At 37.8% G+C, this 288,358-nt stretch overlaps 3 protein-coding genes, 1 non-coding gene and 2 pseudogenes across 6 annotated transcripts; 4 read left to right on the plus strand and 2 right to left on the minus strand.

The window, feature by feature from the left end:
- The first annotated feature begins 18,552 nt into the window (after nucleotides 1-18,552).
- Trnas-uga (transfer RNA serine (anticodon UGA)) lies at nucleotides 18,553-18,625 on the plus strand. Its single transcript has one exon. It is a non-coding gene; the product is annotated as a tRNA-Ser (tRNA).
- A 26,979-nt stretch (nucleotides 18,626-45,604) lies between these two features.
- LOC124965044 (small nuclear ribonucleoprotein G-like) lies at nucleotides 45,605-45,835 on the plus strand (annotated as a pseudogene).
- Nucleotides 45,836-56,327: 10,492 nt separating this feature from the next.
- Nucleotides 56,328-100,210, minus strand: Abhd17b (abhydrolase domain containing 17B, depalmitoylase). 2 transcript variants are annotated; one of them, XM_047523810.1, is made up of 4 exons: nucleotides 99,608-100,210; nucleotides 64,919-65,388; nucleotides 60,415-60,594; nucleotides 56,328-57,882 (listed from the first exon to the last, which is right to left on the minus strand). In XM_047523810.1, the coding sequence occupies exons 2-4, from the start codon at nucleotides 65,383-65,385 to the stop codon at nucleotides 57,663-57,665; spliced, it is 867 nt and encodes a 288-aa protein (XP_047379766.1). In that variant the 5' UTR covers nucleotides 65,386-65,388; nucleotides 99,608-100,210; the 3' UTR covers nucleotides 56,328-57,662. The 2 variants fall into 2 exon arrangements, with proteins under 2 accessions (XP_047379766.1, XP_047379767.1); XM_047523811.1 differs by lacking the exon at nucleotides 99,608-100,210 and adding an exon at nucleotides 70,778-70,817.
- Nucleotides 99,616-164,876, plus strand: C14H9orf85 (chromosome 14 C9orf85 homolog). Of its 2 annotated transcripts, XM_047523812.1 has the most exons (4): nucleotides 99,623-100,794; nucleotides 135,880-135,986; nucleotides 163,593-163,706; nucleotides 164,169-164,876. In XM_047523812.1, exons 1-4 carry the CDS (start codon nucleotides 100,693-100,695, stop codon nucleotides 164,314-164,316), a joined length of 471 nt encoding a protein of 156 aa, XP_047379768.1. In that variant the 5' UTR covers nucleotides 99,623-100,692; the 3' UTR covers nucleotides 164,317-164,876. The 2 variants fall into 2 exon arrangements, with proteins under 2 accessions (XP_047379769.1, XP_047379768.1); XM_047523813.1 differs by lacking the exons at nucleotides 163,593-163,706; nucleotides 164,169-164,876 and adding an exon at nucleotides 137,579-138,269 and having other exon boundaries at nucleotides 99,616-100,794.
- On the plus strand, nucleotides 144,005-146,451 carry LOC124963985 (40S ribosomal protein S10-like; annotated as a pseudogene).
- Nucleotides 164,877-232,814: 67,938 nt separating the features above from the next.
- Nucleotides 232,815-251,591, minus strand: C14H9orf57 (chromosome 14 C9orf57 homolog). The gene is made up of 3 exons (XM_047524023.1): nucleotides 251,540-251,591; nucleotides 245,024-245,185; nucleotides 232,815-232,939 (listed from the first exon to the last, which is right to left on the minus strand). Exons 1-3 carry the CDS (start codon nucleotides 251,589-251,591, stop codon nucleotides 232,815-232,817), a joined length of 339 nt encoding a protein of 112 aa, XP_047379979.1.
- Between the last annotated feature and the right edge of the window lie 36,767 nt (nucleotides 251,592-288,358).

A 288,358-nucleotide genomic window follows, 5' to 3' on the forward strand; every position in this document is an offset into this window, starting at 1 on the left:
CTAGGAGAAGAGGTGGGTTTGTAGTTCATCCTAGGCTTTTATTCTTTAGCTTTCATAGCCAACTTTCACAGTAACCATAGTTCTTCAGTTATTAACACCCTCTAAGGGTGCCATCCTGAACATTTGACTAGTCAGTAGTAGTCCTGTATCACGAAATGTTCTTAACCATCTTTGAGACTCCAAAGAGTAGACGGAGGCATAAATGGTGGCAAACACAACTATTTAAGTTCTTAGTCTTCCTGGAAGGTGCTGGTTTCCCTTTAAAGTCTGCAGAAAGTTAAGGTTCGTTCTTCCAGGAAAAAAAAAAATGAGCACAATATTCTGGTACAATTTCAGCAGATCATGAGCTTCCATGTGTTGATGTCACTGAGTTTCACCAATTTCATATTAAGAATTCCTAAGTTCACCAGCGTGGTGCACATCTTTAATCCTAGTGACCGGGAAGGCTGATGTAGGAGGATCACAAATTAGCGAGACCTTTGGCAACTTAGCAAGATCCTATCTCAAGATAAAAAGTAAAAAGGGCTGGGGTGTAGCTCAGTGGTACAGCACCTCTGGGTTCAATCCCCAGTACCAAGAAAAGAAAAAGAAAGAAAGAAAAGAAAACTGCTAAGCTGTAGTAAGAAATGACTATATTGGTAAAGACAAGCAGAGGTGGCCACAGAAACTTTGAAGGTCAAGTCCTTGTATTTCTATTCGACATGGAGGATCCTGGCTACATTAAATGTAACTGAAGTAACTGGGCATTTAAAATTATGAAGAACAGGCCAGACACCGTGGTGCATGCCTGTAATCCCAGTGACTCCAGAGGCTGAGAGAGGAGGATCATAAGTTCAAAGCCAGCCTCAGCAACTTAACAAGGCCCTGTCTCAAAAAAAAAAATAAATTAATTAAAAAGTGCTGGGGACGTGGTTCAGTGGTTAAGTGCGCCCAGGTTCAATCCCTGGTACCAAGAAAAACAAAAACAAAAAACAAAAAAAAATTAAGAAGAGACTAGAAGTTAATATAATTAATATATTTTTCTCATTAATACTTTGAATTAAAAGAATGCCTTTTAGAATAAATAATTCACCACAGCTCCAAGTGGTGAATTAAAGACAAGAGTCCATGATTTCTTACAAAAAAAAATAAGAAAACTGAGGAGGTATTCATTTATTCAACAAATCTATATTGAATTCCTACTATATGCCAAGCCTTGTTCCAAGAGCTGGAGACATAACAAAGAACAACACTGACAAAGTGTCTGCCACGTGGAACTTACGTTCTCGTTGAAGCTGGGGAGGGAGACAATAAACAAATAATGATATGATGTAATGTCGCATTGTAATAAGTGCCCCAAAGAAAAATACAACAAAGTAAAGAGAAAGAGGATGGCAGGAGGTTGCGCAACAGGGGACAGTTAGGCAAACTAAACCATAGTAGACACAACTGCTGGCTTTAATAGAGAAGATTAATATGGCCTCAGGAACATAGTATGCAGCCACTGAGTTTCCAAATGTGTTCTTTTCTACCCCAGTCAGGAAAACAGGGCCAGAAACAGTTGGAATTCATATGTATTGTCACCGGACAATAATATACCTTTGTGGTTTTTCCCCAGGGTTATATGAACTCTTATCCCTCTGCCATTATATGGTGCAAAGAGATCTGGACCATCTGGACATCCCACAAAACATCCTATTGTTCCATTACACTGGTGACATTGTGTTGGCTGGACTGGAAAAGCAAGAAATGCCTAGCACATTGGAGGCTTTGGTAAGATGCATGTATTCCAGAGAATGAGAGAAAAACTGAAAATTCATGATTTGTTCACCCATAAAATTTCAAGGGGCAAAGGGGATGCTAAGATATCCTTCCAAAGTAAGAGGTTACTTATTGCATTTGGGGTCTCTCGCAATGAAGAAGGAAGCATAATGCCTGCTGGACCTCTTTAGGTTCTGAAAGCACCAAATTCCACCTCCAAAGGCATGACTTTGGCTCATATATCTGGTGTCATTTAAGATTGCCAGCTTTGAGTGAGGCCCAGAGAAGGAAAGAGCTCTGCATTAAGTCCAATCTGTGGTGGAAGCAGCCCTACCACCATGGGATCTGCAAAATAAGCCCCAATGGAGTGTCCTGTCTTCTTGGGATATTGCCTCCTAGTTGGTCCTTCAGCTTGGCAATCCAGACTGTCCCAACACTCTCTCAAGGCCGCATCTTCTGGGTGACCCAAGATACAATAGGATCTTGGTCATGAAACTGCTCCAACATTTCCTTTGCTATAGAGTCCCTTGTCTGATACAAAGTTACATGGGATCCCCAGGCCTTGAATTAAACCTTTGTAAGTTTCAGAGAGTGGTTCTTCTTGGAGCCCAGAATTGAAGAAAAGGTAAACCCACACCCAGACTATGTGTCTATCCCTAAGAATGAACTGCTGCCCCTTCAAGGATAAAAGGGTCCCAATGTAGTCAGCCTTTCCCCTGGTCTCCCTTGCTGGCAGTTGGACATTTGACAGTGGTAGTCTTAGTAGGTGGGAGTCCCCAGTGCTTGTTCCCTGCATGAGTTCCATCCTTGCTTCCTTGCTACCATGTATCCTTCATGCCAGCGCCGAAGTGGCCAATTACAGGGGTTGGCTGTCAGTCAATTGGCCAAGTCACTCTGTCCACTCAACTTTCTGTGCCTCCCCTGTGGGTGTTCTCTGGTAGATGTTAACATTCCTGTATGTAGGGCTACATTCTCTGCCTAGACCTCTGATCTGTTTTCCTTCCAGGCCCCTGGCCAACTCACCAGGCCATTTGCCCCTGCCCATAAGTATATTGTAAACTCTGGCTCCCTCTCTTTCCCATACAGTGAATAATCAAGTGTACTACTCAAAACTCTACCCATTGGGAGAATTTTCCTCTTCCCCTGACTCCAAGACTACCTCTGACTGCACTAGAGAGAAGTACCATCCATTTTCAGCTTGCACTCACATACAGGGTAGATCCATCCACAACACAAAGCTCAGACAGTTTCCTCTTGCTTTGGCCGGTCATGCAGACTCCCCCATCAGCCAGAGTGTACATTGGAGGAAGAGTGCAGGGCGACAGTGGCAGGTACCTTGGGGGTCTGGGCTACTTCTCAAGAATCTTACTTGTCCCCTCTGATCTTACTTATGCTCAATTCTGGATGTAACTTCTTCATGTTAGGAGAGATCACTGCTGGGTCCCCCTTAACTTATGATTTAGTTGATCATGTTGAGAAGTTCTATTGCATGGTCATTTGGTGACCACTGACAGAATTTCTGACTTTACCAGAGCCCTGTAGCATGGTAGGAGTCATTTTCCAAAAGCCTATGATTTTCCACTGGAGACAGCATATTGTTACTCCCAATTTCCAAAGATTCTCCCCGTGTGGGCCTGCACACTGCATCTTTTCTCACCACCGATACTTCCAACTCCAGTGGGTCTGCAGAATCACATGGCCCAAGTGACAGGACCTGGCCCTGCTGGAGAGCCCTTCCCTACACTAGAACCCATGCAAACCTTGTCGTCTTTCATGTCACCAAGTATATGAGCTGGAGTAGTAACCAAAATATATCATATGCCTCTAAATGTTCATCTATTGTTTTGGTACACATAATGAAAGTGCTTGAAAGTTGGATGACCCAACTTCAATTTCAAGTACTTCAATCTATCAATTTATGTGTAAGGTCTCAGCCCAAGTATATAAAAATAAGAGAACAAATCCTTCAAAACAACTTAGAGCAATTTTGTTTTGTTTTGCTTTCTTTCTTTCTTTCTTTCTTTCTTTCTTTCTTTTTTTTTTTTTTTTTTTTTTTGAGTCATGCAAAAACCAAACTTTCTAGTTGGTTAGCCAGGTATGAGGGATCTACCATGGCAAGAAGGAAGGACATTCTGTATTCCTCATGCCTTGATCTCAAATGGGCTCTTATCAGATATTAATATGTTGCATTTTCTTAAACACGGGAAGTGGCTAGGATCAATTTTCTCAAAGGTTCAGAATGGCACAATGCTCTTCCCTGCTCCCCCGGCCCACAGAAGCTGTTTGAGAATACTCTAACTAACACGCATAAAGTTTTCATTGACTCAAGCCCAGCAGAAGGTCCAAGAAGTAATATAGTATCCTAATTGTTCTAGTGTCAATAAAAGCTCTATACTTGTTTGTGGTTATTTTAAGGGAATTGACTTTGGAAAATGTTCAGAAAAGTTCAGGCATGGTTAATGCTATTCTTCTGTCTTGTATTTTTTAGCTGATGACTCATATTTATCAAGTTTTCATAAGCTAGATAATAGTGCTACCTATCATTTGGTACGCTATTTCTCTGTCCCATTTCTTTTAACAGATGACTCAAATTAATCATGTTATCTCAATATAAATAACATTGCTACCTATCATTTACTGGTGTTTTTTTACAATTATAAGATAATGCTAAGTATAATCACATTTAATGCTTAGATAAATCTAACAAAGGGGACTGTGTCAAGGCCGTTCCCAGGTTGCTGCGAGGATTCCCAGGACTCAGGATGTAGTACTACTCGTGACTGTAATTAGTCCAGTAAATAGATACAAAGCAAATTCAACAGAGCTGGGACTGGTGAGGCACTCCTGAAACTTGAGAGGCTGAGGCAAAAGGATCACAAGTTCAAGGCCAGCCTCGGTAACTTAGCAAGACCTCGTCTCAAATTAAAAAATAAAGAGGACCAGGGGTGTAGCTTAGTGCCTTTGGGTTCAATCCCCAGTACTGGGGGAAAAAAAATCAGCAAAAGGAAAAGGTATGTGGTTAAAATCCAGAAGCAACCAGGCACTAGCTTCCAGGAATCTCCTCCCAGTGGAGTCCCACAGGATGTGCTTAATTTCTCCAGCAATGAGTCACAACATTAGTGTGTAGTGCTGTCTACAGGGAGGCCCACAGAACACTCAGTGCCTGGGATTTTACTGGTCATTGATCACATAGGCACTCTACCTGGTACCTCCTTAAATTCCTAACTTTTAGAAGAAAAGCAGGTGTTTGGCATAAACCATGTTGTTTGCACAAAAAAATTAGGTGCAGTGAGATACTTTTACCCAAGAATGGTAGGAACCTTCCTAAAATTCAGGTTCCCAGGTGCCAGTAAAAGGCCAACCTTGCCAGTGGGCCTTCAAAAAGATGATGATCACAGGAGAACAAGGACTTCTAATCTATGTCTTTAAACATTTTTCTTCACATAGGGAGTACTACTATTTAAAAAAAAAAAAGTATGTTTCTATTTTGTATTTTTCATATTCTATTATATTTTCATTTTATACAAATCTTTTTAAAATATTTACTTTTTTTTTTTCTTTTTGGCTTTACTGGGGATTGAACCCAGAGGCACTCCACAATTGAGCTACAGCTCAGCCCTTTTTATTTTTTATTTTGAGACACGGTCTTGCTAAGTTGCCCAGGCTGACCTTGAACTTGTGATCCTCCTGCCTTGGTCTCTCAGGTGCTTCCAAAGGCCATATGGTTCATCAGTATGTTGTAATGTTTCAAATCCTAGCATCTAATGTATACATAATAGACTTCTTTTTGAATGAAGATTAAATTATATACGTTCAGATTTTTCTATAAATAAATTTGTTCACTATGCGGCAGCTATGGATCTAGAGATAGAAAGAAGAAAAGGAGCAGGGGTTTCGGTGAATGGAGGTACTGGGGATTGAACCCAGGGCCTTGCACATGCTAAGCACATGTTCCACCACTGAGTCATAACCTCAGTCCCAAGGAATGGGTTTAACATCAGTATTTCTCATTTCTTAAAAGATTTATGTGGGATGGGGCTGTGGCTCAGTGGTAGAGCGCCTGCCTAGGTTGTCCTGGATTCGATCCTCAACACCACAAAAAAATAAAATAAAATAAAGGTATTGTGTCCACCTACAACTAAAAAATATAATAAATAAATAAATAAAAGACTTATGAAGGAAAGGTAAGAAATTTCAGTTACATAGTTTGTTTCTTTGCCTGATCATTTGTTTGTACTCTGATCTACCATATGAAATAAAGTCCCTAGTCCACACACCCACAAGAAAGCTCCCAGGTTGGGTCTTCTTTGATACTGTTCAAAAGGAAAATAGGAAAGGGTGACTGGTAAGTGTCCGTGTGTGAGCTGCAAGCGTTCCTCTTTCAGTGTCTTCCTGGGAGGAAACGGGAAGAGGCTTCCCCTGTATCAGAGCCTTCTGGGTGTCCACAGGACACACGTTATTTCCACTTCAGTAACTTCCCCTGGGGAAGATCTTTGACGTAGATATCAATTTGAAACAAATGAAGAAAGAGCATGTGTATTCACAAGCCTCTTAGATACAAAAGCAAGGCCACCCATGAAAGCTCCTTATTGACCCTCTTCACTAAAGCACAGACACAGACAGATAAACATGTTGTCTCTACGTAAATAAATAAATAAATAAATAAATCTGCCCACTCTATCTGTGGTGCCAAGTTATTACAGTCTCACCCAGCCTGAACTGTGCCATTTGTTCTGACATGGTTTCTCTTTCTCCTTCTCCTCTTCCTCCTCCTCCTTCTCCTTCTTTTTTCACCACTGAGATACATCTCCAGTCCCCCCCCCCCCTTTTTTTTAAGGCAGTGTCTCATTGAGTTAGTTAGGGCCTCAGTAAATTTCTGAGGCTGGCCTCGAATTTGAGATCCTCCTGCCTCAGCCTCCTGAGCTGCTGGGATTACAGGTGTGCACCACATTGCCTGGAACAGTTTCTTAAATTCGATTTGCACAGCAGCAGCAGCAAAGGAACCTCTCACAGGGCATTATTTACATATCAGAACGACATTTACTTAGATCAACTACCCAATGCTAAAAATATCAGGGCCTGTTTATGATTCATCTGACTCTCACTTGTTTTCTTCAAGCCTAGAAGCTTAACATAGATTAAATCAGGTTTATGGTTAAGGGATAAAGTCAGTGGTTATTTCAATCAACCCCTGACCCATATGCCTTTCATCTCCCCACCTACTGCTTTTCTGTCCACATGCCTCTCTGAGTTTGGGTGAAAATGTTAGCCCTATAACTTACAAGTAAAGTGAGCTTTGGGCAAGCTACTTAAACTTTCGGGGGTCTCAGTTTTCTTATCTATAAAATTGGGATGATAGAATACCTGGCTCATAAAGTGACTATAAGGATAAAATCATAAAATGCATGTATTATTCTAAGCATACTCTGGCATATAGTAAATGCTTAATAAACTTGTTTTTCATTATCATAATAAGGACTATTCAGTGATAATTTGCAATCCATTTTGAAAACTCTATACAATCTATTTAGAACAGAAATCCTTTCTTGTTCTCTTTTCTGAGGAAAAGCATTAGTATATCATTGGCATTATTCTTATCTCTGGGGACTGGGTAATGGGAAAGTCATGCAAAAATTCAGACAAGAACTTTGTGCCAAATGTTGGTAGTATTGGGGTCCATCTGGGATTGAACAAGAGCTGAATGTCACCAGATGCCAGGAAGCAGGAACACTGAGCACCAGCTGAGACCCTGGAGGTAACTTTGGAACTAGGAATGGAAGCTGAATTTGCTGGCATTTTCTTGTAAACTTTCCCGATAAAAATTTTGCCTATTTAGCATGTGGGTTGCTATGGTAATGGGATGATGACAAGGAATTGTGCAACAGATGGTCCTAATCTACTTAAACTTTATTAAAGTTTATTGTTTCGAGGGAAAACTGTGACCCAGCTCCCAAGAAGCCAGTGGGTATCCTAAGTTTAGCCTGGCCTCTGTCTTCCCACTATTTCCTTATGACCCAGGAAAGCCACCATATGGGCTGAGGAGTAGGGTTTGGTGAGGGCTGGGGACTACCGGTAGCAGTAAGAGTTTGCTTAAAGAGTTGAGACTCCTTATTCTAAGGTTGTAAAAAGAGCTTGAGATTGGAAGTAATAAGAATTTGAGGTCCAAAGCTTGCCTCCACCAGTTAATAGCTCTGTGTTCTCTGATATGTTAATTGACTCCTAAAATCTTATGAAACAGAACAACAGTGTTCGCTTTCACTACGTTAGGGTTGTAATGAGAATCAAATGAATTACCAACATGGAAATGTTTTATGAACTGTTAAACGTTATAAAGGTATTTCCACACTACCAAAATGACTTCCATGGAGTGAGGGCTCATACCTGTTCAAAGAAGCTGCTTCCTGTCTCTCAGAATGAGTTTAAGGAACTGAATTAGAAAGGGACACTCCCCAACAATTCACCAGCTTAGTGAGTGCCCCAAGTAAAAACTTTGGAAAAGTACTACATTCAACATAATTTCTTTTAAACCTATTTTCCTTCCCTTAAATTTCGCAACAGGAAAAACTGCTTAAAACAAAATTACAATTACAGAATTAAAAGTTCACCTCGTGCTTAAAATACCTCATAGTCTGGTCACTTTTTGTCTATTTGTTTTTAATAAAATAGAGATTGAAATTAGCACAGGCCCCTTCAAATCCTACCTAAGTAGAAAGAACTATGCTATAACTTTGATGAGAGTTCAACAATATGATTTAGAAGAATAATGCTTTGATATGCAGGATACTGAGGTTTATCTCTATGGAAGATGTCACTGCTAAATATTTTGGGATTTTTTTTGTTTGTTTGTTTGACCTAGGAATTGAACTCAGGGATGCTCTTCCACTGAGCTACACCCTTAGTTCATTTTATTTTCATTTATTTTGAAACAGGGTCTTGCTAAATTTCTTAGGGCCTTACCAAGTAGCCGAGACTGGCCTTGAACTTTCAATCCTCCTGCCTCAGGCTTCTGTGCCTTACGGGCATGCGCCACTGCATCTGGCTTTGCTAAATACTTTTGAAGCTGATTTGTGTGTGTGTGTGTGTGGCGTGCACACAATACTGAGATCTAAATCCAGGTCCTCACACATGCTAGGCAAGTATTCTACCACTAAGCTAAAAAAAAAAAAAAAAAAAAGAATTTGAGACGGTATCACTAAATTGTCAAGACCAATCTCTAATTTGTAATCCTCCTGACTCAACCTCCAGAGTAGCTGAGATTGCAAACATGTAGTACTGCTTCCAACTTCCAACTGATTTTTTAACTTTTGAATGTTTCAATAGGCTAGGCCTCAGTTTACTTAAAATTGGTATTCTGAGTTGTTACAGACCAAGTCTCAATACTTCTGCACTTGGGATTATAATTTTTAGTTTTGTGCATATTTCATATTGTCAATTTTATAAATTGACATTGGCATTGTCAATTTTATAAATTGACATTGGCATTGTCAATTTTATAAATGAAATATTTTCCCATTCTCCATCTTTGACAAGATTTTTTAAATGAGGAACTCAAAGGCAAAAAGGCCTCTTGTTTTTATTAATATTTTATCTTTGAATACTTATTCTAACATGTGGGGTACATAATTTGTGTAAGCCCTTTACCATAGCACAGCAAGTCAATTTTTGGTAATCATAATTATATAAGATCACCTTTTTAAGCATATGCTTCCATTTTTCATCTGTTCTTCTTCAACATGTCATATTCCTTTGTAAAGAGCATAAATAAAATATCAAGTGTGATATAGTTCCATCTCTGTAGAATATTTTTTACTTCATTGAAACCCAATACACTGATTTCCATGTGGAATATTAGTTTATATTAAACTGTAATCATTTTTGAGATTGTTTCTTTCCTTTGGAAAAGAAAACTAAATTTTTTTAATATTGTGCAATATTACAAAGTTTGCAACATTTTGAAAAGAATTTTCCTCTCCCCACGAATAGTCTTTTTTTTTCTTAATTATACAATAAATAGAACCATACAGAAGAAGCTATTGGTTTAAAAATACATAGGAATATAAAAGACTTTTGTTTTCCCTTCCTTTGAGGAAATTCAATATAGTGTTTTAGAAAGGTTGGCAGGGGTACCAATGGTGAGAAAAGAAGGGCCCGGTGCCCCAGTTTCAAGTGTTTGAAACTGAACTTGAATTCTAGGCCATCTACTATGTGTGGTAGTTAGGCTTTGGCTTAGAATATTTTACATAGATAAAGAGAGCACACCAAAAAAAAAAAAAAAAAAAAAAAAGAAAAGAAAAAGAAATGTTTCATAATATGTATTAGAAATGAAAATAAGTACCCGGAGGTGTAACTCTTAACTTAATGGTAAAGTGCTTGCCTGGCATATGTGAGGCCCTGGGTTCAATCTCCATTATCAAAAAATAAAAAGAAGAAGAAAAAGAAGGAGGGGGAGGAGCAGGAGGAGGAGGAGCAGATGGGCACCCCAGAGAAGATGAGCAGCAACTCATACCACACTGGGACATCAGACTGTTTGTGTCAAAATCTTCATTTCCCAAAACAGGGTAGTCCTCAACCATCGGCTGCAGGATAATTTCAGGCTTTTACTGGCAGTGACACTATGAGAGGAAAATACAAAGCCAACGCTGTTATTTTGCTACATTCTCTATTCATAAATGACACTCAGCTCGCCTCTCCAAAGTTGGTTCATTGTCAAACAGCTCATCAATTTTAGCAATTACACCAGAACATGTTCATACCAGCACAAAAGAACTAGGAAATTCTAATGACTAAGAGGAATAGAATAGTTGAAATTTTTAAAATAGAAAGCAGTATTTACATCTTTTTGTAGAATACAGTTTGGGTCGCTGAATCTAAAATTATGGTATCATGACTGGAGGTGATGACACAGGTCTATAATCCCAGCAACTGGGGAGGCTGAGGTAAGAGGATCCCAAGTTCAAGGCCAGCCTGGGCAACATAGTGAGACATTCAGCAACGTAGCAAGACCCTGTCTCAAAATTTTAAAAAACAAAATAAAAAGAACTTGGGGTGTAGCTCAGTGATAAAGCATCCCTGGGTTCAATCCTCAGTACCAAAAATAAATAAATAAATATAAATAAATAAATAACCTAAAATCGTGGCATCACCCAAAGTTACTCTGTAAATAACTGCAAGTTCAGAAGTTAGTGCGGTATAAGTGGGCAGTCACAGTTCTTTCTCAGGGAGAAGAATGGAGACATGAAAGTTAAGTATTTAATAATGTAGCATATGCCAATCAACTTTTCCTTCTAAAAAAGCTACTAGGAGTTCCTGCTGTCTTACCATCAGCTAGACCACCTGGAATATACCTGTATCGTTACTAAAAACTAAAAGACTCTCACAAGAATCAAGGTATTTCTTTTAAATATGAGAAAACATTTTTTAAAAAACTATATATATGTATGTATTTATATAAAAAATATATATATGTATATATATATATATATAAAATATATATATATACATACATATATATATATATGTATATGGGGAGGACTGGATCTTGAACCCAGGGGGGCTCTGCCAACGTGTCCAGGCATGTGCCGCCACTCCCAGCATGTGAAGACATTTAACATGGATGAAAATATAGGGCTTCCCAAAACACATCTAATCCTAAAAGCTGTCATTCCTATAAGTGGAATATTTCTTTTATTATTATTATTTTTGCAGCATTGGGTTTGGAACTCAGGGAATCACTTTTTTAATTGATATAGACCCTAATTGTGCTTATATTTTTTATGAGAATGCTGCAACTTTATAAGAAGTTTATAAGCAGAATGCGATGAATTTGAAAAGAACATAAAAGACCTGGAAGAATGAGTCTTTGGTTGGAAGTAAGGCAAACACAAGACATTTGCCCTGCACAAAAGCAATTGAAGAAGGAAGCAATGTTATGCAGACCATTTTAATCTCCCAGCAGCATTTGTATGTGATGAAGATGCTACTTTTGAACTAAGAGTCAGCATTGTGAAATACTTTAAAGGTCTAATGCACATGCGCAATAAACTTGTGGGTCCACTCCACAGTATGGTAATATGGTAGAAGGATATTGAACACTGGAATAAACTTTGCTTGAAGGAACAGAACACTTTTTTTTTTCATACAAAGCATTGAACCCAGGATGCTTTACCACTGAACTACATTCTGACTCTTTTTGAGGCAAGGTCGGACTAAGTTGCTGAAGGTCTTGCTAAATTGCTAACTCTGACTTCAAAATTGCAATCTTCTTGCCTCAGGCTCCTGAGTCACTGGGATCACAGGTGAGCACCACCCAGGTTAGCAAGAACACTTTTATAAGCAGTAGATGAATTTGCAGTTATGCGATATGAAAAAAACATGGGGAACTTCAGAGACTGCATTTCTTTTAAAAAATCCAATGACTACATGCTAAGCATTCCATATTTAGAACGTGTCTATTTTGTACTGAGGCTTAGGAGAAGTAGTTGGTTCTCAAAATTGATCAGTGATTGATTATAAGTAAGCATCTATTTACAAATAAACTTCTTATACATAGCCAGCCTCCAAAATAGCACAGAAATGAGATGACTGCCTGCTTAAAAAAATCGGAAAAGCCATTTTAAAGATGATGGTGCTACACATTAGCTGACTGTGGTGCCACACACCTGTAATCCTAATGACTCAGGAGGCTGTGGCAGGAGGATCACAAGTTCCAGACCAGCAAGCCTGCTTAATTTAGAGAGACACTGTCTCAAAATAAAACAAAAAGGGCCCAAGATGTAGCTCAGTGGCAAAGCAAAAACCATTCATGATTTTTACTCCATAAGAAGTTTTAATTATCTAAAGAGATCCCAAGACTTCCAAGTATCAAAGAACTATTTTTGTCATGTGCACAAACTTGTAATCCCAGCAACTTGAGAGGCTGAGGCAGGAGGACGGAAAGTTCAAGGCCAGCCTTGGAAACTTAGTGAGACTCTCAGCAACTTAGGGAGACACTGTCTCAAATTTTTTTAAAAATAAAAAGGACTGAGGATGTAGATCAGTGGTAAAGCACCTCTGGGTTCAATCTCCAGCACCCACTCCTCCAAAAAAAGCTATTTTGTAAATCTTTATATTTGAAATTCTATCTTTTTTTCTTTTTTCTGTGTATCACAGACAAGTGTTTCTGCATGCAGTTTCATTAATCATCTTCCTGCATTAGCACTTGGACATCCAAAGTTTTGCTGCATATTGTTTGTAAGGGAAATTTGAAGGGAAATAGTGCAGTTTTTGTACTTTCAAAAAATATGCATAAGAGCATGTCCTTGGGCACTTTCTTCTTTCTATGACACTTTTTTTCCTACAAATATGCTTATATTTTTATTTAAAGACTTGAGTTCATTCCAAATAAGTATCTTGACAATTATGAGGTTTGTATCAACAACATATTAAAGAATTCTTTGAAGAAAATGTTCTGATTATTGTCTAAAAGGATAATACGATGAAGTGCATAGAAAAGGAATCACTGTAAATAATATTACATTGCCATGGCAACTTGCATCATTAAATTGAAAATAAAAATATATTGTTATATTGTTTTTCATTTTTAATTCAAATAAAGCTTATAATAATCAACCAAAAAGCTATCAGGAAGATCTATGCTTGTACTATGATCTGACCTAGTTGAACACTGAAAGCCATCAGCAATCCAACGCTCCATCCCTTTTCTGGTAATGGCTCCATTCTGCCAGTGGAGGGCACCATCTGCGCACTGGGCAGAGGATATCTGCCTTGGTTTCATTCTCTTTGAAGGAATATCCCAGCCAGTGTAGATGTGGGTGGAAGTCAGAGCTGAGCTGTAGATTGCCACAGAAATTCTGTGGAACTTCAAGCTCTTTTTTTTACCATTCCTTTCAGCAGATAAGCCCCAAGAGTCTGTTCTTCTTTGGCCCAAATGGGAACACAGTGTAATTAAAATCAAATGGATATTTATGGTGGTTACTGTCAAAATGAACAAAGAGTAAGAGTTGAAAAGGGGTTTTTGGTGTGTGATTCAGTCCACATAACAAACAGCAGACCAAGCTAGTTGTCAGGGGACCTGTCTCTATTCTGCTGTACCCATATTTGAGTCACTTTTTACAAACTAAGAGTGGAAACTAAGTTCCACATACATCTAGAAGTTTTGCTTTGGCTTTTATTACACCTGCCCAATTTAAGAATTACTCACATTTTATTTACTTTGCTCTTACAGTTGTGGGAATTTTCATTTCTGCTCATTTAAATATTCATTAAATATTTGGCTTGGGAAGAATACATTCAAGTTTTTGTGCACATATATTTAAAGATTTAACTCCAGCAAATTTTTATTGTAACTATGCAATGTTAACATAACTCAGGTTAGTCCAACTAATTTTCAAACTAGCAAAGAACAAATAGCATTGAATGAGATTAATGTAGAAATTTCTAAAGTGAACATGTTCCTTTTTTTAAAGATTTCATTAAGATTGTCTAAAGAGCATGCAAAATGCCCAGGTTTCCAGAGGTAGAATTTTATATAGAAAAAAAGATCTACCCTGTAGAATTTTCAGAATATTAGAGACAATATTTGGGAAGTGACTGTCATGTACTCAATACATGAACTTATTTTCCGTTCCATCCACCACCCAACCACTCACCTCCCCCACCCCCTTTTTTTTTTTTTTTTTTTTTGGTACCTGGGAAGCTTTACCACTGAGCTACATTCCCAGCCCTTTTTGTTTTTAAAGTCCAAACAGTTTCACTAGGTTGCCCAGGTTGGACTCAAATTTGTAATCCTCCTGCCTCAGCCTCCCGAGTTCCTGGGATTACAGGCAAGAGCCACCACACCAGGCCCAACCTTCCTTTTCAGTTCTCTTGCTCCTCATTCTTTTCTTCCCTTGGATAGTTTCTTGCCCTTGCCTCTGTGGAATAGTAATTCAACTTTCTTTCTTCCATATTGTGTATTTTCCACTTCCTCTCTCAACAAAAGATATTCCTTGGAAAATGACGGAGGAAGAAAGACTCTTCTATGGACCCCACATATGAAATGACATGACAATCATCAAATGACTGCCAAAAAGAGAAAGGAAAGAAACTACTTCTGTAAAGAGTTCAATCCCCAGGTTCAGTTCCCGGCAGCAACAACAACAAGAAGTCATCTCTCTTGGGACTGTCTTTTCCTGTTGCAATTACAGAAAAACTTTTCTACCTATACAGATAATAAAGTAAATATTAAATCAAGTATTTATTACTTGCAAACATTTTCCTGGGGGCTGGGGAGATAGCTCAGTCGGTAGAGTGCTTGCTTTGTAAGCACAAGGCCCTGGGTTCGATCCCCAGCACCAAAAAAAAAAAAAAAAAAAAAACACTATAAAAGTCAGGATGACCACTTTTCTCTTCTTTGCCCAAAACAAACAACAGTATATATAAATATATATATATGGGGCTGTCAGCTCCAGGATAAATATTATCATCTGCAAAATGAGTCCAGAATGATATCATAGGTTTCAGTGTGGTTAACGAGGAAAAGATTATAATTTGCAAAATAGCCCAGGTTGTCTTTATCTGGGAATAAATGCAATTGTCCATGAAACTTGGCAAGCTAAGCCTCGTTTCTGTGAAGGAAATGTGTGGTGGTTAGCCATCTACATTTAAGTCTAATGGTCAAACGCTATCATTTTTCACTTTTCACATTGACAATGATTTTAAAAGTTAACTCCCCATGTTGATGAAGATGCTGGGACGTTTATCCTCTGATACATTATGGGTGGGATTTAAATTGGCATAACCTTGCTGGAAGACAACTTGGTAGTGAATAACGGAAATTTTAAACCTAGGGACTGGGGCTGTGGTTCAGTGGTAGAGCACTTACTTGCCTAGCACGTGTGAGGCACTGGGTTTGAGTCTCAGCACCACATATAAATAAATGAATAAAACAAAGGTCTATCAACATCTAAAATAATTTTTTTTAAATTTTTTTAAATTTAAAAATCAGTCATTACTATTGACTCAATAATTTTTAAATTTTGCCTAAGAAAACAATCAGAGTTAGGGGAAAAGGAAGTTATTGCTATGCTACTTAAAAGATAAAAAAAACCTGAAGAATGCATAAATATTCAACAATGGGAGATTAGTTAGCTATAATGTAGTGTGAGCATAGGATGGAATACTATACCGTCACTGAAAATATTGTTAGATAAGATTTAGTGGTATAAAACAATATTTTTAAATAACAATGTAGATTTTTAAAAGAACCAAATAGAATTTGCAGAAATATATATTTATATATAATTAAATATAGTAAATATATATATAATTAAAAGGTCAACAAATTGGTTTAATACGTATTGACAAACCTAAAGATTCTCCATGAGATGGAAATTGAGAACAGATGTTTAGAATTTTGATGAGCAGCCAGGTGTGGTGGCACATGCCTATAATCCTAGTTCCTCAGGAAGCTGAGGCAAGAGGATCACAAGTTCGAGGTCAGCCTGGGTAGCATAGCAAGAGCCAGCCTCAAAAACCAAAGAGTGACAATAACAAAAAGCACACATACAGAATCACGTGTGTGTATATGTGTATATATATATATATATGTATATATGTATGTGTATATATACATATACACACACGTGTAAATATGCATATATGTGTATGTGTATATACATATGCGTGTGTTTACATGTAGTACTGATTCTGGGTTTCTTAGTTGACTGCCGAATTGTGATGAGGATATGTGTTTAGCAGAAGTGTGCAACAGTGCCGCAACGTGTTCAGATCCCACTTACTGTTGCAGTTGTGTGCAAACCATTTGTCAGGCCTCAAGTACACCCTTGGCTCTGGAGCTCAGCACAGCCTCTTTTCCTTTAGCAGCATGTGCTCCAAGAAGGAGCACCTCAGTGGGCTGGCCCAGAGCCACGAAGCCTTCCAAAATCCCGTTAGAGTAGCAGAAAGGCCAATTCCCCACTGAACAGGCAGATGGCGAAACATCCTCTTGGCTCTTGTACATGCAGCCATATTGGTGCAGTCACAGCAGAAAAAGGCAAGCAAGTTCTCCAAGGCCAGGCAAAATTAGTCCTCTCTCAAGGGAGTGCTATGTCATGCCAGCTGGCATTTCCAGCAATTGCCCCCAGTCTGTTTCAAGGGTAGATAATCGGTAAAAAACAGAGAGGGCTTAAACAGAAACCTGTGTATCTAAATGAGTGAGGAGCTGGGTTTTGAGAACTGTGAGGAAGTGACAGTCTTTGAGGAAGCCACGACTTCCATATGACAGCAAAGTGGAAGGAGGCCTGGACTCTGAATCAGGAGCCCTTGTGCTGGTGACTTCTCCCTTCTCCCACCCCTCTGAATTTCAGTTCCTTCTTATATAAAACACTGGACTGCAGGTGGAAGTAGACAAATGAACTGTAGAGTTGCTTCAAGTTTTCCAAACTTTTTAGAGTGATTTGTAATGAAATTATACCATATACATTTCTGTCAATTAAAATATACTTAATGCCTACTATGTGATAAGGGGGTGCCAAGTAAATAAATCACTGTGCCCATCCACACGGCACAGCACTGAAATACTTCCCAATTCCAAAAATGTGTGTTTATCTACTTGTTTTGGTTTGAATCTGAAACGTCCCCCAAGGGTCATGTGCTAAAGTTTGGTCACTAGCCTGCAGTCCTACTAGGAGGTTTTGCAACCTTTAGGAGATGAGGTCTAGTAGAAGGAGGTGAAGTCACTGAGGGTAGGTCCTTGAAGGAGATATTGAGACCCTGATCCCTCTTCTCTTTTTTGTTCCCTTCCATGATGTTCTGCCTCACCATAGGCCCAAAGCTATGAAACCATGCAACATGAAATGGAAACTCTGAAACCATGAGCTGATATGAAATCTTTCCTCCTTTTAAATTGTTTTCTCTCAGGTATTTTGTCACAGCAATGGAAAGCTAACATACCATGATACCATTTATTTATTTGAGATAATATTTTACACAAAGATACTATTTTCTCTGCTGCCAATAAAGCCTCTTATACTGTTTTGCAGTGCTGGGGATCCAACCCAAGGTCTTGCTTGCTTGCTAAGCAAGTACTCTACCACTGATCTACACAGCCAGTCCACCAATAGAGGTTCAATGAGTAATGTGTATCCTACAGACTGGATGACAATATTGAAAGCATAAATCTAGAATCAAAGAGTTCCAGTTAAATCTTGAGCTCTACTATTTCCTAACAGGTTGACCTTTGGAAAAAAAATTACTTAAATCCTCTTGACTTTGGCTTCCTCATCTTTAAAATGGGAATAATAATAATGCCTACCTCCTAGGTACTACTGTAGGAAGTATATTACCTGAACCATGTCAAGTAAGTTCTCAGTAAATTACTGTTACTGTTGTTAACATCATAGCATAAAAAATAATTTTAATATCAGTTTAAACAAAACACAAAATTGTGAAATGTTAGATTTAAAATGGACCTAAGAAATAATTTCATTTTAATCATGTAATTATCCATAAGGAAATCATAATTTAGAAAGATTGAGTGGGACCCAGAGATGCCTTAGAACTGTTTTGGTCTTTTTAAGCAAAATTCTGTTAGTTAAGAAATATGGGGAAGGAAGGACTGTATAGAGGGAAAAGAGGGGTGGGAGGGGTGGGGGGAAAGGGAAAAAATAACAGAATGAATCAAACAACATTACCCTATGTAAATTTATGATTACACAAATGGTATGCCTTTACGCCATGTACAAACAGAGAAACAACATGTATCCCATTTGTTTACAATAAAAAAAAAAAAATGAAACTTGGAAAAAAAAAAAAAAAAGAAAGAAATATGGGGCTGGGGAGATAGCTCAGTTGGTAGAGTGCTTGCCTTGAAAGCATGAGGCCCTGGGTTCGATCCCCAGTATTGCTAAAAAAAAAAAAAAAAAAAAAAAAATGTTTAAAGAAATTTTTTTTGCAAACCATTCAAAATTATTTCTACCATTTTTATTATTTCAAACCATTTATTTGCTACTTATTGAAATTTAACTGCCATTTTACAAATTCTTTCCGAGAAGAATTTGCCATTTTGGCTAAATAACTCGGTTGACCTTTGTCTCAGCTTCACAAAATTCCCTGTGATAGATCCAAAGAGACTTAGAATTTCCTCTCTGTGCATATATGCCACTCAGCCTGTATTATTTTTCCCTTTTGGTTTTCCTACTCACTTTTGGCTAGTCCAAAAAGTAATTTCAAGTTTAGACAAGGCAAGTTTTGTATCGTTGGATCCAATTAGACAGAAAAACCTATTTCTAGGTATAAAAAAACTGTATATATAACAGTGTCAGAAGGGCAACAAGAAAATAGAAAGATACATACTGCATGATCTCACTCATGTGAAATCTAAGAAAGCTGATCTCAAAGAAGTTGAGATCAGAGTGATGGACACCAGAGGCCTAGGGGGGGAGGGGGGGTAGGGAGTAGATTAAGTTAGTCAATGGTACAATGTCCCAGAGAAATTCTGGTGTTCTATTACTACAGTTAACAATAGTGTATTGTACATTTCAAAATAGCTTGAAGAGAGGATTTTTAATGTTCTCACCAAAAAGAAATGATAAATGTGATCAATATGCTAATTTCTCTGATTTGATCATTTATTATGGATACACGTGTCAAAACATCATAGTATACCCCATCAATATGAACAATTATCATGTCAGTCCAAAATAAAATAAAACTTTAAAAAAAAAAAAAAAACCACATGATATAAAAAAAATGGAACTAAGGGGAGATTGGACAGAAAAGGAGTTAGTATTTTTCCTGTGCTTTCTACATACCCAGGGACTCATTCAATCCACAACTCAGGGAATTATACATTGCAATCCCACTTACAGATGAAAAAGCAAAGGGTCAGAGGGCAACTAGCCTGAAGTCACACAGCCTCAGGAAAGGATGGGGTTGGAATCTGAACCCAAGCCAGTCTGTTTCCGAACTCTTTCAAGTAAGTCAATAACTTTTGCTCCAACCCATGCTATTAATGAGAGTCAATTGATAAAGAATATCTTGATGCAAAAGATGTTTTAAAAATTAAGTTAAATGGTTTCTACAAGGTGTTGCAGAGTCACATATCTGGAGAAAAGAGGCCCACTTTGCAATTCACTAAAATGTGTTGAATGTTTCCTGTTACCAAAGCACCAAATTTCAATCCTTAAGACACATCCCAAGTATTATAAGTAATGCTTTGGTCTTTCCAAATATGGTTTTGTTGTATTATGAATTGCAATTCTTGTATTATTAAAAAAGAGAAAGAAACTTAGATGAAAATGAAGAAAGAAATAGATACATTTTATTTATAGAAACACTTTCCTCTAATTCCAATCTCCTTGTAATCATTCAATTCATTTCTTATGGCCTTCTTTGAGAATAAAGGTTTCGTGTTCTCCTTCACGTCCCATCCCGGGCTTTTTTTCCAAGTGTTTTTCCAGTCCACTTACAGTTCAGAACAGATGTAGATGCTGGCCTGCTCCCAGAATCTTGCTGCTAAATCATGACTCCACCATTCCCCATAGACTGAGTAGAGCCGAAGTAGAAAATGACTTCAGCCCACAGCCGAATCTGTTTCACTGCCAATCCAACCTAAGCCCAAAGGAGTCAATCCTATTTGCAGCACTCCTTTTTTTTTCATTTCCAGTTCATGCTGAGCATGTATAGGACCTCACATTTTGATGATGTATAGGGTATATCTTATAGCCTCCCCTCACCAACATTGCCATTTGTCAATTCCCCAGATTTGAAGAGTAGAAAAAGGAACAAATTCTTCAGAAAGCCTGAGAGACAATAGATCAAAAATATCTAAATCCCAGCTATTTGGCAGGCCACAGAAGGAGTTCAAGGCCAACCTGAGCAACTTAGCATAGACTCTGTCTCAAGATAAAAATTATAAAAAGGGCTGGGGTTGTATCTTAGTGGTAGATCACTTGCCTAGCATGCACAAGATCTTTTGTGGAAATTCCCATTCTGAGAGAGAGAAAGAGTATCTAGGATTTTTGCCCTGCAAATGAACATGATCTCAAACAGAAAATAAAATGGTCTTTAAGAAAATAATTGACAATGATTTAAAAATGCAAATAAAGTTACAGTATATGGCCCAGAAGATTAATAAGATTAATACGGAATAACTAATTTTGGATTACTCATGTGTACCGACATCAGCTGTATCATTTCCCTATCATGACGAGTACAGGAAATGTGTTGATAAAGAGCAGATGAGCAAGCGGACAGCTGTCGGTAATTCAGCTCTTCACTACAGTAAAACTATTTCAGGAAAAAAAAAAAAAAAACCCAGACTGAAAATATTGTAATATGCAAAAGCAGGAACACAAAGGAATTTGCTATCGTTTGGATCTGGAATATTCCTCAAAGGCTCCTGTGTTGAATGCTTGGTCTCCAATGCAGCCATGTTCAGAGGTGAGGATTCAGGGAGGTGATTGAATCATGGTCTCTAAAATCCATTGAGGGGTTTATAGATGAATGAACTACCAGGAGGCAGTGGAAATTGTAGAAGGTGGATGTCTAGTTGGAGGAAGTTGGTCCTTGGGGGCATGTCCATGGGACAATTCTTGTCCCTAGTCCCTTCTTCTTCTCTTTGCTTCTGGAGGACCATGAGTTGGGCAGCTTCTGTTCCACCACACTTTCTCCACTATGATGCTCAGCCTCATTGAGGGCCCATAGCAATGGCAATGGAACCAGATGACCATGGACTGAAACCTCTGAACCCATGAGCCAAAATAAGCACTTCTTTTTTCAAGTTGTTTTTCTCAGGTATTTGTCACAGCGACACAAAACTGACTAACCCATGACTGAAAGACATCTTTAAAACCTTCAATTGCACTGGGCATGGTGGTGCACGCCTATAATTCCAGAGACTTATGAGGTTGAGGCAGGAGGATCTCAAGTTCAAGTTCAAGGTCAACCTCAGCAACTTAGTAAGCTGGAAGCAATTTAGCAAGACCTTGTCAAAAAAAAAAAAAAAGAAAGAAGAAAAAAGAAAGAGCAGAGGATTGGGAAAGTACCTCAGCAGTAGGGTGTCCCTGGGTTGAATGCCCAGCTCAAAAATAAACAAACAAATAAACAAACCTTCAGTTGCAGAAACATTTAGAGAATCTCCCACAGAAAGACCTTGATTAGTTAGGTGCAGCTGCGTATCTTCATCACATATAAAACAGAAGCACAATGTGGGATCTTTATGGCAAATCTGGGAGCTCAAGAACCTACCTGTTTAGGGTTCTCTTTTACACTGACTTCATTGTATTTAGGTTCTTGGAGCTAGGACATTCCCCAAAACAAGGTGCATTGAGGTCATTCACCAGATATTTGTTGAGCTCCTACTATCGTTAAGCACAGTCTGAGACACAGGATATAGCACCTTGAGCAATAAGAACAGGGTCTACCTGTCATGAAGCTCGCACTCCAGAGTCAGACTCCTTATGCTCCCAAAGAGCACATTACAAGCATGTGCTGCACTTCATCATGTAGAAAATACTCAATACTCACAGGTGACATTTCAGAGTGAATGTGTTTTAATACCAATACTAAGATTTTCCTTGTGCAAGGGATTCCTTCATTTGTTTAGTTACAAAATGTAAAGTGGTTGTGTGTGTGTGTGTGTGTGTGTGTGTGTGTGTGTGTGTATGTGTGGTGCAGAGGATTAAAACCAGGACCTAGCTCATATGATAGCAAGCACTCTACCATGGAGCCATGGAGCTACACCTCCAGCACATTTTATTTTATTTTTATTTTTTTGTGGTACTGGAGATTGAAAGCAGGTGCTCTATCATTGAGCCCCATCACCAGCTCTTTATTTTATTTATTTATTTTTTTTCTGAGACAGAGCCTCACTATGTTTCCGAGGCTGACCTCAAACTTGCCATCCTCCTACCTCAGCCTCTTGGGTTGCTGGGATTTCCAGAAGTATGCCACCTTGCCCAGCCTACACAATGCATAGCTGAATAATAGTAAAAAAAAACAGTCAATGAAAACAGAACTTTGCTATGAGTCACATATTGCTACACACCCTAAAGTCTCTGCAGAGCGAAGACATAAGACTCCCTGGGACACTGTCACCTATAGTATGTCACACTGGTCTTTGAAGTACATGATGCTGAAAAACAGTTTCTACTAATATTTGATGAACTTTGACAAATTAGTACAAAGGATTAGGCCATGTGAACTGTCTCAACAGGAGTTCTAAAAAAATTAAACAGAAAATAATTCTTCTGCAAGGGATGTTGGACTAAAGTATACTCTTTTTTGAAATGAGTAAACGGGGGCTGCCAAGAGGTAAAGTAACCGGCTCTTAAACACAGAATTTGGGTAGAGGGAAGATTTGGGCTGAGGACGTGCGAATGGGGGTGAGCTCCACAAGTAACAATGACAACCGGTCACTAGATTTCACTTCCGCCACATGGAGAAAAAGTCAGGAAAAAAAAAATAGGTAGAGTAGCTAGGAGTCATGCCTCAGCTGTGAACAACAGGAAGCAGCAGAAAATGAGTGTCATTGTAGCCACCTCAAAGGGCAGAAAGGAAGGAACCAGCACAACCAACAAATAAAAATGGATCTATCAACGCAAGAGGACAGAAATCAGGATTTCAGGATTTCAGACTCTGGGGATAAAACAATGAGTAAGTCTGTGTCCTAAAGAACTCTTGAGTTTAGAAGAGGAAATAGACTCTGAACGCCGTGGTGCACACCTGCAATCCCAGGGACCTGGGAGACTAAGTCAGGAGGATCAAAAGTTCAAGGCCAACCTCAGCAATTGAGTGCGATCCTGTCTCAAAATTTAAATAAAACAAAATAAAATAAAAAGGGCTGGGTATGTAGCTCAGTGGTAGAGCATCCCTGGGTTCAATCCCCAGTAGCAAAAAAATAAAATAAAATAAATAAATAAATAAATTAATTAAAAAAAGAGGAAACAGACCAATTACTCTGAGTAAGAAAAGGGAACAAGAATCAAACTGAGGAACACAGTGAGCCGTAGGGGAGGTAGGCGAGTAATTCAGTCAATTTACAAAGGCATCTTACTGAAAGATTATACTGCAGGTACTGAGGTATAAATAGGAGGTAGGGAAGACCATAGCATTCCAACATGGGGAACAGCATGGGCAAAGGTAATAAACTGAAATTATGTATTATGACTGAAGTTTAAACATCAAGAGGCGGGTGGCAGTAGGATCTTAGTCCTGGGTACAGACTACAGAGGGAGACTGTGAGGAAAGCCAGGAAAGCATTTTGTTTTGTTTAACTTCATTTGGAAAATGCTTTTAAGTTTACCAAAAAGTTGTAACAATAAAAACAAACAAACAAACAAACAAACAAACATAGAACACATGAACACACGCTTGCCTTCACTTATGGTTAACATTTTCTCCTATTTGATTTATCATTTTCCCTCCCTCAAGAAGGTCACAAATTTAAGGTCAGCCTAGGTAATTTAGTGAAACCCTGTCTCAAAACTTAAAACAATAAAATAAAAAAAGATCAAGGATATAATTTAGTGGTAGAGTGCCCCTGAGTTCAGCCCCCAGTATCAAGAAGAGGGAAAAAAAAAAAAAATACTTTAACTCAATGCAGAAAAACAAACTAAAATACAAGAAAAAGCAAAGGACGTTTTCAATCACAAATTCTTTCAAATGATATAAAACAAAATTATATATGGAAAGGACAAATCAATTTTATTGCTATTTCCATATAATATGGATCTAAATCACTGAAATGAAAAATCAGCATCTCCCAGGCGCCCCCTTGTGGCTTGACTTCATGATTCCCAAATTTTTTGATGGACAGAATTTACCTGGAGAACTTTATGAAAAGTTTCCAAGGCTGCATCTCAAATTATCAGAGTAGGAGAGGGGATATATAGATTTTAAAGCTCTCCAAAGTGGTTTTGATGACCATCCATTGAAAACCTACAGCTTGGGGCTGGGGAGATAGCTTAGTCGGTAGAGTGCTTGCCTTGTAAGCACAAAGCCCTGGGTTTGATCCCCAGCACCCCCCCCCCCCCCCCCAAAAAAAGAAAGAAAACCTACAGCTTAATTTTTTTTCCCCCTGAAACTTCAGAAACAAATTTTTTGGAGCCAGAAGGAAATGTAAGAGAACATTTTGTCCTTCTGTTTCATTTTACTTGTGAAAAAGCTGAAACCAAAAACATGAACTGGCTTGCCCAAGGTCACAGAGAATGCAAATGTCAAAATCAAGAGCAGAGCCCAACGTCTCCTGGCTCTAAATTCAGCATGATTAACTGGAACAATGCTGTCTAATCCGATCCATCTCAACATGTTTATCCCATAACCCACTGAGAGTTCTACAACTTTCCCTACATCCCACAACACCTCTGACTGAAGAGAGCACAGGAAAAGTTTATCTTTGGAGATAAACTCTTTCCTTTTTAATGTTTGGCATACCTTAAAGATTGATTTTAAGGAGGCACAGGGACATAAGCAGGAGAATGTATAGTCTCCCTTATAGGACAAGTCACTTAAGCAAGTTGAGTTTCGTCTCCAGGATTTGAACATAACTGATACCGGGGAGTACACAGCAGGGACCCTTTCCCACAAATATCAAAGCACAGCATGTCATTCCATGTTAAACTTTTGTTCCTTTGGGTCTTGACATTTGAAAGTGCATCAGAAAACACAGCTTTCCTGAGGGAAGATGGGGAAAATGTAACAGAAAAAAACCACCTTCCAATCTGTCTCTGGGGAGAGATTAATTACCAACTGCAGAAGAAGGGAGGAAGCCCTGGGCAAGGTGTTCAGTGAGGAATGGAATTTGTAAAGCAGGGATTGGGTTCTGACAGATTTTGTCTGCCTCATCTGTCCCCACCATAATTACATTTTTCTGAGATTGCTTTGGGTCCTTTGCCTCTGATCTCTCTCCATGTCCATACTTACTTATTCCCATTAACTCAGTGGAAGAGCACTTGCCTAGCATGCAGGAGGCCCTGAGTTTGATCCCTAGGATCACAAAAAGTCAAAATAAAAAAGAAGTTCATCTAAAACCTTGCTTTCTTAAAAGTCAGATCAGTGGCATAGGTGTCTCCTAGGAAGTTGTTAAAAATGCAGAAACTTGGAGCCCCACCCTGGACCTACTGAAGCAGAACTGGCATCTTAACAAGATCCCCAAGTGATTCATATGCACATTAAAGTTTGAGAAAAACTGCTCTAAAAGATAAATTTCAGAATCCTATGACTGGGTGAGAAACTAAAGTTTACCTAGGTCAATTCTGATTTTTCTCAATTGTACTGAAATTTAGGGTATCATGGAACATTTCCGTGATTCCAAGTAGCACAGTTGTTGAATATATAAGCATTTTAAGTCTGAAGATTATAGCAAAGCTATAATCCTGCTTCCAATCACACAATTTCATGTGTGGTACTACATTTGTTTTCAGATGCGATCAAAGAGAACTGTATAGCAAACAGTTCAAGCACTGTCGCTTCAAGTAGAATATTCAAGAAGCCAGCAGCTCTCAGAATGTAATGAGCTATGTGAACTTCAGCAAATTTTTAGGTTTTCTTGACTATTAGTTACTACAGCAAGAAACTAGAGATAATATTCCCAGGCATGGTAGTGCATGCCTGTAGTCCCAGCTCTTCAGGAGGCTGAGGCAGGAAGATGGCAAGTTCAAGGTCAGCCTCAGCAAATTAGAACCTGTCTCAAAATAAAATTGAAAAGCTGGGAGTGCAGTTCATTGCTTGCCTGGCAGGTGCAAGGCCCTGGGTTCAATCCCCGGTACTGGAGGTGGGTGCAAATGGAGGCAATATTGTCTGCCTTGTGTATTTCCCAAGCATGTTAAAGGATCAAAAGAATTCCCAGTGTGTGGAAACAGTGCTGCTCACTACTAAATAATTCAACTCAGAACTGTGATATCAAGAGCATCATTTCTTTTGAAATTATGTATTCTTACTGCCTCAGTTCTGGGCCAACATAATATTTTGGTCCAGACTTCTTTTTGGTGATCCCTGCCTCTACTACCCTTTAAATTGTCATTTAGCCTGAAACTGGAGAGATTTTTATAATACCATTTTGCAGGGGGTGCGGTAGAGAGGGGTACCAGGGATTGAACTCAGGGGCACTCGATCACTGAGCCACATGTCCAGCACTATTTTGTATTTCATTTAGAGACAGTGTTGTTTAGTGCCTCCATTTTGCTGAGGCTGGTTTTGAATTTGAAATTCTTCTGCTTCAGCCTCCGGAGCTGCTGGGATTACAGGCATGCGCCATGGCACCAGACTAAGGATACCATTTTGCTAACAAAATTTGCCTACCTTGAACTGCTTAATGGCTTTCTAAGAAGGGCCCTTAAGGAAAGTCCCACATCCTTCCAATGACTCATTCCGCCCTCAAATGAGGCCACTGCCACTTTCTCTATAGTCTCTTCTCTTGCCACCCTCTAGTTATATCTCTGTTGAAAATTAGGATCCAGACAACTTAATCAGGAAACAGTATCTGTCTCCCACTGTCCCTTCTTGTGACTGTCCCTTCTCTGACACTTGGAAGAAAATGCCAGGAGTTTCAATGACGCCTTGGTTCCTTTTTGGATAATAGAAAATATTATAGTGGGCTGGAGATGAAGCTCAGTGTTAGAGCGCTTGCCTAGCACTTGATTCAATCCTCAGGAGCACACATACACACACAAAGAAGAAGAAAGAAAAAAAAAAAAAAAAAAAAAAGAAGTATTGCAGTCACCTTAAATGGCAAGCACATATTCAGTTCCACATTTTAAAATACCTAGTGTCATATAACTGTCACAGTGCCAAACTTGATTTCAAATTAAATTGTGGCCCTTCCCACACTGGGGCCCAATGCTTGTGGAGGAGAAGGTGGGTCATGGCTCCTTCTTTTCCTCTCAGTCTTGTCCTCCCACCTTCCCCAAACCCCTTCTTCAGGCAAAATCTGGTTTCTGACTCTACCAGGGAGTCATGGGGGAGAAAGAGAGGCAAGATGGTGGGAGATTAAAGTTCTTTCTTGGCCCATATTTAAGATGTCAGAAGCAAAATAGAAAAGTCAAGCTGGCCTCTCCTGACTGCACCTGAAGACATCTCCTGCCATTTTGCCTGTAGACATATTTTTTGGGGGAGAGGGGGTTACCCTCATATTTTTTATTGGTTCATTATAATTATCCATAATGGCAGGATTCATTGGTACATTTTGATACACAGAGGATATAACAATATAATTTGGCCAATATCATTCCCCAGTATGTCCCCTTTCCCTCCCCTGGTTCCTTTAAAGCATGACTTGACATCAGTCCACCATGGTCCATGAACTCCTCAGGATACTTATGAAATTCTGACTCTTTTGCACTGAAGTCCTTCTTTCTTGTCTGGAAGTAAAAGAGTAGTATCCCCTCCCTTGCCTCTTGGGGGGATCAGAGAAAACAGTTCTCCCTCCCAAATATCATCTCCATACATCTTTCCCACATCTCTGTTATCTCGACCTTTTTATATCCTTATGTGGCTGAGGGATTTCAGTCATACATCTAGTTTCTGGATACCTGCTTTGAAAACACCATAGGGTAGTCTGTCTTGGAACTCGCTTTAGTTTCTGATCTCTCTCTTACCTCAAGGTGAAAGCTTGCACTTAGCATTGTGTTGCATAGGATTTCAGTTGGCTTCTCAAACACACCACTTTCTCACTGACTTCTGGGCTTTCAATCATGGAGCTTCCTTTTATTGGAACACCAATCCTGTCCCAGTTCTCTTCATGTGACTTATCGTTACTCCTGCATCTCCAATGTCTCATCCATACTGCAGACAAAAACAAGTGTTGAGAGAGTGAGGATGAAGAGAAAATGTTGTAGGCCAAAGTATAGGAACTGGGGTTTGTTTCATACATGAAAAAATAAGTAAACCCAATACACATATAAAAAATACTCAACCTGATAAATGATGCAGTAATTACAAACTAAAACAAGGCGACACTATTTTTCCCCAACCACATTGGCAAATATAAAAAAGGTGTGACAAAGTCAAATGTAGGGAGAGTAGATAAAGGTTTAACCATGGGTGGTAGCAGGATAAGCTGGTCTAAGCTATTTAGGAGAGAACCTGTCATTACCTTGTTAAGGAAAATATGTGTGTAGCCTATGACTCAGGATTCATTTCTACCATATTTATATACTTGTTTCTACCACATACCTAGAAAAACACACTGGGCATGGTGGCACACACCTGTAATCCAGTGACTCAGAAGACTAAGGCAGCAACTGAGTAAGACCCTGGCTCAAATTAAAAAATAAAAAGGGGCTGGCGAGGGCTGGGGAGATAGCTCAGCTGGTAGAGTGCTTACCTCGCAAGCACAAGGCCCTGAGTTCGATCCCCAGTACCGCCAAAAAAAAAAAAAAAAGGGAGCTGGCGATGGAACTTAGTGATAGAGCAACTCTGGGTTCAATCCCCAGTACAAAAAAAGAAAGAGTGAAGAAATAATACATGTAGCTGAGTTGGGTGATAGACACATGAATGTTTATTATAGCCTTTGTAAATTATATCTTATACATATTTTATATTTACAAATAACATTAATAAATGATTTCATATGTGTAAAACATTTGATAAAACAAAACAGCAGGGGTTTAGTGATTTCCCCCTGTATTGTAAAACTTTCTCTGCCATAAGTAATCATCTCTGTTAGCATAAGGTGCTTGAAAGGGCTTATGATTCTTTGAGTCCCAATTCTGATGAGTCATTTTGCCCATACACTAAATCTGATATTAGACATTTGGAGGAAGTGGAAGATAAGAACTGTTCCAATGCTGGCTCTGCTATTTATCAGCTGTTTGCTCTTAAGTGTTGGCCTGGCTGGGCACAGTGGTACATGCCTGTAATCCCAACTGAGTGAGGCTGAGGCAGGAGAATCACAAGTTCCAGGCTAGCCTGGGTAACTTAGCAAGACCTTGTTTGAAAATAAAAAGTAAGAAGGGCTAGGGATATATCTCAGTGGTAGAGGACCCCATGTTCAATACCCAGTACCTCCCCCCAAAATGTGTTTGCCTCAGTTTTCTTATCTACAAAGTGAGACTAACAACGCCACCTTACAGGGTTGCTATGAGGATTAAATGAGATAAATAAACATGCACCAAGTTCTTGGGACACAATGCTAAGAACACATTAACTTCCTTCCCCATCATGAAAGAAAAAGATAAGAATGAGTATTCAAAAGGGCATACAACTACTGCCATTCCTTAGAAGTTAAATTTAAACCTATGCACAATTTTAGTTTGCTCATTGCTTCACTGAGTGGCTACTATGTACAAGTTATTTTGATAATAGATAAGTAGCTTCAAACTCACAGATGAAAAATGGCATCTCTTCCAACCTCAGGGGGAGACCTCATGGAGAGAAGTCTGACCCAGGCCATGCATTACGTAAGAATGGAGTTGCAGAGACTTAGGCTCTGGGCAAGTAAAATGTTTAATAAGTAAAGACAATGTGACCCTTGGCGCCAGCGTGGTACTTAAGGCCATTCATACTCTCTGTCATCCGCTGAGTCACTGCTAAGCCAGGGAAACACGAGTTCCTGAAGTTACCGGGAGGGTTGGTTATGTCATCTCTTGTTGAAATGGATCCTGAAATATATGTCACCTCCTGGATGGGGAGGGAGAGGTTTTAACTCCTGGGAAGTGAGATAGTACTTTGTTCCACTTTACAAAAAAAAGATCTATTAATCCATCAGACTCCATTTCCAGAATCCATCTCCTGAATGACTCAAGGCAGGGCTAAGGAAACAGATGCATATTTTTAATTGATTTTGTCTTTCTTTGAGCTGAACTCCGAGTTGCCTAATAAATTTTTAAAGTCCCAAAGAGCTAGTTGCATTCAGAGTGACTCCAAAAAAGATGTTCTCATTTGAGATGTCATTGGCATCGCAGCCATAAATCATCACAAAGACAATTGCTGCTTTGACTAATTGTGGGTTCTATGAAAGGATGTCCTTTTGCCCTTCTCATGGCTTTCTCCTTCTTCACTTTATCAGGTATCAGTTCTCAAAATGAGGGCTAGAATCCAATCTATCCTCCTATTAATAATTCAGATGTTAGATCACAGAAGTACCAGAGGGCTTTGGAACTAGTGACTGGAGCTCAAGAGTTACCTTCATTACTCAAGGTCAGACATCTTAGCTCAGGGTTTCTCAAAAAAACAGATCCCTGGGTCCCAACCCTGGAGTTTACAGCTCAGCATATATAGGGTGGGGCCTGAGAATTTGCATTTCTAGCAAGTTTCCAGATATTACTGATGCTTCTGGTGCAGGTTCAAGAATGACACTCGAGAACCAACTGTCTTGGTAGGACAAGGTATAGAGCTCAACTCTCAAGTAGTCCAGGATGTTTTTTCCAATGGGTTTTTCTCTAGGGAAGAGTATTTTGTTGTTTGTTTGATTGTTTGTTTGCAGTGCTATGGATTGAACCCAGGACTTCCTGAATGCTAGGAAAGCGCTCTAATATTGAGCTACATTTCCAACCCCTCAGAACCCAGTCTTTTAAAGCTATTTGAACCCAGGGGTGCTTTACCACTGAGAGACATCCTCAGCCCCTTTAATGCTTTATTTTGAGACAGGGTCTTGCTAAGTTGCTGAGGTTGGCCTGGAATTTGCCATTCCCCCGTCTTAGCCTCTGGAATCACTAGGATTACAGGTATTAATCAACCAACATGAACAGTTTGTTTTGTATTAATCTTTCACATTGGTTGAATATTTCCAAACTAGACACTTCCAAACTAAACATTTTGGTAGTGAAAGTTCATACATGCAGCAAGATAGAATTGCAGCCTTATGACCAGCATTTTAGAGAGACATACTAGCTGAAATCTGTGATTTAATATATTTTTCAAAATACCACACTCCTCATAGAATGTTGGGAACATTATTAATGGTATTAAAGGACCACATTATTACCATTTAGTTTAAAGATCTTAATGGACCTTATTTTCAATTCTGGAATTGGACAGTTCGTTCCATAAAACAGACTGAGTGCTCTTACGGGGCTGAACAGCAGAGGTTGGTTTTATAGATAGGGAAGAGCTGGAAAAAGAAAAAAAAAATCAACAAACAGAAACAAAAGGTGGATTGGTCATTTTGAAGGAAATTTTTTTGTAAGACAGGAACAGGCAGACAGAATAATAGAAAACTAACCAATTAGTTAATATGAGGTTACTTCAGGTTACCTGTTTTGTGTAAGGATAGAAGCAGAGAGAACTTCATTATCATGACAGTTGAAACTGGCCTATTTGGAAAATTTGGCTGTTATCTTGTTGTTATCTCTCATTTCTCCTGGTTTCTTGGATGTTCAGATAACAACTCTGCTTTAGCATGAATTTTGGTATGAGAAATTTCATTTTTATTTTGAGTCTGCTCTATTGGGATTTACCTCAGGAGCTCAGTCCAAATCAAAGGCTTCCTGTAATTTTAAATTTGTATTATTTTTATTTGTTTCCAGATGTTTTTATTTTCCCATATTTTTATCAGTGCATTATAAATTGTACATAATGGTGGGATTTGTTGTTACATATTCATACATGCATAATTTTTATTTAGCAGTAAAAAGATATAAAGAATTTATTCTGCTCACTCCTAACTACTAAATGAAAACTTATAGGATGTCTCCACACTTGATTTTATTTTTCTTTACAGTAGATTGTCAAAAAAAAAAAAGTGGCTATTTTTATTTGCTGCTGCTAGAAATTATTACCTTTGAGAAAGGAGAGGTTAGAGGATGGGAAACCAATTTCCATATGATTAAATATTTTAAATGTAGTAGTAAAATGAAAATAAACATTTGAAAGGGGGTGGGGAAAGCAAGTCAAAGGAGTCCCTCAAGCTGTACTTGGTATACTGTTCAGGGACACAGAAAAATCAGAGTAAGTGGGGCAGCTAAAACTCTTCATGTAGTAGACATGGACCCTGTGACTCAGAGTTGGTCAGAAATCTGCTAAACGGAGCAAATGAGGATGGAGCCGAGGCTCCTCAATCCCCTGTTCAGGGCTTTTGTCATTGTGACCAGTTTGTCATCATCATTTTTTATGTATAGGTTAATATTTTGATGAAGTCAGGAAATAAAGGGCCAGTATTAAGACACAATGGCATGCTTTGATACTCCCTTATTTGTCTTGATATGAACCAACTGTTTTACACCTGTTTAAAACATTTATCCAAATATTTGTTAAAAATGGTAAGGTAGACAATTCAACAGAGTCCCTGGTGCTAGGGATAGGGATACTGAGGCAAGGGTGGGGATTGGACTCAACCCTGACTCCTCCAAGGACAAGTGGGATTTGGAGCAAGGTCGGGGTCAACAGGATGGAAATCACCAAGAGGAGACATCAGAACAAGCATAACCTGACTTGATAGGATTGTTGTTGCAGTCAGGCCAGGACGAAGAACTAGGGAGGGTGATCAGACACCAAGGATTGGGGAATTCTCACTAAGCAGATTTAGCAGAGTGGTTTTCGTTTGTTTGTTTAAGTACTGAGGATTGAACCCAGGGCTTAGCACAAGCTAGACAAAAACTGTATCACTGAGCTACACGTCCAACCCTTTTTTTTTATTTTGAGACAGAGTCTTGCTACGTTGCCCAGGCTGGCCTCAAACTTGTGATCCTCTTGCCTTGGCCTCTCAAGTTGCTAGGATTATCCGTACGTGCCACCAAATCCTGACACAATTTAGCAGTTCTGGCTCATACTGGATTCTACAAGTACAGAATAGGAAGCCCGAGACTGAGCCCAGTCTAGCAGAAAACTCAGGAGTCTGACCGACGTTTTGGTCAAACTTTGTCACACCTAAACCAACACTTAGTTTATGGTAAGACTAGGATCAATAGTGCATTTTATAAAGTTCCTTTGGTTCAAGGAATCTAAGGCTCTCTTTCTGAAAGGAGAGATCCATTAAGCGGCCACTAGCTGGCTAAGTACAGAAGGAAAAGATCTTTTCACAGCTGTTTAGCTACAGTTCAAAGCTTCAATATCCAGACTAATTCAGTGATACAGACATTGCCACATGGCAGGTATGTTCAATTGCCTTGGAAGGACATGCTGATGTGTAACAGATCAGATGTGTTTACAGTCAAGGAGTAGGGAATTGTGCTTATCAGGAAGCCCTGTGTTATTTACTGACCTCTGATAACTAATAATCTTCACTGATGGAAGGTGTTGTCCCAGGAAGAAAATGGAAAATCCCTTTCAAAAGCTACTTTGACCGTGACCAAAATTTGCAATGTGTCCTTCCTCTGATGATTTGGAGCTCACTTTAATAGGCCTGAAAAATCTGAAAATAAATCATTGTGAAGTGATGACATAAATTATGTATGAGTACCAATTGAATATTCAAGTATAATGAGTTTATGGAATACAAGAGAATGTTTCTTTGGAGACACTGCAATACTGCTATTGTTGGGTTTAGGACCCAGCTGATCGCTTATAGGGAGGCTTTGTGTAAACTTGGAAAAGGCACCCCTGGGTGATGCAGCTCCACGGGTACATGATTTGGCAGGCAGAGCATGGGCTGGATCTTAGCTTCCTTTTGTCCCATTGGCTGAGTGCCTTTGTGCAGTGCACAAACTGCACTCCCTTAAGTGGTAGCCTTGGTTCCTATTTGAAGTTTGTACCAGCAGAAAAGATGTCAAGGCTTGAAGCACTTGCACTGGTTGTTAGAGAGTACATCTGAAAAATGTAGAAGTGATCTGCTCCTCCTCTTACCACAACATAGCGTTTGCAAGGTGTAAAGTGTCAATTAAGCTTAAAAGTGCCACAAAAGCAGGCAGAGCCTTCATGATAGGAAAATTGAGCTCCAGCTTTGTTGGCATGATTCTGGAAGAAGCACAGCTGGTGGGGCCACCCTTCCTGAGTCAGATGTAAACAACCCAACACCTGAGAAATGTAGGTTTTCAGCACCAGAATTGACTAATTTTCTCCCTGCTGTACTGAAAGGGGAGAACTGTGTTGTGTTGGGTATAGAGTTAAAGCCCTCTGCAGGACCCACCTAGATGGACCAAAATGTAGCAGTGGTGGGTATTAACAATAAAGATGACATGGGCTTTGCCAGATATAGTGGCACGCATTGTAATCCCAGAGACTCAGAGGCTGAGGCAGGAGCATCCCAAGTTGGAGGCCAGCCTCAGCAACTTAGCCAACACCCTGTCTCAAAATAAAAAATAAAAATGGCTGGAGATGTAGTTCAATGGTGAAGTGCCTCTGGGTTCAATCCCCAGTACCCAAAGAAAAGGAAATGGGTTTTAATGTCCTAAAACTATTTTTAGTAGTTCAGTAGTGCAGTAGGGGTAGAACCACAGGAATCTGACATTGAGTCTCTAGTTTCAGGACAAAACGGATAGATACACATCATCTTATTTCTCCCACTAAGTGCAGTCTCTATATTTTTTATATCATATATAAAACGAAGAGCAAAGATGGGCTTGACTAGGGATCTCAGGGCTGAAGGAATGACATGGCAACATGGATTATGTTCCTGCTTCTCCCAGACTGGCTGTGGAGAAGCAGGCAGTCTGGAAATACTAACAGGAACAGACAAGAAACAACAACAACAAAAACACCCTAAGAAAAGTCTACTCTTCCTAGCTACAGGACAAGGAAAGGGATGGCCTAGCAAAACAGATCATTTTTAGACATAATTGCTCTACTTTACCCAAATACCACAGGAAAAAAAAATGTGACACGCCCACATCACAACAGCCACGGCCAAGTGGGCAGCCCTGGCTTATGCCATGGCCCAGCTGTGTAATACATAGTAATATAATTTATTCAATCAGTGTATCACTGAAGTTGTCTGAGATGAATTTTAAGGAGAAACTTTGGTTTCCATAACTTTTTATGACTTTATGTGTACATGTTTTCTGGTCCCTAAGTAGTTAGGTGGCAAAATTAAGATGTAGGTTTAAAAATAAGTTAAAAGTCCTCCTGCCCCTGCAGTATTGGGAATTGAACCCAGGGACACCCAGTTCTTTTTATTTTTTTGAGACAGGGTCTGGCTGAATTGCTGAGGCTAGCCTCAAACTTGTAATCCTCCTGCTTTGGCCTCCCAAGTAGCTGGGATTATAGACATACACCGCCACACCTGACTAACTTTATTGTTATTTACTCAATGCATATAATATTTAAGGTCGTTTAACATTCTAATGAATATTACATTCAAAATTATTGTTTTCAACTAAATGTAACCACTACAAGTCTCATTAATTCCATTTGGAAATGAGACCAATTTCTTTTCAGTTTCTAGAATCAAATGACCTAAAGGGATGAGAGTTCTCATTGTTTGAACATTTTTCATATATATAGCAAAGAATGTAGCTAATTTTCTAATAAAAATGACACAAAAAGTGCTCTCTTCTTTATAAACATCTTTTTTCATTTTTATTCATTTATTCTTGCAATACTGAGGATCAAACCCAGGCCTTGAGAATACTAGGCAAGAACTCTACCACTGAGTTACAGCCCCAGTCCGTAAGTTTACGCTTATCTTTTTTCCAACATTACCTGCTTAAGTTGCTTTCTCAAAGCAACTCACCAAGAAGACACTGATCTTCTCTTTATTGAGAAGAACTAAGAGATGCAGAAAGACAAAGGTTTGTGTTGGGTTTCTCCCACCTGGGGCAGTGAACAGATGATACCAATCTCATTATCCTCTCAACTTTGATCTCAAAGTGTACAAACTCCATCTCATTTTGAGGTCTTAGCTATTAATTTATGGGGAGAAATATCACCTAATTTATTTATTTATTTTTTTCTGGTACTAGAGCTAGAATCTGGAGGCACTAACACTGAGCTACATCCCTAACCCTTTTTATTTTTTATTTGAGATGGGGGGGTCTCACCAAATTGCCCAGTCTGGCCTCAAATTTGCCATTCTCCAGCCTCATCTCCTGAGTGCTGACTTTATTTTAACCAAACTAAAATCTTTTATTGAATGACAGACTATAAATGAGAATACTGTGTTCCAGAGTAAGCACTCTTTTCCCAAAGCTATGTCTTTTTCAGTGTTTAATAGCTTTAAACATTGTGCTTTGTGATTATATCCTCCTCATTTTAACATTTTGTCTCTACTGTGTGCCAAGTAAAAGAATAGTCCCTGCTTTCAGGGAGACTGAAAATTTGGGAGGAACTTGGACATGCCATTCGTTGTATTTCTATACATACTTAGTGTATTGTCAGTTTTACTCTAATATTGTTAGTAATCAGAGCTTTGGGTATTTGAGCCTTTGGACACTGTTCTTAAATTCTGCCTACCTCTTAAACCACAGAAATCAACTAGTTATTATGTGATCCTCAGTTTAGAGTAGTATCCAGAATACTCCTAAATACTTTCAACCAGAAGCCTGGTGAACTGTTAAAATCTGAGTCCTCTTTGTACATATTGCTGCACAATCTTCTGGGAAGGTATCTCTTTTTTTCCTTATCCCTCCATCTCAGTCAGTCATAAAGCTCAACTAGAAATGGTCTGAACAAGAATATATAATCTGCCAACTTCCTCTCTCCCAAGCAAAATAAACAAATAAAAACATCATCCCATCTACTGATATTTCTTCGTTGTTTTCCCTTCTCCCATCCAAATGGGCTTTGCCATTTAGTATTTCCCTGGTTCCCTCCCCCGCCCCACCCCCACATTCGATGACAGGAATTTGGAGAACAGGCTGTAATCCTCTCCGGTATGTTCAGTCAGTTGTTTTCTCATCTTGTTCACAAGAGACAATCTGGGAGAGCCTTTAGTCCTTTCTAAGACACTCTGACCTGAATCTGATAAGGCTATGGCAAACAGTTCAATTTGAATTGGATTTTATTTTATGGAGTCTTCTTCAGTCCCTTGGTTCTCTAAAGTGGCATTTTAAAATGCTAAGGCTTGGGCATGGCTAATTGTGTTTGAATTTCAAATGATGTAATTAATATTGGACATGATTGTGAGAAGGCACTGTCCTTGCATGCCCCCTTTACTGTACTTGCCAACTGAGTGGAAGTTTGGTAATAGAAGAAATGTATTCTCTTGGCATTGTGGCTGCAACGTGCTTCTTAGAAGATGTTGCGGGGGGGGGGGGGGGACGACAAAATGCAGTCAGTTAATGTAAATAAACAACCTGACTAACCCCATCTCAGCCAACACAGCTGTGTCTGAGCAGATTGGACCCTGTTTAACTTCAGGGTGGACCAACAAATCAGTTACTTCCTAGTACCAGAGATTTCATTTTCACCATGAGATTGCATGTGTTATTTAGTAGTTAGTGTTTATTTTTATTTTCCAAGAAAACGATACAACAGCTTGGTAATATTATCTAATGTTGCCAGAGCACAGAAAATTTTGAATGGAATTCAAAAGAAGGGAGAGAGGAGAGGAGGAAGAAAGGAAAAGATGAAGGGTAAAATCAAAATGCCAAAGATAAAACACATGTTGTTTTTTCATATGTGGGAAGAAAACAGTTACAGAGAATAACAAAGACCCTAAGCCAAAACTTCATGAATACAAATTAAATTTCTTCAGCAGCAAAACTTTTTCCTCTTTAATTTTTATTAAAAAGTACCAATCTTTACAGGAAAAGTAGTTGACTAATCCAAATACAAATCAGTACATTTGCACATAATATGGAAAGTAAACATTTAAGACTATCTGTAGAGGCTGGAGCTGGAGCTCAGTGATAGAGCACTTGCTTAGTAGGTGTGAGGACCCAGCACTGCAAAAAAAAAAAAAAAAAGTTATAAAAAGGTTAATAAAAACCACTGCATTATATTATCATATACCCCATTCCTCCTTAATTCCTCTGTAATTGTGACATGAGGTTCTGCAGCCACCTATCTCTAAAATGGTGTGGATTAGGGCATAAGCTTGTATTTCAGATCTTTATTTTCTGGAATGACTTACACTAAAAATTGACCATTATCTTTCTTTTTTTTGGTGTGGGGGATATACATGCTTAATTTTTTTTTTTTTTTTTTTTTTTTCTTTCCAGACAGGGTTGTTCTAAATTGCTGAGGCTGGCTTGAAATTTGTGATCCTCCTGCCTCAGCCTCCCAAGTCTCTGAGATTACAGATTGGGTACCATCTCACCAGCCTAAAATTTGAGTATTATAGAATGTAAGAATAAACTCTTTAGGAGAAATTCAATCTTCTCTGATTACCCTTACTTTTTCCCTATGTCTTATGGGAAATGATGAGTCAAGACATTTTTTTCTTGCCTTAATGTGCTATTAGACCTGTGTTCACAGTATACAATATTAACCTAAAGTCAAGTAGCATTAGGAAGGCAAATTTGTCCAATTTAATATTTTCAATCTTCCTCCCATTCTGTTTTCCTTTAAATCTTTGAGCATATTTAAAAATAACTGTTCCAGTATCATTAGCTGATTTCTTCATTTCTGTCACATTTAGTACTGTTTCTATGGTTATTCTCCTAGTTAATGGTCAGAATTTGTTACTTTTTCTATGTCCGGTAATTTTTTAAAATTATTGAATGCTGGATATTACAATGTTTCTTTGTGTTGACATTTTGTTGCTCTTTAGGAAAAAAAAAAAGCCAGATGTGGTGGTCCACCAAACACCTTTAAACCCAGTGCTCCAAAGGCTTTGGCAGAATAATTACAAGTTCCATGCCAGCTGGGCAACTTAGCAAGATCTTGTCTCAAAATAAAAAACACAAAAAAAGGGGTGGGGATGTAGTATAGCTTAGTGGTAGAGCACTGCTAGGTTCAATCCTGTTTTTTAAAAAATGTTAACTTCTTTAGGTAGGCAGTTAAGTTACTTACAAAGATTACATTCTTTGGAGGCTTGTTTTAATTTTTCATGGTACTGGGCCTCAAGTCCAGGCCCTCACATGTGAGGCAAGTGCTCCACTCTTGAGCTACACCTAGCCTGAGGCTTGTTTTAAAACTTTGTTACACTGAGTCTAGTGTTACCTTTATTTTAACATCAATACAGTCCTATACTAAGGTATGAACTCTTAGATCTCTTTTGATAGCCCTAAATGTTCAAAGACTACTGTGACCTAGATGGATAGAATTCAATGCCCCTGAGCCTGTGTGAACTCTTTGGCCTTTGTTCTTTGCCTACTGGCCTTGGCCTTGTGGAGTTTCACCCTATATAAACACCTAATAGTATAGTCAAGAAATCAAGAAAGTCCTTTGAAAATTTTTTAGGGCTCCTTCCTATGACATAGCATTATCCCATCCAGTATTTTACCCTACAAACTCCTCATCACTGTAGCCTCACCAAACTAGTATTTGTCTCACCCTACTGAAATTAGTGCTCTCTATTTGGATTTCCTTTCCCTGTGTCAGAGCCTAAAAATTGCCTCTAAGTAGGGTTGCCAGATTTAGAAAATAAAAATAGAAAATTATAAATACTTCTAACTAAAAATTTTTTTGTTGGAATCTAAAATTTCTGAGATTTAAGTAAATACCCTACATTTTATCTAACAACCCTACTTCTAGGAAGAAATTCACCACAATCTTGAGGTTCATTTCAGTTGTTTCTCTTCTGTTGGGATCAAAATCTTGAACACAGTATGATCTGAAAGTTGGAACAGAGTTGTTTCTTACATATTATCCAGTTCTACAGTTGTTTACAAAGGGAGAATAATTCTGTACGTTACTCCTACTTGGTTTGAAATGGAAGTTGATAAGGGCATCTTTAAATTTAATGAAAACAAATAAACAGGACAGCTGACCCTTCTAAAATTGTTCAGAGTAATCATTAAGAGTAAAGAAGCGTGTTACTTCTCCTCGTGCCAGTGTCGTTGTATATAATCAAGCTAAATTATAATCCAGGGCAGATGCCTGCCATTCAGTTTCCTGCTTTATGGTCTCCACAAGTACCTCAGTTTTAGCTACTTTGGGGAATGCCCACCTTTCTGGGAAGCCATAAGGGTCCTACAAAATGAAGTCCTCATACTTTGCCCATCCTGTATTTTTTAGAAAGAGCATCCCAAATATGTCCTCGACAATTGTGAAATGTTATGAAGGCATACCTGAGTTAACTTTATTTACAGATAAATACAATGACATCTCATATCTTGAGGAACTAAAATAGTGTTTATTAAACAATAGTTACGGAGCTTGGTTGAAGGGACTCATGAAGATGAGAAGTCAATATTTACTGAGTACCTGCTGTACACCAAGTGTTACACGTTGAACAGTGTGCTGGAGCTGCCTCAGGTGCCACCCGTGATTATGTGAGAGGTGACTGTCAGGGATTTTGCCATCTAGTTGCTAAACCATCTAGCTTGAAATTGGCTATGGGAGGAATATTTATATAATGGAAATCATCAAATGCTACTTATCAGGGCATCAACTCTAACACCTGATTATTAAATATTTACCTCCACAATCACATTTATCACTATTTCTTCTAAGTAACTCAAAAAGGTGTGTATTAGATTGCAAAGTTTAAAAGACTTATAGATTACATAAGACATGTGTAAGCTTACCCAGAGTGTAAAAGTAACAAGATCAAGTCTATGTGAAATTCCTTGTCTTTTGTACTTACATTCCTGTACCTTTGAGCCAGGAGACTTACTTTTTTGCATTAACATTGACTGCATGATCTTTAATATGGTAGATACCAAGAATAAACTCCCATCAAGTGGCTAGTAAAAAAGGGGTCTGTACTGCCAGGATTTTGCTGGAGCTTAACACTGATACCATCAGATGTTCAACTCTCTACCATCAAGGAGATGCAAAAATGAGAACGTGCACAGTTGGTTGATTTGTTAATTTAACAGCATAGCAACCTACCATAAAATTAGCTGTCTTGTATTTTCAACCTTAGATTTGAGTTACTTATCATAAATGATATTGTCCCTAAGGATAACTACGTACATTTTTTAGTTCGAATGCTTCATTATGAAGAATAGAAGAGGAAGAAAATTAGGAGTACTTTATAAAGGGTAGATTCCATTTTATATGGGATATGTCCCTAAAGACTGGGTGAAGAGTAACGGACAGTAAGTTTGACAAGGTTGAGTTTAATGGTTGTTTATGGGAAGGACTGCAGAGATGTCTTTATGAACCAGGTGCTAAGTGTCTTCTAGTCTCAGCAAAGTTTCTAGAAGCATGACACCAATAGTGTGACTACCTTTATGACCACTGGCCTTTCAATGGACTGAAGTGATTCCTGAGGCAATTCAAGACTGAGGTTCAAGACCCCATCATTTTCTTTAACTTAGGAAAAGATTCTTGTTTGGCTGTTTATTTTACTTTGGTGCTTGGTCCTCAGACCAATTTTAACCAGATTGTTAAGGAGAAATGCATGTTACTTACAAAGATATAATTCACATTTTCTAAATATCATAAGCAAAGATACTATCTGCTTATGCTTTGTGCAATGGGATAGAAAAAAAACTATGCCTTTTTTTTTTTTTTTTTTTTTTTGGTCTGTGTGTGGTGGCAGGTCGGGTCGGGCAGTACTGAGGATTGAACCTAGCAGCATTCTACCACTGAGCTACATCCTAGCCATTTTTTAAAAAATTTGAGACAGGGCCTTGCTAAGTATGCTAATGCTGGTCTCCACTTACAATCCTCCTGCCTCAATTTCACCAGCAGTTGGTGTTACAGGCAAGCATCATCATGCCCATTTAACAATAATGATCTTTAAAACTGGCATTATGATTCTTTTTGGGGAGTGTTTTAGTTCATATCTTCCAAAAAACAGATGGGATTACATATGTAATAGCTTTAGTAGTGGGTGGGAAGATGTGAAAGATAAATGGGAAGTCCAGAGTAGGCAAGGAGAGTCTTCGGATTGTGGTGAGATTCTGATTTCTATGAAAGGAACCAGAAAGCAATAGTCTAGTCTGTTTTGGGGGCTGTGCCATGCTGACGGTGCCAGAATGGTGCCTGATCACATCGGCAGTGAGGTTAATTAACATAAGCGCACTCAGGTGATTTATCACTGGCCATATTCAGTTAAGTTCATGCGCACAATGCGTGCACAGGTGTTCCCAAGCGTGCCTGCTCGGGCCTGCCCGTTTTAACCCTTGCTGTGATAGGGCAGCTGGCTCCTCGCCTGATCGCGAGTGGTGTGGCCCCACCCTCCGCCTCCTGGAGGGAATACAAGTGGGCAGTAGGCGAGGGCGCAAGAGTAAGCAGCAGCAGCTAGCAGCAAGAGGCGGAGAGAAGCCACTAGTAGAAAGGAAGAAGAGGCAGCAGACAGAAGCAGCTAGCAGAGAATTGAGAACACACCTCTAGATCACAGATAGGTAGATCACAGTTCACGGGACCCATCACTAAGAAGCACCTCAGATAGACACACCCTTAGTTCACAGGATGCAGGATGCACCTTTAAGAAGCAGCAACAGAACTAAGATATAGATCTCTGAAAGTGTAGTCTCTCTTAAGCAAAGCCTCTCTCTCCCCTCTCAAACCAAGTAAGCCTCATTTCCTCTATCCTCTATAAACAAGCAAGGAAGGAAGCAGCTCAGAAATAGAAGTAGCTCAGTTTCCAGACCACCACTGATAAATACCGGCGCAATTGATGCCTCGGGTGGTAATAAATATCCGCAGACGGCAACAGTCTGGACCTTGGACCGCCCACAGCACAGTTCTGAGAGTCTAGCCAGGTCAAGGTCAATGGAGCGTACCTAAGTACTCAAGGGGTTTCTGTAGAGAAGTCATGTCAGTCAAGAACGGCTCACTCTAGCAGCCTCACTGTGTGCAGTCACCTGTTGGGAGTAGACTGGGGAACACAGTTTCAGTGTGAATGCCACTGTGGAGGTGACAGCTAACCAGCTGGAGATTGTCAGTAGATTCTGCTCTGGCAACAGCTTCCCTTAAAGAGACAGAGGGCTGTGCCTCCCTCCCTACCATGTTAGAAAATTGTGTTTTCAGAAAAATAACAGGAAGAACTACTTGCGGGTAGAAAGCAAGAACTTGGGATACAAACTCACCAGGGAAAAGGAAGTAAAGAAATGCTAAAATGCTCAACTAGGTAGATAGGATCAGAAATTTGGGAGCATAGTTCAAGAATAAAGAGGCTGAAGAACACGGCAGGAAATGGCTAAGGGACTTTTTACAAACAGGAATCTTTAATATTCAAAGTTAAATTAATAATTTAACCTTATAAATTCTGTTACTCCAAACTTTCAATAAATCTAACATATGTACAAACACGTCATGGGAGTGTGTGTGTGTGTGTGTGTGTGTGTGTGTGTGAGAGAGATCAAAGAGAAAGGCTGTATTCTATCTCTGGTTCAACAAAATACAAAATGAACCATTGTACATGAACAAGAAAGACAATTCAAAACAATTCTGTAGAAACGAGATCAGTTGGGGGTAGTCACTAGAGAGTAGAATTTCTCAGGAATTCATAGAAACCCTGGTGGGAAGGTACTGGATATTTTGGATAATGCAATGAGAGCATTTGACTCATTTTTCTAGTTCTGCTGAGGTCTATGAGTACAACTGAAAAGCCTTCGTGTTTAACCACTACCAACTTACAGAGGTGTATGGTGTATTGATGTAAGCACCATTGTGAAAATGGAAAAGTTAAAATATAAATAAACCTGGTCATTTGTATTGTACACTCTTTAGGACGTATACATTTTATCTCCTTCATGAGGACTTCTCATGAATCAGAGTTCTTTAGTAAAAGTTGATCATTTTAAGTCACAATCATCCTTACTTTGGTAATTTGCGTTATCTTTTTTGGTAGGGCACAGCTGGGAGTAGGACCTCTTTTTCAGAATAACCCAAGATAAATAGTATTTTAGAATTTCATTAAAACAAACAAAATGGGGCTGGAGCTGTAGCTCAGTGGTTGGACACTTGCCTCACATGTGTGAAGCACTAGTTTGATCCTTACCATAAGATAAAAATAAAAAAAGATATTGCGTCCATCTACCATTAAAAAAGTATTAAAAAAAAAAAATATCAGTTGCTAGAACCAGAAAACAAAGCATGTACAGATGAAGTTTAAGTCAAGGAGTATTTTTTCTGAGAAGTAGTTTAAATTGAGGTGCTTCCCACTTCCTCCTTCTCCAAGGCAGGTCTGATAAGACGAGGTTTAATGAAGCCACTTCCGATAAATATTGGGAGAGTTCTGGGACTCAGAAGTAATTTTTGTATTTATTACGTTGTGTTTCAGGGTAGCTAAATGAATGATAACTGTCCAATTGTCTTAAAGAGATAATTCCTTATGGGTTGAATTGCTGTTTTAATAAAGTCTCCTATGAGTCCATTGATTCTTGGTTAATGCGATGTTGCTCCTACCACATTAGAATGAGAAAACAAATGACAAATTAGAAGAACTTGGACAAAATATACCATTTCTTTAAGTCATATTTTTGTCTGTGATGGGTTGACATATTTGATTCCATGGAAATGGTACAGACCAGGCTATATGGGCAATGACTAAACAGACTCCATGTCATGTGGGAACACCCGGCCTCTGTACCCATCAACCGTTGCTTAGCATAGCATGTTTGGCAACACAAAATGGCAATTCTTATATAATGTAAAATTGTTCCTTTTGATTCCTACTTTTCTTAAACAATGTACCATGTCAACAGTGATTGTCTAGATGTTAGTAACCATTCTTTAACTTGTACCCAACTAAGGTCATTTTAACCCACTTCCCATTCTGCTTATGATTTTAGACCTCATGATGTTAGTTTCTAGTTTTGAATCATAGCAACAGACACTTATGATTGATGTATTGACTAAAGGTATAAAAGCCTTTGCAGCCCTGTGCTCAGGGCTGTTCTCCCAATAGTCATTTTTGGGGCATTGTGTGAGATAATCAGCTGGCTGGCTAATAAAGACTCTCAAATTTGGACTTCTCAGTGGTGATCGGTCTGTTCTTAATTTGCACCCCACAATACTGTCATTACAAAGAAAAAGCTCAAAGCATCTCTGAGCCTGCAGAGTAGACAGCATGAGCAAAGCTCACGCTCCCTAGCTGAAAAAAATTTATGGACAAGAAATTATCATGAAATTAAATGGTGGCAGACATGTCCAAGGAAAATTTCGGGGATTTGATCCCTTTATGAATCTTGTGATAGACGAAAGTGTGGAGATGGCAACTAGTGGGCAACAGAACAATATTGGAATGGTGGTAATATGAGGAAATAGTATCATCATGTTAGAAGCCTTGGAACAAGTATAAATAATGGTTAGTCACACAGAAATCCGTGTCCCCTTTCCAGAGGGCCTGTTTAACTATGACATAAAAATCGGGTCGTGTACATTTTCATATTAAACTTTTTGTTAAATAAACTTTTTAATAACAAAAAAAACAAAGAAAAAGCTAATATTTTAGCAAAAACATTGTTAAATCTTCCTTAAAAGAATTTAAATATTATTAATTAGTATGCTAGTAATTTATTAAGTATCAAACCTTTAACAAGATAAATTTCATTAATTATTATGTCAGTAGAGAAGCACTGTGATAGAAAAACACATTCAGATTTTTTTTTCCCCCTTCTGGTATGTGGATTGAACCCAAGGCACTCTAGGACTGAGAGAGGATCTTGTGAAGTTACTGAGGCTGGCCTTGAACTTGTTAGCCTCCTGTCTCGGGCTCCTGAATTGCCAGGATTACTGGAGTATGCCACTGTGCCTGGTCCAGAATTTGAAGGAAAAAAAAAAAAAAAAAGGTGAGCAGTAAGGATTTGCCACTATAGGTTAAATCTTCCAAAACCATGGGGTTTTTTCTTTTGGTTGCTCTAATGTTATTTGTCTTGCCCCCAGTCTTTCTAGTTTAACCCACAAAACCAAGAGCATGTTTGAGGACAAGAGCACACATTTGGAAAAGCATCATGAGAGCAGGAAAGGATTGAACAGAACAAAAGGTACATTTGCTTTCATTTGCTGGAGTCCATCTAGCTGCACTAGTTTCTTGAACCATTTAAAGACACTACAGACCAGATTCTCCAGTGGTTTTTATGATATATATATATCCAAAGTAAGAAATGGGCCAACTTTAATCAGAGTTCCACAGATTCAGTGTACTCTGAACATTCATTGGTAAACTGGCACATTACTAATAAAAATTCCCTAAAAGTTATCTGAAAGTGATTCATGGCCTGATACTCTTCATCGATAGACAACAGATTCATCTATGACATAAACAACCCCTTATTTATTTTTACATTCTTTTAGAACACCGAAAGTATTCCCATTTAGGATTATTATTAATCTTCATAAAAAACCTTCAAGGTCAACAGAAAGGATATTATAATTATTCACCAGTGATGATAAAACTGGTTCATAGGTTAATACCTAAAATTTCAAAACTACCCTCTGTACCCCTGGTACTTTTAATTTTGCGACTTTCTTCTCAAATGGCACAATTTAAAGAAACACAAGGAAAATATAAAGTCACAACTTTTCAATGATGAGGCCATCCTACTGACTTAAAACTTCAAATGAGGAACACAAAGAACACATCTTACCTCTTTGGAACATTTTCTTCCTTTCTAATGAATTCAATTGTTAGGCAGCTTTCAGTTACCAAGGGAGGGGTAAAGAGACTTAAAAAAAAAAAAAAAACAAAAAAAAGAAAAAAGGTCATGTTCTCTACCCTTCCAAATAGCTTCTTAGAGGGAAGATCCATGTGGGAAGGGCCTGAATCTCTGGGGATCTTCTTTCAACACTCTGCAGGGCACTGATTAGAGAACTACCTAGAACTATTAGGCGTAAAAGAGACAGTACAGGGTTGGGGTTGTGGCTCAGTTGCCTAGAATGTGTGAGACTCTGGGTTCTCAGCACCACATGTAAATAAATAAATAAACTAAAGGTCCATCAAAAACTAATTAAAAAAGAAGAGTACACAATACTCTCTCTCCTATCTTATGTCTTCTGAAGTGAGGCTTTGAATACATGATTCCTGGAAAAATTTGTACAGCTACCAATAGGTATTAGGCTTTATTTATTTAGGCAGTACTGGGGATTGAACCCAAGGCACTCTACTGCTGAGTTACTACATCCCCAATCCTTTTTATTACTTTGAGACAGTGTCTCACTAAATTGCTGAGACTGGTCTCAAACTTGCAACCCTCCTGACTCAGACTGTGGAGTAGCTGGGATTACAGGCATGCCATCGTGCATGACATCCCTTATGTTTTTTAGTCATCTTTTTTTTTTTGCAGGCAGACCCTGGCTTCTCCAAACTGTGTGCCTACACACACATACACACACACACACACATCCCAGGAGGATTTAAAAAAACAAACAAACAAACAAAAACCAACAGTTCAAATGTGACCAAAATAAGGGCTTAAACAGTCAAGACAAGAAGATTAACTCCTTATTATATTCCCATCAACACAGCTTGTTTCCAGCATTTCAAAGAGTTCCATACCACTTATTTATATTCAAATTAGCTATTAATGCAATATCTTTTCGTTTTTAAATATTGTGCTCAGAATATCTCGTGAATCGCAAATCATTCCTCATTTGGGTGTTAGGGCTATATTGTGCATCTACTTTGCCTTTCTCATGATTGTATTTGGAAGAATTTATTAGACTTAACACATTACATTGCTTCTTTCTATTCTGCTTCTTTCTGGCACTCATGAACCCAGTTACTTCATATTGTCACTTTAAATTCTCTTCCATGTCCCTCTGTGTTTACAATTGCTCAACTTTTTGTCTTTGATCACAGAGAGAGCACTTTCAAACCCATCTGTCAATGGTGGCAATCAAATTGGGCTAACTGACACATACTACTACTCTGTAAGCTCCATGCTAGTATCTCCGTATGTGATGAGGTGTTTAGAAGCCACTGTTCCAACAACTGGCAAAAATTACAGAGTATGTTGCTGTTTCTTGAAAATTCTTGACTTTGTTTTTTCAAAAAATATGGAAGACAATACCAGTAACATTCACCAGAAAAGCGGATTTATAGAAGCCAACCCTGGGAATCCAGATCTGCTGGACAGAATTAACTGGGTGGACAGTAACCAATTCTTACCTTGGCAGGTGGGGAGTTTTGGTTGAAGCTGTCTGGTTGCAGCTCATAGTATGGCTTTTAGGCTTCAGCAAAGCCATTTTGCTCTTATTTAGGACATAATTTAAGACCAATTATCTGTTTTTCAAGATTGTCTGAATAGAAAAAAGCAAATTCAAGCCAATGAAATTAACTCATAATTGTTAAGTAGTGACAGTTAATAGTGTGAAGACAACAAAGGAAACTCAGAAGCAAATATAAGACCCTAAAAAGCAAAGCAGGCAGGTTCCCATGTACATGAGAGCAGATGTGATCTTGTAATGCTTGAGTTGAGAGTACCAAAGGAGATAGAATATTTGAAGAAATAATGGTAGAAAGCTTTCCAAATTTATTGAGAAACAATAACCAACACATCTGAGAAACTTCAAAGATAAATGCTAAGACATCCACAGACACACATACATATATGCTGAAGTATTAAAAGACAAGGAGAAATCCTGAAATTTGCAAGAGAAAACCAATGCAGTACTTATAAGCGTACCTCAATTAAGATTAATACCTTATTTCTCATCAGAAACAATGGAATCCAGAAAGTAGTGGGAAAACATCCAAAGAGCTAAAAGTGAAAACAACCCTGGCAATAAGGGCAGGGAACATAGCCCAGTGGTAGAGCACTTGCCTAGCATGAGTGAGGCCCTGGGTTTGGATCCCAGTACCACACAAACAAACAAAAACCTGGCAACCAAGAATTCTATACCCAGCAAAGGAATCTTTCTAGAAGGAAGGTGAAATGTTTTCTGAGATAAACAAAAACAGAATTTGTTGCTCAGAAACTATTTTACAAGAAATATTAAAAGAAGTTCTTCAGCCCGAAAACAACTGTACAGTGATACGAATATACAAGAACAAAGAATATCAAGTCAATTATGTAACTTTAAGAACACATTTTTTTCTCCTCTTGATTTAAAAGAAGTTTCAAAAAATAATATGCATGTAATCAATTGTTTTGCCTGTAACATAAAATAATATATATGTAACATATTTGCTAATAATAGCAAAAATAAGGTTAGTACAAAAAAAAAAAAGGCAATAATGGGTTAAGGAAATTACCAGATAGTAAATAATTATAATAATGCATGGTTGTGTTTGTAATATTTAAGATGTAATACATAGGCATTGTCTAGAAAATACTTTAGTTAGACTTGGTACTTATTCTATTTTTAGGTATTGGTGAGGCCAAAGACTCTTCCCACTCTTCTTTGGCAGTACTGGGATTAAATTCAGGAATGCTTTACCACTAAGCTACATCCCTACTCTTTTGTTTTGAGGCAGAGTATCACTTAAGTTACCCAGGCTGACTTTGAACTTGGAAGCCTCCTGCCTAAGCCTAGGATCATGGGCTTGCACCAACACATGTGTGGCTAATTATATTCTTCATAGTATCACAAGTATTCAGGGATATATAGGCTAATCTCCTGGTTCTCTCTTCTTTCCATCCTTTTGTCAAGAGGCAGACATAGAAGGTTTGAAGATAGACATCCAGACTGAAGAGGACTTCAAAAAGCAGCAATATCTCATACTTTGGTGAGGTAAAATTGATGGCCTTTGACTTTCACCAGAGCTATTATGCATTTAAATTATTCACCATACTTCGTAGAAATTTTGGAAATGAATGGTACATAAAAAAATTTTGATTCAGATTCCCCTATAACCACATACCTACCTGCTACTCTCCATTCCTCTATACCATATATTGCTGTAAGCAATTACTTTGAAATATTTTCAATTCTGGATTAAGTAGTAAAATACTCAAAATTTGCATTTTATATGATGATAAAAATGTGACTTATTAAAAACACCATTTCCCTCTATTTTCCCAATATAAGAATCTTATTCTTGAAACACACTAATAAAACTTTTTCTGAGAAGTGTTATAATACATTCAATACATGATCTATAAGAAGAAATAGAGGAAATAAAATAAGCCCATCTCACTTCATATCAAAGAACCACTTTAACAGCTTTCAGCTCAATGACATTTGTAAAGACTCTATTCTTTATTTCCTGTTTCCTTTTCTTTCATTATTTTTAATGCTAATTTCAAGTGGGTCATACGAGCATAAAGGTGTTTGCTTCCTTCAGAGGCAAAATCCATTTAGAAATGGGATAAATATCTTCTTTCTTCCTTCTGCAAATTCTAAGAATTTTTGAGGGTCATATGTATAACTGTCACTTCTTTTGGTTACTGAACACTTGAGGTATACTTTATTAGAATGCAATATGCTACCATGATATTTGAATATACTGCTTAAATCGACATAACAAACCAAGGCAAGAAGTAGTAATAACTACTTCGAGAAATGCTTCAATGTAATTGCTTAAATTTTCAGCATGGTCTCATTTGCAGAAAACAAACAATAAAATAATGCTGAAACAAACACTATTTATTCATGTGACCATGTTTACCATCCTTACTAGATTTTAACACAACTAAATAGCTGTCACTGTACCTAGTAAAAAGAATTACCTTAAATATACAAATTATTAACTTAAGAAATGCAAAAGGCACAACCTACCAATTTACCATAAGATGAAAAAAACAGCCGATAAGGAAGAATCTTGGAGCACTTAAAAAAATAAAATTGAGAGCAAACAAATTTATGCTGTATTATAGTTCAAAAGGATCACTGGTATATTGTTCTAGACCTGATTAGCAACTTAATTCTTCTACATCATACTGTCTTCTAGAAAGCACAGGGTAAATGATCCTCTGAGGAATAAGTAGGGGAAATCTGAATGGAATATAAATATTAAAGGACTTACATGTAGTACATCTAGTTCAATATCCTACTTAAATCTGGAATTTCTTCTGTGGCTTGAATAATGAATGCTATTCAGCTTCAGTTGTACTTCTGGTGGTAAGATACTTGTAAACCCCGAGGAGAATCTTCTCTTTGATGGACAAATAATTGAGAAGTTGTTTTTTTTTTTTTTTCTTTTGGTACTCAGTTTGAACCCTGGGGCACTTCCTCTGAGTTGCTTGGATTACAGGTATATGTGTGCCACCATGCCAGCAAAGTTTTTCTTACATTATACTCTAATCTGCCATTTTGTGACTTTTACATAGTTCCACTCTGAGATCAAAAGAATTAAGTGTAAACTTCTCTCAAATATTTGTAGACAGCTAATTCCTTAGTCACATCCTTCAGTCTTTGGGTTTTTGACTTGGTAAAATATTTCAGGATTTTCTCTAATTTGTGATCATTCTTTCACAGCATCCTAAAATTACATTAACATTGCAATATGGTTTGTCTACCACTGTTCATATTATTTCCTCATAATGCATGTTCAGCACCCTAAGATTAAATCAGTTTCTAAACAAATGGCCTATACATTATTTCTAACGAGCAAAAATTTCTACTTTTTTCTCCCCCTTTTCCTACTTGTACTATATTTTGTGGTGCTAGCAAGCAAACCCAGGGCCTTTGGCATGCCCCTGAGTTTATACACTTCAGCTTCTCAATTCTCTTAACAAATAAAGTTTCATACTTCTGTCAGTGGCTCTTATTTCTAGGATAAAGAGCGAGATTGAGTATGCCATCTATGATTGTGTCCCTAATTGGCATGTAGCAGTCTCATTCCTATACCATCTTTTCCTCTTGCCCTTCAGTTACCCTTATATTTCAAATGTACTCTTTCATTCTTCTAGTTTTTCCTCTCATCCTAGGAATATTTCCCCTGGGTCAACCAGATCTAGCCAATTCTTAGTCAATCTTCTTAAAAAATCTGTTCAGATACCTCTCTTCCTGCGTGTTTTCCTTGTCCTGCCCCCACCCCATGTCCTCTCCTAAGAGTACCTTTTACCTGTTACATTACCCAACAAATCTCCTTCAGCTATTATCAAACTAACAATATGTGCAATGAGGTGTCTAGCTTTCCAGCTACTCTGTTAAGTCTATGATTGATATATATCTTACCCAGTTAGGGTTTTATATAGCTTAGACATTCAATAATTGTTAATGAATGAACAAATACTAAGTAGCATGATCACTACAAAATGTGTAAGAAGGGACAAAGAAGGTCACTTCAAGGGTACAATTCAATAATGGAGATGACTGTAGATCTATATGCTTTAATGTCAGAGCAACCAATTTTATAAAACACTATTACAAACGAGACAAAAAGGAAGAAATGTGTTCCAAATCAATAATAACGAGGGACCTTTAACACACCCCACTTTCATTAATGGCCAAATCATTTAGACCAAAAAAAGGAAAAAGAGCTGGGGATGTGGTAGTGCCCCTGGGTTCAATCTCCAGTTCCAAAATATAAAAAACAAACAAACAAACAAAAACAAGAGATCAAATAAACTTAACATTTACAGCACAGTCCATCTAACCAGTACAAAAAACATTCTTTCCATAAGCGCATGGAACTTTCTCTAGAATAGAAAATATATTAGGACTCAGGTCTTAAAAACAAAAAACTGAAATCATATTCTGCATCATTTCTGATAACAATGGGGTGAAACTAGATAATAATACAATGAAGCCAGACATCAACAAGAAAAAATTTAGAAATCATACAAGTACATGGAGACTGAAGGAGACTGAACAATTCATTTCTGAATAAACTATGGGTCATTGAAAAAAATCAAAAGAGGCAGGCACTGTGGTGTGTGCCTATAATCTGAGCTATCTGGAAGGTTGAGGCAGAAGGATTGCAAGTTCAAGGCCAGTTTTGGCAATTTACCAAGACTGTTTCAAAATAAAATACACAGGGCCAGGGGTGTAGCTCAGTGCTTGGTTAGCATGTCCTAGGTTCAATCTCCGGGAAGGTAGAAAGGAAAGGAGAGAAGGAGGGAGGAAACAAAAGAAAATAGGAATACAACATTCCAAACCTATACAGCACACAGAAAAACCAATATGAAGTTTATAGGAGCAAGTGCCTACGTTTAAAAAAAAAAAAAAAAAAAAAAAATCAGAGCAGAAATAAATCAAATAGTGACAAAAAATACAAAAGATTAATGAAAAGAAGAATTTTTTTTTAGAAGATAAGCAAAATTAATTAAGCTTTAGGTTAGACCAAGGGGGAAGGAAAAAGGGAAGATCTGGAAAAATAAAATCTGAGATGAAAAAAAAGATATCATAAAGAATATAACAGAAATACAAAGGATCATTAAGGACTATTAGGGAAAACTACTTGTGTGCTAAAAAAATAAACTGAACACACCTAGAAGAAATGAACAAATTTTTGGTATACATGCTACTTACCAAAACTGACCCTGAGAATGTAAAAAACCTGAATAGACCAATAAGTAGAGAGACTGAACCAGAAATAGTTTTCCAACAAAGAAAAGCCTAAGATCAGATGGTTTCATTGCTGAATTCTATTGAACTTTTAAAGGGCTAATTCTTCTTGAACTAGTCCAAAAAATTGAAAAAGAACCCTTCCAAACTAATTCTGAAGCCAGCATTACCTTGTTACTAAAACTAGACAAGAATACAACAAGAAAACTATACACCATTAATCCTGATAAATGCAAAAATCCAACACAATAACAAATTCAGTAGCACATTGAAAAAAATCAGTCACCATGATCAAGTTGCTTTCATCCCAAGGATGGTTCAACACATGAAAATCAATATATGTAATCCATCACACCAACAGAATAAAGGATAAAAATCATCTGATCATCTCAATAAATGCAGAATAAGCAATTAATAAAATTCAATACCCCTTCATGGTAAAAGTCCTGAACAAATTAGGTATATCAGGATGGTACCTCAACATAATAAAGGCTACAAATGACAAACCCACAGGCAATATCAGACTGAAGGTGGAAAAGCTGAAAATCTTTCTTCTAAGATCAGGAACAAGACAAAGGGTTGTTTATGCTCACCACTTTTACTTAACACGGTCTAGAGGTTTTAGCCAGGGAAATAAAAAGGCATACAAATGTGAAGGGAGGAACTAAAACTATCCCTGTTTGGAGATGATGATTCTATATGTATAAAAATCTAAAGACTTTACCCAAAAGACTATTAAAACTGAAAACAAATTCAGTAAAGTAGCAGTATACAAAAATCAACACACCATCAGTTATTTTTCTATTCAATAACGAATTTGCTAAGAAAGCAGAAAAGCAATCCCATTTACGATAGCTACCAAAAAGGGGATGGGGGGAAATCCCCTTCAAAAAAAACCTAAGAATAAACTTACTGAGGAAGTAAAAATAAGAATGAAAAATATAGAAAGATCACTGATAAAAGCAAGGACCTCTCATGTTCAAGGACCTGACAGATACTGTTATGATGTCCATACCACCCAAAATGATCTACAGATTTTGTTCAATCCCCATCAAAACATATGACATTCTTCACAGTACTAGAAAAAAAAAATCCTAAAATTTATATGGAAACAAACAACAACAAAAAGGCTTGAAAGAGCCAAAGCAATCTTGAGCAAAAAGAACAAAGTTAATGATACCATAATACCTAATTTCAAGACATAATAACCAAAACAGCATGGTACTAGCATATAAAGACACACTGACCAATAGAACAGAACAGAGATCCTAGAAATAAACTCACAAACAGTCAACTGAGCCTGAACAAATGTGGCAAAAACATACTTTGGAGAAAAGGACAGCCTTTTCAATAAATAGTGCTGGGAAAACTGGATATCCATTCAGAAGACTGAAACTTGAATCCTATCTCTCACTCTGTACAAAAATAAACTCAAGACAGTTCAAAGACCTAAATATAGGACCCTTAAACTACTGGAAGAAGACATAGGGGAAACACTTCAAGACACTGGTATAGGCAATGATTTTCTGGGTAGAACTCTCAAAGCACAGGAAACCAAAGAAAAAACTGACAAAAGGGATTACATCAAACTACAAAGCTTCTGTATAGCAAAGGAAACTTGAGTGAATAAACAAACTAGAGAATGGGAGAAAAATATCTGTCAACTATTCATCTGACACATGGTTAATATCGAAAATATATAAAAAATTCAAAAAGTTGACAAAAACCCCAAGCAATTCAATTAAGAAATGGGCAAATGATCCAAATGGACACTTCTCAACAGAAGAAATATAAACGGACCACAAATAGATGAAAAAATGCTCAATTTCATTAGCCATCAGGGAAATGCAAATGAAAACTAATGATACCATCTCGCCCCAGTTAGAAAGGGTACTATAAAGAACCAAACAACAACAAAAACAAACAAAAAAACCCAACAAAACAAAACAAAAAACCCCAAAATACTAGCGAGAAGGTGTTATTTGGACATAAAGAATGGAATCCTGTGATTTGCAGTAAAATGGACAAAACTGTAAGACATTATGTTACGTGAAATAAGCCAGACACAGAAAGATAAGCACGGCCATAGTCCCTCTCATATGCAGAAGCCAAAAACAAAAACAAAAACAAAAACAAAACAACAATAAAACTGACCTGAAAACACAATAGTGATTATTGGAGACAGGGGAGGGTGTGTAGGAGCAGGAAGGGGTGGAAGAGGTAATTTATCAGTACATGCTACGTACATGTATGGAAATACCACACTGAACCCTATTAATGTTATACATATACCCTATACATGTTAATAAAAAATTTAGGAAATCTCAGAACTAAGTCCTAAAAGGTGAATATCTTTTGTGTTGGAGTGAGGAGGATGGAAGAAGGCAAACAAGCACAGCTGAGTGGTATATTTGTTGTTTTACTGTTAATTTGACACATCTGAACCAAAGCATTCACAATACTTGATACATGTTATAGAGAATCATATACTATAGTCTTAGACATAACCACAGAACAAGCAGAACAATTAAAACTACATAAGGCCTTAAAAGATATCCACAGTGTATATTATTTCAATATTCATTCATTTACAAATTAGACTACATACCGTTAATTTTATTTTTATTTTTCTTCCATTGTTTTATTCAGGCAGGATTCATTCAAGGAAAGGCAACTTAGTTTTTGTGTGTGAGCTTTATTTTTTACTATATTGGTTAATATAAAACTTATGAATTAAATGTTTTCTTACCTCCTACATCCAGGAGCAAATCCATGAAATTCTTAGATAGTAATCCAAATGAATAGGTCCTATTCTTAAAAATAGCCAAAGTGAAAAAGGACCAAATACCCAGTCTGTTTGTGGTGTTGAAGAACAACTAATGGAGTTTCAAGTTTTCATACAATGAAGAGTACTACAATTCTACAAGATTAGTCAAAATTTGAAAACAATATTGCATACAAATCAGCCTTGAAACCCTAAATGCCTTTTAGTTAACTAAATAAAATTTTAAGTAGTTGCCTCACAGTATCAAACTTATAAATCAAAACTAGTTAAAATTCAGTGCCACTATGACTGCATTTACAAGGTAACTAATTGGGAAATTAACGGATGGCATAAAAATTAAGACTTACTTCATTTTTTTAGGATAAATGTATTATAACCAGAGAATACAGAAAATTCAATGTATTTTACAATAAAATAGCCACGTAAGCTTCTATCCCTGTACAACAGGGTTAGATCAACTCTATTTAACTTGCATGTTTAAAAAAAATTTTTTTACAGTTTATTCTATTATGAGTACTTGAATTGCTTTAGATATACAGCTTTTTCAAGAATATTACATCATTTGTATATCAGGATAAGATTTAGTACATTGAGATGTTTTAAAAATATTTATAAATTTGTTTCTGATATGCAAAAGCATTTGGCAATACTTTTACAGCATTTGATTTTATATAACTAATTAAAATTTTATACAGTACTCATCTTGATGTTTAAAAAAAAATTCACAGAAAAAATATAAATTACACAGCCTGACTGCATGATACTGTTATTTCCAGTTTCTAGTTCTGGTAATTAAAACCTTCATTAAGTCTGTTAACAAATCATTACCTGTACATTTTTGAAGGCAACTGACATGATTTGCAAACGAAACCTTCAGGTTTTATACTATTTACCAAAGAGTGCAGTTCAGTAAGAAAAGAAAACTCAGTATGCAAACTTACAGAATATTTTACAAGTTTACCAGTTCCTGTGACACAAACTGTTTCAACCTTTCAAGGTACTGTCCATAAAGTTCCACATCATTATGTCCCGCTCCTTCAACCCATAGAGGCTCCACAGGTCTTTGGCAACGCTCAAACAATGCGAGGCCATGTGAAAAGTCAATAACTTCATCTTCAGTTCCATGAATTATTAATACTGGAGAGGTTATCTTAGAGATTTTGTCAATGCTGTAGGGAAAAGAAAAAGGGGAAAGAAGAATCAATAACTTGACTATGTAAGAAGAAAAAATTTCTTGTGCTAAAACAGAAAATTCAAATATTAGAACTGTACAAATCAGGGGCTGGGGAGATAGCTCAGTTGGTAGAGTGCTTGCCTTGTAAGCACAAGGCCCTGGGTTCGATCCCCAGCATCCCAAAAAAAAAAAAAGAACTGTACAAATCAGCTTAGAAGGGATGGATGCCTCTTCGATTTTAAGATCCAAAAGTTGCCTTTTATATTAAGTCTATCTGAGGAAAGTGACCTTCATGTACTTCTGTTTTGGTGGATTCATTCAATGTTGTCACCCTGCTGCACTGCTGTACAATCCTGTTTTTTTTTTTTTTTAAAGCTCAGGAAAACTTAAGGTTTCAAGAACAGAAAACTAAGGACAATTTTAAGTATGTGCCAATTTTGTCTTCTGCACTCATATTCTCCCTCCTGTTTTCTTACTAAAATTACATTAAAATATTTTGAGTTTTGTTCTTATGAGGATATAAACACAAAAACATAGGAAGAATTTTAATATAACAAAATTTTAAACCTGGAAAGTAAATGAATGTGAGAGGGAACTGATTAAAAAAAATAGAAGAAAGCAAAGACAACTTTAAGCAGATAGACAGTAAAGAGAAGCAGCGACCCAATTTGTAACAAAGAATACCCCCAAAAGGCTAAGGAATTTGCTATGGAGATGAAGATGAGTGATTAGAATATGGAGAATTTGTTCAGTCTGCTAAAACACAGCCCCCTCTTTTATAGGTCCCTTTTATCTCTCAGCTGTAGCTAGGTAACTGCCTTCCCCCAAGAATGAAGGGTCTATGCACTCAGGATTATCAGAGTTTAGGGTAGGGGTCTTAAGAGAGTTTACAGAACACTCATGGCTGTTATTAACCTTACTTGGCTATTATTAACTGGCTGTTATTAACCCTACTTGGTTTCCAAGAATACTGGAAGCTAGGCCTTCGTCGCCCAAGGGGAAGTTTTATTGATTGTATTAGATTAGCTCTTTAGTTCTTCACTCATACATAAGCAGGTAGCCAAGAATTATTAGATATTGGAAGAGAATACCTCAAATATAAGATAGAGATAAAAAAAATAATTAATTAAAAGAGCTGGGGATGTAGGTCAGTGGTAAAGCACCCCTGAGTCCTATCCCCAGTACCAATTAAAAAACGAAACAAGAAAATCTTTCAAAGGAAGACAACCAGTGAAATAATTCAAGGCTGTATTAGCTAAGAAAAATTCTTGTATTACTTGCTATCAGAAAGATGTTTAACTGTAAAGGAATTAAAAGTTTATTTACAACTGGTGCTATTTCTGCTCATATGCTAGATATGAAAGAGGGAGTTAGACAGAAACGTAAGTTGGCAATGGTACAGACTCAATTACTTCCCTATATTCATTACTACCACCATTCAGCTAAACAGAGGTGGTGTAATGAATATACTTATTACCTAAAATAAAACTAAACCCCAAACAATTAAAAGTCCACAGTGGTAGTAGAGTGCTTACTTAAATATTAGAACTGTATAAATCAGCTCAGAAGGGATTGATGCCTCCTAGATCTATCCCTAGTGCATCTAGGAGGTCCTGGGTTCAATTCCAGCATTACAAAAATAAAGCAAAATAAAAAATTAACAAAATAAAATGCCTTTCCCCAACCTCCCACAAACTGCCCAATGATAAGATCACATGCTTCCATAAACTTCCCTACTATAATGATCATTTTCTGGCCAATATAAAAAGATCTGTGCTTTGAAATAACCTTTGCAGTTCGTCTAAAGAACCAAAGGATAACTTGGCTTTTGACATGTCACTCACAAAAAGACCCTTTGTGTTGCTGCCAAACAAAGGAAAGAAGACTGAAATTCGCTAGTTTCCTCCTTTTTTGCCTTTCTCCCTCTGAGTAAAACAGGTCATCGATTTTCCAACTATGAAGAGAAGCAGGAGAGAACTTCCACTTATCTCAAGAAACATGAAGCAGCTGCCTTTCTTTCAATCCATTTAATACTATATGTTTATAGATTTTGTGATGGCAATTCTTATTCTAGTTCATTTAAGACAAAGTTTTTTTTGTAAATTAGGTGTCATTAATTAGAAATTATTCATTCATTTTTCCCTCTACCTATTCTCTAGTTCTATTTATTTCTCTAGTTTTATTTATCATACTCAATGGCATCATCATCTGTTAGCAGCTCAAGGCAGAAACTTGGGAGTCTTACTCAGTTCTGCAAACCTAGTCCCTTGTCTGCAACATTAGTGCCATTACCCAGGGTACGAGGCCCTCAGTGCTTCTCGTATGGATTACTATTGCTCAAACATTTTAGCCTCACTGGTCACATGCCAACACTCTTTTCATATTAGTTTTTCACAACTTCTATGTGATAACATATGTAAAACAGAAGTTCATGGCTGAGTAAAATGTATCATCAATGTATTAAATGTCAGAAAATATTCCTTCAAAAGCTTCTTGAAATTTAACTATTTTGAATATTGCTACTTACTTTGGGAATGCATCAAAACAGTAGGTCTTCTTGGTATCAGGAAAAGCAACTCTCATTCCCGAGGTCAAAGGAGAATGAAGAATAACAGCAGCACTTTCATACCGAGCAGCAAGATCCACAGATGGTACTGTCCCTATACTTTGGCCATATATGATCACATTTTCAGGACGAATGCCATATCTATAAAATTCAGAAGTTAAAAATTGGACTAGAATGTTTCATCATTCCCTAAAGATTTGCTATTAAAGAATGAGACAATATCAAGTTATATTTAAAATTGAACTTTCTTAGTTATCACCATCATGTTGTTGTAGTCTTTTTTTTTTTTTAAGTCCTTCTTTTTCTGTGATGTTGCAGGTTATACCCAGGGCTTCCACATGCCAGCAAGTGCTCTACTACTGAGCTATCACCACCATTTTTAACACTACAGTAAGTTCCATATTCTCAGCTTATTTCATCTGTTTAATTACCCTTGGGCATAATCCCCAGTACCACCTTCAAACACATATATACACACACATGCAATTTATTAAAACACGTATTAAGCTCTACTAATTCAAATATGGCATATTGTTGATTATAGAATATCTTGTTACTAGTACCTTAACTGATATTTATTTTTCATTCAATGTAACAAAAGTTGTATTTCTTCAAACATTGAGAATGGAAATGCTACATACATATAGTTATGGTATGGATTGAGTATAGTTAACAATTTTAGTCAAAATCAAATTACAATTTATCTTAAAATTTGTTTACTTGTAGAAATAGATTAATGATTGAAAAGATCAACAGATAAACTAGAATTCCAAACACCACAGGGTTCGGTTATTTACAAATAGACTTCATTCTTAAAGTCTCAGGAGTAATTTATTCCTTTTAACACTACTACAGATAAAAAAATATGAACTCATTGATTCAATAAATATTTATTGGTTATCTACTATGTTCCAGGAACTGTTACTTGTCCACAGTATAACTGTCCCAACTGTAAACTACTTCAATTGTAGATGAAGTGCTATAGGAGCTAACAAATGTAGGGTGAAGGGTTATAGTAACTTTATGTCTTTCCACCTACAAGGCAGACAGTAGCCACTTCTGGTAGCCAAGAGTCATTTGCACAGCAAACAGCATTTGTCTAGTCTTGGAAAGGTAAGGGAGCTTTCTGAGAATCTGAACATTCAACAGGAAAGAGCAAGGCTAAATGCTCATGTGTTCTCTTCCAGGAGCACAAGACTATTTGAATTATCCAGGTAGGGAAATACCTCCACAGTTTCTTCCACTAACATTTGTGATATGACCTAGAGGTGGGATTTCATCTATACCTAACTGACTCTAAATGCCACTAAACTCAGAAACGCCTTTTTATTTACAATAGACTTATTTCTACATGCTCCATAGAAAAGAAGATATTAGGAGAGTGAAATTGTACAGCCACAACACAACTTCTAACACAGCACTGCTGCAGCACTGTTGGTGGCAATTATAGGTTCTGGGCTCAGGTGAGCAATGGCAAGCCCCTGGAGTAACAGGGGCATTTGCTAATTAAGCATGAACAATTTCAGAATAGTATGAGTTAGAAAGGAGTTTGGAGACCATCTAATCTAGTTGAGTTGCTTAATGAGCAGATGTTCAAAGTTAATGACAGTCCTATAATTATAAACCAGGCAAACTGATTCCCAGTACAGTGCTCTTTCCATGAGAGCACACAGAGCTCAAGAGTTGTGGGAGAAGACTAAATGGTGAATACCAAGCCTTTGTTTTCTGTTGATCCACCACAAGGTCAGAAACTGAGGTTATTTCCCTCTTTCTGGTTACTTACTTAAACCTTAACTTTTTACTTTTAGTAGTTAAAAGAAACACAAGGCATGTATTCTATTTATATACATTTTGTTAGAGGATATATTTTCAGAACTAGAAAGGATCTTGAAGACCCTTTCAGTTAATTTTTTCATTAAAGAAATGAGGAAACAGACTCAGGAGTTAAAATAAATTTCTCAGGACTGTTGGGACTATCAGACACGTTAACTAACTCAGTCTGACTCCTTACTCCCTGGCGGGTGAGCAAGATCAAGGCCCCAAAGGTGGTTTCAAAGGTTAATGACGATAAATCGGACCACCGACCACCGTCAGGGATTGGTGAACAACAGTTCCATGAACGTGATCAGTTTGTGCTTGCCATATAGTCCTATGGGACTCTCACCTGGGTGAACCCCCTGTGCCTTGCTGTCCTTTAAGCTGATTGGTTCCCGCCTATCCCCCACCCTTCATAAAAGGTGTGATTTCCTCAATAAATGAGTTCCTGCTGTGACTGGTCTACCTGACCCGCTCTGATTGTCCTCCGCCTGGAGGGCTGGGAGCGGCGGTCAGTTGGGCCCTACCTATCCCGGTCTGACCTTGTTGGGGAGTGTCCCCTTCCCTTGTCGCTGGTCGAGAAGAGCAAGGGGGCTCTTAAGACCCCGACACAGGACTACTACTAACTCTTTCAACTGTATTATTAGGTTTCAACATGAGAAAACATATAGAAGGGCTTGAACAGTGTGCGAGATTATTTAAGAATTTATTCTGCCCTTATTCCTCAGGAATACTGGTCATTAAATGTGTTAAAATTAATTAAGACAGGCAATTATTTTAGAAAGTTTCCTTCAAACTGATATCTGGCCAGGTGCAGCGGTGCATGCCTGTAGCCCTAGCAACTCAGGAGGCTGAGGCAGAAGGATAACAAGTTGAAGGCCAGCCTCAATAACTTAGCAAGGTTCTGTCTCAAAAATTAAAAGGGCTGAGGTTGTGGCTCAGTGGTAGAATGCCCCTGGGTTCAATCACCAGTACTGGAAAACAAACAAAAAAACTGACAAGATAAGGAAAAAGAAAGCTGACTACTCAAAAGTGGGAATATTTTTCGAAAGAATATACTCATGTTTTGTTTCAATAAAGTTGTCCTTCTGTGTTAAGCACTAATAACAGAGGCTGTCCAGTTTACCTGGCACCTTCAAAATCATATTATTTTTAAAATAAAACTGACCAAATCATGCTATTTATATGTATAAATATGACAAAATGAATCTCACTACGTATAAATATGAAAAAATTAATCCCACTATTATAATGCACTAATAAAAATTAATTTAAAAAGGATTTGAACCACCGTCCAAAAACCACATTATTCAACTGAAGTCATACTTTACAAGTATAATATTTATAGTATACGAATCATATTAATTATTTCAGTATTTAAAAACATTACAATACTTTCTGAAAGTTGTTATATATTCAAATGGCTGACTTTAAAAAGTGGGTACTATTTTTTGTTTATTTAAGGTCTGATGGAACTGGTATCAGTACAGCTGAAAAAGATTTTTATATAATGAAGTTTAAAAATTTACAAATGATAATCTTATCTCTCTGTTAACTCTTTAACTGCTACTCACCACCTATTTTTTTTCTTACTCTTCACATATGTTATTACAGCTTTTTTTGGGGGGGCATGGGGGTACAGGGGATTGAACTCAGGGGCACTTGACCACTGAGTCACATGCCCAGTACTATTTTGTATTTTATTTAGAGACAGGGTCTCACTTTGATGGGTGCCTTGCTGTTGCTGATGCTGGCTTTGAACTCACCATCCTGCCTCAGCCTCCCAAGCCACTGGGATTACAGGCATGCGCCACCATGCCCAGCCTGTATCATTTTAATTGAACATAACTTTAAAAATATTTCTTCTCCAAGAAATATAATAAAGACATTTTCTAAAACTGGTTACACTAAAATATCTATTTTTTTTTTTACACTAACTGCACTGACAATAAAATACACTGACATCTACAAAACTGAGAGATTTTTTTTTTTTCCCAAGACAACTTTGTATCTTGGTGACTTAATGCAATTTCTAGTCTGCAAAAGTGTATTCTTTGTTATAATCAAAGAACAATTGATGGGCTGGGGTTGTAGGTCAGTGGTAGAGCACTTGCCTAGTACATGTAAGGCATGGGGTTCGATCCTCAGCACCACATAAAAATAAATAAGTTAAATAAAGGGGAAAAAATAAACAACAAAGAACATTTTCAAAACAGTACTTTTTCTTTGAAACTTGAGAGTATTTCTCCAAAGTTTCAGAGTCCAGAATGTAAAGTAAAATCTCATTTTCATATAATACTAAATTAGTTCTTTTTCTCATTCCTGTAAAATGCTGTAATTCTGAGTAAATACTTCTATATCACACACCCAAAAATTTTATAGAAACGAATATTCATTGTTGCATTTAAATTTAAAAATCCACACACATATATCCATTAATACATATATGAACTTCAGCTATCTTTGAAAACTTTTTTTGGTTATATAAAATTTAAAACTGCAACCTAAAAGTTGTACTATTAATATTGGTAAATATATAAATAACCTTTATATGGTAGTTGAAGGAATGTGTAGTAAAACCAACTTCATTCTATTATTATATAATTTTAGCTAACTACTGTGTAAACAATAATTCCCAGTCACAATTTACCTTGTCCTAAGACTAAGCCAGGCAGCTTCAATATCTGCATAGAGGTTCTTCTCTGTTGGCTTCCCAGAACTTGCACCATATCCAGAATAATCATATGAGAATATATTACAATTAATCCGTGATCCCAGTCCTATGTAAAAGCTGCTCATCTGCCCAAGATCAACAGCATTTCCATGTGAAAAGAGTAAAGTATATTTGGCATTGGGTGAGCAACGCACAAACATACAGGCAATTCTGTTGCCTTTACTGGTTCCAGTCATGAAACATTCGATAGCATCTTTTTCTCTAGAAGAATACTGCCAGTCTGCTCGTTCTGATAGGTGTAAAGTCCAGCGGCTTCCACTTTCATCACACATCAGTGTGTAAGTTGGATCAGGTGGCAAAAATGCTAGTTTAGAAGCAATTTTCCCTGGGCAAGGAGGACAGCAGAAGAGGCAACACAGCTCACTAAACGAAAGATTATTCATCTTCTGAAAAAGAAAAGGAAATCACACAGGTTTTAATAACTAAATGTGGACTTTGTATTCTCATACAATAGATTAAAACAAATACCTGAGTAAATATTACTGGTGGTCAACATCTACTATAATTTCAAGCATCCTTCTCCCAAAGAGATTTTGGCATCTTTCTAGAAATTCTTTAAATCCTAAAGTGAGGCATATATTCCTGGCCAACAGGCAGACTCAAATATTTTATGTTTCAAATAGTTATGATTATTGTCTCATTTAACAAAAATATGAAAGGTGAAGAGGTATTCATTTACAAATAACAGATGATATAAATAACTTTCAGGTTAGTGTGCCATTTCTGTTTAACTCAATAAAAATTCTCAGAATTCCCTGGATAAGGTAGAGATTTAACATTTTTTTTATTCATATTACTTGTTTAATTCTTAAAATATCTATAAGTTGTAAAATATCTGTATGTTGGTTTGAAAACAGAAACTTGCAGAAAGTGAAGCAGTGGTAGACCCAGGATTTGATATTGGTTACTCCCACTGTCATACAAATGGGACTGGTTTAAGGGCTCAAAACCCTATTTGTATGAGAAGCTTTTCATTTCAGTCACTGTACAGGTGGCTCAAATGACCAATAAAAGATTAAAAATGCATGTATGTATGTTCATAAGGAGGTTCACAATTATTGCCCAAATTAGAAAGGATATAATATTAAGTCAATTATGGGAAAAAAGGTAAAATCTGACGGTAAAATTTCCTAATGTTGGATGAGAAAACAAGGTTTAAAGTCAGATAGCTGAAGGAGAATCCCAACTTACCACTTATTATGTTGTCCCTGGGTAAATTATTTACCTCTTTTATTCTTATTTCCTTCAATACCTACACTGAACAGAGTGGTTGTGAAGATCAAATATGATGCTGCAGTGAAAGCATATAATACAGTGATGGCCATACAGTTATTAGCACACTTAAGAATGATTCACTTTCTCCTGATTTTTTCCATTAATATTTTTAGACTATCCAGCTCATATTAACTTAAAAACAAAAAGAAAAGTAATACTTGTTTGCTCTACCAGCATTGTCCTTTCTCAAACTATCTCTATTTTAGATGTAGACCACTGTTCAGTTAGAAAGAATGCATTCAAAACGTACTTTCCTAAAATTTGATAGTACTTTCTACAAAATATCTAAAAATGAGGTAGGAAAAAATGTACATTATTATACCAAAAACGAGAGGAAATCACTTCAGGGAAGTGACTAAAGAATTGAGAATATAAAGGAGGACAGACTGCCCTTTTCATTCACTACTGAAACAAAATATACTCTATAATAATACAATGTGTTACAATTTCCTAGTGCAAACACATTAAATAGAAAGAAGTAGAAACAGTGCAGGAAGAAAGAGAAACAGGGCTAAATATGACACAAATGGCTTTAAAAGATGAGTAAAGGAAGGGCAGAAAAAGGTACTAGATATTGTAAGCACTTTTTTTTTTTTTTTTTTTTTAACCCGTGGCATTCGTTCTACTACTGAGCTACATCCCCAGCCCTTTTTATTTTAAGACAGGATTTCACTGAGTTCCTGAGGTTGGTCTCAAATGTGTAATCTTCCTGCCTCAGCCTCTGAAGTAGCTGGAATTACAGGAACCTATCACTGCATCTGATTAGGAAACACTTTTACTTACTATTTACCTGAATTCCTTTTCAATCTTCAAAACAAACATAGTGAGTGATAGCCTGGTTGGAACAAGAATTAGAACAGAAATGACAATTATGTATTTTCTATAGTGCTAACTTTAACTACTAGAAGTAATGTGCTGAGAGGATTCTGAGAGCATACACAGAGCTAAGAAGGGCAAAGAATATGTAATGAATGAATGGTGTCTACTGAACAACTTGACTATGAATTTACCGTCCTGCACAGGAGGATAAAGAATCTGGTAGAAGATGGCAAGGAAAGAAGTTCAAAAGGTCTGTTCCAGAGGAGGTGCCCTAGAGAAAAAAGGTGAGGTAGAAGGTACCAAGAAGGTATCAAGGCAATCTGTTTAATAATAAAGTACCTTACCTGAGTGCTGACCCACAACGGTCAATTAAAAGCTCGATTAATAAGTAAACTATATACAGCTAGACTATATTCCTGTGATTTACCTCCCACCTTTTTTTTTTTTTTTTTTTTGTGGTGCTGGGGATTGAACCCAGGCCTTAGGCATGCAAGGCAAACACACTACCGACTGAGCTATATCCTTAGCCCTGTAATTTACCTCTTAACCGTGAAGATTTTTACACATTAAATTAGTTTTAAAATAAACCTGATTGATAGAACATACATAATGCTACAGATGCTTCTGGGGATGAATACCAAAGGAAAGAAGCACAAAAGAGAAAAACTAGTGCCAAGGTCTTGTGTAATGAAAAGACAACCTGGCCTTCTTAAAGGGGGCAGAAGAAATTATTCTCATCACCACCACTCCAAAGCCAGATAACTAGAGCTCATTTAGTGATAACTCACAAACTATCACTTTCCAAATAACAGATCTGAAATAGGGCAGCAATACAGACCTGCTTTTAAGTTATTGTCTCCTCCTCTGTTAAGTTTGAAAAATTTCACAAAAGGTATAAAAGTTGTGACCTGAGTTGAGCAAGCTACTGAGGGAAAACATTTTATTCTTCATTTAAAAATCATGGATATAGCTTGATAAATTTAGATAACTAAGTCCAACTTATAGACCTATCTGAAAGAAAATATTTACTAGTTATCCTTGGCAAAACAACAACAAACAAACAAAAACAAAACATAAAAAACTTGACAAGGCAGTGAATAATTTCTAGAGGAAAATGATGTATTAAGAGACAACAAATTGAATAATTTATAGAAGCAGATTTTCAAACCAAACAAATTAGGGATTTAAATAAGTTATTATAAATCCTTTAAAAAAAGAGGAAAATAAAGATGAAGTAGGAAAAATTGTTATAAAGAAAAACCCAACTGGAAATACCTAGTATAAAAAATTAATATGTGAAATAAAGCAGCTGATTGGTTGGAAAGGAGAATGGGTTTAGCAGTTGAAGAACACATTAGTAAGCTAGAGGATCTGGCTGGAATTTCAGGGGGGTGGTGATAAAAGAAAACAGAAAATAAGATCTAGAAGAAATGCCAATGTTTGCCATAAGTCTCAGGAAAATTTAAAAAACACACAAAACAAAAATAGAAGAGAAAACGACTAATATCTCCTCAGAATTAAAGATAATCAAGACTGAACTAGCTCAAAAAGTGATAAACAGGATATGTAAGACAACTCTCGCAGCTGGACACGCTATATAGTAAAACTGAAAAACAGAAATGAACAAACCCAAAAGGTTTTAAAAAGAATGAACCTCACTTTCAAGCTTATAAGGATCAGATGAACATCTGAAATTTCAACAGCAACACCAGAAACCAAAACACATTGGAAGATAGTTTTAAAGTAAGAAAGAAATTAAACTTTTTTTTTTTTTCCTCATTTGAGCGGCCGGAGATTTGAACCACGGTCCTTGCGCATGCTAGGCGAGCACTCTCCAAAAGGAGCTATTTCTTCAGCTCCGAAATTAAACTCTGAACTTACACTTTTCACATAGACCTAAAATGCCAATTTATTATGAGAATAAAATAAACATAGCTATAGGCATATAAAAATGCACAAGATTTATCAAGCCAAACACCTTCCTTGGAAGACACCAGCAAGGAAGGAAATAAACCCAAGAGAAATTTATATCTGAGATTATGAAACAAAGGAGGATGGCGGGGTAGGGAAACAAAACTAATGGTAGATATCAACAAAATGGTGGCACATGCCTGTAATTCCTGTGTCTCTGGAGGCTATGGAGGAGGATGAGAGTTCAAAGCCAGCCTCAGCAACAAGGAGGCACCAAGCGACTCAGTGAGACCCTGTCTCTAAATAAAATACAAAAGAGGGCTGGGGATATGGCTCAGTGGTCAAGTGCCCCTCAGTTCCATCCCTGGTAACCAAGAGAACAAAAGCAATAAAGAACCAAAACCTGATTGTAGAAAAGGTTTCCATTGTGACTATTAGCAAACAGTATTAATAGAACTTCTACTCAATGCTAGAGACTTTTCTAAATGCTCTTTTATATATTAATCCATTTTATTTTTTTCAACAACACTCTGACATAGGGACTATCTTTTTTCCCCAGAATTTTTATTGGTGCATTGTAGTTGTACATAATGATGGAATTTGTTGTTGTATATGCATACAGTATAACAATATAATTTGGCCAATAACAGTCCCTAGCATTTCCCCACTCCCTCCCTGCTTCCACCCCTGGTCCCTTAGTATACTTCTACCGATCTCCATAGGTACTATATTTACACCTGCTTTGCAACTGAGGAAACAGAAGCACAGAATAGTTATAGAACTTTCTAGTAGTCACATAGCGGGTAAATGCTAGAAGTGATAAGTGGTATGACTCTGGAGCACGAATTTATAATCTCTATAATTTTTGTCGAAAGGGTACTCAGACAACACAGAATAAGGAGATAAATGTTATAAGTTTAGATCTTGGATGTCTCCCAAAGGCCCATGTGTTAACTCTATTGGTATGTGGTGAAATGTTTAGGAGATGGGGCCTAGTGGTGGTTGTCTTTAGGTAACTGGGAGTTTGCCCTTGAAGGGGTCCTTGGAATCTCAATTTCCTTTGCTTCTCTTCTGCTTTCTCATCATGAAGTCAGTAATTAGGCCTTTTCACATTTCTGCCATGATGTGCTTCCTTACCAGAGGCCAAAAGGTAAAAGGTCAACTAATCATGAATAGGAACCTTCAAAAATGTGAGCAGGGCTGGGGATATAGCTCAGTTGGTAGAGTGCTTGCCTTGCAAGCACAAGGTCCTGGGTTCAATCCCCAGCACTGCCAAAAAAAAAAAAGTGAGCAAACATAAAAACTTTCCTAATTTGGTTATCTCAGGCTATATTTATTATAGTGATAGAAAAGTAACTAACAAAATGCTACATGTAAAAGGAGAATGAGCTACAGAAGTAGTTTAAAAAAAAAAAAAAAAAAAAAAGCCCAGAGTGGTGACTAGAGCCTGTAATTCCAGCGATCTGGGAAGTTGAAGCAAGAGGACTGCAGGTTCAAAGTGAGCTGCAGAAACTTAGCAAGGCCTTAAGCAACTCAGTCAGATCCTGTCTTAAAACAAAAAATAAAAGGAGCTGGGAATGTACCTCAGGGGTAAATGTTTCCAAAATCAATCCCCATAACTTGTCAATAAATTAAATAACCTCAAATGCATAATTTCTTGAGTAATGCAAAAGAAGTAAATTGGTACAAGAAACAGGAGGCAAGAATACACAAATAACTGTAAGAATCTGAAAAGAGGCTGGGGTTGTGGCTCAGTGATACAGCACTTGCCTTGCATGTGTGGGGCACTGGGTTTGATCCTTAGCACTGCATAAATAAATAAAATACAGGTATTGTGTCCATCTACAATTAAAAAAAAAAAAAAGAATTTGAAAAGGAAATAAAAAACCACTTTCACCTAAAACACTTTAAGAAAAGTTATTCCAGAAATAATAAAAGCTCAAAACTCACTTCCAGAAGCTATTATGATCTTTATGCCAAAAGTTAAGGACTGCACAAATACAGAACCATTTCACTTTGAACATGCCTGCAAAAACTACATTAAAAAAATCAGAAACAATATGTAAAGTGCACATAAAACATGAAGTGTTACAGTTCAAAGTTAAGAATGAAGACTCTTCCAATATTAAACCAACTAATTTTCCACATTAATGGACTAAGAAAATCTCATTAGATAACACAGAAACAAAAATCATGATTTACAGATGACATGATTATCTAGACACAAAAGCCAAAGAAATCAAACATTAAAACTAAGAAAGAGTTCTCAGCAATTTTGGCAAATACATGCATTTGAGCAAAACACTATTTCCATGTTAGCATTAAACAACTAAAAATACAGTAAGTAAAGTAGCATGTAGAAAATCTTTCTGAAAAAAAGTTTTAAACAAAAACCTAAAAACATGGAATGACTTTATAGTACAAGGAATGTTAACTCTTTCAAAGTAAAATTCAAGATTATTCCAAACAAAATTCCAACTCGATATCGCATGTTAAAGAACAGACTTACACTCCTATTTTATGCAAAAAAAATCAACTCAAAATGGGTCCAACTAAACAGTTCTAAATTATAAAACTCTTCGAAGAAAATAAAAGCATAAATCTTTGGGAACCTGTACTGGGAAATGATTCCTTAGCTATGACATCGAAAGCACAAATAACAAAGACAGTGAAGACAACCTACTGAATGGGAGTAAATACTTGTAAATAATAAATCTGTTGAATGATCTTGTATCTAGAATATAAAAATAATTTCTGTAATTTAACAATAAAAGGATAGCCTATATAAAAACTCAACAAAAATTCTAAATAAACCAATTCAAAAATGGAAAAAGATCTGAACAGACATCTCCTAAGATAGACACATGGCCATTAAGCATGTGAAAAGATATTCAACATCATTAGTCACTAGGGAGATAGAAATCAAAACCACAACGTGATACCACCTCACACCCACTAGCAAGGCTGTAATAAGATGCGTTAATAATAAAGGTTGGCTAAAATGTGGAAAAACTGGAGATTTTCTAGGGAAGTAAAATGACACAAATTTGAAAATTAGTCTGGCAGTCACCATCTCAACTAGTAATTTTGCTTCCAGGTATTCCAAGAGCAATGAAAACCTATGTTTATGCATATGAATGTTCACGGAAGCATTCATTTATAAAGGCAAAAAGTGAAAGCAACACAAATGTTCGATGAATGGGTAAACAAAATGTATATCCACATAATGGAATAAAAAGGAATAAAAAAATTTTAAACTTACATGTTTAGAAAGAATGTACAAAAAATTTGGGGACTATTGCTTATGTTTAATATGTAGGAACAAAACAGAAGCAATTAAATGAAAATCTATAAGTTGTAGAGAGGCAGGTGGGCAGAAAAGCACTGCTAGTTACTAAAATCTTTGCGTACATAATGAAGAAAAGGACAGTGTTGTAGGGAGAAAATTTTATCCCTCTTGAAGTCAATACACACAAATGGCCTATTGTGAAAATTAAGGTTTCCTTTCAACAAAGAATTCTTTTTCTTTCTTTTCTCCTCCCCTACCTTTTAAGGTGTGGTGCAGGAGAACTCACACCCTGCAAACATTCTACCATAATGCTACCCCTCCCCACCCCCAGAGGATTCTAAGCTACTTTGCTTATAGCAGAAGGAATTTCCTAAAATTATATGAAATAACTTAAGAATCTGCTTTTCCTGGTAACTTTTTCCTGCTCCAGGACAAAGGAAAAAGATGAACATCTGAGTTCTTTTACAGCAACACAGGAAGGTTAATGTTAAAAAAACACCCCTAAACAAAATGTCCTACTTTTATACCTCCTTCCACTCTTAACATAAATTACTAACATGATTCATGTCCATTTTGGATGTAATTATTATGATTTACTGAAAAACTTCAAATCCCTGTTATAGTTTCTTGGTAATGCAGATTAACTTGCAAACTCTTGTAAAATAGGGTTAGAGAAAACAGTAAGGAAGTTTATCTTTCCTTCATTTTGTGTGGTATTCTGAAAGCTGTGCTCAAAATAAAATCCATGGGTCCTATTTACAGTGTAGGTAGTATATAATAAATTAAACTTTGCTCTACCACTGAGTTACACTCCCAGTTCCAATGATACTTATTCTGGTTACAAATATTAAAGCCTGATGTTTTTAATGAACAGATGAAGAAAACAGAAAAAAAAAATTTAGACTTAAAGCTTACAAACATCTGAAGTGGACAAACAGGGTAGACGTCCATTAACAAAAAAAGAAAAGATCAAAATAGACTAAAGTGACAGCAAAGGCACTCAACTATGAAAATGCAGAAACAAAATTCAGAATTTAGGTCAGTTCGGTGGAAAGGGGGCCAGGAGTTCAACATGTATTAGTAGAGTGACCGAAGAAAATTTATCACAATACTACTAACAAAGGTGGCCAACTATGTAACAACTTAGTAGTCTAGGTATAAAGATCAAAAGAAAGGGAAATCATGCTCATTTCAGTTATGGTTTAAGGACATCATGTACACCAGGCACTGTTGTCACCCAAATCCAGTATGTAACTGATAATAGCATTCATCAAATTATACACAAAAAGTGTTATGGTCTTTAGAGATGCATATATTTACAGAGTTTATTATATATAGAGAAGCTGAATCTCTTCAGTGAAGTTTGTCAAAGAGCTCCTAGTGAAGCCGGAACATAAAGAATACTTACAACAGTTTATAAGTTTTAAAGGAGGTGCTTAACATGATGTTTTAACACAATTTCTATGAATGCCTTATGGAGAAATATAGCTAGTGAAACTCTTGTCTCTATGAGGTAGGTAGTATTTCTTCTTTTAGACTACAACACGAATCAGCAGCAAAACCACTCAACTGCCTGTGAGATCACAAAATCTGAAATTTTGGTGACTTTGCTAGCAATTTCAACTCTGCTTGAAGAAATACTGCACAGACTTACTATGTGGGAATAGAAACAAATGGAAAATTTTTAAGAAGTATCAGATTTCTTATATTTCAAATTGAAAGGAGAAATTTTAGAACTCCTTTTTTCTTTGAAAAGGAATCACACTTGATATGTTTAAAGTTATAATATAAAATTCTAGGAAGATTCTTTTTATATTAAGAGAGCCAATGAGTTACTTGGGGTGTTTTGTGGATAAACCTGACAAATACCTTGATAATTCTGAGTCCAGTTTGGAGGAGTTTCTCAAATGGGAAAAATGTACTGGGGAATACTAAGATTCCTTTTCCACTGGTGAGAAAAACGAGAGTTAAACAACTGAGAAGATGGCAAGTATCTAACCAACAGACATCAAAATGGTTTAGTCCTTATTTTTAAGTAAAAAGTTAGGTAATAAGACCAGAAATAAGGAAGCTGTATCCATGATATTACAGTAGAAGAAAATAAAGACTGAAAGACTTATATAGTATGCCATGTAAACACATTTTGGATCAGAAGTCCACATAGTTCAAGGCAGATATTTCTATACTTCTATCTTGCCTTAGTTTTTAATATTATTAGAAAGGACCAGGAGTATAGCTCAGTGATAGAGTGCTTACCTAGCATGTGTGAGGCCCTGGGTTCAATCCTCGGCACTGCAACACACACACACACACACACACACACACACACACACACCTCTACCAGACATTGTACTATCTAATATGGAGTTATGAACTATGTGCAGCAATTTAAATCTGTTAAAATTAAATACTCTGTTAATTAGTTCCACTACTCACATGTGACTAGTGGCTACCAAATCATACAGCATATAGTAACAATTCCAAGTCCTATTGGGCAGTGCTGAACTAGAATCTTTTAGAAGCCCAGACAACTCACAAATAGAGCTTAAATGCACCACATTCATACTAACTTCAAAAGCTCATTCTGTGTACATTTTGATAGATTCTCTGATAAAGCCCATGTAACAGAGATTACATACATAATACTGTTTTTAGAAGACCATATCTTGATAAAAAAAAAAATTAAACATACTTATTTCTAACCCAATTCTACTGTAAAAGCCATTTTTATAAAAAATAATGCAAATCAATCAAGATATCTATGTGCTTTAAAGCATGGTTTTGATTTATCAAAAGGATTCATGTACTAGGCAGGAGTTGCAAGCAAACTATAAGACAAACTAAAATATCCTGTGACTCTTAGCTAGTTATTTTCTGAACATAGCCCAAATAGTATTCTAAATACTTTTACAATCTTGATAATCCACTATGGCAATGCTCTAAAACTCTAATCAAGTATTCCTGGTTAAGCGGTAGGACAGGTTATCAATTTTTGCATATGTTAGTACCAGATTCTCAAAAAGCTTTTGGTGACTGGAAAGTACAATTATCTTAGAGATTTTCAAGACACACCTCCACAAGTTGCTGAGCATAAGCTAAAACATGAACAGACACATGTTCCCCAAACTTAATCATCAGTTTTGGCACCTCCACTATAAGAGATGTACATTATGTGTATCTTCAAAGTTAACACAAAAGCTGTCATATTACTTTGGTCTAGAAACATTCTACAAATACACATTATTCCCTCCTTACTCAAAAGAAGTTTCTAGGAAACTTTTCAGGTGAATACCTATTTAACACATTTCACACCACAAGGTATATAATCCATAGCATAATATAATCTGATCAAAGTACTCATGCATTTCAGAAAACTTAAGAATTGACTACTGCCGCTCCTGGAGCTGCTTGTGTGCTTGTTCGGTGCGAACCTGGTACCTCTTTTGCGAAGCAGAGGTTGAAGAGACTCCAGTACTCACCATAGCCGAGGAAAAGCCCAACGAAGGGGTCAAGACTGAGAATAATGATCAAATTAACTTGAAGGTGGCGGGGCAGGATGGTTCTATAGTGCAGTTTAAGATTAAGGGGCATGCACCACTTAGTAAACTAATGAAAGCCTATTGTGAATGATGGGTTTGTAGATGAGGCAGATTAGATTCTGATTTGAGACGCAATTAATGAAGCATACATACCCGCATAGTTGGAAGATACAACTGATGTGTTCCAGCAGCAGACAGGAGATGTCTGCTAAAAAAAGAACCTGCTACTTCACTCCAGAACTCTGTTCTTACAGACCAAGAATACATTGTTAATTAGAAAACTGCAATTTGGTTCCACCACATCCTGACTACTATAGTTTTCTCTATTCTTTAATTTTCCCCTTCCCCGTTCTTTTATTATACATAAAATAACTTGTGTGTGCACAAGCATATTGAATTTTTTAAACTAAACAGCCAATGGTATGTTTTGATTGACATCAAATGGAGATGGAACGGGAAAAACATTGGTTCTGTGAAATTATCCCCCTTCTCCTTCAGTGGCATGCTCTTATCTTTATATTCCAGTAACTTATTTTGCTCTGTTTTAACAAAAAATAAACCTAAACACCATAAAAACCTTGTATACCTTGTTCAATTGGAAAATTTTAATGTTTTTCATTTGTCATTGTAAAACCAAGCACAATTTTATAACTTTTTGTACGAAGCTACTACATGTAATGTAGGGTAATCCGGTTTTTTTTAATTATTTTATTGTAAACAAATGGGATACATGTTGTTTCTCTGTACATGGCGTAAAGGCATACCATTTGTGTAATCATAAATTTACATAGAGTAATACTGTTTGATTCATTTTGTTATTTTTTTCCCTTCCCCCCACCCCTCCCACCCATCTTTTCCCTCTATACAGTCCTTCCTTCCTCCAGGTAATCCGTCTTTAAATAGCGGTAAATTACCCTTAAAAAAGAAGATTCCTAGATAAATTTCCCTTCAAGTGTCTTGTTTAAAAAAATATTGATTATATATGAACACAATCTTTTTTTAAAAAAGGTTCATATTACTGGTACCCCACTTTTGTGTGTGTGTGCTTTATGGATGCAATACCCTCTGAATTTTCTCTTACTTTTTTTTTTTTTTTTTTGGTTATTCTGACCATTTGCTTCAGGTGTTTGTTCCTTGGGCTTTCACTGCTTCTTCACTGATTTTTCTTATTTTATGAGAAAAGAACTAAATTGAGTTTCATTTATATTTGTTGACCAAGAGAACTTACATAGTCTGAATAGGAGGATCAACTGGCTGTAGGCTTGTAATGCCCTTAACTGCCTGAATAAAGATGGATTTCTGGGGATAGGATTAAATTCTTTTCTTTTTCTCTCTCACTCATTCAGACCTGCCTATGGGGCAAAGAAGTGTGTTCTGTTTACACCTTCTATGGGAACAGATGATACTTTTATAAATATTCTAGAACATGATATAGCTTTAATTACTTGGTCCAGTAATATTAGGGATTCTACCCAGTAAATTCTTCTATTGAGAAGGTTTGGATTTGGAATGTCCCCCAAAAGCTCATGTGTTGAAGGCATAGTCCCAAGTGCAGTATTGCTCAGAGGTGGGGATTTAAGGCAATGATTGGATAATCCACTGATAGCTGAATGGATTACAGGGAGGCTGGACCTACTAGGAGGAAGTAGGCACTGGAGGCGAGGTTTGGAAAGGTTTCTCTTCTCTCTCTCCTTTCCGGCTGCCATGAGCTGAGCAACTTTCCCCCACCATGCCCTAATGATGTTCGACCGCACCTCAGGCCCAAAGTACTGAATCCTCTGACACTGTGACCAAAATAAATCTTTCTTCCTCCAAGTTTTTCTTGTCAGGTATTTTGGTCACAATGATAAAAGGCTAATACAGACAGCAAATGAGGTCTTTTGTGCAGCAATGTAGTCAAAAAACCACAAAGAATTAGATTAGGTTTTCAGTTCTAGTTCTATTCCTAACAGCTGGAGACTTTGGGGAAGTCAATTTCTTTACACCTCATTTTATTTTTCTATAAAACGAGTAGTGTGAACCAGATATTAAGGTGTCTTCTAGTTCTATAACAGTGTGACTAAGATTCTTCTCATGAGTTTCAGATTCACCTCATCTTTCACTGAATGTAAAAGAATGAAATATGTATAACTTGTAAATCTTTTAAGATTTTCAAGATTCACACTGCACTACTAAGTAACAAAGGACCTAATTTATAGCACATTAATTTACATTTAACAAGTTATAGTTCATGAGTTGTAATTTTGGGGATAGGGCAAGTGGGAGAGCAGGGAGGTATTCATAATGGGATAAGAGGGGTTCCCATTTCCCAGAACTGTTTTCCAAAATGAGTGTTTTCCATGTCTCCCAGGCATTGTAGGGAAATGTTTTTTCAAACTGAAAAAATATACATACATCAAGATTTTACCATTTTTTTAGGGTACAGTTCTGTGATTTTGTGTGTACCCAACTGTTATGAATGATCACCAACCAGTTATCTCCAGAACTTTTTCATCTTTACCAACAGAAACACTATATCCAATAAATAGTAATTCTGTTTTCTCCTCTGCACAGTCCCTGGTAACAATCATTCTACTCTCTCCAAATATGACTACTCTAGGTACCTGGCATAAATGGAATCATGTATTTGTCCTTTTTTACTTGCTTATTTCCTCTGTCTTCGAGGTTCATACATCTTGTAATGTATGTTAGAATTTTCCTTTAAGTCTGCATAATATTCTATTATATGTATACAGTTGATTTTTGTTTATCTAATCTTCCATTGATGGGCATATTTTTGGCTACTATAAATAATGCTGCTATGAACAGATGAAAAAATATCTAGTCAAATCCCCACTTTTATTTCTTTTAGGGAAGAAACAATGTTTTGAGCAGTATAAAAATATTTTAGTTTTAGTTTTACTTTAATGTAGATTTACTTTTTTGAATTATTTTCCCCTTCCCATTAACTGGAAACAAGATAGATAATGTATCTAGCCAACTTGTATACACACACACACAAGTTATATATATAATTTAGCTTCATTATATATATATATATATATATATTTATATGTATATTTATATGTATATTTATATGTATATTTATATATATTTATATATATAAAATGAAGCTAAATTAGCATTTCAAAGTAAGTTTTAAAATCTGAATTAAATATACTTTAAATTTTAAATATGTTAACATTAAAATTAGGAGCAATGAAGTATTCAAAATATTTGTTTAAAATTCTGAAGTAAAAACTTCAAATATTCCAGCTTTAAAAAAAATCAAGCCAGGGTGTGGATTAGTTGGACAGGACACATTAGCAAGTAGAGATTGAGTCTAATCTCATCCCCAGCAAATTCTCTAATCGTAAAATTTTCAGAAATTTTATGCCTTTAGTGCCCAGTGAATTATCCTTAAAAGACATTGCAGTGTGTACATACATCATTAAAAGTTATCTGCTTAAAGCATCAAATGTATTAATGTCCCAGAAAATCCTGTTTCAAAAGGAGCTAGACTTCTTGGGCTTCAAATTGTTTCCTCTTTACTGTACAATTAGTCATCTGAATCACTTTATGAATCAATCACCAACTATTTTCTATCCATTAAGTTACGTTTGTAGTTGTTTTGAACACTATCACACATTCTCCTTTATTGTACATTTAAATTTAAGTACACCTAACACATGACAATGGCTTCCACACAGACGTCACCCAAAAACTGAAATTTGTGAAACCAAATCAAATAGTATTATCACTGATTTGTGGCACTAAATATTCTAAATTTGTAGATTTAAACTTTTGCTAGGTTATAAAAGCCAGGCTAGTGTTTATTTACCAAAATGCATTTACTAATGTCTTATTCAAGGCACTTTTAGTCCTTATAACAACTTTACAAGATGGATACCATTATACTTCCTGATCCCACTTACAGGTGAGGAAATACAGGCAAAGAAGCTTAACTTCTGTAGAATCACAATCCTAGTAAATGGTGAAGACAGGATTTATATTCAGCAGTTTGAGTACACAGTGCATGCTTCTTGATACTTAGTTATATTTCATGTAGGAATGAAACTTTTTCCTGAGAGATAATTTGAGAACACAAAGACTCCAAAGATTTCAGTTTCTGCTAGATGGAGAAAGGGTCTAGTGGAAAAAGAAAAATAAGGATAAAAGACATTTTCATTTCATATGTAAACTACAACAACAAAATCCTACTATTGGATTTTTTAAAAGATGGGACAGCTGCTCAGAACATGTGAGTGAGAGGATGTATTTGGAGAAAGGAGTGGCCTTGGCAACTACAGGCAAAAAAAAGCAAGCAAAAACTGGACTGTTATCTACATAACCACAGTTTCATTGTTCTGTTCACCAAAAGGTTCTGAATTGATTTTTTTTTTAAAGGAAGAAGTCAATATATTACAGTGATCTTCCAGCGTGTTAGGATTCTTGGAAGTCCTTATATATGTGCCTCAATATTGTTAAATATCTATTTTATAAAATGTACCTGGAAATGAACCACCAAACTACTCTCAAAGGTGTATCAGTTTGCAGTGACATTTATACAACTACTTCATGTATATGTCTCATTTAGATTCACTTTGACACATTATTGAATGTGAGACTGTGGGATGCTGATGAGTGGCACTGAATCACAGAAATTGATGTGGGAAGAATTAAAATTTTTGAAGTCTTTGTATTCTCATATTATGTCTCTATATCTTCTTAAATGCAATACATTATGCTCACTGTACAAGCAACTTTGCATTCTTACAATTCCCACATTTCTATTAACAAAATTCTTATCTGTTCATTACTTGTTCTGTCTTTATCACACCAGCTGGGGTTCTAATACACTGTTCCTGGTCTTAATAGTGAAGGAGGTGACAGTAGTCTTAAGGATAACTTTTACTGTAGAGTTTTATGTGAGCATTTTTTCCCTAGTTTTCAGTTTTAGTGAATAGCATAAAACCAATCTTGCATTACTGGAATAATTCTACTTTGGTGATAATGTATTATTTTTATACATTGATAACTTTACTAATATTTTGCACAGGATTTTCGTACTTATACCATGATTGAGATTGGCCTTTAATTGTCCTCTTTCATACTTCCCATTAGGTTTTTGTATTAAGGTTATATTAACCTCATAAAATGTATTTGAGGAGCATGCTTTCTATGCTAAAGAAAAATCAGTAACATTTTCTCATAGCTAATAATCAGATTTACTCTCATTATTTCCTATAGATTTTCTGTACTTCTTTTCTTGCCATTTCCCCCTCTATTACTCTTTGGAATTTTTCTCTCTATTTTCAGCCTTTAAAATTGCTGTCAGAGCTATAGCAATGAAGACAAAAAAGTAGAGAACTCACAAAAGTTGCCTATTGCACAGAAACTACTAATCAGTTTTAATTGAGCATTGCTTGATATATACTATACTTTTGCAATTTATGGACTTATTCAGTTTCAACTACTGAAGGACAAATGCAGACACATATGCCTGGAATAATGTATATATGGAAATCTATCTATCTTACAGGGTTGCTCTGAGAACTAAGTGAAACATGTTTAATACAGATCTGAAATTCAAACTGAGAGGCTGCGGCAGGAAGAACAACTGAGGCTTTATCTGCTATTAGTAACAGAATTCTACCTCAAAGTAGTGTATCTGGCCTTGAATGATTTGTTTGTAAGAAAGCTAGGCAGGCTCCTCAAGATATGTATTGTCATGGACTTGGGAGTAGGGGAGAAGAAATGTGGGGGAGTGGTATTGATGGCAAGTAGAACTGTCGCGCTCCCTGCCCGCAGAGAGACGAGACGCAAACCTGGTTCTTTTTTATGAGCTCTTTATTTTGCGCGCTTACTTTCTCTTAGTTCTTTCTTTGTTCCCTTCTTTGAGGAACTTACACTCCAATATATACAGTACTTGTAACCAATCAGCATTTTCGCACGAGGGGAGAGCATAACAGATATAGGCAGCAAAGGCAGGCATATAGTGGACCTGTACTGTCCATCAGGGAGCTTAGCCAATCCCTGGAACTTCCTCAAATAATGTCAGTTGTTTGTGCAAAAGTTAACTGCTCTGGCTCACTGCCAGGCGCCATCTTAGCCTTGCCACACCTAGGGCCAGGGGTCCGGCCGAAACCCCGACATAGAACAACTTGGAATCTGAGCTTACTTATTGCCCTTGAATAATAGCTCTCTTCCCCAGCTGGAGAAGACACATGTGGCCATGCTGCCCTAGCTCAGGGAATATTTCAGGGGATTCTACATTTTGCCCTTCTTTTTGCACTCTCTTGCTCTCGTCTATTATTTCTGGTTTCTGTCCCGTTGCTTTCTACCTTCTACCGTCACTTTTGAGGGCTTAATTACATGGTTTACTTGACTCAAAGCACATAAATCATCTATCCCAATCCTACATTAAATCTAGGCTTAGATTTAATAGGAATAGAGAAAGAGAATGATGCACAGATCACTAGACACAATGTCAGGCAAACTGGATATCAGGTGTACCTTGCTTGGAGGAGATGTTAGTCACCAGGCTGAGAATCACTGGCCTTATCAGGGGTCTGCCTTATGTGGTTTTTAACTGCAGAGAATCTAAAGTCATTGCATATGCTTACTGGTAGAAAGCATGATCACAATTCTGCTTGTAACTCAGTGTGACAGGTTATTTAAACAAGCCTATTCCTCCATTCTAACCAGAAAATAACCCAGGGTGGCTGGGTTTTTAGGTTTCATTTTTGACTCATTTCCTTAAAACATTAGAATTCATGGACATGGTAGACTCCTGAGCCCAAGGAAGTCTGTAGAATTTGTGTGAAAGCAAATGGCATAGTGATGAGATTAAAACTCATCACTAACCAACAAGCAAACATTAATGAGCAGTAGTGGGTGGGCATATAAACTTATACATAAGTTACATAAGAAATCTGCCCTAGAGGTCTGGGAGGGGCTTTGAGGAGCAGCATAAATACAAACTATCTGTTAGTGAATGCTGGGGCTGCCTGAATAGACATTATCAATTCCATGATTACATACTGCTTGCAAGTTTTAGCCTTTATATCTCTCTACAATGTCAACAGTATATTTATGGGTTTCGCAGGTTGCCATGAAGTAGGTATTCTTAGATCTGGAAACCAAGTTATAAACCCTTTAACTGAGCAGACCAGTACTTACATGCCTAAGGCCTATATTCTAGCTAAATGAGTAAGGATACTGTATCGTCTCTCAGGGCTGAGTTGTTTTTGCATTTTACTCAAGATTCCTTTGCCATACCTAGTGTGGAGAATCTTAGCTCTCCCGCTCCACCTTGGGGTGGGGCAGGGAGCGGTCTGGGGATTAAACCCAGGGATGTTCCACCACTGAGCTATATCCCTAGCCCTTTTTATTTTTTTGAGAAAGGGTCTTGCTAAATTGCTGAGGCTGGCCTCAAACTTGGAATCCTCCTATCTCAGCCTCCCATGTAGCTGGGATTATAGGCATGTACCACTGTGCCTGGCTCTACTAATCTTAAAAGTGACTATTGTTCTCATTTCTATTCATTCTGCCCTCTTGTATCTGCTTTAGTCTGGGTATTAATGAAATTGAATCTAAGGGTAGATGCAGGGGGCTATAACCCAGTATAGCTATTTGAGGTAGAGAAGTGCTATATATATTTCTTTGTGGAGTCTGGACAATTTGAAGAATGCATCAAGCTCTTCAACCTCTGTAGTCACCTTGTCGACATTCTAATGCTTCATAAACTGTTTCTAATTAATACTCTATACCTGGGCTGGGGTTGTGGCTCAGTGGTAGAGCAATTGCCTAGCACGTATGAGGCCCTGGATTCGATTCTCAGCACCATATTACAAATAAATAAAATAAAGGTCCATTAACAACTAAAAATAAAATTTTAAAAAAACACCCTACACCTGAGAATGATATTAGCATTAATATACTATATATTACTCTCGGATCTGACTTGGGATAAGACCTTATTTGGGTGTTTCTAAGCTCAAAACTATTTAATCAACTTTAAGGCAAATCAGTTAATATGACAATAGCTTTGGGTCAAATCTGAAAATTACCTTAGATACCAACAGTATCATGAAAACTGGAATTTCTTGGACCGAGATATTAATCACTTTTATCTTATGCTTCTCAATACTTACCACTTGCCACTCTATAACAGCTGCAGTATTTCTACAGAGGTTTTTGGAAAGCTAAAAGAATCCATCTCTTTTACTCCCATCTAATCTGTGGTTAAGATGGATATCTCCAGTGTTGCACTGAGGCATTTTTGTTATAAAAAAAAAAAAAATCAAACTGGATCTTAATCTGTTCACATCTTGATTTTGTAAATGCTCATTCTGTCCCAACGTTGCTTCTATATGATTAACATTCTCAACTCTAGATAGGAATTTCTACTTTGTACTCCTAATGTCAATTTCTTTTTCCTTTCAACAACACACATAAACCGGATTGTAATTCTGGTAACCGACTTCTTATTCCTGGCCTGGGGATATGTCTTTACATAGTCATAGAGGTTCAAGAGAAATTGGTCAAGATTTCATACTCCCCCCACAAAATCCCTTCATAATCCTTATCTGAGGTAGACTTAGAAGTACTGGGGAAGGGAGATGGTTAGAATTCCAGTCTATGAATAAAGGAGGTCCCAGACTTGAAATGATGTTGCTGGATTTCCTTGTAGAAGATCTGTTAAAAAGGTAGTTAGGATCATCATTACAATATCAACCAGTGAAACGGGATATACACATTTCTCTTTTCCGAAAACACATACACACAAACCTTCCTCAGGACATAGGACCATCTCTTCCCTTATCTTTCTAAAGGCAATAAAAAGCGGCTGGGGAGATAGCTCAGTTGGTAGAGTGCTTGCCTTGCAAGCACAAGGCCCTGGATTCAATTCCCCAGCACTGCAAACAAACAAACAAACAAACAAAAAACATTGGTACGAACAGGGTCATTTTTTTTCTGAGCTGAAGCAGTTAAATTAAGGAAAAGTCTGTCTCTTCTAGGAAGCCTCGGGGCTGAGTATTTGAGTATATGGAAGACTTCTCAGAATAAGGCTTAAGATGTCCAATTGTAGGTTCCTAGGAGGAAGGAGGGAATAATAAGAAAATTTATATATTGATCTGCTCTCATTTTTAAATATCATATTTCACTGCATAATTGGAAAAAAAAACTGCAACGATTATGCAGTATGGTAAGCATCAAGAAAAACTATAGGTCTTTCCCTCCTTCTAAGTAGCAGCTCCCAAGAATTAGTAATATATTAAGAATAGTTTGCTTAGAAGTTTTCAATCACCTTCGTATAATAATATTTAATGTTATTACATTGGCTATGAAGTCATTCTGTCAAAGTAGAAATTATTTCCTAATAACATTCCTCTTATTTGCCAATCCCTTTTCATACATACAATATCTTTTAGTTACGGATACAGAGATGACAACATTTATGTAGTCTCAATGTAAGTACAAAGATTCTCTAACTTTCTTCACACAGATAGGGTGACATGGCAGTCCTTATTAACATAGACTTTAGTTCGTCTACTCACAGTCTGACCACATACACTGCCATCTCTACCACTTCCGTTTCCTTCGTTTGGCTGCCAGCTGCTTTCCCTTAATCATATGTATCTGTAGTCAAGACTAGAAGAAATAAGGCTGCTTTAGAAGATGTGAAATAAATACTTGTCACTTATGCTCACTATCCTTCTCAGCCCCAGGCAAGCCAACACTTTGCCCTTCAGAAGAACATTTACCTGGGTTCAAAGTGTAGCTCAGCAATAGAGTACTAGTACTAGACCACATTTTAAATAAATTGTTTTCTCCTGGGGCTCTGTCCACAAAAGAGAATAAAACAAAAAAAATCCCTACAAATCTAAATGTTTAAAGAAAATAAGAACAACACATTTAACAGACTGGGAGACAGTTAATTTTTCAAGACCTTGTGAAAACCATTTAACGGCAGAATCTGTTTCCTCATTTGAAAACAAAAGGTAACCTAGCTAATATTCATTCAAATCTCTTAAAATTCTAAGTTCACAAGCTCCTTTGTAAATTGGTAATTAATATTTTAAATATTTTACAACTGCATAATTAATAAACAATATACTATTAACAAATTTACACAGTCTTTTCATCTTACCAAAAAAAAGTGCAAGGTAATGTGGAATAGCTTCAGAAACCAAGCAAGAGAACAGTTCAGCTGTTAGGAAAACTTTGTAATAGAACTTCAGGGTTTTCCAAAAACAGAGGGAAAACCCTTAGGCTAAGAGACCAACACACGTAAAGATGAGAAAGAAGTGGAGCAAAGAATATACACTAAAAGGAAGGGGGGAAAATGGGAAAGAGTGGGATTAAATAAATGAGGAACTTAAAAACAAATCTTTATTCAATAATGTATAGAAAACCACTGTAGTTCCTTGAGCCTAAAACAGTCATTTAGGTCACTGCCATAAGCCTACAGGGACTTCTTTTACATCAGAATTTGATACTACTGATACTTTGTGACTTATGTATTGTTAAATAATTTTATGTATTTAAACTTTAAAATTTCACATCTAAGATTTTGAAAAAGAAATCTCAAATACACTTCAACCTGATTGATACATAGAGGTGTGTTAAATATACATTACTAAGTAGAAAACCAATAAATAGTTATCATTTATATCGCAAAGTGTATAAACCATACCCTTTAGTTAAATATCAATACTTGACCACACTTTAAATAAACTGTTTTCTCCAAATTAGTAACAAATATAAATTTCTACTACACAAAATAAAGACAATCATAATTTGCTGGATATTTCAATGAGTGTGAATTTGTTTTATATTCTCCTTTTAAAGGAGGCAAGTAGCAAGAACCCAGCAAATACAGCGGGTTTTTCTTTTAAAGACAACTTCTTAGGTAGGTCTGAAAAATATTTTAGCCAAAGCTGATAGGACATTTCTGAAGCTGTACGCCAAGTAATGCAACCAGAGAAGGGTGGGATGGGGGAAGAGGAACAGATGTTTGTAAAAATGGTTGGGGTAACTTCTTTGCGATGAATCTGATAGCTTGAGTGTTCTGTATTTGGTAGTCAACATGTCTAGTATAGCTCTGGCATACTTTAGGAAGAAGAAAACAAGTATTTAAGGAAAGTGTTCCATTCATCTTTACAAAGGTCATTCATTTAGATACTAAATGCCACAGACATGCAAAATTATCAAAGAAATATTAAATTCTTCTAATGATTTTTTTCTTTTGCACAAAATATTTGCCTTTGAAGAAGTCTTGTTTCACGTTATACACAGCTCATTTCTATGAAACAAAGAAGAGTAGGAGGAAACTTAGGTTGTAGTTATAATTCCACTTAAATGAGCTCTTAGACCTTTAACTATCTCAATTTTAAGGTAAAAAAAATTGATAAGATAGATACAGAGCTTTTCCAGCAAGAATGTTATACTGAATTCTTCTTATATCTATGGAGTATTGCAAGTTGGACCCAGGAGTGTTTTACTGCTTTATTACTAAGCTATATCCCCAGCCCTTTTTGTTCTTTTATTATGAGACAGGCTAGGCCAGACTGGACAGGAATTTGCAATCCTCCTGCCTCAGCCTCCCCAGTAGCTGGGACTACAGGTGTGCACTACCATGCAGGGCTAACATTATGTAACCAGATATGGTTCTCTTTCTCTCCTTGCCCCCAAAAGGAAAAAGAAATCTGATTCTGTATTCTATTAAAAATACTGAGAATATAAAAAAGCTCTAAATATGATATTTCTAAAGGGGGAAAAAAAGTAAAGTAAATCTTTTGGGAGTATTACTGAAAACAAGCCAAAACACTGTTACAAAGGCAGGAAGTTTTAATTTACCTAAATATTTTAATGTCTAAAACCAAAAAACTCATTGGAAAATCATTCAATTTTTTTCCACCCTTAGTTGGAATGGCCCATACAGTTCTCTGCATTTATTGAGATTACCTTTCCTACCCTTTGAGAAAACAAAGGACTGATCAGGGTTGTATAGAATAAGATTACAGAAGAACAACTCAGTATGTGTTGAGTTGATAAATGAAAAAATACTTGACAGTAAATGTGAATTTCTCCCATTCAAATGTTCTCTAAATCTGCACTTCCTTTTCTATAAAGTTGAAAGGTGATTTTTGCCTTAAGAATTTCTTGCTATGTTCCCTTCAGACTTAAAATAAAATCAAACTTCTCCACAGGTCCTTAAAGACCTTGCATGAACCTGCCTTAGCTTCCCCCTCTGACTTCAATACTCTCTGCATTCACCACTATGGTTGCAGTCTCATCATCTTCCAGTACCTTGAAAGCCTGAAGCCATTACCACATTACAACTTGCACACATGCTTTGCTTACTCTCTATTCCAGTCTCAAATACCACTCTTTCAAAGAGATCTTCTGAAACCCAAATCTAAATTAGGTTATTTTCTCACAGCACCCAGTTCTTTCCAGTCATAGTTAAAAATTGTGATCCCTGCTATGTATTCAACTGTGGGCTCACTTGATTAATGCCTACTGTCTTAACTAAACTTAAAACTCCCTTAGGTCAGAAATAACATTTTCTTCAGCATTTATACAGGAAGCACCTGACCAATATTCTATTAACTACATTAAAGAAAATAAGAACCTGCAGTTATAAACATTCAACAGAATATAAATTGAAATAATACTAAAAATAATCAAAACAGGCTTTATTGCTGTTTGGAATTAGAATTCAAAACAAAGTGTAATTAGTGGTTTGAATCTTTTTGTAAACTGTGGTAATTATCAAATTCTATTTTTCTTTACATTGGACTCTGAATTAGAAAAATGCACCTTCTGATTTCTTAAAATCCATAAGAAAGTCAGTTAAATAAACAGACCATTAAGGTGAGAATAAGAGCTATATGTACAATTTACTAATTTGCTAGAAATACATTTTACTTGATTAATGCCCAATAACTGTAACATATAAAACCAATGCTGATTATAAGGTCTTAACAATATTGTATTTTTTATACATCAAATTATATTATGAACATTCCCTGACAAGGCCAGAAAACCCTTTTCGCTAAAAAGTCAACAGATGATGTGAAGAAAAAAGGTGACATGCTTCCCAACTCACTAATCTGGAAGGATATTTTAGAGGGTTTCGTCCTCCTGTATTATTTTGATGAGATAATTTAAGTTTTGTATTGGCAAGAACTAAACATTCTTATATGTTTGAACATTTCTTTTGAAGTAATGAGCTTCTTGCAATATGTGCTAATAGGAAGGACTTATATTATTGAAGAATTCATTTTTAAAAGATTATGCATTTAAAAATTGAATAATTTGTTCCTGTAGTTTCAGGTACAGTGTATGTCCTTAAGTGACATGATACTTTTAACTGGTGCCCCCAAAACCATAAAAGGAACAATTCTGACTTTAGAAGTGCCTTTCCTTGCCATCTATTAGGGTGGTCAACTGCAACTGCTGAAGACCTCAGGCAATAAAGCATTCCTAGGCTCAAGTCTGGGATACTTGAGATGGCAGAAATCCTAAGTTTTTCCCCTTCTTTTCTACCCTCAGCACAAAACAGGAAATACTAGCCTGTGTTCTGCTATTTCCACTTCTTTAAGACTTAGAGGAAGCAAATGTTGGTATTAATGGTAGCTGTAAGCCCCTGAACATGGATACCCAGTCCCACTGGGGGTTGAATCCAGCGCCTCATGCATGCTAGGCATAGTACTCTACACTGAGCTACACCCCCCAGTCCATTTCCTCTCACTCCTGATTACTTTCCAGTGCCATCTTCACTAGCAGAAGCAGAATTTAAGACTTCAACTTCTCCACAATGGCAAAAACCCTAAAAAATAAAAAATATGAGTTATACAAGTAGACTAAAGATATACTGCTAGAACTGTATTTCTTTGGGAGGCTGAGGGAAGAGTATTGCAAGTTCAAAGCCAGCCTCAGTAACTTTGCAAGACCCCGTCTCAAATTTTTAAAAATTAAAAGGGGTGCGGGGGGGTGCTGGGGATGTAGTTGAATGGTTTGGTGCCCCTGGGTTCAATCCCAGGTGCCAAAAAACAAAACAAAACAAAACAAAAGACACGGAAACGTATTTCTCAGAATTTCTTCAGTTTGTCACTTCATTAGCTTCTCACCAGTTTGACAATGAGTAGAATACTCAAAAATCAATCTGGAACAAAATATGAAAAAAAAATTTACAAAATGAGGTAAATATAATAATGTTTTGAACTCAATAAAATGTTCAGTCATAACTGTATTTTGTTTTTAAAAAGTAATAATATACCATATTTTTGTAGATTAACTTGCCATTTCATGACTATTTCTTGGCAATGGAGGTCCAAGATCTGGTGCTAGTCTAATGTTTTCACTATTCTCTGGCAAAATCAAAACAATAATGGACAAGTTAAATGTATTAAATCAATTTAATACACTTCTACTGAAGGGAATGCCTTTTATTCGGATTATATTCTTCCTACTTTGCTAATGCTAAAATGTATTTTTTGGTGAAAAAATGAAAACTTTGTAAAAAATACAGCAATAGTAATAGATGCCAAGTTTCATTCTTTTTAAGTGATTTTTACTGGACAAAATTATCTCTCACCTTTTTTGAAATTTAACTGGTTTCAAGACATAAGGTTTGGAACTACCTGGATCTGGAGTTAGACGTAAATTCATTCAAATCACAATTTAGTTGTAAGACTTTAGACAAACTCCTTCTCTGAATCTCAATTTTCTCAACTGTATACTTTGCAGAGTAGCTGGGAAGGTTAAATGAGACAACATTTTAAATTCTGCACAGACCAGATGCAGAAAAAGATGTTCTTTTACTTGGCAGATATGTTATTTTATCTTTCTGGGCCCTATAAGTCAATCAAATTCTGATTGTCTTTTCAGTCTTGGGAAAAAGCCTCACATGCTTGAGACTAATCCCTCCACACATATTCCAGAGGGTTCCATACTGCAACATCTTCAGAGACCCCAACTAATCAGTTATTCTATCTACAGGCCTGTTTCTTGTATCTTCAGCCTGTCCTCTAGGTTTATATTGAAGACTTTCCTCTCTTAAAAAGTGTGTGTATAATAAATAGATGTATGCCTGTATATCTATATCTAGAGGTTATCTCCTATACTTGAACAACCTTTAGAATCAAATTGCTTTACCTCTCCATTGTGCAGTTAACTCCATTAGTCTCAAAATGAATTCTGGTCCAGTGTCTATCATTAACTTGTTCATCATTTATAGACTCTGACAACCTCTTATAATATCAAAGTACACTGAGTTCTGTGCAACTTTTACTCTGTGGCATGTAATACCACTTTCCTTCCTTCTTAAAACTAATGTTCAACCTTGGTTTCTCTGGTTAATTCAATCAAGTTTCATTTTAAACAGACTGATATTCTTTTGTCTTTTTATGCCAGTCAAACCCAGAGCTTTAATTACCACTTACACACTACTGACTCCTAAATCTAAAGATTTAAAAAATGTCCCTTCGACTCTAGACAATGGACATCAAGACTGTAACCCACTGCCCTCCCCATCATTAAATCAAGGCCTCTTTTTTTTTTTTTTTTTTTTTTGCAGGGGGTAGGGGACGCGGGGTGTGACTGGGCATTGAACCCATGGGTGCTCAAACACTGAGCCACATCTCCAGCACTTTTTATTTTGAGACAGTCTTACCAAGTTGCTCAGGGCCACGCTAAGTTTCTGAGGTTGCCTTTGAACTAACTTGGATCAACCTGCCTTAGCCTCCCCAGTTGCTGGGATTACAGGCATGTGCCACTATGCTTGGCTCAAGGCTCATTTCCTATGTATTCCTTTCCAATCCTCTCCATTACATTTTCACTCAACCAGTTTGTTTGTTTTTTAAAAACACTCACTCGCTAATATCTACCTCATATTCTTCTAATCCGTACTCCACATTGCTGCCATGTGATGTAACTTTTCTGTTTAAAATCTTTGACATGTCTTACAAGTCCTGTTGAATAAGCATAAATTCTTTAGCATGCCATACATGATTCCCTTCTACCTCCTGCTTCCTGGTTTCTATCTTAGTTTTGAGCACTTCTCCATTTACTCTACTGAACATAGAGACATGGATAAGAGACATGTTCTTTTTTGCTTCTATACCTTTGCGTATACTGTTAATTCACTGTTGGTAAAATCCTCCAACTCACCAATCCCCCTTCCAAAAAAAAAAAAAAAAAAAAAAGTCAAATAACTTTTTATTTTTTTTAAATCTCGGTTGAACTTCTTCCTCTCGGGGAAATAAAAATCTCCCCTGAACTATGCCTATGCTGACTAATTTAGATAATCTCTTCAGAGAAATTTTTGTTTGGGATTGTGTATTTATGTATTAGATTATGAAACAACGTCTTTCTCATGGATTCTAACAGCTAAAAAATTGAAAATCATTGCCCTAGGGATTTATATCAGAATGTCCTTTATTTATAAAAGCCCTCCACACTGTATTCTTTTACTGTCCTAAATCTTTAATTAATAAAAGTAACACTGAGGTCTGTTAAAAAGCTGAGTAAAATGTAAGCTGTGTGTGGTAGCATTCTCCTGTCAATCCAGCTACCTGGAAGCCTGAGGGGAAGAGGACTGCTTGAGCCAGGAATTTAGAGAGAGACTGGGTAACATAGCAAGACCCCATCTCCAAATAAAACCTAAAATGTAACCTGTGGTGTTTCAGATGCTAAAATCTGACAACCCAAGTGACTAAACATTTTTTGTTTGTTTGTTTTTGTTTTTCTGCTAACTGATATGTAGAGAATAATTTTTACTTTTGGAGTTTCAGATGTTAGAGAGTGAAAAATTATCAGCATACTAAGCAGGATACTAATCAAAAACAAAATATCTAGGTCACAATCTGCAGGTGGCATTTTTTTGGAACAGTTTATTACAAGGACTATGTCAACTAATTTTAATTTTCAAAACACAAAGAACAATCTAAACTCAAAAGTCAAACAAGTTTGCTGCAATTGACACTGATAATATCTTCTGTTTTTGTTCCTGGAGGTACTTGCTTCAGGTTTGTTGGAACTGGAGTAGAGACTTGACCATATCAAGTTAATGAGGTTATTTCAACCCCCTTCATCCTGATCTATATTGATGCATATATTGTACATCTTGCATTATAGGGGATAAAACCCAGGGCTTCTTGCATGCTAGGTAAGAGCTCTATCACTGAGCTAGCCCCCAAGCCCTAAATCTATTTTCTTAATCTTCTTATTTCATGTTATAGAATAAATAAATCTTAAATATTCAAAGTCAGTCATAATGAAAAGAATTTCTTTCACTGCATATAGTAATTTAAAGGGTAAAGGCTTGTAACACTACTGACAATTCTAATGCTACCTTCTAAGATGATGGGAAAAGCTTCACGGGGAAAACTGAAAACAAAACCACAACTAGAATATCCGCTGCATGTTTCCTAATGATTTTTCCAAAGGTTATGATCGAACAATATAACATGAGCTGTGCTTTTGTTTTTATAGAGTCGATTTTAGCACTGTTGTAGGGGGGTGGAAAAAAAGGCAACATAGAGGAAATGTAGCCAAATATAATCAGATTCAATCCTAATTTGCTTTGATTTTCAATCACTATGTAATTTAGTAGCTTCAGTTCCTTCCTGTACAAGATGTTATATACCCACTGCCTTCATCACAAAGATGATGTGTAGTTATTAATGTGCTAATATCTAATACAATCTGAAGCTCTGGTGTAAAGACACTATAAACACAAAACACTTGCTTGACAAACCCACACAAGATGATTTTTCTAATGAAAAAGCTTTAAAAATGTTCAAAAAGAAAAAAAATCAATGACTATACACTAATATGATATTACTGCACAGACTTGTTTGTCCCATCAATATTTCAGAATGGGTGAGATAAACTTATCAAATGATGGCACAGACAATTATAAGTTGTAATATATACTACATAAGTACAGAGTGCTATATGAGAACAAAGTAGGGGGTGGGAGGTGGCCCTTTCACCTGCTATCTCTTAATCTTACTAATACTTTTCTCAGGCTATCATCCCTTTGCACTAAGAAAATCAAGACTTTGGGTTGTTAATTTATTAACTTGTCTGAGTTCACACAACTTTTAAGTGGGAGAGTCAGGAACACAGGTTTAACTTAAAGACTATCTTCGGTTCACCGTTCCTGGATTTTGCTAATATCTGCCCAGCTATGATTTCCCTGACTGCCCATCATTGTTTATTTTTCGTTCTCCCCTGTTCAATAATTTCTAATATGATCACCCTATTGAACAGGTCGAACTGCTTCCTTTGATCCCCCTTGCTCTCTTCTACTTAATCAAAAGTAGTTATCACTAAAATATTAGAAATTTTATTTATTGTGCATTTTACTATGGTTCTTTGCTAGGCAGATTTTAGGAAGTTAGGAATCTGCTTGTTTTGCTCATAGATGGACCCCACCACACACAAAGAACAAAAAACAAACAAAAACCTAAAAGTGACCGGTACATACATTGTAGACACTGTCCCATTTTTCCTTTCGCATTTTTCAATGTTAGCTGCAATGCAAGAACTAGTTTAGTCATTTTCACTTTTATTTCCTTAGAAAACAAAATAGGTCCTATATCTGAGTCAGATTTACATATAAAATGTATTCTAAAATTTGATATAGTTGAAAAAAATTAAGTCTGAAATTATGAGTGCAATTTTAAACAAGTGATGAAAAGACAACTAAAACAAACCGCAAAGTGTAGGATGCAGATAATGACCACTGATTAGTATTTAAAAGCACTTGCCAAGTTCCATGCCTCTTTAGAGGCTGAATGTGAGCTACAGACAAAACCTAAGAATCAAGAGTACAGCTTCATTATCCTTGATCTAAAATGTGTGGAATCAGAAGTCATTCCGATTTTGGTATATCTGCATGGCATTATCAATTGAGCATTCTTACTCTGAAAATCAGAAATCCTTAACTGCTCAGATTTTTGGGATAGTGATGGTCAGCCTATACTCTGAAGCAATGGTTTGGGGGTGCGGGGAGGAGAGAGTTGGAATGACTGAGTTGCAAAGTTTTACTTTTACCAAAAAGGGATATTAAGAACTAAATACAATTATTATCATCATAATTTTATCATAGCATATTAACATAAAAAGGACAATTCCAATAAGTTAATTTTATTCAGCAAATTGAATTCACAAGCATGCCAGTATATAAAATAGTTCCATGTAAAATTAAGTTCTAAATGTGAAAAACTAAAACTGCTATGGTTTTACTTAGAAAAAGGACAAGTGAAGGATGAATGTGGCATTAAAAATCTTTTGGTCACTAGAAGATACCATATTTGAAGTAAAAAGGACAAGCACCAAACAGGAAGAAATGATCTTTAAAGCCTGCCAAGTATTGTTACACAGAAAATATAAAAATCATTACAAATTAGTAAGAAAAGGTAACCCTGAGCAGGCCATTCATAAAAAAAGAAAATGAATGGCCAATAAATAAGTGAAAGTCTTATTTAGCAACTACACAAGTTACTGGGTGATGGAAACAAAAACTACAATGATGTGCCATTTCATGTTACTTAGAATGGCAAAAATTAAGTCTGAAGTATTTGTAAGGCAGAGAACACATCCTCTTGTCCACACTTGAAAACTGGCAGTTATCTAAAAAAGTGGAAGAAACTTATACCCTGTGTCTAAGACACTCCTACTGGATTTATATTCCAGGGTGATCTTTCTCAATGACAGTTTTTTGGTTGTTATAATGAATAGGGGTACTACTAAATTAGAAGTCAAAAGAGCCAGGCATTCTTCCTGCATAAAGGTAATGCTGCTCCATGTCCCATGTCTTTTAACTACTCTATAGACTTCCAGAGAGGGGTTCAGGAAGAGGAAAAAGAAGAACCCTAAGGTCAGATATTTCTGAACAAGATTTGCAACCAACATATGTGTATTAGTTTAACACAGATAATGATTTTAAAGAATTCAACTACTGTGTTAAAAAGGAAGATTCACTTTCTTTGATTCAACTTTACTGAAAATAGTTTTAACAAATCATTTTTCACTAACTGCTTTCTTTGGTATGGAAATGCCCAATTCAATGCAACAATTACAATCTGTACTGGTAGAGCTGTTGTACTGACAGTGATGCTATTCATTGATGCAAAGTACCCACAATTTTTTCTAATAGTGCTTCTAATTTCATGTGTACACAAATGACATTGGAATCTTATTAACCTACAGCACCTGAATCAGTGGTAAAGGGTCTGAGATTCTACTTTTCTAACAGGCTGTTAGGTGAATATTATGTTACTGGTCTAGTACCATACAGTCAAGACTTGAGTATAGCTGAACTGAATGAAGCATTTGCACAGTGAAATACATATTAATTTATTGTAACTTACTGTTTATATTTCAGTAAGGGCATTGTTTTTTAAAAATGTGAATATTATTAGGCTTTTCATTTTATGATAGCATACAAGAAATTGTAAAATATTTTCTATAAAAATGGGATGTAGGGTAAATACAAACAGATATTTTGATAAGTATTATTAGGTGATTTCATTGTTGTAGGAATGTCAGCATGTACTTAAACATGGTTAGGCTGTCACTAGGTGACACAATTTTATGAGACCACTATTGTGTTTGCAGTCCATTGTTGACCAAAATATTATGTGGTATATGACTATATACAAGAATATTCCCTCCTTCTTTAATAGCAAACAATTGGGAAGCAACTAAAATGATCAACTACAGAAAGCTGGTACAGTCACATAATGGAGTACACACCGTATTAGCAATAAAAATAAACTAGAACTATCTGAATAAACAGATAAATCTTGGACAAGTTTAGTGACAAAAAAGCAAGCAACATGGGGCTGGGGATATAGCTCAGTTGGTAGAGTGCTTGACTCACAAGCACAAGGCCCTGGGTTCAATTCCTGGCACGAAAAAAAAAAAAAAAAAAAAAGCAAGCAACATAAAGATATAAACATTATATTTAAATACGTTTGTTTTGAAACTAGGTCTATTTTATCCAGGTTGGTTAAAATCCTTAACCGATTTTCCTGCCTCAGCCTCCTGAATGCAGGAACTACAGGCGTACAACACCACACCCAAGCAAAATTGTTTTAAAACAATCAAAACAAAAGCACTGTTCTGGAATATAAAGGTAGATAGTTAAGTATAAACAAGTAGATAGGAAGGATGGATGTCAATTTCAGGTTAGTGGCTGGGGTAAAGAGAATAGAATTTAAGAGGATTTACAAGGTAATTGTCTCATTTTGATTTGTAGCTTTATTTCTTCAGCTGAGTGACAGGTAAATGGAGAATCATTATATTGTGGGTCATCAATACTTACAATGCTACATTATTTTTCTCAGTTTTCCTGGACTGAAACTGTTGGGCATATATGTTTTGGGAAAACACTGCTACAAAGCATAGCATTCAGGACTAGAGGTCAGAAGACACATTCAAGTTTCGGTTCTGCTTCTAATTGATTAGCTTAAGGTAATTCAAGTAATTGATTTCTTTAGGTTTTATTTATTTCATTGCTAAAAAATAAAATTAAAAAAAGTCAAAAACCCACTTTTCCTCTCCACCTTGTAAGGTTGGGTTTGAGAGACAAATAGTGCAATGTATGTGAGGATAGGAAAGGCAGGAGAAATTTTGAGAATTAAAAGAAAAACCTTGATGCCGGGCCCACACCTGTATTCCCAGCAATTAGGAAAGTTGAGGCGGGAGGATCTCAAATTCAAAGCCAGCCTCAGCAACTTAGTGAGGCCCTGTCTCTAAATAAAGAATAAAAAGGGTTGGGGATGTGGTCAAGTGCCCTCTGGGTTCAATCCCTGGTACCAAAAAGAAAAAGAAAAGAAAAACGTTGGTTAGATGAGAAGTAAAATCTACCAGTAAATGAACCAATCAAGTCAATAAACTATTTTCTTGTTATCACTGATTCTAAAGATATGACACCAATACTAACATGGAAGAAAATTTAAGTTTATCAATTAGTACTCTTAAACAAAGTATAATGTTTCATAGCCAGAGAAACTTGCTTACATGGTTCTCAATGCCTTTTCTATTAAGTGAGCAGGTGGCACATTTTATTAGCTCTATATTACAGATGGAGAAACAGACTCGGATGTGAGAAAGCATTGCCTGGATAGCATCAGTAACAGAACTTGGAACAGATACCACTTGCCTAGTTCTACAAAGCTACTAAAAACATTATTTTGTCATGATGCTGTACAGGGACTGTCCCATGAAATAAAAAATTGTCAACTGTCCTTTCATACACATTTCAAAATGGGCAAAGATACTCAAGAAAACAAAACACATATCAACTAGAGGACACTACGGAACAAAATTAAAACCGCCTAACCTGCTGAAAATCTAATCCTAACCTTGCCAATTAACCTTATTAATGCCAGAGTATGAGAAAAGAGAGGTCAAAATGTGGGTGAGGGTGCTATTCATTTTCTCCCGAATCTCAAGATATCAATTAAGACACAACAGAGTTCGCATCTTTTATAAGTTTAATACACTACCCTCATCGCTCTTTAAGAAGGCCACTACCACTTCTTCCAAAATAAATTTTACATACAAGCATGAAATTGGGCAGTCCCAGAGTAGAGTACTAGTAACCCTAGTAATTATCAAAATAATGTCTTGATTACGATTGTTACCTAAGTTCATAAGATAAACAAAAGTCCATTTATTGCAAATCTTTCTGTCAATGTACACATATTAATTTTATTACGTATACTAACTTTCGACTCCAAATCTGGTAGTTTCAAATGCTGACACAAGACATCCAAAATCCTATTTACTGGATACTTTAAAAAGCAAATGAATCATCTTATGAATCAAGCATTATACGTTACAGAAAGTATTAAAGGAATACCTTTCAGAAACTAAACAGCCAAAATTTAAAGGTCACTCTCTCTATTCCGTTATTTACCCTTTGCTTACCAAATCTACCTTACACTGACTTAAAGTATTATGTTCAAAGAATTCTGTTCTGCCACTGGCAGAAATCTCACATTGGATCAACCTTTTTTCTTTTTTTTTTTTTAAGCAAGAAGACGAGGTTAAAGACTATACAAAAGCGTCCTCCACACTATACAATAAGACACAACTTTCTCGTTTCAGGGGTAAAATTAAATTCCAAACCAAAACTCTTATTAATTTTCCAGTTCAAAGCCGATTCCTGATGAGCATACCCGAAAGTTCTTCAGCAGAGCAGATTAAAGTTCAACCATCTAAAGAAGAACCCTGCGACAGCCCGGCCAGAATATACAAATCACCAAGCTCGGCGCAGATTCAATCTTTAAAATCGAGGCTGGCACGGAGGAGGACATCGAGTAGAAAGCTGCTAGGCACCCGCGAATCTGAGAGCCAAGGAGAGGAATGTGAACCCGACCCCATCTTTCAGTCCGCTGGGAGGAAAGCGAAGTGAAAGGAGACCCTTCTCCGCGGGGGAGGACCCGAGACCTTCCCAGGGCGTCCGTCCATCTCTCCCTCGCCCCGAGACTCCAGCAGCTTCGCGGAACGCAAGGACCCTCCCACCGTCTCCCTCCACCGAGACACCAGAGTCCTCTCCAGTATACAGACCCGACCCGGAGCAGCTCCCCGGCCTTTCCCTGCGCGGAGAGGCATCCCGGTCGCCAACAACAAAGACACCTCCCGCTCCCCTCCCCCGCCGGCCCCGGCCCGTCCCTCCCGCGCTGCGGCTCCTGGCCTAGCGCCCCCTCCCCGAGCCCGGCCGCAGCCGCAGCGCGTCCCACCCGCGGCCCCACGCACCTGCACAGGGGCGGCCACGGCCGAGATGCCAAGCAAAGGGGGACGGGAGAGAAGGTCTGCGACGCGTTGTCCTCCACGAGGCGCGACCCGCGTTCCGGCCACCAGACTCTTCTCCGTCCGCGGACGGGCCCGGGCGAGGAGGGGGTAAGAGGGCTGCAGTACCCAGAGCCGGGACGAAGGACCGCGGGGTCTGAGGGAGCCCCGAGTCTCGTCTCGCGCCGGCCCTGCTCCTCCACACGAGCTCGCGTTCTGCTGACTAACGGCCCCGGCTCGAGGAGCTGGAGCGGCGGCCGCCGGTGCCGGCTGCTCTCGGGCCTCACGTCCCGAGCGGCCGTGGTCGCAGACGCTGCCACCGCCTCCTTTTCTGGCACTGCAGACAACACCCAGTCCCAGCCAGGTCTTTCTTCTCTACAATACTCCTTTCTTTGCTCCTCCTCAGCCCGCCAGGCGCGGAGCTCACTCTCGTAGCGGGAGGGACGCTGGATGGGAACGGAGGGGACAAGTCGAGTCCTCTCTACACCAGGAGTTGGTCACTGACTGGAGGAAGGTGCCAAAGCTGACCCGGGCTCCAGCCTGCGAGCGGGCGTGGGGAGGGACGAAGCCCTTCCTCGCCCAACTTGCACCAATCACAAGCCGCTCAGTGGAGTCGGTAGCGCTGCGGACTTCCGGAGAGGCTGAGTGGCCTCGGCAGGAGGCGGGGATTGCGGAAATGAAAAGCCAATAGGAGCAGAGGAAACCCACCCCTCCACCGTGATGGACTGCCGCATTCGGGCCAATGGGAGAATTCTCATTTCGAAGAAAGCGGGACTTGTTCACCCGGTTTGAGGAAAAGGCTTGCGTGGGCGGAGGGGCGGGGGTGCTGGTGGAGGCTGAGCTTCGCGGAGTTTCCTGGACCCAGAGCGGGGAGGGCTAGAGGGTGTCCTTTTACCTCTGCGGGGAGTCACGTGTACCGACTGGGGGCGGAAAGGCTGGATAAGTTCCTTCCGGGTCACTGAGAGAAGCGTCAACACCTGTGGGAAGCCTCTTCGGGTCCTCCGTGCAACTTTTTTAGGTATACCCCACTTGAGGTGGTTGTGGTCTCGGCGATGAGTTCCCAGAAGGGCAACGTGACTCGTTCCAGACCTCAGAAGCACCAGAATACATTTAGCTTCAAAAATGACAAGTTCGATAAGAGTGCTCAGACCAAGGTAGGAACCTGCCTGTTGTGCTAACTCTGACTCCAGGAAGAAATGATTCATTGGAGCGGGAGTGAGGAAATCAGACGAGTTGGCGAGAGCGAGTGTGGACCGCAGCCCAGAGTTAGTCTTGGCGGCAGTGCAACCCTTTCTAAAATGTTATTCCCACGCCCTTTCTTTGACCTGGATATGTTGTCTCCTCGTAAATACATGTCTTGGTCGACACGCTTAGCTAATTGCACGGAGTGGACGGGACCCTCGTTAAACCTAAGGTGCCAATGAGGAAATTGAGTTGTTGAACGCTCCCATCTGGATCCTTTCTTGTTTGCAGTAGGAACACAAGGATTGTGGCACAAGTATCTCTTTCAAAATTTGCACCAAGTTTGTGCAAGTACAACTTCTTGGGAAACTCGAAGTTTATACATTTGTAGGGAATGTGTGAATGACTAAATGATGTTAGCCTCAGTGCCTCACCAACGTAATGGGAATTTCTGTTTTTCCTAAGATTGTTTCGAAGGGCAAATTGTTCGATTTATGTAAAAATGGTAGCTTTGGTCTTTATAAAGTTTTTTACTTAAGCAGGACTTCTGTAAACTGGTAGAAAATTCAGACTGTTTCCCTAGCCCGAGGAATTGGGTTGTATATAACTACTAATTTACTGTGGTTCTCTGTCCCTGCACCTTTAGCCCTATGGAGAGGACATAACTGACGGCTAAAGGGCATATTGGAAGCCAGCATTACATCAGATAAACTTGATACATAAACTGGAGTTCAAATTTATTAGATTTGAGACCTGAGTTATTTCATATTTAATTTCTCTGAGCTTTAATTTTGTTTCAGTGAGAAAACTGAATTATTCGATACTGAACTAAATTATCATAATGGGTGTTCAATAAGTAATTAGTAACTCAGCATTGAGAGAGAAAGGAAAGTCATCTGTTTATTGTAACCTGTGTTCTTATTTTGTTTTGTTTCCTCTTTGTTTCTTCATTCACTGTACAAATATTTAATGAGCATCTTTTATGTGCAAGGCCCTATGCTCATGGGTGTGCAGTGTTTAAAAGTGTTGACTGTCTTTATGGAACTTAGAGTTCTCTGCATAATATGGACAATAATGAAGACGAGATATGTAATTCCAAATTGTGATACATGCTGGTGAAGTGTAAGACAGTTCAATAAGAGGTCCTCCGAGGACCTCTCCTTTCTCCCACTTAAATTGAGCAAATTTTCAGAAACAAAACCATAAGCAATATTTGGAAAGATTTTTCCAAGACACTGCCAATCTTTAATAGGTTACACCAGAATAAAAAACTGCACTATACCAAACAGATATCTACAATCTTGTCATAAAGATTTTGATTTTGATTTTCCTTTCCTCATTACAATTGTGAAGAAGTCTCATTTGTCAGTGGGTTGAACCACCAGACTATGTTATTGGAAGTTCTAACAAAAATAGCAAGAAATATTTTACTAAGAAAGAATTATCTAGTGGAGAAATAATAGGGCTGGGGAGATAGCTCAGTCTGTAGAGTGCTTGCCTTGCATGCAGGAGGCCCTGGGTTCAATCCCCAGCACCGCAAAAAAAAAAAAAAAAAAAAAAAAAAAAGAAGAAGAAATAATAAATAATATACATAGCTAGCTCAAAAATCTGTCTAAAGCTAAGATTTTCTAGAAGCATCTGACTCGTGTCTTAGGATCGGTAACTAATGTGTGATAATTTCCTTTAAAGTGCTGTAGTCAGAACTGACTAGTTGTACCTCAAAATTTGCTAGAGTTTGTGCGTGATAGTTCTTTTTTTTCCCCCTCCTCTGCCAAGTGATTTGTCAGGACTTCGTTGAAATTAGAAGTTGGATAAAAATAGATGTTTTATTGGGAAGTATATCTAGATAAAGCACCAGGGCTGTTGTTGTGGCTCAATAGTAGAGTGCTCACCTAGCATGTGTGAAGAACTGGATTTGATCCTCAGCACCATATAAAAATAAATAAAATAAAATAAATGTGTTCACTGAATATACATATACATATATGTATACACACGTATACATTTAAGTATACTTTTACACGTGTACATTTACATGTATACATTTACATGCATTACATTTACATTATACATTTTCCTGTATACATTTACATGTATACACACATGTATACATTTAACAGTTAAGTGGCATTAGCATTTTGTAACCTCCTATCACTGGAGTGACTTTAAAAAGGCTCTGCCTCTGTGGTAATTGGTCAGCAATGTCCTCAAACCATTTACAGGGATTGGGAGGGGTGAAGATGAAGATATTTTAAAATTTGGTACTGAAATGTCAGTTCAGTAAAGTTAAGCCTTGTTTCCTGTACTGGACAGATAATGATGTATAGTGAATTTCGAACTAAGAGTCACATTTTAGCTCCAGGTCTATGATTTATTTTGTTTTGTTATGTCAGGCAATTTGCCTGTAGCTTTTAATCTAATACTGGGTTAATTCAGTCTCTTGTCTTTCTTTCCTCACTGTGAGGATCATTGCAAAAATTTTTAAGAAATAGGGATATGAATCTGAACTAAGCATATGATAATTAATTTTGATCTGTAGTTGCTCAAATCCTAAAAAAAAATTAATTAGAAAAGAACTTCAGAATTGTTGAAGAATAATGAAACAATAGAAAAGTATATAAAACATGAAAGTGAAAAATTGCTGTTCCCAGCCCTACTTCTGTTGAGGTTTAATCACTGTTAAGTTTGTTGTGTATGTTTCTAGATATCTGTGTACAGATTGTGTGTATATAATAAAATACATTTTCGTTCTCATTTAGTATTAGAACATAGAGATTGTTCCTTGTTTTTAGTGGATGAATAATACTGTGTAGTAAATTACTTAGCTACTTTTCTGTTAATATATATTTGAGTTCAATTTTTCACTGTGCCTTTTAAAAGGCTGCAGTAAAATTTTTGTATTCATGCATTTATCCCACATCTAGTATCTGGTACCAGCCACACTGTACTTGATGCTGAGGGTATAGGGTTACAGTCACTACCTTAATTGAAACCTATAGTTTGGTGGGATGAGTTACAGACATTAATCAAATAATCTTTCAAGTATGCTAATGCCAATAGCAGTATTAATTATGAAAGAAAAGTCTAGGGAGCCTAAGAATATCTGGCAGGATTAAATTTGAAGTGTTAACGATGGTTCTGCTGAGATTGGAAGGATAAATAATATTTAACTGAATGAAATGGAAGAGCATCTATCATCCTCTGGAGACTGCTGATTGTTTTATATGTATAGTTATCATTTTTTTTAACTACTATTTCCCAAAATGTATTTTTTAGAGTCCCATGGACATATGATTTTCGTAATAGGGCAGGAGTAAATATCATGATCAGATTACTTTGGAAATGGTGTATACTAGATTTCATTCTGGGGGCAGGCATAGAGTGTATTGGCATAAAGAACTGAGATGTTATGCAGTTTAAAAAAAAAATTATTAAGCCAAAACTTGCTTGGCTATGAATTCTAGTTTACAGAATTCTCGTTGAATTAACTTATTGTGGAGCACATTCATTTTGGAAACTGATCCTTACCTTGCTATGAAGATAGAAAATGAAAGTCTGACTATACTCTAGCTTTGGAAATATATTAATAATAGCCAATATTTATGTACTTTAGTGTTATGCACTAAGCTAACTTGATACACAAGATCTAATCTTCAAAATAACCCTAAGGTAGATGCAGTAATTATCCCATTTCACATACTGGGAAATTAGCGCTTAGGGGAGTGAATGATACACCCAAAGTTACATAAATAATCATGTAGCTATCCATTGATGAGGTGGAGTCCACGTGAGGATACCTCAAGGGGCAAGGAATTGAAAAGCCCTTATGTATACCTGTCTTTTACTGTACTTTGTTTGCAGTAGAGGCCATGTGACTAGGGTCAGGAAAGAGATGTGTAAGCTTTATTGCTGCTCAGTCTGTTATGGTTTGTTCTCCAGAAATTCATGTGCTGAACACTTGGTCCTCAATATGGTAGTGTTGAGAGGTGGTAGAACTTTTAAGAGATGGTGGAAGGTGATTAGGTCATAAGGGAGGTGTTGATTTCAGAAAGAATTGATGTTGGTTTTGTGGAGGGAGTTTTCATGACAGTAGAGTTGTTTTAAACTAAGGCTACCCTATGTGGTTGGCCTCTTCTGCATGTGGCTGCTTCCCTTTTTGCCCCTCTGTTGTGTTGTAATGCAGCAAAGGGAATCATCATCAGAGGTGGATCAGATGGTGCCACCAGATCTTGTACTTTGAATCTCCAAAACTGTGAGCTAAATAGACCTCTTTTCTTTATAAAGTATCCAGACTGAGGTATTTTGTTATGGAAACAGAAAATGGACCGAACACTGCCTGTTTGAAACCTTCTAGGGAAAGAATCTCCACATCAAATGTGGTCCCTGGAGTGTCATGTCACAGATATGGGCAGGTTGAGGTGAGTCTCACCTAATAAGCCAGGCTTTATAGTTAAGACTCCTGCTCACTTAACATAAAAACAGATGCTAATTCAGTCTAATCCCTCATCTTCTGGTTTGCTTTAGGCAGAAAGCTTTCTTAAGTTTAAGGCAATATGATTACATTTATGCAACTGAACAGGAGTTAGGTTTACAAGTTCCTTTATTTGCAGTAGCCAAAATGGGGGAAACCCCCAAATATTCATTATCAGGAGGTATATAAGCAGGTTATAGTAGATGTGTACCTTGGAAAACTACAGTATATATATATATATATATATATATATATTTTGGAGGGTGGTACTGGGAATTGAACTTGGGGACGCACTACAACTGAGCTACACCCCTAGCCCTTTTTATTTTCTATTTTGAAATAGGCTCTCACTAAATTGCCCATACTGACCTCCTGCCTCAGCCTTCTGTACTCTGCTAATTAAAAAAATGAACTACTGATACATACAAACTAAATGAATATCAAAAACATTTTGTGGAGGGAAAGATACAAAAGAACATTCTGTATGATTCCATGAATGGAAATTGGAACTGTGGTTGCCTTGGGTGTAGGGGGATTGACTAGAAAAGGCACATGGAAACCCTTCCTGGGTAGTGGATGGGTGAAGATCACAAGAGTGAATACTTTTATCACACCTGACTGAATAGTACCTTTCAGGTCCACAAATGCCACCCAAGTAAATTTTACCTCAAAGAAAAATAGGTATTAGTTGGGCATGGTAGTGCATGCCTATAATCCTAGCAATTCAGAAGACTGAAGCAGGAGGATCCCAAGCTGGAGGCCAGCCTCAGAAAGTTAACTCCTTGGGAGCTTAGCAACACCCTGTCTCAAATAAAAATAAATAAATAAATAAATAAATAAATAAATAAATAAATAAATAAATAGAATTGAGGATGTGGCTCAGTGGTAAAGTGTCCCTGGGTTCAATCCTTCATACCCAAAATAGGTTTTTCAGCAAAAGAACTGATTGCCATGCAGATGTAGTGAAGTTCTGTTCTGTTTGATTTTTGTTTCAGGAAATTTGCAGGAACATTACTACCTAAATCAGTCCTTTTGAAAAAGAAAACTTTTATTCTTCAGGAATATAACAAAAACAAGTTAACAGTCTTAACAGGTATTGAATATCTTAGCCAATTACAAGTAACAATAATTCTACTAATTGTCTTTCAGCTTTTCCTATTTATAAACTTTTATTTACAAACTAATCATGATACTTGAGTCTGTCTCTCTGTAAAAATACAGATAATAATTACGGAGTTGATTTTGTGCATTAAGTTACTGAGCTTGGATTCTGATTTTTTTTAGTCTCATTCCAGGAGATAATTTTAATCCTAATTTAGTTGACTATGATACCTGATGGTGTAAAATGAATGAATACATACCTGTAATCACAGCATCTTGGGAGGCTGAACCAGGAGAATCGCAAGTTCAAGGCCAGCCTCAGCAATTCATCCAGGCCCTAAGCAATTTAATGAAACCCTTTCTCAAAATTAACAGGGGGAAGGGAGCTGGGGATATAACAGAGTAGTAAAGCAACCTTGGGTTAAATCTCCAGTACCAATAAATAAATAAATAAAATGAATAAAACTTCGCTGTATTAAAATATCTGTATTATCTACAGTGATGCAGCTACATCAATGTTCATAGCTGCTCAATTCACAATAGCCAAATTGTGGAACCAACCTAGATGCCCCTCAGTTGATGAATGGATAAAGAAACTGTGGTATATATATACAATGGAATATTACTCAGCCATAAAGAATAATAAAATTATGGCATTTGCAGGCAAATGGATGAAATTGGAGAATATCATGCTAAGTGAGATAAGCCAATCTCAAAAAACCAAAGGACAAATGATCTCGCTGATAAGCGGATGATGATACATAAGGGGGGGTGGGAGGAAGGCAAGAATGGAGGAAGGAGGGACTGTATAGAAGGAAAAGAGGGACAGGAGGGATGGGGGGAAAGAAAAAATAACAGAATGAATAACACCATTACCCTATGTAAATGTATGATTACACAAATGGTATGCCTCTACTCATGTACAGAGAAACAAGTTGTACCCCATTTGTTTACAATAAAAAAATAATAAAGTGAAAAAAAAAACAGAAAACAAAAAAACCTTTGTATTATTGGGAAGGTTCTTTTTAATCCAGGTACTTTGGAATTGGATATTAACAGGATCTTTGTCCTATCTCCACCAGCCCAGGAATGTTAAGCTGTAGGGAACTTCCCAGATTGGTTCAAGTAATCCTTGGTGTGAGTAATTTTAGTGTGAGTGATAAAGTTCTAGTCCTGGGAATAAGTGTTACTTCTCAACCAATGGGTGTCAGCAATTAGGGGCTTAAACCAGTGGGTTGCCATTGAGCAAGGCAGTTGAGCAGATGTAGAAACCACATTAGTTTTGAGATGACTATATCAGGTAATCTAAAGATCGATCATTCTAGTGATCTCTAGATCACTAGATATCACTAGATCTTTTGCTATTAGTTGAGATTATGTTATCTCCTGCTTCATTGATTTGTTTGTAGATTCAACATACCTTTTCAACTGACCAAGTGACTTAATTTATGGCATGCAAGACATTGTGATATACAAAATAAATATATACCTAATAAAAGTCACAGTGCTCATAGAACTATTTGCTTTTCCCTTGTAGTCTTTTCATTATTTTAAGTATTGCATTCTATACTATTCTTTACCTTTTATTTTCTTCCCTTTCACACAAAATGATTCCTGGAGATTTCCATATACTTTCATTCCCAACTTGCTTCTGCTTAAAGCCAATAAAACAATTTTGCACGTTTCTTAATGTTGACACCTGCTACAATATGATTGTTTTTCTGCATTAATTAGATATTTTAGACATTTCCTTTTATATATAATCAATGGCAACTGAAATTAATTTGTCTTGACTTGATCTCTTGGGTTAGGTAATGGTACTATGTTCACTATTGAATTATGACATTTTATAATTGTCGTCAACTCTTATTTCTATATAAAGTTAAATACTACATTACTAGAAACAAATAATTCTCAGTATTCTCCATCCAGGCATATTAGTTCACTTAAGAGAGGGGAACTTATAATTTTATATGAATTACCCAAAATGAATCTTTTCCTTTCAGAAAACACTATACAGAGAGTGGTACAATTGAACAAAAACTGGCCTGGGAGTTATTGTGACATTTGTTATTTTAAGCCGTAGGGCTCTTTCCACACCTGCAGAAGTGTTCTTGTGAGGTCACAGGCAGGTGTGCTGAGAATCCTGCTTGTCCTCAGGACATCTCTGCTGCTGGCTTACTTCATCCTCAGTGGTCAACTCTTTTTTTTTTTTTTTTTTTTTTTTTAAACCAATGACTTTTGTGAAATGAAGAAATGAGAAGGGAATAAAGGAATAACTAACATTCTTTTTTTTGGGGGGGTGCTGGGGTTCGAACTCAGGACCTTGTGCTTACAAAGCAAGCACTCTACTGACTGAGCTATCTCCCCAGCCCCAATAACTAACATTCTTAAGATTTCTTTCTCAGCTTTTCATTATCACTCTGGGCCAAATAGCATTTAAATGTATTGAATGATACACATCTGATATGTGAAGGCACTGTACATAAAGGTATTTCTCATGAAGATCCTTTAGCTGCTAACATAAGCAGAAAGGGACTTTGTTGGAAAGATCCTAGACTAGTCTTACGAAGCTTATATAGGGTGTTTATTTCTTTGGCTATTCCTTGAGTTCCTGTACTGGAGATTGGACTCAGGGGCACTTTACCACTGAGCTACACCCCTAGCAATTTTTTTTTGGGGGGGGGTATGGAGGGTAAGACAGTATCCTGCTAAATTGCCCAGGCTGATCCTCCTATCTTAGCTTCCCAAGTCATTGCAGTAAAGATATGCACCACTATGCCTCACGTGGCTGATTTTTTAGTGTCTAATATTTCCTAGTCAGCCATCATTGCTGGGAAATCTTACCTCATTTGGATAGTACATCTCCTAATCTGATGCAATCTTCCAACCTTACAGCACCACCCCCCTTATGCTTCCATTTTGCCTTCATGAATTTATAGTTTATTGTCATTAAATAAAGACATAATACTTAAAATTTGTCACTTGCCATACCTGATTCTTCTGGGAGCACTGTTTCCCTATAGACCTCTTACATGATATTTTTTTGCCCACATCTTCACCTCCCAGGTAGAACTCTTATTTGTTGTGTTAGTTCATTTTTTCTCACTCAGAAACTCTTAGCTCTTCTGAAATACATACCATCAGACTAGTGTCCCCTCCAGCCCTGTACTAACCTTCTCATTACACCTTCTCATTAGTGGCTGGCTCACCGCCTTTTCACATTTCCTGTCATCATACTTAGTAATTGCTACATACACTTGGATAATCCATCCAACATCTGACCTCTCAGCTGTTAGACATCCTCCCACCTCAGAAGTCTGCTCCCATGAGCAAACTCTAACCTTATCACTGCTGGTAACTGTTATACTTCAAAACTTAACAACAGAGAAGTATCACCATCTACTGATCTGGTTTGCTTATCCCTCAAATATAAATTGGCATGTATGTATGTGTATGTGTGTGCATGTATAAATATTTAAACCCCATTAGGTGCTCCTGTCCATTTATATTTCTACTTTCCACAGTACTTCATTCATGTTCTTATTTCTAACTCAGAGTCTGGTTCCATCAATATGACTGTTCTTGACAGAATTCTAACCCTACTTAATCTAGCTTTCTATTATTCTACCACCACACCTACCAAACTACCAACATCTTTACCAATATATTCTACCTTCCTATTACAATAGATGAAATGCCAGTCCCTCCTTAAGACCAGTCCCTTCTCTTGTACCTGGAGTTCATTCTCTCTTGCCTGTCTAAAAATGTAAAGGTGCAAAGCTCCTTAGCTGTCATGTACTCTTACCTAATCAATCTTTCCATCTTTAGTGGGTTTTTATAATTTCTTTAAAAATTTTCCTTAGAATCTTTTTTTCCTAGTTACCACCCTATTTTTTTCTTCCCTTCATAGAAAAGTTCCTGATTTTTCCACTTCTTTCCTGCCTGCCCCATTTATTTTTCATCTCTGTTCCTATTGTTTTTGTACCCATCGTTTCACTAAAATCACTCATGATGAGGTCATTGATCTCTGTGATATAAGATTTTTGGTTAAAAATACTCAATCCTTTTTGCTCAGTGGTTAGAGTGCTTGCCTAGCATGTGTGAGAGACCCTGGGTTCCATCTACAGTAACCCAAACTAAACAAAACAAAAATCAGTCATTTTGGGTGAGAAAAATGTGTCAATGTAGATTCATCAATAGTCATTCAGTCCTTGACTTACCATACCATCTTTGTGCTTGTAACTCCCGGATTTCAAACTCCAGGTCAAACTTTCTCTTGAGCTGTAGAGTTGTTATGTTTAGTTACCTACTTGACCTCTGTTCTTGGACTTCTAAAAGGGATTTCCAGCGTAAGAGGACATAGAACTCCCCCTTTTTTTTTTTTCCTCCTCCATGTTCCCTAACTCTGTAAATTACCCTACCATTTACCCAGTTCCTTAAACCAAAAGTATCATCCTAGATTTTTGGCCTTTCTCACATTCCATGTTTCAGTTCATCAGCACAACTAAACTGTTGTATTACTTGAATTTTTATAGCCTTATTACTTTCTGATGTTATATTGTTTGTTTTATTTATATCTCACCTTCAGATATTAAAAATGAAGGCAAGGATATCTTTTTTATCCTCAATACCTAGGGGTTGGTACACACAGGTATTCAGTAAGTAGGTGACTGAATAAATTAAATAAATGTAACTGTGTTAAAAGCTTTTTTTTTTTTTTTTTTTTTTCCCCCCTCAGTGCTGCGGATTGAACCCAGGGCATGTGAGTTTAAGTTGTTGATCAAGAAGTTGAATGGGTTTAGTTTAATCTGAAACAAAGTGAAATGAAAAAGGATCAGGTAAAATTATTTTACAGGACAATCTTAGAAGCAGGACTTTTCTTCATTTATCTTTGAGGGAATAGTTCTTGAGACATTGGAGGTACCTCAGAAATGTTCCATTGAGTGACTAAAGGTCTCTACAAGGAAGAAAGGAAGGCAAGAATAGGCTGAGTCTGTAAAGCCGCCCCCCCCCCCACAGTGATTATTCCAAAACAAGATTACAAATAGACACGCCTTTTGGCAGAATGAATATATTACATAATTGGACAAAAGGCATAAGAAGGATGCCTATGTCATTGGCTCTGTAGGGAAATTTTAGTAGTTGATTGAGACCTTTTTACCAAAAAGGGTAATTGGGTGGCTTCATATTAGGCTATGAGTGAAAATTCGAATATTATCAATTTAGGCCATCATTCTTGTAAATAGATACTTAGCTGCTTTTGTTTTGACTTCGGTCAGTTTACTGTGAAGAATAAAGATGTTTTCAAGTATTTGCATCAGAGAAAAAAAAACCTGGTTAAGATTTCAGAGATGAATTTTTTATTTTTTGGCCCAAAGTATCAAGTTCTCCTTCAAGACCATATCTATTAAAGGCAACTTGGTTTGGCAGAAAGATACTGATCTTGGAGTCAAAAGATGTAGGTCAATTTCTGTGCTATTTACTGGCTGTGTGATCTTGGACAAATTTCTTAACTTCTCAGAATCTTATTGGGTTTTAACTGTGCCCATATGGCACCTGAAATATAGTGTAGAGCATTTTGTAAATGTGGTTCAGTTCATTCCTTTATCTTGCTAAGATTTTCATCATGTTCACATGCTACTGCCTCAGTGATGCCTTTCCTGGTTGATCCTCGCTGGAATGTATCTCCACTTCCCTGACATTTGTTGGCCTTACCACACATAGGATGCATGCCATCTTAGTTATGAGTGTACATGTCTTGGCTTCTCTTCCTCATACACATACTGTCTTCTAAAGACAGGGACTCAAAACATTTCTGAACTACTCATAGTGTATAATATGTACCCTGCAGTAACAATCCTATGAGGTAGCATGAAAGTATGGAAATTGAGTAGTTCTTATTGACATGGTATAATCAATTACTGATCTGTGTTAGGCCACTGTTATGTACCAACACTGACAAAGATGGGTTTGATATGAATTCTTCATTCAGGAATCTAATTTTAGTAGTTAATTTTAAAAGTGGAAAAAGGTAAATATGAAGCATTTTCACTTAATAAACTTTTTTATTGAAATTAACTTAAAAAGACATAAAAAAGTATGTAGATTGTAATACAATCCAGCATATTCTCACAAATGAATGTAGTCATGTAACTACCACCTAGATCCAGAGGATGCCATCAACTTCTCTTGGTCAATATCCTCTCTCTTTCTCAAATACAGCCGTTCTATTGACAAATATAAAGTATTTTAAAATGAACTTTTTAAGTCATAGCTTTTGGAGAACAAAGGAAAGGGACATACAGGTACCTGGATGGCCAGCCTCTTTTCAGAAGTAATGTTAGTGGATGTGGAAAAAGCATCCTGATGGATCATCTTCTTAGTTCATATGTACAGTACAATCTCAGATAATCCTCCTTTGGACTGAAAGAAATCAGTGTGATTTGATTTTTCAACAGTGATTAATTTGGTCCCTGTAGGATTTTGGGCTTCTAAAAATATCAGGTGTAAACTTGGACTTTCCCATAGCTTTGGAGCTGATTATCTCAATTGCCCTCTTAATTCTCTTTATCTGCTTTTTCATAAGGTTGAATGACATTTTTAGAATTTAATGAAGGACATTTCTTTGATAGCAAGTTTATTTCTAGTTAGAACAATTGGATTTAGCTTGTAAAGTTAATGTAATTATTCAAATTGTTCTTTTGCAACTAAGTTGATCGCTTTTGTTTTTGTTTTGGCAGAGTCATTAACAAGGAAGTATTTCTTCTCGTAGGTGATGGAGCTATGTATGTGTAACAATTTTCAAGTGATGATCCTTTAGTAGTAGAATTAACTTTGCATTACTCAAACTCAGTTTTGAAAGTCATTTGATATTGTTAGGACAGTCACAACATCATAGATATGAAACATTAATCTGAGCCTGGGGATTATTTTACATACTTTGTTGTTCTGTGAAGAATTACATATTATTAAATGCTCAGCCCTTTCCTACCAGGTGTCTGACTTGTTTGTTTTTAAATGACTCATGTCACTGAAGTCATCAATTTGAATAATGTATTTGCTGTCATGCTCTATACTTGTGTATGTTGAATGTTCATTGGACCATCATTAGCCTTTATCACAAGACATTATGTAACATGGTATCATGTTTCTTGTAAGCTTCAGTGACGTAATAGTGCTAGATGTAGTCTTCAATAGAGTTAGAATGGTCACGTGGGATAAGTTGTCATCTATTATCTATATAAAAGAATATTATGACTGGGGGCAGTGGCACATGCCTGTAATCCCAGTGGCTTGGGAGGCTGAGGCAGGAGGATCTAGTTCAAAGCCAACCTCAGTAACTTAGCATGGCCCTAAGCTTAACTCAGCAAGACACTGTCTCTAAATAAAATATAAAAAGGACTAGGAGTGTTGCTCAGTGGTTAAGCATCCCTGGGTTCAATCCATAGTGTCAAAATGAGTATATGTGTGTGTGTGTGTGTGTGGGTGTGTGAGTGTGTGTATATATTATGGTTACTTTTACATATATAATGTTTGCACTTATGTTTATTAAAGTTAGACTAACTTATTAAAGTTAGTAGACTAACTCCCTTGTGTACTGTATGGCTTGGGGAGAAATGAGAGGAGGAAGTAGAAGTCTGGAAAACTGAACACGTATCTGAGGGGACTGTTTTAACTTGGTAACTTCTGACTAAAATCATTTTTTTTCATAGGAAATGAACAAGCTGTTTATATATCTGAATGTAGAGACCCTTTACAATACATGTGTGCATTAAGCAGATAAAATAAGAATAAACTATCCTGTCTTCGTAATAAAATTTAAGGAAATTTAAGATATAAAGTAGGTAGTAATAGACTGGTGCAAATCAAGGAAGGTGAGGAAGAAATGATTAAAAGTAAAGAAAAATATTTTCTCAAAGATGAAGGAAATCTTAGACCCTCAGAATGGTTCTGTCAAGTGCTTTACAGGAATATTGTAGAAAAAGATATTACTTAGACATGACATTGTGATGTTTTGAACTCTAATGATAGAAATTCCTACCAGCTTCCAGGAAAAAAAAAAAAAGTTACCCATTAGGCAGCCATAACACTACAAGCATCAGATTTCTTATTTGCTACTTGTAAAAAATAGGACAAGGTCTACAAAGTGCTATAATGAGAGTATTTTTAATCTAGAATTCTTTATAGAACTAAGGTTTGCCTTTTTTTTTTTTTTTTTCAGAACTAAAAAACCATTTGGACTAAATTTTTTCAAAAAAAAAAGTTCTACTAGCCAGGCACAGTGTGTGACACACTCCTGTAATCCCAGTGACTCAGGGGGCTAATACAGGAGGATCACAAGTTTAAGACCAGCCTCAGCAATTTAGCGAGGCCCTGTCTCAAAATAAAAATTAAAAAGCTGGGGATGTAACTTAATGGTAGAGTGTCCCTATTTCAGTGTATACTTAGGAATGTTCTCCAGACTATAAGAAGACTTGTGTTGCCTGTGTACAGTAGCACACACCTATAGTCCCGGTGATTCAGGAGGCTGAGGTAGGAGGATTGCAAGTTCAAGGCAAGCCTGGGCAACTTAGGGAGGCCCTGTCTCAAAATAAAAGGATTGAAAATGTAGTTCAATGGCAAAGTGAGTTCAATCCCTAGTACAAAAAAGAAAAAGGAAAGGGAAAAAAAAAAAAAAAGACATAGAAAGAAGGCATAGAAAGAAGAAGTAATGGTAAACCATGAACCTAGTGGGTCTGAATTAACTTTAAATAAAGATTGATAATATGGCAGTGAAATATAATGCTGTTATTAAGTTGAATCATAAAAATAGAAGAGGTAAATCTTTTAGAAGTATAATATCTAGACCCGTAGCTCCAGATTTCAACCAAGCCTAGGAGTTAAAATAAAAACAGGCTCAAGATTTTGCCTGGCTTGGGGTTATAGAGATGCCACAAAGAAGAAAAATCATTGTTGCCATCAAGCGTCTAAAGTCTGACTGCCTTTTGTTGCTTGTTATCTGTGCTAGGCATTGTGGAGATGAGAATAACTGTTTGTAGCTTTCGTGGTGTTGAAAGTCTATCAGGGACCATAAGATCACTGTACCGAAGCAACAGTGAGCAAACTAGTAATTTTACTAAGAGCATCTTATAATACAAGTTTTTTTTATTGAGAATAGCTGAATTAAGGGTTTGAAATGAGTTTTCAATTAGTAAAAATTTGAACCACAATATTGTTCAGAAACCCTAGCATTTAAAATGTGAGATTTCTCTTTTCTGATTGAATCACCTCGTTCTCTATCCTTTATCAAGTCGCGTGCGTGTCAAGAAAGGCTGTAAAACAGTGACCTGAGAGACTTATCCACATTATCTTTCCTGCTTCTGCTTGTGGTTGAAGCTATTTATAATTTCGTAGAGGTACAAGGAAGGTTTGAAGGAAGAGGAGTTGCCATTGTAAATTATCGTACGTCACTGTAGACTTTGATCTGAAATCTTTTGAGGACATAAACTCTATTTAAGATTAACAATAGCCACTGAAAGTGTAAAATGCCTTTTCTATCTGTCACATGTTATAAATTTGTTATAAGTAATAGAGCTATTAGTCACATTGGATTGGGGTTGAATGAAATTTGATAAAAATTTTTGAATTTGGAGTCTATTAATTAGCTTGGGTCTATAGTGACTCCCATGCAGTCCATATCCTTCTGAAAGCCCAGTTTAAGAAGCCAACCAGTTAATCTCTCTCTTTAAATACCATTTTAACTCTAAGACTATTGCTTACTCTTCAGATTTATTTCATGCCCATTACTTTAGTCTTTCTAACTAGATTTTAAATAACATGAGGAAGGAACTATGCATCATAAATCTTCTGAATCTCTGAAATGCCTGGTGTACAGCTACCCTTATTCCTTTTAATTATTTCTGTAGGCAGTAGAGAGATGGTCATGATACATGCTGTGCTTAATTCTAATCTATGATATATTTATAGTTTGGTAAAACTATAAGGAGCCTTAAACTTGGAGTTAGAGCAACACCAGGAGTAGACTCTCTCAACTGCTAGTGTGGCTACTGAGTCACACTTCATGTAACCTTGGGTGAGTTACATCAATGTGCTCTAAGTTAGAATAACAACAAATACAATACCACTTTCTTCCTCCATAGAGGGATGATTTGAGAAAACACAGAGGAGGATTATATGACAAATTCAGATCTTAGAAAAACTATAGAAATATGAGGTAGGACTATGTTTTGTTACAGGTGATTTGCATTCTTCACTCATTATATTTTAATTTTATATTCTTGTCATCAAAAATATCTTAATGCTATTTCTCTTTTTAACAACAAGAAAATGATCTGAACTGAAAGTTAGGTAAGCCCTATGTGAAAACTGAGCTTTAAACTAAATGAATCATGGTACAAACCTAAATTTTTCCTCATGTGACTTGACTCCTGACTCTATTATCAGTATTAATAGATTATTTTTATGATGTGTTAATATGACCAGAGCAGAGCAATGATCTTCAAAGAAGTTTACTAGCTTCAAGATGGTAATTGTCTTCTTACATCTGCCCCAAGTAAATGACTTAAAGTATGGATTTATTTTAAAAGATAAAATTATTTGGTTTGTGGATATTACTAATTAGTAAGCTTGAAAGAATTAAATCCACAAATTCCTAAATATGGTATTAGGAGGAAAGAAATATATATATTTTTTTCATTTAGTACATGTTAAACAGTGGTCATTGAGTAGTTTGTCACTTGTAAGATCACTAACTTAGGGCATACCATACTGGTTGGACAAGATCTCAAATTGTGACTAACTTCTAATGAGTGGTTATAAAAACATGTGTGTTGCCTTGTCTCATTACACCACTGCTGCTTGAATAGGGCTTTTTGCATTCCAGTTGAATTGTACATAGGGTGGCTTGTATTGCTTAACAATTAGGTACCCTTTATTGTTTAGATAGGTGATGATAGAAAACTAAATCCTCCTCTTGGAACACTGCTTAACAAAGGTAATGGTTTCTTTCTAAATGAGGTTTTCTAACGTTGGAACTTTGCTTTGTGTTCTTTAAACAAATAATGTACTGTGTACCATAAAGCAGTTCATATTCCAGTGTTAGAGTAAGTCAACATTATACAAATTGAAATGTATACTCTGTGAAATTGTGTGGGGGATTTATTTTTGTTTTTTAACATTTAGAAGACCTTGAAGGGTATAGAGGAAACACTTTCTACTTGTAACCTAATCGTATACTAAAAAGCATCTTTTTACAGGTGCTGCCTGTGCTGCTCCTGATTAATTTTGTGACCTCAAGCAAATCTCTTAATTCTCTGAGCCTCAGGTTTCTCATCTGCAAAATGAGGATAATTATGCCTACTCTTAGCCACAGGAATGTTGTAAAAACAGCAGGGAGAATTTTTATAAAGGATTAGACCATGTGGTTTATAGATTTATGGTAGCAGTCTTTTGTGTACAAATTATTTAGCTTGCTATTATTTTTATGATAAAAACCAAAAGACCTGTTTTATAGTTAACTATGTAAAGAGCTCTTCCCTAATACACCTGACCAAAGTACAGCTATGTCTATGCACGTGAAATCATTGGAAGACTTGTGTAGGCAAAAGACCAGAAACATCAAACCAGGCAGGAATTTAAGTATTTAAGAGATAAGGGCAGCAGAAGATCCCTTGAGAAGATAGAAACACACGTGCATATGTATAGTTTTGATGTCCATTGTTGGAAAATAATATATCAGAAATTCTCTTACTTGTCTTCTCCAAAATATTTGTTACTCACCTGTTAAGATGTTCTATCTTCTGTATGTGATAAGGGTATATGAACAGTGGAAGCAGAAACAAAGACTGAGAATAACTGATCTAGAAATTATCCACATTTCCTAGTGTGTGCCCTAATTTTAGATTCCCTAACTAATTAAGTTTTGGTCTGACATTTGATCTTATTACAGGATTAAGAAATAGAAAAGAATGACGAAGGAGTAGTTTTCCAGCCATTAGTGTACTTTGATTGGACTAAATTCCAGAAATAGGGATAAATTCTATTTTTTCTGATCATGAGGAAGTCAGAGATAATAGATGTTTTCTACATAGTGCTATGCCAGTGTCAAACAGTGTCTGCATTAAGGAACTTTATAAAACAAATTGAAAAACCTGGGGAAAATTACCTTCGGGACTGATGTCCTTTGATAAAATGTTAGAAAAACTTCTTAAATAATTTCTTAAATAGTACCTCTTCTGGACTACTGATATATGCCTCTAGCATAGCTTTTCCAGTCAATCCTGAGTTTATTCTGGGGACTAAGATATTTGAAACATTCCTCAAGTATACAGGCAGTCTAGTCTTTTGTAAACACTATATGTTTCAAAGATTTCTGTTAAGTCACTTATTTGGTACTCAAGATACATCTTGCCAAAGAATCAGTGCTCTCAATAGTGAAACTAAAAATCAGCTAGAAAATTTGTCTCTAGAAGAAAAGTTATGTGAAATAGTGGGGCAGAATATGGAATTTGGAGTCATGGGTGTTGTCTTGAATAATAATTGGTAGACATGTAGTTTAGGCAGATTATATAATCTGTCTGGATTTCTTTGTGTGTAAAGTAAAAATAATACTTTATCCATCAAGGTAGTTGTGAGAAAATTATATAATTAACTGAGAAAATTGATTTTAAAGGGTAATCAATGACAAGTATAGTTTGGTAATAGCTGACAAATACTTAGAATTGTACAGAACACTTGCCAACTATTTATTTCCTTTTTTTTTTTTTTTTTACGTGCCAAGAAATGAACCCAGGGGCACTCTACCACTGAGCTACACATACACCCCAGCTGTTTTTATTTTTTATTTTGATACAGGGTCTCACTGAGTCGCCCAGGCTAGCCTTGAACTTGAGATTCTTCTGCCATAGCCTCCTTAGCTGCAATTACATGCAATCACCAGTACACCTAGCTATTATTATTTCTTATCTGTACTAACCTGTGCTGTTTCAATTGCAATAATAACTTTCTAAGGTAAAGTATATCACCTTATTAAGAGTTGCATTCCCAGTAGCAGAGGTGAGGTCAGGAACACAGTTTAGCAATGTCAACTTGTTTCATCTGCTTAGAAGAGGAGTTCTTAAATTTTGGTGTTCTTAAGAATCATCTGAAAGCTTGTTCAAAATGCAGAATCCCAGCTGCCAGAAATTCTTAATGAGTGTATCTTGGAGTTGAGTCCAGGAATGACATTCTTAGCAAGCCTTGAAGGTGATTCTGATGAACATGGTCCTCAAACCACACATGAAAGTACTCAGGTAATTGCCTTCCCCCATATAGTTCTGCCACTCTACACGAGTAGCTTTCCAAGGATCAGACTTGTTCAGTTTGTGCTTCTAAGTTTACTTTGGGAAGATGGGGATGAGGGAGGGAGATGGGTTGTTATATAAACTCACCTCGTTTAAACTCTTGCCATTAATTGTGCCTGTTCAAGAGCATTCTCCATCCCTTAACTGCAGATTAAGTGTGATATGTGTCACAGAAACTCCTAAATGACAAAATCAAAATATCAGGGAGTAGGCTTGGAAATCCAATTTTTAATATACTCTAGAGTTGGGATTTTAGAACTGACTTAAAAATCACTCTCCCAGACTCTTCCCAGTCTTGACTTTGCCCCAACGCTATATTAGTCATTTTCATCTTTATTATCTCCCATCTTTCTGTCCCCCCTGCCACAGCCAACTGTACTGTTTAAGGATATAATTTCTAGATTATTTCAGTAACTTCCTAAGTGGTCTCCATACTTTCTTTTATCTTTAATTGCTGTTCAGGATATTATTCAGTCATATCCCTTCCCTAAAGAGGCCAAATTCTTTAGCTTGGCAAACAGGTTCTCTCATAATTTAGCTTATTCTTCCTGTTGTTCTCATACCCTTTTATCCAGCCCTTCTAACTGCTTGCAGTTTTCCAAATGGACTTTATGCCTTCTCATGTTCCCATGAGGGCTTCCCTGTGCACTGGCACTGGATTTACTAGGAATAGGATGATGCCGAAGCATACTTTCTTTGTCTCTCTCATAGTAGTTTCCACACTGCTGTATTTATCTCAGTGGAAAAAAGTAAATCAACAGACATTGTCCCTGAAAGAACATTGCTTGTTTACTAGCTCAAGAACAAGGATCCTACCTGTCTTTTTTTTTTTTTTTTTTTTTTTGACCTGTATCCCACTATCGAATATATGCTTAGCCAGTAATAGGTATTCTGTACATCTTCTGAATTCAGTGCAAAGCTTGATGAGAAGTACTATAGGTAATTTTGGAGGATTGTTTGAAAAGCAAAACTAGAAAATGAATGAAGAATTTAACACACAAATATGGAGGAAGGACATGCATTGTGGGCAAAGCAGTTTAGTAAAAACTTAGGAAGAAAAAGAATGCAGATTTTTATACTACCAGATTTATTTACTTGGGAGTGCGATGCCTGAGAGGAAAAACAGGTCATAGGATCCAAATGGAAAGTAGATATCCAATTGTGTGATTATCTAAGAAATGCCTTAAGGAATTTGTGTTTTGACCAGAAGAGAAATATAGCTAGGTGTCTGTTAAAATGTATCTATAGAATAGAGAATTCTGGGAAGGTAGCTTAGTAGAAAGCACTGGGGATTGGTCTCACCACCTAAGCAACAATTTCACTGGCAAAATCTGTCTTATGTAAATGTTTGGTACTGTGGAGTCTATTGAAGAATTAAAGCCTCAGGGGAAAACTTGGATAATAAATTTTTGTCAATTTCAGCACTTAGCACAAAATTTATCCGTATCTGTTGTAAACCTTTTCTCCTTTGAATGAAGTGACTTCTAGGAGACTTAAAGACCCAACACCTCTTCCCCTGTCTTCATTTTTCTCTTTTCTCCTCCTTTGGGATTCAGGCAATGAAGACCAGGACATTCAAAGGCAAATGCATTTGTGGGGGAAATTAGAAAGTCAAGGATACACCCAAAGAAGATACAGCCTCCTTTATGAAAGATTTGAAAACTCTTTTAAGTTTATACCTCAGCCTACTTGTTGACACAGAGACAGCATATAATAATAATTTTAAATCAAACAAATAGCAAACCCTGGGGAAAGGGGAGAATCTGACCTCCAGAAAAACCACTGTGTAGTCAGCTTTGTTTGCTGTTTGTTCAAAGGACCTGGCAAGAACAATTAGAGGAGAAAAAGTTTATTTGGTGGGACTCATAATTTCATGTCTCAGTTCATACACAGCCAACTCCATTCCCAGGGCCAAAGGTAAGGCAGAACATCATGGTGGAAGAGTGTAGTGAAGGAAAGCAGCTGGGAGCGTGGCACCCAGAAGCAGAGAGGGAGAGATCCACTCTTCAGGGACACATTGTAAGGCACACCCCCAATGACCCACCTCCTCCAGCCATACCCTCCTTTCCTATACTTAGAACCCAAGGTAATCCCTATCAAAGGATTAAAGCACTGATTAGGTCAAGACTCTCATAACCCAAACGTTTCACCTCTAAGCTTTCCTGTATTGTCTCACACCTGAGCTTTTGGGGGACACCTGATAACTAATTCATAATAGCCACATTATTCAAATGTCCAGTTTTCAACAAAAAATTCACACGATACACAGAGAAAAAAGAAAGTATGACCCACTCGATGTAAAAAAAGTAAATCAACAGGCATTATCCCTGAAAGAGAACTGATGGTGGATCCATTAAACAAGGAATTTAAAGCAACTACCTGAGAGATGCTCAAAGTACTAGAGAAAAAGAAGAAAGTTAAGAAAATGATGTGAAAACATCAGTAAAGAGTTAGAAAATCTATAAAGAAACCAAAAAAATTCAGGAGCTGGCAAGTACAGTAACTGATATAAAAAATTTATTAGAGAAATTCAAAAGTAGCTTTGAGCAGGAATAAAACAGAATCAGCAAACTTGAAGATAGGACAGTAGCAATAATCAAGTATGAGGAACAGAAAGGGAAAAAAAAAAGTGAACAGAGTCTAAAGGACAAGTGGAACGACATATATGTTGTGGGGATTCCAGAAGGAAAGAGAGAAAATGGCAAAAAGAATATTTGAAAAAATAACGACTGAATATTTTCCAAATTTGATGAGACATGAATGTAAACATCCAGAAAACCCAGCAAACATGAAGGAAAATAAACCCAAGGACATGCACACTGAGAACATTATAATCAAACAGTTGAAAACCTTTAAAGCAGCAAGAGAGAAGTGACTCGTCACACAGGGATCCTTGATAACATTATCAGCAGATTTCTTATCAAACTCTGGAGGCCAGATAGCAGTGGGTTGATACAAAATTAAAAGAAAAAACTGTCAACCAAGTATCCCATATCTGGCAAAACTGTCCATCAAAAGTAAAGGATGAATTAAGATGTTCCCAGATAAAAAGGTGAGAAAGTTTGTTACCACTAGACCTGGTGTGCAAGAAATGCTAAAGGGAGTTCTGGAGGTTGAAATGAAGACACTCGGTGGTAACCCAAAGCTGTGTGAAGAAATAAAGATCTCGGGCTGGGGAGATAGCTCAGTCTTAATGAATCAATGAAGAAATCACAAGGAAAATTTGAAAATGCTTAGAAACAAATGAAAACAAAAACAATATACTAAAACTTATGGAATGCCACAGAACAACACTATGGAAGATGTTTATAGCTTTAAACAAATGCTTACATTAAAATATAAGAATGATCTCAAATTAGCAATGTAACTTTACAATTTAAGGAACTAGGAAAAGGAGAAACTATATACAGAGCCACTGAAGGAAGGAAATATATTAGAGCATAGATGAATGAGAACAGAAAAACAATAGATAAAATCAATGAAACTAAAAGGTTTTTTTGTTTGTTTGGTACCAGAAATTGAACACAGGGGTACTTAACCACTGAACCGCATCCCCAGCCCTTTTTGTTATTTTTAGTTTTCCAGACAGGGTCTAACTAAATTGCTTAGGGCCATACTAGGTTGTTGAGGCTGGCTTTGAACTTGCAATCCTCCCACCTCAGCTTCCCAAACTGCTGGGTTTACAGGTGTGTGACACTATCCATGTCTAAGAGTTGTTTTTTGAAAATATCAACGAAACTGTCAAACCTTTAGCTTGATAGACTAACAAAAAAACACTGTAATTACTAAAATCAGAAATGGAGTATGGAAATTAATACCCATTCTGCAGAAATAAAAAGGACTCTGAGGCAGTACTATGTTTATACAGAGAGTATTGTTCAACAGGAAAAAAAACATTTTGCCAAAGAAGACACAAATGAGCAACAAGCACACGAAAATGTGCCTAACATCACTGATCAATTGCAAATTAAAACTACAAGATAGGATTGCCCATTAGGATACCGATTATGAAAAAAACAAAACAACAAATGTTGATGAAACTGTGGAGAAATTGGAACCTTTGTGCTCTGTTGGTGGAAATAAAATGGCATAGCTACTGTGGAAAATGGCTTGGAGGTGCCTCAAAAAATTAGAATAGCATTATTCTGGGCATATACTCCAAAAACAAAAGAATTGAAAGCAGGTTGGTTTTTTGTTTGGTACTGGGAATTGAACCCAGAGATGCACTAACACTGAGGCACATCACCAACCTTTTTATTTTGAGACAGGATCTAAATTGCCTAGGTTGTTATTGAATGGTGGCTTATCCTGGTTTGACCTTCCAAGTAGTTGGGATTATAGGCACGGGACACCACACCCAGCTAAAGCAGAGCCTTGAAGAGATATTTATACATCAATGTTTGTAGCAGCATTATTCACAGTAGGAAAACAATAGGCAACCCAAGTGTCTATTGAGATATGAGTAGATAAGCAGATGTATTATATACATATAGGAAATTCTGATATATTTACTACATCTATGAGCAATGAGAACATTATGCTAAGTGAAATAAACTAGTAGTCACAAAAAGACAAATATGGTGTAATTCAACTTACATGAAGTACATGTAGTGCTTACATGAAGTAGTAAAATTGTAGAGACAAAGTAGAATAATCGTTGACAGGTCGAGGAAAAGGGAGAATGAGAATTACTGTTTGACTATAGAGTTTTCAATTTGTAAGATGAAAATCGTTCATCTGGTGGATGGTGGTGATGGTTGTGCAGCAGTATGAATGTATTTAATACTACTGAATTACATACTTAAATGGCTAAGATAATAAGTTATGTGGAAGAAATGATTTTGTCAATATGGGCATGTTGGTGAAAGGTGATGGAGAAGTAAAATGTGACAACTTGTTAACTTGAGCCGATGAAATTTAGGACAGAGAAGGAACAGAATGGATTTTCTAAGATTGTGATTGCCATTATTTAGTTTGTAATTTGGGGTGTCTCAAAGATTTCTGTGAGGAGGAAAATGGAGCTCTCTCATGCAGTCTGAGACATTGGGCTCGCTAGAGAAACAATAGTTAGAACTGGAGATGTAGTTTTGGATGTCAACTTCTTTGAGTTCATTGCTGAGGTTGGAGTTAAGCATTCAGCTGACCATGAGTAAATAGTGGGAAAAAAGGGAAGATGAGGAGGGCTGGGGAATCTAGCTTAGTTGATAGAGTGGGTGCCTTACATGCACTAAGGCCCTGGGTTCAATCCCCAGCACCACAAAAAATAAAAAATGTAAAAAAAGGAGGACCGAGCAGGCACCTGTGCTGAGAGAGGAGCGAGCTCGTAACTAAATGAGGAAGAAGTGTTAGCAAAGGATCATGAAAGGAGGAGGTGGGGTTGGAGGTGCTGCACTACATGTAAGGCGAGTCTTTGGACAAACTATTGCTAGATTAAACCGTTTGCAGTGAAATCTTAAGGAAGAAAATGCTTGTTCTCCACAGTGCTGACAATAAAACTGTTTCTATTTAGAGATAATTTTTGTGGGTTATTTACTGAAAATGTTCTATAATCAACAATGAAGGTAGTGCAAAGATAAGTGAAGGCACGTTATGTTAAAACAGTACTCATTTTTTAATTGTTGTAAGGCAAAATTTACCTGTTGTTGAGAGAGATTCCCTCTGGGTTCTGCATTGGTGATCCTTTCTTTAAAATATTTTTTGTACTCTGGAGTCTGAGGCAGGAGAATGGCATAGTTCAAGGTTAGCTTAGGCAACTTTTGAGACCCTCAAAATGTAGGAGATGGAATAGGAGCTTGCTCTATCCATGCCACACATCAATCTGGTATGGTACACCCCCTTTGGGAGAATAAAACTCAGCTAAAAGAAAGAAAGAAAAGTGAATTTTGGCGGTGGGGACTATACATGTATGGTTGTAACTCAGTGATGGAATGCTTGCCTGGCATGTGCAAGGCCCTAGGTTTGATCCTCAACACCAGAGGAAAAAAAAGTAGAGTGGGGTAAGATATGTTTTGGAAAAGAAAATTGCCTTATTGGGTTTTCTCTACTGCTAGAAAAAAGTACTGCCACATTGTTTTTGCCTATAGATAGGTATGGTTCTATTTAAGTGTTTGCATTAAGTTTGTCAGTGAAAAGCTAGATAGTTTCCTTGGCTTTTGTAACAAACCAGTAGATAGTCTGCACATAGACCCTCTCTGTATATTTGCAACTGACAATATCTGTACCGACCTATTGAGAGAATAGCCCTCTGTTTGGGATGATCAGAACTCATTTTAGATTCAGATGTCTTCGGATGAAAATGTGATTGTTTATTCTTGTAGTTGACATTTGTTAAAGATTCCAGCCATAACAAGAAAAGGAGGAGAGAATCAAATATTATTTCTTTATTTGTAGGAAAAGCTTATGTTCTAAGTATGTTGAACAAAAGAAGCATTTTGAGTATTTCTAGCATGTATACTTTTCTACATGTTTTACTTTTCTCTCATAGTAGAGGCATACCTCAATTTAGGCCTTTTAATTAAAATTATATGTATAAAAATATGTATTCAACGTATATATGTATATCAGACATTTTTAAATAGTAGAGTAATATTTCACTTGATGGAGAATGGGCTGATTTTTTGGTTACAAAACCTTTAAAATGCTGAAAACGTTTGCCGGGCACTGTGGCACATGCCTGTAATCCTAGTGACTCATGAGGCCGAGGCAGAAGGATCACAATTTCAAGTCCAGCCTAGACAACTTATTGAGACCCTCTCTCAAAGTAAAATAAAAAGGACAGGGGATGTAGCTCAGTGGTAAAGGGCCTTGGATTCAATCTCTAGTACAGCCAAAAAAAAAAAAAAAAAAAAAATTCATGATAACTAATTTCCGATTAGCAATGTTGTACAACTATAGTTTCCTAAAAAAAAGGTAAACCAATAGTAAGTTTGATTTTATGTTTTTCCTCAAGTGACAGTAAAACCAATTTTTACTAGTAGAACTCACTTCAAAAGCATTTCTGGACTATTTATATGACTAGTTCATTTCCTGAAATAATGAGATACACAAAAAAGTGACTGAGAATAGATGTTCAAGTTGTTATTTATTGTCACATTTTTAAAAAGAATTTATAGGTTCAAAAGTTTTACATGAGTAAAATTTAATATTGATATCCTGGATCATATTGAAGTGTTTTATTTGTACTAAATGTTAATAATAAGTTGATCACAGCAAGACTTATTTTAAATTCCCTTTTTGAAAAAAAAAATGGCAATGTCTTCGGTTCTTTTAAAAAATCTTAACTGCCAGAATCAAAAAGCAAAACAGTTTTTACAGACAATATTAAGAAACATTTATTTCAATATCCACATAATTATGTGCACTCACTCAATTTTGGTCATTTTTTATTACAATACTCTTTTATTGCAAATGGATTTGGGACATTTTATCTATTTTTTATTTTTGGTGGTACTCAGGATTAAACTCAGGGGCGCTCTACCGCCAAGCTACATCCCCAGTCTTTTTTGTATTATTTTGAGACAGTGTCTTGCTAAAGTGCCCAGGCTGCCCTTGACTTGGGATCCTCTTGCCTCAGCCTCCAGACTAACTGGGATCACAGGCCTGGGCCACCACACCCAGCAGGACAACTATTTTTTACTATGAATTTTTATAGCTGATAAAAAGTCCTTTGATTTTCTTATGCTATTAAAATGGGACCAGAACTTGTTTTATATAAATATAATGTATGAGAATCTGCAAGCTCATTAGAAGTTTGCTGGTATTTAAAACCTAATATATTTTAAAAATATACTTTCCCAGGTGTGGTGGTGCATACCTGTAATCCCAGCAGCTCCAGAAGCTGAGGCTGGAGGATCAAGAATTCAAAGCCAGCCTCAGCAAAAAGCAAGGTGCTAAGCAACTGTCTCTAAATAAAATACAGAGTTGAACTGGGAATGTGGCTCAGTGATCAAGTACCCCTGAGTTCGATCCCTGGTACCCCCCCAAAAAATAAAAATAAAAAATATACTTTGTCAGAAATTGGAAATAAACAGTCAAATAGGGAATAGGTTCAAGAAATGCTCGTACTACTCTGACAAAATATACTATCAACAAAAACATACTTTAAAAGTACATAAACATGGAAAAATTAGTGAAACTTTTTTACAGTGTGAATGTTTATTTGTAAAGGCTCATATTATTTTAAATCTATAAAATTGGTCAATAAAAATGGTATTGGGGATGGAACTCAGCATTGCAAAAGCTAAGCTAGTGATCTGCCTTTACTGTCTCGAGGTACTGGGTTCTTTGTTCAGCAAAGAATTGAGGCCACAGAGCTGAGAATCCAGTGGGGGAGTTTTAGCCTGTTCTCTTTATGGTCTCTGGAATTTCCTCCTTTCCTTATCTCTTCCCCTGTCCATGTGCTCCTCACTATTATTGATTGGTGCCCCCTGTGTCCACGTGTCTGTTTTAGTTTTTTATTGGATCCCCCACTTAGGAGCATGAGTATGGAAGTGTCTGTCTGGAACCCCAGCTTGTCTCCACTAGCACTTCCTTCAGCCAGGAAGTTGACTAATCAGAAGATCTTCTCCATGCTTCTTTGTCCTGGCCCTGCTTCTGACCTCTTCACTCCACATCTTGCCCTAGTCAGCCTTTCTACATCTCCCTCACTACGCCTCAACTCTATCTCCAGCCCTATTTTATTTTCTTATTTTGAGACAGGATCTTGCTAAGTTGCTCAGGCCTTGAATTTGTGATTCACCTGCCTCAACCTTGCAAGTTGCTAGGATTATAGGCATGTGCCACCATTCCTACCAAAAGTTCTCATGAGAAAAATCATAGAACATTATATGCCATTGTTAATAAACAATAACAATTTTTTATAGGAAAAAAAACTAGCAGGAAAGAGAACAAATTTTGTAGACTATTAGAATATAAAAGAGATTTTAAAAATATTTTTGAGTTGTAGATGGACAGAATATCTTTATTTATTTTTATGTGGTGCTAAGGATCAAACCCAGGGCCTCACATTTGCTAGGCAAGCACTCTACCACTGAGCTATAACCCCAGCCCATAAAAGAGGTTTCCTTGTGAAGTTTGAACATTGTTCTCTCTTCTGTCCCATTCATATTTATCTATATATAAAAGTTTTCAGTAGTAAGATCAAATGAAGGACTTGTTAGACTATGAGAAATTGAACTTCATTAGTGTCCATCTTTTTTTATGTGGTTTTGTATGTGACCGAAACATACTGTACTCATAAACATTTAACAATATGGATTTGGGGACTAGGTATATAACTTGGTGATAGAGTTCTTGTCTAATGTATGGGGAGACCCTAGGTTCAATTCCCACAATTGTAAAAAATAAATAAATAAATGTTAAAAGAAAACTATGGATTTGTGCTAATTCTTTACAAGATATTGGAAAATGTTTGTATCCTTCTAAGATATATAAAATCTATTTTAAGACCTTTTAATTCTGGCATGTGAATTCTCTAGTAACTCAAGCTAGACACCCAAATAGGTAAAGACATTATTAGGGGGGGAAAACCCTTAAATAACTGTAGGCCCTTATCCCACATGATTATAGATACAGATATTTTCACAAATTATTAGCATATTGATCTCATCAATAAATAAAAAGGCCAGTATGTCACTACAAAGTGGGGTTTATCCCAGGAATGTGATGTTGGTGGATTGGAAGATTGAATGAACATACCAGTTCTCCCCAATATTAATTGGTAGTTTCAATATAATCCTAATCAAAATAATAGCAGACAACTTTGTTGAAGTCAATAAATTCTAACATTTATACAGAAAATCAAAGAAATTAGAAGAACTGAACAATTTTGACATAGAACAGGGTACTGATATCAGGACTTAATATAAAACTACACTAAGAGAGGTCTTGGTGAAAGAGTAGACACATAGATTAATGTGACAATATTGAGTCCAGAAATCCAAGAGGAATAAAAACATCAATTTAAAAACTTATATGCAAATATTTATTAGCACCCCAAACTACAAACAACTCAAAATGTCCTTTAATTGATGAATGAATGAACTCTGTAGTATACCCATATACTGAAAAACCAATCATCAATAAAAAGGAATAAATTCCTCAAATAGTTGTTTACTTTATCAGTCCATTTATATTACATTCTGGAAAAGCAAAACTATAGGAACAGATTAAATATTAGTGTTGCCTGGGGGAGAATGTTTCATAGAGGGGACTAATAACCAAGGGGCATAAGGGAACATTTTGGAATGATGGAACTGTTTATTTTGATTTTCAGATTCCCAGAACTGAATACCTAAAATGGGTGAATTTTACTCTCTATATATGATGCGTCAAAACTGGTTTAAGTTGACAATATATTTCTTTTTAATTAATGTAGGAAGAATTAGAGTCAGCATTCTGCATCCCTTAGTAGAATGATTGATTCAGGCAAGGGTCATAGATGTTTGCTAAAATCATGAGGTGAAATAACATTGTGGGGAAAGTATATTAACATGACCCCATAGATTATTACTGATCTTTATAATTGAGATGTAGGTCACCACTTTCATCCAGTGATCAGTCATATCTAGCACTGTTGCCAGGTGCCATGGCACACACCTGTAATCCCAATAACATGGGAGGCTAATGCAGGAGGGTCCCAAGTTCAAGGCTATTCTTAGCAACTTAGTGAGACCCTGTCTCAAAATAAAAAGGGCTGGAATGTAGCTCAGTGGTAAAGCATCCCTGGGTTCAATGCCCAGTACAAAAAAAAAAAAAAAACCTAGGACTGTTGACTAGGTGAGAACTAGACATTCCTAGACATTCTATGCCTCCTTACTTGGAATAATATAAAATAGCAGCAGCAACATGTATGAATTGTTCTGATTAAAATATATTTAACCCAGATGTAATCACAACCTTAAACCTAACTTCCACTTTACAGAAAATATAGAAGGTAAAGCAATGAGTTTAATTCAAATATGAGAAAACAGACAAATCTGGAATGCTAGATACTCTCTAAGACAATTTGCCTGGTATTTTCAAAAACATCTTTGTAATAAAGGATAAAAGCAGGTGGATCAAAAGAGACATAAGAGCTAAATACTGATTTGATCCTGGATTTGGTGCTAGAGAGTGAGGGAGGACAGGCAGGTAGGGGGACAGCTATGAAAAATATGGGAAGAGTCAAGGAAATTTCAGCATAGAATGGATACACTGATTGACACTAGGGAGTTATTTTTCCTGTTTCTTTAGTGTGGTAACAGTTATGGTTCAACAGGAGAAAGTAATGCTTTCATGTCCCTGACTTAAAAAGAGTACATGCACATAAAAAGCAAATATGTAAAATGTTAATGACTGTTTCTTGGTAGTGTTATATGACTAATATTAATATTATTGTTTAAATTTTTCTGCAAATTTGATACTTTTCATAATAGAAGGGAATATTCTTAGAACTTAATTAAGAGAAATAGTGTTTATTGAAGATGACCTCATGATATACAGTGAATTCTATAGATTCTACAACCATCAGTAATGTTTTTACCATGCTGTGTCTGAGTACCATAACACAAGTTCCATTGAGAACCAGGATAGAAAACAGTTCTGTTAAATGATTTGTATTATAAGGATGTTTTAGATAGCTTTGCTTATTGTATCACATGATGTCCTTTTGGGGAAGATGAAATTCTGGGTTGTAATAACAGGAATAGTTAAGCTGCTTCTGAGAACCTGGATATTTGGCTTGTTACAGACATTGAATTCTGTTTTTCTGGCTGCTAGAAAGGTCTGACCTCACTTGTAGCCCATCTCTAGCAAGTGATCTTCCTAGCTGTGCCTCTAACTGCTTCCAGCTTTTCTCTACTTCCCTTAGTTTTTGCCTCATTCTGATTCTCTTATCTGTTTTTTTGTTATATTTACTTTATAAGATTTACATCTAACAGTTTTCTAGCCATATTAAAAGGATTTAAAATAAAAGTTTATGATTTGAAAGTCACAACCTAAAAGACAGATTGTCACATTATCATTAGTCCTATAAGTTCCTGCTTCCAAATGCAGTGCTCCTTTGTCCTTTAGTCAATTTTAAAATGAGAGAATGTTTCTAGAAAATTAAAACCATATACTTTTAAATATAATTAAGATATAAACGTTTTTATTTTTCAGAATAACTTTGCTATTGCTATATTACAGTACAATTCCTTATTTTATTTGGAGGAGTAATTCAGGACAAAGAACAAGGCCAGTCCATGGAAATGAATATTTAGCAGCAGTTGGAATTAGCATTTTCCTTTGAGAATTTCATTTTTTTTTTCAATCAAGGGAAGTAAAATATGCCATTTGCAGTCTCTTTACCTTTAACATTTCTGAAAGAATTGTAATGTAAAATGACTTCAGTTGCTTTTGAATGGTATTCAAGTTCCTTCCCTCCTACAATAGTATCTTCCGTTTGTTAAATGAGTATCTTCCATTTGTTAAATGTTTTGTTTACGTTTTATCAAATACTTTTCAGCATCAGTGCCATTGATCACATATTTACAATTTGTTCTTGCTACTTTTCAGGGACTGGAAGTCCTACCCCATTTTTGTTTGGCATTGCTGTGTTATATTATTGTGCAGCAACAGAAGGCTAATGACAGGGGATAACACTACTTCCTCAAAAATGTGTAAGTTAATGGCTAAGACAATTTTTAGACATTATGTATCTGTTAGGTAGGTCTTTAAATTTATTTGACTTTTTAAAAAGTATTCACTCAGTGAAATTTTTCACGGTTCGTTTGTTTGGTATGGGGAAATTGAACTCAGGGCCACTTTACCACTGAGCTACATCTCCCAGCCCTTTTTATTTTTTATTTTGAAACGGGGTCTCCCTAAATTGCCCAGATTGGCCTGTAATTTGATCCTCCTGTCTCAGCATCTTGAGTTGCTGGAATTACAGGCATAAGCCACCATGCCCAGCTTTAAAAGCTTTTGCATTTGCAAAACTAAGTTTTCATTTTATATCTGGGCATACTTAAGTCTGATATTAATAACCTGTGATCTTCCATCATGAGCAGTGTACTAAAATTAATTGCCAAAAGAGGGTTATTGTCGCTTGCGTCCTGCACAATGAGGGATCAGTTAACCGCACAGAGGTGTGAGCCGGCTGAGAAAAATATGAAATATAGTTAATAAGAAATAAAAGACAAAAGACACAGAAAAACAGTTTCACAGCGGAGGACCTGGTGGGAGAATTGGACCTGATGGGTCCCCTCTCTAACAAAGAGTGAGGCTCTGCTTGCTTTATTTATAGGGGAGCCCATCAAAGGGATTCATTGTGAGGAAGGGTTCTTCAAGGCAAACAAGAAGCCAGAGGCTGTGGGGAAGTTGGCCTCATTGGAAGCCTTATCACTTGCGGAATAATTCCTCCTCCAGGCTGCTGGCTCCTCAAGGCTATATGGACGCACTGGTATCTCTTTCTACCTCCTGGGAGTTGCATTTGAATCTAGGACTGTCTGAACCAATAAATTCTGTGATATCACAGAATTCTCTTTGAGCAGAAGTTGCCTCGGCAACCGAGTGGTCTCAGATTGGTGAGATGAGCCCCAGAGTTCTCTGAGGAGCACAGCTCCGCTTAGAGATGGCTCAGACAAGCTCACAGATCATCCGAGGTTTTCAACAGGTCAGTTGTTCACTTAGGTGTTAGTGAGGTGACTGGCATCTCTTTTGCTCCAGGTAGAACAATTTCTAGAATCAGGATTTAGCTGTCTTTACTCAACATCTTTGGAATTCACTTCTGGTTTGCCAAAATATAGTAAAACAAGGTGTACATCTTTCTTTCTGCATTTTACTTTTAAGTGACAATATATTCATTCTTATCCTTACCCTCATCCCTCATTTGTTTTTCTTCTTTTATTTCTTTGTGTGTGCATGTGGTGCTGGGTATGGAAGTCTGTGCCTCACACTCCCTAGGCAAGTGCTCTGTCACAGAGATACATCCCTAGTCCTCCCTCCTTCATTTCTTGACACATAAACATCAACTTTAATTTTGTAGTAGGGCCAGTTGGTCATGTGAATGCTGTACAACATCTCCGTTTATACGGCAGCACACATCACTCTCAGGACAAATTCCCACAAAGACCTGTTTTGTTCTGTCAGTCCACCCTAAAGAAACCAGTTTTCAAACTATGCACAGCTTTGTAAATCAAGATGAACTGGTTAAAATTGGATGCAGAAGCAAACAAGAAGCCAAATAATACTTCCTGGTTAACTTGCTAGTTTAACAAGCTGAGAGTGCTAGGAGTAGTAAAATCGCAAGTAATAAAATGTTAAGCATTCTAAGAATATTCCAGTTAGAAAGTTTATATCATATTCATATTGTAATCATAGCTCAAGGTCATTAACTTGTTCCTATTATTATTAGAGTTAAGAAAATACAAGTAATGCTTTTAGTAAGGTATTCTAAGCAACAGAAGGCAGTGAGAACAAATGATGAAATGTGAACTTTAGTTCTGCATATTTCTTAATCAGCTTTGTATGTGATCACTGAGGACCAAGATTGGGAGGAAGAGGAGATTGACCTGTGGGCATGGATAACCTTCTTTCTGGCACTTGTGTACCAGTTAGGAGCCAAAATAGTGAGATACAGAACCGACTTTCCTGGGAACTCTACCTGTTAGGAGGAAAGGGATATACCCATACATAATTCATAGTAAAAATATGTTTTTCACCAGAGTTAAACATAATATATTCACAGCTTAATTTATGGATTTTGAAAATACCCTTGAAATATTTTCTCTTTGAATAAATGTTTTGTCAAATTATTTTTGCCATCTTGTTCAGAGCTTTCAGGAATATCAAGCACTTCTCCAAAGTTGTTTTCCTTCAGATGATCTAGTCTAAACACTGTGCTTTTAACTCTATCAAATAGCCTTCCAGAGAATTGGCATTTTGTGGTGTGTTTTTCTCCCCTTGAGAAATGTTTAAAAAAGAACAAAGGGAGAAAAAAGAAAAGAATTAAAATGTCCTCTATTCATCAGTTCAGTCATAGGCAAAGACCAACCTTCCTCAGCCAAAGAAATCAGAAAATTCTCGGAGTACTTTGAAAATATATAGTCTAGGTCCTGAATCAAATGAATATTTTATACTATACCAAACTATTACACAGACCTTATGAAACATTTAAAATTTTACTGTCACAACATATTTTGAGAAGGAAATCATAATTAAAACTATTTTATTCCCTCATAAAGACCTTTTCTCACCAAGCTATTCACATGTACAATTTTTTCCCCCCTATTTTGGTAAAGCCAGGTTACCAAGAGGAATTTTTTTTTTTTTTTTTTGGTGGTACTGGAGATTGAACCCATAGGCACTTAACCACTGAGCCACATCCCCAACTCTTTTTTATATTTATTTAGAGACAGGGTCTTGCTGCGTTGCTTAGGTCTTGCTAAGTTGTTGCAACTGGCTTTGAATTCTCAATCCTCCTGCCTCAGTCTCCCAAACCAGGGATTACAGGTATGCACCACCACACCCAGGCTCTAGAAAAAATGAAAACATTTTTCCTTATGTGAGAATGCAAAAGGGTTGAGTAATGAAATGCCTCTTGTTTCCAACCTTCTTCTCCCTGACACTTTTAAACTTCATTTTCTCAGGCTGGAGGTGTAGCTAGGCAATAGAAGCTTGCCCAGCATGCCCTGGGTTGGAACTCTACAGCCTTAAAAAAAAAAAGATAATTCAGGACTAATTCCTCAATTTGATTCCAACTTTCCAACTTATTGGTAATACTTGAATTGTTGAAACAATATGAAATAGGTTTTCTTTTTTATTGCATTTTTATTGAGGTATAATTAACATGCAGTAAAAATACATGTGTCTTAACTGTATAGTATGAATTTTGACCCTTCAGGATATGATATATATCTGGTCAATGGGAATACTTTCTCCAAATACACTTGTCAGAAAATTGAAAAGTTTTCTAGATGATTCTGAGCTAAACCCAGTTAAGGACAATTGCCTTTTAAAGAACCAGAGAATAATATAAAATATGTAAATTATCATAGAATATTATACAAATTAAAGTGTTTTGTTTTTTTTTTTAATATAAACTTCTCATGTGCCTTTTTGTGGGATTTGCTGTACTCACTCATGGGTGAAATTTTCAATTTGTTTTTCTGTTTGTTTTTAAGAAAATTAACCAAAAACTTCATGATGGACTATGTCAGCGCTGTAAAGAAGTTCTTGAATGGCGTGTAAAATACAACAAATATAAACCATTATCCAAACCTAAAAAATGGTGAGTTAAGTTTCTTCATTACCTTAATCAATGGCACATATATCATAGTTTGTTATTTCATTTCCTGATTTCCAAAATTGTGTGCAAATAAATATCAAGGTCAATTTTTTTAAAAAATCACATTCTCTCTCATAGCATTTTGTCTTACATGCATGTTGAATCTTGTTTGTGAAGATGGGAAAAAGTAGATTAATTGATTCATCATTCCCTGATTCATTCTTTCATAAATAAATAATGTGCCTTGTTGATAAAAAATGAGTTAGGGCAGAGAAGATGTTTATATTGCAAGAAGTCTCCCACTGATGAAATAACAATATTTAGATTATCTTTACAGATTCTTAATAGGAATCCAATCTTTTAATTCAAACCATAAAATTTTTGAAATTGCTTTCAATGTAGAAATTAGTATATTCTTTTTACATTATAACTTCAATTTGGTAATCTATATAGTAGCTATTAAGAACATTTGCTCGTTATTTCTTTCTTTCTTTCTTTTTTTTGTATTAGGAATTGAATTCAGGAGTACTTTATCACTTAGCCTTTTTTTAGTTTGTGACAGTGTCTTGCTAAGTTGCTGAGGCTGACCTTGAACTTGCGATCCTTCTTGCCTCAGCCTCTTGTGTGCTACTGCACTAGGTGGTATTCTCACTTTATGAGAGAAAATTTTACTTAAAGTTTGGAAGGTCTGTCTAAATATATGTAATATAGCTGTTAGTGTTTATTTTTGTTGAAAAATGTCAGCATTTCTGTGAATCTAAAACTCAAGATATGGAGTAATCTGTTTACTTGGGAATATTTGATAGCTTTAAATGTCTTAATTTGAGTGATTTATTTTGCCTAAGATGCTTTTTTTTTTGCGGTACTGGGGATTGTACCCAGGGTCTTGTGCTTGCAAGGCAAGCACTCTACCAACTGAGCTATGTCCCCAGCCCAAGATGCTTTTTTTTTAAATTTTTTTATTTTTTCTGTCAAATTCATTAAATTAAGAAAGAATTATACTTTCTATGTAGCAGATACTAAAACATCTGAAATGCTTTCAACTTTTAAATACACCAAACATCATATAATACCAAAAAAATGCAAATTTTATCATGCTGCTAATTTACCTCCAAGTTTGTTTAGCACATTGGAGATATATATCTTTTATCCCAGTAGCTCCAGAGGCTAAGATTGAATCCCAAGTTTGAGACAAGCCTCAGCAACTTAGTGAGGTCCTAAGTGACTTGGTGATACCCTGTTTCAAAATAAAATTTTTTTAAAAGAAAGGGCTGTGGAATGGGGCTCAGTGGTAAAGCACCTCTGTGTTCAATCCCCAGTACCAAAAGAAAGAAAGAAATATCTTTACTCTAAAAACAAATGTGGGAGACCCTGGGTTCAATTCCCAGCACAAAAAAAAAAAAAAAAAAAAAAAAAGCAATGTGTACAGGATGCTTCTTTTTAGTCTGGAAAGTTACAAATGTTGTTTTTCCCCCAATACTACTCTTTCAGACCAGAATTTTTAGTTTTATTTCTGGTATAGTTGATCCCCCCCTTTTAAAAAGTTTTGCAAGTATCTCACTTCTGTCTTTTGGTGTTTTCTTCCTGTTTTTCAGCATTCCCTTCCAGAACAAAACACCTTTTAAACAAGTCTGATGAGTTTTATTCTCACTGGCCCAAATTAGCAGTAGGGAAATTTAGAAATAGGGAAAGTGTAGGCAGTGTCCAATTTTAGATTTTCATGAATGAATTGTGTTCTCTGGATAGCAATTAGATACTAGTTGTGTAATAAAATCATGTACTTTTAGTTAGTAGGCCTAATACAAGATTTGTAGCTGAGTATTTTCTACAACGCATTCTTTCCATAAGGATAAGTTTTCATCAATCTCCATTTTCTCTTTCTAGCAATTTTTCCTAAAAGAATTTTAAGTATAGGTAATAAATACTTGCATGTTCATAGGATTTTGATAGATTAATGCTGTGTAAGAAAGAAGTCATTTAAGAACATTTGTGCCTCAACAGTTGTTTGTTATTCTAATCTCCCATCCTTAATATCTGCTGTATCCTAGAGGTTTATCTTCATTATGAATGTGATAATGTATGAAAAATCATTGTAAGCTCGGCGGGTCTTGGCGGCGGGACCAAATGTAAGCTTGGCAGGCTTGGCAGGCTGGGCAGGCTTGGTGGGCTTGGTGGGCTTGGCGGACTCGGTGGGCACAGTTAGTGGCCAAATAAAATGGGACAGAAAGTGACCAGAGCAAGCTTTATTGGAATTTGGCTCTTGGGTGAAATTCCCAGACCCCCAGGGTATAGGGATCCAGAGAAAATCGCACGTGACCCTGGCTGCCCAGGGTTTTTATAGACTGGGATGGGAGGGAGTCCTATTGGGTGGGTGTGAAGGGTCAGTGAAACTTTCCATCCACCTTGCTGCGAACTTTCTGGTCACCTTTTGGCAGGCTGGTCTTTGTTCCAGCTGCTCAGCTTCTTTGTTCCAGCTGCTCAACTTTGCCCCCTACAGTCGCCTAATTTCTGACCTAACAATCATATCAGTTATTAATTTTCCAGAGGCTATGACTTGCTATAGAATTTCCATACTGATTTATGCAGCTCTTAGATTTTCCCTGCTTTTCTGTATTACTTATTATATTAATATTTTCATGGCCAGTGCTCATTGTAGTGGTACATGCCTGTAATCCCAGCCACTTGGGAGGCTGGGGAAGGAGAATAGAGGGTTTAAAGCCAACCTCAAGCAACTTAGCAAGGCACTGAGCAACTCGGTGAGACCCTGTCTCTAAATAAAATACAAAAAAGGACTGGGGATATGGCTCCATAGTTAAGCACCCCTGCGTTCAATCCAGGTACCAAAAAAACTTTTTTTTCATGGCCAGAAAAATTTGTATACTTCAAATTCTAGCAGAACAAATATTTATTTGGACAAACACAAAGATTCAGTTAAAACAAAAAGAAAAGAAAAGCAGTCTTAGTAGCCAGTTTTTTAAGTCACACATCACTTAATGACAGAGATGGCTACCATCATAGTCCATCTTATATGTGGTTCATCATTGCCTAAAAATATCATTACGTATTACATAACTATATTTAGTTTTCCAGAAAATTTATAACACAGCAGTCTTTGAAAATGATTGAATGTGAACACATTAATTCAGAGATCTACAACTTTGTTCTGACTCAAAGCTGTTGAAGTCCTTGGACTCAGGGGAGTTTGTGGTGATATTTCCACTAGCCATTGTACAGTGATTCAGAGGTCTTTAAGGGACCATTGTGTCAAGGAGTTAAGGGCTAAAAAGGACCTCAAGAGCTACTATTCTACATTACATTGAGGTAGATGTAGTCAACCATACTTCAGCTCACAATAAAGCAAAATGAGGGTAATATTGTACAAATGCCAAAATACAGATAACAAGATGTTAAAGCCTAAAGGAAGATCTCTAGGAGTAAAGAAGTCTAAGCTAATGCAAAACAGGCCTTAGTTTATGAAACTAAGACACTATTAGTCAAAACAGGATTTTATAAAGGAAGAAAAAGTTATTTTTCTTTTATCCTTCTAGGATCTTAGTTGAGGCTCTAACAAAAAGAATAACAAGAGAAAAGGACACTTATTTAATATGAGCTTTATGTGACATGATTTACACAGTTTTTGGCACTCTTGGGGATTGAATTTAGGGCCTCCTATGTGCTAGGCAAATGCTCTACCCCTGAGCTACACCCTACTCAAGTTTTATGTGACATGGGAACCTTCATAAAAAAATAAAGACTTGAAGAAATGGTTAAGCCCAAGTGCTTTGTATTAGGTTTGATGAAGAGAGGAAAGTCATGGAAAAATGTGATAAAACAAAGTAGTATACTCAGGGAAAGTTAACTAGATCTATTCATTTGTTTTCTCTGCCTTTGGAAATAATGATGCTCTTTTCCTCCAGGTATCAGGAGGGCATCTCTTAAATGAGGGTCTTAAAAGGGGAAAGTCAGAGAGGTTTTCTTATAGCTGCTATTTCTCAAATTCCTTCATCTTAAAATATTCAGTTTGCCAAGACACCATATTATAGACTAACATGTTTTGAATACTGCCGATGTGAACATGTTACTTTCCTATTGTAGGATGTCATGAATTACTGATTTTCCTGGACACATGGTACATTAAGCATATGGGAAAGCCTAGCTTTCAAACTTCAGTCCAATGACTGAAAGGATTATAGAGTGTATAATTCATCTATATCCACCTTGCTTTTTCTGTGTATTAAGACTTGCCTAACATTATAAGAAATTTGACCTATTGATAATGTTGCTGACATAACTCTTTTTGAAATTTTAAATGTTCAAGTTAGTCACCTATAATTTAAGCTTGTCCTCTGTTAGGGTTTTTTTTTTTTTTTTTTTTTTTTTTTTTTTTTTTTTTTTACGTTTACATAGGGTAATGATGTTTATTATATTTTTCCCCTCCCCCCCACCCCTCCCACCCCTCCCACCCCTCTTTTCCCTCTACACAGTCCTTCTTTCCTTCATTCTTACTGCTCTCCTTAGCCTAACTCTAAACCTAACCCTAAACCTAATGCTAGCCCGTCCCACCCCCCATTATATGTCCTCATCCGCTTATCAGCGAGATCATTCGTCCTTTAGTTTTTTGAGATTGGCTTATCTCACTTAGCATGATATTCTCCAATTTCGACCATTTGCCTACAAATGCCATAATTTTATCATTCTTCATTGCGGAGTAATATTCCATTGTATAAATATGCCACAGTTTCTTTATCCATTCATCAACTGAAGGGCATCTAGGTTGGTTCCACAATCTGGCTATGGTGAATTGAGCAGCAATGAACATTGATGTGGCTGTATCTCTGTAGTATGCTGATTTTAAGTCCTTTGGGTATAGGCCAAGGAGTGGGATAGCTGGGTCAAATGGTGTTTCCATTCCAAGCTTTCTGAGGAATCTCCACACTGCTTTCCAGAGTGGTTGCACTAATTTGCAACCCCACCAGCAATGTATGAGTGTTCCTTTTTCACCACATCCTCGCCAACACCTATTGTTGCTTGTATTCTTGATAATCGCCATTCTAATTGGGGTGAGATGAAATCTTAGGGTAGTTTTGATTTGCATTTCCCTTATTACTAGGGATGTTGAACATTTTTTCATATATCTGGTGATTACTTGTACATCTTCTTCTGTGAAGTGTCTGTTCATTTCCTTAGCCCATTTGTTGATTGGATTATTTGTATTCTTCGTGTAGAGTTTTTTGAGTTCTTTATAGATTCTGGAAATTAGCGCTCTATCTGAGGTATGGTTGGCAAAGATATTCTCCCACTCTGTAGGCCCTCTCTTCACATTTCTGATAGTTTCCTTTGCTGAGAGAAAGCTTTTAAGTTTGAATCTATCCCAGTTGTTGATTCTTGCTTTTATTTCTTGTGCTATGGGAGTCCTGTTAAGGAAATCTGATCCTGAGCCAACAAGTTGAAGATTTGGACCTACTTTTTCTTCTATAAGATGCAGGGTCTCTGGTCTGATTCCGAGGTCCTTGATCCATTTTGAGTTCAGTTTTGTGTAGGGTGAGAGATAGGGGTTTAGTTTCATTCTATTGCATATAGTTTTCCAGTTTTCCCAGCACCATTTGTTGAAGAGGCTATCTTTTCTCCATTGCATATTGTTGGAACCTTTGTCTAGTATGAGAAAATTGTATTTATTTGGGTTTGTGTCCATGTCCTCTATTCTGTACCATTGATCTACCTGTCTATTTTGGTACCAATACCATGCCGTTTTTGTTACTATTGCTTTGTAGTAGAGTTGAAGATCTGGTATTGCGATACCCCCTGCTTCGCTCTTGCTACTGAGGATTGCTTTAGCTATTCTAGGTTTTTTATTCTTCCAGATGAATTTCATAATTGCTTGCTCTATTTCTGCGAGGTACATCATTGGGATTTTAATTGGAATTGCATTGAATCTGTATAGAACTTTAGGTAGTATAGCCATTTTGACGATATTAATTCTGCCTATCCAGGAACATGGGAGATCTTTCCATCTTCTAAGGTTTTCTTTAATTTCTTTCTTTAGTGTTCTGTAGTTCTCATTGTAGAGGTCTTTCACCTCTTTTGTGAGATTGATTCCCAAGTATTTTATTTTTTTCGATGCTATTGTGAATGGGGTAGTTTTCCTAATTTCTCTTTCTGAAGATTCATCACTTATGTATAAAAATGCATTGGATTTATGAGCATTGATCTTGTAACCTGCTACTTTACTGAATTCACTTATGGGTTCTAAAAGTTTTCTGGTGGAATTTCCAGGTTCCTCTAAATATATAATCATGTCATCAGCGAACAGGGATAGTTTGAGTTCTTCTTTTCCTATTCGTATCCCTTTAAATTCTTTGGTTTGTCTGATTGCTCTGGCTAGAGTCTCAAGGACGATGTTGAATAGAAGCGGTGAAAGAGGGCATCCCTGCCTTGTTCCAGTTTTTAGGGGGAACGCTTTCAGTTTTTCACCATTTAGAATGATATTAGCCATGGGCTTAGCGTAGATGGCCTTTATAATGTTTAGGAATGTTCCCATTACCCCAATTTTTTCTAGTGTTTTGAGCATGAAGGGATGCTGTATTTTATCAAATGCTTTTTCTGCATCTATTGAAATAATCATGTGATTCTTAACTTTAAGTCTGTTGATATGGTGAATGACATTTATTGATTTCCGAATGTTGAACCAACCTTGCATCCCTGGGATAAAACCCACTTGATCGTGGTGCACTATCTTTTTAATATATATTTGTATGCGATTTGCTAAAATTTTGTTGAGAATTTTTGCATCGATGTTCATTAAGGATATTGGTCTGAAATTTTCTTTCCTTGATGTGTCTCTGTCTGGTTTAGGTATCAGGGTGATATTGGCTTCATAGAACGAGTTTGGTAGGGTTCCCTCCTCTTCTATTTCATGGAATAGTTTGAGGAGTATTGGAATGAGCTCTTCTTTAAAGGTTTTGTAGAACTCGGCTGAGAACCCATCTGGTCCTGGACTTTTCTTTGTTGGTAGGCTTTTGATGACCTCTTCTATTTCATTGCTTGAAATTGGTTTATTTAAGTTGTGTATGTCCTCCTCGTTCAGTTTAGGTAGTTCATATGTCTCTAGAAATTTGTTGATGTCTTCAAGGTTTTCTGTTTTGTTGGAGTATAGATTTTCGAAATAGCTTCTAATTATGTTTTGTATTTCACTCGTGTCTGTTGTGATGTTTCCTTGTTCATTCCGAATTTTAGTAATTTGAGTTTTCTCCCTCTTTCTCTTTGTTAGTGTGGCTAAGGGTTTATCAATTTTATTTATTTTTTCAAAGAACCAACTATTTATTTTATTAATTTTTCCGATTGTTTCTTTTGTTTCGATTTCGTTGATTTCGGCTCTGATTTTAACTATTTCCTGTCTTCTACTACTTTTGGTATTGGTCTGCTCTTCTTTTTCTAGTGCTTTGAGCTGTAGTGTTAACTCGTTTATTTGTTGATTTCTACTTCTTTTTTTGAATGCACCCCATGAAATAAATCTTCCTCTAAGTACTGCTTTCATAGTGTCCCAGAGATTTTGATATGATGTGTCTTTGTTCTCGTTTACTTCTAAGAATTTTTTCTCTGTTAGGGTTTGTATAAGAAGTTTATAGATGCTTCTGATGGGATTACATCCTGATGAACCCATCGTATAAGCTGAAAATATCATGTTAAAAATGTGTTTAGGAGTTAGAATGTAGCTCAGTGGTAGCACGCTTGCTAGCAAGTACATGTCTCAGTTTGATCCCTAGAATCACACATGCAAAACAGCGTATGTTTAGGATATCTAACCTTTCAAACATCATATCTTAGCTTTACCTATCTTAAGCATGTTCAGCATACTTGGTCTACAGCTGGGCAAGAAGTATTCAACACGAGCTATTCCTCCTTTTTTTTTTTTTTTCCCCCCTTTGGTGGTACTGGGAATTGAACTCAGGGATACTTTACCATTGAGCTATAGCAGCACCCCCCCACACACCCCCACCCCTTTTTTTTTTTAACTTAAGAAAGGGCCTTGCCAAGTAGCTGAGGCTGGCCTTGAACTTGCGATTCTCTTGCCTCAACTTTCTGAGTTACTGGAATGAGTTACAGATGAGTTACAGATGAGTGCCACCACACCCAGCAAACAAATTGTTTCATAATAAAGTATGTAGTTAATTGAATACCGTATTGAAAGTGAAAAAAAATCCTTGTATGGGTTTGTTTTCAAACCATGATCAAGTCAAAAAATTATGAGTCAAAACTGTGTAAGTGGTAGACCATTTGTACTTTGATAGTAGATGTCAAAGATGTGTCTTTTAATTAGGCTTGGTAGCTCATACCTACAATCCTAGTTACTGGGAACCTGAAGCAGGAAGCTCACAAATTCAAGGCCAATCCGGGCAACTTAGTGAGAGCCTATCTCAAAATAAATTTTTTTAAAAACTGGGAATGTAACCAGAGCACTTGCCTAGTATGCATTAGGCCCTGGGTTCAATCCCCAGTACTACCACAAAAAAAAAAAAAAAAAAAGTATCTTTTGTGTAAAGTTTCATTTTTCAGGTTAAAATGTTGAACATTATTTTACTTGTCTAAATATCATTTGCCACAAATTATGTAACAAAATTTGTATACAAAGAAATGTTAAGTAGAACATGAAATGTTGAGGGAAGGTGGGCTCTTTGTAAGTAACATTTCTTTTAGATTGAAGTAATATTCTGAATGTGGGAAAAATTTAAGCCTTTTTGCCCATTTGTCTGTCTTTTGAATTGTCAAAACTCATATACCATCATTAGCAAATTTCCATCATTCATGGAGATCTGATGCCAGAAATTAGAGTAGAGAAAAAATTCTTCAAACATACCTGCTTCAACCATGGGAAGCAGAAATGGTACCATGTTTGTACTTGGCAAACAGTGTTGCATATTTCTTTCTTTTTTTTAGTGTGGTAACATGATACAGGAATTTTTATAAGCAGTCTTTATGCCAGTCTTTATGGCAGTGTCTCCCAGTTACTGGAAACAATCCTGGACCATCACCAGAGAATTTTTAAAACAGAATAGAGGCCCTAACTTGAGTTGAAAGAGAAATGAGTTGAAAACTGTATTTGATAGAGGAGAAAGGAAAGAAGGCAGTGAGAGGAAAGGGGATAAGAAGCAGCTGGTGCTTCCCTTTGTGATAAGACAATTTTAAATAGCTCTGCATAGGACTGGGAATATAGTTCAGTGGTAGAGTGCTTGCCCCCAAACCCAAGTCCTGAAAAATAAATAAATAAATAAATAGCTTTGAACTGGGAGATAGCTCTGTTGGTAGAATGCTTTCCTTGCAAGCACAAGACCCTGATCCCCAGCACCACAAAAAATAAATAAATAAAAATAAAGAATAAATACCTCTGAATATTCAAAACTTTAGATCTTCAGAGAAATCAAGTGAAAGGCTCACAAAAGTTAAAACCCTAGAGGCAGCAGTCACCTTTATTTCATACACTGAAACTTAGAAGTCAGATCAGTCTTTACCAGGATTCCCCACTCATTTTTCCTTAGATCTTTTGATCTTAAGGCCAGCACCTGCTACTCCCTTGTAGAAGGGCTGCTATGGTGGGATCCAGATCTCCTTTGGCATAAATGGCATAATCACTATTAGATTTCAGACTGTAAGACTGTTAATAAATGTGTGAGTTGTGGTTCAGGGCAAGTCTGACATATAAAATTATTTCTCAATCATCTTTTTTTGGACTTTCAAAAAAGAAACCCAAAGATTTACTGAAACCATTCATTACTATTCCTGATTTGTTCCAAATCACTTATGAACAGTATAAATAACCTTGGATATATAGCTGAATTATTAGAAAAGTAAGAGAGAGACGCCGTGCTGCACATTCCCCTTCCTTTCCAGCCTCGGCCTCGGACCCTAAAGCCTCTGTGATGTTGATGCCCAAGAAGAATCGGATGGCCATTTATGAACTCTTTTTTAAGGAGGGAGTAATGGTAGCCAAGAAGGATGTTCACATGCCCAAGCACTCAGAGCTGGCAGATAAGAATATACCCAACCTTCAGGTCATGAAGGCCATGCAGTCTCTCAAGTCTTGAGGTTATGTGAAGGAACAGTTTGCATGGAGACATTTCTACTGGTACCTGACCAACGAGGGCATCCAGTATCTCTGCGATTACCTCCACCTGCCACCTGAGATGGTGCCTGCCACTCCACACCGTAGCCGACCAGAAACTGGCAGGCCTTGGCCCAAAGGCCTGGAGGGCGAGCGACCTGCAAGGCTCACAAGAGGGGAAGCTGACAGAGACACCTGGTGCTGACAAGAAAGCCAAGGCTGGGGCTGGGTCAGCAACCAAATTCCAGTTTAGAGGAGGGTTTGGTCGTGGACGTGGTCAGCCACCTCAGTGAAGTTGGACAGGATTATTTTGTTTTGAATAAACTTGTAACCAGAAAAAAAAAAAAAAGAAAAGTAAGATTTTATATAAAATGAGTTGTATAACTCTTTGAGAGGGAGAAAGGAATCATATTTTTTAATACTTAAAAACCATGTAGGGGGGCCAAGGGTATAACTCAGTGGTAGAGTGTGTGTGTACTTAACATTTGCATGACCCTGGCTTCAGTCCCCAGCATGCATAAATAAGCAAACAACTAAATATTTTAAAGTGCATATTTATATTTTTTCCAGGTACTTGAAATATAAACTGTTAAAAGATTTTGTTCCCTTCTTCAATCTTAGGCCAGAAAGAAATACTTTGTTTATCCTGGGATTAGAAAGATGTTTCACCCTCAGACTGGGGAGATAGATCAGTTGGTAGAGTACTTGCCTTGTAAGCACAAGGCCTGGGTTCGATCCCCAGTACCAAAACAAACAAACAAAAAAGAATAGAAAGATGTTTCACCCTAGACAAAAGTAAAGTAGAGGGAATAAAGATTCAAATGCAAATTGGATTCCAAAGACAAATTTTCCTACTCTTTCATAGTGATTTTTCAGTACTGTATTATTCATCCAAAAGACCGTTTCCCCCTTTTCATCCTAAGCCTGATGCTTCATTAATTTTTACAAATGTCTCCAATCTTGTTTCATGGAAGTTGTCTACTGTGTACTGTTACCACATACAGTTGAGTACCATCCTGCTTTGTTTTCTAATATCTGTTTCTATGGAAAGTGTTAAATAGGCTTACTTCCAGGTCCTGAAATGCCTTTTGTTTCAGGTACCCAAGCAACCTTTTTCTTCTATTAACTTAGAAATATGGTAGGCAAATAACCCACATTTCTGTTGAAATATCTAGCCTACTTCTTTTCCTCTTTCCACCCATTTAAAAACACAAATCTGTGGGCCAATCATGTGTGAACCCCTGGGTTCATTCTCCTGTACTGCACATAAATGAATGAAGGAGAGAGAGAGAGAGAGATAGATATGATGGACAGATTCCCCATGAATACAGTATTAGCTCATAATTAACATCACCATGGTAGTAGAAAAGAAAAGAAAAGCTAGTATAAAACAACAGCAGGCAGACTGGGGTCTGTGTTTACAATTGAACCTGTAAATTTTTTTTTTTATCAGCTTTCTGTCCCTCTGGGGCATTTGACAGAATCTGGAGACCATTCTTTTTTCTTTTCGAATCCAGGGGCACTTTACCAGAGAGCCACATCCACAACCCTTTTTGATTTTTATTTTGATACAGGGTCCACTAAACCTTCAACCTTCAAACTTAAACCTTAAACCTTGCTTAAGGTTTTGCGTAGTTGCTGAGGCGGCCTTTCAGTCGTACTGCCTCAGCCCCACAGGTGTTTGGGATTAGAGGGATTAGAGATGCCTGTGCCACCATGCCCAGTGTGAATCTCCTGTATCTTAGGTCAATGGTTTTCAAACTTTTCATCTATAGAATTCTTTAAAAAAACAATAGCTGACTCAGGAGTCCCATGAACACAACAGGTTAATAAAACAACTGTCCTCAATGGGGAGAAGGGAGCCCAGAACTTAAATACTGTGAGATGAATGTTCACTGGAAATAGATTTGATCATTAAAATATTGCAAGTGAAAAAATGGAAAAATTGGTATTACCTGCCTTGAAATCCACATTACTCTGGAAATGTCTGGCCTGACAGTTTCATGTTACTTTAGTTTTTTACACCTAAGAAACTGTTTCCTTTTTTTACTAAATCTTTTTATTTGTATTGTTTGTTTGTTTGTTTTTATTGCAGTACTGAGGATTGAACCCAAGGACACTCTCACTGAGCTATATCCCCAACCCTTTTTTAAATTTATTTTTTATTTTAAGACAAGGTCTTGCTAAATTGTTAAGGTTGGTCTTGAATATGCGATCTTCATGCCTTAACCTCCTGAGTAGCTGGAATTACAAGTAACTGAGATCACAGAGTTGTACCACATGCCCAGCTAAATTTTTTATTGAATGAGTTTAGGCACTTGGTTCTCACATCCAAAACTTAGTACCTTCTGATTGATAATTTTTATCTTATTGATTCTCAGTTTTTATTCCCACTGAGTAGCCCTTATCTCTTTAAACTTCATTACTTTGAACAAATAAATTCTCTCCTTTTTAATATCTTTGCATCTCATCTCAACTATACTCAGATACTTCTGTTGGTCCGGAGGCCAGTAAAACAGTGGTTGGAGTGGGGGTGGGGAGAGCCTTAATCCTCTTAATTGTTTCAAGACCTCCAGTGGAGAAGTCTATAGCTGCAGGAGGCTCCCTGGAGCGTTCTCTCCAGAGAAGTCCTGCTTTCAATGTCTGCAATAGTGTGGGAAAAGCCAATAGGTTGGGGAGAGAAGCCTGCCTCACTGTTTTTAAATTGAATTATGTTGTGAAGAATTTTTCCTTACTTTTTCAAAACATCTTTGAATTTAAAAAGTATATTTACATCAGGACATCTCCAAATTAAATGCCTTATTATAGAATGTTCTAATAGAAAAAAACATTTAAATGCTGATACGAATTGGTGCTTATCACCAATTTATAATTGGAATGGAAATGCAGAAGCTTTATACTTTCTCTTGACTTGGTGATGTTTCTATAGGGAAATGGCTAAAGAGTAATGAGCAAAGGTGAGTACCTTAAGAATGGAGTATATGGTGTGAAGAAAGAGACTATAAAGAGTTTAGTAAAAATCGAATGTTTAATTTGTGTTTTTTGCCTAAAGACTAATTTCTATAAATTCTTTTATTTTTACCACTAAATATAGCAGTTGGGTTATTCAGTTTATACATTATCAGATACCTTCTCATACTATGTTTTAACTATCATTTTTTGTTACTAATTTAGGATATTGGACTAAGAGTAAATATCAGTGTTTATTATATTTTTAAAAGTTTATTGACTAAGAGACTATTGGATTGGAATTTTCAATTTTATATTTCACTAAATTTTTACCAGTTTAAACTCCAGATGACATCCCCCAAATTTTCATATCAAAATAAATACATTACTAGAAATAAATACTAAGTATCACATTACCAGACAAAAGAAAAGTTGATTATTTTATACTGCAAGACTTAATTAATTGATTAGGAAGGAAAATATTGTTTTAAAATACAACCGAAGAAAGGGCTATTTAATGATTAAACTTTCATGATCAGCCTGTTCCTTTGTCTGTAGATGTGTACCTGTGTAGCTTATTTGAAAATTCAGGTAAGTTTGTGGTGGCAGAGGTTGTTGGGATGAAGATAGTTGAATAGTACATGCTATCTTCCAGAATCCAAGCAAAATTAAAAGATAATGAAGACCCCACTGTAATGTCCATTTTCTTTCTAGTCCTCATGTCCTTCCTTGCCTCATTCCCTCATATGAATAGTAAGATCTGCTGTCAAAAGCTGAGGAAACCCCTGCAGCTGAGTCTTTCCCCTACCAATAGAGTGTGACTTCATGAATTAAGGATTAGGAATGATATTGCAGAGAGTATGTCTTAGATCAATAAGTACTTTTAGCAAGGATTGCCCTCTGGGATATAGAAACAACTGCTATTGTTAAACATTCCCCTTTAATGGTATTTTGGAAATGCAGTTTTCCTGTTGAGGCTCTGAAATGATGTGTCATTTCTGACTTGGAATTTTAAGGGTAAAAAGGTAGAAGCCAGGAACTGGGTTGTAGCTCAGTGGTAGAGCACTTGCCCAGCATGTGTGAGACACTGGGTTTGATCCTGAACACCACATATTTACAAATAAAGTAAAGGTCCATTGACTATTTAAAAATATTTTTTTAAAAAAAGGTAGAAGCCAGTATGCAAGAAGTTCTCTAAAATTAGAAATTATATTCTGTTGATGATAGTTGTGATAATTATTGCAGGAATTCTTCAGGAAATTTTTAGGAATCTGATGTAGTTTGGGGAGGAGGGTAAAAGGGAAAGGAAAAGATCTCAGTTGCTCAGAGCTGACCAAAGGAGGTCATATATAGCTGTTCTTTAACCTGAGAACATTAAGTTTTCCTTTTTTCAGATTCCATCTTAAACCAGTAAATAAGATATTTTATTGAATTTAACATTTTTTCAAAGCTCTGCCACATGTATTCTTTTAACCACCCTGTAGAGGTAGGAACAGTAAGGAAGTGGCCTTAGAAATTTAGATGACTTACCCTATTCAGCTAGCAAGAAGCAGATTTAAAGTTAGGGTCCAAATTTTTTTTTTTTTTTTTTTTCTTAATCATAATCTCTCACTACTCCCTTTCATTTCAGTATCAGATCTCATAGGTTTGGGGCTGGGGAGTTAGCTCAGTTGGTAGAGTGCAAGGCCCTGGGTTCAATCCCCAGCACAAAAAAAAAAAAGCAAAAAAAAGATCTCACAGGTTTGACACAAGGTCATCCTCCATGACTTGAACCATTTCTATATCAAATTAACCAAAACAGAATTTTTACTTACAAAATTAAAATATACCTGTTAGAAAACCTCATATTGTATAACCAAGTTTCCATTAACCGAGACTGAGCTGCATTTGAAAAATAATTTACTAGAATCTACTTGCTTTCTTAGGTTAAAAAAAAAAGTCTATAAGAAAAGTCCAGGGTAATAGCAAAGGATATTACCCCAGACATAGCTCTGAATTTCAGAGCAAAAAAGTATTACTAGGAATGACAGACAGGAAACTTGTTTCAATATGCAATTATTTTAAATAGCATCTTCCCAATATACAGGACACTGTGCGGCATATTATAAACATATCAAGGTGAATCTCTGCTACCAATAAATTTGCAATCTATTAAGAAAGGAGAGTCCACAGGTAACTTGGGCACAAGGAATGCTAGGCATAAGTAAAAGGGGAAGGGGACCAAGAAGACTTAAGGGGACCAGAGGAATAATAAAATGAAAACAAGAGAGACAGGTCTAGAAAAGACATGAATTAAAAGTAGAAGAGTGCTATAAACAATGTTTGCAGGAAATTCTGTTAGGAAGAAATTAAGGGAATATAAACAAGAATCCCCTTTGCTCTCGGAGACAATACAGGTAATCATGAGCTGTCTCTGTGTCCTGTTAGTTCCTTGTAAATTCCTTGTTCTTTTTAGTTTTGTTTTGTTTTGTTTTGTTTTCCTCATTACTTAACCTTGGTGATCTATGAACATTCATCAAAGTTACCAATCAGAAGGAGGCTTTGTTCTTCCTTGAATATACACATGAAGAGAAAACATGAGTTGAAATTTTGGTTTGCGACTTGACTCCTAGCCTTAAAGACTGGGTTATCACTTTTTTGTTTTTCTTTTACCAAAGTAAACATATATTACAGTCTTGCTGATATAAAAGTGATAAGTACTACAGTTTTATCAGTCCCTCCATGTGGCAGTAAGTATATGGCAATAAACTCTATAAGATGACTTCTGTGGCTGCGCTTTTCAGTTCCAGCATTTCTTGTAATAGACGTGCTCTGAAGGTTAATTAGTGATATGAAAGTTGTGTCACCACATTCCAGGAGTATCAAAATAACCAAGAGTGAAGTTTTAGTCCTAGGTAACTCTCTACGTCAGTGTACTATTATATAGTGACTTTAAACCCTGACTTGTCTAGGTCTTCTTTCATGTTTTTAAAGGTAAAAGTAAAGTTTTCATTACTTCCATCGGTCATTTACCTGTACATGAATATTACTTTTTGACATTGATTGATGCAGCAATCTTTGATTTAGAATTGTCTGCCCTAAATAATTTTCATTATCTTCCCCCCCTCAAAAAAAAAATTGTTTATGGTCAGAGCTGAATATGTTACACTGATGAGAATTCTCATCCAATGCACTGCTCCATTTACTTTCCTTTTTTTTTTTTTTTTTTCATTTACTTTCAAATACATAATCTAGAGACATAAGGAAGTGAATCGTAACTATGTTTATTCAGGGTACTTGAAATTTGAGAGCATTGTTTCCTTAAAAATCATAAGTAGCATATGATGTAATCCCATAGTATGGTGTTAGAATCTTCCTCTGTTGAGCATGATGATGATTTACAGTCACTTCAGGAAACAAGACTTTGTGAAATTCTACCAATACTGAGTGTCTACTATTTGTACTCAAGAGGGTGGAGTACCACAGGCCACTGTTTACCAAAGCACCTAGTCATCACATAAATGAGAGTACAAGTACAGCTGATATAGGTTAAAGGTATAATGACCAGGAAATGAAGGCAGTGTCAAAAAAGTTGCAGCAGAGAACATATTCTTTCTATCAAGTACTAATCTGTTTTAAATCTGTCCCCATGGAAAATCCTAAGAATAAAGGAGAAATTTTACCTTACTGACATAGATGTTCCAGCTGTTGATATGTTTAATTATACAATAGAAAAAGTCATGTTACTATTAAAACAACATTGTCAAAAAGTCCTAAGGGATTGTTTTTTAGTTGAGTGGAGATTAAGAGTACAGTGATTCCTGGGACAATTCAGTGCCACTGTTCTCAATACTAAGGTGTCAGCACTTTTAGTACCCATTATAAAGAACGAGACTCAAAGAAGTGAAGGTGACTTTCAAAGATTATATGACAGGGACATGTCAAAACTGGACTAGAATCTTGGTCTCCTGTCTACCAAAGTAGTGTTCTTTCTCTTTTACTTTTACAAAATTATATTTTAATTTTACAAAATTATATTTCCCAGTGCTTATGATGGTCCATTGAACACTTCAAATTCTGGCTTTAATTTTCATTCACAAATATATAATGAACAGGACTGGGGAAGTAGCTGATTGGTGGAGTGCTTGCCTAGCATGAGTGAGGCCCTAGGTTCAATCCCCAGTACCACACACAAAAACATATGTATGTATATATAGATATATTTATGTATATATGTTTTTAGTTATATAGAACATTTATTAACTTCATTTAATTTTTTTGTTTTTAATTGTAAAAGATATAGTACCTTTTTAAAATATTTCAGTTGTTGATGGACCTTTATTTTATTCATTTTTAATATCTGGTGCTGAGAATCGAACCCAGTGCCTCACACATGCAAGGCAAGTGCTCTACCACCTTGGAGCCACAACCTCAGCCCTACAGTACCATTTTTTCAAAATGTATTACTATCTCCCTTGTCAGTAAACATAGTCTATAGAAGTGATCTGTGTTTTTCTTTGACCACATATTGCACTAAAATTATTAGTTGTGGTATGGGCATGGCCAAGATTGTTCAAATGATTGTTTCTGGAAATTGTATTCCATAGAGAAATGAAGCCAAAACTGCTGTTCAGTATCTCTGAAGTTTTCTTGGGAAAATATTCAAAATATACCCATTTTCAAGGAAAATTAGGAAAAACATATTTAGGTATTATTTTCTGGTGCTGGGAATGGAACCCCTAGTGCTCTACCACTGAACCATACCCCCAGCCCTACTTAGGTAAATTTAAAGTTCTTCCTTCATGAATTTTGTAAGGAAAAAATATACATCCTGGAGTGATTTAAGAATTTATAGCTATTTTTAAAGGTGTATTTTACTACATTTTATAGGTTTTGTGACTACTTGAAATGTATAGTTCCTATTAAAATGATATTTAGGGCTGGGATATAACTCGGTTGGTAGAGTACATGCCTCGCATGCACAGGGTCCTGGATTCAATCCCCAACACCCCCCAAAAAATAAAATAAAATAAAAAAATTAAAAGATGATATCTAAATCATTCTCATATTTAAGATCAAGATTCTTTGGGTAGGTAAGTATAATATTGAGGTAGAAAAATAATGCAGAAACTCTGTTACTTCTGCTAGCCAAAAGCTGCTACCTTTAAGAGCAAACTTCTTTACTTACAAGGGAAAAAAACTGGTGCCCCTTTAGAAAACTTAAAATACCTTGGGGAGTTTTCATTCAGGCAAGGTGTCACATGGCTCTAATCCCAGCTATTAAGTAGGCTAAAGCAGGAGGGCACCAAATTCAAGGCCACCCTAGTCAATTTAGCCAGAACCTGTTTCAATATTAAAACAAAAAATAAAATGGACTTGGGGGTATAGCTCAATGGTAGAGCATTTGACTAGCAAGTGAGGAGCCCTGGATGCAGTCCCTAGCAACACACACACACACACTCACACAATTTGTTCTTTTTCGTTTGAGTTAAGACTCTTTGGAGACCGGTAAAAAATATGTCTACCATTTTCCTTTTTGAATATGTGATGTATAATCTTGAACTGAGCATGCTCAAGAAGGTACTAAGCCCCCTACTCAGCTTTCCTATGTAAATAAGTATAGGTTTCCCAATGAAATTCCTCTCTCTGACATAGGAGCGCAGTGCTTCACAATAACTCCTTTGCTCTCCTTACTTGCTGTGAGTAACAAACCTCTCTCCATGCTTTTATCTTCTGGTTGCGCTCATTGATTTACACTCAGTAAGAAGAGAACACATAGGGTTCAGTTACATGTTTAGACAGCCTCTCACTGTACTCTTTGGGAGAGTTTAAAGATTGGATTTAATGTTTTGAAAGAGAAGGCATACCAAGGTGCCACTTTTATGACAAGGAAAGTAGAAGTTGTAAAACGCTAAAAATTTTACAATTCGTATTTTCACAAATGTGTCACATTTATAAAGAAGGAAAAAATGTCAATTTAAGTGTGTATATTTGCTTTACTGTGAGATATGTATATTTTTATTCAGAGCTACTATCCTAGCAAAATCCAAATGATTCTCAGAAGGAGCCTAAATCTGAGAAGAGCATAGTTGCTTTCAGCAATTCATTCTGTTCTTAGAATTGGCTATTGTAGTCTCAACCAGCAATAGGGACACTAGAAAACTCCCACTTGAGTATGAAGGCAATATTATTTTGATAAAGGTCAAGACTTCTCAAAAGGTTTGTAAGCATAAGAATTTCTTGAAGAGTTTATCAAACAGATTCTTGGGACTCATTCCCAAAGTTCTGGTTACCTAAATAATTCAGGGAGCCCAGGAATCTGCATTTTAATAGCCATACAAGTATTTGTTTTCTTAGGGAGTCACCATTCCTGGGAATAGATGAGCTAGAGAACTAGGACCTTTTGACTCCAGACTCCAAAACAAGTTAGCCATTTTAAACCTTTTTTACCTGTAAATTTTAACACCAACAGTGCTGTGAATACTAATTTATCCTCGAATTAGCAATTTAGATAACTTAAGGATTTGTTTCCCCGCCCCCCCCGGGGGGGGGGGGGGTCTCTAGTATGAAACCTTATTCTGATTTCCTTTGAAGCCTCAGATGAACCTAACCAAGAGAGACTTTAACATTATTTTAAAACTTCAAAAAGCATTGTGAAGATTTTGCTAATCTGTTTGAATTATTGGAACTTTTCCATGTTAATTTTAATGGTTTAGAAATTGTTAATCTATTTTTTATTGCAGAGTAAGTAAATTTTTTTGGAACACTAAATTTTTTTGGAACACAAGTATACCAAAATAATTCAACACAGACATTTTAATAATTATTTTCATTTAAATCATATGTCAAAGAGGATTTTGGTTTTGTTTAAATTTTAATTTGTTTTTCCCAGTTGGGGCTCTCGAAGTATAATTTATGTACTGTAAAATTCACCCTTTGTATTACAGTTTAAATTTTAACTAATGTGTGTATATATGGTGTATATATAAAAAAAACTACAGTTGTAAGAACAACATCACAATCAAAATATAAAACATTTCCTGTGGAATGAATTTAACAAAATCATGCTATGTGCATATGTAATAACCAAAGGGAACTCTTCCTTTATGTATATGTAAAAAGTATCAATCAAAAAAAATGAATGTAAGGAAGATCAGTAGAAGGAAAACAAAGGGAGGGAGGAGGGGTGAAAGTAGGGAGGAACAGGAACTGAAATAGAGTAAATCAAATGCATGCATGTTTTGATTTTTGTCAAAGTGAACCCTACTCTATATATAAATGTAACATTCTAATAAAAATATATGTATATAGAACATTTTCATTATCCAAGACATGTCTCCATACCACTTTGTAGAGATTCCTGCTCACCGCCCACCCCTGGCAAGCACTACTGTTTTCCTTCCCTACACTTTCACCTTTCCTGAATGTCATATATTTAGAATCATATAGTATGTAGAGTTTTGAGTATGATTTCTTTAGCTTAACATAGAGTTGAGATTCATCCATGTTGTGTGAATTAGTGTATAGATCCCTTTTAGCGGAGTACTGTTTTATTGTAAGGGTGTAACAGATTGTTCATTTACTCATCAGTGGAGGGATGTTTAGGTTTTAGCAATTATATTATCATGCTGCCATAAATATTCATGTACTGCATTTTGTGTGAACATAGTTGTCTTTTCTTGAGCAAGTATTTAGTAGTGAGATTGCTGGGTTGTATGTTAAGGTTATGTGTATTCCAAATTGTTTTCCTTTTACATTCTCACCAGCAGCGAGTGGGAGTTCCAGTTCTGAATCCTGGTCAGCACTAAGAATTGTCAAGTTTGTGCTTTTTGTTTCAGTTTTCCCTTTATTCTATTTTAGCCACAAATGAATAGCTATATCCCATTGTGATTTTAATTTACATTTCCTTGATGACCAGTGAAGATAAGCCTGTTTTCATGTATTCATCTTACAGCATTCTTTGTTTCTGTTTAGATCTTTGTTTCTGTTTAGATTTCTGTTAAGACCTTTGATTCATGTCTTACTGCATATTCTTGTTTTCTGATTACTGAGTTTCAAAGTTCTTTGTAAATTATGGATATAATCAAGCCTGTGTTTTGCATATATTTTCTGCCAATTTCTGACATGTTCTGTTTGTTTTTTCATTATCTTATAGTGTCTTTTGTCTGTTTTTTGAGATGGGGTCTGGCTGTATTGCCCAGGCTGGTCTCAAACTCATGGACTCAAGTGGGAAACACCTAGTGTCACCTAGTTTGAACACGAGAAACTTTTATCTTATGAAGGTCCATCTAATAAATTATGATTATGGATCATGGTTTTGTTATTGTATCTAAGAACTCTGCCTAGCTAAGAATCACAAATAGTTTCCCCTGTGTTTTCTCCTCCAAGTTGTATAATTCTGTTGCGGGTTTATAATTTATTTCCTCTTAATTTTAGGGATATCTGACTATTCATGCATCTTTTGTTGAGAAGAGCATCCTTTCTTTATTCAATGACCTTTGTACTGTGTTGAAAATCACACAGTACAAAGTAATTATGTATATAGTATGGGTTTGTTTCTGAATACTTTCTGTTTCATTAATCTGTGCATCTGTCCTTTCACAAATGTACCTTGAGTACTGCAGTTTTCTGGTAAGTCTTAAACTATGTTTTGAGAGGCCTCCAACCTTGTTTTTTAATAGTTTCTTTACTTTTTCATATAACTTTTAAAATCAGCTTTTCAGTTTCTATAGAAACTTTCTATAGAAAATTGGTCAATGCTGGAAACATATGAATATAGTTTACTTTTGTTTAGTGACCCTATATATTATGATTTTATTAAACTCATTTTTAATCTCTAGAAAAATTTTTAATTTTTGGAGTTCTTTTTGGATTTTCTACATAGAAAATAATTTTTTTTTCCTAAATAAAGACAACTTGGTTTCTTCTTCCGCATTCGTCTGAACTTTATTTAACTATTTCTGACTTCTTTGCACTGCCTAGGACTTCCAGTATGATCTAGAAAGGAATGGTGAAAGTAGATATTCCTGATCAGATGGCAAGGCATTTTAGTCTTTTATTATGAAGTATGATATTTTCTGTGAGTGTTTTGTAAATACTTTTTGTCAACTTGATGATGATTTCATTTTAGTTTGCTGACAGCTATATAACCAATAAGTGTTAAATTTTGTTAAATGAAGCTTTTTTTTTTTTAATTTAGAGACAGGGTCTTGCTGAGTTTCTTAGGGCCTTGGTAAGTTCCTGAGGCTGGTCTTAAACTTGTGATCCTCCTGCCTCAGCCTTCTGAATCTCTGGAATTATACAGGTGTGCACCACTGTACCTGGCTAAATGAAGCTTTTTCTACATCTCTTGAGGTCATTCATATGGCTCTTCTTCCTTAGACATTAGTTTGATGAAGTACATTTATTGTTTTTTTTGTTTTGTTTTGTTTTGTTTTTTTTGGCAGGGGGCCAGGGTACCAGGAATTGAACTCAGGGACACTCAACCACTAAGCCACATCCCCAGCCCTGTTTTGTATTTTTTTTTTTTATTTAGAGACAGGGTCTCACTGAGTTGCTTAGCACCTCGCTTTTGCTGAGGCTGGCTTTGAACTGGAGACCCTCCTGCCTCAGCCTCCCAAGCTACCTGGGATTAAAGGCATGCGCCACCCCACCCAACTCATTTATTGGTTCTCAAATATTGAATCATCTTTTGTTTTCCCAGGATATACCCCACTTGACCAAAATATATATGTTGCTAGGTTTGATTTGCTAAAACTTTTTCAGAGATTTTGTTTGTTTGTTTTTGTGGTACTAGGGATTGAATTCAGGGGTGCTCTACTACTGAGTATATCACCAGTCTTTCTGAAATTATTTTAAATTTCAGGGTCTTACTAAGTTGCTGAGGCTAGCCTCAAGCTCCTTATTTGTCACTGGGATTATATATGGGTACGCTACCATGACTGACTGATAATTTTCTTTAATGCACGAGTATTTAATTTTGGTTAAGTCATATTTACCTACTATTTCGTTTGGTCACTTATTCTCTTGATGTCACATATAAGAATACTTTGCCTGACTCAAGTTTGCAAAGATTTGTTCCTTGATTTTCTTCTAGATTTTACTTTATTCCTAAAGTAATTTTGAGTTAATTTGTGTGTAGCAGCAGAGTATGGAGGCAAACTTCATTCTTCTGCACCTGGAGATTCATTTGGCCCAGAACAATTTGTTGAAAAGACTATTTTTTTCCCTATTTTATTATCTTGGCACCCTAGTCAAAAACCATTTGATCAAAATGTGAGGGTTTATTTCAAGACAGAATTCTATTTTGTTGACGTATACATCTGTCCTTTGCTAGTATTACACAATCTAGTTTACTATAGGTTTGTAGTGTGTTTTGAAATCTTGGAATGTGAATCCTCCCATTTTATATTTTCTTTTCATTATTGTTTTGGCTGTCTTGAGTGCGTAGTATTTCTTTGGGTTCCTCAGATATATTGTGGGTTGAGTTCCTGTCTACTACAACAAAGCAAATACTACCATAAAATGAGTCACACAAATTTTTTGGTTTTCCCGTAAAGATAAAAATTATGCTTATATATTATAGTTTTTAAGTGTGCAATACCATTACATCTAGGAAACCAATGTACATACTTTAATTAAAAAGTACTTCTTGGGGCTGGGATATAGCTCAGTTGGTAGAGTGCTTGCCTTGCAAGCAAAAGGCCCTGGGTTCAATCCCCAGCACTGCAAAAAAAAAAAAAAAAAAAAAAAAAAAAAGTACTTCTTAATGGAACCACCATTTCACCCAGTTATCTCACTCCTCAGTACTTTTCTAAAGGAGTTAAAAATCAGCATAATACAGTGACACCACCACATCAGTATTTATAGCTGCACAGTTCACAATACTAAGCTGTGGAGCCAACCTAGATGCCCATAACAGATGAATGGATAAAGAAATTGTGGCGTGTGTATCATGGTGGGATATTACTCATCCATAAAGAAATATGACTTTATGACATATGTCGGTAAATGGATTGATCTGAAGACTGTCATGCTAAGTGAAATAAGCCAGTCCGAAAAAAACCAAAGGGCAGATGTTTTCTATGATATGTGGAAGCCATTTCACAACTGGGGAGTGGGAGGAGTACAAGTTCATTGGAATAGACAAAGGGGAATGAAGGGAAGGAAAGGGAATAGGAGTAGGAAAGACAAGGAAAGAATCTGCTATAACTTTCTTGTGTACATATGTGAATACACCGCAGTGAATCCCACCATCATGTACATTCACAAGACTGGGGCCCTAATTAGAATAAGATATATTCCATGTATGTATAATTTAGTCAAAATTGACTGTACTGTCATGTGTAACTAAAAAGAACCAATTAAAAAAATCCTAATAATCACATGAGCCTTCAGCAACTCATCTTTTTGCTGGTAGAGGGTCTTCCCTTAATGTTGATGTCTTCTGATCAATCATGACAATAGAAGGTTAGGGTGGCTGTGGACGTTTGCTGCGTTTGTTTATGTGACACTCTAAATCCTTGTTTGTCATTTTCACAATATTCGTAGCATCTTCACCAGGAATAGATTCCATTTCAAGAAACCAATTTATTTGTTCATCTGTTAGAAGCAACTTCTCATCCATTAAATTTTTATCATGAGATTGTAACTGTTCTGTCACATCATGAGGCTCCAGTTCTAATTCTAGTTCTCTTGCTATTTCTCCCACTTCCTCCACTTAAACTCCTTAAAGCGTCCATGAGGTTGCTATCAACTTCTTGAATACTGCTGTTAATATCAATATCTTGCCCTCCAATAAACCATGTTCTTAATGGCATCTAAAATGATAACTCATTTCCAGAAGGTTTTCAATTTATTTTGCCTAGACCCATCAGAGGAATCACCATCTATGGCAGCCGTACCCTTACGAAATGTATTTATTTAATAATAAGGGTTGAAAGTTCTTGCATGGGCTACAGAATGGATGTGTGTTAGCAGGATGAGAACAAACAATAAAAATCTCCTTTATACTTTATCAACATTCTTGAGTGACCAAGGTGCAGTGTTGATGAGCAGTAATATTTTAAAAGAAATTTTTTTTCCCCTGAGTAGTTTGTCTCAATATTAGGCCTAAAATATTTAGTAACCATGTTGTAAACAGTTGTGCTGTCACCAGGTCACCAGGCTTTCTAGTGCCATTCATAGAGCACAGGCAGAGTGATTAGTATAATTCTTCAGGATCCTAGAATTTTTGGAATGCTAAATGAGCGTTGACCTCAACTTAAAAGTTACTGGCTGCATTAGCCCCTAAAAAGAGAGTCAGCCTGTCCTCTGAAGCTCTGAAACCAGGTACTGACTTCTCTTTAGCTATGAAAGCTGTAGATGGCATCTTCCAATATGATGCTGTTTTGTCTACATTGACAATCTGGCCACATGCCTATTATAATCCCAGCAACTGGGGAGGCTAAGGCAGGAGGATCACTGTTTAAAGCCAGCTTCAACAACTTAGTGAGGCCCTGAGCAACTTAGTGAGATCCTGTCTCAAAATAAAAAATAAAAAGGGCTGTGGCTGTGACTCAGTGGTTAAATGTCCCTGGATTTAATCCCTAATACCCCCCCCCCAAAAAAAAATAAATAAATAAAGGAAGAAAGAAAATCTGGTGTTTGTTGTAGCTTCTTTTTTTTTTTTTAACTATTTATTTTTGCGGTGCTGGGGTTCAAACCCAGGGCCCTGTGTTTGTAAGGCAAGCACTTTACCAACTGAGCTATGTCCCCAGCCGTGTTGTAGCTTCTTTAGTCAATTATTTTTGCTGGATCTTCTGTATAACTTGCTATGGCTTCTACATCAGCACTTGCTGCTGCCCCTTGCACCTTTACGTTAGGGCGATGGTTTCTTTCCTTAAACCTCAGGAACCATATTCTGCCAGCTTAAAACTTCTTTTGCAGTTTCCTCACTTCTTTCAGCTACCAGAGAATTGAAGCAAGTTAGTGCCTTACTGTGGATTAGGTTTGGACTTGGGGGAGTGTTGTGGCTGATTTGATCTTCTATCCAGACCACTCAAACTTTTTCAATAACAGCAATAAGGCTGGTTCACTTTCTTAATACTGTGTTCACTAGAGTAGCAGTCTTAATTTCCTTCAAGAACTTGTTCTTTACATTCATTATTTGGCTAACTGGTACAAGAGACCTAGCTTTCAACCAGCTCAGCTTTACATACATCTTCCTCACTAAGAAATGCTTAATCATTTCTAGCTTTTGATTTAAAATGAGAGGGCTGACTCATCTTTTTACTTGAACAGTTAGAGGCCATTTTCGGGTTATGAATTAGCCTAATTTCAATACTGTTGTGTCTCAAGGAGTTAGGAGACCTGAGGAGGAGGAGAGAGATAGGGAACAGCTGGTTAGTGGAGCCATCAGAACATACACAATATTTATCAATTAAGTTTGTTGTTTTATATTGTTAGGTGGTTGGCATCCCCACACAATTACAGTCGTTACATCAAGGATCTCCAACAACAGATCACCACACCAAATGATATAATGAAAAAGTTTGAAGTATTATGGAAATCACAAAAATGTGACACAGACACACTATGTGAACATGTGCTGTTGGAAAAATGGTGCCAATAGTCTTGCTTGACCCAGGGTTGCCACAAAGCTTCAATTTGTGACAGTATCTATGAAGCACAGTAAAATAAGATATCACCGTATGAATCATAGGATCATCCTGCCAATTTCTGAAAGAAAAAAAAAAGCCAGAATTTTATAAAGATTGCATTGAGTCTATAGGTTAGGTGGGGGAGTATTGCCTTCTTATCTATATTAAGTATTTTTAATCCATAAATATGGGAATCTTTCCAGATACTTAGGGCTTCAGTTTCTTTCAGTGATGTTTAGTATAGTGGTCTTATGCTTCTTTTGTTGAATTTATTCCTATACATTTTATTCTTTTTTGAATTGTTTTTTGGTAATATATAGAAATGCAATTGATTTTGTATATTGATTTTGTTTTTACATGTTTTAATAACACTTAACATGCTTTTAGAAAATAGATAAATATCAAGTACTATTCTGCAGCTGTAAATTGTTATCTAGAAATGCTGTATCTATAATTTAAAAAGATGAAATTGGAGAATATCATGCTAAGTGAGATAAGCCAATCTCAAAAAAACCAAAGGACGAATGATCTCGCTGATAAGCGGATGATGACACATAATGGGGGGTGGGAGGGGTTAGTGTTAGGGTTAGGTTTAGGGTTAGGGTTAGGGAGGGTGGCAAGAATGGAAGAAGGAAGGACTGTATAGAGGGAAAAGAGGGGTGGGAGGGGGGTTGGGGGAGGGAAAAAATAACAGTGAATCAAACAACATTACCCAATGTAAATTTATGATTACACAAATAGTATGCCTTTACTCCATGTACAGAGAAACAACATGTATCCCATTTGTTTACAAAAAAAAGAAAAAAATGACAAACATCTAAGATTAATATGTAAGAGTTTTGATTTTTAGACTTTTTGTCGGTACATTTAGCTATACCCTCTTAGTTCATCAACCAAATCTTAATTCGTAAAAGTTAATATTTGATTTTTCCCTTCCACTTTTAGTGTTAAATGTTTACAAAAGACAGTGAAGGATTCTTACCACATAATGTGTAGACCATGTGCCTGTGAACTTGAAGTTTGTGCAAAATGTGGAAAGAAAGAAGACATTGTTATTCCGTGAGTATTTCCTTTCACATTTAGATTTATTCTTAGTAATTGATATATGAACTTTCTTTTAATGAGACATTCAGTAACTTTTGTCTGAAGTTAACAACTTATCATACTAATGTAGTCATTTTTCTACCTATAGGAAAAGTCATTATTTTGTTAAATTTTTCTATTATTTCTATAAAAGTGGCACTTTATATTTTTAAGAACATCAGATATTTATCCATGAGGTTCACATTTATTGCAAAAGAATTGCTTATTGTGTAACAACTTTTCTTTTAATGGATACCTTTTAGCAATTTCTTAGAGCCTATTCTATTACAACAGTATTATAATCAGTTATATCTTAAATTAGTTTTCAAGAATCTTGTTCTCTGTACTTATTAAACTCCTTTATGAAATGTAGTGGCAAAGGTTTCTTCAACCTGCATGGTTGGGAAATAATTAGAATTTTTTTTCTTTAATCTTTAGGTTTAATAAAAATCCAGAAAAGACAGAAAATATTGAAGATCATGAAAGTTACAGCCATAGAAGAAACTGCAAAAGACATGAAGAAAGTGATGCTGACTTAGATTTCGATATTTATTTAGATGATTCAGATAATAATCAAATGGATTAATGACTGTATTGGAAGTTAGAGAATGTGGAATTTGACCAACTTTTACCTTTTTGGTTCTCATGAAAAATATTGTGAAATCCTAATAAGAAAAATCAGAAAAAATCTATAGAAAATAGGTATATACCTGAGCAATATAAATCATGTAAAATGTTTGAATAATTCTCAAACTTTCATCCAGAGTTTTCTTATAACAAATTTTTCAAGTTTGCATATACTAGAATATCTGCCAAAAAACGTATCAAGGTATCCTGTTGCAGTTCATGAGAATTATTTAAAAGAGTATATTACCTAATATCGAAATAAACAAGACTCAGAATTGGTGATTATATAAGAACTATCTCATTCTTATTAACTTATTTTTACAAAATAAGATGATATTACTACAACTTGCATCAAAAATTAGTAAACCTCTGGCTTGACAAAAGCTCTCTTATATTTGCTCATTAAAAGCAAAAGCAGGGCTGGGGAGATAGCTCAGTTGGTAGAGTGCTTGCCTTGCAAACACAAGGCCCTGGGTTTGATCCCCAGCACCGCAAAAAAAATAAAAAAAAGCAAAAGCAGGGGCTGGGGAGGTAGCTCAGTCGGTAGAGTGCTTGCCTTGCAAGCACAAGGCCCTGGGTTCGATGCCCAGCACCCAAAAAAAAAACAAAAAAAAAAACAAAAAAAAAAAAAGCAAAAGCAGTTTATTTTTTTATAATGATGTTTAGCAAGTTTATAACAATTTTCTTTTGAAAGTATTTTTATATACCTCTTCATACTGTTTTGCATTTTTCCTCTTGTGAAATATACATCCAGAAAAAATGTACAGTTTACTAAATAATTACGAAAGAGAGTTTTTACATTTAGACGTGGATGAAGAAACTGCTGGGACCAGAAGCTCCCCAGGAAGCTCTCCCTCATCACAAGTTCCTCCTCCTTCCCAGAGTTGCCTCTAACCTGAATTTCGATAATTATTTTCTTTATCATTTGTACTCCTAAACAATATAAATTCACTTTGTCTGATTTTTTAAACTTTCCTGTCTTCTTATTTTGAAACATCTCAAGCCTACAGAAAGGTAGCAAGGCAGTACAATGAACCTTTGTATAGGCTTCCCCTAGATTCCAATATTAGCATTTTACCACGTTTTCTTTATAACTCCATAAGTGATCACATATATTTTTCTAATTTGCAGAACCATTTGAAAATAAATGCTAAGTAAACATTTGATTTTGAACTTTATGTGAACAGACCTGCAATATGCATATTATTTTTATCTCTTTGTTCATTTTTATAAAATTTGGAAGATTGATTCATATCGTCACAAAAATTATAATTTATTTTATATTATCATTCTATGTAATTACATAGCGTAGTTTCCTTTCTGATATTAAGATATTTTAATTGACTTACTCTTTTCCTATGGTAAGCAATATTGGTATGAGAACTGTTTTATGTGTCTCTTGATACATATGTGCCTTTCTGTTAGTCTGTACCAGTGGTAAAAAAAAATCAGGTATATGCATCTTCAGTTTTACTATATAGCATAAAACTGTTTTTACAGAAGTATAGTTATCCTCCCTTCCCTCAGCAACATATTACTGTTTATGTGCTCTGCATCCTTTCTAATGCATAATATCAAAATTTTAAATTTATGCCAGTTTGATATGTGTACAATATCTCCTTGTGTTATTGTTAATTTCTATTTCCAAAATTACTAGTAACCCTGATCTCATTTTATGCTTATTAGTGATTTTTTTTGTGATAGATTGTGCTAAGAAATAGATTTTGTTAAGTGTAATGTTATTTTTAAAAAGGCATAACGAACTATATAAGGGGTAATGTCAATTTACTTTAAAATATTTTGTTGTAAAAAAAGTAAAGACACAGATAACATCTCAGTTGCATCAAAAAATGTTACTCTAGAAATAAATAGTCTTCAAGAACTGTCAACCAAAATATAAAATCTTATCAAGATGTTAAAGAAAACAGAGACAAAAATAAATGGTGTGGGAGGCTAAGGCACAAGGACCATGAGTTCAAGGTCAGCCTCAGCAACTTAGAGAGACCCTAAATAACTTAACGAGACCCTGTCTCAAAATTAAATATAAAAAGGTCTGGGGATATGGCTTAGTGGTTAAGTGCCACTGGGTTCAATCCTGATACCAAATAAATAAATACAAAGATACCATGTTCGTTCAAGATGTGGAAGTTTTGGGCTGGGGACATAGCTCAGTTGGTAGAGTGCTTGCCTTGCGTGCCGCAAAAAAAAAAGAAAAGAAAAGATGTGGAAGTTTCACTTTTTTTTTTTTTTTTTGTGGTACTGGGGATTGAACCAAGGGCCTTGTGCAAGCAAAGCAAGGACTCTACCAACTGAGCTATATCCCCAGCCCCTGAAGTCTCAATATTCTAAGCTTCTAGTCTTACAAGTTTCTCTCTCATTAACTTGTGTGACTTTCCTTTGCATATAAATTTATTTTGGTATCTATAAATTTATTTCCTTCCCTTTTTATGTATAAATTTATTTAACTTTTGTGATTGAAGAGCCAACTGAATCATGATTGGATTAGCATAAATTTTTTCCCATGTGAATTCTTGTAATTCCTCAGATAGAGCATTATCTAATGACATATATCAATAGCTGCATTTTATTCTTTAATACTAAGAAAAGTTGTTTTGCTTTGTTTCTCTTTTTTTTTTTTTCCCCCGCTTGGTGCTAGAGATTGAACCCAGGGATATTTAATCGCTGACACATATCCAAAGCCTTTTTTTTTTTTCTTTTTTTTTTTTTTTTTAATTTTGAGACATCTTGCTGAGGGCCTTGCTTGGGTGCTGAGGCTGACTTTGAACTTTCCATCCTCCTGCCTCAGCCTCCTGTGATTGATTATATGTGTGTACCACCACACCCTGCCTTTGTTTTTGTTGTTGTTGTTGTTGTTGTTGGTTTGTTTTTTTGTTTTGTTTTGGTTTTTTTTGGTACTGGGGATTGAACCCAGGGGCACGTAACCACTTTGCCACATCCCTAGCCCTTGTTTATATTTTATTTTAGAGTCAGGGTCTCACTAAGTTGCTTAGAGCCTTGCTAAATTGCTGAGACTGGCTTTGAACTCGCAATCCTCCTGCCTCAGCCTCCCAAGCTGTTGAGATTACAGGCTTGCACCACCTTGCCCAGCTCATAGTTTTTTAAGCCGACTTTGTTATATTAACTGCCTTTATATCCCTTTAAGAATTATTCTTTCGAACCTAGAAACTATTTTTTATTGGAACTTAGCACATAGAAACAATGAAAACCTTGTTTTAGTTTAATGTAATGAAATCAGTTTATTATAGTAAATTAGCTTATCCCTCCTTAATATTTGATTATCAAGACAGCATCACATATTCTAAAATATTACAGTACTTTATTACAGAAGTTTCCAATTCTCATCATAAAATTCATATAATGAGCTTTTAAGAAAAATCTTGTGGCTGGGGATATAGCTCAGTTGGTAAAGTGCTTGCCTCATGTGTACAAGGCCGTGGGTTCAATCCCCAGCACCACAAAAAAGAAAAAAAGGAATCTTATTCCTGGAATATTGTGATTCATTTGTCTGCATTACATCCCTGTATTTTTCCCCCAAGTTCCCTGTGATTCTGATCATCAGCTTTTACAAGTACAATTGGTTGCATATGCCAAAAAGCCATTTTCATCCCACCTGCTTCTTTTTAGCTACCATAATACCATACCCCCCATTGCCATGTTCTCTCTTATCCTCCCTTGTAACTAGGGCTAGCCAGCTCCACTGGGAGATTCTAGGAAAGACTGGCCTCACTGGTAAAAAGAAAGCGTTTTTCCTACCACGTTCTTCCTCCCTAAACGTGGTTGTGAGAAGCCATGATATCTAGATGGGGAAGCCCTGACAGGGAAGTTGAGCTGCAGAGACAGCAATCCAGAGCCCTGATGTTGTTAAGCTGCTGACATAATGAATCCTCATGACATCTTGTAAGGTAAATAAATGCCTGTTTGTATCAGCTATTAATAATCAAAAACCTGTTATTTGCAATCAACTGAATTCCAGCTGATACCACAACAAATTTGGTAAACCTTGTTTTATAGAACACATTGTGTGCTATGGCAACTAGATTAATTAATAATATATTTACAATGATTAGTAATAAAGACAATTTCATTGTTTACCTTTGCACAAGAATTATGATTAAATTACTGCTGGGCTGGGGCTGTAGCACAGTGGTGGAGTGCTTGCCTAGCATGTGTGAGGCACTGGGTTCCATCCTCAGTACCACATAAAAATAAATAAATAAAATAGAGGTATTTGTGTCCATCTATAACGAAAATAATTTTTAATAAAATCACTGCTGATCAAATAGTAGTGATAATGAGAATATCAAGTATATAGTACTTATAGATTCTAAGCATCCTGCATCTATCAATACATTTAATCTTCCTACCAACTTCATAGAAACAAAGCACAGAAAGATAAATTTATACCCAGTCATATAGCTGGTAAGTGACAGAACAAGAATTTAGAATCATGTTCACTGGTTTGAGTCTCCTTTTTTTTGGGTGGGGGGTACCAGGGATTGAACTCAGGGGCACTTGACCACTGAGCCACATCCCCAGCCCAATTTTGTATTTTATTTAGAGACAGGTCTCACTGAGTTCCTTGGCACCTCGCTTTTGCTGAGGCTGGCTTTGAACTTGTAATCCTCCTGCCTCAGCCTCCCAAGCTGCAGAGTCTGCTTTTTACCTACTGCACTGTCTGCTTTTTAACTATTGCACTGTACATTTCTTCTGTCACATGCTGAAGATATTTCTAAAGGTAGAGAAAGCATATTAGACTGCATGACATGACAGGTTATTTGGTGACTAAAATTTCTATAATAATAATACAATAATAACTAACATTTATTTAACAGATAATCATTGAAGTGTATACATGGCAGTGTTCAAGATTGTAGGAGTATAACAGTGAACAAAACAAAGGTCTATCGTTACAGGGATAACATTTTAGTGGATGGAGATAGACATTAAATAAAACAAACAAGTTATATGTTAGTAGGTGAAAAGTGCTATGGGAAAAAATAAGTCAGAGCAGGGCGATTGGGAGTCTGAGAGTGCAGGTGTACTGGGGTTGAGGTGTACAAGTGGGTGGGGAATGGATATGGTTTTAAATTTAGGCCTCAGTGAAAAAGCGTCATTTGCGCAAAAACTTGAAAAGAGATGGGAAGAATGTTCCAGGCAAAGGGAATAGTTGCTCTAAGAGCTCTACAGCAAGACTGTGGTTGATATGCTCAAGGAGAGATTAAGTCAGAAGTGACAGAAGACCACACCATGGAAACCTGCTTTTTTTGAGGTACGGGGTATACTGGGGATTGAACTCAGGGGCACTCGACCACTGAGCCACATCCCCAGTCCTATTTTGTATTTATTTAGAGACAGGGTCTCACTGAATTGCTTAGTGCCTCACTTTTGCTGAGGCTGGCTTTGAACTTGAGATCCTCCTGCCTCAGCCTCCCAAGCCACTGGGATTACAAGTGTGTACCACTGCACCTTTTAAAAGATTTTTTTTCTTCATCTTTGGTTTTCAGTCATTTGACTGATTTCTAAGGTGTGACTTTCTTATTTGTCCTGTGTAAGGTTTCCTGAATTCCTGAAATCTGTTGGTCAGTGTCTTTCTTTAAAGAGACTTGAAAAATTGTCAACCATTATTTCTCCAAACACTAGTTGTTTCTATTCTTTCTCCTTCTGAGACTCCAGTTACACACACTGTTAGACCTTTTTGCTTGTCTCCAGTCTTGTCTCCAGTGTCTGTCTTAGCTGCTTTCTTTTGTGCATTCTTTTCTCCTCTCTGGACTGGTAGCTGGTGTATTTTCTATTTGCGGTTTTTGCTTTCATGGATCCTATCTTCTAGAGAGATAGGATTAATGTGCATAATCTACTTTGAAACCTATGTGATAAATTCTTAATATCAGACACTGAATTACATAGTTCTAAAATGTCTTTGTGTGTGTGTGTTATTGGAGATTGAATTTAGGGGCACTTTACACTGAGCCACTTTTTACTTTTTATGTTGAAACATGGTTTCACTAAGTTGCATAGGGTATTGCTGAGTGCCAATGCTGGCCTTGAACTTGTAATCCTCCTGCTTCTGCCTCCCTAGTCGTAGGGATTACAGGCATGAACCACTGTGCCCAGCAATGTCTGCCTTCTTTTTTTTTTTTTTTTTTTTTAATAGCTTTAAAAGGTTGAAATATTCCATTTTTGCCTGTTTTATCTCTCTTCTTTGACATGTTAGTCCTAGTTAATATGAGAACTGCTATAAATTGGATGTACCTTGAGTGTATCACCCAAAGGTTTACGTGATGGAAGCTTGGTCATCATGATGGTTTTTAAAGTGGTGGAACCTTTAAACAGTGGGACCCATTGCAAGATCATTAGGTCAGTCCTTGCAAGGAATTGATATAGTTCTCACCAGAATAAGTGACTTGTGGCCAGAGTGGATTAGAAATCTAGATCACTCACACTTCATCTCTTCTAAACACAGCTGGTTCCTTCTCATTTCACTTCCATGTTGTGACTCAGTCAGGAGCCCTTGCCAGGACACTGGGGTCTGTAAGGGCTCTGAGGACTTTTCTCTAATTAGGAGAGAGGGAGAGATTCTTTCAACAAAGAAAGGTTTGATTGGTGATGAGGGTGGATGGGAAGGAGAAACAGTTTTGATGCTGAGACTCCATATAAGGACGTCAAGAGTCATGCAAAAAGTTTGGGCAGGGTACCGGGCAGGCCACTGCTGTCTGAATAAGCATGTACAAAAGAAGGGACAAGAAAGTGGATGGGGCAGTGGCAGTCAGGTGGAAGGATGTGATGTTGGCCATGATTCTAATGTGATCTCGGGAGACGTGGGTGTCATGGGAGATGAAGACCTGGTTTTGATAGGTTTCATTTTGTTTTGGTTTTTGTAAAATTTGGAGGCACATGAATCATATCAACCCCATGTAACTCCAAAGGAATTTGACAGTAGACAAGGAAAAAATATTACATAGAATTTTTAAAATGAAAAGGATCACCCAAGTCAAGTTAGAAACAGGTCCTTGCCTTCATTGACGTAGAATCCTCATCAAAGATCAGGAAAAAATAAAACTGAAATTAGAGAAGGCTTAATTTCAATAGGAATAACTATACCTACTCAACCCACTATAGAAGTTTGATGGGAGGAACAATTTGATCTATGTAAGAAGCAGCAAATACAGAGAGGTGGCAAGGTGTGGTGGGTGGAAGATAGCTTTTGAACTAGAAAAATCTGGGTTCAAATAGGTCCTTTGGTCAAATGACTTTAGGTATGCCATTTAGTATGAGTTTTATTTCATTTTATTTCTGTGAACTGTTATAATAGCAACTTTGTAACATTTAAGGGTTAAAAACAATATTGATATGTAGTAGATATTCTGCAAATTTTAAGCATTCTTATTTCACATATAAATTATTGTTGCAGATTCATAAATATGGATGATTATATTCCCAATTTGCCAGATTTAAAAATATTTATATGCACATGTTGAATCCAGTTTATGTTATACGTAGGCTTATTATATACCTAAGATACTCCATGCGGGAAAAATTTTAACATCACGGGGGTTAATGATTAAGGTATTTGAGGGTATCGTTAATCTTTTCTATGCATTTTAATATTGCCAGGCTGAAACACAGGGGAAAGAAATATATCTAATCCAGGAAACCCTGCATTAGAGAAAAGTCCTGGAAAAGCCTATTGGGATGCGTTTTCTGAACCATTCAGCTATTTCTAGTAGTTTAGGCTGCTATAAAATTCAGCAGTATTTCACACCTTTGATCCAGCAACTTGAGAGTCTGAGGCAGAAGATCACAAGTTCAAGGCCAGCCTCAGCAACTTAGCAAAGCTTACTAAGTTGCTTAGGGCCTTGCTAAGTTGCTGAGGCTGGCCTTGAACTTATGATCCTCCTGCCTCAGCCTCCCAAGTCACTTGGATTACAAGTGTGCACCATGACACCTGGCTCAAAAGCTATATTTTTAATGAAGATTATAAATATCCTATAAGTATGGCATAAATTTTTTATTACTCATTTTGTTCATATTTGTCAGTAATATTGAATGTTGCAGGACTGTTTTCCACAAGTTTTATTGGCCAGGTTTATAAATTCAAAGAAGTATGTTGGAAGTGCTTACTGAGTTCTCTACTAGTGAGTCTCACAATTCTGTCAGCCATTATACATACAGGAAAAATTATGCCTCCCCAAACATAAGACATTTTTTTTTCCTGCAGTAGTAGGGATTGAACCCAGTGCTAAGCTACATCCCCAGTCCTTTTTTATTTTTTATTTGTATTTCACATAGGAAATATTGCTTTGTAAATTTTGGCTTAGACATTTCATTTCAAGTTATTCTGAGAGATTTTATGGGCTTGGGAAGCAGGTAAACAAAGCTCTTGGACAGAAGAACGAAACCTTGATAAAGAATTCCTATAGCACTGAAAGATGAAGCAATTCCCTCCAATGAAAATTTTATGCAGGAAATATCAGACTTACTATTGACTATTTATGATACTTATGAGATCTAGATCCTTCAGTAACACTGTTCATAAATGTGAGTGCAATAGCAAGCTTGAGAAAAAATATTTCTGACAGTAACAACTTTACAAACTCTTCATTTCCTTTTTTGTTTCATTGGCAGCACAGAGGATTGAACCCAGGGCATTCTATCCCTGAGCTATACCCCCAGCCCTTTTTTATTTTTTATTTTGATACAGAGTCTCACTGAGTTGCCCCTGCTGGCCTCAACTTCCAGAGCTGCTGGGATTGCAGGCTTACAGGCATGGACCACTGCACTAGGCAGTGATTGATTGCTTGCTTGCTTATTTATTTACTTACTTACTTACTTACTTACTTACTTATTTATTTATTTATTTATTTATTTAAATACTGGAGATTGAACCTAGGACCTTACACATGCTATACAAGTGCTCCACTACTGAGCTACATCTTCAGCCCCTCAAAACAAGGCCATATTAATTATAATTAGTATCCTGTGCATACATGCACAGGCAGAAACTTCAATAAAGCAAATGACCAAAAAATTTGTATTTAGAGCCAGGCACAGTGACATGCACCTATAATCCCAGTGACTCAGTAGACTAAAGCAAGACAATTGCAAGTTTGAGGCCAATCTCAGCATCTTAGTAAGACCTTGTCCCAATATAAAGAATAAAAACTGGGGATGTAGCCCAGTGCTAAAGCATTCCCAGGTTCAATCTCCAGCACAAAAAAAAAAAAAAAAAAAAAATTAAAACTACACAGAGAACAAAAAATGAAAAGTGAATTAGAAAATCATTGTCCACTACACTGAACTTTATAATTCATAAATTTGCATACTTAAGTAACAAATTTTGCATAATTGTATGATTTCGACTATTTCATCTTTTATTTACTTAATTGCTTATTTGTGGAAAATATTTCTTTATAATCTGTTAGAGTTGTTTATTTCTTTTACCATTATTAAGAAAAATCATGGGAACATGGGAACAATGACCTAAATAATACAGGAAATGAATTGGCCCTGGGGAAATTGCCAGGACTAGCTGAGGTTAGAAAAGATGTGCTACTATAGGGCAACGCTGATGTCCCTTAGCAGAGGATATTACAACATGTCCGCCAAGTCAGGAAACATAAGATAAAATGTTTTTTAAGCTGTTATATTTACTTTCCAGCAGTATACTCATTATTTTTCTGGTACTCCATTGCAATAGGTCCAGTTGTTACTGTGGAAAAAAGTACAATTAATACAGTACAGAGTGCCCAGAAAGTCTGGAAACACTGAGAGAAGAGTATATTTATTTACTTCACCCACAAACATACTAAGCACACTAGTTGGAAGTATGACAACTGTTTAAAAGTGAGTTTCTCCTGCGTTGCCTTCACAGCACTTATGGCCTCCAGCTGACACAGACAGGTGCAGTGTGAGTCGCTGCCAGTGGACGGTAACAAAAACAAGACTTACCGAAGCAAGTGTTTCTTATAAATAATTTGGAAGCAAATTTGGGATTCATTTCTTGGCAATGTGTACATTTCAGATCCTGTTAAGTGACTGATTTATGTGTGGGAAGTCCTCAGTTGGGAGTGCTGGAAATACTTAATGATGATACATTACTGTCCATAAATTTTGAGAGGATATCCTTCAGAAAACGAAAATCCCAGCGGAAGGAAATCACAGCAAGGGGCATGCTGTCTCTGCAGGGTCCTAGGAAGTCTGCTGAGTAGACATGGCGTGACCCAGCCAGGTACCACTGAAATGGGCCCTAGGGGACAGAATGGAGACAAAACAGGAATCCACAAAACAGCTCCATGAACATGTTTGGACAAACATCCGACCAGTCAAGCTTTCTGTATTTTTCCAGTCAAAAGTATCCTCTCTACAATCCTCTCATCAAGTACATTTCGCCCAAACTTGAGCTATAGCTGTAGTCCAAAAAATAAGTCATATTTTTCCCAAAAGTGTAATGGGATTGAACTTAGGTAGTAATTTTGCTTTTCTTTGTTAAATGGTGGCTTAAGGAGGCAAAAAGCTTTTGAGGGAGTTTAAACAGGGACCACTGTCCCATATCAAGGAGCTGGTGGTTCCACATATGCACTTAGCATTGTTAATAGACTGACTGAATATCACATATCTATATGGTATTATATGGAGTAGTTGTGACTGGTTAAATATGAATTCAATTAAAAGAATTTACTGGGTTCACAGCATTCCCAAAATTATATATTCCCTCAACTTAAGGTTTAACTGTTTCAGGACTGTGACTGTTTTTGCTATTAAAAAGGGACTCTGGGGCTGGGGAGATAGCTCAATCGGTAAAGTGCTTGCCTTGCTAGCACAAGGCCGGGGGTTCAATTCCCAGCACCACAAAAAAATAAATAAATAAATAAATAAAAAGGGACTCTGTGGAAAGGTTTGAAGCCACTGATAAAAAATATCAGTCTTCATTGTGCTGTAAATTCTATAAAATGCCATAAAAAGCTTTTTCTACAAAATATATCTCTATGTGTTTTAAATGTTTACTGAGGTATAAAATTCACCCATTTTAAGTGTATAATTTGATGATTTGGTAAATTTACAAATTTGTACAATTATCACCACAATGCAGTTTTAGAACATTGCCCCAGAAAGATTCCTCATAGCCATTTGTTGTCGGTCCCCATCACCAATGGGGGAATTCATTCATCACTCAATGAATCTCCTTTTTATGTTTATGAATTTTTTCTGTCGTATCGTGTGTGTACACAGATGTAACAACAGATCCCACTATTATGTGTAATTATAATGCACCAATTTAAAAAAAAAAAAAAAACAAACTCTATTGACTTGAAAAGTACCCAGAATGGGAGAAAATATTTATAAATACACATTAACAACATTAAAAAAAAAAAAAAAACTGTAATGAACTTCAAATATAAATGAAATAATGTGTCTTTGCATCTTTCTCCTAACTTAGATGTTTGAGGCACATCTATGTTATAAAATGTACTAGTAATGCATCATTCCTTTTTATATTTTTTCTGAATAGTATCACATTGAATGGATATATTAATTTGTTTATCTTTTCAAATAAAGGTGTTTTTCCACATTGAGCTATCATGAAAATACTGCTATGAATATCTGCATATATAATCTTCATGTGGATATGTTTTTTTTCCTAAGTATATCTCCCAGAGAATAAGATGCTAGATTGCATGGCAAATTGATGCTGCACCTTTATATAATCTGCAATGGTTCCACACAAAGAAGTGGAACCTTATTAACACTTGTAACTGCCATTCTGTTTTGATTATTGCCATTCTAGTAGGTATGTGAAGACTCATTGTGGTTTTAACTTGTGTATTACTATTTTCTCATAGTATTGACTTGGCATATTTCCATGTGTCTACCATCCAATCATTTAACTTCTTCAGTGAAATGTGCATTCAGACATTTTACCTGTTTTTAAGAATGAGTTGTTTTCTTAAGTTGAAAGAATTGTTTATAGATATTCTAGACACAAATCCTTCATCAGATATGATGTGGAAATATTTTATTCCAGTCTATGTTTTGTTACATATCAATTAAAAGTGTCCTCACAGCCAGGCATGATGGCTTATGCCTGTAATCTCAGAAACTCAGGAGGCTGAGGCAGGAGGATTGTAAGTTAGAGGCCAGCCTCAGCAGCTTAGCAAAACCCTGAGCAACTTAAACCCTGTCTTGAAATAAAAAATAAAAAAGGACTGGGAATGTAGGTCAGTGGTAAAGCACCCCTGTGTTCAATCCCTAGTACCAAAAAAAAAAAAAGTTTTTCACATGAGCCATATTCCTATGGGTAGCAATTTATAACCTGACAAAATACCTCCTGCCCCTCCTCAAGATAAGCTGCATGGTTTACAAAAAAATTTTAGAGCAACCATAATGTTTTTTGTGCGAGTTTTTTGTGTTTGCTACAGGGATTGAACCCAGGGGTGCTTAACCACTGCACCACGTCTTCAGCCCTTTTTATTTTTTGTTTCGAGACGGGGTCTTGCTAAGTTACTTAGAGCCTTGCTAAATTGCTGAGACTGGCCTTGAACTTTCAATCCTCCCAAGCTAGTGGGCTTACAGGAAGCACCACCATGCCTGACACATGCACTTTTGATTGTTTAACAAGATTTTTAGGGGCTGAGGATGTAACTCAGTGGTAGGGCTTCTAGCATGTATGAGGCCCTGGGTTCCATCCCCAATAGAGACAGTGAAAAAGATTTTTAGTCAAAAATAGAGAATGCATCTAATCTAACACATTGCCATGATAGAGAAGTTAATATGAACTTTTAAGAAACTTTGTTACTTCTAGCTGGGCATGGTGGTACATGCCTGTAATCTCAGTGATTCAGGAGGCTGAGGCAAGAGGATCTCAAGTTCAAGAGCAGTTTCAGCAACTTGGATCATGTCTCAAAGTAGAATAAGGACTCTGGATGTAATTCAATGGTAAAGGGCCCCTGAGCTCAATCCCTAGTAGCAAAAAAACAAAAACGAAAACAAAATTTTGTTTACTTCTGTAGTGAGTATATTGTGGGGGTATCCAACATGATACTGGAGAGGAAAGGAGAGTGACATACTCTGAGAATATGAAGAAATGCTTTCATTATATTTTAATCGGTGTGAGATGCCAAAAATTGAGTGTATGTATGTAAACATGTGCCTGGAGTGAGTGGTTCAACCAGGGACTGCATGAAAGAAACAATAACTAAACCTAATTTCAACCATAGAAACTGTACATAAAGCAGACAATAAAACGAAAACATGAATTCCGATACGATTCTTCCTAAGCAAGTGGTGATGTAACTGTTGGAGTTGCAAGGCTTGTTTTGGTCCATTTCGATCCTCTTTTTGTTGTTCATTTTTGGTTTTTTCCCAAGTTGGCATTGTTTACCACTTGATTGGCCAACTTTTGCTCAACCCCTAAATCTTTGATTATGTCCTTATTGAAAAATGAGTCTGCATCAGTTATTTTCTATAGAAAACTTTAAAAATATCGTGTGAATGCTCTGCACCTGCAGTCTGGCAGTTTCATTTCTCTCCTCTCTTCTCTATTCCCATTTGATAGGATGAATCAGTTCCTGCTTGAATCCTGAGTTGAAAATATTTCCCTGAAGTATAGACATTATGAAAATTGTAATATCATGAAACACCCCTGCCCCCAAGGAAACCTGCAACTAATAGGAAAATGATTACTCACTAAATGCCCAACATGATTTTGGCAGTGGTCCCCAGACCTGGATCTGTTAGGTAAGAGTTCAGGGAACCAAGATGGCAGAGAACAGGGTATCAGAAACAAGCCACTGGAGGAAAGGTGTATTCCTGTCCCTGTTTATGACAATTTCCGCCACTGAGGACAACATAACTCCTGCCACAGGTTCAAATTTTTACATGGCCACAGGAAGAAAAGTGGGCAGTATTCTCATTAGGTTTTCTAAGGCAAACCAATGAGGGGGGGATTGGAAAATATTCTAATCAGGTATCATAAGATAACCAATGGTAGAAAATGGGGTAAGGTCTTTAATCAGGTCTTTACAGGGAAGAGAACGCCCCAAAGTTCAGGATATAGGACCCTAATTTCCAGAGTTGGAAATTTGGAGCCTTAAGCCTCTCTCTCTTACGTGGCTCACTCCATTCTACCTAACAGAGTGCATATCTTCACCTACAATAAATCTGTATTCTATCTGTTACTTCTGTGTGTTTCACTTAATTCTTTGCTCAGGACTGGACATCCCAACGGTAACAGGTCTACATTATAGTCACTTTTGATGTGAATTTAAAATACAGAATCTCCAGTCTCGTAGGGAAAGCTCTCCTGCCATGTGATACATGTTGATCCACTTTAGGGATTGACTAGGGCAGGCCACAATGGCTCAGCTAGCAAAGGTCCATGCTGTCTGTGCATTATGTCATACTGCACAGCCGGGAGGATGAACTCACATCCAGCCCACAGAACTATCTAAATATCAGGTGTGGGTCCCAGCTCTCGGGGACAAGGCGGCCATATTTGGAGGTAATACTACTGTAAGAGGCAAGTGTGAGAGGTTTAGGAGCCATAGGGAAAGACAATAAGATAGCATAAATCCTGTGTTATGAGGAAGATCTGGAAGAGACTATTAGCCAAGGTGTCTCCTGACCAGGTAATTTGTGTCCACGTGGGCCACATAGCTTGCAGTGGCCAAGTCTTTGAAGAGTGACTGAAAGAGACAGGTGCTGGGGCAGATGTACCCGTTTGTGAGCAGGGACTAGCATTTAGGCTGCCCCAAGGAACAGTCCCTGTTCCCTGTCCCTTGTGTTCTCAAATCCTGGCTCTAGTGTGTGATCCGCTTCCACATCCTCCAGGTGCTTATGTTTTTGCATGTAGATTTATAGAAAAATGACCTCACTCAGCCCTTCAAATGTTTCCGTGTTTTGTCTGTTTTTGTTGGGGGAAGTGCTCAGTTAACACAGCTTCAGATGACATAACACTCAGCCATATCCAGTTTTACATCTATCTGATGAGAAGAAAGTGATTGTGAGGCCTCTGTTCTAATTATAACTTTGTCACTAACTTACTTGGAGACTCCAGCAAATTACTTCAACTGTCTGCCTGCAATCTTTTCTTATATAAAATAACATAGTCAGTCTAGATCAGTGGTTCTCATGATGTGCTTCCCAGAGGAGCTGCATCAGCATCCCTGGGAACCTATTAGACATGCAGATTCTTGGGCTCTGCCCCAGGACTGCTGCTCCACCCTGGAGGGTGGAGCCCAGCAATCTGCCTTTGAAGGAGCCCTCCAGGTGAATCTGATGTTGGACAAACCAACCATTGGTCCACATCAGTAGTTCTTAACCTTGGCTGCACATTAAAATCATGTGGGTAGATTTTATAACATACCAATCTTGAACCCACTCTCCAAAGATTCTGATTTAAATAGCTTTAGGTGAGGTCCAGACAATGTTGGTTCTGAGGTATGTCTAGATGCTCTCCAAGGTCTTCTAAAACAAGTCAGTGTGTCCCAAGTTGTAAATGCACACCTCCAGACCTGTATCCTGCTTAAGCCACTAGGTGTTGCTATAATAGAGAAGAACAGACATTTTTAAAACAGCTTTTGGAGATGCACAGGAGGACAATGTGTTTTTGGTAAGAGAATATTCAGTGATTTATATCTGAGTGCAATGTGTTAAATATTCACTTGCACTTTGTTAAATTTGTTCAAAGAAATTTAAATGATAAAATGAAATAGACTACTACTCATCAATAAGAAGAAACTGGTTTTGACACTGCTGAATCTCACAATGTCATGATAAACAAAAAACTGGACATGAGCAGGGGATGTACGCCGTGGTAGTGATATGGAGCTGGGGCTTTCCAAAAAACAGGACATGGGAACACCCTTCTTCAAACCCCAATTCTTGTGATCAAGTTGGATTTCTGACATGTCACTGAGAGTAACAGGAATGAGTTTATTGAAAGGATAGGAAAAGGGAAAGGGACACTCTCAAGGGAGAGAATGGGTCCTCTCAGAGGAGAGGGATAGTGTGCCTCTCCTGAACACCAGTTTTACTGGGATCCCAGAGAAGTTTCCAGAGAGTCCTGCCCAGGCCTACCTCTTGACTGACAACAGGGTGACATCAGACTTCCAAGTCCCCACTGTCATGGCAACTCTAGGTCACCTTGGCCCATGCTGAATTGGATTTTTTTTTGGATTTTTTTTTAGTTGTCAATGGACTTTATCTTGACTCCAACCCTCTAGTTGGATTCTTAACAGTAAAATTCTTATAGAATTTTTATGGCGCCTTATCTCCCAGATTTTCAGGTTCTGATCACAAAAATCTTCTGGGTTCCTCCCATCCACATCATCTTGGGCCTCCATTTTTCCTGCAGTGAACAGGTAGTTTGCTGAGGAATATGACATACCCTGTCCACTGAGGCCAGGCCTGGCTGCAGGTAAATTGCTTCTTGGAAAAGAAAGCCTGTGGGGGTCAGCACAGTGGGCCCATTTGATAGAATTAACTCTTAACCTAGTGTTCCCACCATTCACATGTCTCAGTTCCCTAACAGTAGAGCACTTGCTTAATGTAAGCACAGTCTTGGGTTCTAGTCCTAGCACTGAGAAATTAAAAAAAAAAAAAAAAAAAGGCAATATTGTATGTTTCCTCTTATATTTATTATTAATTAATTAATTTATTATTTTTGTGATACTGGGGATGATCCCTGAGCCTGGTACTTACTAAGTAACTGCTCTACATCTGAGCTACATCTCTAACTCTTTTGAAATTTTGAGACAGGGCCTCACTAGGTTGCCCAGGCTGACCTCGAACTTGCAATCTTTCTGTCAGCCTCCTGAATCACTGGGATTACAGGCATGAACTACCATGTCTGGTTTGTATGGATTCTTTTAAATGAAAATCAAAAACAAGTGGCCTGGAGGGGTGGGAGGGAAGGAAAAAAAATAACAGAATGAATCAAAAACTATTACCCTAGGAAATGTATGATTATAAAAACGGTATGCCTCCACTTCATATATAAACACAGAAACAAGATGTATACCATTTGTTTACAATAAAAATGAATTTAAAAAAAAAGAATGATAACCCAAAACAAAACAAAACAAAACAAAACAGGTAGACTGACACAGTGGTAAGCCCAGTGATTTGGGAGTCTGAGGTAGAAGGAGGGTCACAACTTCGAGACCAGCCTTAGCAATTTAAGGAGACCCTCAGCAATTTAGCTAGACCCTATCTCAAAATTTAAAATCGAAAAGGACTAGGAATGTAGGTCAGTGGCAAAGCACCCCTGGGTTCAATCCCCAGTACAAAAAAAGATAAAAAAAAAAGAAAAAGAAAAAACAGGTAAAACTATTATGGTAATTGAGGTCAGAATCAGAATAGTGATTACCATTGTAGGTGGAGTACTAATAATTAGAAATAACACAAGGGAACTCTGTAAAGTGAGAAATTTTCTACTTGACCTGATGGTAGTTATGCACACATACATGCATATATACATACTATACACACACATATACATACTATACACACACACATATACTTAGCTATACTCTTAAATTTTTATATTATATATGTTACAGTAATAAATATTTACAAACATTGAAATATAATCCTCAAGGAGCATAACTGGTAGACAAGTCCACTGTCACTTGGTAGACAATTTTGTGTGTGTATGTGTGTGTGAGAGAGATATCTGTGGTCACTATGAGATGAACAGAGCAATTTGATTTCACGTTAATTTTAAGATAAAATGTACATATCTATATCTATGGTCCCAAGGTAAGAGGGTAGTGGCATGCTATTGTTTTCCATAGTCATGGGGTTCGATCCCAGGGCCTCATGCATGCTAGGCAAGTGCTCTACCACTTAGCTACACTGCCAGTCCCCATGGTTTCTATTTAAAGCCTTAGTTTTTTTGAATATTTTCCTGTGTCCAGAGTCCACACTGCACAGAAATAAATTCACTCACTCACCCAAGTGAATCTCTTACAGAAACTCTGCTATCTCTTCCTTTCTCCTCAAATCTTATAATAAATCTAGGAAATGAAACCACCTGCTCTTTATTATTTGCAGAGAAAGACCTCACCCCCTCTCCTGCCAGTAACAGGAGATCAAATAAAGTGCATTCTAACAAATCAAGGTGAGGTAAGAAGAATCAATCTAGCAGAGAGAAACAAATCCCTGCAAATTGCACTAAGCTATTTGCCATTAGAACAAGACATATTTGAAGGGCATTCAGGGAAGAAAAATGTGTTAGGAAAATGAAAACCAAGAGTCACTTAGCAGAACGCACAAAAATCCAGTGGAAAAGGAAATTACCATCCATTATTCAGTTACACTTTGAAGCCACAGGCAGGGCGTAGCATTTCAGGGAGTTCATCCTAAACACTGTTAATCCAAAGCAGGGGCTGGATTGCTGATGCCTACTTATGAAATCATTCAAGGAAGGCAGAAATCTTTTTTTAGCTGTGATTGTATTAAATATTCTCAGTTTTACTTGATCCAGTCATTTTAAGTGTTTACCCTATGCCATTGTATTCCAATAACTCTGATGTTCTGTTGGAATTGGACAGAATACACAGGTCAGGGTTGTGGGTTTTTTGTTTGTTTGTTTGTTTCAGTGTTTTTTGTTTTTTCCTCTGGTCCTGGAGATGGAACCCAGGAGCCACTGAGCCACATCCCCAGCCCTTTTTATTTTTTAGCTTTTATTTTGAGACAAGTTCTCACAACGTTGCCCAGGATGGCCTTGAACTTCTCCTGCCTCTGTCTCCTGAGTAGCTGTGATTACAGGCACTTGCCATAGTCCCGGGCTGTTTCTGGATCTTCATCATGGTGATAGTTTCATAGATTTATGCATACATAAAAACTCTTCAAATAGTACATTTTAAATAAGTGCAACTTATATAGCATGTCACTTAAATATCCTAATAAAGCTCTTTATTTATATTTAATGTATATATAACCCATTCTAGGAAAATAACTGCCTAGTTCCGATTAACCTGTGGTGCGGAAGTAGCAACAGGGAAGCAGATTACTGAAAACTTCTCACCATTTAGACAAAAGTGAGAAGGGAAAGTAAGAAAGGATGTTTGTATATCAGGTACTGTCCCAGGTTCCTTTGTTTTCTACTTTATCTCATTTAATCCTTATGACAATTCTAAGAGAGTATTATCCCAATTTTAGAAATAAGGAGACTTTAGCTCAGAGAAGAAAGGTAACTAGTTCAGTAAGTTAACCTTATCTAAATCTACTTGATGTTCTTTTGTCTCTACTGTGTACACGGTTCTCTCTCTCTCTCTCCAAAAATTGGATTGCACTTCACATGACAAATATAAATGACAGTAAAGATTTTGGGAAATAAAGTGCAAAACCTAGAGAAGCAACTCTAATAATGGCGGCAGAAAATGATAGGCAGGCCAGCTAGACAGAGGAAAAACATTGTTTGGGGAAAGCAGGGTCAAAAAGACCTGCAATGGCAAGCAGCAGTCAGGCTTGAAGGTCATGAACTTCAGAAAGAAAGAAAAGAACTTTGTCCCACAGGCTGTAGATTTTAGTGAATAGTGGAATTGGAAGAGGAGTAGGCCTGACTTTCCACTATGCACAGTGCACCCTGTGCCTAGTGCCCAGGATACTTGTGGGATCTCATAAAAATGTTCTCATTTTGCAGGGAGAAGTGGCACACTCCTATAATTCCAGCAACTACAGAGGCAGAGGCAGGAAAATTGCAAGTTCAAGGTCAATCTCTGCAACATAGTGAGACCTTGCCTGAAAATAAAAAATAGAAAGGGCTGGCTGGAGATGTAAAACTCAGCAGTAGAATGTCCTTAGGTTCAATTCCCAGTACCAAAAAAAAAAAAAAAAAAAAAAAAAAATTCTAATTTTATCTCAAAATGAAAAAATAAGTATAATAATAATAATGAACATATAAACTGAATCCAGTCTCAATCATATTCCACCTTATACCTATGCATTTGTTATATGTGTGTTTGTGTGTGTGTGTGTGTGTATTCTAGTGGAGGAAAGGACCCACAAAAGCAAAGGCGTCTTGGGCCCACAAAACCCACAATGTACCCATGGTTAGGAATAGGATTCAAGGATGACTTCAAAGCTTAGAAATGGAAATAGTTAAACCAGTAGGTTGAATTTTGTCATCTTTTGACTGAGACAGCAAAATCAGAAAAAGTTGTGTCGGGGTCTTAAGTCCCCTTGTTCTTTTCAACCAGCGGCAAGGGAAGGGGACACTCCCCAACAAGGTCAGACGGGGATAGGTTGGGCCGACTGACTACCCGCACACAGCCCTCCAGGCGGAGGACAATCAGAGCGTCAGGGAGACCAGTCACAGCAGGAACTCGTTTATTGAGGAAGTCACACAGCTTTTCTGTAGGGTGAAGGCTAGGTGGGAACCAATCAGCTTAAAGGTCAGCAAGGCAGGGGATGTTCACGCAGGTGAGAGTCCCATAGGACTGTATGGCAAGCACGAGCTGATCATGTTTGCAGAACTGTTGTTAACCAATCCCTGACGGTGGTCCAATTTATCATCATTAACCTTTGAAACTGCCTTTGGGGCCTTGATCTTGCTCACCCACCAGGGACTAAGGAGTCAGCCTGAGTTAGTTAACGTGTCATTAGTCCCAACAAGTTGGTTTAGGGGAAGCGTTGAGCTGGAGACCCATGCAAAAGTTCTGGTGTGAAGCAATAAAGATTTTGATGAGGGTGGTGGCTTTGGGAAGGAAAAGTAACTTTGAGTTGAGTCTGATTGGATTGGATAGAGAGGGATATGGGAAATCAGGAGGGAGGAAGACCACTGCAGGAATTCTCTCTCCTAGTGTTGCCTTGGCAGGAGGAGCGAGGCAAGAGGTAGCTCTTGGCAAACACTGAGCTCCTGGGAACAGCCTCTTAGGTCACAAACTCCAGGCTGTGTCTCCTTCCTCTGCCTCATACTCAGAAGTCCTGTGATAGTATTACAGTATTATTTACAGATGCTGTTTTAGTCAGCTTTTTTGCCACTGTGACCAGGTACCTGGGCACTCAATGTTTATAGCAGCTCAATTCATCAGTTAGATTGTGGAACCAACCTAGATGCCCTTCAACAGATGAATGGATAAAGAAACTGTTGGATATATATGCAATGGAATATTATTTAGCCATAAAGAAGAATAAAATTATGGCATTTGCAGGTAAATGGATGGAGTTGGAGAATATCATGCTAAGTGAAATAAGTCAATCCCAAAAAACTAAAGGCAGAATGTTTTCTCTGATAAGTGGATGATGATATATAATGGGGGAGGGAGGAGGGGGTTGGAGGAAGGATGGATTGTGTAGAGGGAAATAAGGGGTACGGAGGGGGTGGGGGGAAGGAAAGCTAATGGAATGAGACAGACATCATTACCCTATGTACATGTATGATTACACAAGTGGTGAGACTCTACTTTGTTTACAACCAGAGAAATTAAAAGTTGTACCCCATTTGTGTACAATGAATTTAAAAAAAAAAGAAAGAGAGGAAGAGAGAGAGAGATCTGATCAGAACAACTGTAGAGGAGGAAAAGTTTATGGAGGCTCACAGTTTCAGAGGTCTTAGTCCATAGACAGCCAGGTCAGTGAGGCTGAACATCATGGCGGAAGAGTGTGGCAGAGGGAAGCCACTCATGTAGTGACCCAGAAGCAGAGAGAGAGATCTCCACTTCCCAGATACAAATACATACCCCAGTTCCATGCCCCAATTCCCACCTCCTCCAGATACACCCTCCACTTCAGTTACCACTCAGTTAATCCCTGTGAGGAGATTAATTCACTGATTGGGTTAAGTCTCCCACTGCCCAATCATTTCTCCTCTGAACCTTCTTGCATTGTCTCACACATGAGCTACTGGGGGACACCTCATATTTCAAACCATAACAGAAGTCAAATATTTCCTATTAAGGGTCTCACCTAGTGGGCAACTCCTGAGAGACAGTAATGATTCAGTTTCCCAGTCACAGATGAACAAGTTGGTCAGAGTTCTCAGTATTCTGTAGAACTGGACTTAAAGATCATACCCCTCGACTCCAGTTCCCTTTCAGCTTCAATTCTATCAGTCACCTCAGATTCAGTTTAAAGGGAGTCAGTGTCTTCTTCATTTTATAGCTCACAATTCAATTTTTTTTTTTTTTTTTTTTTTGGCGGTACTGGGGGTCGAACTCAGGGCCTTGTGCTTGCGAGGCAAGCACTCTACCAGCTGAGTTATCTCCCCAGCCCACAATTCAATTTTAAAATGCCCAAAACCACCGGGGATTGAACTCAGGCACTCAACCACTGAGTCACATCCCCAGCCCTATTTTGTATTTTATTTAGAGACAGGATCTCACTGAGCTGCCCAGCGCCTCACTTTTTGCTGAGGCTGGCTTTGAACTCTCGATCCTCCTGTCTCAGCCTCCTAAGCCACTGGATTACAGGCGTGTGCCACTGTTCCCTGTTCTGAAAACTTCTTTATGGACAGCTTCAGTCTCCCCTGCTATTCATCTTGGATATAGTTTCTAGCCCTGGCAAAGGCCTTGCTTTCTGGGGCATTCTCAGCCTTGGCATAGTTCATCTTCCTCCTTGGAGTCACTGTGTGGCCCCTTCTCCTCTCCATCTTTATTCCTATTCCGTCCATGCCTCTCTCTTTCCTGCTCCTGCATTATTTCCCCTCTTCTTTCTCCTCCCTTCCTCTTTCTTCTTCCCCCTACCCCCCTTCTTCTTCCATATTCCTCTCTTCGTTCATATCTTGACACTACATTGCCGTTATTTGTCTTAGTCTCATTCTGTCTCCTGTGTCTATATTTATACACCCACGCTATCTTTAAATAACCTTGTTATACTCCCCTCATGCTTGCAAAATAAACTTACATTTCCAAAGTCAATCCATAAACTTCTAAAAAGTATATGTTCAGGCTGGGGATGTGAATCAGTGATAGAGCACCTGCCTAGCTTGGGGGAGGCCCTGGGTTCCATCCCTAGTACCCCCCACCCCACCCCCACACACAAAGTATGTGTTTAAAGAATGCAGTTAGAAGACATGAAGACCTTTCATTGAAGAAGATATTTGAATGGCAACTAAACACATAACAAATATTCAACAGGAGGCTGGGATGTGGCTCAGTGATAGAGCTTTTGTCTGGCATGTGTGAGGCCCTGAGTTCTATACTATAAAAAAGTAAGAAATAAAATAAACAACATTAGCCATTAGGGAAAGGCAAATAAAAACCATGAGATATTGTCATACATCTATTATAACAGCTAAAGTAAAAATAGTGACGGTACCAAATGCTGACGAGGAAGAGGAGAAACTGGATCTCTGATACATTATTATTGCCAGTGGGAATATTAAATGATATAGCTACTCAGGGAAAATAGTTAGGCAGTTTCTTAAAGAACTAAACATACTTAACATGTGACCTAGAGGAAGATTCCAAGGCATTTATCCCAAAGAAATGAAAATTCAGGTTCACACAAAAAACTGAGCATTCATGTTCATAGAACTTTTATCTATAATAACCCAAACTGCAAACAACCCATATTCCTCTGGTTAGGTTAAATGAACGAGTGCATTAAACGAACCATGTAGTACTAACAACTCAGTAATAAAAAGTGGTGCATTCAGCAACTTCGGTGAGTCTCAAGAGCACTGTACTAACGGGAGAAAAGTCAATCTCAAAACACAAGGTGTATTGCATGGTGAGGTAGCGCACACCTGTAATCTCAGTGGCTCGGGAGGCTGAGACAGAAAGATTGTGAGTTCAAAGCCAGCCTTAGCAAAAAGCAAAGCACTAAGCAACTCAGTGAACCCTGTCTCAAAATACAAAATAGGGCTGGGGATGTGGCTCTGTGGTTTAGTGCCTGAGTTCAATTCTCCTGTACCAAACAACAACAACAACAACAACAACAACAACAACAAAAACCCAAACATAAGATATTGCATAATTCCATTGAACATAATCAAAATGACAAATCATAGAGGTAGAAAACAATTTGCAAGGGATTTGGAAGGAGAGATGGTAGTGTGATTGTTAAAGAGCAGCACAAAGGAGGTCTTTGTGGGGATGTAATAGTTTTGTAGCCTGATTGCACTGGATCTTTACCTATCATAAAATGAAAGTGGAGTAGAAACACACACACACACACACACACACACACACACACACAATCACTGTCAGTTTCCTTATTTTGATATTATTTCCCACGTTGTCTCTTCAGAATGTAATCCTTGGGAAAGACTGGTTGAAGGCTACAGGGCTTTCTCTGTACTTTTGTGTTGCAACTTCCTGTGAATGTATGATTAGTTTAAAATTAAAGTTTCAAAAATATTTACATACATTTACATGATTCAGAAACCGAAAGATATATAGCAGCATACAATGAAAAATCTCCTTTTTATCCCTAAAATCTGTCAGCTCAGTATTGGTATCAGTGGAGGACCCAGCAGGAAATAGAAGGCAAGCACAAGTGGAGAAGCTGAGGAGAGTTTAATAGAGGGACTATCTACAAAGTTTTGTGCATGATTAAGCATCCTAGAGCAGGCAAAAAGCAGGATCAGGGAGGAGTTGTATTGTTGTTTATGTTGCATTGTTTATAGTGCAAGCTGAAGGAGCAATTATTAGAACTAGAAAGAGTTTTAAAATTAGTGTAGAGCTGGGTTAAGGCAAAGAGAAAGACTGGACTTTTCCAGTTGGGTGTGGTGGTACATACCTGGAATGCCGGTGACTCAGGAGGTTGAGGCAGGAGGATTTCAAGTTCAAGGCCAGCTTCGACTTTTGTGAGACCTTCAGCAACTTAGTGAGACCCTGTCTCAAAAAATAAAAAGGGGCTAGAGATGTAGCTCAGTGGTACAGCACCCCTGGGTTCAATCCCCAGGACAAAAAAATACAGACTGGAAAATAAGAATTACTGACCATACTCTTCCGTCCCCCCATCTCCTGCTTTTCCTCCTATCTGCCAATGGCAGCCCACTGGGACAGGGCATCTCTAAAACATAACCTTTAGCTTACAGAAGATGAGGGAGCAGGGAAAGTTGAAGATTGAAGCTGGAGAGAAAAAAAAAACCTAGGATATCCAACCTAGAATCCTTCCAGAGATTTTCTATTTACTTAGATGGGTAGGAGACACTCTTTTCTCTCTCATACACACAGGACAGTATATTGTACATTTCTGCAAGATGCCTTTTCCTCTACTCATTGTATCTAGAGATATTTTCAAACTGCTTTGAGAATTGCTGGGTGTGGTGATGTTGCCAGGAGCAGTGGTACACACCTGTAATCTCAGCAGCCTGGTATGCTGAGGCAGGAGGATCGAGGGTTCAAAGCCCAGCCTCAGCAACTTAGCGAGGCCCTAAACAACTCAGCGAGACCCTATCTCTAAATAAAATACAAAAAAGGGCTGGGGATGTGGCTCAGTGGTTCAGTGCCCCTGGGTTCAATACCTGGAGAAAGAGAGAGAGAGAGAGAGAGAGAAGGAAGGAAGGAAGGAAGGAAGGAAGGAAGGAAGGAAGGAAGGAAGGAAGGAAGGAAGGAAGGAAGGAAAGAAGGAAGGAAGGAAAGAAATAAAGAAAGGAAGGAGTTCTCCACTCATTTTTGCAACTGTGATATTCTATTGTATATAGAGTTATATATATCAGAACTTATCCAACTAGTTCCCTGTTGTTGATAATTATCCATGAAACTCTAGATGTGATTTGTTTTTCAATGCCACACTTCAACTGAAATGCATTGAAAAGAAAATGATTGGCTTCCTACCAAGGGTCCACTCGGTGTGTGAAAAAAACCTCACATTTATGAGCCTCCAGTGGTGCCGTCGAAATCAAATCTCCCTACTATAGCCATATCTATTGGTCGTCTTTACCAAGACTCTTCCAAAATCTTCCTATCATGCAGCAGTCCCATTCCCCAAGAATTCAATGAGGCAGAAATCTGATCCCCCCCACCCCGCCCTGGTACTGGGGGTTGAACCCAGGGTTGCTGCACCACTGAGCCATATCCCCAGAATCACTAAGTTGCCCATGCTGGCCTTCAATTTGTGTTTCTCCTGCCTCAACTTCTGTAGTTGCTGAGATTACAGTTGTGCACCACTGTAGCCAGCTAGAAACCTGGTTCTTTAAATTGTTCTCTCTCTCTCTCTCTCTCTTTTTCTCTCTTTTTGACAGTAGCAGGAATTGAACTCAGGGGCACTTTACTACTGAGTTACATCTATAGCCCTTTTTTATTCTGAGTCTTGCTAAATTACCCAGGCTGGCCTTGAATTTGTGACCCTCCTGAGTCGCTGAGATTACGGGCGTGCTCCACTGTGCCCAGCAAGTTGTTCTCTTGAAGCTTTTCTTGCCTGGTTTGGAACAGGACAGGTACTGCTTGTGGTTTTTAAGATTTGTTTATTTTTTATTTTTTTGCGATGCTGGGGATTGAACCCAGGGCCTTGTGCTTGCGGGGCAGGCACTCTACCAAATGAGCTATATCCCCAGCCCGGTTTTTAAGATTTGTAGACACGGAATGGATAGAGAAGAATAATTGGGTTTGGAAATATGGTAACTGCCCTAGCCTCAGAAGAGACCCCACAGTTTTGGAGTGGCCCCCTGGTTTATCTTTGATTCTCCAGTGGAGAACAGAAGTAGCTGGTCTGATATCGTGTCTATGTTCATACACTGCCCATTGCAGATGTTTGCAACTGGCCCCTGTACAATTGATCCAGGACCATGAGCTACCAGCAGTCAAATCCTTTATTGCCCCCGCAGCCCACTGCGGTGGAGGATCTATTCTGTTTTTCTTTACAAAGTTCAAAGTTTCTTGGAGCTGGGCACAGTGGCACACGTCTGTAATACCAGCAACTGGGGAAGCTGAGGCAGGGGGATCAAAAGTTCAAGTCCAGCCTCAGCAATTTAGCGAGGCAACCCTGGCTTCAATCCCTGGTACCAAGAAAAAGGAAAACCACAAAACAAAACAAACAAACAAAAAATTCAGTTTCTTTTTTTCAAAGTTTACTTTCAGAGAGCATAATTTGTATTAGGCAGAGATGGTTTCTTGACCACATGATATTTGCTGAGAAATTAAAATCTGCCTACCTATAGAAGGTGTAAAGTGTAAAAGGATGGGATGCCAACCTCAACAAATTCATTATTCGTGGACTTGGGCACGGTCAGGGCTCATTTTCCTGATGCAAAAATGGCATCAGATACAGAGGAGACTTTGGTTTTATAGGGTGCAATGAGGATGACTGAATCATTGGAAACTGCACACGTGCAGTTTGGGCAATTAGGGGCTAGTTGTATAGGTTATGAGGGTAAAGGTTGAAACTCATTGCTGTCAGGGGAGAGAGGAATCCAGATCCGGAGAGATGAGTACTCAAATCTTGCCCATTGTTTTACTTTCTCTGGGATCCATTGTTTCCCACAGTTTCAATAATTGCTGTGCCTCCATTTAGGACTAATTTGCCATGGGGGGAGGCCAAAAGTTCAGGGCCCAGCATTCAGTATTCACTCCTTACCCCCAAGGCCCACTGCTATTAGGAAAGGATTTATTTGAAGGTCCATCCCCTTCCTCTTCCTGAGCTGCATTGTCCCTCCATTTTTCTTCGGGGGCTATATTGCAGGAATATTATTTCCATAACCCCCTTCAGAAGGATGTTTTTATTGAAACTTATGACCTTATCCCCATAGGTGTTTTTGTTGGTTTGTTTTGGGGACTGGGGATGAACTCAGGGGCACTAGACCACTGAGCCACATCCCCAGCCCTATTTTTTATTTTATTTAGAGACAGGGCCTCACTGAGTTGCTTAGCACCTCGCTTTTCCAGAGGCTGGCTTTGAACTCATGATCTTCCTGCTTCACCTTCCAGAGCTTCTGGGATTACAGGCGCATACCACAGCACCCAGCTCCCATAAGTGTTTAAGGGACTTTAGGGAGATGATTCTACCAGGAATCTGTTGCTGCTCTATTAACCAAGAAGCACTGAGATGCAGGTTTTTAGAACTGAATCCTGGAAGTTGTAAACACTATTGCTTGGCTTTTCTAGAAGGTAGTGGGCTAATTATTTCCACTGCTTTATGTCTGCTACAAATAATCGTTTGTTTATTGAGGTGTTATATGTTTTTTGAGTTAAAAAACAAACAAACAAACAATAGCTATGGGAGAAACAAATACCAGAAGTGTCAACCTCCTGGGATTGTGATCTGCTAGAGCAGTTGTTTGGAACTGGGGGTGCATCAGAATCATCGTGAAGATTGTCGAAAGATCTGGACAACTCACTCTTCCAGGGCCTAGCCAAGCCCACCTGGTAGGTAGTAGTTAGCAAGGAGCAGTGGAATGTGAACCTATAGCCTAACAGTTTCACAGGATTTCTTTGACTAACCTTTAGTGAACAATCAAGTAACTTGTAGAACAACAGGTGTTCTAACCCTGAAAATTAAACACGCGGAAACAAAGGGAGTCAATTAAGCAATGCGTCAAGAGGGAAAGATCAATGGAGTTAACACCTAGCAGGGTCTCCTGGGTTCACTGTAAAGTTAGACTTTGCAGCCATAGGTTTCTCAATGTATTTCAGAAGGGAAATTTCTTCAGTGGTTCAGGTGCACTAAGATGAAGTGTGCCTGGTCATCAACCCCAGCACCCACATTAACATGGAATTGACTTATGAATGAAGCCTCCTTGCATAGGAGGGCCAGCCTGACTGCTCCAGAGGACCAGCTCCCAATGTGGAGGAGGAGATACACATCTGATTGGGGAGGACTGCAGAAAGTGGATCCCAGTTCTTCTGGCAAACATCCCACAAACAGCAATACATTTTGGAAGCAGCATGTTTCCTTTGCGGTTCTCTGTTTGGAGACTCACTCTCTCGCTCAGGAGTGTTCTTTGCCTGAGCCTTACTTCAATTTCACTCATAATAAAATTCTCTGGCTTGACTTTTTGTGTCTGACTTTAAATTTTCTTTGGTTGGGACACAAGAATTGAGGTTTCAGGCTTCCGTGCCCATTGTCCTGTGACGTAACTAGCAGGATTATGTTTGACAAGGGATGATCATTTGCTAAGCCTGCTTTCTTCATTTTTCCTTATGCTTGGAGAAGACTCCTTAGTCTTTGCCCAGGCACTCGGGCCAGTGTGTTATACAGACTGCCCAGCCTTCATCCTCGCCCACAAGGGCCCTTCCCTTCCCTTCACTCATGGTGTTTCTCCACACCAGCTTTGCCATCCCTCAAACACACTGAGCTCATTCCCACTCCAGGAACTTTGCTTGGGATGCTAGTCCTCAGCTCTTTGCTTACTCTTAATCTTCATTTTTTTAGACAACTTCCCTGATTGATCTCATCCAAACTGTTCATCCCTGGAGACTCTACCCTTTGGCATTCTGTGTTTTTTTGTTTTGTTTTTGTTTTTGGTACAGGAAATTGAACCCAGAGGTGCTTAACTACTGAGTCACATCCCCAGGCCTTTTTATTTTTTATTTTGAGACAGGATCTCACTAAATTACATAGGGCCTCACTAAATTGCTGAAGCTGGCCTCCAACTTGCAGTCCTCCTGTCTCAGCCTCCTGAATTGCTGGGATTACAGGTGTGAGTCACTGCCCAGCTTTTTTTGTTTTCTTTTTCTTTCTTTCTTTCTTTCTTTTTTCATTTTAAATAGAATTCTTCAAAATTTGTAATTTTCTTCTTTGTTGAATTTCTCTTTGGCAATCATCTCCCACTAAACTATGGAGGCTCTATTAGGGCTGGGGGTTGGTTTCCCTCTGCACACTAAGTTTCTGGCACACCAGTGGGCACTTGAGTAAAAGGAGCAGTAAATTCTCAAACACCATGAACATTTTAAATTTTATTTATTTATTTATTCATTCATTCATTCATTTACACTGAGGATTGAACTCAGAGACCTTCTATTACAGAGTCAATTACATATTACAAGGCCTTTGCTTTTGTGTTAAATATAAGTGCACATAAAAATTAAATTTTTAAAAATGGATCCAAATATTTTTAATTCATGTGACTTAATGAGGTTCAATTTAAATTGGGTATACTAATAAAAGTAAAATGTCATTAAAATTAACTCACAAATCTCTAAATGGTCAAACTAATAAAATATTAATGTTTATAAAATGTCTAACATCAATTTTCTAGGAATTTTCTTCAACAGAAAAGAGACAACAAATACTATTGGTACACTTGTCTAATATCTTGGTTTTTCTACAATAAGATGAGTGAATTAGAGTCAACGTGTATGGAATTACTCAAATGTGTTTGTTAGAGACTTCTAATTAATTTATAAGGTTATTCCATGGAGTAACATACTTAAAAATATTATTCTTTGTATATTAAATGTGTTCATATTTTCCAGGTATGCAAGCCTTTAAAGCAGAAAATTTATCAAGCTGCTGTTCTCCAAATTAAACTTGTCTGTAATGGTAACTCTATCATTTAATATTCTGTTATAGAACCTGTCATCAATAGGGTATATGTAAAATGACATTTAAGAAAGAGTGTAATATGCAGTAGCAAAAATGGGACTCAGCCAAAATTCAAGATAGCTATTGCACAAACTGAATGTTTTACTGTTGGTAATTCTATTTTGTATTTTCCTTGTAAACTCTAATTGTTGCCTGATCAATATTTTTCAGAAGTACTGCTTCAAGAGTGAACACCGTAAATTAACTTGGAATAGTAAGCCATCACCTATAGAACAGATAATGTAAACCCCAATTAGATAAAAGGGGGTAAATAACTGTAAAGTTATAGACATTAAAGCTAAAGCCCAGTACTCGTACTTTATGACTGGTGAGACTGACTTGCTTGATGGTTAAGATCAAACTTAAAGATAGAAATTAAATACAGAGGCCAAGAAAAACTCCATATTTGGGTCTTGCCCTCAAAGTCAGCCTGAACCCAGGAAACAAGAGGACTTCTCCAAAAAGCTTTGCAACTCTGGGTCACACAACCTCCTGAGCAAGGAGATTGATGAGACTGCTAGAGAAAAAGCCACTCAGTGCATCTGCTGCAGAGGAGGGTCACAGAAAAAGGGAGACATCCCTGGCGCTTTCAAGGAAAGTCACGTCATCGAAAAGACCCTGCCTAACCAATTGCACTAATGGAGCTAAGAAACTGCTCTTAAGTTCTCTATGAGTTACCCTGTAGAAACTTAGCTGACTCTTTAACAGACAGGAACAGGTCACTTTGACCAGTTTGATCTTAAATACCTAGCAAATCAGTTACAACCAAAGTATAGCCATTCTTGGGCATTTAAAAATAATAGTAACTATCAAGAGAAACTGCTAGAGTCAGAATTTCTGTTTTTAGTCAGCTTAAGGCCTATAGACACAAATAGGCTTAATCTATGTTTGCTAGTACTAAATGTTGTGTTCACATTCCTGATGACCTAGACAATGTTGAAACTCCCAAATGAAGGCCTGTCCTCTCCAGCCTTTGCTAGGCCTTGTTATGGGAACAACTTCTCAGTTCTTCCACCCCCTGTCTTTTACTTTCATGTCAATTAATCAACTTGTATTGCAGAAATATCAGGATTTTACAAAAATTGGAGCCTGGCTGCAGATGTGCCTCCAGGATTGGAGCCTGGCTGCAGATGTGCCTCCAAAGAAACTATCAAGTCTCCAGTTCTTCCTGTCACAATGATACCAGCTCTACGTCCACACCCCAGCAGGAAGTAATTACAGAAGACTGACCTTCATCCATGTACCCCCAAAAAATTTTTTTATAAAAAAGGAAATGGGGGAATGTTAGGTATAAAGCCACCTTTTTCCCTCCCAACCCACCTGTCAATCTGCCGTTAAGCCCGCCTTTCCCGTTACAGGAATTTCCGGCTTACGTCGCCGTAACCTTCCTGCCTCCCACATTACGTTCCAATATGTCATTGGTCCATCAGTCAGTCTGTAATAATTCTCCTCCGTGATTGGTTCCTCCCAGCCTGTGAAATTCCAATACAAAGAACCGTGCGCCATCTTCTGCTCCCTCTTTTTCCCTTTCCCCTTTCCCCCAGCGGACACGTTTTGTCCGCTTGAATAAAAGTTCCTTGTGTGAGACCTGTATCTGCGGAGCGTCTTTTCTGGGAGTTATCGACGAACCAAAACTGCCCCCTTTACATCTAACTAACAATCCCTACCCCTTTTTATTTTTTATATTGAGACAGGGCCCCACTAAGTTTCCCAGGCTGACCTTGAACTTGCCTTAGCACCCCCAGGTCACTGGTATTGAATGTGTGGTCCACCATGACTGGCTTTGCAATGAATCTTTTAGAAACGGAATGGCACAAATTCGGAGAAATATAAGATAAAGTTTGAATATAAAACATCCTTGAACAAATTACTTTGGTAATAATCTCAGGCCAGTTAATCTCAGGCCACCAGAAGCAATGGATACCCAAACCGTTGTATTTCATTAAACACGTCAAAAAGAATAACTCAGGAACTTCAACCTACTATTGTCTCATCTTGCCAGGGCTCTGTTTTAGATGCTATAATGTTTCTTTACTTTTCATTTCTTTGAAATAGATATAAGTGAATTGATAATGCTTTCCTGCCTTTAAAAGAAAAAAGAGAAAGTAATTTATTCACTTATTTATAGTTAGAAGTAGGAGGTTCCAGAGCTCACAGGCTCTGTTGACAGAGGCATTAATGAATTCAAGAATCTTAAAATCAAAGTTTTAAAAATATTTTTTTTAAATAAAGCACATTCTCTGAGGTTATTCGGTTTAGCCCCTATTTTGTTGGGAGAACAAATAGCAGAGGAGAGACACTGGTGCACAGACTGCCACTTGTGAGCTTGTGACCTGCAGAAATCTTTAAGGGCTCCAATAAATGGTAGCTATTAAAATGATTTACAGATTAGAAAGCAAAGAAATGAAACATATGAGGTAATATGTAACTGTTATTGAAATCTGGGTCTTAGTGTTCCCCAACTGGTAGTTCTTGACCATGGTCACTCGTAGAACCACCTAGAAGACTTAAAACACACTATACACACTGATGCTGCTGAGAGTGGTGGTGCACACCTGTAATCCCAGTCACTCAGAAGGCTGAGGCAGGAGGATCACCATTTCAAGGCTAGCCTCAGCAACTTATCAAGACTGTCTCAAAAAATAGAAAGGGCTGGGGTTATGACTCAGTAGTTAAGTACCCCTGGGTTCAATCAAACCGAAACAAACCAAACCAAACCAAACCAAAACTGATGCTAGGTCCCACCCTAGATGAATTAGGTCAGAATCTTTGGAGTCAGGAACCAGGCATCAGTATTTTTATACAACTCTTGAATAATGTGAGTCATTGCAAAGTGTGGCCATGTTGGCTGATGTTGTTATTCAAAGTACAAATTTTCAGACTCAGTACCAAGACTACCCTATTAGTTTGCTAGGACTACCGTAACAAAGTACCATAACTGGGTGGCTTAAACAACGGTAGTTTATTGTCTCACAATTCGGGTTTAGGAATCCACCATCAAGCTTCTGCCAGGTAGGTTCTTTCTGAGAGCTGGGAGGGAAGGATCTGTTCTAGGTCTCTCCCTTTGATCTCTAATGGCGATCTTCTCTCTGTTCTCTTCACATCATCTTTCCTTTATACTTGTTTGTCTATTCCTCCTAATTTGATTTTTTAAAAATAATGACACCAGTCATTATTAGGTTAGATTCCACCATAATGAGCACATTTTTTGGGGGGGTTGGGTATGGGGTAATTGAACTAAGGGGCACTCAACCACTGAGCCACATCCCCAGTCCTATTTTGTATTTTATTTAGTGACGGGTCTTACTGAGTTGCTTAATGCCTCGCTTTTGCTGAGGCTGACTTTGAACTTGTGATCCTCCTGCCTCAGCCTCCCCAGCCACTGGGATTACAGGCATGCACCTGGCACCCAGCCATAATGAGCGCATTTTAATTTGATTTTTTCTATAGGACCCTATCTCTGTATCAGGTCACATTCAGAGGAACTAAGGGTTAAGGACTTGAACATATGAATTTTGGGGGGACACATATCAACCCATAACACTGCCAAATCAGAATCTTCAAGGGAAAGACCAGGAAATGTGTATATTTAGCAAATATTGAAACAGCAACAACAACAAATCAAGTCTGGAAAACCCAAATCCAGGGCAAAAGAAACGTGAGAGTGCTTTAAGGGCCAGGCAGGTAAAAAGCTGAAGCTGATAGTGGGAACTCCAGGCCCTGAAGAGCACAGGTGGGTCCAGCAGGGTCCAGCAGGGTCCATCCAACAGGTCACAGTCAGGAAGGAGGGGCCAGGTGCCCCATCCTTAGTATTTTATTTTGGTTTTTAAGTGAAGCTGAAAACTTACTTTTTTTAAAAAAAATTTAAAATTTTTCAATAAATGTTTTGCAGACCAAGCCTGATACATAGCAAACTGTATGTTTATTTATCTTTGGGTTAGAGAACAAATCATTTTTTTTAAAAAAATATTTTAGATGCAGATGTACACAATACCTTTATTTGATTCATTTATTTATATGTGGTGCTGGGGATTGAATCTAGTGCCTCACACAAGCTAGGCAGGTGCTCTACCACTGAGCTACAACCCCAGCCCCCAATCATCTTTTAAATTGCCTCAATTCATATTTTATAGTGTTTTATGTCTCTCAGCCTATTTAAACCTGGAGTTCCCTCCCTCCCTCCTTTTCTTTTTATGACATCACTTGTTTGTAGAGACCAAGTCAAATGTTTTGTAGAAATCAAATTCTAGATTTGTCAGATTGCTTCCTTTTAGTGTTGTTGAATCCCTCTGCTAAGCCTGTGTTTCCTGTAATCTGTAGTGAAAGGAAGACTTGATTAGATTCAGGGTAAACACTTTGGGCGAGAACACAACCTTGAGGGTGCTGTTGACTTCACACTCCGCATCCCTGCAGGACACACATCCATCCCCCTGTCCTTACACAGTAAGGTGATGCTAATGCTCATCACGGGATTCCGAAGGGGGAGCCTAATGCCTTCTTTGTAATGTTTGGTTTTTCTCCCTGTGACTCACAGGTAATCTGTAGGGTGATGCTTTATTCCTTTGCAAATATTCAGTGCCCCATTAGCTGCACCTGTTTTCAGTAAGTTTTCCAAAATGGTGACTTTCTGACTCTTTATTTCTTTTACATACATCAGCTGGATTCTTTGATAAGCAATAGTTTTCCTTTTCTAGGGCTCTTTGGCTACTTTTAAAAGTAGTTCTTATTTCAAAGACAGTATGAAGATTTATTCACTTTCACAACTTAATATGTGTACTTAATAAATCTAAATGATTCAGTATCTCTACTCTCTTCTACCTAAATTTAGGGATTTTGGAATATCTCCATTTGTCTTACATGTTATTTTTGTAAGGATTTAGCCCTGGCTTCTCCAATCCCCCCCTCACATTAGACTTCTTTATTGCTGATTGATAGGATCCCCCTCTCCCGTTTGCATTTACCAGCAGGTCAGCCTGATCTTCTCCACCTTCCCTTCTGTCTTCTGTGATCCTTCTCCATCTTCAGGACTATCTCTTAATGTTTCCTTAGTGAGGGTCCTTTGGTGGTGAACAGTCTTAATCTTTGGAAAAGAGTTTTACTGAGTACATGGTTCATGTTTGACCATCGTGTCTTCCATCTTCTGCCTCCGTTCGGCCACCAGGCTGCTGTAGCTGGGGGACAGCAGAGGCTGGATTGGGCCATCCACCTGCATGAAAGTAAGAAAAAAAACCCAAAAGAAAAACAAATTCATTCACAGTTTGACCCAAACTGGAAAAACAGTAAGTCTGCCTTCTCAAATCCACAGAGACTTTAGGATTAAATAGAAGAACCAAAGGGGGAAGGGCGGAAATAGGCATGTGGATCAGACAGTGTGAGGTTGCAAATCTGGTTTTTCCGGTCCTGCCGGCATCCTCCTGGCGCCAGGGTTTGAGGGAGCGGTTTCCATTCAGCTTCTATTCTCAGCACGACAGGATCGCCTATGGGAAGCTAGAATGGAGAAATAATTAAAAGAAGAGTTTAGCAGCACAATGCGGGGTCTTCTTAAAATTTCCAATGCTAAAGGAACCGCTGGTGCACCGGGAAGGGCTTTAACACTGGTCTCGGCCCCTGCTGGGCTCTGAGACCTCCCTTTGCTTCTGCCCTAAGTAGGTTCTCGGTTCCCTGCATCCTGCGCAGGCTCCTTTTGTCATTATTATAGTTCCTTTATTTTGCTGAAGCACGCTTTCCTTTAGCTTCTAAAGGAAGGACAAATGAAGTAAAGTTTGGAGTCCAGGCTTACCTATAAATATCTTTATTTCCTTCTTACACGTGATTTGCAATTTGTTATAGGATTTGGCAGGTATGGTTCCTGAACATTTTGAATTGCCCTAACGTTTATTGGTGTTGGGAGTTAAATGTCCTTTTGATCCCCCACCCTTCATTTGTGACCTGTTTTTCCTCTCTGAAAATGTTTCGAATCATTACTAAAATTTTATTAGGATATGCTGAGATCTGGGTCTTTTTCTTTAAACGGACCCTTGGTGAGTTCTTTCAAATTGAAGACTTACATTCTTTAAAACAAAAATATTTAATTGATTCCTTTTTTTTTTTTTAACTTTAAATTTATTTTTTAACTGATACACAAGCACATAAAAATTGTACATAACAATGGGGTACCATGAGATATTTTGGTATGGGTATACATTGGGTACTGTTTAAATCAGATTAAATGTATCCATTACTTTTTTCATTTGTCATTTTTATGGTGAATATTTTCAAAATCCTTTTTTTCTAGTTTTTTTGAGTTATACAGTATATTATTATTGCATTAGGACAATCTGTAGTCACCCCACTGCGCAGTAACACACTAGCACTTCTTACTCTTATGACACTGTACCATGGTACCCTTCGAAAAATTTATCTCCATCCCTTCCCACCTCCCCAGTGTATTTTGGTCTTTGTGTGTGTGTGTGTGTGTGTGTGTGTATGTGTGTGTGTTTACTGGGGATTGAACCCAGGAACACTTAACCACTTAGCCACATGCCCAGCCTGTTTTATGTTTTGAGACAGGGTCTCACTAAATTGCTTAGGGCCTCCTAAATTGGCCTCAAACTTTCAATCTCCTGCCTCAGTCTCCCACTGGGATTACAGGTAGGATTACAGGCATGTGCCCCCAGGCGTATGTTCTTTGATGCTACTATTCCTTCATTTTATCACTTTTTCTGGAACTGTTACTGGTCACTTGATAGATATCTTTGATTTCTCTTCTAAATCTCTTGCCTTTCCCCCCCTATTTTCATCTCTTTGTCTCTCATAATTCTCCATCTCTTTGTCTCTCATAATTCTCCATTCTGGGAAATTTATTCAATATTTATTTTCTAACCATGAATTGAATTTTTTGTTTTGTTTTTGGTAGTACTGGGGATTAAATCCAGGGTCTCACACATACCAGGCAAGTGCTTTACAATTCAGCTACATTTCCCAGCCCTTTTTATTTTTTCTTTTCAGACAGGGGCTCCCTAAATTGACCAGGCTGGCCTTGAATTTGTGATCCTCCTGGGTCAGCTTCCGGGAGTCGCTGGGATTACAGGTGGGTGCCACCATGCCTGGCTCTTAATTGAAATTATAATTGTGCTAATCATACTCTGTGTTTTTAAGAACTTTTTATTATTCTCAGTGTCCTTTTCAGAGTCTTACGGGGCAGGGCCTTCTGGGAAACCGAGACTGTATGAAGCCCCCCCCCCCACTTCAAACCCTGATTCTTGCAACTATGTCAGAAGTATTTTAGACATGTCAGGGGGAGTTTATTAAAAGGGATAGGAAAGGGGAAAAGGGGACACTCTCAAGGGAGAGAATGGCTCTCTCTCAGAGAGGAGAGGGACAATACACCTCTCCTGTCCTCCAGTTTTACTGGGGGGTCCTAGGGAAGTTTCCAGAGAGTCCGGCCCAGGTCCACCTCTTGACTTTTGACTGACAGAAGAATGCCATCAGACTTTCAAGGTCCACTGTCATGAGCATTCTGGGTCATTTTGACCTATGCTGACTGGTTCTAATTGAAACTTATCCTTATAGCTTTTATCATTGGGGTAATTATCCTTATCTTCCAGAGTTCTTGGATGTGGGTAGTGTAAGGATCACAAAGTACCTCTTCAGCTTAACTTGTGTTCTTCTTATCATCATTTCAGTGCCTGCATTTCTTCTTCAGATAACAGGTAGCTTGCTGAGGAATATAACATATCCTGTTCACTTGAGCCGGACGCGGCTGTAGGTCAGTTGCTTTTTAAAAGTGAAAGCATGTGGGGGTCGGCCCAGTGGGCCCATTTTAGAGAATTTTTCCCATAACTTCATGTTCCCACCATTCACATCTCTGTCCCCTATCAATAGCATCTTTTTTTCACCCTTTTAATGGGTGAAAAAAAATTTTTGGTTTGTAAATAATTACAGTTAAAAAATATTTCATTCTGCTTCCTGCATTATAACTATTTGCTCTGTGTTCCTTCTGTGTGTGCATCTCTGGCTTTCCTACCTGAAGCTTTCCACAATGTCTGGCTATTTTTGATTCATATCAAGCAAAGTATTCTATGAAGGGAGAGTGAAAAATGAAGTATAAAAGGGATTTACTAACCCTGCATGCCTGTAATCCCAGTGACTCAGGAGGCTGAGGTAGGAGGATGGCAAGTTCAAACCCAGCCTCAGCAACTTAGTGAGGTCCTAAGCAACTCAGTGAGACCCTGTCTCTCATTACAAAAAAAAAAAAAAGATCTTTGGTTGTTTTCAAACTAAGTGTGATTTTTCTCTCAACTTCACATATTATTAACTTTGAAGGGAAAAAATTCAAGCCCTCTTATTTTTTTTGTATAATAATTCTTTGTTTTCTATAAATGAATATAAATTTGGCATAACCTTTGATAGTACTGACCATATTTCTTTGCCTTAAGTTTTGTAAGGACCCACATTTTGCTTATAGGTTCTTATAAGCACATTAGACTATACCAGGCATATGTCTATAATCCCGGTGGATCAGGAGGCTGAGGCAGGAGGATTGAAAGTTCAGGGTCAACCTTAGCAACTTAGCAAGACCCTATTTCAAAATAAAAAATGAAAAGAGCTGTGTGATGTAAGTCAATGGTAAAATACCCTTGGGTTCCCTTCCCAGTCCCCCAAAACAAAGAAAAAAAAATATTAGGCTATAAGTTAGAAGGTGTGTGTTCTACCTAGTTCTGGATTCTTAACTGTGTGATCATAGGTATATTGCCTACCTTCTCTGACCCACGCATTCCTCATGTTTACAATAAAAATAATTTTCCTCACTGGAAGTGAGGATCCAATGAATTTTTTTTCTTTATTAATGTTGTTTCTTCACCCATAAATCATTAGTTTGAAAGTTCTTAAGTTCCTTCATTCTTTATGTGTGAAATAAGACACTTGTTCTTCAAGATACTGTTGTTTCAGGAAAGATTAACTTCCATAAGTGTTTGCAAGCAGCCACCATGTTTTTATTTCTTCTGATTTCTTTGTTTTCATTTCTCTAGGAATGAGGAAATGTTCTCAGTGGTTTGGTGTCTGGTGGAAAATCTTGGAACCACATTTTGTTGGCTCCAGCCCAATGGGTCTTTTAAACATGGGTATTTGAAGTTGACATCACAAATTTGATGTCAAGAAGAATGACTTTAGTCCTTCAGTCACTTGAGGTGGATGGGATGGGTGACCACTGCATGTATAAAGGAATAATCCTTGAGTGACAGGCGGAAAGTAATCCTCTTCAGAAGTAGGTCAAGCAGTTTATTTAGGGCTTGGGTGGTGAGTCAGCTCCAAGAGACTCTGATTTCCAGGATGAGGAACTTGTGAGGTATTTGTGTGTGTGTGTGTGTGTGTGTGTGTGTGTGTGTAGTTGAATAACAAAAACAATTCATCATTCTGGAAAAGTCTCTCTCTCTGCATGCTCTCACTCATTCACTCTTGTTCTCACTAGAAATTTCACTCTTCTTCTCAGGTCTGCTTCAACTCCTGCTTTCTTCTGGCACTTCTTTTAAAGACTAGTCCAGGGCTCTTGCTTGAGGCATGACAGGGCCAGGCAGGAAAGAGGACTTGTAGACCCATGGCTGTCCCCTCCCCGTGGGACTCTGCCTGGATTCCTGTTGCTCCTCCTCTGCCCCTTCCACCCACTGTCCTGCAGTGCTTTATTTGGAATCCAAACGGATGTCCACAGGGAAGCTTCATGGGGTCTGGACCCTACTGTCTTCTGCTCTCATCCGTCTTCATGTTCTCCTATTCCTGCTTGAGCCTGTGTTCTGAAGACATCTGGAACTTTGGAAATCTGGTGAAGCTCTACTGGTCCTCCACCTCTGAGGGGCAGACAACAACAGAAAAAAGATAAGAAGGAAACACAAGAAGGGAAGTTTAATTTTGTTCCCAAGAGGCTCCTGGATGCTGTCAAAGGATAACTCTTGACTGTTCACCTTGAAGGGAGAAATTTTATGCATATGTATTTTCTTTCTGAAACAACCTATAGTCATGACAAGCCCTGAAACTAAAATAAACATGAGGCTGGTGGTTGACCACAGGTTTCTAAGCGGTATTTCACACTCTTTGGCAAGATAATGATCGAGGGAAGACACAGTGCAGAGATAAGGAAGAAGAAATCTGTATTTATTGAGCCTGTGTGCTATTTGGGAAGCTGTAGCTATGTTAAAAATAATAAATGATTCAAAGTTCACTGGATAAATATAGCTAGATGAGAACAAATGAGTAACGTTGGTAAAGTGGGTTGTGTTTCTATGCATGAAGAGACATTGTATGCTGTAACTCATTAATTAGGCACACGTAATGTACAAAGTCCTACTCTAGGAAGTGGTTAGAACTACAACATAAATAAGACACTGTTAAGAAAATGAAAACTTCCTTCTGTTTGATGTGTATATTGCTGCTTCGGATTATGCAGTTCTTATGTATTCTGCATTATATTCTTATTGCCTTTGTTTCTTTTAAGGACATGGGGTGGAACCTGTTGGTCTTTCAGAGGGGTGTACTGCTACCCTGAAGAGAGGGTCTGGGAAAGAGAGGGCAGCCAGCATTCAGAACTTAAAAGCTGCGGAGCATAAGCTACACTGTATGGTTGGGTGTAGCTCTATTGTTTTTGTTTAGTTTTGTGCTGGGGACTGAGCACAGGGCCTTGTACATGTGCTCTACCACTGAGCTACACCATTAGTCCCTGCTTTTTAAACTTTAATTTTATATATAGATTTTTTTTCCTCCTAAATGTTTGATAAGCTCTTCTTTAAAAATTTGACCTTACCAGGGAGTGATGGTACACCCCTGTGGGTGGAGGCAGGAGGATCCCAAGTCCGAGTTCAGCCTCAGCAATTTAGCGAGAACTTGTCTCAAAATAAAAAATAAAAAGAACTAAGAATGTAGCTCAGTGGTAAGTGCCCCTGGGTTCAATCTCTAGTATTAATCAATCAACAAAATAAAATATTGTAATTCTGGCCCAATTTCACCTATGCTTCTGAGAAGAGTGGTAATCCTTGGAAGCAGTGGTTTTCCGAGCACGTTCTCAGAGTTAGCAGAATCTGGGCATATCCCTTGGAATGCGTGAGTATTGCAAAGTCTCACGTCTCACTCTTAACCTCTGCTGGATCAGGAACTCGGGACGCGACCCAGAAATGTGAGTTAACAAGCCTCTTAGGGGATTCTGATGCTGGCTTGATCCGGAGAACTAAAGGGAGCAGCGCCCTCTGGAGGTCATGTGTTCACAGCAACCACAGAGAAGGAACTGTGTGTGTCCAGGGAGCCGGGGTTTCCAAGCCCCTCTGTCCCTTTGCGCACTAAAAGACCTACCATGTTCAACTTTGGAGGCTGCAACTTTATTTAATTAAGAGATAGTGCTGATTTCTTTATAATAGTTCAGACTTTGAAATGGATGAATATAAGTGTTTTCTAACATGAGTACTTAATTGTTCAGATCACTCCTGGAATCAAAACCTGCAGTTTGGGCTTGGAACTCTCCTGTCAGTCTTGCCCCTCAGTGCCTGTCCAGGAGGGCCCAGTTCCCATTCGCAGCTCTTGCTCACTTCCTTCCCTCCTGTATCCCTGTTGCTCGTGCAAAGTGTCTTCCCGCAACTGTGCCCTTTGTCTACACCGAGTTTCTTAAGGGCAGTCTTTAGCACAGTGCCCTGAGAATTAGAGATGACTTGAAAACTCTTTTGCGAATGAATAAATGGATGAATACAGCACATGGCCTGATTACAGTGGATCTATTTGCTGTTCTAGGAACTTCCTCTCTTCCCTCACCAAATTCCTTCAAGGTGAAGTGCCCTTGCATTTCCATTTCTAGCCTTTCAAAAGTCCACTTGTTCTTTAAGATTCAGAGTGATTGCTTAATAAGCATGTGACGAGTTGGCTCAATCACACTGTTCCTAGGGCAAAGTGCATGCATGATTAAAAAAAAAGTGGCACAAATAATCATGATCATATTTTATTATAATTTTAATGGTTGCAGCAGTTGAGAATTTATCATGTACCAAGTCTTGCATTGAGCCTTTTGTATATAGTATCCTATTTGATTATTTTTTATTTTTTTGGTGCTGGGGATCAAACCCAGGTATACTTTGCCACTGAATTACATCTCCAGCCCTTTTTATTTTTATTTTGAGACAGGGTCTTGCTAATGTTGAGGCTGGCCTAGAAATTGCAATCTTACTCAGCTTCCTGGGATTATAGGCATGAGCCACCACACCTGGCTTTAATTTTTAAATCAACTTGTGAGGAAGATGTTATTTGTAAAATTAAAAATGAAGAAATGCAGACAAGTAGAGTTTAAATAATTTGTGAAAGGTCATAGAGAGTGAGATGTCAAGGTGAATATTAAAACCAAGGTCTGGTCTCCGCTGAAGTCAATGCCCTTATCTTAAAGCTAAAGAGATAATTGAGATGGTATGGGGATAGTGGAGATCTTGGCAACACAGAATTGTGAACATAAACACGCCAGCATAAATTCTGAAATTGTATGCCATTCAATAAATAAATAGATACTTATCGAGCACCTACTATGGGGTAGACATTGTTCTGGAGTGGAAGGATATAAGGATAAATGAGATGGGCAGGTTCGTGCACTCTAGGAACTTATCCCTGGTTGAGGAGTTAACATTTGAGTAAGTTGTGAGCAGTAAGCAGAGCAGGCATATGGATGTTGGGGAAGAGTCTGTCCCTGGCAAAAGGAAGAGCTGGGACAAGGACCCTGAGGCCAGAAAGACTGGTGGGAACCAACATCCAGAAACCACTGAGTGGAACTGACCCTAAATCAAGAGATCCTGGCATAGATTCTGTAAGAGTAGACCAAACCCAGGCTGCACCTGTCCCAGATGGGTGAGTCAATCACCATATCTAGGAAGGAGTGTTGTGGAAAAGACAAGATGGCACTCGGAAAGGAGGAGAAACCAAATTTATTTTATGCCAGCAGGCCCAGAGGAGATTAGCGCTCCAAAATTTTGAGTCCTGATTCACAGTTTCTCGCAATATTTATAGGTTATACCCATCCTAACATTGGGGCTTTTTCCTCTTTTTTTTTTTTTTAATTCCTAATCTAAGTGGCTGCAGGCCTGTGCAGGGTCTCTAACATAAAGCATGCTCACAGAACAGATAAGAAGAAACAGCTCTTTTCACAGACATCTATTACATTTCAGGAGGAAGTAGTCAGACTCTTAAGGCAGTTATCCACAATGCAAAAGGTAGGGATCCACGGTTAATTAGGCTTCCTGGAGAAAGACTAAGAGAGGGAAGGGGAACTGACCCCTCCCTAGGCATTGGACTCTTCCCGTAACGTTTTTGTATTTTCATTTCACAACTAGGTCTGGTTTTGCCATCACAGGAGGACCGAGTTGAAAGCAGCTCGTTACTGCTTTGAATCTTTTCATCTGTGCCACCGACAGTATTTCTAGTGTCCAGAAATGAATCCAGTTTGTGGATGACTTTGGGGCAAAAGCAAGCATCTTTACTAAATAACATCATCAACATTATTAACCAGTTAAGTGCATAATGTAGTCTAGGGAAGACCTTTTCAAAGGCATCCTTCTGCCTGGGTTCCACATGCTGGACATCTCCCATATTGTATTTTTTTTTTTTTTTTTTTTTTGGGTGCTGGGGATCGAACCCAGGGCCTTGTGCTTACAAGGCAAGCACTCTACCAACTGAGCTATCTCCCCAGCCCCCCATATTGTCTTTTCAGAGTAATTTTATGAGAACTACGGCGCAGTCCCACTAGTGTCCCACCCACAGTGGCAGAGAGTAAGATTAATAGCAAGGGCGGGAGGTGGGTCCTGCACTTTATTTATGAATATCCTAAATACCTGATAAAGGGCTTGGTGTAGGGCTGGGCTTGTGGCTCAGTGGTAGAGCTCTTGCCTAGCATGTGTGAGGCACTAGGTTCGATTCTCAGGACCACATACAAATAAGCAAAATAAAGGTTCATCAACAACTAAAATATATGTTAAAAAATTAGTAAAGGACTTGGTGGGTATAAGTGTGCCCTGGAGAGATGTATTTCTTAGTGGACAAGTACATGCAGTTTAGTTAGCCTTGGTCTGAGTCCATTTTCTGTTATTGATAACATAATAGCACAGATTGGACAAGTTATTAGGAAAAAAGAAGTTTATTTGGGTCATAGTGTGGTCCAAGGTTTGAGGGGCAACCCCTGGTGGCACAAGACAGCACAGGATATTACACAAACAGGGACACCAAGGTCAAACTGGCTTTTATACTCTTGAGATAACCCATTAACCACTGATCCATTATTTCATTAACCACATGAATGGATAAATCCATTCATGAGGGCAGAGCCCTCTTAACATCTCATAATGGAGATTAAATTTCCACTTGACTTTCTGAGGGGAACCTAATTCAAACAATCCCATATTCAAACCATAGCTGGAGTTAAGAAATAATAGTGACTATTGCAACAGCTCAATCTCAGGGAGCATTCACTGGGTCAGACACTATTCTAAATAAACCAACCGAGCCACCAGCCAACCAAAAAACAAAAACAAAAACAAAAAATGTAAAACAAACACAAAAGAATATTGCAGACACAGGAAAAGACAAAATTTCTAAAATTGTCGTAAGTTTGATGGATACAAAGAGGTCAGTGAATTTAGAGCAGGAAGGTTTTGTCAATAGTCCAAATTTATAGATAAACTGAGGTAAGGAAAGGTTAAAAAATTGACCAAAATCTTATAACCAGTGAGTGTTAAGAATTTTTCCCATAATTCCAATCCCATAATATGATTTTTTTTTTTTTTTCATTACTGGGGATCGAACCCAGGGCCTTGTGCACGCAAGGCAAGCACTCTGCCAACTAAGCTATCTCCCCAGCCCTGATGTTATTTTTTGAGTGAACAATATGTACAGGAGGTCTAAACAGATAATTTATGATCTAACCCTGAAATAATACCATTATTAGCCTCTTATGCGATAGGTAGTAGAAATTCAGGAAGCATACTTTCCCAGCGTTGCTCACTGAGCTGAGAATCAAATCCAGATATGCCTTGTGCCCAAATTCATGCTCTTTGCTTTGAGTTCTGCTGCCTCTTATGGTCTCTTAAACTGGACTGAACAGCAGGTCTCTAGCAGCTGGAAATGCTCAAACGTGGGTCAATTAGAACCATAGGTGTTCTTGATATGAATGCATTGAGATGCTTGGATTGAGGAAAAGTTCAGAGTTTTGCTGAGAGGGGGGTTATAAAATGTAAGGGGTATGACCCTTCCATAGGCCATGGTCAAGGATGTGGTCTCAAAAGCCTAACACTACGATTTTTCCCACAAGGAAGAGATATACGGAGTGGCTTCTGTGAGAGACTTGGAGATTTAGGAACTTCAAGGGGGAACCGTTCCTGTGCCCGTAGCATCAGACCTGTTTGCCAAGCAGTCTTCTTCTTCTTCTTTTTTTCTCATGGTTTTCCAATGATTTGACCCATTGAATACTTATTTCCTTTTGAATCTACTGAGAGGTAGTCATATGGTAACTTTGTTTGGTTTTTGACCAGAGACTTCCTTGGTCATGTGTGTGTACAAATTCTTCAGTTCTTTCTTCTAAGAATATTTTCCATATTTCTCATTAGCCTTAAATTAATTAATCAATTAGGTTATTGGTACTGGGATTTGAGCCCAGGGATGCTTAACCACTGAGTCAATCCCCTGCCTTTTTTTTTTTTTTTTTTTAATTTTTATTTAGAGACAGGGTCTCACTGAGTTGCTTAGGACCCTGCTAAGTTGCTGAGGTTGACTTTGAACTTGAGATCTTTCTGCCTCAGCCTCCGGAGCCACTGAGAATACAGGTATGTGCCACCATGCCCAGCTAGTCTTAATTAACTAATTTATTTTTTTTTTGATGCTGGGGATTGAACCCAGGGCCTTGTACATGTGAGGCAAGCACTCTACCTACTGACCTATATTCCCAGCCCCTTAGTCTTAAATTAAAAAAAAAAAAAATTTTTTTTAGTTGTAGATGGACACAATATCTTTATTTATGTGGTGCTGAGAATCGAACCTAGTGCCTCACACATGCCAGGCAAATGCTCTACCACTGAGCCACAACCCCAGCCCTAGTCTTAATTTTTTTTATGGTTGTTTTCTAAAATTTAAATTCTTCCACATCTTATTAAATATAATTGTGTGTTGAAGATAGTATTTCATAATGACTTTTGAAAGCTTATGTTGGATTTTCACTATAGCATTTAATACTATGAAATTCACACAAAATAACCTTCAGGGGTCTCAATTCAGTACCAAGAGAATAAGATTTTGGACAATAAAGTGAAGATATAATAAGCCTATTAAAATCTTAGTTAATTTAGTATCTATATATAATCTCACTAAATATTCATTTAGCATTCCTACTGCCTATTTTGTTTTTAGGGGGATGGGCTTTCTAGTATTATGGAAAGAGCTGAAAAAGAGCTTTTTTTTTAAATGGTTGATTTCAATTGGGCTTGGTGGCACACACCTGCAATCCTAGGGACTCTGGAGGCGGAGGCAGGAAGATCACAAGTTCAAGGCCAGCCTGGGTAGACCACCTCTGAGTTCAATCCCTACTCTCTCTCTCTCTCTCTCTCACACACACACACACACACACTAACACACAGGTTGATTTCACTGAATCTATGTAGTCAACAGGTAGTACTACCATGAATAAGTCTAAACAAATCCCAAACCTCATGAATATTGTCTATAAGCCTGTGACCATGAGGGCTCTTTGGGTTAAAGAAAGACTATGTTCAGGGCCCTAAAAATCCATGAAGATTTACTACTTCAGTAGACTGTTAATTACTAGGGAAGGGTGACCCTGCCAAGTGCAGCCTGTAAGTTAGGGGACTGACTTAGTGTCTCCAGGGGCTGTTCTCAAATCAATGGGGAGTGGGAGTCAGGGAACGAATGTTCCATCCCTCAGGAGGAAAATTCTAGAAGGTGTTTTGTACCTTTCTAGGCAGTACCAGAGGCATCAGGAGAAGTGTGATCTTCACCTTCTCCTCTCCCTCATTCCTGTTTCCTGGAATCACCTCGCAAATAGACAAATTGTGTGCAAGCCCTCATCTCAAGTTCTGCTTCAGGAAGAGTCTAAACAGAGACACTAGTAACCAGAATTAGCCCCAGAAAGCAGACCTGCGCATGCGCGTCTGGAGCTCTCTTAGGTGGTAAGGGAGGTGGTGTGACCCTGGCTTGCTCTGGCACCACCAGTGCCCAGGCTTTCTCAGTGTGGCAGGTTAGGTTAAGGCTCGAGCGAAAGGGAAGTATTGGGTTGTTCAGAGGCACAGCCCTTGAGTGGTATGGGGCATTGGTAATTATAAAGATGATGGAGTTGGTTTGATTTCTGCCTTGGCGTCTTTGAAGGTAAGGAGCAGATGTAGGTCAGCCAGCTATTAACTCAAAAGAAGCTATAAAAGCTGGGAGGCTTCCTTGGCAGCATATAAAGAGAGTCTTGTTTCCTATAGCTGGAGGATGGCCTGTGCTCAAAATCAGGCCTAAGATGCCCCCCAGGTGTCAGGGCTGTAAAGAACACATGACCTGGAGACTGTGAAGGACCTTACCTGAGGTTGCCATGGCAAAAGTCAGTGCTTCACTCATCTCCAACATTTATAAAGAACTTAAAAAAACTTTACACCAAAAATACAAAGAACCCAATCAATAAATGGGCTAAGGAACTGGGCAGGCACTTCACAGAAGATATACAAGTGATCAACAAGTATATGAAAAGTGCTCATCATCTCTAGTAATTAGAGAAATGCAAACCAAAACCATCCTAAGATTTCATCTAATTCCAATTAGAATGTCTGTTATCAAGAACACAAACAATAATGAGTGCTGATGTGGATGTGGGGAGAAAGGTACACTCATACATTGCTGGTGGAGTTGCAAATTGGTACAGCCACTCTGGAAAGCAGTATGGCGATTCCTCAGAAAACTTAGAATGGAACCACCATTTGACCCAACTATCCCACTCCTTGGCCTATACCCAAAGGACTTAAAAATCAGCATACTACAGTGATGCAGCCACGTCAGTGTTCATAGCTGCTCAATTCACAATAGCTAGATTGTGGAACCAACAATTCACAATAGCTAGATTGTGGAACCAACTGAGATACCTTTCAATTGATGAATGGATAAAGAAACTGTGGTATACATACGCAATGGAATATTATTCAGTCATAAAGAAGAATAAAATTATGGCATTTGCTGATAAGTGGATGGAGTTGGAGAATATCATGCTAAGTGAAATAGGCCAAGCCCAAAAAACCAAAGGCCAATTGTTTTCTCTGATAAGTGGATGATGATACATAACTGGGGGATGGGGTGGGGGAGGAGAGAAGAATGGAGGAACTTTGGATAAGGTAGAGGAAAATGAGGCGGGAGTGGGTTTGGGGGGAGGAAAGATAGTAGACTGAGACAGACAGTATTACCCTATGTATGTGTTATGATTACATGAATGGTGTGAATCTACATTGTGTACAACCATAGAAATGAAAAGTTGTACCCCATTTGTGTACAATGAATCAAAATGCAGTCTGTAAAAAAAAAAAAAAAAGTCAGTGCTTCAGTTCACAGTAGTTAAATTATGGAATCAACTCAGATGCCTGTCAATAGATGAATGGATTAAGAAATTGTGGTGTGTGTGTGTGTGTGTGTACACATATCCATGCATATATACACACATAATAGAGTTCTACTCAGCCCTTAAAAAGAATGAAACTATGGCATTTTCTGTAAATGAATGGAAATGGAGAATATCATGCTAAGTGAAATTAGCCAAACTCGGAATCTTAAAGATTGAATGTTTTCTCTTGTATGTAGAAGCTAGAGTAAAATAAAGGAAAGAGGGAGGGAGGGATAAGACTACATAAAGAACTAATCAAATACAAATTAATAGAAAAGGGAAAGGAATTCTAGTAGAGGAAAGAGAAGGGGAGAGGGGAGGGAAGATGGGAGGGAAAAAAGGGAGATCATGAACAGAAATCTATTTCCATGCATGTATGAATTTGTCGGGATGAACCCAATTACTGTATATAACTATAAAGCTCTACTACTACTAAAAAAAATTATTATACAGCCTAAATAAAGAAAAAAGAAAGGTGCTTATTCTTGAGATCGGACATGCCTGTCCCTATCTTCTAGGTCACTGCTTTCGGACTAATAACTTGGGCCAGGTCTCAGATAACCCAAGAGGGAAGGTTTTATACTTGCTATAGTAAAAATCGGTATTCACCAAGATAATTGCAAGACCTAACCAACATATATCATCTGGGACCAGGGAAGCATGCATAGGAATGGCAGAGTACTGAGAAGAGGGAAGACAGAGGACCAAGAAATAAACCTGGATAAGAGAGTGATTTGACACTGGTGGTATTGGGCTAGGGGTGTGGCTCAGTGGTAGAACATGCTCCAGGTCCTGGGCTCAATCCCCGGCACCAAAGCAAAATAAAACAAAAAAAAAAAAAAACCGGTGCTCTTTCATGTGACTCAGAATGAGATGTCTTGGCATGGAGCTGGGCCCCCTTATGCTTTGGGGATGGCTCCTCGAAGCTTACATATGATGATAACCTTTAGCAAATAAGGTGGGAGAGGTCAGGACAAATATGGAAGTGTGTAGAGTCTGATCAAGCTCAGAGAAGAGGGATGATAGAATGGATTTGCTGCATAAGACCAAAGAACTCACCTGCTAGGGCTGGAGGTATAGCTTAGTTGGTAGAGTGCTTGCCTTGCAAGCACAAGGCCCTGGGTTCAAATCCCCAGCACCATAAAACAAAACAAAACAAAAAAACTCACCTGCTGCCCAGCTCTCCAAGAGGCCCAGAAGATGTTCTTTTTTCAAAAGTGATAAGTGATGTGCTCGTGAGGAGCACCAGAATCATTGAGAGCTCACTGGTGGCCATCCATCATTAGGCCAATGAAGAGATGAGCACCTGGCCATAGGATATCAAGTGATTGAGTTTTAGTCACCTTTTTCACTACTATGACTAAAAGATCCAACTAGCACAATTGTAGAGGAGAAAAGGTTTATTCAGGGGCTCACGGTTTCAGAGGTCTCCATCCACAGAATTCATTCTATGAGGCTTGAGGTGAGACTGAACATCATGGTGGAGTGTGTAGCAAGGGGAAGCGGCTCACATGATGACCAGAAAGCAGAGAGAGAGATCTCCTCTTGCTAGATACAAGTATGTACCCCAAAGCCACACCCCAATTCCCACCTCCTCCAACCACACCTTACCACTTCAGTTATCACTCAGTTAATCCCCATGCGGGGATTAATTCACTGATTAGGCTAAGGCTTTCACAACCCCATCATTTCTCCTCTGCACCTTCTTGCACGATCTCACACATGAGCTTTTGGGGGACACCTCACAACCAAACCATAACAGACTGTGAGAATGGAGTTGTTCATTATGGACTGGTATTGATAACCACTGAATCATGAGGAACTGCCACAAGCCACGGTGTGGTGAAAACTGGTTCATGGAATTGTACCCAAGCAGGTCCAGACAGCATGTCATCTTTGTGGCACTCATGCCTCTTCCTCCGTTTATGCATGTGGCCTCGTGGCAGCTTCTAAGTGATCTGAAGGAGGAAGAAGAAACCTCTTGCATTTCATTCCCAGTGAGTTTGGCTTGGGTATTGGAGGGAGGGAGGAGAAAATGGATAGTTGGTGCATTCTGTGTAGTTCTGGTCAATATTGACCCTCAAGATTGGCGTCTCTTGCCAGGTGCAGTGGCACAAGCCTGTGTAATCCCATTGGCTTGGGAGGCCAAGGCAGGAGGATGGCAAGTTCAAAGCCAGCCTCAGCAATGGTGATACACTAAGCCACTCAGTGAGACCCTGTCTCTAAATGAAATACAAAATAGGATGTGGTTCAGTGGTCCAGTGCCCCTGAATACAATCCCTGGTACCCGCCCTAGGAAGTATGATATGAGTTGCAACTTTATCTACTCTTGTTGCAGTATCCTAGGGAAAGTTTCCTTTTATCTTCATATTATATTCTACTTTTTTTCTTTTCAAAGTTTTTTTGTTAATTTAAAATACTTTTAAAAATCTCATATAACTTTTTGTTTGAAAATGTTTTGCATACCATAATTTTGCCACCCCAGCTTTCTTTTGCTGACTTTTGCATGTAACATTCTTATATCCTTTTGCTTTCATTTTACCTGTGTCCTTAGATTTAGAGTCGCCTATAGATTACATACAGTTGTATTTTTAAAAATTTAATTCTGTTACTCAAGCTTTTTGTTTGGACTGGTGTTTTGTAATAATACATTTATAATCAAATATAAATTTCTTAAAGTGAAAAAGAAAAAAAAGACAATTAACTTCACATTAAAAACAAACCCTAGGGGCTGGGGAGATAGCTCAGTTGGTAGAGTGCTTGCCTTGCAAGCACAAGGCCCTGGGTTCGATCCCCAGCACCCCCAAAAAAAAAGAATGAGGGAACTTACTCTCCAGGGACAGAGCTGCAACCAATATTCTTGGTTGCGGACTTTATGTGGGAAAAGTAGTCATAGATATGGATAAAAGTAGCCCTCTGGGCAGGGGAGGATGGCTTGATTATTTGATCAGGGGAATGAAACTAACAATATTGGAAGATTGGAGACATGGGCATTGCTATAATCTGAATGTCCCCACCCCCACAAATTCATATGTTGAAACCCAAACACCAAGATGATATCAGAAGGTAGGGGTCTTTGGGAGTTTCTTGGGTCATGAGGGTTCTGCCTGATAAGAAATGTCAGAGAACTGGCCAGACCCTTTTCGCTATATGAGAAGCTTACATCTATGGACCCAAAAGTAAGCATCACCAGATAAAAATCTGTTGGTTCCTTGACCTTTTGGCTTTCCAGCTTCTAGAACTATAAAAAATGTTTCTATTGTTTGTAAGACATTATGGTGATTTGTCATAGTAGCCTGCATGGACTAAACAGGATGGACCTATTTCAGTGGGCAAGTAGTGTGAGAAAATATTTGCTACAGAGGAGATACTCAACAACCAGATGGGGAATCAGCCTTACCCAGTGACTACCAGCCAGTAACTCTTCCTGGGCCCGGGGCTTGATCAAGGGACTCATGGAGTTATGCTGGTAGGGATGGAGGCTCTGCATTTGCCTAACAGAAGGGGCTGCTTTTTACTAAGGCTGACTCACTGGCTACTGCCAATGCTGCCACTGAGCCCCCAGTGGGGTACAATCTGGAGGACATCAGCCAGCTGATTGGTGGCAGATTGATTACATTAGACTTTTTCCTAGGAGGTGGCAATCTAGACCATGTTAGGTTAATCCATATCTGGGAACTATTCTCTTTGGGTGGGAAGATACAATGCTTTCAAGATTAAAACATGAAAGGAATCCACAAACTTTTGGGAGGTATTTTTGGTTTAGGCATAATTACTGGCAAAACACTTGACTTTATTCCTTTGGGTTCTTCCTTTAGTGGACACGAGGCATGACAGTGACCTGTTAGCAGTCTCCACGGGGGAGTCTTTCATAAATCTACAAAGGTTTAAATGGATTCTCCACACATAAAAAGGCCCACATCCAACTTTTCCTTTAGATTCGTCTGCATATCTAGCCCCCCACCCCTCTAAATTTTGACAGCTCTCTCTTACATAAACATATGATATGGAAGTTCTTATCTAGTTTTAACAAAAAGAATACTGTTTTTTTTTTTTTTTTTTGGTGGCACTGGGGATAAAACCCAGGGCCTTCTGGTTAACTAGGAAAGTGCTCTACCACTGAGCCACATCCCCAGCCCAAATTTAGATACTCTGAATCATCTCTGTCACATTAATGAGAGCCACCAGTGATTGAGCGCTTACTGCCTGTTACTCACTGGTAGAAGGTGTTTCGCACAAGGCATTTAGTTTAATTTTTAGAACAACAACACAGATAGCTAGATGTGGTGGCTCACACCTGTAAACCCAGCAATTTAGGAGGTTGAAGCAGGAGGATTACAAGTTTGAAACCAGCTTTGGCAACTTAGCAAGACCATGTCTCAAAATAAAAAAATAAAAAGGGTTGGAGATGCAGCTCAATGGTAGAGCACCCCTGGGTTCAATCCCATTTAGAAAAAAATAAAACAAAACAACAGTAACAATGAAAAAGAACTCACAAAAAACCCCAACCTAACTAAATATTATAATTGCAATGACACTGTTCAGAGATGTTGATCAGAGGTCACATGCCCAGACTAGTCAGTTGTGTTTAGGGTTGAATCCAGTTATGGTCCTCAACAGTGCATATAGAATTCCCAGTTGTCAGGACTGGGTTGGTAGAGCACTTGCCTAGCATGTGATACCTTAGGTTAGGTACCCAACATCGTTAAAAAAAAAAAAAAAAAAAAAAAATTCCTAACTTCTTCTTCTTTTTTTTTTTTTTTTTTTTTTTAAACTTAAGAGCTACAGATTTTACTGGACCAGTAGAATTCACTAGACCCCAAGACTCATCTTTCTCTCCTTTTTCATCATAAATTTTACACTGCCCTCTCTGTTAGGCTTCAAACATCCACTGGCACTACTACAGATTTTGACTCATTACTTGCTGCAAAGACTATTTGGCATTCATTCTGATAAGTTCAGGCTGTTACTTCTGCTTGATTTGGTATGGGACACAGGGATCTAAAGAGACAGAGATAATAATTAGAGCATCCTGGCTTGATGGGTCCAGGCAAAGTGCCAGAGCAATCATCAGGTTGTACCATTGGGTGCATTTGCCATGATTGTCCACCAGATGGCAGACACACTCAGCACTTTGCACAGTGAGGAGGTCCCTGGAGCGAGGCTCCTTACAGGCCAATATCCAACCCTAGAAAGTTATTAACAGGTGTTCTAAACACGACAGCCAGCTGTTCAGGTGAGTGCATGATTAGAAAATGGTGGTAGTAAACTTATGGCCATGTTTTGTTTTTGGTTTTGTTTTAGCTCTAAGGCCTCTGTTCATCTCATAGCAAAGATCTTACTCAATTTAGTTTCAGGGTTGAAGCACATTATCTTTGCATCTTTACATATGCCAAGTCTCAGTGTATTTTTTTAAATTTATTTTTGCAATAACCTGGACTTTGCCTTGACCCTTCACAGATTTCCCCTGCCCCACCAGCCCACCTTTTTGTACTGGTGTTTGAACCAGGGGCTTTTTACCACTGAGACTACATCCCTAGTGTTTTTTATTTTGAGACAGGCTCTCACTAAATTGCTGAGGCTGGTCTTGAACTTGTGATCCTCCTGCCTCACCTCCTAAGTCACTGGGATCACAGTCATGAGTCACTGTGCTGTCTTATCTTTCTCACTTTTTGCCTACTACGTTCAAAGTACAACCCTCTATATCCTGGGTTCCACTTCATGAAATGATAATATTTAAAAAAATATTGTCTGTACTGAACACATTCAGACTTTTTTCCTTGTCATTATTCTGTAAGGAAGACAGTACAATCACAACTTACATAGCATTTACATGCTATTAGATATTATAAGTGATCTAGAGATGATTTAAAGTATATGGGAGGATATGTTCTGGTTATATGCAAATACTATGTCACTTTATATAAGGGTCTTAAGCATCCTTGGATTTTGGTGCCATCGGGGTCTTGGAACGAATTTCTCATTAATACCAAGAGACGACTATATGTCCTCCTAAAAGTTCTGCCTTGGTGTCTTCTCTCTTCATACTGACCTCATTCCTGCACCTATATGCTACAATCCTGAATCCATCTCCAGCCAAGACATCCTGGTTGAGCTTCAAATTCATATATCCAAAAGCTTAGTGCCATTTTGATAGGTACTAAAATTTAACAAGCTAGACTTCATTCTTACTTGCAGTCATCTTTTCCTACAAGCTACCTTAGTTTCTGGGTGACAGCTTCTATAGAAAACCTCCTCCCAAGCCCTTTTTTTTTCCTTTTCTTTTTTTTGGTACTGGGGATTGAACCCAGAGGCACTGAGTCACATCACCACCCCTTTTTATTTTTTATTTTGAGACAGGGCCTCACTAAGTTGCTTAGGGCCTTGCTAAGTTGCTGAGGCTGGTTTTGAACTTGCAATTCTGTCTCAGCCTCCCTAGTTGGTGGAATTACTGGTGTGCACCACTGCGCCTGGCTGGGAAGGCTTTTAACATCTCTTGTGGACTCTATTTAGTGGATCTCTCCTGTAATGAGGCCAGAAAAATCCTTCTCTTCTCTTCTACCTCAAATTTTGCAGGACCCCAGGGCTTAGTCTGAAGTCCTTTTTTCTTTATACTCACATTGCTTAGGTTATTTCATACAGTTCAAAGGTATTTAAAAGCATGGGCTTGCTAATGACTCTCTCCAGCCAGATATCTCCTGTGAACTTCACATTTGTCAATTCTATCTCATGTTAACTATCTTTAAATGGATGTCTAATGAGCATCTCCAACTCACTATGTCCAAAGAAAACTGGAGGTCTCTGAGGTTCTCAGCATCTGTCTTGTATATGGCAGGTGGTTTTTCCTCCCAGCTCTCTGCTCAGAGATGCCTTGCTGTGTCCATCCAATCTAAAACAGAGCACCCAGCATCACCTTAACTCACTCATACCGTTTGCTTTTGAGACTTGGGTTATGTATTATTTGGTATCTCATTCTTGCAAAATGATGTAAGGTCTTTGAGAGCAAGAACTTGTTCACTGCTGTATCCTTGGCACCTGCAGCAAGGTTCCTACACAGGATAAGTGCAAGAAATACATCTTGTTCTTAGATACTCACTACTGCCACTTTCCTGTTACAAGTCACCATGATTTGCTTATCTGATTTGCTGCAAAAGCTTAAATGCCCTCCTTGCTTCCACCTCCCATCATTTTCCAAAGCGAAGCCACTATGACCTTTTAAAAACACAAATCTGTTCATCCACTGCCCTTCTTAGACCTTCCAGGGAGGTTCTGTGTTAGCCTGGGTCCTTCGTCTCAAGCAATAGAATCCCAGCTTGCTCAGTTGAATGAGGAATATTATAGCCTATTAATCAAAGGATGTATTGGTAACTAAATTGGGGGATGAGCTAGGGGCAGCTGGACTTCAGGAACAAAGAGAATGGGGTATTCAAATACTGCCAAGGTTCCCTGCCCACCTGCCCCCTGTTATCGATTTTATTCTTGCTCCTGCAGATCCATGTTTTCCACACATGGGAAACACAGTGGCTCATTTATTCTAGGTCTTCCATCCTCTTGTGCAGATGACCCATCACTGTCTTTGTTCAAGTTTAGTTAAAAGATCCCAGGTCAGAACTCTGGTTGGCCTGTGTTGGGTCCTATGCCCCAGAAGCAACAATGTTCAGGGATGGAGAAACAGAAACAGATTTTGATGGAAGTCCTTTGGTTGAATTGAGGTGAGGATTGATTCCCAGAAAAATGTCATGTTATCCCCAGAAGAAGGTGGAGAGGTGTGAGATAGACAGTCCAGCAGGCTCTCACAACTTTTAGATGAAGTCAGATTCCTTAGCCTGCTTTATGACCTGCTTTGTCTGTCCATGATCAGCATGGGTCTTGCTGCACTGAGCTTCTCTCAAAGGCCCTGGCTCAGGCAATAATTCTATTCAGAATCTGTGTTAGTCTGGGTTCTCCAGAGAAACAGAACCACAGCATTTGAACAGATATTTTAGGTTGTGGCCTGATAAACTCATCTTAAGTTGAAAATATTCAAAGTCCAAATACATGTCATGTACCTGACCTACTGGACATCACGGCTCAGCCTTGGCTACCTTACAAGTGCTCTGCACATTTGTGTTCATCTATAGTGGGGCAAAATCATCTAATACAGCCTGTTTTATGAGAGTGTTGACTCTCTCATGGGACTTATTGAATATGTACTGAAAGTGAAAACCAGGATGGTTGTGCGGGTCCACTTTTACACCTTTGGGAAGCTGAAAGATTGTAAGTGGAGCCATTGTAAGTCAGGGGCCATGTGCGTATGCAGAGAGAGATTTATTTTAAGGAACTGGTTCATGGCAGGTTGGAGTTGCAGGTTGAGCCTGAAGGCAGCCTTGTGGCAGAATTTCTTCTTCCTATCTTTTTTCTGTTCAATAATTAAATGTGTTCCTTAGTGGTAACACGGTTTAACTGATTGGATGAGACTCACTCATATTGTGGTGGGTAATCTGCTTTCTTCAAAGTCTGTTGGTTTACATGTTCATCTTATCTAAAAAGAACAACTTCATAGAAACATCTGTAATGTTTGACCAGATATCTGGATGCTCTGACCTTGCCAAGTTGACTTATAAAATTAATCAGCTCAGAATCTTTTCTATCCCACTTTCCAGATCTTCAGACTCATTTCTATTATTTGCAGTTCTGGAGATTGAACCCAGGGCCTTGTGCTTGCAAGGCAAGCACTCTACCAACTGAGCTATCTCCCCAGTCCCTTGTTTCTATTGTTCAGATTTGGTTTACACACCATTCCTTTGAGAGCCTCCTGTTTCCAACATGGGGGTTGTTACCACCCCTTTGAATCCCACCTAGTACCCTGTACTTATTCAGAGCACAGATTTATTTCATCACAAATGCCAATTTTTGCAGTCTCATTGCTCACATCAGGAGTTGCATGAACATTTAAATTATTCATGATTGTTTCCTCATCTCCTCTGTAGTACCTGACACATAAGAGTTGCTTATTGAATATTTATTGAATTAATGAGACCTGTGTGCTTCCAGTTTCTACCATGATAACCCACCTTTTCTTTCTCTCTTCTGTCCATAATCAGAGCTGTGACTAGACCTAATATACTTTTCCCCCAGCCCTTGGGAATGTACGGTATGCCAGGTTTTAAAATCAATCGGTTAATTCAGCAGCACATTGTTATGGTTTGAAATGTTTTGTTCCTCAAAGATCACGTGCTGGGGGCTTGGTTCATGATGTAATGGTGCTGAGAGGTGGTAGAATCATTAAGAGACGGGGCATGGTGAAAAGCAATTAGGTCATGGGGACACCACCCTCGAAGGTATCAAAGGTCATCTTGCAGAAGGAGCTAGTTCTCGCAGGACTAGATTAGTTACTGCAAGAGCAGATAGTTATAAAGTGAAGACACCCCACGTGTCTTGCATGTGCTCCTATCATGTGATTTCGCATGAAGCCCTCACCAAATGTGACCACCTGCTCTTGGTGGTGAGCAGCCTCCAAAACAGAAGTTAAATAGAACTTTGATAAGTTAACCCAGCGCTGTTTTGTGATAGCAACAAAAATTGAACCAAAATACAGACGCAGGGTATGTCACTAAGTTTAACACCTAGTTAGCAAGAATGATTAGTTAAAATAGGAAGCTACCAGATGGAGAGTATTATCAATAGCTGTCATATGTGAGCTGAGAAATGAATAACAAAGTTGATTTGAGGGCATGTTTTATACTTGGCCTGCCACCAAAATGGCTAGTTCTAGCTCTGCCTGGACATTGCCATTGCGCATGCCTTTAAGGGCAGAACTATTAATTTTATGTGTGGGAATGAGAAAGTAAAATCAGGAAGTTGGCATTTGCAGGTAAATGGATGGAGCTGGAGAATATCATGCTAAGTGAAATAAGCCAATCCCCAAAAACCACATCAGGAAGTTATGGCTAGGATAGAAGGTGGACATGCCTTTCTGTCCACAGAAAGGGATCAATCATCAACCATCTATTTCCTTCTGTCTTTTTTTTTAAATTTTGACTCATTGTACACAAATGGGGTATGACTTTTGTTTCTCTGTACACGAAGTAGAGTCAAACCATTTGTGTAATCAAACATGTACACAGGGTAATGATGTTTTTCTCATTCTACTATTTTTCCTTCCCCCTACTCCCTCCCCACCCCTAATTTTCCTCTGTACAATCCAATGTTCCTCCATTCTTTCCTCCCCTCAAACCCCTGCCATGTATCATCATCCACTTATCAGAGAAATCATTTGACCTTTGGTTTTTTGGGATTGGCTGATTTCACTTAGCATGATATTCTCCAACTCCATCCATTTTCCTGAAACTGCCATAATTTTTTTCTTCTTTATGGCTGAATAATATTCCATTGTTTATATACCAGTTTCTCTTATCCATTCATCTATTGAAGGGCATCTAGGTTGCTTCCACAAACGAACTATTGTGAATTGAGTTGCTATAAACATTGATGTACATGCATCACTGTAGTATGCTGATTTTAAGTCCTGTGGGTATAGGCCAAGGAGTGGGATAGCTGGTCAAATGGTGGTTCCCTTCCAAGTTTTCTAAGGAATCTCCACACTGCTTTCCAGAGTGGTTGCACCAATTTGCAACCCACCAGCAATGCATGAGTGTATCTTTGCCCTCACATCCTGGCCAACAGCCATTGTTGCTTCTATTCTTGATAATTGCCATTCTAGTTAGGGTGAGATGGAATTTTAGGGTAGTTTTGATTTGCATTGCTCTTATTACTAGAGATGTTGAACATTTTTTTCATATATCTGTTGATTGCTTATATTTCTTCTTCTGTGAAGTGTCTGCTCAGTTCCTTAGCCCATTTATTGATTGGGTTATTTGTATTCTTGGTGTAAAGTTTTTTGAATTCTTTATATATTCTGGAGATTAGTGCTCTATCTGAAGTGTGTGTGGCAAAGATTTTCTCTCACTCCATAGGCTCTCTCTTCACATTGTTGATTGTTTTCTTTGCTGAGAAAAAGCTTTTTAGTTTGAATCTATCCCAATTATTGATTCCTGTTTTTATTTTTTGTGCTTTGGGAGTCTTGTTAAGGAAGTCTGGTCCCAAGTCAACATGATGAAGATTTGGACCTACTTTTCCTTCTGTTAGATGCAGGGTCTCTGGTCTAATTCTGAGGTCCTTGATTCATTTTGAGTTGAGTTTTGTGCACAATGAGAGATAGGGGTTTAGTTCATTTTGCTGCATATGGATTTCCAGTTTTCCCAGCACCATTTGTTGAAGAGGTTATCTTTTCTCCATTGTATGTTTTTGGCACCTTTGTCTGAGATAACTGTATTTACGTGGGTTTGTCTCTGTGTCCTCTATTCTGTACCATTGGTCTACCTGTCTATTTTGGTGCCATACCATGCCATTTTTGTTACTATTGCTCTGTAGTTTAGTTGAAGGTCTGGTATTGTGATACCACCTGCTTCCCTCTTCTTGCTAAGGATTGCTTTAGCTATTCTGGGCCTCTTATTCTTCCAAATGAATTTCATGATTGCTTTCTCTATTTCAATGAAGTATGTCATTGGGATTTTAATTGGAATTGCATTTGTATAGTGCCTTTGGAAGAATGACCATTTTAACAATCTTAATTCTGCCTATCCAAGAACATGGGAGATCTTTCCATCTTCTAAGGTTTTCTTCAGTTTCTTTCTTTAGTGTTCTGTAGTTTTCATTGTAGAGGTCTTTCACCTCTTTAGTTAGATTGATTCCCAAGTTTTTTTTTTTTTTTTTTGAGGCTATTGTGAATGGGGTAGTTTTCCTAATTTCTCTTTCAGAGGATTCGTCATTTATGAATAAAAATACATTAGATTTATGAGTGTTGATTTTATATCCTACTACTTTACTGAATTCACTTATGAGTTCTAAAAGTTTTCTGGTGGAATTTCTCGGTTCCTCTAAATATAGAATCATGTCATTGGCAAGTAGTGATAGTTTGAGTTCTTCTTTTCCTATTTGTATCCCTTTAATTTCTTTGGTCTGTCTAATTGCACTGGTTAGAGTTTCAAGAACAATGTTGAATAGAAGTGGTGAACCATGGCATCCCTGCCTTGTTCCAGTTTTCAGGGGGAATGCTTTCACTTTTTCTCCATTTAGAATGTTGTCTATGAGCTTAGCATAGATGGCCTTTACAATGTTGAGTTATGTTCCTACTATTCCTATTTTTTCTAGTGTTTTGAGCACAATGGGGTGCTGTATTTTATCAAATGCTTTTTCTGCATCTATTGAAATAATCACATGATTCTTAACTTTAAGCCTGTTGATGTGGTGAATTACATTTACAGATTTCCAGATGTTGAACCAATCTTGCATCCCTGGGATGAAACTCACTATCTTTTTTTTTTTTGCGGGGCTGGGGATTGAACCCAGGGCCCCCAGGGCCCTGTGCTTGCAAGGCAAGCACTTTACCAACTGAGCTATCTCCCCAGCCCACTGCACTATCTTTTTAATATGTTTTTGTATGCAATTTGTTAAAATTTTGTTTAGAATTTTTGCATGTATGTTCATCAGGGATATTGGTCTGAAGTTTTCTTTCCTTGATGAATCTTTGTCTGGTTTTGATATCAGGGTGATACTGATTTGATAGAATGAGTTTGGAAGGGTTCCCTCCTCTTTTATTTCATGGAATACTTTGAGGAGTATTGGAATTAGTTCTTCTTTGAAGGTCTTGTAGAACTCAACTGAGAATCTATCTGGTCCCAGACTTTTCTTGGTTGTTAGGCTTTTGATGACTTCTTCTATTTCAGTGCTTAAAATTAATCTTTTAACATTGTGTATGTCAGGGGTGGGAGGGGTGGGGGGGAAGGAAAAAAATAACAGAATGAATCAAAAACTATTACCCTAGGTAAATGTATGATTACACAAATGTTATGCCTCTACTTCATGTACAAACAGAGAAACAAGATGTATCCCATTTGTTTACAATAAAAATAAATTAAAAAAATTAAATTGTGTATGTCCTCCAGATTCAATTTGGGTGGAACATATGTCTCCAGAAACCTGTCGATGTCTTTAAGATTTTCTATTTTGTTGGAGTATAAATTTTCAAAAAACCTTCTAATTATGTTTTGTATTTCAATAGTATCTGTTGTGATATTTCCTTTTTCATCATGAATCTTAGTAATTTGAGTTTTCTCTCTGCTTCTCTTCATTAGTGTAGCTAAGGGTTTATCAATTTTGTTCATTGTTTTCAAAGAACCAACTTTTCATTTTGTCAATTTTTTGAATTCTTTTGTTTCAATTTCATTGATTTCAGCTCTGATTTTAATTATTTCCTGTCTTCTACTACTTTTGGTGTTGATCTGTTCTTTTTTTTTTTTTTTTTTTTTTTGCGGTGCTGGGGATTGAACCCAGGGCCTAGTGCTTGTAAGGCAAGTACTCTACCAACTGAGCTATCTCCCCAGCCCTGATCTGTTCTTTTTTTTCCTAGGGCTTTGAATTGTAATGTTAGATCGTTTATTTGTTGATGTTTTATTCTTTTATTGAATGTGCTCCATGTAATGAATTTTCCTCTTAGTGCTGCTTTCATAGTGTCCCAGAGATTTTGATATGTTGCATCATTGTTCTCATTTACCTCTAAGAATTTTTTTTTTTCTCCCCCCAATGTCTTCTGTTATCCATGCATCATTCAATAGCATATTATTTAGCCTCCAGTTGTTGGAGAAGTTTCTGTTTTTTATTTTATCATTGATTTCTAATTTTATTCTATTATGATCTGATAAAATACAAGGTAGTATCTCTATTTTAGAGAAGGATCCATGTGCTGCTGAGAAGAAAGTGTATTCACTTGTTGATGGATGGAATATTCTATATATGTCTGTTAAGTTATTGATTGTATTATTGAGTTCTATGATTTCCTTGTTCAATTTTTGTTTGGAAGATCTGTCCAGTGGTGAGAGAGGTGTGTTAAAGTCACTTAGTATTATTGTGTTGTGGTCTATTTGGTTCCTGGAATTGAGAAGGATTTGTTTGATATACATAGATGCTCCATTGTTTGGGGCATAAATATTTAAAATTGTTATGTCTCACTGTTTTATGCTTCCCCTAAGCAGTATGAAATGTCCTTCTTTATCCCTTCTGACTAACTTAGGTTTGAAGTCCATTTTATCTGATGAGGGTGGAGACCCCTGCTTTTTTTACTGGGTCCATGTGCATTGTATGTTTTTCCCCATCCTTTCACCGTTAGTCTGTGGATGTCTTTTTCTATGAGATGAGTCTCTTGAAGGCAGCATATCATTGGGTCTTTCTTTTTAATCCAATCTGCTAGTCAATGTCTTTTGATTGATGAGTTTAGGTCATTAACATTCAGGATTATTATTGAGATATGACTTGTATTCCCAGTCATTTTGGCTTATCTTTGATTTTTAACTTGACTTGGTTTCTCCTTTAATTGGCTATTCCTTTAGGGTAGTTCCTCCCTTTGCTGACCTACATTGTTTTTTATTTCTTCCTCATGGAATATTTTGCTGGGAATGTTTTGTAGTGCAGGCTTTCTATTTGTAAATTCTCTTAGCTTTTTTTTTTTTTTTATCATGGAAGGATTTTATTTCATCATCAAATCTGAAGGTAAGTTTTGCTGGGTATAAGATTCTTGGTTGGCATCCATTTTCTTTCAGAGTTTGAAATATGTTGTTCCAGGCTCTTCTAGCTTTTATCTGGGCTGAGATATCTGCTGATATCTGTATTGGTTTCCCCCTATATGTAATTTGATGCTTTTCTCTCACAGCCTTTAAAACTCTATCTTTATTTTGTATGTTAGGTATTTTCATTATAATGTGCCTTGGTGTGGATCTGTTGTAATTTTGTACATTTGGTGTCCTGTAAGTCTCTTGTATTTGATTTTCTATTTCATTCTTCAGATTTGGGAAATTTTCTAATATTATTTTATTGAATAGATTATTCATTCCTTTGGTTTGTTTCTCTGTGCCTTCCTCAATCCCAATAATTCTTAAATTTGGTCTTTTCATTATATCCCATAATTCTTGGAGGTTCTGATTGTGACTTCTTACCATCTTCTCTATTTGGTAAACTTTGTGTTCAAGAATCAATATTTTGTCTTCATTGTCTGAGGTTCTGTCTCCCAACTGATCTAACCTGTTGGTTATGCTTTCTATTAAGTTTTTAATTTGGTTCATTGTTTAATTCATTTCAGGGATTTCTGTTTTTTTCTTTCTTTCAGAATCTCTATCTCTTTATTGAAATGATCTTTTGCTTCCTGCATTTGCTCTTTTAACTGTATTGGTGTGATCATTCATTGTCTGCATTTACTTTCTTATCTCATTGTTTGCTTCTTGACTAATTTTAATTATGTATATTCTGAACTCCCTTTCTGACATTTCTTCTGCCATGCTGTCATTAGATTCTATTGATATAGCATCTAGGTTTGTTTGGGACACTTTCTTCCCTGTTTTCTCATGTTGTTCATGTATCTTTCCCTCTAGCAGTGCAAATCCATGGTATTGCAGTTTTCCCCCTATAGACTTATAGTGTCCCTGAAAGTTTCCAATACCTCACCTTGAAGTGAGAGATCAATATTAGCAGCACACAATACAAACCATATGCATCCTTAACCCAAATAGTCCCTATTAAGATATTAACCATATTGTCTTAATAAACAGAGATGATGAGTTTGATTATCATCTATAGCATAACCAATAGATTTGCAATAAGGACCACAATTTCTAATGGTGGACAAAGAGGATGGGGAGGGGTGTAGGACATAACATTAATGGGATAAGAAGTGAGTCTATAGAGCTACTATGTCATAGGAATAGTGAAAGTGGAATTAGAAGAAATTGGTTGTTAGCATGAGAAAAGGGAGAATCTCCAAGGAAACAGATAGATAAGAGGAAAATGGAATGAGAAAATATTAATAAAAAAGTAGGAATAATAGTAGGTATAATAGGAATTATAATAATACTCCTAATAGAAACATTCTACAATAAAACTACACCATACTGTTCAAATCTCCTAGTCTTCAGTAGACTGATGCCTGAGAGGAACTTGGTAATGCCATGTCCCAAGAAGGGAGCTGCCCCACTAGGGATGGTGGCTTCCAGGTCAGGAATAATCCATACTAGTGGGCAGAGGTGACCCCGCATGTTGATAGATGGTCAGTTGCAGCACGGGGCGCGGGTGCTGGAGACGGCGAGTGCTGGGCTGGGTGGCTGGGCCAGTGTGGGAGATCTTCTCTTTCTTTACTCCTGTGCTTCCTTCAAATATTTGTTAATCTCATTTCTCAGAGACTTGAAGTATATGCTAAGTCTCTAAGTCAGAGCAGCAACACCCAGAATCTCAGTTTCTTGCCCATCCGTGGGACTCTCTCAAGGGATGGTATTGGTGAGGGTCACATGGCCTGTCCCCAGAAGTTCCTGCTGTGTCACCAACAGGAGCTTAGGACTCCTCCTCATTACAGTGCAAAAAAGCAGCAATGACTATCTCAGTTATGAAAAGAATGTCCTCTGGAAGTTCAGAAGACCTTGTAATTGAGTGCCACTAGGGAAAATGTTATATCCCTCCTTGGCTGAGAGAATAATTTCAGTCTGCACCCTGTCACATTCTCCATACGCCCCCAATTTATCAACCGCAGAGTCTCTGAAATGCAGTAAGAGGCATGAGGTTTCTATTTCAGTTGCAGAAAAAAATGTAATCAAGGAGGAAGCCAAGCTGGTACTCAGAGGATCAAGGGAGATCCTTGCATCCGTCGGCCCCTCAGTCTGATGTTTTATAAATAGATTGCATTTGGGCTAATCTGGTAGCACTTTGTCTTTAGGTGTGAAGGACTGGAAAAGAATAAACTTGTTAGCTGAAGAAACCCTGAATGGATAGGGACTTGAGTGGGAGGTGTCAGCAGGGAAGGTGCGATTGGCTGTCTGTAGTCCATCTGTGTGTGTTGGGGGAAATTATGACTGAGAACTCATGGGAAGAAGGAGGACAATGTGATGCTGGGGTGTCTCCTCAGATCAAGTCCCACATGATCCAAGAACTGGATGGAGCTGCCTTGGGGGAGGGGAAATGCCATGTTATCTTCTGTGCACCAAGCATATCCATTTCCCACTGCTGTGACAAAGTGCATTAGAAGAAAGCAGATTTATTATCCTCCAATTCTGGAGGTCAGAAGTCCAAGATGGATCAGCAGGGCTGCATCCTGCTGGAGGCTCTAGGGGAGAAACTCTCCGGAATTCTAGAGGCTGTCCAGTTTCCTTGGTTTATGACTCTCTTTCATCCATCTTCGCTGCAAGCCGAGGAGTTTTCAAATCTGTGATCTCTGCTTCCATCACATCTCCTCTCCTGGACCCTCCTGCCTTCCTCTTATAAAGATGGCTATAATGACGTTGGGTCTCTTCATGTAATCTAGGGTAATCTCTTAATCAGCCCATCTTTAAGCATGTCTACAAAGACCCGTTTGCCAAAAAGGAAAAGTATGCTCAGGTTGCAGGGATTAGAACGTGGACATCTTTAGGGGTTATAATTCAGCCTCCCACAGTAAGGCTGTGAAACTTAGCTTTGTTTCCATGGTGACTTTTGGGTCAACAGCTTCCATGATGGTCATTGCTCTCATAGCTTGCAATTCTCTTCCCTGTTTCCTGGATTATATAGAGCTGGGTGGGAATCGATTGTCAAGCCAGGGCCTACCTAGGAGCTGTGTTCACCTATCTTATTTTTGGAACTGGGGAATAGATCCATAGGCACCTTGCCACTGAGGTACATCCCCAGCCCTTTCTATTTTTTATTTTCAGGCAGAGACTCACTAAGTTGCTGAGGCTGGCCTCAAACTTGTGATCCTCCTGCTCAGCCTCCCAATCTGCTGAGATTATAGGTGCGTACCACCATATCCAGCCTTTTATTTTTAAGAAAATAAAGAAGTGTTAATGTCAAATCTCAAAATGTCAGGGTATCTAAGAATATCATCTTATACCTCAGGTTCAGAGTCCTGACCTGACAAGGTCAACAGCTAGTCAGTGAACAAGAGATTTGTACCTACGTCCTACTTTTCATGATATCCCCTTGATTGGGAATTAGGCTCTAGCCTTAGTCACTTTGTGATCTTGCCATCCCCCAACTGCTGTGATATGGGGTTAAAAATAAAACAAGAAAAATAAAAGTTTAATTTCCAAGAAGTTTACTGATCTAAGGCAACTACTGTTTACCAATGGGGCTGATATAGAAAATGACAGAATAGGGCCAACTGGATTGAAACTAAGGATGAAGACTTTTTTTTTTTTTTAGATTCAGAAGTATACTTAAGGAATAGACCTGAAATGAGTATGGAAGGAAAAGTCTAGCTTTCTTTTTTCTTTTTAATGCTTATTTTCTTCAAAGTTAATAGAAAAGCATGGGTTGAAGTCCACTGTGTCAGATGTTGTCCTAAGTCTTGAGAAAAAGAGAAACTTGTTTTGGATTTTTCAGATTGCTGAAAATACAGATAAATACAACTGTAACTCGTTTTTGTGGTATTAAGGACTGAACCCAGGGTCTCCTGCTAGTCAAGTGCTTAACCACTGAGCTACACCCCAAGCTCTTTTCATTTTTTTTTGTTTTGAGACAGAGTCTCACTAAGTTGCTTAGGGCTTCATTAAGTTGTTGAGGCTGGTCTTAAATGTGTGATCCTCCTGCCTCAGTCTCCCAAGTAGCTGGGAATACAGGTGTGTACTACTGTGCTCTGCTCACCTTTAAAATTCTTTGTGGATTAAGAACACATTCCTCTGCTTAACCAGGATTGTGTAATCTACCAACATTAGATAAAGCACTTGGGCATGGTTAAGGTATGGAAACCCAAAATTTAGACAAATCTTGATGCAGATGGGAGAAAGAAGTGCCCCCACACTGCCTCAGTTCTTTGCCATTTGGGTTTATAGTTCCCACAGGCCTGGTTTGTTGATTTACAGTGTATTTTCCTGTGATATTTGTTAAGCCAGTTTCTCCTACACTGTCAATCACTCCAAGGGGACAATTCTGTTTGTTTTGGAAACCAAATGAACACTCTCGGTTCACTTGGTATTTTGCAGTACAATTAATTTGTAAATGTATTTTGCAGTCTGGGAATATTTAGGGAAATAAACTAGAGGTGATGTGCATAGTTGGACTGGGAAAATCAATAACATTTTCACCTCTTTGTAGCCTTGATATGACCGTTGGCAGGAAGAGGAATTAAGCAGAAGGAAGAGAGAAGGGAGATGGTATTGAAAGGGATGCTTCTGAGATGAGTGGGAGGTGGTGGGGGAGGGAATTGGGCACATTGAACACCGAAAGCCATTTCAGGTCATAAGCTGGGTGACCCGCAAAGGTGGAGATTTTCAGAGGGTCCTCGACGGAAGGTAGCCACCATCTTGTGAAAACCGGGTCAGGCTTGGAGTCTGATCAGTCAAGCCTGGGTTGGGGCCATTTCTTCAGAAATTACACATGGAACGAGAGCAGCAGTGAGTGGAGTGAATTTCATGAGCAGACACGGTTCTCTTGAAGCACTGCGATGAGCTCTCTGTGCAGCCTTTAATTGTGTACCATTGAATGCCACCTAAAGCAAACAAAAGAGGTAGAGGCAGGGGAATATCTTGGGAGGTACCACTTACCTGGTCTTAGATGCTTCAGCTAACTAACAGATTAAAAATAAAGAGAGCCAAAGAAAATAAAAACTCTAGGTTTACCAAGATACAAATCTAGCATCCATACCACCAGGAATGGTTCATTTCGTCATCTTGCCTTTTAACACTCCCACTTAAACTATTTTAGTTGGGTACATTGCAATACACAGGCCTTGAAATTGTAAAGCAAAACAGCTTTCCAACTCAGATTATGAAAGCCATGCAATTGCTATCGATTGTATAGAAATTTCTGAAGTGTTAGCGTGTTTGGAAGCTTGCTGATAATCATCTCCCAGTTTTACCCAGGTCACTGGTTATTTACAGGGCTGGATCCACAGAAGGATCATGTAGATGTGTGTTTCTCAGAAAAGGAGGCTTATTCATGATCCCACTAATCTCCCCTCCCCCATTAAAGAAGTGATGAACATTCTCTGTAGAAAATGTGAAGAATGCACATGAGTACAAAGTAAGAGACAGTAACTTCCTGTAATCCTATCAGCTGATGTCCCTTGTACGTCAAAGCAGCAAAACAAGTGATGGTTGCAAACTAGAAAACAGTGGCTTCTCGACAGGAGGTGTTTTTACTCCCCTACCCCCAGGACATTAAAGTCTAGACACTTCTGCTATCACAACTGGATGGGCAGCTGGGTGGGGTGGGAAAGTCCTCCAGGTATCTAGTAGGTAAGGCCACAGATGTTATTATACCTCTTACAGTATAACACACTTGTGTTAGTCAGCTTTCTGCCACTGTGACAAAATACCTTAGATAGTCAACTTTTAAGGAGAAAAGGTTTATTTTGGCTTATGGTTATGGTGGTTTCAATACATGGTCAATTGCTTTGGGGTCTGTGGTGAGGTAGTACAATCATAGTTGGAGAATATGACAGAGGAAGTCACTTACCTCAGGGTGGCCAGGAAGCAAAGAAGAAAGCTGAATGGGCCAGGGTCCCAATATCCCCTTCAAGGGTATATTCCCCAGTGACCTAACATTTTCCCACCTGGCCCCACCTCTTGAACAAGGCCAGATTCATTGGCATGTAGTCTGTGAAGGTGCACAGGGCCCCACGTTTACAAGGGCTCTGCAAATTATCTGTTAGTTTTTTGTTAACATGCAAATAGTTAAAGTGAGGCAATATAAGGATTTATTAGTGCTCCAGAGTCATATTCCTTGCATTTAAAGGATCATTAAAGGATTATGGACCAATCCTTTAATGCATGACCCTTTGGGGGACATTCCAAATCCACACTATCAATGGTCCTCCATAACAAGTAATTAACCTGCCCCAAATGTTGAGAATGTCAAAATTGAGAAACCTTGTTAATAAAACTATCCAAAATTTAAGTTTCAGTTCTGTTTGTTTCATATCAATGTGGAATGGCAACATTTCCAGGTTAGGACACTCTTCTTCCCATGACATTTTGTCACTCCAGCCCTTTGACCCACCACAGTTATCACTGATGTTTGGCTCGGCAGGCTTCCAGGCTCTTTCTTCTGCATAGAGTCCTTTCCTATTTGGAGGTCAGTCTGACTAGATGACTCTGTCCATGTTCAGGAAAAGAAGAGCAGTGCCTGGGAACCAGTGTCCATGGCCCCAAGGGACCTTAGTACCTTTCCCTGTCAATAATGATGGGAATCTGACTAACCTGGAGCTTAGAGAGGGGAGGTGGGTTATCAAGGTTGAGCAGAGCTCAATAATTCTCTTAACTGCAAAACCCTCCATTTGTGATCCCATGATTCTTTTCCTCTCTCCCAACTAATCTGGCCTCCACACTGTTTGTTCTCCCCTTGCAAATTTCATGGAGAAATTTAGAGTTTTGCTTTCTTATTTGTATTCATATGTAGTATGCTGTATGTACTGTTTTGTAACTGATTTCTTTTCCAAGTCAGCAACATTTTTGGTATCTTCTCATATTAACCAACAGATCTAGTTCTTTCTAAGTGGTGCACAGCACTCTATCACTTGAATTCAACGTAGTTTATCAGTTTGTTGTAGGTGAACCTTCGGACCAATTCCATTGCTTTACTGTTAAACACAATGCTGTAACGAGAACCTTGATGCACATGAACATTTCTCTGCAGCAGATAACCAAGAAAAATAATTGCTTTGAAGAGGGCTGTGCTCATTTAACATTTTAAGGAAAAATTGCAAATTATCCAAAAATGGTGTAACCAATCTAAACTGCCTTTAGAAATGTATGAAAGTTCCCATTTCCCCACACTATCACAAACCACTGATATAATAAACTTTTTGTATTTATCAGTTCGATGGACCCAAAATTATAATTACAGATATATATAATTGCATTGCCTTGATTTTTACCAACAAGTTTGAACATTATTTTTGCTTTTAGGTGTATTTATACTTTCCCTTCTAGGAATTGCCTTCATATTTTCTTTAACAAGTTTTTTTTTTTTTTTCCTGATAGTTGGGATTTTTTAAAATTGGTTTTTTAGAAATTCTTTATTCTGGATAAATATTAATATATTTTTCTATTATCTATGTTCCAACTATTTCTACCCAGTTTATTCCTTATGTTTTACATATTGGAGTTATTTCGTAAATTTAAAAATATTGTGTATTCAGATTTATCTTGTATTTCCTTATGACTTTTGGGCTTGGGATGTTAAGGAGACTTTCTCTTTTTCAAACTTAATATATGTCCTTTCACATTTTCTTCTAGTTTTCATCATGTGAATTTTTGTGCTTAACTTTATTTATTTTTTTGGTGCTGGGGAGGGAACTCAGGGCCTCACACATTCTAGGTAAGTGCCCTGCCAGTGAGCTACATCCCCAGTCCTTTCTTTAGGTTTAAGTTTGCAGTCCAGGTGGACAAGGCCAGATTCATTGGCATGTAGTCTGTGAAGGTGCACAGGGCCCCACGTTTACAAGGGCTCTGCAAATTATCTATTAGTTTTTTGTTAACATGCAAATAGTTTAAGTGAGGCAATATAAGGATTTATTAGTGCTCCAGAGTCATATTCCTTGCATTTAAATCTTGGCTACAATACTCATTAGCTGTGTAGCTTTGCACAAGTCATTTAATCTGTCTGTGCCTCAACTTTCTCATATTTCACCATAGCCAGATTGTGGAACTAACCTAGGTGCCCTTCAGTTGATGAATGGATAAAGAAACTGTGGCATATATACACAATGGAATATTACTCCGCAATGAAGAATGATAAAATTATGGCATTTGTAGGCAAATGGATGAAATTGGAGAATATCATGCTAAGTGAGATAAGCCAATCTCAAAAAAACTAAAGAACGAATGATCTCGCTGATAAGCGGATGAGGACATATAATGGGGGGTGGGAGGAGTTAGCATTAGGTTTAGGGTTAGGTTTAGGGTTAGGGATAAGGAGAGCAGTAAGAATGAAGGAAAGAAGGACTGTATAGAGGGAAAAGAGGGGTGGGGGGGAAGGAAAAAAAATAAACATCATTGCCCTATGTAAACGTATGATTACACAAATGGTATGCCTTGACTCTATGTACAAATAGAGAAACAACATGTATCCCATTTGTATACAATAAAAAAATAAATAAAAAAACAAAACAAAACAAAAAAAAAAAACTTTCTCATATTTAAAATGGGGTTAGTGACAGTTGCATCCAGCAGATGTCAGTGTGCTGCTGGGGTAATGTAGTCCTGGTGAAGCCCTTAGTATAACACCTGGCAAGCAGTCAGTGTTCATGAATGTTTGCTGTTACAAGGCTTTTCCCTTATACACTTAAGTATGTACACATTAAGTGTCCAGACTTAACCTGTATTGCCAAAAATACATGTTGGAGGAAAGATAGTCTTTTTAACATATAGTGCTGGGAAAACTGGATATCCAGATGTAGAAGAATAAAATTAGATCTCTATCCCTCACCCTGCACAAAAGTCAAATCAAAATGGATCAAAGACTTAGGAATTAGACAGGAAACTGCAACTGCTAGAAGAAAACATAGGGTTAACATTCCATCACATAGGTGCAGGCACCAACTTTCTCAAGACCTCTAAAATGCAAGAAACAAAACTGAGAATCAGTTAGTGGTATGTCATCAAATTAAAAAGCTTTTTCACAGGGAAAGAAGTTATTGAATATGTGAAGAGTGCCTACAGAATGGGAAAAAATCTTTGCCACCTGCTCCTCCAATAGGGGATTAATGTCCAAAATATAAAAGAACTAAAACAACTCAATGCCAAAAAAAAAAAAAAAAAGAAAAGAAAAGAGGAGCCAGTGCAGCGCAGAGTACTCTGGCACGCAAGCAGCTTCAGGGACCAGGATAAGGTAGCCAGAGACTTCCCCAAGTAGCCTGGACCCCTGCGGTGGAAGGTGCCTTTCAAGGCTAGCTTCTCGGAGCAGACCGCCCAGTGAGAGGTTTTCTACATAGAACCAGCCACAAGCCCCCGAACCAACGGAGAGCTTCGATCCACAAGCAGCCTCTGGGATCAGGGCAGGGCAGCCAGAGACCTCTTTAGGGGGCTCTGCCCACTCGGGCCGCAGGCTCTCTTCACGGGACGATGCAAGATGGCGGCCTAGAGGGTGACTGCTTCCCCAGTCGCTCCAGAACCCAGGAGTTAAGAAGGGGAGGCATTGAGAGACTCGGACTGAAATAGAGCCACAGGTGAGTCTGCCCACTGGGTAAAGCTCGGCCCGGGTGGCAGGCCCAGATAGAGGTGGCTTATCGGAGCCGGGCAGGGCAGCTAGAGTCATCCACAGGCAGGCCTGCACACTCCAGCGGTGGAACCCGCCCACACAGCCAGCTGCACGGTGCAGGCCCACAGTGAGAGCCTTTTCGCACAGAGCCAGTTCCAAACCGTGGAACCAGTAGGGGGCTAGGGGCAGTTTTCTTCGGATGCGCTGCATTATCAGATTCCTCCAAGACATCAGGCTACTGAAGGCTGGGAGGTGATACACTGGAAATCTACCGGGACACTATAAGCTAATAGCGGAAAACTGCAATATCTCAGGGTCCCACTGACAGCTGACCAATATGAGAAAACAAGGGAAGAAAATGTCCCAAACAAACCTAGATACAACATCAATAAAACCCAATGACAGCACAGCAGAAGAAATGTCAAAAAGGGAGTTCAGAATGTATGTAATTAAAACGATCAGGGAAGCTAATGAGGAGATGAAAGAGCAAATGCAGGCATTGAAGGAGGAGATGAAAGAGCAAATGCAGGCATGAAATGATCGCACCAATCAACAGTTAAAAGACCAAATACGGGAAGCAAGAGATCATTTCAATAAAGAGTTAGAGATACTGAAAAAAAAACAAACTGAAATACTCGAAATGAAGGAAACAATAAACCAAGTTAAAAACTCCATAGAAAGCATAACCAATAGGATAGAACACCTGGAAGACAGAACCTCAGACACTGAAGACAAATTATTTAATCTTGAAAGCAAAGTTGGCCAAACAGAAAAGATGGTAAGAAATCATGAACAGAATCTACAAGAATTATGGGATATCATGAAAAGGCCAAATTTAAGAATTATTGGGATTGAGGAAGGCTTAGAGAAACAAACCAAAGGAATGAACAATCTATTCAATGAAATAACAGAAAATTTCCCAAATCTGAAGAATGAAATGGAAAACCAAGTACAAGAGGCTTATAGAACTCCAAACATACAAAATTACAACAGACCCACACCAAGGCACATTATTATGAAAATACCTAACATACAAAATAAAGACAGAATTTTAAAGGCCGTGAGAGAAAAGAATCAAATTACATTCAGAGGGAAACCAATAAGAATATCAGCAGATTTTTCAATCCAGACCCTAAAAGCTAGAAGGGCCTGGAACAACATTTACCAAGCCCTGAAAGAAAACGGATGCCAACCAAGAATCTTATACCCAGCAAAACTTACCTTCAAATTTGACAATGAAATAAGATCCTTCCATGATAAACAAAAACTAAAGGAATTTACAAAAAGAAAGCCAGCATTACAGAACATTCTCAGCAAAATATTCCATGAGGAAGAGATGAAAAACAACGATGCAAATCAGCAACAGGAGGCGCTAGCCTAAAGGAATAGCCAAATAAAGGAGAAACAAAATCATGTCAAAAACAAATATGAGTCAATTGACTGGGAATACAAATCATATCACAATAACAACCCTGAATGTCAATGGCCTGAATTCATCAATCAAAAGACACAGACTGGCAGATTGGATTAAAAAGAAAAATCCAACAATATGCTGCCTGCAAGAGACTCATCTCATAGAAAGAGACACCCATAGACTAAAGGTGAAAGGATGGGGAAAAACATACCATGCACACGGACACAGCAAAAAAGCTGGAGTATCCATCCTCATTTCAGATAATGTGGACTTCAAACCAAAACTAGTCAGAAGGGATAAAGAAGGACATTACATGCTGCTTAAGGGAAGCATAAATCACCAAGACATAACAATCATAAATATCTATGCCCCAAACATTGGCTCATCCACGTACGTCAAACAAATCCTTCTCAATTCCAGAAATCAAATAGACCATAACACAATAATACTAGGCGATTTTAACACACCTCTCTCACCACTGGATAGATCGTCCAAACAAAAATTGAATAAAGAAACTATAGATCTCAACAACACAATCAACAATTTAGACTTAACGGACATATATAGAATATACCATCCAACAAAGAACGAATACACTTTCTTCTCAACAGCACATGGATCCTTCTCTAAAATAGACCATATTTTATGCCACAAAGCTACTGTTAGCAAATACAAGAAGATAGAGATACTACCTTGTACTCTATCAGATCATAATGGATTGAAATTAGAAATAAATGACAGAATAAAAAACAGAAACTTCTCCAATACCTGGAGATTAAATAATACACTATTATATGATGAATGGATAACAGAAGACATCAGGAGGGAAATAAAAAAATTCTTAGAAGTAAACGAGAACAAAGACACATCATATCAAAATCTCTGGGACACTATGAAAGCAGTACTTAGAGGAAGATTTATTTCATGGGGCGCATTCAACAAAAGAAGTAGAAATCAACAAATAAACGACTTAACACTACAGCTCAAAGCGCTAGAAAAAGAAGAGCAGACCAATACCAAAAGTAGTAGAAGACAGGAAATAGTTAAAATCAGAGCCGAAATCAACGAAATCGAAACAAAAGAAACAATCGGAAAAATTAACAAAATAAATAGTTGGTTCTTTGAAAAAATAAATAAAATTGATAAACCCTTAGCCACACTAACAAAGAGAAAGAGGGAGAAAACTCAAATTACTAAAATTCGGAATGAACAAGGAAATATCACAACAGACATGAGTGAAATACAAAACATAATTAGAAGCTATTTCGAAAATCTATACTCCAACAAAACAGAAAACCTCGACGACATCAACAAATTTCTAGAGACATATGAATTACCTAAACTGAACGAGGAGGACATACACAACTTAAATAAACCAATTTCAAGCAATGAAATAGAAGAGGTCATCAAAAGCCTACCAACAAAGAAAAGTCCAGGACCAGATGGGTTCTCAGCCGAGTTCTACAAAACCTTTAAAGAAGAGCTCATTCCAATACTCCTCAAATTATTCCATGAAATAGAAGAGGAGGGAACCCTCCCAAACTCATTCTATGAAGCCAATATCACCCTGATACCTAAACCAGACAGAGACACATCGAGGAAAGAAAATTTCAGACCAATATCCTTAATGAACATCGACGCAAAAATTCTCAACAAAATTTTAGCAAATCTCATACAAATATATATTAAAAAGATAGTGCACCACGATCAAGTGGGTTTCATCCCAGGGATGCAAGTTTGGTTCAACATTTGGAAATCAATAAATGTCATTTACCATATCAACAGACTTAAAGTTAAGAATCACATGATTATTTCAATAGATGCAGAAAAAGCATTCGATAAAATACAGCATCCCTTCATGCTCAAAACACTAGAAAAAATTGGGGTAGTGGGAACATTCCTTAACATTATAAAGGCAATCTACGCTAAGCCCATGGCTAATATCATTCTAAATGGTGAAAAACTGAAAGCGTTCCCCCTAAAAACTGGAACAAGGCAGGGATGCCCTCTTTCACCGCTTCTATTCAACATCGTCCTTGAGACTCTAGCCAGAGCAATCAGACAAACCAAAGAAATTAAAGGGATACGAATAGGAAAAGAAGAACTCAAACTATCCCTGTTCGCTGATGACATGATTATATATTTAGAGGAACCTGGAAATTCCACCAGAAAACTTTTAGAACTCATAAGTGAATTCAGTAAAGTAGCAGGTTACAAGATCAATGCTCATAAATCCAATGCATTTTTATACATAAGTGATGAATCTTCAGAAAGAGAAATTAGGAAAACTACCCCATTCACAATAGCTTCGAAAAAAATGAAATACTTGGGAATCAATCTCACAAAAGAGGTGAAAGACCTCTACAATGAGAACTACAGAACACTAAAGAAAGAAATTCAAGAAAACCTTAGAAGATGGAAAGATCTCCCATGTTCCTGGATAGGCAGAATTAATATTGTCAAAATGGCTATACTACCTAAAGTGCTATACAGATTCAATGCAATTCCAATTAAAATCCCAATGATGTACCTTGCAGAAATAGAGCAAACAATTATGAAATTCATCTGGAAGAATAAAAAACCTAGAATAGGTAAAGCAATCCTCAGTGGCAAGAGCGAAGCAGGGGGTATTGCAATACCAGATCTTCAACTCTACTACAAAGCAATAGTAACAAAAATGGCATGGTATTGGTACCAAAATAGACAGGTAGATCAATGGTACAGAATAGAGGACATGGACACAAACCCAAATAAATACAATTTTCTCATACTAGACAAATGTTCCAAAAATATGCAATGGAGAAAAGATATCCTCTTCAATAAATGGTGCTGGGAAAACTGGAAAACCATATGCAATCGAATGAAATTAAACCCCTATCTCTCACCCTACACAAAACTCAACTCAAAATGGATCAAGGACCTCGGAATCAGACCAGAGACCCTGCATCTTATAGAAGAAAAAAAAAAGTAGGTCCAAATCTTCAACTTGTTGGCTTAGGATCAGACTTCCTTCACAGGACTCCCATAGCACAAGAAATAAAAGCAAGAATCAACAACTGGGATAGATTCAAACTAAAAAGCTTTCTCTCAGCAAAGGAAACTATCAGCAATGTGAAGAGAGAGCCTACAGAGTGGGAGAATATCTTTGCCAACCATACCTCAGATAGAGCGCTAATTTCCAGAATCTATAAAGAACTCAAAAAACTCTACACGAAGAATACAAATAATCCAATCAACAAATGGGCTAAGGAAATGAACAGACACTTCACAGAATAAGATGTACAAGTAATCAACAGATATATGAAAAAATGTTCAACATCCCTAGTAATAAGGGAAATGCAAATCAAAACTACCCTAAGATTTCATCTCACCCCAATTAGAATGGCGATTATCAAGAATACAAGCAACAATAGGTGTTGGTGAGGATGTGGTGAAAAAGGAACACTCATACATTGCTGGTGGGGTTGCAAATTAGTGCAGCCACTCTGGAAAGCAGTGTGGAGATTCCTCAGAAAGCTTGGAATGGAAACACCATTTGACCCAGCTATCCCACTCCTTGGCCTATACCCAAAGGACTTGAAATCAGCATACTACAGAGATACAGCCACATCAATGTTCATTGCTGCTCAATTCACCATAGCCAGATTGTGGAACCAACCTAGATGCCCTTCAGTTGATGAATGGATAAAGAAACTGTGGCATATATATACAATGGAATATTACTCCGCAATGAAGAATGATAAAATTATGGCATTTGTAGGCAAATGGACGAAATTGGAGAATATCATGCTAAGTGAGATAAGCCAATCTCAAAAAACTAAAGGACGAATGATCTCACTGATCAGCGGATGAGGACATATAATGGGGGGTGGGAGGGGTTAGCATTAGGTTTAGGGTTAGGTTTAGGGTTAGGGATAAGCAGAGTGGTAAGAATGAAGGAAAGAAGAACTGTATAGAGGGAAAAGAGGTGTGGGAGGGGTGGGGGGAAGGGAAAAAAAATAAACATCATTGCCCTATGTAAACGTATGATTACACAAATGGTATGCCTTGACTCTATGTACAAATAGAGAAACAACATGTATCCCATTTGTATACAATAAAAAAAAAAAAGAAAAAAAAACCAATAAAGGTTGATGAGCATGTGGGGAAAAGGTACACTCATACATTGCTGATGGGACTACAATTGCAAATTGGTGCAACCATTCTGGAAAGCAGTATGGAGATTCCTTAGAAAACTGGGAATGGAAGCATATTTGACCCAGTTATCACACTTCTCAGTATATACCCAAAGGACTTAAAATCAGCACTACAGTGATACAGCCACATCAATGTTTATAGCAGCTCAATTCATAAAAACTAAGCTATGGAATCAACCTAGCTGCCTTTCAGATGAGTGGATAAAGAAAATGTGGTATATATATACATGGAATATTACTCAGCTATGAAAAAGAATGACTTTATGACTTTCACCAGTAAAGGGATGGATGGATCTGGAGACTGTCATGCTAAGTAAAATAAGTCAATCTCGAAAAAGCAAAGGCTGAATGTTCTGATATGTAGATGCTAACACACAACAGGGGAGGAGGGAAGAATAGAAATTCAGTGGATTAGACAAAGGGAAATGAATGCAGGGAAGGGAGGGGGACAGGGAATAAGAAAGATGCTAGAATCAATCAGATGTAACTTTCTTATGTTCATATATGAATACATCACCAGTGAAACTCCACATTATGTATAACCACAAGAATGGAATCCTAATTAAAGTTATACTCCATGTATGTACAATGTCAAAATATACTCTATTGTCATGTTTATCTAAAAAGAACAAATAAAAAAATAAAGAGCAAAAAAAAAAATTACAAAAAAAAAAGAAAAGAAAAAAGAAAAATCCAAAAACAAACAACAACAACAACAACCCCAAAATGCAATAAACAAGTGCGAAGTTTCTCAAAAGGAAGAAACACAAATGGTCATCAAACATATGAAAAACTGTTCAAAATCTCTAGCAATCAGGGAAATACAAAATCAAAACTACCCTAAGATTTCATCTCACTCCAGTCAGAATGGCAATAACATGATAATAATAATAATTGAGAACACAAATAATAATTAATGCTGGTGAGGATGTGAGGAAAAATGTACACTCTTCCATTGTTGGTGGGACTGCAAATTAGTACAACCACTCAGGAAAGCAGTGTGGAGATTCTTCAAAAAGCTAGGAATGGAGCCACCATATGACCCAGCTATCCCACCTCTTGCTATTTATCCATAAGAACTAAAATCAGCACACTAGAGCAATACAACCTCTTCAATGTTCATAGCAGCACAGTTCACAAGAGTCAAATTATGGAAAGAGCCCACATGCCTGTCAATAGATGAACTGTTCAAGAAACTGTGGTGTCTATACACAATGGAATTTTACTTAGCCAACAGGAATGAAATAATGGCATTTGCCAGTAGATGGATGGAAATGGAGAACATCATGCTAAGTGAAATAACCCTGACTCAGAAAATCAAGAGTCAAACGTTTTCTCTTGTATGTAGATGCTAGAGTGAAATAAGGGAAAAAAGGCAGTGGAGGCAGGGATCACATATCATAAAGATATAGAGAAGATCAGTGGACTGGAAGAAGAACCAGAGGGAGGGAGGAAAGATGGGAAAGGGGAGGAAATATGGAATGAATTTAACAAAATCATGTTATATGCATTTATAAATATACCAAGGAAATTTCACCTATATGTATATGTAGAAATCAAAAACAAAGGCACAAAAGGAAGACCAGTGGAGCAGAGGAAGAAGAGTAGGGGGAGGGAAGTGAGGAAAAGGAAAAGGGGAATGGGGATTGAAATCAAATTTCTCGCATGTATAGTTTTGTCGAAATGAACACAACTCCTATGCATGATTATAATGTTCTAACAAAAAAGTAAAAAATAAAAAAATGGAAAAAAGAAGACTTACCTTTAAAGTGATTCTCTTTTATACAGTACTGACCAGGTTTTGTTCTGCATGTTCCAAAGTCCAAAAGACATCCATGGAAGGGGATTGAGAGATTGCATAACTTACAAATCAGACTTCCCTCAATTTGATTTCCAGAGATGAAAACATAAGGGGAAAATAGTGCTGGAGACAAGAAAGAAAGAAGAGAGGATGGGGAGAAAGGGGAGGAGAAGGAGAAGAGGAGGAAGGAGGAGGAGAAAGAGGAAAAAACAAAGCAGTGATTTTTCAACTTTAAAAAATAAGCAGTATTAAGTGAGATAAGCCAATCTCAAAAAACCAAAGGACGAATGACATCGCTAATAAGTGGATGATGACACATAATGGGGGGTGGGAGGGGTTAGTGTTAGGGTTAGAGTTAGGGTTAGGGAGGGGGGCAAGAATGGAGGAAGGAAGGACTGTATAGAGGGAAAAGAGGGGTGGGAGGGGTGGGGGGAAGGGAAAAAATAACAAAATGAATCAAACAACATTATCCTATGTAAATTTATGATTACACAAATGGTACGCCTTTACTCCATGTACAGAGAAACAACATGTATCCCATTTGTTTACAATAAAAATAAAAAAAAAAGCAGTATTAAAAAATGTTTCAAAAACCCACAAAAAATTAAAATTATTTTGATAATTTAACAGGGGAAATTTTAAAGCATGTGCTACATAAATGAATTTGAAAGCACCCAGAAATGATAGTAATCAGAAATGAGAATGAGTGGTTTCAACGATTTGGTTAAGATTTATTCTGCTTTTTTTTTTAGTGCCTCATGAAATCAAACTAAAGTTATTTCACCAGAGAATTTCAGCCACATTTCTGCTGTTAGGACTTCATTTCAATGCCTAAGGAGCCTATAATACATAATTCTTCATGAATATTTATTACTTGATTATTGTTCACTTATTGGTTATCTTCAATACTCAAATTAATGACTCAAATATGTTATTCATTTGGTTATGTAGATTGAGTCCTGAGATTCTTGAACTTAGGCAACACAAGTAAGATTGTAAAGATACTATCTAGAATATTGGTTTCCAAATTCCAATAGGCATTAGATTTATTTAAATGATTAAAATAAACAGATTCCCGAGGCCCCCACATATCTGAGTTAGCATCCATGGGAAGGGGCCCTGGAATTTGTATTTTATATATGCTCAAATAGCTGAGGGGCTATGATTTGGTTATAGATGTCTGGATCCACCAGTTCAGGAATCCTTGACCAGTGATGGAGAGTTCAACACCATGAAAAATAGCTCAGATTCTTAAAAGGTTCTTCTGTAATTAAGCCAAAATTTGAACTAGTGTTAACAGTTTCCATCTTTTAAATATATATGATCACCACCTATTCACTGATAGCCCCCAAGAGTTTACTAGACATTTTGTACAATGTATTTTATATCTCCCTCTCTCATATTGGAGTTAACTTTTTTTTTTTTGCGGTGCTGGGGATTGAACCCAGGGCCTTGTGCTTGCAAGGCAAGCACTTTACCAACTGAGCTATATCCCCAGCCTGCAGAGTTTACTTTTAATAGAAAACCAACTGATTAAACTTATGATCTTCTGTTGGCTACTTGTAGATTTGACCTCATCTAAGGGCACTTAGAAAATTTCACATTATTTCTCTAACTGATCATGATAGACTTTCAATCCTTATTCAATGATTGATCAACAAATATTTTTAAATAATGGACTTATGCTGGGGAGTCTGCTAAGCAATTTACATACATTAGCCCAATTATTTACCCAATGATATATCTTTCACCAGGTAACATAGTTGCCTTCATTTCACATAAGAAAAAACTGAAGTCTTTTTAAAAAATTTGTTCTAACTAGTTATGTATGATAGTAGAATGCATTTTGACACATTGTACAAAAATGGAGCATAACTTCTCATTCTCTGGCTGTATATGGTGCTGAGTCACACCCGCAGTGTAATCATACACGTATACAGGGAAATAATGTCTGTCTCATTCTACCATCTTTCCCATCCTTACTGCCCCATCCCTCCCCTCTGCACAATCCAAAGTTCCATCATTCTTCCCTAATCACCACTCCTCTGCCCCCACTATAACCGCTTACCAGAGAAAACATTCGGCCTTTGGTTCTTTGGGATTGGCTTATTTCACCTAGCATGATATTCTATAGTTCCATCCATTTACTGGCAAATGCCATAATTTCATTCTTCTTTAAGGCTGAATACTATTCCATTGTGTATATGTACCACATTTTTTTTTTGTCCATTCATCTGTTGAAGGGCATCTAGGTTGGTTCCATAGTTTAGTAATTGTGAATTGAACTGCTATCAACATTGATGTGGCTGCTATAAACATTGATGTGGCTGTGTCACTATAGTATGCTGATTATAAGTCATTTGAGTATAAACCGAGGAGTGTGATAGCTGGGTCAAATGGTGGTTCCATTTCAAGTTTTCTGAGGAATCCTCATACTGCTTTCCATGGTGGTTGCACCAATTTGCAGTCCCACCAGCAATGTATGAGTGTACATTTTCTCCCACATCGTCACCAAGACTTTTTATTGCTTTTATTCTTGATAATTGCCATTCTGACTAGAGAAGATGGAATCTTAGGGTAGTTTTGATTTGCATTTCTCTAATTGCAAGAGAAGAACATTTTTCCATATGTTTGTTGATTGATTGTATTTCTTCTTCTGTGAAGTGTCTGTTCAGTTCCTTAGACCATTTATTGATTCGGCTATTTGTTTTTTTGGCGTTGAGTTTTTTTGGAGTACTTTATATATCTTGGAGATTAGTGCTCTATCTAAGGAGCATGTGGTAAAGATTTTCTCCCACTCTGTAGGCTCTCTCTTCACATTATTGATTGATTTCTTTGCTGAGAAACTTTTTAGTTTAATCAATCCCATTTATGATTCTTAATTTTACTTCTTGTGCTTTACTTCTTGTTAAGAAAGTCAGGTCCTAATCTGACATGATGAAGATTTGGGCCTAGTTTTTCTTCTATTAGGTGCAGGGTCTCTGTTCTAGTGCCTAAGTCTTCAATCCACTTTGAGTTGGTTTTTGTGCAGGGAGAGAGGTAGAGGTTTAATTTTATTTTGTTAAATATGGATTTCCAGGGGCTAGGGATATAGCTCAGTGGGTAGAGTGCTTGCCTTGCCAGCATAAGGCCCTGGGTTCAATCCCCAGCACCGCAAAAAAAAAAAAAAAAAAAAAAAAAAAATGGATTTCCAGTATTCTCAGCACCATTTGTTGGATAGGTTATCTTTTCTCCAATGTATGAAAACTGAGGTCTCAATGGTTTGCTTAAGTGGCAGAGACAGGGGCTTGTTGAAATCCAAGCCCTTGTTACTGGCAATCTCACTATATCCCTAAAATTGCCCATCCTTTTTTTTTTTTTGAACCCAAGGGTGCTTAGCCACTAAGCCACATCTTCAAACTTTTTTTTTTTTGAGGTGCTGGGTATTGAACCCAGGGTCTTGTGCTTGTGAGGCAAGCACTTTACCAACTGAGCTACCTCCCCAGCCCTTTTTTCTTTTTTTTTTTGAAGCAAGGTCTCACACTAAGTTGCTTAGGGCCTCACTAAGTTGTGGAGACTGACTTTGAACTTGTGATTCTCCTGCCTCAGCTTCCCAAGCTGCTGGGATTACAGGCATGCACCATCAAAAATATGACCCCTCTTTTTTTTTTTTTTTTTTTTTCTTTGTTCTGATGGTAGGAATAGAACCCAGGACCTCTTGCATGCTAGGCAACAGCCCTGTCAATGAGCTGCCCCTCAGCCTGCCCCCCTTTTAAGTATACCAGACCTGATCACCTCTTCCTAATGAAGACCATGGCTCCTCCTACATCAGGATCAATTGATTACTGGATTACTGGCTCTGCTGTCATCCAAGTGAGTTTTTTTTCTGGATTTATGATCACTCAATCTCACAACTTGTCCTTAGAGATCCACCACATTACTTAGACCTCTGGTGCTAGGAGGCTCCAAGATGGAGTGTTCATGTGATGCCGGATCACCCCTGCCTCCTTGCCTGGGGTCCTGGGACTGTTTCTTCTTGAGACCTGTTCCAGGTTTTCTCTCCCTCTCAACCTTCTGATTTCCCACTCCCAAGGTCCATAGCCTTTTCCTCCTAAGACCTTGGCCCTGACATCCTTCATTGCAGATGAAGGTGACAACTTGACTGCCAGCCCTTTTTTGTGACTGTAATTCTGCAGCTACTTGAATACTTACAAATATGCTCTCATATTTCCCTTTCCTTTCTTCTGGTCTCCTTTTGTCTAAAAATGTCCTATTGACTTTATTAACATGTCTACTACATGGCATGTTCCAATTTGGCACCTAAGATTAATGCTTTGGATTAGATGTAAAATGAATACTTTCCTTACAGATTAATTCTGATGTATGCTATTCTGTGTATGAATATTAGTGGAGGAATATCAAAATAGTGTGTGCATATACATATGTATGATTATATGTTATATATAGCTATTATAAATTGTATATATGTTATATGTATAGTCATATATAAGTCACATATATATATTTAAATATCTATACACACACACACACACACACATATATATGTATGTATATAACTATTTAAAAATGTGTCATAAATCATAATGATGGTGACCTCTTTAAATACTCTTTATTTCATGGTCAGTTCTTTTTTGGGGAGGTGAGTACTGGGGATTGAACTCAGGGGCACTTGACCACTGAACCACATCCCCAGCTCTATTTTATATTTTATTTAGAGATAAGGTTTACTGAGTTGTTTAGTGTCTCACCATTGCTGAGGCTGGCTTTGAACTTGAGATCCTCCTGCCTCAGCCTCCAAGCCACTGAGATTACAGGCATGCGCCACGGTGCCTAGATGCTCACGGTCAGTTCTGAGAAGCAGGAGTTAAGTACTAACAACAAAATTTCTCTCTATGCAGAATTTTCTTCTTTTGCTCTCACATCTTCCTTTGTGTCCAGCAAAATTAATGCAATCCCCCGAATCCCTTTTTCATGATATCCAAGTCACAGAAGATGTTTTCTTGTGATTTTTCACTATTTGTGTGTTCCCCTTCTTTCTGGGGTAGAAGTGTAAGAACATAGGATGTAGCAGAGACCCAAGCTGTGCAGTTGGTGTCTTGCTGCCCTCTTTCGCAAGGAGTAATCACAACTCCATTATGCACCATATTTAATAATGAGGACGGTGGGGAACCGTGGCGTAACTGGTGATCATTGACCAGATGTGGTGTGTTTGATTTAAAGATATCAAAAATTGTATTAGTTGTAACATTTAAAAACTGGGAGACTTTTTCTACATACTTGAGTTTCTGACTTCTCCTTATCAGAAGGTGTGGGCTCTGCCTTCTGCATGAGAGCAAACATCTGTGACTTTGGGGACTTGCTTCTTCTCTTCAGACAGAGCCTTTCCTCTTGGGCTGTAGCTGGCTTCTCCCAAAAAGCCAAATATTTTGGGCATTTGTGTTGTCGCCCCCAGTATTTGATACCAAACGTCTCCGAGCCTCAGAATTTTATTTATTCTGGGGTGCTTTTTAGATTACTTCTGCTGAAGTGTGGTCTCCTTACCAACAGCTTCAACCACACATGGAAACTTGTTGGAGATGCAGAATCTTGGGATCTCAGGGTTTCCCGAGACCTAATTAAATCCAACTCTTCACTTTGGTACGCTCTCCAGGTGACTCCTATGAACATCGTCCTGTGGAAGCCAGCTTCTCTTGCTCCTTCCTCTGTCTCCTTAAAAGACTCTGTTTACTTCTGGGTACAGTGCAGAGCACCTGGGCTCCTTGTCATCTCACCATTTCGCTGATTAGGAGAAGAATCCCACATGGTGTTGGAGCACCCCTGTTTGGAGACATGACCTTTCTGAATGTCTACCTAGTTTGAAGCACTTTAGGAATTCTGTAAAAGGAATTGAAAATTCCCTGTAACTCCTTCTGTGGTTCTTCTATAAATGAAGGCATGTGGGAGTTTGTGGAAATGAGCACTTCGAACAGGAAAAGTGCTTGGAGGCTCTGGCTATGCTTCTTTTGTTCCAATTAGTTCACTCCCTTGGCTGTATTTATAAAATACCAGCCTAGTTTGGTATGTGTGTTCTAACTTAGTAATGATCTGCAATACTCTACCTACCAACTAAGTTTCCTCCTCTTCAAAATGGGAAAAACAGCTGTCATGAGGATTAAGTGAATTCATACAAAATAAATGTTTAGGACTGAACCTGGAATACAGTAAGTGCTCAGTAAATTTTATCTCCCATTATTATCAGCTGAGCGCTTACTCAGGCCTTGTTATTAGGACCCAGAGATTAACAGGGTGGCCTTTTAAGAGTCAGAAGATGGTTAACTCAAGAGTAGGTTTAGAAGAAGCAGCAAGAGAAGGTGTTCCTACACCAGTATTTTTCAAATCACCTCATTTAAGACGACCCTCCCCTTAGTCATATTACAGTTCTGCTCTTTCTTAATGTAATTTTCCTTCCTTTCGATTTATACTTTCGTAACAACTTACCACCCAAGAGGCAGAATGAGATGTAAACACCAACAAGGACGATCCTTCTCATGTTTAGAATTGCAGCCGAAAGGAAGATAGAAGGAAAGACACGTCCCACCATAAAACCTTTCCTGGGGAAATAACACAGTCACACATTTACATTAGCAATCTCTTAAAGGGAAATGACTAGCTAAGTTTCATTCATTTCATTAAGAATGCACACATAAATTTATTTTGTGAAAAGGGGAAAAAAAAAACCACTTGTCTTTGTTTAAAAAAAAAAAAAAAAAAGGATTAGGTGTGGTGACGCCCACCTGTAATCCCAGCATCTGGGGAGGCTGAGGCAGGAGGATCTCGAGTTCAAAGCCAGCCTCAGCAAAATTGAGGCAATAAGCAACTCAGTGAGACTCTGTCTCTAAATAAAATACAAAATAGGGTTGGGGATGTGGCTCAGTGGTCGAGTGCCCCTGAGTCCAATCCCCTTTACCAAAAAAACAAAACAAACAAACAAACAAACAAAGGATTCACCACAAAACTTCTAATTCCAGAACATTTTAAGTTTAAATGTCTTATTATCAAAGGCCACATCCTCCCTTCATCGTCTCCTTGAATTATAATTGGTTAATACAAAAATATGAAGTGAGATAGACGATGTTCCTCAAGTAACATCCTGTTAGAAATTCTTCTAACCCTTGGCCAAAAGGAAAATATTCATTTAAACTTCTTCACAAACTAATGTTTTCATTGCAAAAGGTCATGTTTATAAGGAAAAAATCATAATCACAATTTAACAACAGTTAATATTAAGATGTAGGGAAAGGGAATTGTTGGATTGGCTAAACTACAGCACTTTAGTTATTAACGACCTACCAATCTTCTTTGTGAAGGTCTTGTGGGAGTTTATTGGTCTGAACGTCTTGAAAAGGTTGACAACAAGTAAAGTCTCTGACAGAATGAAGTCTGTTATAACTGAAATCAACAGCTAGTGCCTGACTCACAAGATTCCAAATGGTTTAAACTGTAAAAATTGCCCAGGTAAACAGACAAGAGAACTTTTCATTTGAGCACTCCTTACTCATGAAATAACTAATAAGGCTAAGGCAGTCAACCATTAAACTAACAAAATTTAGCTAAAGATTTCTTGTTCACTGTGCTGTAGGTTAGTCTGTGTATATGTAGTCACATGGGTATATTGTCTATTATGTAAACGACTTGGTCTTTATTTTCTCTTGATGCTGGGGATTAAATCCATGACTTTTTGTGTGATGATCATGTGTCCTATCACTGAGCTAGACCCCCAATCCTGCTCTTGAGTTTTAAAAAAATATAATCTGTGATGGGTTGACATATTTGACTCCATGGAAATGTTATAGGCCAGGCTATATGGGCAATGACTAAAAAGACTCCATTTTACCTTGAGACTCTTATGTTATGTAGGAAATGCTTCTCCCATGGGAACGCCCAGCCTCTGTACCCATCAACGGTTGCTTAGCATGACTTGTTTGGCAATACGAAATGACAAAATGGCAATTCTTGTATAATGAAAAGTTGTTTTCTTTTTGATTCCTAGTTTCCTAAACAATGTACCATGTTAACGGTGATGTCAACAGTGATTGTTTAGAGGTTAGTAATCATTCTTTAGTTTGTACCTAAGTAAGGTCATTCTGACCCATTCCCCCCTCTGCTAATGATTTCAGATCCCATGATGTTAGTTAGTAATTTTGAATCATAGCAACAGACACTTATAATTGATGTACTGATTTATGGTATTAAAAACCCCTGTAATCCTATGGTTGGGGCTGTTCTCCCAATAGCCATTTTTAGGGCACTGTGTGAGACAGTCAGCCAGCTGGCTTAATAAAGACTCTCAAATTTGGACTTCTCAGTGGTGATTGGTCTGTTCTTAAGTTGCGCACCACAACAAATCCTCAGGGTAGAACTTGGTGCATATAAAAAGGACTTTGATTTTGCTTTCTAAATTACTGTGTAATTAAAAATGTATACATTTTTCTTACTTTTTTCTTATTACAGCTTTATAGTTATATATAGTAGTTCGGTTTTCCCCGACAAACTCATACATGCATGGAATTTGACTTCAGTTCACAATACCCCCCTTTTGCCTCCTGCCCTCCCTCCCCTCCCCCATTCTCCTTCCTCTACTCTGCTTGACTCCATTTTGCTCACCTATTATATTTGATTGATTCTTTGTACTTACTCATAAAGATGAATTTCCCTGTGGTGTATTTATATATGCACATAACATGATTTTTAAAGAATTCTGTCTGCATTGCCTCCCCTTACCCATCCCTCCACTCTGCTTCTCCATCTCCATGTCCTTCTACATCACTGATCTTCCCTAATATCTTTATGTTATCCTACCCTTCCCTCCTTCTCTCCTGTTTTAGTGTGGATGTGAGGTGTCCCCCAAAAGCTCACATGTGAGACAATGCAGGAAAGTTCAGAGGAGAAATGATTGGGTTGTAAGTATCTTAACCCAATCATGGATTTAATCCCTGGCAAGGATTCACTGAGTGGTAACTGAAGTGGTAGGGTGTGGCTAGAGGAGGTGGGAATTGGGGTGCGGTTTTGGGTATATATGTTTTGTGTCTCTAGTGGAGTCTCTCTCTTGCTCTCCCTTCCTCCTGCCCTCCCTCCCTCCTTCTTTCTCTCTGTTTCTTGATCATCGTGATGTGAGCTGCTTCCCTCTGCCACCCTCGGCCCCCATGATGTTCAGTTTCACCTTGAGCCCCGAGGAATGGAGCTGGTCTTCCATGGACTAAGACCTCTGAAACTGCGAGCCCTCAAATAAACTTTCCACCTCTACAGTTGTTCTGGTTGGGTTTTTAAGTCACAGAAGCAAAATAGCTGACTAAAACATGTCCTTTATTTTACTCTAGCTTCTGCATATGAGAGAAAACATTCAACCTTTGAGTTCCTGAACCTGGCTTATTTCACTTAGCAAGATGTTCTACATTTTCATCCATTTACCAGCTAATGCCATCATTTCCTTATGACTGAGTAAAACTCCTTTGTGCATATATACACCACAACTTCTGAATCCATTCATCTCTCGATGGGCATCTGGCCTGATTCCATAATTTAGCTTCTGTGAAGTGTGCTGCTATAAACATTGAAAGGGCTGCATCATTGTAGTATGCTGCTTTTTAAAAATTAATACATTTTCTCAGAACATATTGAAAATATTAGGAATGTTAAAATCCCCTTGACCGCATACCCACCAAACCTGTTGTATTCCCCCCAAATAACCACATTATTGATATGTTTCTTTCTTCATAAAAATATTTTTCTGTAGTTTACTCCAGAATACTTTTTTAAAATTTTCTTTGTGGTTGTGGGGATTGAACCCAGGGTCTTGTACTTGACAGGCAAGCACCCTACCAACTGAGCTATATCCCCAGCCCAAGAGTACTCTTTTTTATTCTTTGCATTTTCATGTACACTGTAACATAGGACTAAGTATAATATTGTTTTTTATTTTATTTTTGTTAAAAATAGTATCATACTTTACCTATTCTTTTTCTGCTTTGTATTTCACTAAAAGATGTTGAAAATATTTCTATGTCACTCTTTAAAATTGCTTCACATTTCCACTGATTTAACTCCAATAAAGGAGATAAAAACATGTTTACCCTTGAAGATATTGTTCCATAAAAATTTAAGGTGTATGTCTCAATAAGATTTTACATTTACAAATGTGCGTATGTTTACCACTCAGATCAAACACAGAACTCTTCCATCAGTCTTGGAATTCTCTCATGCCCCTTTTCAGGTCAGTCCTCTTTCCAGAGATAGCCACTCTTCTACTTTAGTAACTGTTATTTAGAGTTATCTGTTCTTGAACTCCATATGTCCTATGGAATCACACAATACAAACTGATTTTGTTTGTATGTTACTATTTTGTATCCAGTCACCTTCCTGGAGCATTTCAGATGGAAAGGTCCATCCCCAAACTCCAAGACACCCAGTGGTCACTTTCAGGGCCCTACCACACCATGTTGTTCTGTTCTCTTTCTCTCTCTCTTTCTCTCTCTCTTTCTCTCTCTCTTTTTTTCTATTTCTCTCCCTCCCTCTCTCTCTCTCCCTCCCTCCTTCTCTCTCTCTCCCCCTCTCTCTCTCCCTCCCTCTCCTTCTCTCTCTCCCTCTCTCTCTCTCCCTCTCTCTTCCCCCCCCTCTCTTCCCCTCTCTCTCTCCCCCCTCTCTTCCCCTCTCTCTCTCTTCCTCTCTCCCTTCCTTCCTTCCTTCCTTCCTTCTCTCTCTCTCTCCCTCTCTCTCTCTTTCTCCCTCTCCCTCTCTTTTCCAACCTCTCTCTCTCTTCCCCTCTCTCTCTTCCCCCCTCTCTCTTCCCCTCTCTCTCTTCCTCTCTCCCTCCCTCCCTTCCTTCCTTCCTTCCTTCCTTCCTTCCTTCCTTCCTTCCTTCCTTGTCTCTCTCTCTCTCTCTCTCTCTCTCTCTCCCTCTCTCTCTCTCTCTCTCTCTCTTTCCTTTCTTTCTTGGTACTGGGAATAGAACCCTGAGGTGTTTTATCACTGCGTCACATCCCCAGTCCCTTTTTATTTTGAGGTCTTGCTAAGTTGCTGAGGACCTCACTAAGTTGCTGGGGCTGGCCTTGAACTCACAATCCTCCTGACTCACCCTCTTGATTTGCTGGGATCACAGGTGTGCATCACCGCACCTGGTTCCATGTTGTTTCTTTTGCTTTCACTAAAACATATATATATTTATATGTAAAATGTGAAAAAATAGCTTATTCCTATAGTAAAGGAAATACAGATGGTATATGTAATCCTATGATTAATACCTAAGAGTTTATATTTACATGAACTTAAGTTTGTTGATTGACTGATTAGATGATATCAATTTTATTCAGGGAAGTAAGTTTCTAACAGTGGCTCATTAGGGCCAAAGACAAGCTTATAATGAAGTTATTTGCACAAAAAGGAAAACTTCAAAAGGAAAAGAAGAGAAAGAAGCATTAATTGAGGACTTGTTACGGTTTAGACACCATGATAAGCACTAGGGATTTAGAAATGAGTATACTACATTGTAGCTCAAAATTGACATCTCTTCTCTGGAAAATAATTTGCCAGGGTGTATCAAAAAGAGTTATAGAAGCAGGTCACACTGAGGCACACCTATAATCCCAGCCACTTGGGAGGCTGAGGCAAGAGAATCATAAGTTTGAGACTAGCTTGGGCAACTTAGGGAGACCCTGTCTCAAAATAGAACAATAAAAAGGGCTGGGGATGTAACTGAGAGGCAAATCTCTGGGTTCAACCTTCAGTACAAAACAAACAAAAAACACAAACACAAAACTAAAATGAAAACATTTATACAAAGTTAAATCCTCTGTTCCAGTAATTCCATTTCTATGAATTTATTCTAAGGAAATATTCAAACACTAATAAAAATTTAGTGCAAATGCCCAACACAAGGAAATTACTAGGTGAATTTTGGTAAGACCATATGGTTGGAAGGCATTTCAGTAACTCAGTCAAGAGATGATAAAGGTTAAAATGGAAGCAGAAGCAGAAGGATGACAAAGAGAAAACAGATGAGTGATATGTCAAGGACAAAATATTTAATCCTAAAGGTCTTTGTGTGAGGGAGCAGCTTAGTGCTAATCTCTACCTATTGCCTTCACTTAACACCTTTGTAAAGAATTATCTCTGTAATTTCTCTCTTACCAGGAGTTGAGACTCCTTGAATGAAGAAATGCCATCTTGGTGTCTCCAGTCTCCTGCAGGACATCTGGCATAGTACAGGTGTTTGCCAAATAAATGGAATATCTCTGAGGGAGGGAGGTGGGGGTGGATTCCAGAATAGCATGAGGATGAGAGTGTGAGAAGGAAGTGACTTTGAGAGGTGAGGATGGGCACTAGGTTGGGTGGACTCTCCTTGGCTAGTGCTCCCAGGTAGGGTTTACAAATTGAGGAGATGAGGAGACTCTAGTGTTTTCCTCTGGGATCCTGACTTGGTTTGCTGTCACTTAAGATAGTTCTCCTCTAGCAGTTAGAAGAGAGAAGTAGCTGGTCTCTAGTATGTGACTTTACCAATGAAATTCTGAAACCCTTTGCTAAGCTTTGAATGTGAGGTGTCTCCCAAAAGCTCACATGTGAGAAAATGCAAGAAGGTTCAGATGAGAAATGATTGGGTTGTGAGTCTTAACCTAATCAGTGAATTAACTCCCTGATGGGATTAACTGAGTGGTAACTGAAGGCAGGTAGGGGTGTGACTGGAGGCAGTAGTTCATTGGGGGTGTGGCTACAGGTGTATATTTTGTATCTGGGGAGTGAAGTCTTTTTCTGCTTTCTGATGATGCAAGCTACTTCCCTCTGCCATACTCTTCCGTCATGATGTCCTGCTTCACCTCAAGTCCTACGGAATGGAGTCGGCCTTCTATGGACTAAGACCTCTGAAACTCTGAGCCCTCAAATAAACTTTTCCTCCTTTAAAATTGTTCTAGTTAGATCTTTTAGTTATAGTAGCAAAAAAGCTGACTGAATCACCCTTGCTAGCTTGGAGTTGAGTCTTTAGAGTCGGGTAGGCTGGAGCGCCTTGGGAGAGGTTTCTCCAGGTCATCAGGACACCCTGTGTCCCTGGATGGTCATTTCTGAGAATACAAAGATCTTCAGCAATCTTAATTATTCTTTCCATCATCCTCTATAATAAGGATTCTGGTTTGTAGTATCCCATGTTTCTATCTGCTCATAAACTGAGGTGGTTGTTAGTAAGCAGAGTGAGGAATTCTGATATGACAGCTAGGTGAGACATCCTCAGGAGAGGAAATGGCATTTTGTAACCTAGGAACCTTGAGTTCTCATTCCTAGTAAGAGCATGTCTACATATGCACATGCTACTTGTCACCAAGGACACACAGATGCACACAGTGCAGAGTTCTCCTTTGTGTCACATTGTGGAAACTTTCTTCTGTTTTCTTATAAACATTGTGATAGAGAAAAGTATGAAGGGACATAATTTAATTTTGTGCCCAGGAGGGTAAGAGCAGAGTTCAAAAGCCCTTTAATACTTATTGCAAGAGGAGTGATTTGCCTGTGAAATCATTTTTATCTATTCTTTGTCTACTAATGCTGGGTAATGTGGCTTTGAAGCTAGAAAATATTGCCAACAACCTGATTGCATCGAGACCCAAAAATTCTCTTTTTAGGTTTTTGCTGCTGTTGTTTGTCTGCAGTACAGGGGATCAAACCTAGCGGAGATCTACCACTGAGCTGCACCCCGAGTTCATTTTATTTTTTTATTTGTAGGAAGGATCTCACTAACTTGCCCAGACTGGCCTTGAGCTTACAATTCTCCTGCTTTAGCCTCCTGAGTTGCTGGGAATATAGGCATGTGCTGCCATGACCAGCTCCCTTTCTAGTTTTGGTGCAAAAGTCTGTCATATTTTCCTGGGTGTTGTGATACACGCCTGCAAGTCCAGGACCAACCTTGGCACACATAAGAAAATAAAAAGAGCTGGGGATGTATCTCAGGGGCAGTGTACCCCTGGCATCAATACCCAATTCTGAAGAAAGAAAAGGAAAAAAGTCTACTGTATCTTAGAGGTGACCTTGGCTTTTCTAGCTTAGACACTGAAGTCCTCAATTCATCATTTCTCAACCGCTAATCCTTTGAGGTGTTTTGAATAAAAAATGTTGCATGAGCAGGTAAATTTGGAAAAAGCAGTTTATGATGTTCTTTCACTAATAGAAAACTAAAGTGTTCTTTGGTTTATTAAATATCAAGTCTTAGCTAGGTGTGCTACCACATACCTGTAATTCCCATGATTTGGGAGATTGAGGCAGGAGGATTGCAATTGTGAGGACAGTTTCATCAACTTACCTAGACCTTGTCTTAAAATAATGAAAAAAAAAAAAAAAGGTCTGAGGATGTAGCTCATTGGTAAAATACCCCTGGGTACTATTCCCAGAACTACAAAACAAAAACCAAACTCAACAAACAAAAAAACCCCTAAATCTTATCAAGGTAAATAACTTTATTTTAAACTGATCTTTCTGAAGTTTAATTGACTAGCCAGTCATTTATTTATTTTTTGCTTTTAGTGCATCTTAATATGATTAAAAACAAGTTCTATACTGGGTACTGTGGCACCATGCCTCTACTTGTAGCAGCTCTCTAGAGGCTAACGCAGGAGGATCACAAGTTTGAGTCCAGCCTGAAGAATATAGCAAGACCCCATCTTATGAAAGCAGTACTCAGAGGAAAATTCATTGCATGGAACACATTCAATAAAGGAAGAAAATGTCAACAAATATATGAGCTAACATTACATCTCAAAGCCCTAGAAAAAGGGGAACAGAACAACACCAAAATAGTAGAAGACAGGAAATAATTAAAATCAGAGCTGAAATCAATGAAATTGAAACAAAAGAAACAATTCAAAAAACTGACAAAACAAAAGTTGGTTCTTTGAAAAAAGTAAACAAAACTGATAAACCCTTAGCCCACTAATGAAGAGAAAACTCAAATTACTAAAATTTGTGATGAAAAGAAAATATCATGACAGACATTATTGAAATACAAAACATATTTAGAAACTACTTTGAAAATCTATACTCCAACAAAATAGAAAGTCTCGAAGACATTGACAGATATCTAGAGACATATGATCCACCCACACTGAATCAGGAGGACATACACAATTTAAAAAGATCCATTTCAAGCAATGAAATAGAAGAAGTCATCAAAAGCCTACCAACCAAGGAAAGCTCAGGACAGACAGATTCTCAGTCAAGTTTTAGAAGACCTACAAAGAAGAACTAATTCTGATACTCCTGAAAGTATTCCATGAAATAGAAAAGGAGGGAACCCTTCCAAACTCATTCTATCAAACCAGTATCACCCTGAAACCAAAAGCAGACAAAGACTTCTAGAGGAAAGAAAACTTCAGACCAATATCCCTGATGAACATACATGCAAAAAATTCTTAACAAAATTCTGACAAATCGCATACAAAAACATATTAAAAAGATAGTGCACCATGATCAAGTAGGTTTCATCCCAGGGATGCAAGGTTGGTTCAACATCTGGAAATCAAAAATGTAATTCACCATATCAATAGACTTAAAGTCAAGAATCACATGATTATTTCAATAGATGCAGAAAAAGCATTTGATAAAATACAGCACCCCCTCATGCTTAAAATGATAGAAAAAATAGGGATAGTAGGAACATACTTCAACATTGTAAAGGCTATCTATGTTAAACCCAAGGCCAACATCATTCTAAATGGAGAAAAAGTGAAAGCATTCCCCCTAAAAACTGGAACAAGGCAGGGATGCCCTCTATCTCCACGTCCATTCAACATCGTCCTTGAAACTCTAGCCAGAGCAATTAGACAGACCAAAGAAATTAAAGGAATATGAATAGGAAAAAAGAACTCAAATTATGACTATTTGCCAACATATGATTCTCTACTTAGAGGCTCCAAAAAGTTCCACCAGAAAACTTCTAGAACTCATAAATGAATTCAATAAAGTAGCAGGATATAAAATCAACACTCATAAATCTAATGCATTTCTCTATTTATACATGATGAAATCACAGCAAGAGAAATTAGGAAAACCACTTCATTACGATAATCTTAAAAAAATACTTAGGAATCAATTTAACAAAAAAGGTGAAAGACATTTACAATGAAAACTACAGAACACTGAAGAGAGAAATTAAAGAAAACCTCAGAAGATGTAAAGATCTCCCATGTTCTTGGATAGGCAGAATTAATACTACCAAAAGCATTATACAGATTCAGTGCAATTCCAGCTAAAATCCCAATGATGTACCTCATAGAGATAGAGAAAGCAATCATGAAATTCATTTGGAAGAGTAGGATACCCAGAGTAGACAAAGCAATTCTGAGCAGTAAGAGTGAAGCAGGAGGTATCACAATAACAGACCTTCAGAGCAATAGTAACAAAAATGACATGGTATTGGCACCAAAATAGACAGGTAGACCAATGGTACAGAATAGAGGACACAGACACAAACCCACATAAATACAGTTATCTCATATCAGACAAAGGTGCCAAAAACATACAATGGAGAAAAGATAGCCTCTTCAACAAATGGTGCTGGGAAAACTGGAAATCCATATGCGACAAAATCAAACTAAACCCCTATCTTTCACCCTGCATAAAACTCAACTCAAAATGGATCAAGGATGTAGAAATTAGACCAGAGACCCTGTACCAAATAGAAAACAAAGTAGGTCCAAATCTTCATCATGTTGACTTGGGACTAGACTTCCTTAACAAGACTCTCAAAGCACAAGAAATGAAAGCAAGAATCAATAAGTGGGATGGATTCAAATTAAAAACCTTTTTCCAACAAAGGTAACAATCAACAATGTGAAGAGTGAGCCTACAGAGTGGGAGAAAATCTTTGCCGCACACACTTTAGATAGAGCACAAATCTCCAGAATCTATAAAGAACTCAAAAAGCTTTACATCAAAAATACAAATGACCCAATCAATAAATGAGCTAAGGAACTGAACAGACACTTCACAGAAGATCTATAAGCAATCAACAGATATAAGAAATGTTCAACATCTCTAGTAATAAGAGAAATGCAAATCAAAGCTGCCCTAATATTTCATCTCACCCCAAATAGAATGACTGTTATCAAGAATACAAGAGTGGTCTATTCAATATCGTCCTTGAAACTCTAGCCAGAGCAATTAGACAGACCAAAGAAATTAAAGGGATATGAATAGGAAAAGAAGAACTCAAACTATCCCTATTTGCTGATGATATGATTATATACTTAGAGGAACCAGGAAATTCCACCAGAAAACTTTTAGAACTCATAAGTGAATTCAGTAAAGTAGCGTGATATAAGATTAATGCACATAAATCTAATGCATTTTTATACATAAGTGATGAATCTTCAGAAAGAGAAATTAGGAAAACTACCCCATTCACAATAGCTTCGAAAAAAATAAAATACTTGGGAATCAATCTCACAAAAGAGGTGAAAGACCTCTACAATGAGAACTACAGAACACTAAAGAAAGAAATTAAAGAAAACCTTAGAAGATGGAAAGATCTCCCATGTTCTTGGGTAGGAAGAATTAATATTGTCAAAATGGCCATACTACCAAAAGTGCTCTACAGATTCAATGCAATTCCAATTAAAAAACCAATGATGTACCTTACAGAAATAGAGCAAGCAATTATGAAATTCATCTGGAAGAATAAAAAACCCAGAATAGCTAAAGCAATCCTTGGCAGAAAGAGTGAAGCAGGGGGTATCGCAATACCAGATCTTCAACTCTACTACAAAGCAATAGTAACAAAAACGGCATGGTATTAGTACCAAAATAGAAAGGTGAATCAATGGTACAGAATAGAGGACACGGACACAAACCCAAATAAATACAATTTTCTCATACTAGACAAAGGGGCCAAAAATATGCAATGGAGAAAAGATAGCCTCTTCAACAAATGGTGCTGGGAGAATTGGAAATCCATATGCAACAGAATGAAACTAAACCCATATCTCTCACCATGCACGAAACTAAACTCAAAATGGATTAAGGACCTCAGAATCAGACCAGAGACCTTGCATCTTATAGAAGAAAAAGTAGGTCCAGAACTTCCACATGTCGGCTTAGGACCAGACTTCCTCAACAGGACTCCCATAGCACAAGAAATAAAAATAAGAGTCAATAACTGGGATAGATTCAAACTAAAAAGTTTTCTCTCAGCAAAGGAAACTATCAGCAATGTGAAGAAAGAGCCTACAGAGTGGGAGAAAATCTTTGCCAATCATACTTCAGATAGAGCACTAATCTCCAGAATCTATAAAGAACTCAAAAAACTCTACACCAAGAATGCAAATAATCCAATCGACAAATGGGCTAAGGAAATGAATAGACACTTCACAGAAGAAGACCTACAAACAATCAACAAACATATGGAAAAATGTTCAACATCTCTAGTAATAAGAGAAATACAAATCAAAACCACCCTGAGATTCCATCTCACCCCAATTAGAATGGCAATTATCAAGAATACAAGCAACAACAGGTGTTGGCGAGGATGTGGGGAGAAAGGTACACTCATACATTGCTGATGGGGCTGCAAATTAGTGCAGCCACTCTGGAAAGCAGTGTGGAGATTCCTTAGAAAACTTGGAATGGACCCACCATTTGACCCAGCTATCCCACTCCTTGGTCTATACCCAAAGGACTTAAAATCAGCATACTACAGAGATACAGCCACATCAATGTTCATAGCTGCTCAGTTCACAATAGCCAGATTGTGGAACCAACCTAGATGTCCTTCAATTGATGAATGGATAAAGAAACTGTGGTATATATATACAATGGAATATTACTCAGCCATAAAGAATGATAAATTTATGGCATTTGCAGGCAAATGGATGAAATTGGAGAATATCATGCTAAGTGAGATAAGCCAATCTCAAAAAACCAAAGGACAAATGATATTGCTAATAAGTGGATGATGACACATAATGGGGGGTGAGAGGGGTTAGTGTTAGGGTTAGAGTTAGGGTTAGGGAGGGGGGCAAGAATGGAGGAAGGAAGGACTGTATAGAGGGAAAAGAGGGGTGGGAGGGGTGGGGGGAAGGGAAAAAATAACAGAATGAATCAAACAACATTACCCTATGTAAATTTATGATTACACAAATGGTATGCCTTTACTCCATGTACAAACAGAGAAACAACATGTATCCCATTTGTTTACATAAAAAAAAAAGAATACAAGAAACAATAGGTGTTGGCGAGGATGTGGGGAAAGAGCTACACTCACACATTGCTGGTGTGTTGCAAATTGGTGCAGTCACTCTGGAAAGCAGTATGGAGATTCCTTAGAAAACTTGGAATGGAATCACTATTTGACCCAGGTATCCCACTCCTTGGCCTATATCCAAAGGACTTAAAATTAGCATACTACAGTGACACGGCCACATCAGTGTTTATAGCAGCTCAATTCACAATAGTTAGATTGTGGAAGCAACCTAGATACCCTTCAACAGATTAATGGGTAAAGAAACTGTGGTATATATACACAAGGGAATATTATTCAGGCATAAAGAAGAATAAAATTATGGCATTTGCAGGTAATGGAGTTGGAGAATATCATGCTAAGTGAGATAAACCAAACCCAAGAAACCAAAGGTCAAATGATTTCTCTGATAAGTGGATGATGATATATGGTGGGGGCTTGGGGGGAGGAAAGAATGGAGGAATGTTGGATTGTATAGAGGGAAATGAGGGGTGGGGAGGGGGTGGGAGGCAAGGAAAGATAATGGAATGAGATAAACATGATTACCTTATGTGTACATATGTGTATATGATTACACAAATGGTGTGACTCTACATCGTGTACAAGCAGAGGAAAAAAAATATATTTTTATAAATAAAAATATTTTAATATTTATAAAAATATATAGTTTTATAAATAAACTATCTTTTGGAATCATATAAATATTTTTAATATTTATAAAAATATATATTTTTATAAATAAAAATATAAATAAATTAATATATATATATATATATATTTTTTTTTTTGCAGTCCTGGGGATCGAACCCAGGGCCTTGTGCTCGCAAGGCAAGCACTCTACCAACTGAGCTATATCCCCAGCCCGAAAAAATATATATATTAAGAAAAATAAAAAAAAAAAAAGAAGTTTGAGGGCTCCTGTCCTTTGTGACAAAAATATGTTCCTAAATTCCTTCCACTCTGTGACCTAATATGATTTTTTTCTATAAGTAAAGTGTCAATGTGAAAATAAAGGAAATGGTATTTTAAAATTCTGAACAAAACAAACAAAAATATATAATATTATATATAATATCTGTAATATATCATATATAATTATCATTATTAATTTATATATTATATTTATAATATACATATATATATATAAGATGCAAGGTCTAGGGGTGTGGCTCAGAGATAGAGTACTTACTTAGAGTGCCCACGACCCTGGGTTTGATCCCCAGCACTGGTAGCAGGGAGGAGAAAAAGAACAAATTTTGATCCAAATAGTGTCCTGGTAATAACCATAATCATCATAACTATGATGCAAAGTTGCAATTATTTCTCACTTCACATTTTACAAAGCACGTTTGGTTCCATAATTGCTTTTAGCAAGTCTTCTGATATTAGAAATAAAAAAGATTTTTATTCCCATTCAAGGAAGTCAGGTCCGGAAGATTACAGAATTTTCACAATATGACACAATGAATCAATGGTAGGTCTAAGAAGAAAAACTAACAAAATATTCTCATTCTTCCCAATGCTGCCATCTAAAATATACATAAAGAGTCTAAACTTCTGGTGTGAATAACAGATATGTTGCATTATCATATGAATTTTCTATTTTATGTACCATAATTACTAGAAGCTAGAGAAGTTTAGGATTTTAAGGCAAATTTCAGATACTGTCATTCATACATTATTCAATAAATATTCATCTACTATAGGTCAGTTACTATACAAGTTCAGCAAAAAAAAAACAAAGTAAGCAATAGCTTGTCTTTATGAAGCATACATTCTTTGGAGAGAGAAAGAAAATCATGAAGTAAATATATGTGCACATAAATCAAAATAATATCAAATAATTATAAGAGGTGTAAGAAAATATCACATGGAAATATAATATAGAGTGATGGTGGACTAGAAATATCCATCAGCTCCCGGCAGGTGTCCTGGGTTGAATTGTGCCTTCCTCCTCTACCACCAAATTCATAAGAAATTTATGTAAACTCCGAACCCCCTTGCTGGGTATAGTGGCTCATGCCTGTAATCCCAGCAACTTGTGAGGCTGAGCAGGAGGATCACAAGTTCAAAACCAGCGTGGGCAACTTAGTGAGGCTAAGATGGTAGTGTGGCTCAGTGGGAGAGCACCCCTGGGTTTAATCCCCAGTACTGAGAGAAAAGAGAAAAGAAAAGAAGAAAAAAGAAATCCTAACTCCCTGCAGACTCAGAATATGGACTTATTTCAAAGTAGGGTCCTTGTTGATACAGTCAGGTAGGATGAAGTCATTGGGGGTGGGCTCTAATCCAGGAAAGCAAGTGACCTTATAAACGGGAGCAGCGTGGACACGACACACAGGGGGAATAGCATGGTGGAGATGAAGGTGTGCCCATGAGGGCCAGCAGAAGCTGGGAGAGAGGCGTGGGACAGATTCCCCCTTAGTGCGCCCTCTGGAAGGAACCAATCCTGCCGATGCCTTCTTCTTAAACATCTAGCTTTCAGAACTTTGGGTCGATGAGTTTTTAGTGTTTGTGTCACCATATTCATCATGGCTTTGTAATGGCAGCAGTCCTAGCAAACTAATATGGCAGGAAATGGACAGCGCACTCAAGGGACTGAGACATCAATGGAAGGGAAGCCAGAGGGATGATGTCATGTGTGAGCTATGCCATTAAGATAGACCCAACACATTGGGTCCTTCCACAATATTAGAACTTATTGAATAATAATGAATTTATTGAATAATGATAAATTCACAGCCTAATCCACTGTCAGTGGTGGCAGTTCAACAAATATTCTTGGGTCACCTGATAGCCATGAGTTGGGCAATCACAAGTTTTTTTTCTTGCAATGTTAATTTTATTATTTATAATATTCAAGTTGCCCATCATATTTTACATAAATTTGTGTGTGTGTGTGTGTGTTGCAGAAAGACCAAGAAAGGGTTAGTGTGGCCAAGGGGCCTCAGAAGAGCAAAGGCAGAGTAGATACCCAATGCAAAATCACTGCAGGTGGTCAGACAAGATTATGAACCAGCCAAGAACTTGTTGGCAAAACACAGAACTTATTCTAGGCCAGGGTCCAGACAGAAGGCAATTTCAGCATATCGACTTGAGATGTCAGCTTGGACGGTGCCATGAATGATCTTCACGGGCAGGAGAAACTGCTGTGCGAAAACCTGAAGGGACAGGAAATTTGAGGTTGGTCACTGTGATAGTTTTCCTGGGCAGAGCTCATGATGAATGATTAGATGACAGAGTCAGTGTGTTGCTCCGTCCAGTGCGTCTTCCTTTTGTGGGTCATGGTGACAGAGTTGCTTTGAGGTTCTCTATAAGTGCCTGGGCCTGATTTTCCTGAGTTTCCTATCCCCATGCATTCATGTGCTTCTTGTAATTAGGTAAGTTCACAGGTGGTCATTTTTGTTAGTACTCATAATTTATTCATCATTTTATGCCTTATGCTTGTGCCAAGCAGATGGTTGCTATTTACTTGTACAACTAAGGTACAGAGACAGTCTACTCCAGCCATGCCCCACCTACCTACAGTTTCCATCCAAGCAGTCCACTCAAACTAGGACGGACCGATTAATTCATAGTTCTCATGAGCTAATCATTTTCAACTCTGAATACTCTGGCATCCTCACAGGGGCTTTTGGGGAATACCTCATATCCAAATCATAACACTACCAAGGAGACCAACTGTTAGGAATGCTAGGAACTCAGCATGGGGGACATCAGGGAGATATATACCCAGATGTTCCTTTCCTCCTACTCTCCCATCTCCTGCTATTGCTTCCCATAAGCAAAATCAGTGCAAAGAGAGAGCAAGAAGGATCTATTGCTATATCCCTGAAGGTCAGCTTGCTGGAAAAAGTCAGTCAGTGAATCTGGAGGAGTAAGTTGGGACTGTTTAGACCAGAGAAGGTCTTTATGGTGGCATCTGAACTGAGACTTCAGCGAAGTTAAGACCATAAAGAAGTGTATTCCTGCGGTAGGAACAGCAAGTGTCAAGGTCTTGAGGGGGCAATGAATAAAGTGCATTTGAGCAACAGAAAGAGGGCCAGAGTGCCTGTAGTGGAGCGAGCACAGGGGACGGTGTACGTGATAAGCTTGAGAAGTGAATGACAGGTGCAACATTTAAGGTCTTGTAGGTGACAGTAAGTTTAGATATTATTCTAAGTATAAGCAAATAGAGAATTTTAAGTTAGAGAAATATGATACGATTTGCATTTAAATGGATCACTTTAACTGCTTTGTGGAGCTTGGGATGTAGAGAGTGAATGGAGATGAGGGTTGGTGGCTTAGGAGGTCAGAGCGTAGCAAGCTGAGATGTGAAGGTGGCCTGGTCAAAGGTGGTGGAGGAGAAAATAGGGAAGATGGCTTATTCTAGGATTATATGTAGGAAGAAAGGGAAAAAGAGGAATCAAGATCAATATCTAGGATTTTTGACTTGAGCAACTGAGTGGTTGATCATAATATTAGTCAAAATAGTAGAGACAGGGACAAATACATTTGATAGGAAAACCGAGTTTTAGATTGGGACACATTGTTTTAACTATTCTATAAACTTACAAGTAAAGATGTTGAGCAGCAGGCGGCTGTGAGTCTCAATCACAGGAGAGAAGTTAGGACTGGAAATACAAATTTTATGTGTTACTTGAAGCATTACATGAGGTCGGATGGAACTGCCGACTGCAAGATTACACATAGAGGAGAGATGTATTTTTCTGGCAATATGGAAAGCTAGAGATTCTGAAACTCATGTCTGCTGCATGACATTTAAAAATATTCAATGAAAAAGAACCTTCAGAAAGAATTAAATAAACTTTTAAAGAAACTAATGTAAATGTTATGAGATTAGGAATAAAGAAAAGAAGATCCTGGAAATAAATGTAATGGACGGAATGTTTGCCTCTCCCCCAAATTCGTAAGTTGAAGTCCTAACCTCCATACGGTTCTATTTGAGGAGGGGACTTTAAAGGAGTAATTAAAATTAAATGAAGTCATCAGAATGGGTCCCTGATCTGATGTGATTAATTTCTTTATATAAGAAGGGACACCAGAGAGTTTGTTCTGTGCCAACCTTCCCAATCATGTTTTGAGCAAAGACCATGTGGGGACACAGGGAGTAACCAGGAAGAAAACCCTCACCGGAAACGGAATCAGCAAAAACCTTGATCTTAGACTGTTCTCACAACTGTGAGAAAATGACTTAGTGTTATTTAAGCCACCCCATTCTACTTTTATGGTGGCCTGAGAAGAATAATACATGAAACAAAGCCTGGGTCCTATGCATGTATTGAAGTCACTGGATCTTTGGGACACAAGGTGTATTGGAGGCAAAGTGTTGGGTCAGCATAAGACACTGATTTATTATAGGCCGCTTCATATAAATGCAGGACCTAGAAAAGACTATGTCTTTAGGTAAAAGGGAAACTAGAAAGAGAAAACCTAACGGGGATGCAGTAGTGCAGATCTGTAATCTCGGCAACTCAGGAGGCTGAGGCAGGAGGATGGGGAATTTGAGGTCAGACTGGGTAACTTAGTGAAACCTTCTCTCAAAATAAAAAATAAAAAGGAGAGGTGATGTAGCACAGTGGTAGGGCACCCAGGGTTTGATTCTTAGTACTACCACCACCAAAAAAAGAAAAAAAGTAAAAAACAAGGGACAATTCATTCCTCGGTAGACAGCAGTGTTGGCCAGGGTGAAGGATAGAAGCTAAAGAAAAAAATGTATTCTAAAAATTCCTTTCGTGGATTTGACACAATTGAGATTATTTTGTGGTCCTCGAGAACATAAGCTAAGGAGTGTAGCTTGATATATATAGAGAGAGATCCTCAGGCACAGAGTAAAACCAACACAAATTGTTCTGATACACTGCTCCTTCATTTCAAGCCTCAAAGAATTCCTACAAATAAAATCCAAGCAAACTTAAAATACAGAAAGAAACAAGCTACTTTGAACAAGAGCTAGCCAAAACAACAAACAAGACTAGAATGGTAAACTATTCAGAACTGGAATTATTGGATACAGAATATAAAATAAGATGTTAGTGCTGAAGATAAAAGGAGGAAATAAAATCTGAAAAAGAAATGAGATCACTACTCAATGAGACTGGGAAATAGGTAAATGGAATTTCCAGGACTGAAAGGTGTAAGAGTTTGCCAACAAGTATTTATTGAACATCTACTATGTGACCGACACTCTCCAGGGGTTGGCTTTACTGAAGCAAATGAAGGAAACACTGTCAGACCATCTGAGCTTACCTTCTAGCCAGAGAAAGAGAGTTTAAAACGTAGTGGGAAGGGCTAAAGAGCAGAAAAATCAAGTTGCAGTAAGAACTGGTGGAACAGAAGATAAGTCGAAGGAAGAGGCGGCAGGCATAGGAACATGAGAAGCTGCTGCCTAGAAATACAAAGACCTGGGAAAACCTGACCGATGAAGGGTAAGATGCAATGACAGAGTAGAGTTACAAGAGAAGGTGGTGGAAAGTGAAAAGCAAATCCTTAAGAGTGAAGGGTTGGCAATTTGATGAATGTCTTGATAATTCAGATTCATCTTACGTAAGTCAGGGTTTTAAAGTAGCCAGAGAAAAGACATGTCACAAACAAAGGAATGACAAGGCCCACAATGACATGACACCTGACTCATGGGAGGGGCCCGGAAGATGCGGAATAGTGTCTTAAAGTGTTCAGAGAGCACAGCTGCCGACCCAGAATGTACACGCAGAAAAATCCATCTTTCAAGTTGAAGGTTAATTATAAAGACATTTCAGTAAAAAAAAAAATGAATGGACTTTACCCCCACCCCCACCACAAAAAACCCAGACAAAATAGCCTTTGCCCCAAACAATTCTTAAAAAATTCAGAAGAAGGAAATGATTCCAAAAGATAGTTTGAGATGCAAGACAAAATGAGAAAAGATTAAGATAAGCATATAGGAATATATAAACAAATATTGATGATATGAAATACTAATTGTGCTTTAAGTGATGAAGTTAATTACCAAATAACTAAGATACAGGGTCATATTGGATAATAAGAAGCAGCAGATGACTGTAGTCAAACATTCTAAAAATTTATGTTTTTGTGTGAGGAGGTTAACAACTATATTCCATTAAGCTAAGTGTCTATTTATATTCTAGTGACTAATAGAATAGAAATAAGGTAAAAACCAGTAGAGGGGGAAAAATAAAAGGAAATAAAAAGAAATAGCTCCAGTCAGTTTAAATATAATGGAAAAGAGGGGAAAAACTGGGATATATTCAAACTAAAAAGCTTTCTCTCAGCAAAGGAAACTTTCAGCAATGTGAAGAAAGAGCCTACAGAGTGGGAGAAAATCTGCCAATCATACTTCAGATAGAGCGCTAAATCTCCAGAATCTATAAAGAACTCAAAAAACTCTACACCAAGAATGCAAATAACCCAATCAACAAATGGGCTAAGGAAATGAACAGACACTTCACAGAAGAAGATCTACAGGCAATCAACAGACATATGAAAAAATGTTCAACATCTTTAGTAATAAGAGAAATGCAAATCAAAACTACCTTAAGATTCCATCTCACCCCAATTAGAATGATGATTATCAACAATAGGTGTTGGAGAGGATGTGGGGAAAAAGTCACACTCATACATTGTTGGTGGGGTTGCAAATTGTTGCAGCCACTCTGGAAAGCAGTGTGGAGATTCCTTAGAAAACTTGGAATGGACCCACCATTTGACCCAGCTATCCCACTCCTTGGCCTATACCCAAAGGACTTAAAATCAGCATACTACAGTGATGCAGCCACATCAATGTTCATAGCTGCTCAATTCACAATAGCCAGATTGTGGAACCAACCTAGATGCCCTTCTATTGATGAATGGATAAAGAAACTGTGGTATATATATATACACAATGGAATATTACTCAGCCATAAAGAATAATAAAATTATGGCATTTGCAGGCAAATGGATGAAATTGGAGAATATCATGCTAAGTGAGATAAGCCAATCTCAAAAAACTAAAGGACGAATGATCTTGCTGATTAGTGGATGATGATACATAATAAGGGTGGGAGGGGTGCAAGAATGGAGGAAGGAGGGACTGTATAGAGGGAAAAGAGGGGTGGGAGGGGTGGGGGGGAAGGAAAAATAACAGAATAAATCAAACAGCATTGCCCTTATGTAAATGTATGATTATACAAATGGTATGCCTCTACTTCATGTACAACCAGAGAAACAAGTTGTACCCCATTTGTTTACAATAAAAAAAGAAATGAATCAAATAAGCTATTGGTTCTTAGAAATGCTAATACAATTGACAAACTCTTAATAAAATGAAGTATTTAGGCTTTTTAAAATTTTTATTTGTTTATATTTTTATATGATGCTGAGGATCAAACCCAATGCCTCACACATGCTATACAAGGGCTTTACCACTGAGCCACACCCCGGTTCAAGTACTTGGTTTTATTCTCTCTCTCTCTCTCTCTTTTGAATAGGGATTGAACCCAGGGGTGCTTTACCTCTGAGCTACATCCACAGTCCTTTTTATTTTTTATTTCGAGACAGACTTTTGCTAAGTTGCTTAGTCTGGCCTCGAACTTGGGATCCTCCTGCCTCAGCCTCCTGAGTTGCTGGGATTACAGGTGTGCACCACCATGCCCAGTGAGTCCTTAGTTTTTTTTTTTTTTTTTTTTTTAAGCAGAACACAAAAAGAAAAGGAAAAAATAAAAACCTCTCAAAACAATGATTCAAATGATTATGAATTTCTTATCAGAAAACCATAAAAAGTTGGAAGACTGGGAAAACAACATAATTAAAGTACTGAGAAAGAATTGTCCACTCTTAATTCTACATCTAGCAAAATGAACTATCCTTCCTAAATTCAGGCAAAGTAATGAATTTTCAGATGAAGCCAAACAGAATTTGTCACTATCAAACCTACCCGAAAAGAAGTATTGAAGTTTAGGGTTCTTTGGACTGGAGGCAAGTGACACCTGGGAGAGCCTTGGGGTTTCAAGAATTAAGAAGAGCAACACAAATGTCAATGATTTGGATAAACAGAATAGACCTTTTCTTTCCTGAAGTTCTTTAAAATGCCTGGGATAGTTGAAAGCAAAAAGTATGACATTGCCTGGTGGGATTCAGTGTAGGACAAATGACAACTATAACAAAAAGGGGAATATGAAGGAGCAGATGTGTTTGAAAGGAATCTACAATGTAGTGAGGTGGCAAAATATTAGCTCTGAATAGATTGAGAAACGTGCATATAGTGTAATCCCTCCAGCAACCTCTGAAATGGTAACGACAACAGATGCCGCGTCTTAGTGATCTATTGAACACCAACAAAGATATAGAAGCTCTGTTTTTTTTTTTTTTTTTTTTTCCAGAGCATATAGGACATTCCCTAAGACAAACCTATAATAATTTATAAAGCAAACCTTAAAATGTAAACGAATATAAATCATATGAGGTAGATTCTCTTACCATAGTGAAAGCAAATGCAATTCTATGTCTGACACATTTGATCAGTAGACATTGGGCAAAGGACAGTTTTCTTGAAAGGATAGTTTCTTTAACGCATGGTGCTGAAATGATTACCTAGCCACGCCAAAACAAGACAGAACAAAATGTGACACATTTTACCCTCACCTAACACTTCATTCAAAAAATTAAGAGTATGTCATGGAGATTATCAAACATAAAACTATAATCTTCCAGACGATAACATGGGAAAATTTTTGAGACTGCAGGCCAAACAGAGTTCTTAGACATCAAAAGCATGAATCATAAAAGAAAAACAAAACAAAAAAATTCCTCTGATAAATTGGACTTCATCAACAAAAAAATCTTTGCATCCTAGAAGACAGTTTTAAAAATGAAATGACAGGTTATAGACTAGAAGAAAATATTTGAAAATGATGTCTGAGAAAGACTTTGTATTCAGAAGATGCCAAGAATGCTCAAAACTCAGTGATAGGAAAACAAGCAGCCCACGTTTTTAAGAAAATGGACAAAGGGTCTGAACAAATATTCTCTCAAAGATGATATAAGATGGCAAGTAAATTCATGAAAAGATGTTCAACATCATTAGTTGTTAGAGAAATGCAAATTGAAATCATAATTAGATACAAACATATACCTGTTAGAATAGCCTAAAATAAAAAACAAAATCCAAGAATACCAAATAATGGAGAAGACACAAATCTGGAATTCTCATTCATTGTTTGTGGGAATGCAAAATGGTACATACTTTTTGGAAAAGTGTTTGGTAATTTCTGTGTAAAGACAAACATATATAACCCTGCCATAAAAGTTACATATCTCATGTATTTATCCAAGAGAAATAAAAATGTATCCTTATTCAAAACTTGCACCTGGGTTATAGCAGCACAATGCACAATAGCCAAATCTTGAAATCAGCCTTGTTGTCCATCAACAGATGAATAGGAAAATGTAATATATACACACAATAGAGTTTTATTTGGTAATAAGGAAGAATGAAGTTGTCATTCGCAGGAAAGTGGATGGAACATGAGAGCATTATGTTAAGTGGAATAAGATGAACTCAAAAGGTCATTGTTGTATGTTTTACCTAAAATGTAGAAGTTAGAGAAGAAAAAGGAAAAGAGAGATGAACGGTGGGGAGCTGGGTGGGGAGAGGACTCAAAACGAGACCAGGATAGTAGAGGAAAGGGACTAGGGGGAGGGGAGAAGGGAGGGCAAGGGGAAATCCTGGGGAACAATATTGACTGGATTGTGCTGCTATGTTGTGTACATGTGCGAGTGTGTGGTACTGGATCCTACTATTGTGAACGATTGTAATGCACCAATACAATTATGGAAAGATTAATGGATGATTTATTGAGTGTGTGTGTGTGTGCGCACGCGCATTATAGTTGTACATAGCTGTGGACTTTGTTATTGCATCTTTGTGCATGCATAAAACAGAATGGTATAATTTGATCATTTTTTTCTCCTGGTACACAGGTAAACTTTGATATGCATATTTTGAAGCTCACTAAACCCTTCAAAGGCATGAGAGTCAAACTTGGGCATGAGGCTCTTTGTGAGATCTCAGGTCCAGCCTCTTAGTGTGTTATGCAGTCACCATGCCCAGTTCACTCACATTTCTTGGAAGGTAAAATTCTAAATAAATCTTACAGCTTGGAACTGTTCCCTCAAAGACTAGAAAGTTACCTCTCTGAAATGTAATTCTCAAGGAAGATAATGCCTGGCCTCCACTTTCTGGGAGGTCATGAACCTGACTTCAGTTGACACCTGCCTCCAAAGACATAAAGATAAGAAAATCAGCCATTTTCTTTTGAAAACATGAATGTAAGGGGTCGTATCCACTTAGCTGTATAAAAGAGATTTTGCCTCTGCAGTATTGTTAGTCAATTGCCTGTGATGACTATTCTGGCTCCAAGTCATTCAACCATAAAATTGTTTTATTTCCCTTCTACCAAGAACAAATGAAGAAAACAAAGAAAAAACAAACAAACAACATCCCACAACTTGCACATGGGGCAAGGGTGTGGTTCAGTGGCAGAGCACTTAGCCAGCACAGACAAGGTCCTGGGTGCCATTGCTGGCACTGTAAAAACAACAAAACAAAACAAAACTTGTCCCAAGTTCCCCAGGACCAGTACGGGCATGAGTGGCTTTCTGGTAATCCCGGTGATAGCCTTGTTTCTGAAAGCCATAGAGGACAGTGAATCCCAGGGTGAGACTGAGAGGAAAGCACAGCCCTGTCAGTTCACTGTACTGTTAAACTTCAGTCTATTTAGGGACAAGCGCCTGTGCCTCCTGATCCTGCTGCCATCATGCAGAGGACTGCAGCAGGGCTTCTTCGCTGGCGAACACACCGGGTGTTTCACCGCCTGTGTCCTGGGCATCCAGCTTGTTGGATGCGAGACATCTGCTCCCTGTTGTATGGGAAGCTCTCTCAGGACACGGGCAGGGCAGACATCTGCATGCTGGGTGTGGCACCACATCTGTCCCGCATCATGGCCCCCCTGCTCTGTCGTCTCCTGCATGGCCGTGTTCTCATGCTCCCTGGCCCGTGGGACCCGGGGATTGCTGACTGGCAGAGGCAAAGCAATGCTGTTTATGGTGCTCCCTTTGAGAAGATGGAGGAAGCTGCTTTCACCAGTGACCGCCTGTGGGAGGCCCTGGGATTCATCCTGGTCTTGGGTTACAGCTCCCTTCTCTGTGTGAACATCGAGCTCCCTATTCGGCTGGGAGTCCTGAGTCTGGCAGGGTCACCTATGGGAGTGCTGAGTATGGAGACCAGGAGCCTGGTTGAGACCTTTGTGGCCAGACAAACTGGCCAAGCAGTGGAGGACAGACAAGGACAGCGATGTGAGAGCAACGGATTGAGGTGGGGGACGTCCAACACCCAGGTTCAAAATAGGGGCTGATGAACCAGCCGTACCTGTGGACAGTAGGCCTCCTGAGTCCCACAAGGTGTCTGCATGTGCCTGCAGTGATTTTTAGAATTTGCTACCTGTACCGATGCTTAGCTTCCAGAGGCTCTCATGTCCCTGAGGAAGTGACCAGGCATGCTATGGACCATCAGAGTCACCCAGAATGCTTCTGAATGGGGCAGTGGCAGGACCCTTCCATGCTAGAGCTGGACACTTGTGTACCAAGGTGCACCGTCCCTTAAGTCTCCTTCCGGGCACTGACAATGCTTCCACAACTCTCTCTACACTGTCCTTCTTTGTCTTGGTACTGAGTCCCTTCAGCTCTGCTCAGGCCCCTCAGGCAGGCCCGCCCCGCTCACTGGTCCATCTCTTCCTTCCCTGCACACAGTATCATGAAGGTGATGCCAGAGGACACTGGGGTCACCCAGGCCTTCTCAGAGGAGATTTCTCCAACAGTTGCCACCCACCCTGGTCACAACCCTTAGGGAGGGATTCCTCTTGGCCAAGGTCACCAACTCAAAGTTGTGTCTACACTGGCTCAAGGGGAGAGACTCCCTCCACATGGGGTCAGAGGGAGAGAGTCTGTCTGCACTAGTTCAAAGCAAGAGAATGCTCTGTACTGGCTCAAGGGGAGTGAGTCCCATCTACTCTGGCTCAGGGGCAGTGAGTCTCTATCTACACTGCAGAGGGAGGCACAGAGGTCCAGGCCTTGGAGAGGATGGCTGGTGTGCCCTGTCCCCAACTTTCTTTTTATCAGCCTACATTTTAATCTTTGGAACAAAAATGTTATGATCCAATTTGTCTGAGACCAATTTATTAAGAAACATCTCAGAAAAATGGGGAAAAGGAGAGGGGGTGGGGCGGGGCAGGGCGAAGTGTCCCAGGCAGAACAGTCTCTGTGGTCTTCCGCAGGTGGGGGCAGAGGAGAGACAGGCAGGCCATCTGCTGGCGGTGCCTGGCTCCGCTTTCCTTGGAAACATGCTGTTTATGGATGTGGCACGTGTCTCGTCTGGCGCTGGAGCCATTTTATGGCTGACACATGGCGCGCAGCAGCAGTCTTCTGACGCTGCGATCCTCTTCTTCACCTGCTTCCAGCCATTTGTGTTGCTAGGGCCTTGCCCTGTGGATGTGTCTTGGGAGGAAATGCTGCCGTCTGTTCTGGACCACCTAACGAATTAATGAAGGTCGTGGAGGGATCCAGTTGCAGATGAGCCTTCGTGCTTTGGTGGGAACAGATTGAGGGATGTGGTACCTTCTGAAGACGATGTGCATCAGCCTCTTCTGAGCGGTGGTTGCCCTAAATGGGCGGCTCCCAGTCAACATAAAATACAGAAGGACACCCAGGCTCCAGATGTCCGCTGGGGGACTCTCATACTCTTTGCTGCTGGACAATTTCTGGAGCAAGGTATGCCAGCGTTCCCTAGAAAGTGTTTAGCTTCTGCCCGGCTGTGAAACTGGTGTTGAGAACAAAGTCTATGAATTTGATGTTGCCTCCGGCATCCACCATGATGTCATTTTATACAAGTGGCTTGAGCATCCTTATATTTTGGTGTCTGTGGGGTCCTGGAACCAATCCTCTATGGATATCAAGGGGCAATTGTACTTGACAAGGCAAAGGAGCATTTTTATTTCTCAGAAGCTGAGAGAAAGCCATTTGGTCATAGCCTAGAGTATAAGGCAAGAATAATGAGAGGTGAGACTTCAGACAGGGGACCCAGTCTGCAAAGACTAATGACCATGCAATGATTTAAACTTCTATTCAAGAAGAACGTAACTTTGCTAGAGAGTGGCAGTAACAAGATTAGACTGAAAATAGTACTTTAAAAACAACACAGTGATTAGTACAACCACTTTGGAAAGCAGTATGGACATTCCTTAAAAGACTAGGAATGGAACCCGCATATGATCCAGCTATCCTACACCTTGGTATTTATTCCAAAGAAGTAAAATCAGCATACTATAGTAATATAGGCATACCAATGTCTATAGCAGCATAATTCACAATAGTCAAGTTAGGGAATCAACCTTCTTGGTTCCTGCCAATAGATGGAATGCATAAAGAAAATGTGGTATATGTACACAATGGAGTTCTCTCAGCCATAAAAAAGAATGAAATTATGCCATTTGCTGGTAAATGAATGGAACTGGAGAACATGATGGAAAGTAAAATAATTGAGACATAGAGGGTCAAGCATTGAATGTTTCATCTCATATGTGGAAGCTAGAGAGTAAAAAGGAACAACAAAAGTGGGTGTCAGAGAAACAGAGAACAGGAGAGTAGAAGTGGGGAGACAAAGAGGGTGGGAGAAGAAGAAGGAAAGGGGAAGAATTGAGAAATGAAGTTGACCAAATTATGCAGCATGCAGGTATGAATATGTCACCAATTCATTCTAATTTTATGTATAACTAAAATGCACCAATTTAAAATATAAGTGACTAGAAGGAAGATCAATAGAGTAGAGGAAGGAAGTCAAGGGGAGGGTGAAGGGGAGGAAAACAGGAAGTACTGGGGATTGAAACAAAGAAAACTATGTTATAGGCATTTATGAATATGCCAAAATGCACTCCACTAATATGAATAACTACAATGTAGTAATAAAGAAAAACAGGATTGCATGTTGATGATTCATTGGATTTGAGTACAAATTGAAGTTGGAAGATCTGTTGATGAAGTGATGAGCTCAAAATTAAAGAAAATATGACCTGGAAATATAATCCATTTATAGGCTGAAATCCACACCCTCTCTCTGGGTGCTGTTCTAATAAATCCCTATGCCAGTTTGAAATGAATTTTGATGAAATGAAAACTTGTTCTGGTAACTAGTGACTCACACAGTTGACTATTAGCTGACTGACAATCAAGGATCTCATGACCTTTAATGACTTCTGTGTATCTAGTCTAACAATAAATATCTATTCATCTTCTTTCTCTAGAAAATGTCCCTGTCAGAAATTAATTGATTTATAAAGAATGTTTTATTTTCTTGCCTGCATGCAAGATTTTAATAAGATGTTGACACGTTTATTTAAAAAAGAGTTTAGCAAAGTTTCTGGATACAAGAGCCATGTTTAAATACCAATTGCTTTCCTAAATATCATCAATAAGCCATTAACAAAATAAATTTTAGAAGTTGCCATTTGTAATAGTAATAACATTAAATAATTTGGAAATACAGGCAACAAAAGACATGCAAAATCATTGTGAAGAAATCACAAAACTTTATTGAAAGTGTATTTGTTCCCTAGGGCTATCCAAAAATTATCACAAACTTGGGGGCTTAAAACAACAGAAATGTATTCTCTCACAGTTGTGGATACCAGAAGTATAAAATCAAGATATCAACGGAGTCATACTCCTTCTGAAGGATCTAGGGGAGATGCCTTCCTTGCCTCTTCTAGCCTCTGGTGACTCTAGGTCTTTGGCTTGCAATTACAGAGCTCTAATCTCTGTCTCCATCTTCACATGGCCTGCTCCTTTGCATCTGCATGTCTTCCTCTGCTATCTCTGTAACTTTTGTATTAGGTTTAACAGCCCAGGATTATATCATGTTGAGATCGTTAATTATATCTGTGAACTTACTTTTCCAAGTGAGGTTATATTGTATTGCAGCGGGTAAGAACATGGACATACCTTTTGGGGCCACTGTTCAATCTATTACACAGTGAAGAACATACTAGATGGAGGGATGGGCCATTCCTCTATCTTTACAATACAATATTGTAAAGATGTCAATCCTCACTGAGCTGGTTTTGCCTAATGCTTTAATTCTCAAAGGAAGAAATAGCTAGAAAATTCCTTTAAAAAAAAACTGAGTGAAAAGATGTAACCAACTAGAAATCAAGACTATTTGAAAATGATATTAAATATGACTACAGGGCAATGGCATAAAGGTGAACACATTTGTTCAAATCTGGTATCTGGAAAATGTGACATTTCAGGTCTTTTTTGAAAGAATGACTGTACCAGTAGTAATCAACTTTGAAAAAATATATTTCGATTTCTGCCTCAAATGATATCCAAACATCAATGCAAATGTACATATGAAAGTAAAAACTTTAATACTATATGAAAGAAAATATAAAAAATTACCTTTATGACAACAGTGATTTTGTAAACAAGAAAGAAAAAGTACTAAATGATAAAAATGATATATTTAACACATTTAAATTAAGAACTTTATAAATGCAGATATCAAAAAAAGTGAGGAGATAAACTGCAAACTTGGAGAAAATATTTGAAATTCATACAACAAAAGATTAATATCTAGAATATAGAAAGAATTTCTGAAAAATTTAATATTCTATTTCTATGTATTATTATATGTTATATAATGTTATATATTCTAATATAAAATTGGACAAAATACATGAGCATTGTCGATCTAGAATGCAGAATCTCACACAAGAGTTCGTAACCACTGGAGTTTACTGAAGTCAACAGTGAGGATGACCACTTAGGAAACACATTCTCATACTGACCACTTAGGTAAACACATTTGCCCAGGTTAAGTGGGCAAAATGGCAGAGGAGGGCTCTAGTTTTATAGACAAAAAGAGCAAGATGTAGGATAGGCACACTGGTTGCTACCATTGCATTGGCCAACAAGGAAAGCAGAGATTGTATTGATTTGTTGTTGATCACTTACATTATACATTCCAGGAAAGATAATAGTGATGAACAGGAATAAGCATTCTTATTTATTTATTTATTTGGTGGTGCTGGGAATTGAACCCAGTGGCTTGAACATGCAAAGCAAGCACTCTACCAACTGAGCTATATCCCCAGTCCCTAGGAACAAGCATTCCCAAAGTTATTTTTTACTGCACAGCACATAGATGCACATAGACATGCGTCAGCACATCTATAAGAAGCTCAGTTGAAATGACTGAAAGCTAAGCTGAACTAGATAAGAGACTTTGGAATCTGGGAGGACATTCTACCACTCATGTCCATTAGGCCTCATAGGAGCTTGCGGGCCTCCTTTCTTTATTTTGTCTTCAGCATGTGTTGGGAGAAATCTTAGTTCTTGGCCCACAGCAGTTAATGTCTCAAGTGTGCAAACTTGCAGAGAGGAGCATTCTGCTCTGACCATCTAAGAATGTAAACAACTGCCCCCAAATTTACCTAGTGTTACCAAGGGAACATGTATAGGGGCCTAGATCCCCCGTGGCACATTGTGATTGGGTTAAAACTCTATAAAATGTATGATTTTTCCTGCAATAAACGAATTTGCAGGTTGCTCGCCACAAGCCTGCTTTTACCCAACTCCTGGGGCCTGGGTTATGACTCGGTTGGCTCTCACCTGCGCCTGAGCTACGCTGGCACACCCTACATTTGGTGCCCAATGTGCCTCGTTACTCACGGCCCCTTGGGATTGGCGAGTCCCCCTGATTGCTGATTCGGTAAGAGCCCCTTCGTGTTGTGTGTGTTAACAGTCCTGTGAGGGTAAGCACAGGACCCCTGTCCTCCCCTTTCTTCCCTGTTTGTCCTAAATGTCCTAATCCCCAAGAAAAGGCACACACCACCACTGGCTCGAGCATGCATTTTGGAAGAGAAAATATGAATACTCAAGCATATGAAAATGTGCTCTTATTAGCTATGGAAATATCAATTAAAACATCATTGAGACAGTTCTTTCAACCCACAAGTTTAGCAAAAATTTTAAAGTTGTATTTGTTGAACCTGAGTAACAACAGAAACTTTGGGGTATGGTACACAAGCATTTTGGGTAACAAGAGAGCATTATTTCCTAAGTATCAATTTGCACACACCTGTGACTCAGTAATGCTCTTCCCAAGGGGCCTACAGAACCTCTCAGTCTATTGATGGATGACAGGTATGTTCACGGAAGCAGGGTTTGTCATGGCTAGCAAGTAGCAAACGACCATCATCTGTTGGTAGGAACATGGATAAATAATGACCTAGTCAGCAGGGCACGGTGGCACATGCCTATAATCCCAGCAGCTTGGGAGGCTGAGGAAGGAGGACCACAAGTTCAAAGCCAGCCTCGGCAACTTAGTGAGGCTCTAAGCAACTCAGTGAGGTCCTGTCCCCAAATAAAATACAAAAAAGAGCTGGTGATGTGGCTCAGTGGTTGAGTGTCCCCAAGTTCAATCCCTTGTGCCACCCCCCACCCCAAAATAGTGACCTAGTATTACAAGGGAATACTGTAGAACCATGAGGACAAATGAACTACGGCTGCTCATATAATCATAGAGGACTCTGAATCAGATATGAAGTCAAGGAAAAAAATACAACCTTGAAGAATGCATTCAAATTTTTTGAAATTTACAACTTATTTTCATAAAGTTTACAAACAAGCAAACCCCAAAGATATTTGCGATATCATAAGCCAGGCAATGAGCAGGGATGGGACTAGGCAGTTCAGGGAAAAATTTAAGGGGCACCAACAAACTCAGTAATTGAGACAAATCATACTTTAATGCTTTCTTTAAAAAAAATCACAGCCCTCAGGCCAACCATCTGTTCTTGTAAATAAAATTATTTAGAAACAATTTCTGGTGTTAGGATTAGGCCAGTCAGGGATGCTAAATAAAGTTCAAGGTCAGATCCTGTTGTCACACGCGAGTGGGGCGCTAAAACTCCAAACCTTGGTTTTTGAGTCACATACAAAAAGTCAAGCAAGAGAATTATTATAAGTGAAAACTAAAATAAGGCTCAAGCAAAGAACAGGAGAGATAGAGAGATAGACGGGGTGGGGGGAGTGGGGGGGAGAGAAGAACAACTGGGGTCCACCTTCTGCAGTCTTCACCAATCAAAAGTTCAACTCCTTTATGTCAGGTGGGAGGAGCTTTTGATCTGAGTTGGTTCTCTCCAGAACTGTCATGGTGCCCATCCAGTTATATGTTAATGGTGGTGCTGGGGTCAACAAACTGGCAGTCTTCATTCTAGTGCATTGGGCTATTAATGAAATTCCCCTTTTGAAAAACATTGAGAAACCTACGGTCACAAATCCTAACTTGACAATGACCCCAGCAGACCCTGTCAGAAGTTAGCCCATTGACCCTTCCTTTCTGACTTATTGGCTCCTTTTGTTTCCACATATTTATTCTCAGGGTTAGTACACCTGTTATTTTTCCACAAGTTACTTGATTGTTCATTAAAGACTACTTAAAGAAATATGGTGACTGTGGTATGTTATTGGTTTACATTCCACTGCTCATTACTACTACCTAATACTATCTTTATTTAAAATGTCATTTTTTGTTCATCATGAACTTTTCATATTAATTTTAATTTTTAGAATATTGCATTAAATATGAATTATTTCTATTATGGGCTTTGGGGTACTCATGTTCAGTTACTTGCCAAAATCTCATATCTATATATATATTCTTTTAAGCTTACCCAGTTTATCAAAATTTCAAAATTAAATAAAAAATAAAATATAACAAAGAGGGCTTATTCTGCAAAAAGGAGATCCAGCAAGAAATGGGACCAAGAAGGAGAAGCCATCAAGGTAGGGGGAAAATCAGACTCTGGTTTCAACTCCAGGAGAGGTAATATCTGCAAAGACTATTGGGTCAAGGCAAACAATGCTGTAATTAACTAAGACAATCGGGTTAAGTATGCCTCTTTTCAGTCACCTAGGCTCTGCCTAGATTTCTTTCTAGTCAGAAATCTTGACTAATAATAATAGCCCAGCTGTAAGAAGAAAACATATTGTGCATTCATGCACATGAAACACAAATTATAATGTAAAATTATGAAAAGCTGTGTCTTGGAGCAGTCAAAGGTTTGGGTTTTGTTTTTAGCACTGAGTTGTCAACATAGCATGCTGAATTCATTTGGGAACATGCTCTGCCTCTGCCTGTCTTACTTTGCTGTCTGACATAGTCTTTTTATGTTTCAAGCCTCAGGTCAAGTCAGTCTATTCTTGTATGCCTTCCCTGTGGCCAACTTTTCTTCTGTTTTCCACATGTCATAATTGGTGCCAGCAAAAAAAGTTTTAAGCCATGCTTTGGACAGTAGAAAGTGCCGAATTGGAAGCAAGGGGTATGGATGTAGGATCCCAGATGATTTAAGACAATGGGGGAAGCTGAAGTCTTTTGGAGGAAGAACTTCTGATTGTATCTGAGTTCTTTAGAGCAGAAATAGTTAAGGATATGAACTGTAATTTTGGATGTAAAAGATTGAAAGGGAGGTTAGGTTAGGTGTAGTTTTGAGGACTGCTTGAAATGCAGACAAGTCAAGGTTCCCTTCTCTTTTCCCTTTCTTACCTCCCTCCCTCTCTCCCTTCCTTTTTCTGCAATGTTTATTGAGTACCTGCCACATGCAAGCGCTGATTTAGGGGCTGCTAAGGTGCCTAAGACATGATGTGACATTCTAAAAGTGCTATGCTATTTGGTTGATTCTAATATTTATATTTTTTGTATATTATATTTCTCTGAAATTGAACTATGTCTAACAAGCATATTGTAATTTCACTAACAGAACTCTCTTTATTGAATCTTTCAGTTGAAAATGACTCAGATTTGATAAAATACAGTGCAAGCTCTATCACTGTATGTCCGTCTGTTCTTTTAACTTTATGCATGCTGGTACAGAGCCTTCTGCACAGCTTCCCCTAAGAATCACAAATAGGGTGATGGTAACACACTCCTTGAACTTCCTCATTTCTCAATCCATGTCACCATGTTCCTTTCCATGAATAAATCCTGCAGTAAACTCTGGCATTACCATGTGATAACCCCACTCCCTTCTCCTTTCAGTGTCTCCATTGCTAACCCCAGGCAGAAAGAAAATATGACTTTTACTTCCCTATTATCATATTACCCTTTAACAGATTTAAGATCCACAGTTAAACTATAATGATGATCATTAACATTTTCTTCAATATACTCCAGTGGAGGGACTCTGCTTTGATTAATAGGAATAAATTCATAGGAATAACTATGTTAAATGTGAGCCATAAGAACTTAGCTAAACTTATGCAGCAGCTGTTTTTTCTGACATGAGAGACTGTAAAAAAACAAAAAGTGTGGGGAGAGGAGGATTAAAATGTGCCAGTTTAATGTTTGCAAAAAATGTGTAATTTGCTGGGCTGTTGGTCAGTGACAGAGTGCTCGCCTAGTACACCTGAGGCACTGGGTTCGAACCTCAGCACCACATAAGAATCAATCAATAACTAAAGGTATCGTGTCCATCTACAACTAAAAAAATTAAAAAAAAAAAAGAATAATTAAAAAAATGGGGCTGGGAGATAGCTCAGTTGGTAGAGTGCTTGCCTTGCAAGCATAAGGCCCTGGGTTCAATCCCAGGCATGGAAAAAAAAAAAGTGTAATTTTTTTTGTGAGGTACTGAATATCAAACCCAGGGTCTCCTGCATGCTAGGCAAGCACTCCATCACCGAGCTACACCCCAGCCCTTTACTCATCTTTTAATCTTATTGCTTTAGTGAGAATATTGAAAATACTGAATATTTCAAATTTCAATGGAAATTTATCTGTTCCACTTAACTATGGTCCCGACAGTGACTTTTTGTTTGTTTTGTTTGCTTTTGAGATGCTGAAGATTGAACCCAGGGATGACCATGTTTCTGAATAAAAACATAAATAAAAATAAAAGTAAAAGAAAAGAAGAGTCTTAACCAAATTAAGAATTTTCATCAGAAAAATGATGTTGATCTATATCAACTGCCTTTGATAGATATATCAAACTATCAGAATTATCATGAGTTTTCCCTTTGATATATTGATATGACATATAACATCACAGATTTTTCTAAGATCAAATGATCCTTGCATTGCTGAAATGAACATTGTCACAGTGAATTAATGTTTAATTTTAGATTGCATTTGATTTTCTGGTGTTTTTTTTTTTTACCTGATTTTTTCCAGTTTCATGGAGTGAGATGAGTCTGCATAGTGTTGGTGGTGGTGGTGTGTGTGTAGTGTGTCTATTTGCTATTTGGGTCAGGTTTGCTCCCAGCATTATGGAAAGTCTTAAAATAAATTGGGAAGCTTTCCATTTTTTTTTATAGATGCTATAAAATTTCAAATTCATGTTCTGTCTCTTAACAAAAGGTGTGACTTTGGGTAAGTTGCTTTAGTTGCTTTTAAACTTCTTTTATAAAAATTAAATATTCAAGCTTTCCCTACTTTTAAAGTTTAATATCTTATACTTACTTGTATGTATACTTATATTTTCCTCCATGAATTTCAAATGTTATTAGATGTATGCAAAGGGATTTTTTTCTTATGTTAGTTCTTAGTTATATATAACATTAGGTTTCATGTTGACATAGTTATACAAGCATGGAATATAATTTTCTCTAATTCAGTCCCAGTACTTCCGCTTTCTTTCCCCCTTCCCTTCCCTCTACTCTACTGATCTTTCTGTTACTTATTTATGGTTTTTCTTTTTTAAATTCGTGCCTTGTGGATATACATGGGGGTGAGAGTCACTGTGGTATGTTTATATATAAAAGCATATATAAGCATATATATATATATATATAAAAGTTTGATCAGATTCCTTCCACCATTCTTCCCTTTTCCTGTCCTTCCATCTCTCTCTGTTCTGTTTTCATGAGTACCACCCCCTCCCCCAATTTCTTTCTTCTTCCTCTTCTTCTTCTTTTTTTTTCCTTCTTATTTTGGTCTCGCTTTCTACATATCAGAGAAAACATTCAACTTTTGACTTTCTGAGTCTGACTTATTTCACTTGGAATGATGGTGTCCAGTTCCATCCATTTACTAACAAATGCCATAAGTGCATACCTTGTTCAAAACTGCATTGATATTTTATCTCACTCCAGTTAGGAGACAATTATTAAGGACACAAATATTAAACATTGATGTGGCTGTGTCACTGTAATATGCTGATTTTAAGTTCTTTGGGTATAAGCCAAGGAGTGGAATAACTGGGTCAAATGGTGATTCCATTCCAGGTTTTCTGAGGAATCTCCATACTGCTTTCCATAATGGTTGCACCAATTGCAGTTCCACCAGCAACGTATGAGTGTGCTGTTTCCCCCACATCCTGGCCAACATTTATTTTTACTTGTATTCTTGATCATTGCCATTCTGACTAGAGTGAGATGAAATCTTAGAGTTTTGATTTGCATTTCTCTAATTGCTAGAGGTGTTGAACATTTTTTCATATATTTGTTGATCAATTGTATTTATTCTTCTGTGAAGTATTCTTCAGTTCCTTAGCCCATTTATTGATTGGGTTATTGCTTTTGTTTTTGGTGTTAAGTTTTTTGAGTTCTTTATATATCCTGGAGATAAGTGCTCTATCTGAGATGCAGGTGGAAAAGATTTTCTCTCATTCTATAGGCTCTCTCTTCACATTCTTGATTGTTTCCTTTGCTATGAAGAAACTTTTGAGTTCGATTCCATTCCATTTATTGATTATTGATTTTACTTCTTCCACTTTAGGAGTCTTGTTAAGGTTGTCAGTTCCTAAGCCAACTAGAGATTTGGGCCTACTTTTTCTTCTTTTAGGTGCAAGGTCTCTGTTCTATTGCCTAAGTTCTTGATTCATTTTGAGTTGAGTTTTGTGTTGGAACCAACCTAGGAGTCCTTCAACAGATGAATGGATAAAAAAAAATATGGTATATATGCAAAATGGAATATTACTCAGCCTTAAAGAAGAATGAAATTATGGCATTTGCCATTAAGTGGATG

This window comes from Sciurus carolinensis, chromosome 14 (genome assembly GCF_902686445.1).
Source record: "Sciurus carolinensis chromosome 14, mSciCar1.2, whole genome shotgun sequence".
NCBI classification, from domain to species: domain Eukaryota; kingdom Metazoa; phylum Chordata; class Mammalia; order Rodentia; family Sciuridae; genus Sciurus; species Sciurus carolinensis.

Bases quoted from the DNA above. Each gene is read 5' to 3' on its own strand.
- Abhd17b (XM_047523810.1), bottom strand. From the start codon at position 65,385: ATGAATAATCTTTCGTTTAGTGAGCTGTGTTGCCTCTTCTGCTGTCCT. The intron at 60,595-64,918 runs GTAAATTGTGAC...TGAATTTTATAG, and splicing joins TGGCTTAGTCTTAGGACAAG to ATATGGCATTCGTCCTGAAA. The intron at 57,883-60,414 runs GTAAGTAGCAAT...TTTTCCCTACAG, and splicing joins TGTTTTGATGCATTCCCAAA to CATTGACAAAATCTCTAAGA.
- C14H9orf85 (XM_047523812.1), top strand. From the start codon at position 100,693: ATGAGTTCCCAGAAGGGCAACGTGACTCGTTCCAGACCTCAGAAGCAC. The intron at 135,987-163,592 runs GTGAGTTAAGTT...TTCCACTTTTAG, and splicing joins TTATCCAAACCTAAAAAATG to TGTTAAATGTTTACAAAAGA. The intron at 163,707-164,168 runs GTGAGTATTTCC...TTTAATCTTTAG, and splicing joins AAAGAAGACATTGTTATTCC to GTTTAATAAAAATCCAGAAA.
- C14H9orf57 (XM_047524023.1), bottom strand. From the start codon at position 251,591: ATGAGAAGGATCGTCCTTGTTGGTGTTTACATCTCATTCTGCCTCTTG. The intron at 245,186-251,539 runs GTAAGTTGTTAC...TCTTGTCTCCAG, and splicing joins CTCATTCTGCCTCTTGGGTG to CACTATTTTCCCCTTATGTT. The intron at 232,940-245,023 runs GTAAGTCTTCTT...TGTTTGCTTTAG, and splicing joins AAAAGAGAATCACTTTAAAG to GTGGCATTCAATGGTACACA.